Source organism: Lissotriton vulgaris, chromosome 12 (genome assembly GCF_964263255.1).
Source record: "Lissotriton vulgaris chromosome 12, aLisVul1.2, whole genome shotgun sequence".
NCBI lineage: Eukaryota > Metazoa > Chordata > Amphibia > Caudata > Salamandridae > Lissotriton > Lissotriton vulgaris.
Genome location: NC_141700.1, coordinates 645,658,267 through 645,946,624, shown reverse-complemented (window position 1 = coordinate 645,946,624; position 288,358 = coordinate 645,658,267). Strand labels below are relative to the sequence as shown.

General features: G+C 44.0%; 1 protein-coding gene across 1 annotated transcript; it reads right to left on the bottom strand.

Annotated features, from left to right (window-relative positions):
- Window positions 1-78,762: 78,762 nt before the first annotated feature.
- Window positions 78,763-230,199, bottom strand: LOC147677931 (thyrotropin-releasing hormone receptor-like). The gene is made up of 4 exons (XM_086946540.1): window positions 230,073-230,199; window positions 134,659-135,251; window positions 127,977-128,400; window positions 78,763-80,834 (listed from the first exon to the last, which is right to left on the bottom strand). The coding sequence occupies exons 2-4, from the start codon at window positions 135,033-135,035 to the stop codon at window positions 80,421-80,423; spliced, it is 1,215 nt and encodes a 404-aa protein (XP_086802666.1). The 5' UTR covers window positions 135,036-135,251; window positions 230,073-230,199; the 3' UTR covers window positions 78,763-80,420.
- Window positions 230,200-288,358: the final 58,159 nt, after the last annotated feature.

Genomic DNA, 288,358 nt, shown 5'->3' with positions numbered 1-288,358 from the left:
CCACCCCACCCTTTGCTTTAGGAACTACAGCGAGGATGGAGTTCTTGATAGGTCTCTTCTGTCAGCAACTCTGCAGACAAAGGCTCAGTTCATAATTAATGTGAAAAGGTGAATGAGTAAGTAAGGGATGGGTGGATGGATGGCTGTATGGAGTGAAATGATGCATGGATGAGTGAAAGGGTGGATGATGGGTGAGTGAATGTGTGGATGGATGAGTGAAGTGATGGATGGATTGATGAATTGATAAGTGAAAGGGTGAATGAATGGACGGATGAGTGAAAGGGTGGATGTAAGGCTGGATGAGTGAGTGAAAGGGTGGGTAGATGGACAAAAGGATGGATAGATGAGTGAAGGAGTGAAAGGGTGGATGGATAAGTGAAAGTATGGGTGAGTGATATGTTCAATGGATGGATTCATGAGTGGATGAGTAAATGGATAGGTGGGTAGATGGAAAGATGGACGGCTTAGTGAAAGGGGGATGAAGAAAGGGAGGATGGGTGGATGGCTGACTGAATGGGTGAATGGGTGGAAGGATGAGTGACTGGGTGGATGAAAGAGTAATTGAAAGGATGGCTGGATAGGTAAATAGCTGGATAGATGAGTGAATATATGGATGGGTGGAAGAGTCGATGGATGAGTGTGCGGATGGATAGGGTGAAAGGGATGATGGATGGATGAGTTAAAGGGTGGATGGAGGGATAGATGAGTGAAATGATGGATGGAAGGATACGTGATGGTTAGGTTTGTAAATGGTTGAATATGGACATGGATGGGCACACACATGGAAGGACAGAATGAATGGTGAAAGACTGAATAATGGATGAAAGTATGATTACACATTGTAAGCCCCATTATCTTAAGCAACATTTTCTATACATTGACTTTCAGATTTGTATGAGTCATTGTCTCTATATAATATGTGCGTGATGTAACGCACTCCGACACCCTGCCATACATACGTCAAATGAGTAGCACTATAAAAGAAATTAAATACACATGAGAGGTCTATGTCAAGATGAGGGGCACCATTGGAGTGTGGTAGCAAGGCCCAACTGGCCAGACCGGGCATCGGGCATCTCCCTGTGAGCTGGAAAGGTGGGGTGGGGGCAGTTTTGTTACCAGAAAAAGACCTGCACATTTGCTTAAAGCTGCACGCATACTGGAAAACGATGAAGTGCACAATTGTCTCAACCTAATACAAACTTATTCTCACTTGTTCTTAAGTGGTTATCTATTTACTTACTTATATACTATGGCGCAACCTCCTCTGATGTGTCTGTAAAACTTACCTTTTTTCCTGAATTTTGACCTACTGTCCTGAATTTTTGTCCTGAATGTTGACCCTTTTTCCTGAATTTTTACACTCACTGTCCTGAATTTGCACCCATGCCAGTTAGTCACCCTACACTCTCATGGAAGCCCAAAGGCAATAGTATGGGAAGGTCAATAGAGGGGTCTGAATTATGAATTAAGTTTATGAATTAAGTCTTGCAAGCGCTCAATCCCCGAGGGTGTTTTAGCGCTGGGCGAACCAAGCCGACAGGGCAGAACAGCAACCAGGAAGGTGAGTCATCAGGCATTAAAGCTAAGTCGGTGGGAACAGCCAGGTCTTCAGCTGCTTTCTGAACAGCTGCAGGCTTTGTTGGGAACAGAGAGCCGGAGGGAGGAATTCCATAGCCTTCCCCCTTAAATGTCAGAGTTCTACCGCCCCATTTTAATCACTTAATTCTTGGGATCTGTACCATGTGTCCTGTGCTGGATCTCAGTGTTCTACTGGGAGTGTCCCAAGTAAATAGCTCCTGAAAGTAAAGGGGGTTGGTACCATGAGTGCCTTATGCATAAGGCACAAGGTTTTGAAGGAGATTCTCCTCTACACAGGGAGCAAGTGTATTACAATAATCTAGCTACGACCCCACTATGGCTAACATTGCCGTCTTCTGAAGATCCGTTGGAATAAACAGGAGTATTTTTTTAAGAACCTGCAGCAAATAGTAGCCACCGGAGGTCACTGCATTTATCTGAGCACTGAAGCATAGCTTGGTATCAAAAATGACTCCAAGATTTTTAGCCTTCAGAACTGGCTTTGGTAGATCCCCCAACTCCTGGGGCCACCACAACGCATTCCAAAGGAGGTTTCACTCTTGAATAGCAATACCTCCGTCTTCCCAGAATTAAGCTTTAGGCAATTTTCCTCCATCCAGCCTACCACAGCGGTCATGCAGCTGCGGAAGTTGTAAGCGTCATTCTCAACCTGGGATGTTACCGATACCACAATCTGTGTGTCATCAGTGTAAGAGAGTACGGACAGGCCAAAGCTCACAATAAGCTGAACCAGTGGGGTAACCTAAACATTAAAAAACGTTGGACTGAGTGCTGATCCATGCGGGACCCCACATGGGAGAGAGTAGGGGCCTGATTTAACCCCACCCAACTCAACCCACTGTAGCCTGTTATCTAAAAAGGAGGTCAGCAGCGACAGTGCCGTACTCCTAAAGCCCAGCGCATGCAAGCGTCTACTCAGGAGCCCATGGTGGACTCTGTCAAAGGCAGCAGAGAGATCGAGTAGAATTAATGCCGCTCTGCCGCCCCTATTCACTCTCCTTCTAATTTCCTCCGATATCGCCACCAGTGCCGAGTTGGTGTAATGTTGGGCTCGGAACCCATGTTGTGCAGGGTGCAGCGTCTGACGCTGCGTGTGTGAGATGTCAGCCAGGGCAAAAAAATTCCCTCCAGGATATGCATCCCCATAGTCTTTAACCCTGCCATGTTAAGTATGGCTAGCGCCCCAGCCTCATGTGTGACCGATATGGCCAAGTGAAACAGCAGGGGAAGCTCAGATGCATATAAAGGATCCTTTTTTGCTCATGCTCCAAGTGCTCTACAGGCCTTCATGGTGCAGTGATTTATATTAATCTCCATTCAAAAAACATCCACACATCTTTGTGTCAAACTGGCTTTGACTGGAATGAGGTGTGTCTCATCGTACTCTACCGCCAGGGGATACCAATAGTGTGCAAACTGCATCTGTGCACAAAAATAATACAAGTGTAAGTCTGGTGCGCTAAAGCCCCGCTGTGAATACGGAAGTGTGTGCATGTCCCGGCTAATCCTAGGCTGCTTCTCTGCCCATGCCAAAGTAATCATGTGGGACCGAAGTGTTTTGAAAAAGTACTGAGGTAGGAAAATGGGTATATTAATAAGGAGTCAAGGGTATTTGGGTAGCACTATCTTTTTAATGAGAGCCACTCTATCCGCTAGGGACTGGGGCAGCCTGGGCCACCTGATCACCTGTTCCTTCAGTTTCAAAACTGCTTTACTATAATTATATCAAACAACCAGCTCTAGATCTTTGTGTATCCAGAACTCTAAATATTTCACAGGGTCAGTGCTACACTCATAGGGAAGTCCAGTGGGTGCAACTTTGTACTCGGAGTCAGAGGGAAAATAACCAATTTCGACAAGTTACTGCTTAAGCACCCCTACTACCGGGTTGGTGTAAAAAAGGAGTATCCACCATAAAAATGTCTGGGGAATCCCCATGCGATGCAGGACTGGGATCATGTATGTCCACTTAATGGAATCAATGGCTTTAGCATTGTCCAGAAGGATTGCTGCCCCCTTCATGGAGGGGTGAAGCTAGTGCAGTAACATGAAAAGAGTTTGCAGATTATGTGCTGTTGAGCGAGTGAGTATAAAATCTGACTGGTACGGCAGGACCAGATTAGTAAGCAGTAACTGGAGCCTGGTTGCTAGTATCTTAGCCAGGATCTTGGCATCAGCATTGATAAAAGATAGCGGTCTGTAAGACTTGCAGTGCTTGGGTGTCTTGTCAGATAATTCATTCTTTTCTTAAGGAGGGGGCAATACCCGCTTGGCATACGCTTTCTCATACACCGCATGAAGATGTGGTGCCAAAATATCTACAAACTCTTTATAAACTGGCCTGATTATACCGTCCTTGCCCGGTGCTTTGCAGTTAGGGAGCGAGTGTATGGCATCGCTGACCTGGTCCACTGTAATGGGCTGTACCAGATATACCCACTAGATAATGGAGAACCACGCTGGGCCGCATCATCTAGATATTCAGCTATCTTCGCCGACAAAGCTGAGCCTCAGGCATCATATAGACGTGTGTAGAAGTCTGTGAAAGCAGACAGGATGGCAGGCATGTCATATCAGACACTGGCTTAGTTAAGTCCAAATATTGTCCTCTTAAAACAGAAATTAGAGGTTTTTTCACGTATAGTCAACACACTTCTCACTATTTTGGCCATTAACACTAATCCAAGCACTAATCAACAAAGCTTTCCTAAGGCATTATCCTTCTTTAAAACCATGTATTCAATTATTTATTAATTAAAATATATTTATTCAAATTTTAAGTTATATTTCTTAAAGAATCATTAAAAAAGACACACAGTAAAATGTTTTTTTTTTCTTCACTGTTTGTAAGGGCAACAAAAATGGCAAATTCACCAACAATAAAATGGGGATCAACCTGATTCGTCATTCTGGAATTGGCGGTCCCCTAGAAATACACATGTAGTGGCATATATGTTTGATTATGTAGCTCTGCAGATTTGTAGGCCAAACATTATTGGCAATTTAATGTGGGAAATTGATTATCTGTTATTAAATAATCATCATGGAGCTGGGTGAAGTTAAAAGATCAAGTACACAACGTCAGAGGCCAGTAGTGATGTAGCACTTTAGCACTTTAGCACTTTACTACAGTGTTAGATTTAGAGGACTGAAAATGTGGTGTAAAGAGATTCAGCCAGAACTTTAGTATGGGGAAAAACACCCAGGGATACAGGGACTGTATATGTGAGAAGGCATGCTGATGATAAAGTCACAAAGGATTCTGTAGAGACCAAAAGTAGATAAGTCTAGACAGAGGTCAAGTTTGGTGCCTTATATAGGCACCATTCTTTATGTCTCTATCAAGCAAACAACTGGTAATGTGAGTTGCGCAACTAGCAGACGATAGAAGAGGAAAGTGGGAGTGTGCAGTATTGTAAGAGTCTCAGCATTCCATAGAGAGGAAATTCTGTGAAACTTGGTAGGCAGTTGCAGCACATACATAGTTGCTGAGCAAGATGTTGAAGGAAAATTCTTGTGGTGTTGGAGGATATGAATGAAATTTACACAGGCAGACCAGATCTGGCAGACCATCTGCGGGGCAACCGCGCATGGGCACATATCATCAGCAGGTGCCTAGCCTGAAACCTTACAGTGAGGTACAAGTGGAAGTCAGTCTGTTGTGGAGGGTGTGCTTAGTCCATCTATATATGTACTGGTGATCCCCCAGTGTTTCTTAATTTATTTTAATAATGTAGTTTAATATGTGCCAGGTATAATAAAATTTACAATGTCGCTGAGAAAGTACCTAGGCTGAAATAGAGACAGAGAGGAGCCTATTATAAGCCACCAATCTCACACTGCAGAAAGGCAAGGTTTGTAACTTTATCCTACAGTTCAAAAGAAAAGAGATAATTCATGTGTGAAATGGAAGAGTGTTCCAGGGCTTTGTGGCGGCAACAGAATCATTTTGCAGAAAATTTTACATAAAAAGTTGAGGACAACAATTTGAAAGGAACAAAAAATAAATGAATATTGTTTGGATTTACAAAAGTGGAAATCAGGGTGGACCGTGCACCGAACAATTTCTTATGAAGTAGACAAAGGGATTTAAATAGAATTATTTTCTTAACCATAACCAATGAAGAAATGCCAGGGCTAAACATATAGAAATTAATGTATTTAGTTTCAAAACAAGTCTTGCAGCCGAGTTCTGAGTTAGTTGCGGTTTCTTTACTGTTTTATCGGATCTATGACATAATATCTTCTAAACCACAAATATCAAGCTACTGAAATATCAAGTCCTAAATATCATTGTCAAAAATATCCTCTCTCCATACTTATAAAGGTAAGTACAATAACACTGAGAAAAAAATATCGCTTTACACTAATATCAACTGTAGTTACAAATAGTTAATATTAAATATTTTAACATGTACAATTAATATAATGGTAATGAAATATGTTTAAATAATATTAAAAATATAAATGTATACTTACTAAAACAAACACACACACATATATGTATGTGTGTATGTACACATATATGATGTAAAACTATTTTTAAGAATGCTCATTTTAATTTATATTATTATGTTCAGATGTACTATTATAACAAATGTGTATATATATATATATATATATATATATATATATATATATATATATATGAACATATGCACAAAATACAAAAAGTAACCAATAAACTGCAAAGAAATGAATTGCCAATTTAGTTATACATACATATGTAAGCAATATAAATTTTTTTTACCAAAAATACCTCTAAATGACAAACAGTTCTATGTATGCAAACATGCAATTAAATACACAGTACATAAATATATATATATTTACACAATATTAACAAAACTATTCAATTCTAGGAATAATACATTTACCATTCCCACTACAGTCTCTGCAACAGTACGAAGTGTGTTGGACCAAGGAGGGGTAACAGTTACTATTCCTACTCCAGTCTGTGCAACAGTAGGGAAAGCTGTTGGAACTCACCTATGTGGACTAGCCAATGATGGCAATGTCTGGTTCTTTGGACCTATCAGCAGCCTTTGACATCGTTGAGCATGCCATTGTCATAACTGGACTTACTAATGCAGACATCAAAGGCCCCCTTTGACAGTCAGGCTCCATTTTCTACTACCTACCGCATTACCCCACAGGGGTGGAGGAAAACATACGATGACACAGACTACTGGACACCCGCGGGCTGGGCTATTTAGCCTCCTCAAGAACTGTATTGCAGGTGGTGCCAGGGGTGTGGAGACTGGATCGATATCCAGGGGGGGCTGATTGTTGCATCGCTCAATTGTTACTCTTGTTAATGTTTGTAGGCTTGCTGGATTATAAATGCATAGCATATTGTATGGACATTGATAAATGCAACATGTACATTGCTGTAAAACCACTACATACAAAAACCTAATGCCAAGCGAACAGTGGGAAATACCCGAATGTACACTTCTTGGAGGCCTTGATACACAAACTCATATATTTGAGAGATCATCTGCGACGTACCCCAGGGATCCTCCCTCAGCCCGACACTGTTCAACATTTACGTGGCCCCGCTCGCACACGTCGCCCGACCTCAAAATAATCTCCTACGCCGACAAAACTCAACTGATCCTCTCCCTCACCAAGGACCCCATCACCACCAAAGCCAACCTCCATGAAGGAATGAAGGCCATTGCCGACTGGACGAAGATCATCTGTCTGAAGCTGAACTCAGACAAGGCGGAGGTCCTCATCCTCGGCTCTAACCCTTCAGCCAGGGACGATTCCTGGTGGTTGACGGCACTGGGGGCAGCCCCGACACCCACCGACCATGCACACAACCTGGGAATCATCCTCGACTCAACGCTCTCAATGGCCAAGCAAGTCAACACCATCTACTCCTCCTGCTTCAACACCCTCAGTCACTCAGGTCCTCGTCAGCAGCAGGCTCGACTACGGAAACACCCTCTACGCGGGAGCCCCGACCAAGCTTATCAAACGACTATAACGCATCCAAAACACCTGGGCACAACTGATCCTCGACGTACCACGACACAGCCACATCACCCCCCACTTGACAAACCTGCACTGGCTCCCCGTCAACAAGAAGATATCCTTCAAGCTCCTCATCCACGCACACAAAGCACTTCACAAGACCGGCCCAGCCTACCTCAACAGACGACTCTCCTTCTACATCCCCAACCGCCAGCTACACTCCACCGACCTTTCACTCGCCACCGTCCCGTGCATCTGAAGAACAATCATCGGCGGGAGATCCTTCTCCCACCTCGCCACCAAGACATGGAACACACTCCCACTGAGCCTACGAAAGACCCAAAACCTGCTTACCTTCAGGAGGATACTCAAGACCTGGCTGTTCGATCAGTAGTGTCCCCCTTCCCCAGCGCCTTGAGACCCTTGCGGGTATGTAGTGCACTTTACAAATGATTGATTGATTGATTGTTGCGGAAAATAACCTATGTTATGTGAAAACATGATGTTGAAAGTATGTACTGTGTATCATAAATGTGGCAAAAAATCCAATAAACAAATGTTTTTAAAAAAAATGCAGACATCAAAGGGACTGTGCTCAGCTGGTGTGTTTATTTCTGAGAAACTGCCATCAATCTATGACATTACCTCCTTTCAGGTCTAATCTGAAGTTTTTCAATTTTCGCATCCCTTAGGAGTCAACAGTGTCTTCCCTCTTAAATAAAACTTATACGCATTCTCTGTCCTATCTTCTCCATTGTACAGGAACCATATGCAATATGTACACAGATGGCACTCGAGTGACCTTTGATCTATGTTGCATTATTCAGAAGTCTTCTTCCTGGCATGGCCTCTGTAGCAAGTGGTGAGTCACTCATTTGATAGACGTCCTCTAAACATGCGTTGTCTGCTGAGGTGTGCATGAGAAGATGCTGTGCCAAATCAGGTTTGCTTGTGATACCCCATCACACCCAGATACTATTGAAAAGCCAGTTGTATTACCAGAAACAGCCTCAGTAGGAGTCTAGTAATATAATAGTGCAGCATACTTGGGAGCTTTATCACTGAAATCTAGGAGGGAGGCGTGGTCCTCTTGGGAATGACCTGGGCTGCAATGCATAGTAGGAAGTCATTGATAATGTCCTTGTTGAATCTGGACATACACACACAAACATACACACAGCCACATACTACCTATAAGGGCGGGGCATTTTCACTATTGCCTCAAGCTAGCCTGCACAATACGTGTTGCTAAAGGTGAGGGTGATGGTTGGGAATGTTACCAAAACCAATACACTTGTCAGTATCTCAGATAGAGAAAGCTCAGGCACTGTCCCTGGGACCCATTCCCTGTCCCACTTGGAAGACTCGTGTGGAGGCCACCATAGTTACCGATGCATCTGTTCCTACACGTCTCTGTTCTTTGGTGTCGAAGGACCTGCCTATTTGGGCCCAGGCTCCAGCGCCAGGAGACACTGACAGAGTAGCATAGATATTTGCAAAATTGTGAAACTTGAAACTCACTCTATTTTTCCAACTCACTTGTGGAATAAATTTGTCCTAAAAACAAAAACTTTCAAATTCGATCTTGTGGTGAAACAGACAAGCAGGCATATTCGACCATGTAATGCATTTTGTGTGGACCTCCCTGGCTAGCAAAATGTGGCTCAGGGATGTGGAGCCGGGTGGGCTAGGACACACCAAGGGCACAACAGACGAGGTCAAGGGACAGGAAGTGACCTCATGGGGGAGGAGAGAACGGAAGTGACTGGGTGGTTAATTGGGGAAAAAGCAATACAGAGCGAGCCTTGAAATAAAACAGTGCCAACGCCGAGTTCCATGTCCGCATCTCATTGCCTTGGAGCTCCTGCAAGATATGACTGCTGGTGCCGAACGTCCAACCCAGGATGGAAGAAACCCCCATCGCCAATTGGTCAGTGCCCCATAACTCATAGCCGCCAGAGGAGAAAGAGCGCGCAGCACCTGGACCCAACCATGCCTGGCAGCGCGTGCCCCAGCAGCCCGCGCGCCCCAAGACATAAAAGAAGAGAGAGAGAGTGAGAGAGAAAGAGCGCGCGAGAGAGCGCAGTGCCTCAGTACCGGCACGCGGCTGCCAGAATAAACACATCAGCAGCATGCACAGAGCCTGAAAAGCACTACTCGAAGCAAAGAAAAATAAAACAGGAGTACTGCGGAGAAACAAAGACTGTGAAAGCCAAGCAAAGCAGAATAGCGGGAAATGAAAAAAGACTGTGAATAAAGGACACACCTAAGCGGTGCACAATATACACAAAACAAAGACCTGCCCATCAAGTTCCACAAGCATAACCCTGTGGGCGGCCACCTTCAGCAAAGAGCTGCAATATCTGTAGCAGCAGGGGGTTATCTTGGGGACAACAAAGCCCATCTGCCTCACAAATACATTCCTGGGGGAGGGAGACAACTTAGCAGCAACGTACTCATCCAAAGAGAGACAGAGTGTTAGACCAGCCAGCCCTTTGGGTGATCCCTCCTAATATTTTTTATGCTCTTTTTGCCTTCTATTATTTTTTCTTTTGGTGTGTCCACTACATTTTTATTTTTATTGTGTTGGCTCTAGATCTCTGGGCGCACCATCATTACCAATCAATGGTGAGGCGCAGGAGCTCCTGCTAAAATGGAGGGTGGGGGCTTTTAACACAAATTGGATGTCAGCTAAAATTTCCTCAGAGTTCTGGCCCATTGAATAATATGAGAGGGTTCTAGAACCTTCCCGCTGGTTCTGGTGACCAGGGTTAAGGTAAGAGAGAAGACCCCTCGTGTTCCAGGGAACAGGGTACTATATGACCTTACAAGTCTAAGGGATATCCCTGGAATGACTTATGTACAGGAAATTCTTTTACAGTAATATCACTATGAGCACCTGATCCATACAATACCCTCCGGAAACAGGCCAAAAAACTAAAATGCAGTGTTAACACTCTTTTATTAAAATATAGTCAAGGTTGGAAGTAGTACCGCTAGCAGAAATATATAGAAACCCAGAGTCTAGAACTTCCTGTATGTGGCAAAAAACTAAAATGCAACGGAGGGTATTGGGAGAAATAATGATGAGACATGAAACGCATAAGGCACAATAAGAACCATGACAATGTAAAATAGATAGATGAATTGATATCTACACTCATAGACCGTATCTAGTGTTTGTAATGTAAAAGCTCCAGGCCCTAGAAGAGATCACTTTTTGGCTATATCAAGGAAATGTACATTGCAATGAGCCATATTCGAAAAAAACTTTTGAGTAAAAAATCTAACAATACTCATGAAATTGCAATGAGCCGTATTTGAAAATCTAGAGTAAAAGACCTATGAATGTCCATGAAAAACGTATGAAATGTCATGTATTGCTTGTTGTGCAGAGATATTATCTTGCACTGATAGTTATCTTTCTAATACACAGAAGGATACCAGTCACATGAAATTGATGACCCCATTTTAATCTGTCCTGAGGAAGGTGTGACCACATCCATGGCATTAACACTGAAACGCGTCGACGCACTGTACAATAGAGAATCCAAGTAAAGCCTAGAAGGCACCAGCTATATGTTAAATCAACAACCCTGGTGTGACTAAATCAATTGTGTAAAGGCTATTGGATTTTACTAATTAGTAGGAACATCGTTCGAACTATCTGAGTATAGGGGGTTCTTGTCTGTCTTTTGATGTATGAAATGAATTATTGTGTAATGTGCTTACCCTACTAGGGTTTTTTCCATGTATTGTATTTATTAGAATTTTATGTAATTTTATTTTAATGTATGAGATGTTCTTATATTGTATGTTTTCAGAACATTTGTTTTTTCTGAAATTTTAACCGAGTATACTTTTGATTATATTTTAATAAAAGAGTGTTAACGCTGCATGTTAGTTTTTTGGCCTGTTTTCGAAGTGTATTGTATGGATCAGGTGCTCATAGTGATATAACTGTAAACATTTTTTCTGTACATAAGTAATTCCAGGGATATCCCTTAGACTTGTCTGGTGACCAGGGCACAGGCTATATAAGGGTGGACATTGGGCAGCCATTTTGTGGGGGAACACTACTGGTTGGGCTGGAGTTGAGGCAATAGTGTCAGGAGGGGGTTGTGACTCAGGCTACTCTGACTACTCTAAGGGGTTGAAACTACATTGTGGGCGCTGCTCTCCCTTCCTATTGACCTAGCCCTGCCAGTGGGTAGTGAATCCGGAGCCACTCTTCAGGAGGACTCAACTGTGAACTTTGACATCAAAGGGACTTGGATTTAAACTCCAGGGAGTGTGACCAGAGGACCTTTTCTTGGGCTAGTGTAGATCCAGGGACCCCTGTTGCCCAGTTCCCTGAAGAGACATAGGGCTTAGACTGTTGCCCTAGACGTGTGGCCTGAGTGAGGGGAGATGACTTTGCTGGAGCCGTAAAAGACTCAGATTGGCCAGCACCTTAGGTTACCCCCCCTCTCCTACTGTCCCCACTTTGTGGCCTCTGTAAGCTCCGGGGTACTGAGTCTGTCAGGGGACACCATGCCGCTAATCGGAGCTCTGTGAGGAGCCGAACATTTCCGCGGCAAGCGTGAGGAAAAGGGAGACGCCCGGCGAGGTCACTAGGCAATGAGACTCCCGCCCAGCGTGACGCACTGTTCCGTGTGAGGAGAACGGAACTCCTCATCCTAAGCCTCCGCGTCTGCTAGCGAGCTGAACTTTCTTTGCCGGTTGCTGTCCCAGAGTGGGGAAGCGGCGCAGAGAGGCCGGTCTTCCAAGAAGACTCCAGGGACCCGCTCTACTCAACTCTGCTGCTGCTCCCGCCCGCCTCAGGTGAAGCGAACAAGATCTGAGGGGTGAGGCGGGGGTAGTGCGGCTCCATCGACTGCTCCCGAACAAAGTACCCGAGCACCAGACGAACAAACAGGTATCTGGGCCCGCATAGCGACGGGAGAGGAGGGGAGGCTTAAAGGAAGTGGTGACTGGGGGGCTGAGCCAAGGATAGCTTCTGGAGGCTGCGAGAAGCTTGTAAGCGTTTTGAACAGATCATTGTGGCTGTCCTCGTCAAGCAGGTCCCAGAGTTTAAAATGACTCTCCTGGGGAAGGATCACTTGTTTAAACCCTACGCTGGAGTTTAGGAGTTACAGCGATTGGGATTAAAGCGAAAGGGGCATCGAGTTTACTTTAAGGAAGTCTTTAATTGTTTCACAGCTAAACTCAGTTTGATGTGATAACCTGCTAACCTGTAATTCTAGTCCTTAATGTAAACAAAAGTAAGGGGAAGTCATATCTGAAAATGAGCTCTGTTGTGCTGATATAATTCGTGGAACCAGAAAAAAGTGCTCCTAATGTGCAGTGTGTGTTAGCGTAACTGCCATACGCCTCAGTGAATATATGTTAAATCAAAAGGTTTGAAGTTAGATAACAAAGTAAGAGAAGTTTCTGGCAACTTATATGGACAAACCCATAAAAGAAGAAGGTTAATGTATTGTTTTATTGCATATTGGAACCTTTCTAATCTAATTTTCTTTAAAGAGATAAAGCATAACTATTTTTCTACTAAACCAAGATGGTGTGGTGTTATTTTATTTTGGGTGGGTTTGCACTGGGTTGATGTAGTGTGTGAAATGCAAGTATAACACAATTGCCTTTTAGGGTTAGCCTACCAGCTCGAGCCATGCTACTCTAAGTGGGCCAGTGTTCCTGGTTCCAGCACAGAGGAATAATATAAAGAGAAAGCCAGTGTTGGAAGTGGGGGAAAAAAGTAGGGGAACTGTGGGCGGAGATCAGGGGGCTGGAATAACCTGAGGCTTGGGTCAGTGGGCGGAGTCAGAGGTGTGGCCAGAAAGAGCAAATCATTCTAATTTTTAGTGTTAGTTTGGCATTTCACTACCTATTTTCAACCTATTATGTTATTTAATTCTACCAATGGATACACATGTATTTAAGGTTTAATGAGTTATTGACATTAAAATGCATTCACAAAGTGGGATTCGTTTCCAATCACAGAATGTCCCAAATACGCTTAAAAGTGGAATCACAAGCCATTTGTCTCTGAGCTATGGAGTTCTGTCATCAGCACGTCTCCCTTTTTCCACAAGAGCAATTCAAGCATGAATGACAAACAATTATTCTACATGTTTATACAAAGCAATATGCATATATAGCTATATATCTATAGTACAAATAAATGCTTTTGTACAGAGGGATATGCTGTATATTTCTGTTTGCCTATGGTGGTTATGTGAGGAAGAGTCAATTCTTTTTTTTTTATATTTCTTTGTATTGAAAAAACAAAGCAAGGCATGTACAAAACATAGGAATATAAGGACTCTACGAGGGCTGAGCATCATATCATCAAACATTACAATAAACAATGTATTGACGGGGGAAGGGGGGAGGAGAAGAGAACACAGAAATCTTACGAAAATTATCAGTAACAATAAGGGGTCAGGGGGAAAGCGGGACATCAAGCGGGGTAGCCAAAGTCAGACGGTCCTTCCACCCTAACGAACTGGTAGCGTCGCGCCAGATCCGCACAGCCGTCTTGGTTGGCCCCGTCAAAGTCTTCAACACAGATTTAGTGTACAACGCTCTATAATAATTGCCCCCAGGAAGTAGCCACCCATCCATGGCAAAACCAGGGTTTAACTCAGGGCCGTACATACCGTGATTGATAGCTCCCAACTGCGAAGTCCAATATTATCTCTTAATATCAGGGAGAGCGATGCCCCCATCATACCAAGGGAGCATTAATTTAGCCAGCCCAATCTGCGGTCTTCCATACCACAACAGTTTCCTTTGTAGACCCTCCACCACACGAAAGTAACTAGCTGGGACGATATCAAGCGTGTTCTGAAGGGCATACAGAAAACGAGGGAGCGACATCATTTTGAAAAGGGCCTCCCGCCCAAGCGTCGACAACTGGAGTTTCCGCCAGCCCGCAACATCTCGCTTTAGCCGAGTCAAAGGAGGGAGAAGGTTCCTTTCGTACCGAACCACGGGGTCCATCGAAACATAAATTCCGAGATACTTGAACCCCTCTTGTCCTATTTGGATATGACAGTTACGCGGTAGGATCGGTATCTCGCCACTAAGAACGTACAGATAGGATTTCGCCCAGTTAATGACAAAGCCAGAGTTTCTACCGAAGGAGGTCAGAACATCACAGAGTACTATCAAAGATTTCCCGGGGGAGGTCAAATACAGCAAGATGTCGTCTGCATATAATGAAATACGATCTTCAAACTGCGGAGACCAATTAATACCCTTCCTCGAGGGCTCCCAACGGATCCAAGCCACGAGAGGCTCGAGGGCCAATGCGAATAAAAGAGGAGACAGCGGGCAACCTTGGCGAGTACCCCACCCAAGACAAAATGGCTCCGAGACGCGACCATTAACCACTATCTGGGCAAGAGGGTCTGCATAAAGAAGACGCACCCAGCTAATGAAATCCGAACCGAAACCAAATTTAGCTAGCACCGCCCACAGATACGGCCATTCAATAGTATCAAACGCCATTGTGGCATCTAATGACGCCAAAATGGGCGGTTCACGCAGCGTCGAGGCCCTCACAAGAGCCCCGTTCAGGCGTCTAAGGTTCATCGCCGCATTCCTGTGCGGGATAAAGCCAGATTTATCTGGGTGAACCAGATCGCTAATAACCTTTATTAGTCTATTAGCCAACAACTTAGCAAGAATCTTAGGTTCAGAATTTAACAATGAGATCGGCCGATACGAAGCACACCTATTCCTCGGTTTCCCTTCCTTATGAATTACTACAATCAATGCCAATCTCTGATCACGGGGGAGGAGACCACGATCCTGGGATTCCAGGAACATGTCTCTGAAATACGGAGCAATCCTATCCGGGCGAAGCTTGTAAAGCTCAATCGGGAGACCGTTGGGACCCATCGCCTTACCAGAGTTCAGGGAGCGCATTGCTAATGCTACCTCATCTGCAGTGATCCTACCGTCCATAAGGTCCCGGTCAGCCTCAGACAGGCACGGGAGCGCAATAACAAGCATGAGTCCTCCTCCGGTCTATCTGACACAAAAGAGTACACAGAGCGAAAGTGATCAGCGAAGCATGCCACTATCTCCTGCGGGTCGGTGACCAGAACCCCACTCTCTGTCTCAATTTCTGGTACAACACGACCAGCTCTGTCTTTCCTGTCCAAACATGCAATTAATTTGCCAGCCTTGTCCCCAATGTCATAGAGACGCCCCTGTTGTTCCAGACTAAGGGCCTTTGCACCATCCGTTACCAACATTCCTTATTCCAGCTGCTTCAATTGCAGGACATGCAATCTAGAGCGGGAAATCTCTTGCTCCAATTCCAATTCCAAATCAGCTATCTCCGTCTCTATCCTCACCACGTCCTCTTCCTTCTATTTTTTAACACCAGCAATTAAAGAGAGAGCTTGACCCCTAAGTACTGTCTTGAAAGCCTCCCACAGCGATATCGAGGAAGAAACAGAACCCTCATTTTCCCGGGAATAATGTTCCAACGCCTTTACAAGTGCACTGCAAGTCTTGGGATTACTAAAATACCACAGGTTAATAGGAGCTATCATTCCCTCAGAGCCCGGCGCCAGTTCAAACCGAAACCAAAGCGGAGAGTGATCGGAAATAACCCGAGCCATATGTCTGACCTCCGCAACATAAGATGCCTTTGCAGCCGTGGGTGCCCGAAAGAAAAGTATACTGTTGCTGAGTAGTGTGAAGCAACCTCCAGAAGTCCACCATTCCCATTGTATCAATGAAGTCAGGCTGCCAGCCATGAGCCCCCCCCCCCGAGATCTCTAGGTGGATGCCTATCCAACACACCAGATACCACTGCATTAAAATCACCACCCAGTATCAGAAACCCCCCAGGGAGATCGAGTAGAACCCGTCCCAGGTCAGCAAAGGTAGTAGACTGCAGGCCAGGAGGAACATAAACAGATACCAGGGAAAGCGTGCGACCCTCCCACCGTCCCGATACAGTCACATAGCGCCCTCTCTCATCGAGGACCGTTGACTCCACCTCGAACGGAAGAGAATTCTTAATGAGGATTCCAACCCCCCGGGACCCAGATGAGAGCCCAGCATGAGCCACCTAACGATATCCCTTTCTATTCATGGCATGACATGTATTACCAACTAAGTGGGTTTCTGTTCTGACCGTGTTTTTGGCTCTATTTCTGAGTGATGGTGACTTTAAGCTTGCTACCATCCTGGATCCTTATTCTTAGCTTGTTTTTGGTCCTTTTAGACCTCTTTTCAGACCTAGAAGCATAAACTAGAGGATAGCTGCTTTATATGATGATAGATCCCTTATTCTTGACTCTAATCCATCTATTGCCTATTGGCTTTGACATAATTATGTGTCCTTTCATCATCCTACCTATAGTAGAGGGTGGATCCTGTAGTCCTGACTTTATATTACATATTGGTATGGTTTCTGTATGTATTCTGATAGAGTTAAGTCCTTTTCGGGCCTACAAGGCCCAGAACCAGAGAGACTCCATTTTGCTTTCTGTCCCTGCAGACTGAGATGCCTGCAGGGTAAAGGTGATGTTTTAGTTATGAGGTGTTGTTCACTTGGAGAGAACCGGCCTGGGCCGGCCCTTATCGGTAGACTGTATTATTCTTTGTGTCTAAGACACCACAAAAGGACGGCCGGCTGGGTGTGTGTCCTTGACGCGGAGTGGTGCAGGGATCTGATGGGCGGCAGGCTGATGACTGGAACTTTCCATGAGGAGAGAGCATTCCATATTAGCGAAGTGCAGAAGAGAACGGTCAGTCGGTTCTTGGAATGAGAGAAGTGAGTTGGTGTTTGGAACAGAGAGCAGTCAGTTGGTTGCTGGAGTTGTCAGAAGCAGTTGTGAGCAGATGGTGTTTGGAGCTGGAGAGAGAAGGCAGATGGTCTTTGGAGCTGAAGAAAGCAGTCAGAAGCAGTTACTTATCAGAAGGAGTTGTGATCAGCTGGAGCAGGCAGTTAACAGCTGGAGTCCGGAGTGATGCCTTTTGGAAGAGACTGAAGTTATATCGTGGATTAGTCTGTGGGAGCAGCTGGAGTGAGTTGGACAGTGGAGCTGAGATAATCAGACAGAGTGAAGAAGTTAGTGAAGCAGACGGTTATCAGAGCGGCAGAAACTATATCATTAGACTGAAGTTTGAAGGTGAAGACAGTTCGTGGGGGAGAGGAATCCAGTGCAGAGTGATCAGCGCAGATGTGTGTCCAAGAGTGCAGGGGAGAATCTGAGATGAGCCAAGGCACAGACGAGAGAGGAACCCAGATGACAGCTAGAACAAGACTTCATACTAATCAGGTGATATCTGTCCTGTTATATTAGTGCCCATATACATTAATCTTGTCTTTTATTTCCTAGGTTAGATTCCCTACTGTATTGCTAATCCTTTTTCTTTCAGCGGTGTGATAATCCATTCCCTTTTTAGCTATCTACAGTCCCTGTCAGTTACATGTGGATGTGTTATAGTAATAAAGCTTTCCATTATAATAAAGAGACCTCGCAGATCTGTGTATGTGTCTATTCCCCTTTTACTTTTCAGGCTATGTGTGATATTGTAGTGTTATATTGTTGATGTTATTAGTGAATAAAGGAACCCCAGTTCTTAATGAACAGCTGTGCAGATGTTGTTCTTACGATAAAGCTAACCTTTCTTCTAGCCAGATGCTGTAATGGTAACTGATGGATCAAAAGGGAGAAGGAGCGCCTAAATTAGGGAATAACTTTTGCATATAGTGTGTAACTGTTATTATTTATAATAAAGTTAACCTTTCTTCTAGCCAGATACTGTAATGGTAACTGATGGATTAAAAGGGAGTAGAGGAGCACTTGTATTTGATAATAACCTTTGCATATTGTGATTTGGCCATTCTTGTGTACCACATAAAATATAACAATTGCATATGAGACATCCCCAGTAGATATTAGATATATATAGAAACTTCCCAACAGAGAGAGAGAGAGCTGAAGGTATTCATAGGAAAGTGATCGTCGTAGTGTAGCGGCGTTATACCCACAGGATTGTGGCTTGAGTGAGCACTGAGTGTGGTCAGTGTGTAATGAGATCGCCGCTAGGGAAAGTGGCGTTAATGAGAGCATTGATTGTAGTCAATGTGTATACCCACAGGATTGTGGCTTGAGTGAGCACTGAGTGTGGTCAGTGTGTAATGAGATCGCCGCTAGGGAAAGTGGCGTTAATGAGAGCATTGATTGTAGTCAATGTGTATACCCACAGGATTGTGGCTTGTGTGTGGCTTGTGAGAGCACTGATTGTGGTCAGTGTGTAATGGTAAGTTATCGGAACTGCCCCCTTCACTATGAGTAGGAGGGTAGCATAGTCTGGGTCTGAGTTGCCGCGAGACTATAAGGTATGAGTGTGGTGGGGAGCATGGACGTCCTTAGTAATCAGTGAGTGTTCCTAGTAACCCTATATATTTAGTGGTGTTTTTGATGATATGAGCTTGTATATTGCTAATTCCCCATCCTCAGGTAGGTACCCAGGTGCCTGGATAAATGGGTCCTGAGGAGGGAGGTGGTTACGTTTCGGCTGGGTTAGTGGTGTTCTAGTCTGATTTTATCTGGTCCGAAAATCCGGTCGTTACATCTGACGTAGTTGGGCAGCTTCGCACAAGTTGCGTGGGAGTGGCCCTTGGCATGTATTTGGACTTAGAACCCTTTCAATTTTGACATCTGTGAACAGTCTGTGAATTGCATGGTGAGGTGTGGTCCCTGACCTATGGGCTTGAACAGTTGGAGTGTAAGGAGATTGCTGTACATCATGGCATTTGACTTATGCAGTGTGGAAGAAATGCTTTTCATCTTGCTGTTTGAACTGACAGGCTTGAAGGGTAACAGTACGTGAGGGAGCCAATTACATCTTGGTGATAATGCAATTGTAAATATGTATGTGAAAAAGGCTTGTAAATTGCCTATTAAATGGCTTGCTGCATTTGCTTATGCTGTGAAATGTGAAATGTATTCAGTGTAATATGATTTGTTGAATTCCTTGTGAATAGCTCCTTGTAAATATGGCTTGTGAATAGCATTTTCAAAAGAAGGGAGAAGGGAGATCACTGGATCAACGGGCACTATTTACCACTCGAGGGAGTGGAAGGTCCAGTCACAGTGTGTGCCCGTAACAATGGTTACAACAAGGGGGTTCCTGGACTGTTCCTAAGCGTGACTAAGGGAAAGACTAACTGGCGTGACCAGAGATGTAAATGTGACACCCAAGGGCATCCATTTTGTTGGATGGATTTGCCTCACACACCCCGAAGGATGTCATGCTTCATCATCGGCGGTTGCTCCTCGTCGGGGAGGCGGTGCAATCCCCGACGGGCTCACCTCAAAGAGGGGCTCTTTGGCGGAGATCTTTTTCCAACTGCCTTATGGTGAGGTGTGGGTGTGTGGGCAGGGTGGTATGTGATAGTGAGAAAGGGATATTAAAATGTAGCTAAGGGTACCGGAATGAACTTTATTCTGGGGGTCCCTAGCTGCAGTTAAAAACAAGGGGCTAGCTCACTAGGAGTCAACGAGTAAGTTCAGGTGAACCTAGATGGGGCTAGTAGTGCAAAACGGTCGACATGTTTCTCGCAGTGGGCAATAGTTACCCGCGATTCATCAGGACCTATAAAAGGTGATTAACCACATGCTGGTGTCATGTGTGGGTTTGTGTGTGTATTACCTCTGTGAGAGTTGTCCTATGCCTAAACATGATGAGGAGAAAAAACAACAATGGTTAAAACAATATGCAAATGATGCAAAATCGGTCACGCCAATGGGGAAGAATTGTGAAAAACGTGGCATGCTGTAGGTGTACTTGTGGTTCAAGTAACAATCAACACATGCCTGAGTGGTTAAGTATGCCAATTGTCTGAAGTATGGCGTACGCAACAATCACTAAGTAGGTGAAGTGGGTGTTACTGTGAAGTGTGAGGAGGTTTCTTTTAAAAATTAAAAATTAAAAAGGGATTAACATGCAGCAGCTAAGCAAGCTCAATTGTGCAACTGGGTTCATACCCTGTGAAGGTATCAGTAAGTAGCAGGGGGACCCCCATTAAAACAAGAGGACTATAACATGAGCAAATTACACATGCACTCCGATTTCAGGGAGCCACAGTTCTACCAAACATTCCCATTATCCACTCACCTAATTATCAAGAACTAACTGCCACATGAGGGGTCGGCGGGATGAGGCATCAGGGATGAGTCATAAAGTCAAGACTGGGTTAGGGATTAAACAAAACAACACAACCAAGCGGGCGTTAGTGAAATAGCAGTATCTACTACTTCGAGTGGCTCCCAGCCTAGAGCCCTCTTGTCCCGCTGGAGCCCTTACCTCTGATCTCCTGCGCCCCGGCTGCTTGAGGATGACTATGTGCCCCCCGGGACCAACCAGAATACAGACTATAACATCACCTACTTAGTGATTGTTGCGTACGCCATACTTCAGACAATTGGCATACTTAACCACTCAGGCATGTGTTGATTGTTACTTGAACCACAAGTACACCTACAGCATGCCACGTTTTTCACAATTCTTCCCCATTGGCGTGACCGATTTTGCATCATTTGCATATTGTTTTAGCCATTGTTGTTTTTTCTCCTCATCATGTTTAGGCATAGGACAACTCTCACAGAGGTAATACACACACAAACCCACACATGACACCAGCATGTGGTTAATCACCTTTTATAGGTCCTGATGAATCGCGGGTAACTATTGCCCACTGCGAGAAACATGTCGACCGTTTTGCACTACTAGCCCCATCTAGGTTCACCTGAACTTACTCGTTGACTCCTAGTGAGCTAGCCCCTTGTTTTTAACTGCAGCTAGGGACCCCCAGAATAAAGTTCATTCCGGTACCCTTAGCTACATTTTAATATCCCTTTCTCACTATCACATACCACCCTGCCCACACACCCACACCTCACCATAAGGCAGTTGGAAAAAGATCTCCGCCAAAGAGCCCCTCTTTGAGGTGAGCCCGTCGGGGATTGCACCGCCTCCCCGACGAGGAGCAACCGCCGATGATGAAGCATGACATCCTTCGGGGTGTGTGAGGCAAATCCATCCAACAAAATGGATGCCCTTGGGTGTCACATTTACATCTCTGGTCACGCCAGTTAGTCTTTCCCTTAGTCACGCTTAGGAACAGTCCAGGAACCCCCTTGTTGTAACCATTGTGAATAGCATGTCATCATTATGACTTATTGAGTTCCTTGTGAATAGCGCCTTGTGAATATGGCTTGTACATAGCATGTTATCATTGAGTTCCTTGTGAATAGCGCCTTGTGAATATGGCTTGTGGCACCTTGTGAATATGGCTTGTACATAGCATGTTATCCTTTGCTTGGAGAAAATATTTTGAAGATGTGCGCACGTGTTATATGAAAACGTGGAGAGATAAGTTCTTGAATTTCCCATGTATCTGCAGACATCGGGGAACGATTGTGTTTGAGCTGCCAAAGGGTTAATATCTTGAATTGAGACAGCAGTGTTTATTTCAACATGCTGTTTAACATGCATTGTTATGTGAGCTGACACTAAGAGTCAGTGACTGTTTGGATTAATGATGGTTTAATTTGACTTTTTAATTAGTTGCAGGGTTCGCCTATGTACTTTGACAGCTAGCTGACGGAAGGGTAACATCTTGCAGAGAAAAAAAGCAGTGTTCATTTAATATACAGTTTGATTTGCGTCCACGAGTCTGTGTGGGTTTGCCTTTGAACACATGATTAAATGTGTCTGACTCGGAGGTCGGAGTGTTATAAATCAACCAGTTGGACTGCGAGGGGGTGTTTTAAAATGAGCACCGGCAGACCCATCGTAGAATGTGTTTGAAAAATAAGTGATATGCAACCGTGTGCTTTTAAAAAATGCTCTGTAGTGTATTTTGCACATGTAGAAAATATAAGTGATATTTCCCTAAAGCAAGCTGCCCCTTTTGTTTACAGTTCAAATGCAAATGATTCTGTATTTTGCGCTGATATGAAGCAGACCAGCGTGAGAGAAAACCCACTCAGTTAGGAAAAAAGGCTATCTACAAAAATAAATCTGACCCTTTTAATCATTAGAATAGAAAAGCTTGCGCGCCAAATTAGGAATTCTTGGTTATGCAGTGCACAATTACATGTATAACTTTTTTTTCCCCTTGTTTGAATTGATGGTGTTTTACATGTTATTTTAAGAAATGTGTCGTGATTTTCTATGTTGCTGCTTAATGTCTTTCCTTTTCAGCAAGTAACAGTACATTATGGTATATAGTTTGTCTTAAATTAATTTTTCATAAGCCTGCAGAAATATTTTGCTTCCTACTTGAGAATGCTAGCATGTGTCTAGGTTACAAAAAATGTCTTTATTAATTCGTGTTTTCAGGATGCTTTTCATTATGTCTGATTTGCTTAAATTAGTTAGAAATAATCGTGCAGTGTTTCAAAGTAAAGGCAGGGTTTCTCTGAAGCCTGAGAACGGGTATGTTTGTAGTTAGAAGGTATTTGTTTTTTGACCTTGGCTGATATGATAGCTCAGCCAGGCTCTCAGGAGCGTTTTAGAAGGAGGGGCCCTTTTTGGAGCGTCCGTCTGAGGCAGGCTTGCCCTTGCCTTTTTTTTTTTTTGGGCTAATATTCAGAAGCTGTCAGCTCACAGAGTTTTGAAAGGGTGGAAGCCCCCCGTGGGTGACATCACGATGAGGGGAAGGCAGTGTAGAGAAAAAACTTGGCAGGAGCTTCGCTCCTGCAATAAGATCAGCATTTGGCAGTGATTCAATTTTAGATCGCAGTGTAGCCCGGCTCCTGCTTGTTATGGTTGGAGCTGGTTCAAAACTCTGAGCGTGGACATCTTTAGTGACAGAGTAGCTAGGCCCAGCCCTTATGGCTGTGTATGACAAAATTAGACTTTGCCCAAACAAAATTAAAGAATATGCTATAGGTAGAATGTTTAAATCATTCCTTGGATTTAGAAGAGTTCTTTTCATGAATTAGGAGGTTTCTTACAGAAATGAAAAGAAATTAGGGTGCTTTTTGAATGGAAAATGTGTTTTTGCAAGATTGATGATGCTTGTTTTTCGTTTCAGATGGCTGATATGTGGGGGCCCTGTATGAGTGTTGTATTTTTCTTATTTTGGAGTGATGTGTGTTTATTATTTTCGGATGAGTGCCCCCCTCCCCAAAAACTCCTGAGCCTGGACCCAGACCGGAAGCTGACGTGCCTGGAGCTGATGACCAGATTGGAGGGCGTGCTTCCTTGGCAAAGGATACAGATGAAGATGGAGGGTCGTGGCCTATACGAATGAACTGTTTTCCTAAGGAGAAACCAACTCTGGATCCCTACAGAAGAGAACTTTTTATATTGACTGAACTTTTAAAATTGGCATTACAATCTACAGTTGGCTGCCTCAGCAGTCAGGTTAAAACTACATATCTGGATTTCCTAAACAAAAACAAATTTCTTAACAAAGCCAATAGTTCTATTTTTGAAATAATATATATATATTTTATTAATTGACTTTTGCCTGTGACAATCTAAAAGAACCCATTTTTATTTGGTTATAATTATATTTCCTACAAATGGAATCTGTAATGTAATTCCTTGGCCTGCATTCTTGAGTCTTGCATTTTCCCATGTTTCTATTTCAGATGGACATTATGCCACTTTTGCAATTACCACATACAGGCCCCAATTCTAAAATTTTCCAGTCCTGTTCATGGTTTTGATTTTCTAGTTTAAAAGATGCAGTGCCACATTAATGATTTGGCCTTTGGTTTAATGATTCCTTTTGATATATGCAAATGATATTGTTTGAAAGTCATAGGGTGCAGTATAAAATTAGTGAGCTGCTTTAATAATTTGATGCCCTGTGATACCTGATATTTTGATTTTAGTATGCTACGCTATTTCATTATTGATACATATTGACTATACACTTGTTTATCTTTCACCTATTTTATAATTTTCCTGTTTTCTGTAAAACAGTTTTGCCAATGAAAGGAAAGCAATGTTTTAAATGATGGTGCACCCATATGTTCCACAGATTGATACAGAGGGATTAGGTGCAAACTGTTTCCTGAGTTAGATGACTTATGACCTTTGCCTATTGCCTTTGGCATGGTCTCCTATCACTTAGTTTTCCAATTTTAAGTTTATGATTTAGCTATTTTAGCTATAGGGATTTCTGGACAGACTATTTATGTCTGTAGAAGAATATATACACCACACTTAGATAGCTTTCTTTGATTTTTCTTGCTTGATATGCATAATGCTACACTAGCTATTTTGTGGAGATGGGGTTGTCCTTGTTTTCCTATTATTATACTATCACTTTGATCCATCAACTCTTAATTAGAACAGTGGGATTAGTTCCAAGGGTGGTCACCTTAGACTTTAAGTTGTCCTGGGAGGTGTGTCTTTTAGTCAGGTTATGTCCTAGTTCTATTAGTAATAGTTGCCCAGACTTTGAGGACCCTTTGTCATGTTTATTTGTCAGATTTTACCAAATCCTTTCTTAAGTTGACCGAAGTAGGTAGGCCTCATTTAGGCCCTTTGTTGTTTTCATTTCACAAACATGTCCCTACATCAATAGATTTCATGAGTTATCACTAGAAGTTGAGGCACATTTAGTTCAAGGGTGCTTTGGTTAGTTTCTGTTGTTATCAGATCAATCTTAGTTACATTTCAACATTCTGGTCAAGGGTGCTTTGATTTGTTTTCAATTGGTTGTCAGATTTACATTCACTACATTAAGTTTTAGGTGGTATTTCTTTAGTTGTCATTCCTTTTAGGGAGTCTTTTTATTTTCGGTTTTGTTGATAGATTATGTTGATGTTTGTTTATTTGCTTGTTGTTGTTTACGGATGTTAGCAATTTAAAGTCAAGGGTGGAGTGTTCTGACCGTGTTTTTGGCTCTATTTCTGAGTGATGGTGACTTTAAGCTTGCTACCATCCTGGATCCCTATTCTTAGCTTGTTTTGGTCCTTTTAGGCCTCTTTTCAGACCTAGAAGCATAAACTAGAGGATAGCTGCTTTATATGATGATAGATCCCTTATTCTTGACTCTAATCCATCTATTGCCTATTGGCTTTGACATAATTATGTGTCCTTTCATCATCCTACCTATAGTAGAGGGTGGATCCTGTAGTCCTGACTTTATATTACATATTGGTATGGTTTGTGTATGTATTCTGATAGAGTTAAGTCCTTTTCGGGCCTACAAGGCCCAGAACCAGAGAGACTCCATTTTGCTTTCTGTCTCTGCAGACTGAGATGCTTGCAGGGTAAAGGTGATGTTTTAGTTATGAGGTGTTGTTCACTTGGAGAGAACCGGCCTGGGCCGGCCCTTATCGGTAGACTGTATTATTCTTTGTGTCGAAGACACCACAAAAGGCCGGCCGGCTGGGTGTGTGTCCTTGACGCGGAGTGGTGCAGGGATCTGATGGGCGGCAGGCTGATGACTGGAACTTTCCATGAGGAGAGAGCATTCCATATTAGCGAAGTGCAGAAGAGAACGGTCAGTCGGTTCTTGGAATGAGAGAAGTGAGTTGGTGTGTGGAACAGAGAGCAGTCAGTTGGTTGCTGGAGTTGTCAGAAGCAGTTGTGAGCAGATGGTGTTTGGAGCTGGAGAGAGAAGGCATATGGTGTTTGGAGCTGAAGAAAGCAGTCAGAAGCAGTTACTTATCAGAAGGAGTTGTGATCAGCTGGAGCAGGCAGTTAACAGCTGGAGTCCGGAGTGATGCCTTTTGGAAGAGACTGAAGTTATATCGTGGATTAGTCTGTGGGAGCAGCTGGAGTGAGTTGGACATTGGAGCTGAGATAATCAGACAGAGTGAAGAAGCTAGTGAAGCAGACGGTTATCACAGCGGCAGAAACTATATCATTAGACTGAAGTTTGAAGGTGAAGACAGTTTGTGGGGGAGAGGAATCCAGTGCAGAGTGATCAGCGCAGATGTGTGTCCAAGAGTGCAGGGGAGAATCTGAGATGAGCCAAGGCACAGATGAGAGAGGAACCCAGATGACAGCTAGAACAAGACTTCATACTAATCAGGTGATATCTGTCCTGTTATATTAGTTCCCTATACATTCATCTTGTCTTTTATTTCCTAGGTTAGATTCCCTTCTGTATTGCTAATCCTTTTTCTTTCAGCGGTGTGATAATCCATTCCCTTTTTAGCTATCTACAGTCCCTGTCAGTTACATGTGGATGTGTTATAGTAATAAAGCTTTCCATTATAATAAAGAGACCCCGCAGATCTGTGTATGTGTCTATTCCCCTTTTACTTTTCAGGCTATGTGTGATATTGTAGTGTTATATTGTTGATGTTATTAGTGAATAAAGGAACCCCAGTTATTAATGAACAGCTGTGCAGATGTTGTTCTTACGATAAAGCTAACATTTCTTCTAGCCAGATGCTGTAATGGTAACTGATGGATCAAAAGGGAGAAGGAGCGCCTAAATCAGGGAATAACTTTTGCATATAGTGTGTAACTGTTATTATTTATAATAAAGTTAACCTTTCTTCTAGCCAGATACTGTAATGGTAACTGATGGATTAAAAGGGAGTAGAGGAGCACTTGTATTTGATAATAACCTTTGCATATTGTGATTTGGCCATTCTTGTGTATCACATAAAATATAACAATTGCATATGAGACATCCCCAGTAGATATTAGATATATATAGAAACTTCCCAACAGAGAGAGAGAGAGCTGAAGGTATTCATAGGAAAGTGATCGTCGTAGTGTAACGGCGTTATACCCACGGGATTGTGGCTTGAGTGAGCACTGAGTGTGGTAAGTGTGTAATGAGATCGCCGCTAGGGAAAGTGGCGTTAATGAGAGCATTGATTGTAGTCAATGTATATACCCACTGGATTGTGGCTTGAGTGAGCACTGAGTGTGGTCAGTGTGTAATGAGATCGCTGCTAGGGAAAGTGGCGTTAATGAGAGCATTGATTGTAGTCAATGTGTATACCCACAGGATTGTGGCTCGTGTGTGGCTTGAGAGAGCACTGATTGTGGTCAGTGTGTAATGGTAAGTTATCGGAACTGCTCCCTTCACTATGAGTAGGAGGGTAGCATAGTCTGGGTCTGAGTTGCCGCGAGACTATAAGGTATGAGTGTGGTGTAGAGCATGGACGTCCTTAGTAATCAGTGAGTATTCCTAGTAACCCTATAGATTTAGTGGTGTTTTTGATGATATGAGCTTGTATATTGCTAATTCCCCATCCTCAGGTAGGTACCCAGGTGCTTGGATAAATGGGTCCTGAGAAGGGAGGTGGTTACGTTTCGGCTGGGTTAGTGGTGTTCTAGTCTGATTCCATCTGGTCCGAAAATCCGGTCGTTACAGTTTCTTGAAGTAAAACCACTTCCAGAGAGTGCAGTTTCAGGAGTTGCAACACCACCCCACGTTTAATCTTGTCCCCCAACCCATTAACATTCCAGCTCATCAACCTCAACGCCCTACCCCCATCATAAAACAGAAAGAAAACCCACCCCCCATCCGAGTCCAGCACATCAATACAAATGCCTTGCAATATAAGGCCTTGCTGAAAAACGAACCTGAAAACCAACACCCCCCACCCAAACAGCCCGTTAAAGTGCCCCCACCCTGCACCCCTGCTTCCGACTATAGTGCCACCCCAACTCGCAGTGTGCCTGTCGCCCCCACATCTAAACTAAACTACAAAAAGTTAGGCTGAGGAGGAGAGAGACCCACCGATAGCCCAGTAACCCCCGCCATACCATCTGCGTAAAAATGCACATAGAGCTAGAACCACCACAATATGAAATACCCTAGCGTCCCCAGGAACATGACAAATTATGCTCATTCCTGCTCCATAGTTCCTCCCTCAGTCCCACCAGATTGTCTCTCCGGATCTTGCTGGGCCGGCAGAGTGTCCAACCAATCGGCCACCACTTCGGGCTTGTCAAAGAAATAGGTCCGCTCGTCATGCTCGATCCTCAACTTGGCCGGGAAAAGCATGGCATTTTGAGACCCAGGTCACAAAGTCTCCTCTTCACCCCCAGAAAACGGAGTCTTTGTTTTTGGACCGCTTGAGTGTAGTCCAGATAAAAGCTGATATTTGAGTTATCGAATTTCCAGGGCCCACCCGCTTGAGGGGCCTGGAGCATAGCGTCTCTGTCTCGAAAGTTAAAGATTCGCGCTATAATAGGCCTCGGCGGGGCGCCCACTTTCGGTCTTCCACCAGAGACCCTGTGGGCTCGCTCCACAGTAAAGAACTTGCTCAGTCCCTTGGGCTTTAGCTGGTTGATAATAAGGTCTTCCACAAAAAGGTCAGCCGCTTGATCCTCCGCCTTTTCCGGCACTCCAACTATACAGACATTATTCCTTTGGGCCCTCCCTTCAAAGACCTCAAGGCGACGGACAACAATGTCATTCGAGGCCCACAGATTTCGGACCTCATGCTGCAACTCGACGACGTCATCCGTCATACTCGATGTCTTTATATCTAACGATTTGACCTTCTCATTTGTCTTTGTAAGGTCTGTGCGAATCAGATTCACATCAATAGCCACAGTGTCTAACTTGTGTGCCAAGGTCTCCATTTGCTTCCCGAGGGATCACCTAATGCCGTCAATGGCGGGAATAACGTCCTGCAACGTCAGTTCAGTTGCTGGAGCCGAGGAATCCTTCGCCTTCTCCAGCGACCTACCTAGTCCACTGGGCGACCCTTTAACTTGGGCATATCGATCCATGACATTGGATTGGGTATATCCACCCCTTCTGGTGGTTTTCAACTTCTGCTTGTCCCCCTCCGATTTGCTCGCCATTTCAGGACAATCTCAAGTCGGTGCCCAATTAAGGAGAAGGGGGAACAAGTCTCCGGTCTAGCAAGCAATAGATAGGATCTATCTTCCAGGATATTCGCCCAATGTCTCTTTTCCGCTCGATGTAGAAAAGTGAAAGCACAAAACGGCCCTACGCACTTGAATTAGCTCAAACGAAGGACGGCGTGCCCCCAGGCTAAAGTTTGACACCTCGTATATTGTTTGAAACGCTCAGGCACCAACAGGGATACGAGCCGCCGCCACAATGAGGCATCTCCCGACTCAAAACCAGTCCAAGTGCCAAACGGAAAGTGAAAGTGAGACTGGACCAGTCGCCACCGCGAACCTGTGCCGATGTTGTTCAATTGCACCTCGGGCACCATGCCAACTCAAGCGCCGGGCATCCAGGAGGCGTAGGCCGCAGACTTCTAAACACCACAACTCCGGCCCTCAGGGTCCGATCGAGGCACAGTTTTTAGCTTTCACTTCTTCCGTGGTTCATCTACTCGGACACTCAACCGCAAACAGGATCAGTGACAGGATATATGTGGGAGGGTACGAGGGTCTCGGGAGCCCTTAGCTCACGAGGCCATCTTGGATACGCGCAAAGCTCCTCCCCGGAAGGAAGAGTCAATTCTTGAGTAGTTTTCTGAAGCTAAGGTGGCTGTCCATGGATCTTATCTTCCATTTGACAAAACTCCATCCCTCTCTAGGAAGAACATTAATCACCAGAGTTATGAGTACATTTTTAATGTTGCAGAAAATTGCTGGAGGCCAGGAAGGAGGCAGCATGTGATTTTAGAAAAATAATATACTTGCAAACATGATGCACCCACCCGAGTCAGTACCTCCAGGAATGGTGCACTTCTCCACCCATGGAAAACAATGTTGTTCAAAGAAAGATGAGAAAACAAAAGTAGCGCTTCACATTCAAACTCAGTGAAGTGCCGCTAATGTGTTTGGGTGAATAAAATCAATCTGGCCATTTTGACTTCACTCTAATTTGTGTTATTGTAATTGCATTTATATAGCATGTACTACCCCTGACGGGGCATCAAAACCCTTTTTAGGTGAGTAGCAAGCTACTCTGGAACCTATAAAGGATTAGTGGTGAATTAGTATAATGAAATATGAAAGTAATTTGAGTAGTGGATATATTAGTCATTTTTTTGGATTAAGAAGGATAGTGTAGGGATAGAAAAAGGAGAAAGGTTTGCATTTGTATAGCGCTTGCTACCCCTGATGGGGTGTTGAAGCACTTTTTCGGCGAGTAGCATGCTACTCCAGAACCAATAAAGGATTAGCGGTAAAAAAAAATTGTGAAAAATGAAATTAATTTGAGTGGTGGATATGTTAGTCTATTATTTTAATTGAAAGAGATAGTGGAGGGATGGAAGAGGAAAGGATTTAGAAATCTTTTTTGTTTTGGAGCTTGGAATGAGTAAAAGGGAGGTGTAGTGGGAAGAGTCAGAGGGAAAGGTTTAGAAAGGCTTGTTTTGGGGGATCCGAACAGTAAAAGAGGTATGAGATGATGCAAGGAGGCGTAATGCTGCCGAATCCCCTTCACGACTGAGTGCCACACTCGTTGGGAGTAGGAAGCGCTATATAAATGCAGCATAAATGCAGCTACAATTACAATTCTGAAAAGGCCCTGACAGGCCCATTCCTCAGCACTGTCTCCTGTGTGGCAATCTAATTAATCCTCTAGATAGAGTGCATAATGTGAGAGCAGGCAGGGACGCGGCCATGCCTGATGGTCATGCATGCCTTGCCTGAGGTCAGTATCTATGCCGCTAGGAACAACAGCATGTATGTGTGGGTTCCAACTATATAAGGACTGCGCTATAAAATGAAGGCTCTGTTGCCCTGGCATAGGCTGACCAGGCATCCCGGATTTGCTGGGACAGTCTCGGTTTGTCAACAGCTGTCCCCGTAGATTTCAGCAAATTTAGCTCGTGTCCTGGTCTTTAGAGTGGGTCAACTGTAAACAGTGAGAATCACTTTTTTAGGGGTTCCAGAGCAGGGTTAGTTAGCATCTTTTATAAGTAATTTAATGAACAGGCATGATGCTGGTTTTAAAAATTACATTATATATGCCTGCTCAGTGCGTCTTCTGTGCTGCTGAGGGCTGTCATTCTATGCCACTTCGCTGTTGTAGAATTGTAGGCCTTCCTCTATTTTTGCAAAATCTCCCAGTTTTGGGGTCCTAAAATATGGTAACCCTACTCTGACAGCATATTACACCCCCTAAAAGACAATAGCCCCTCAGGACTAAAAGGCACAACAGCTGCTCTGCACAGTCCAGCATGCGTGTGCCTCAAAGATTTAGCATGCTTCCTAGCAGGGTATTCTAACCCGTTGAGGCCTGCAGCAAGACGGCGCAGTCTGAAGGTATGTTTATATGTGCAGCCTGTGTTCGTGCATATGTCATATCCTCTCAATGTACATACCTCCTCCCTCATCCCCAAAACAAGGTGTTACTTACAGATCGGTAGAGTTTTCCTTTGTTGTTCATAGCCAGAAATAGACTGCTCTTGACAATCAGTACACTGACCACGCTCCTTTCCACAGGAGAGATTTCTAGCCGACTATATTGTTTTTTTTTATTATTGTATCGGTTATTTTGTTATTTTCCACATTTTGAACCTTTAATTTCTCTCCTTCCCAAGGTTGCACTTAGGAATAGAAAAATGGCCCAAAAAGACATTTCCAGAGTGATTTTTTTTTGGGGGGGGGGTCCATTTCACAGAGAAACAAATAAAGGAAAGGAGAGGAAAGAGGAAGTCATAACTGTTGTTTGAAGTCAATAAGTGAGGAGGAGCAAGACAGAAAGAGTAAGAAAGTGTGTGGAGGGCAGCTGCTGGGGGCGATGGGCAGCTGCCAGCAGCAGAGCAGGATACGTGGACACTGTCCTTGTCTTCTCTGGGCAGGAAGGAAGAAACGGAGTCCTTTTCCTTCTCTGCCTGTCCCGCCTCCCCGAACTGCCACGAACGTCAAGCCTTATTTATAGATCTTGGCTATTTCTGGTGCCCTGGGACGCACGTTTAAACTAAGAAAGTAGGGGAACGGAATCTGTTATATAAGAGAAGTAGGGGCACTCCGTGCCCTGCCGTTCCTGCCCACTTCTTTCACTGGAGAGAGGAAATAAACAACCTCAAGGTAAGGGATCACCAGTGAAGCAGCAAGTCAGTGAATATGAAGGAACAATGTGTGGCAACACTAGAGTAAGGGGAAGCTACCTAGCAGATGCAAGACTGCAGCTAGCATATGCCATGTGCGTAAACGGATGTATGACGTTACAACGCGAAATATTACAACGCACTCCGTTACAACGCATTTTTTACAACGCAGGATCCATTACATCGCATGCCTTTACAATGCATGTCATTACATAGCAGATGCTATTACAACGCACGCCATTACAACATAAGTATAGGTAAGTATATCTTTTTTAAAAAAATGTAATTAAGTTAAAGTAATTAATTTAATTTAATTAATTTAATTTAATACATTTTACAATTGTAATTAATTTAATTTAATAAATGTAATACTATTAATTTAATTTAATTAATTTAAACATTGTAATTAATTTATTTTAATTAATATAATTAAATTAATTTAATTTAATTTATTTAAAGTCGTTTTTAAAAAAAACGGAACCCTAAAAATACCCCTGTACCCCAAAACCCAAACCCAGCCCTAAAACCTAAAAATACCCCTGTACCCGAAAACCCAAACCCAGCCCTGAAACTTAAAAATACCCCTGTACCCCAAAACCCAAACCCAACCCTGAAACCTAAAAATACCCCTGTACCCCAAAACCCAAACCCAGCCCTGAAACCTAAAAATACCCCTGTACCCCAAAACCCAAACCCAGCCCTGAAACCTAAAAATACCCCTGTACCCCAAAACCCAAACCCAGCCCTGAAACCTAAAAATACCCCTGTACCCCAAAACCCAAACCCAGCCCTGAAACCTAAAAATACCCCTGTACCCCAAAACCCAAACCCAACCCTGAAACCTAAAAATACCCCTGTACCCCAAAACCCAAACCCAGCCCTAAAACCTAAAAATACCCCTGTACCCCAAAACCCAAACCCAGCCCTGAAACCTAAAAATACCCAAAAACCCCAAAACATATACCTCAGTACCCCAAAACATATACTCCTATACTCATACTTATTTTTAAAATTACTTAAATTAATATATTTAGTTTATAATATAAAAAAACATAAATTAATATATTTATTTATAATTAATATTAACTAAATTAATTAAATAATATTAAAGAAAATAAAAAAAGATTATATACTTACCTATACTTACGTTGTAATGGCATGCGTTGTAATAGCATCTGCTATGTAATGTCATGCGTTGTAAAGGCATGCGATGTAATGGATCCAGCGTTGTAAAAGTTGCGTTGTAATAGAAGTGTGTTGTAAAAGTTGCGATGTTACGGTTGTTTACCGCGTAAACACAATGTCACAGGGCAGGAAGATAAAATATGTTGGCATTCCTGGTGGCGCCATAGCCATTTGACACAGCAGAGAAGCAACACATTGTCACCAAATGGGCAGAATTATATATAAAAAAAACTTCATTGAAGTATTAAAAAAAAAACAGAAAACATCAAGACAATGAAATACCTACAGAAGGTTGTGCCAGATGGAGTCAAGGAAGACTTCAAGAAACTCCAGAAATAAGAAATGGTTAAGTACCAGAAAGTATTAGACACCGTTGCTAAACAGTTCGACTTGATGACCAAAGTAAACTATGCAAAATACATGTTTAAATAGGCAACACAACACCCAGAGGAAACATTGGAAGACTTTGCAGAATGCCTGGAAAAGCTCCTAAAACGCTGCTGTTTCAGCTAGTTCAAAGTTGAAGAAGCCATGCGGCTACGAATCATAGATGGATGCCAATCCAAATCATTTAGAAGGTGAATTCTGAAGGAAACACACACGGTAAAGAAGATGCTGGGCACAGCAAAAGCAGAAGAAAGGGCTGAAAAACAAGCTGATGTCATGGAAAGTTGGAAAGCCCCCAAGGAATGCATACTAGCCATATGAAGAAACAACACTTCAAGTTTGTCTGTCAAGTGCAAGATGGGTGTGGGAAGTCAGATTGGCAAGCATCCAGAGGTAAAACAGAGGAAGCACCCAGACACTGATGCAGATCAAAAGAAAAAGAGAAACATTATTTTTAGTGGAAGGTGCACCAGAAATGAAGTACAGATAGCAAGTTTAGTCCATCATCCTTCTTTATTTATACTTGAATTAAAATCAGCCACCAGCCAACGCGTTTCGTTCCTTTTGCATAAGGAACTTACTCAGGCTTAGTATGTCAAGTAGAGTATTCACAAAGATCCTTAGTGGTCGTGGGAGTGTAGCCCGGGTATTCACCCCAGAGTAAGGGTAAGTCAAATGAAATCCCAGCTTGAAATCCAGGTTCTCAGATGTCCTCGGTTAAAGCATGATCACCGACAGGAAAGTCTATGCACAAGACAATAAATGTAATGCGACAGGGATTGAGATGCGGAATCCATTGGGAGCATTGTCTATAACACAAGAAAAAGAGAGTCCACATCTCGATTATTGCGAATAAATCCTGGAGGTGACTCTCCACATAGTCATGAAGTAGATTGATCATAACAGAATCTGATGGCAGTGACAATGAAGAATACCTTCTACTGATGTTCACAAGTAACCAGGAACTCAACGAGCTACAGTCGGCCCTCATAATGGAGACCTGCAAGCAGAGTTCATAGTGGACAAAGGCGCATCAGTGAACGTGGTAGGTTCACAGGAACTAGCACATTTGAAGCATAAACCACAACAAGCCGAGACCCGTTTGAAGATATTCACATGGGCGGAGGAGAAGCCGCTGTCATAAAAAGGCACATTCCTTATGACTTTCAAACATCAAAGAAGGGAAACAGCTTTTATAGTCTAACTAATAGAGAAACAATTACCAGCATCCGGTGTCCTCTGCCTCATCACAGTGACAAGCACGAGAGTACTAGCCATATACTATACCAATGAGAAAATATGAACCTTGGGCCACGAACTCCGCTGGCGGAGTTTGCAGATTTTTGCATTCTCCGCATTCCGCAGAGAACGTGAAGTTCCTGCAAAACTTCTGACTGCAGAGTTTAGCCACGACCCTCCCGCCTCCCACCCCCTCAATAAATATTTTCCAAATACAATTACAAATAAAGTAAATAAAAGCGCACTTCCCTTTATCACGGCATCTCCAGGCTCCCCTCCTCCTCCTCGCCATATCCCCTACATCAGACGGACATCATGGTAGGACTGCACATGCGTGCGCATGTGGAGTCCTACCATGACGTACGTCGGACGTAGGGGATTCTGCAGGTGAGGAGGAGGAGAGCAGCCCGGGACGCCGTGATAAAGATAAGTGCGCTGTTATTTTCTTTAACTGTTATTTGTATTTGAAAAATAATTATTACTGAGTGTGGGAGGTGCGTAGCGGAGCGGAGTTTTTGCCCAACTCCGTAGAGCTCTACGTAGAGCAACTCCGCCTGCTCCGCCCAGGGTTAGAAAATATATCAGTTGAAAATGGGGGCGGCTGAGGGCAAAAACCCAGTAGTGCATATGATCATCCAGAATCATTTGTCTTCCACTGTGGAGCTTCAATCAATATAATGTGTGCTTTAAAATTCTGAGAACTAAGACCAGTCCCAAGCTTGAAGGCAGTAGACATCCAAGTCTAAGCAAGGGCAGCCTCCAAAATACTGAGGAGACTAGGGTCACTCAAAGCGACCTTAAGACACAAGTCAACAACCACAGAACTGACTGTCCACATACTGCAGGGAAGAATACCGTGTTCATGCCTTGCCTTCTTATCTTCACCATAGCAGCCAACATTGTGTTTTAGGGATTACATTTAGTTTTCATTTTAGTTTCCCATTCTAATTTAGCATCTTTAAGATGGTGGTTTGAACATGTTTTTCACTAACTCTTTCTTTGTGGTCTATTGGTTATGTTGCCAAATGATGCTGCGTCCTTTGATGTATGATGCCTACTTTGAGCTGCCTTTCCAAATGCCAGATGCTCCTTCGACATCAGGTTTCTTGACATCTGGGCACAACTCTGATGCTGCTCTCCCAGCACCGTAGCCTTTGGCATCTTCTGCATGGGCTGGTAATGACTATCTTCATGCTTTGGATCTTGCTCTTCAGGCCTCCTTCGATGGGATGTCTGCAGAAGGGGGTTCCCTCCTGGGCCCGAACACACTCTGGACATGGATGTTGTGGACACTTCAAAGATGCCGTCTTCCACTTCAGATGCCTCTTGGTTTCATAAACTGACACTTTAAAAAACAAATCTTTGTTGCATACGTGCTTTTTAATTGTAATTTTTTTCTAAGCTGTGGGTCTGCTTATGCTATTAACAAGTTCATATGAAACGCAAGGCATTTTACACACTGTTACTGATGTTGCTCTTTTTCCATATATTTGTGTCTTTCGAACACATGGAGGGTGTTATAGGGTTTACATATAGTTTCCATTTAATTTACCCATTCTAAGTTAACATATTTTTACGATGGTGGTTTGAACAAGTTTTTCACTAAGACGAGAAAATGTCACGCATATATTTATTTTTGGTAGACATTGTTGTTCTGTAGTCTTCACTTAGAACCAGGAACACACTTTCTAGAATGCAATGTCATTGTTTTATTTTATGTTCGAAGGAGGCAAATCTTTTTGACCAGACTAAGTAAAACATGTTTTTCTATGGCTCTGGCAGAATGAGTTAAGGCTGGTCTTTTAATATTTAAACTGAATCCATTTTGAATGCAGTGAGAGGCACTTCATACAGGAGTTATCATGGAAGCTGCTGAGAACTGTGACAGAGATGCAGCTCAACAGGCCACGACATTCATCCACAGAAGGAAGATAGCAGTGCAGGCAGACGTGTTCAGGCTTGCACACCCAGACGGAGTGCATTCACTATTACAATGATGCCTGCTTCCTGAGACTTTACACCGATGTATGGGGTTAGATCATTCCAACAGGGTCTGGCAGAAAGGTAGTCCCACCATGATCTCTCTAGTATAGAGGTGTTAGTGATAGAAAGGAGGAGCATTTTGAACAAGTAACATGGTTGAATTGTTTGTGTTTTTCACCATTCTAATAATGCTTATAACAATGATGTGTCTCATCTGTCTAATAATTGCAGTTCATGTTATATTTAGAAGGATTGGATGTTTTCAATAAACATTTTGACTCTTCTCTTTGTGAAACTTTGGACATGCAAAAGTGACAAACGAAAGGGTAAAATCTGTTTCCATGAATTCCTTGGGAATAAAGTGGCCATGTTTGAGATTACCGACAGCATCTATAACTCTGGAGGTTTAGGAGTTTAGATGCTGCACTGTGAGCTAGCCAAGCCAACTTTTACTGATGAGATAAGAAGACTCAGTCTCTGTATTATGTAGTTTTGTTGATCTAATACACAATCCTACTAAATTAGTAAGAACCATATAACAATGGGACTCATATTGATCAACTAAACATACAAGCAAGTTCCCTAATGACACAAAGATTCCTCACACTAGGTAAAATGAAAGACACCTGGGCCAAAAGGCACATAAATTAAGCAATCCTCCCAGTTGCAAAAGGGTGCAGGCGAGTGGCATTCCACCTACAGGAAGCCTTCGAGAAAGAAATCAGAAACCTCCTCATACCATAAAGGATTTTTCTGCAGCGTTGCCGGTCGCCTTCCACTTTTTTCCTTTTATGCCAGTTGTAAATCTCTTGTATTTGTATTGAGATCTATGTCCACTTACCACGAAATAGAAAGATATTGCCCATGCTTACAGCAAAGCAGCAGAATTCTTTCCTTGTAGAAATCAATGAGACTTTGATTGAGTCCTACAGCAGGTAAAGCACAGCTTTTTCCACTGATGTCAATCTTGGGTAACAAGGAATAACAGCTGTGCCCCCAACTTGCTCATTGCTACACCAGGCACTTCCCTTTCTTCTCTTGTTTTCACGGACTATTAAGGTAGCAGCATAAACAGAATTTAAAAATGTCTCTAAAAGGCAGTTTTACCTTTTGTAGTACACTTCCACTAGCAACTCAGCAGGAGATAAGAGGCGTTCGAAGGGCATGGACTTGGACAAAGGGTCAACCCAGTGAACATTGGTCAAATTGCACGCAATGTCATTTAGCCTACCCCTGGCATTTTGGTAAATAGAAGCCTACCGCTACTTTTACCAATATAAAGAATTCACACTTTAATTTTCTAAATTTGAAATGTCATGTTTTTCTTCTGCACATATTTTTTTTTCTTAGTGTGCTGCCAGGCTCATTCTCTGTTTACAGGTTTAACAGTTCTGCAGGCCTGAAAGGCTCAGAGTTATTTATTCATCACACTTTTAACATCCAGAAGATGACATTTATTCTGTCTGGCTTATGAAGGATGCTCTTGCTGCTTTGATTTCTTGATTAAATGACCAGGGCAGGGCTGTTTATTGTGCTGAACGCTGAGCATTGAGTAATTGAGAGCTATTTTAGGTCTGGCTTGGCGGCGCAGCTGGACCAGATCTAATATGATCAAACTAAAAAAGAATTTCAGCAGGGACGTTGGCTTTGCCCACATCTTGGGAGCCAGGAGTGCATGATTTGACTGGCAGAAGTTGTGGGCTTCCACAGAAAACAGTGCTTCCCCACCACACAGCTGGGTTTATTTTATTTATTTAGCCAGCTGTCTGAGCCAGCACAGTATGGCTGTTAAGCTTGAATTTTCAGGGGCACATTCATAACATTGTACAGCTGTTAAAGTGTCTTAGATAACTAAATAACTGATGGTGTTTCTTTTTCTCTGGCAGCAGCACACATGAGAGGAAGGCAATCATGAGGAATGTACTGCAGTCCCATCACCCCTACCTTCCATCATTAACTTTAAACTTCCGAGTGCACTTTTGTGTTTGAGAGCAGGATGGAATGCCATGGCTCCAAGAATCTGCATGGACATTTACATCTGGCTTGACAGTCTATCTGTCACCTGACCTTATGTGATCAACATTAAAAAAATAGTTTTTAGAGTACTACTGAGAGTGGGCCTTAGACTCCATCCACATGTTGGTTCACAGAGTACAGCATTTGATTGGACCATATGTGGGTGCTTGTGCGAACAACACTGCTTGTATTGCACTTTTTGGATTATGGCAAAGCGGATATTCAATACAGCAGGAATACAATGGGTATGGTGGCAGCCAATAATACATGATCATGGCTAGTGTCATGATCTGTTCATCATTAAATGTTAAGACGAAGGGGTTAAGCCTGGTGTATTTATTGTGAAAATAATATGTTAAAGTCGATAGACATTTAAGTGTGGATTGCTAGTACTCAATATTAAACCTACAGATAGGTATTTTGTTACCTGGAATCTCACAGATTACTATAGCAGGCACTGGCTTTAGCATTAATTACACTGTGTGGCAAACAGTGAATGTAAAAGGGTTTCTCTGTGAGAATCCTTGCTAGGCCGTAATAGGAAAGATAATATTTTATTTAACCAACTGAAATTTCATATACTTCTCTAACTTTATGACTGTGTGCCTTATTGTGGAGAACCTTACACTACAATCTTTAGGCCTGTGTTTGTTACGGTGACAGGCTGTGAGTACAATGGGTGCACTTGAAAACGTTATGTTCAATGGCATAAGTCTAGTCTGCATATTATGAAACATTATGACAAAGGCAGTTGGTCCAGCTAAGGGGTCTTCAACCTTTTATGAAATAAGAGCTACTTATGTTCAACGGAAATCGACCTGAGCTACTAATATTATTAGAGATGTAATAGTAATGGCATCACACAAGATTACATTAGTGGCCTCATTATGCAATATTACCAGCTGTGATCACCTCAGTGCATCAAACATGGTTGCCAGCAATGATGTAAAAAATACTTTGTCAATGTGGAATGCCACTACACCTGGCTCATAATAGCTCAGGTGCACTGCTCCAAAAACCCAGTTATTAACTGTTTGACTTTTATCAGTCAAATATCAGCTTTAAATATATGTGGGAAATTCGTCCCTTTATCCCCAAACATTAACTTATGAGTTCTGAAAATGCACACATTTTTGTCCCAAAATACATGCTTTTCAACTTTGGTATACATACATTAATTTAACCAAGAAAAAGATTCTCATTTATTTCACTGGGCAGCCCACAGGAGAGCTTCTTACAGGTAGCTATAGAACTACCAGTAGCAGTGGTGGGGCGGTGAGGCAGGGCGGGGGCTGGGCGCGGGGAGGAGTCGAAAGATGACGGTATAGGAAAAATAAAGAAATAAATCCCATTCCATCATCTGTCAACTTCCCCCCAAGTCCCGCCCCACTGCACTTACCTGCACTGCTTGCGATTGGCCTTTAGCTCACGAGCTACTTGTTGGTGGAGCCTGATCTAGCTTATTAATTGTGAACATATATGTGTTAAAACGAGAAAGCCTATAACAGTTGATAGTTCCTACATTGTGTTTTATCTAGGTACATGTATTCTGTCACATGTAATGTCACAGGTTACCATAGTAGGCAAGATTGGCTGTCCACTCTTACAAAGCCTAGTTTTTAAAACGTTTCTGCTGAGTTATACTGTTCCATATCATTATCACTTGAATGTGTGAGAACTACTCCACATCACCACTTTACACACCTTACACACTCACTTGTAGAAAAAAGAAAAAATTATAAGAAGTGACTTCATGTCCAAGCGTATTGAAAATAGCGGAAAGGCCAAAAACATTATGGGGCAGATCTATCAAGATTCCATTTTGCGATTCCTAAATAGCGATTTTTAAGGAATCGCTATTTAGAATTCGCAAAATGGAATGTATGAAAAAAATCACTATTTTTTTGCGATTCCTGATTCATCCTTATTTGCGAATTTGCATTTTGCGAATTCGCAAATAAGGAATAATTTCCCATGCATTCCGATGGGCCAGGAGGCCCATAGGAATGATTGTGAAGTAATTCTCAAATTACGAATTCGCAATTTGCTAATCGCAATTTGAGAATTATTTCAAGGGTGCAGTGGTGTCTCAAAGACACCGTGCTGCACCCCTGAAATGTACATGTGTGTTTCATATGGCACACATACATGCCCTATGGGCATGTGTGTGCGTAACATGCCACCATCAAAAATGTTAAATTGTGCATTTTTTAAAAACTTCGCAAATTACCATCAACTACAACTTGGTGGTAATTTGCGAATTCTTAAACAAAAATCGCAATTCAAAAATGCTACATACATAGCATTTAAGGAATCGCAAAATTGCGATTCCTTAAATGCTATGGCAAAATAAGGAATCGCAAATTTTTGCTATTTCTTATCTTGCGAATTTTTGATGCATGCCAAATCATGCAATTTCGGCCTTTGCGAGTCGCAAAAGGCTTGATACATCTGCCCCTATATTTTATAATCAGCTCGACAATTACGCTTTATTTTGACATGTTTATGAATAAAAGTAAAACTAGAGTCTGGTTTCTTCAAACATCGCATTCTTCATATGTGACTCCATCTGCCAGATCTAGCTTTTTAGTTAAGAACACTTAGCATTCTGTGACTTATAGTTACTTTGTCAGCATTGTAAAATATGAGCTCGAAAATCCTAATATGCTAGGTGTTTTCGGTCAAAAGCAAAACAAAGACTACAACAAAGGTAGATTTATGACCATTGAGAAGTGGTCGAATTCAACCACAAAATATTTTGCAATCTATGCATTAGTTTTAAGTCACCTTAATATAATAAATGGCAATATCAGTTCTAAGTGACTAGTCCACTGTGGTTTTAGTGTGATACATGGGTTCAACTAATATCGGTGTGCAGTGGTATACAGTTGGATAAGGAGAAATTAGGTGGACAGCCAGTTTTTGTTATCCACCAGTTAACAAACATATGTCACTCCAAACATATCCACAAAGAGTGTCATTGCTACTAGCCTAAATTTATTTTTGTGAGGCTGGTGGGTATAAGCCGTTGAACCCCATTACGCATTGCAGCAGGAACCCGAGCTCCACTAAGATCATACCATACACCTGTAAGTGAGGAGTCTGAGATAACCACTTTTTTACCTGTAACTTTTAGGTTTTAAAGTAAGGCTGGAAGAGGGCGAACCTGTTCAGAGCTTCAGGTAAAATAGGTTTTTGAATTTGATACTGTACTGTTCAGATTGAGGTAATAATTCACAGTGAACAAAGTTGTAAGTTGTGGCAAACATACTTAGCAGAGAAGGGACAAAAGATGCTTTGTCCTTAATCTGAAGCTTGCACCTTCTGACTACCGATTCGGTATTTAAGAGTAGGTAAATTGGAAGTAGGCAGATGTAGGTAATTTTTATTTTTCAATTACCAATTCTGTAAGATTTGGTATTTACCGAATCGGTATTTCCCATTGATTCCTATGGGCCTTGAAGCCCATAGGATTCAATGGGAAATACCGAATCGGTATTTACCAATTCGGTAAATACCGAATCCTGGCAGGGGGAACGGGGTGTCACTTTGACACCCTGTAGCACCCCAATTGCAGGCTTGAGTGCCATGTGGCACACATACATGCCCTAAGGGCATGTCTGTGTGTCACATGGCATAGGTGTTCATGCACAGATGTGCATGTACACTGGAATTCGGTAATTTACCACCCAATAGGATTGGGTGGTAAATTAAGAATTCCTAAGGGCCAGTGGCACTGCAAACTGTGCCACCTACATATGGATTTACAGAATCTGTATATTTACCAATTCGGAAAAATACTGAAGCGGTATATTTACCGAATCGGTAAATATACCGATTCTGTAAATGCAGAGCCACCTACATGTCAAAAGCCAAATACCGGTCGGTAACGGCCGAAATCGGCCGTTACCGACCGGTATTGGGGGACCTACATCGGGCCCATAGTCCCTTTCTTGTCCTCTTCCCTGTCCAAGTTTTAGGCCCTTCTAACAGACACCAACACTAAACTTAGGTTTGAGCACTTTGAGACTAACCTTGAGCTCCTGGCATCCTTCTGGCAGTACTTCCTTTCTGAGGTCCTCTCTCCTAAGAAAGCTCGGCCATCTATTTTATCTTCCGAGGATGCCAAGTTCCATGCCCCTGAAGGACTTAACAGTGTGGTCCAAGGGTCGCCGAAGGATGTCCAATTGGTCTTTGGTCCAATAAGTGGCAAGTCAGTGCAAGCACTTGGACCACCTCAAAACGAATGATCCCTCTCAATGTAAAGGTTTGCATTCATTATCTGATGATACTAGTTGCAGACCCAATGCTACTCTGATGATGGCTGCTGATAATTTAATAGAGAATGTAAACTCCTTTTCTTAGGTAACCAGCAAGGAGGCCAAAGATATGCTCTCAGATTTGTTCTCTGACAAGGGCCTGCTATTCTCCTTGCCAAGTTCAGGGTCCAAAGGAAAAGGACCGCCTTTTCCCTTTTCTGCTTTCATGATTTTACACCATGATGGAGAACTGCAGTTTGACTGAGCCAAACAGCAGGACCATAAGTTTAAGAAGTTACTCCCTATTAGAACATTGGAATGTTGGGAGCTCCATTGCAGACAATGGAGCGCTCCCTGCTTCTACGGGCCGGTAAAGGCCCGCAGAGCAACATTCCAATGTTCTACAAAGGCTTCTCGAAGCTCGAGGGGATTTATATCCCTCGAGCTTCGAGAACCCTTTGTTTAATTTGTTAGAACATTCTGCCCTCTAGTGGCAGAATGTTCTAATAGCCTTATAGCCCTTCTTAGCAGGGCTATACCGGCAATTAAAGTCCCGCTGTCTCGTTAAAGTCCCTCGCCTTTGGCACGGGCCTTTAACGATTCAGTGGGCCTTTAATAGCCGGTACGGCGGGCTATAAGGCTATATTAAACATGTGTGCCATTCACAAATCACTGGTTTGCTCACCCTTTGGAAAACTTTGGGCCGTAGATCTATACTGCAGGCCTGTTGCCCAAGGCCTGGAAAAAGCTCTCTCTCCCCCCAGACCTTCTTGATTTCCCTATTGTAAACACTTGAGCTCAAAGAACAGTGTTTTCCTGGGTGAGGATTACATCACTATAACTACTAAGAGCGTTGAGTCCATACTCATGTGCATGGATAGCAAGACTACCAACTTGTTAACGTGTCCCCTTTGTCCCACGTACATTTCTAAGGTAGTATTCTCTTGAGGACCAATCCCACAATGAGAGTTTGAAGTTGTCTCTATGTTTGCAAATGTCAAAAGAGCTCAGGTGCTTGTGCTGCTCTTATGACAAAGACAAAAATCGTGTGTCTTTTGCTCTTATGACAAAGCCAGAATGATGAGGACTCTCTGTCAACAAAAGGGGCCTTTCCAACAGAACGCCCTTTTTCAGTCAAGACTGCAGCAGTAAAGAAGCTTGAAGTCTCATCTAAACCAAAGATTCATCATTCAGAGAGATGCCACCAGAGGCAGCAGATAAGTAAACCTCAATTTTGAGGGGATCCACCTTCTGAGAGACACATTTCTTGTCAAGGGCTGGATACAGACCGGCTCGGCCTCTTAGATCTGCTGGCACTGGCCTGTTAGTGATCCCTAAAATCAAAAAGGCCCGGATGTGGGGGAGATCCTTTTGTCTCCTTGCAGCAAAGAGCTGGAATAAGCTACCGCTAGAGCTCCGCATGGAACCATCGGAGGCCGGATTCAGAGGAAAGCTCAAAACGCATCTATTTGTGCAATAACTTGGCGCAGTGAGCACAGTGGGGGGCATATCTGTTCTACTCATCACAGCGCGGGGACACGCCGGTGTGCGTAACCAGGCGCTTTATAAGATTTCCAATTATTATTATTAAGGCTGTGACTCACTTTCATTGCCTAGGGTTCCTGGTGAATTTTGATGTTATCTTGCACCTCCTCTCAACTGATGGACTTTGTCAGCTTTGTCTTAGACACTAACCTGGGCCACCCATGCTAAGGTAAGAAGCTACATTGTCTGAAGAAGGAATTCCAGAAACTGCTTTCCATCAGGGGCCTGTTCCAAGTAAAAGGCTTCCACTAATCAGTCATCCAAACCGGCCTCCTGTACTACACTGCCCCTCAAACTTGGAATGTTCTTTAATTGAGGTAAAGTTACCGCTATTCTGCTTTGATGTTCCTCAAAGGAAACATGTTGGTGGTACAGCAACGTGGAATTATGGCATGGCAAGGCAATTTGTGGCTCTCATCCGGATGTGATTCTGGAATTCAGTGCAATACGTTTTAGCAGGGGTACCAGCCTTCAAAATTGTGCAACTTTAGGAGTTTTGTCCCCCATGGAGTCTACCCTTCAAATCAATAGTTCAGAAATTTAGACTGTGGTATTTTCCAAAACGAGCTTAGCCGTTCTCCTCCAGATGGACAACATCTCAGTCGTCCATTAGGTCAACAGATTGTAGAGGACCAGATCAGAGACCTAAATTGCTAAAATTATGACTTAATGGGCACCATGCTCCAGGAGTCTTTATTCCAGATTGGAGCCAGCTTTGAGTCTATGCCTTATATTCATATATATGGCCCAACTTATTTGTTGTCTATCTTGTCTGGTCTTCGTGATCCCCTTTTGGCATTCTCAGTCCTAGTGCTCTGTCTTGTTGTAGTAAGCAATGGGTACTCCTTGCTTGCTGCCTTCTCACACCACTATTTTTCATGATCACTAAAATAAGCCTCATAAGTTAGAGAGAAATATCACATTTCCCTCCTTGCTTGTCTTGTTTTAACAGTTGAATGCGGATTCCCTGGACTTTCATCATAGGCTTTGAAACTCAATAGTGTCATGTGCACCTGGTACAAAGAGAGCCTATTAATCAGCCTGGTCAGCCTGAGCAGTGTTAAAATATAGCTGAGCTAATGTCTAACCGTGTAGCTTCCAGAACCCCCCAGCTTTTGACTCAAATAATGTATTAACTGAAAATTCTCATCTTGCAGAAAGGTGGAGTTTTATATTCTAGTTCATTGAAATGTCATGCTGTGCTGAAATGTGGGGCTGGTTATGATGCCGGGTGGAATTGCTTCCGCCCTACACCATCTCGTAAATGGGAACTGACCGACCTCATGTCGGCGGTCCCAACCGCCTGATTTGGATGCTACAGAAAACTGTTCAGTAGCATTACTACATTTTCCTATGGGGGCATGTGCTACCGTTGTAAACCGGCCATAGTACATGCTCCCATAGGGAAATGGGAGATGGTGTAAATCCCTGCACCCCAGGGTGCCTGCCACGGGTGTGTTACTGCTACAACGCATCTTTTACAACGTAATGCTGTTACAACGCAGCTATTACATCGCAAATACCATTACAATGCATGCCATTACAACGCATGGCATTACATAGCAGATGCTATTACAACGCATACCATTACATCGTAAGTATTGGTAAGTATTTAATTTTTTTTTATTTTATTTAATATTTTATAATTGATTTAATTATTATTAATTATAAAAAAATATTTATTTCTTTTTTAAATATTATAAATTAAATATATTAATTTAAGTATTTTTTTAAATAAGTATGAGTATAGGAGTATAAGTTTTGGGGTACTGATGTATATGTTTTGGGGTGTTTGGGTATTTTTAGGTTTTAGGGCAGTGTTTGGGTTTTGGGGTACAGGGGTGTTTTTAGGTTTTAGGGCAGGGTTTGGGTTTTGGGGTACAGGGGTGTTTTTAGGTTTTAGGGCAGGGTTTGGGTTTTGGGGTACAGGGGTGTTTTTAGGTTTTAGGGCAGTGTTTGGGTTTTGGGGTACAGGGGTGTTTTTAGGTTTTAGGGCAGTGTTTGGGTTTTGGGGTACAGGGGTGTTTTTAGGTTTTAGGGCAGTGTTTGGGTTTTGGGGTACAGGGGTGTTTTTAGGTTTTAGGGCAGGGTTTGGGTTTTGGGGTACAGGGGTGTTTTTAGGTTTTAGGGCAGTGTTTGGGTTTTGGGGTACAGGGGTGTTTTTAGGTTTTAGGGTAGGGTTTGGGTTTTGGGGTACAGGGGTGTTTTTAGGTTTTAGGGCAGGGTTTGGGTTTTGGGGTACAGGGGTGTTTTTAGGCCACGGGGTGCAGGAATTAATGGGGGGGCACTGTAGGTGCCCCGTCGGCCCCCAACTGGAGGCCCTGCTGGAGGCCCCAAAATTCTTTTTGACAGAGTTTCCATGTCAGAAAGGCCGGCATGGCAACCCTGCCAGAAACTGTGCTTTGTAAACTAAGGGCGGAAAGACCGCCCTTTGGGATTACGGGCAGGCCTTCGACTGGCTGGCAGGCTCCTTGCGCCTGTCGGAATCTGGCCGGAATTACCAGCCGGTTTAATTTCCAATTCGCTGATTCATAAACAGCCAGTTGGAATTGAAACTGACGATGGCGGTCAGAAAACCTCTGACCGAAGGCTTTCTGACCGCCATCGTAATAGGCCCCGTGACCTGGCAAGAATATATCTGGGAAAAATTGCAGATTGGTAGCGCTTGCCACCAAATTTGTAATTCTGATATGTGAAGAAAATTAGTTACTAAATATAGTGGAATAGCTGGGACAACCATACCTGGGCCTTTCTATGTACAAATGCAAGTGAAACTCATACTTTGCAGAAAGTAGGGGTAATCCAGAGAAATGAAAACAAAACGTAGTAAATAATATTTTGATGTTAGTGATATTGCACAAAAATGTGAGACAAATGCAAACTGTGTAGGAATTAGTGGATCATCATTTAGTCAAGGAGATTTCGAGACAATTAGTGTTGGTCTGAGAGGAATAAAGTGAATATTCTATCTGCCACAGGACCACAGCTATACTCTGGCCCAATGGAATTATGAAGCACGGGAAGTCCAAATTATGTGGCAGGGTTGACTAAATTATGTGGCAAGACAAGGCAATTGATGTGACCTAATGCAGCACATTGTCTGATAGCATTACTTTACAATTTTGCTATTTTCTCACACGTTAACACTGTCTGGGCAAAGAGTTAACTTTACTAATCCCAGTTTATCAAACAAATATAGTAACATGCGACTGAGAAATGACCAGTTAACCTTTGTATGGGCCCTTCCACTGCGCAGCAACATGGATCCCCACGGTTTTAGTAATTTCAGATCTTTTTGAACTAGAATTGCTTTTGTTTAAATCTGTATATGATGCAACCGATAATGGATTATGTGGCAAATGCGGCAAATCCACACCAATGCTGAAAACGCTGCAGCTGCTGAATTGCATCAGTTCAGTGGCCCTGGCAATACCTCAATGATGATGCCGAACAGAGCTAAAGTCAGGCTGGGGTTGCTTTGTTACCTGCTGGAGGGGCATGCAGCTTTTCCCATGAAGACGAGCGTCAGTGCTGATTTGCATAAAGCGGACATCAACCTAGAGTGGCACAGCAGGTAAAACAGTGGTACACACAGCGTTGCCAGTGTTTCAGCATCCCTCTCATTTATTTGTTGTGTTTGATGTAAACTGAATGCAACGGTCTTTATGGTATTCTTCTGAGTCAGGCAGCTCCGCAGAAAAGAATTATAAAAATAAATATGTCTCTGCTGTATTTTCATTTTTTCGGTCATTTCACTGGGTACACTTGATGCTGGGTGACTCTGGGCGTCCAATGGAACACACGCTATTCATTTCTCAGTCAGAACATTTTAAGTGAGGCTTAGTCAAGTTTACAGGATTTCGCCAGACTGTAAATCGGTCTAAACCAGCAGCAGCTATTGAGGCAAAGGCAATGATTTACTGTTAGAGGGAAATCTGTACAAGGCATTCTCTGTCGACAGATCAAAACAGGTAAAGAGTGAGAAGCACACAATATGCTGCAGGAATATTTCAAAAGGAAAATAGATATAATTTACAAGAGGATCAAAGTTAATACAATCCAATAGCAAAGAGGCAGAAGCACAGACGATTTCATGGCTGTAAAATATGAAACAAGCAGGTGTTGTCCCCGACAGGAGAATAAAACATCACCATTATTACAAGATGCACCTATTAGTTATTACAGATCCAGGAAGTGCTGTCTACTCGCCCCAAGGGCAAAAAAAAGTAAATTTTCAAGGATAAAGTTCAACTTAAATGAGCCACTCTCTGAATGGCGTCACAAAAGAGAGTAGAGCAGGTCCCTGAACCGGCTCCCATTGCTGCCCGCAGTACCAGGGCTTCAGCTCGCCACCCACTGACCCTTTAGGCCCTTCTGCCTTGTCTGCCTCGTTTTCCACCACTTTTGCCTCACTTACTGCAGCTTTCTGCTCCTTTTTCTACTGCTTTCTCTTCGTTTTCTGTTGCCTTTTGCCTCTTTTCTACTGATTTCTGCCCAATGCCTGGTTGCTTTCTGCCTCTTTCTCCACCGCATGCTGCTCCATTTTCTGTTGCCTTTTGCCTCTTTTCAACTAATTTCTGCCTGTTTCTCTGTTGCTTTCTGCCACTTTCTCCACTGCTTTCTGCTCCATTTTCTGTTGCCCTTTGCCTCTTTTCTACTGATTTCCGCCTAATTCTCGGTTGCTTTCTGCCTCTTTCTCCACTGCTTGCTGCTCCATTTTCTGTTGCCTTTTGCCTCTTTTCTACTGATTTCTGCCCAGGTTTATTTGTTGCTTTTACCTCTTTTCCACTGATTATGCCTGTTTTCTGTTGCTTTTTTGCCTCTTTTGCTACTGATTTCTACACATTTTTCTGTTGCTTTCTGCCTCTTTTCCACTGAATCTGCCCGTTTTCTGTTGCTTTTTTGCCTGTATTTCTACTGGTTATGCTTGTTTTCTGTTCACCTTGTCTCGCTTTTCATGCTTATTTTCTGCTGCCTCCCTGTGGTCCTGCTTCCTCCAGGCCCCACCCACCACCCCTCCCTCCTCCCAGTAACTACTTACTGGAGGCCACAGTGCAGCCGGGTGCAGCGGCCACGTGCAGCAGACATGTGCAACAGGCATGCCAAAGGCATGCAGGTCTGTGCCCATCCGCGTGTGGACCACGACCAACACCAGAAACTCTTGTTCTCCCCCCCACCGCATATCACCGCCACCGAGCTCTGAACCTCAGACTACGCAACAACAATTCTGCCACACTACTCCACGATCAATGGCAGAACCTTTCACCTGCCTGCACTGTCTCTTCTCCTGCAACATAAGAGCATCCGTATGCATGACAACCACCACCATGCCAACCAGGACTGCTTCAAAGAAACTCAACTGCCTCCTCCTTAACACATGATCTCTCTGCAGGCACCCCATCGAAATCTGGGACATCATCACCGCCCCCCACCCGGATGCCATCTTTCTCACTGAAACCTGGCTCACCCCGCATGACATCACCTCACCAACTACCGACGGCTACGAGATAGCACATTGGGACTGCATGAACATTCCTGGAGGTGAGATCGCCATCATCCACAAAGAAAATATCCACTGCACCACTATGCAGATGACACCACCCAAATGATGAAACACCTCAATTTCAAACAGTCAGCAAATCTACCATCAAAGCACTCTCACTTACAGACTTGCAGCCCCAGCTTCTGCAACGAAATTCCTGACTTCATTGTCTCACTCACCATCAACTCCAAGGGCTACATCTTTCTTGGAGACTTCAATTTCCACCTTGATGACCTCAACGATACCAACACCGCCAACCTTCTTGAAAGCAGGAACAACATCGGCTTCACCCAACTAGTCACCACCCCACATACTACGCAGGACACACGCTGAACCTCATCTTCAGGGACAGAGTCAAGTTCAGTCATGTCACCAAACTCACTTGGACAGATCATGCTATCGTCTACTTCATCTTCACCAGACCACCGCACCACCCCTGAGACACCCAGCACACCCACCTCATCTGCAGCAAATTGTCAGACAGCTAGTGGACCAACGCCATCAACACTTCCATCAAGGACAGCAAACACAAAAGATCCACCATAGAGACCAGATGGTACACCATGGAGCTGAGAATCACGAAATACATCTGTAAGGAACTGCAAAGAAATGGCGTACCAGCAAGGAAACCACAGACAGAGCCACCTTCAATACAGCTCTAAATCACTACTATCAGCTCCTGAAGGATATGAAAAAGAATGCCCTGGCGGACCGCATCAAAGCCAGCTCCAACCACAGCAAAGAACTCTTCAACAGCAAACATCATCACCCCTTCCCAGGAACTTTGTGACACCCGGGCGGACTTCTTCCATGAAAAGATCTCCAACATCTACAAGAACTTTGACCACACCAAACCCCTGATGACCTCTTCAACCACCTCACTCCCACTGAAGCAAGACCCAACTGCATTTTAACTACCTGGAACCAGCTGCAATCATAAACTTTGCCCACTCAGGAGCCCCCATGGGACCCTGCCCTCACTATATTTTTAACCTCATGAGCAAGAAGATTAGCAGCATGTTCACCATCCTTGTCAATTCTCCTATCACCATGGCCACCTTCCCTGATGAATGGAAACATGTTTAACAAAACCCTTCTCAAGAAACCATCCACCGACCCCAGAAAACTAAAAAAACTACCATCCCATATCTCTGCTTCCCTTCCCCACTAAAGTACTTGAAAAAAACATCAACAGCCAACTCAATAAACACCTGTAGAACAACCATCTTCTGGACACATCCTAATCCGGATTAAGCCCCAGCCACAGCACCAAAACCGCCCTAATCGCTGCTACTGATGGCATCAGAACCCTACCTGACAGGGGAGAAATGCCAGCCCTGATCCCCCTCAACATCTTGGCAGCATTTGACACTGTATCCCACTGCAGGGCCAATGAGTATTGATTCCCAATTTGTATTATTCACGTTTCATTCACCAACTGGCGACAGCTTCCTTAGTGAATTTCAGCATCAATCAATCCAAATTTTACTCAAAACATCAGACAGCCGACGCGTTTCGTCCAATGAAGGACATCATCAGGGCTGTTGAAACATAAATTAAATAAGGAAAGTGCATTACACACTTGAAATCTCATCAAACCAAAATTACAATATTAACATGGTGGTATAAAGTCATTTGTACTTTATACCTTCCCTCCTGCCTATATACCAGTCTAAGGTATTACAAGATTTTGATAAACAACATTACAGCATTTACATAACAGCACAAATTGATCCTGTATACCTCAACCCCTGCCTATTTGGCAGTCTGAAGTATTATCTATCATCAACAAAAGAGCACCAGTGGAACACGAGTGAAAACCCTATATTACAGTGAACACAAGGTGAAATCTACCTAAATGTGAATGGTCATTAAATAATATGAGAGGGAATGGAAAATTATTTATTTTCTAAAAGAACCCTCACTCACCCTAGAGGTGACATGCTTCATCATGGGGTTCAGTCACAGGGGGGGCCGACTATCCCCACCTGTGTGCTACCACGCCTGCAAGTGCAGCGGAGCTGGTGTGTGTGAAGGAAGTGATCAGTGCAAAGGTGTGTATTTAAAAGATCACAACTGTGCCTCAACAAACTTTATTAGGGGCCAGTTGTTCACATTAAAAACTGTGAAGTCACTGGACTTTTTAATTTTTATCCAGGGACCTAAAAAAGTGACTGGTCAACATGTTTCTGCTGGTAGTGCTATAGTCAGCTCAGCTTTCTTCAGGACCAAATTATAAAAAGAAAGAAAAATCCTACGGGGGTCCAGGCACGCTAAGGCCTGCCCACACCGTTAGGAAATAGAAATGAGGGAAGATAAAGTATTTTTACTCTCCTCAGGATAACTCACGGTTTTACCCGTCCTTAGGACTCCTGCTATTCGTCAGGTGGAGTTTCTGTAGATAAACAGACATTTCAATTCTTATAACATATAACCCTCGTGAATTACATGGCCATTATCAAACATATTCATTTTGTCTTGTATATAAATTGTATATAAATTGTGCCCTTAGTTATTAACCAGAGAATTCAAGTGTGTGACATTTACCTTATCATTAATTATAGGTAAACAGGATTTAATATTTCCTACCTTAATTGGTTTAGAAATTATCTAATTCCAACATGGTTCAAAAAATTCTATTTTGCAAAAAGTTCACATTGTCAGCATAACATTATCAGAATATGGGTCTCAAGATCCATCAATAGTGGCCAGGTGGACAATAGAAGTATCAGTTTTAGCAGTTCTTAGGGATTGTATTGCACTTACATTGTTTTAAGGTGCAACACGCTTCATGGGCTCAAAGGGTTAGGCAAATCTTCACTCTCAGTTATACCTGTTTGGACCCAAAAATGAGCTATTCAATTGCCATGTACATTTTAACCAATGATCAGATTTTAGCGTTCTTAAATCAGAAATCAGGGAGTACTGCCCTTTCGAGTGGTCAACCCTGTTACATGCCGCATTACTCACTTTTAGCTGCGAGGCTCGCCGTATTTCCACCTATTCGGTATTGCCCTGAGGCCCGGATCGCGCTGTTTCGGTGTTCCCCGTCCGTTGTTATTGTTTCCGTGTTGAGGACTTATGACGTCACGCGTCACGGAACGTAAACTGGGCACGTGACCGGTAGGGATTAGTGTTCGCGTGTGTTTCATTCGAACTGGAAACGGTTTTTCTTACATTTTTAGTTGTTGTAAAACCACCCGATTATGTCCGGACACAAGTGGGTACATGTGGCTCATTTCGCTGGTTTGTCAACGTGAACATAGTTCCGGTTACTATCATATACCTGCTTCCGGCTTGTTCACATTCACAACTAGACCGTCAACCCCTGACCAATCACGAGGTGAGTTAGTATAGTGGTGTATATGTTGTATACTCTAAACCATGACGACTAGTCTATCCTAGTTTCCAAGACTCAAAGATAGTTTCCCCAAGAATCGTTTTCCAGGAATCTTTTCTGGGGAAATGTTCATAGTCCCACTGCATCAAAAACTCAGCAGCTATGAGATAAGAGTCGGCTAGACTGGGGCATGAAATTGGCTTCGAATTATTAAACACTGACAGTGAATATGACCCTCAGTATTAGAAAATTTTTTGGGAGTCTGTACAGGTCGAGGGTTTGCCTTCTGAAGTAAAGAACAATGTGGAGTAGTATCATCTCAAAACATTACCCCAGGGGATATCAACATTCAATCCCACTTGGTGGGATGACAATCGATGTATCCATCTTTGTTCCAGTTCAAACAACCTTTGCTCATTGGACCCTTGTGGATGTTCTATTATGGTCCAATGGAAACTGTCCTGGGAATGTTTGTGCTCTAAAAAGTGTGAAGTCATTTTGGTGTTGTTCTTACCACAGCGTATGCTGCTTCTATGTTCACACATACGGAGTTTCACCATTCTTTTCGTCATTCCCACATATTTTAGACCACATGGGCAAGTTATTAAATATACCACGTTGGTAGTGTTGCAATTTGTGTGGGTTCTTTGTTCCCAAACTTTATCGGGTTCCAGAGTCAATGTTTTGGAAGGGCTCGTGAGTGGGCAGACACTACAATTACCACATGGATAGTGGCCTATCACTGGTGGTAATCCCCACATATTCAAGACATTTTGGGTGGGTTCTTGTCTCTTTCTGGGGCGGGTGTGTACTAAAGCATCCTTTAGGCTTTTGGCCATTTTGTAGGAGAATAGGGGTTTCTCCCAATTGCATTGACCCCTTTCATGAGAACATCATTCTATCACACAGCTCCTAACAACCAGCTACAAAAGGGCTCGGAATCAAAATCGAGATGCCCTCTTGGAGGATAAACCTCAAGCTGAGAACAATGAGGTACCACTTACCTGTGTAACAACATTCAACACAGCCTCGAATATGGTGGCACGCAGTATTTCCAAACACTGGAGGATTCTGACATCTAATTCCTGCAATTGGGAGAAACCCCTATTCTCCTACAAAATGGCCAAAAGCCTAAAGGATGCTTTAGTACACACCCGCCCCAGAAAGAGACAAGAACCCACCCAAAATGTCTTGAATATGTGGGGATTACCACCAGTGATAGGCCACTATCCATGTGGTAATTGTAGTGTCTGCCCACTCACGAGCCCTTCCAAAACATTGACTCTGGAACCCGATAAAGTTTAGGAACAAAGAACCCACACAAATTGCAACACTACCAACGTGGTATATTTAATAACTTGCCCATGTGGTCTAAAATATGTGGGAATGACGAAAAGAATGGTGAAACTCCGTATGTGTGAACATAGAAGCAGCATACGCTGTGGTAAGAACAACACCAAAATGACTTCACACTTTTTTGCACAAACATTCCCAGGACAGTTTCCATTGGACCATAATAGAACATCCACAAGGGTCCAATGAGCAAAGGTTGTTTGAACTGGAACAAAGATGGATACATCGATTGTCATCCCACCAAGTGGGATTGAATGATGATATCCCCTGGGGTAATGTTTTGAGATGATACTACTCCACATTGTTCTTTACTTCAGAAGGCAAACCCTCGACCTATACAGACTCCAAAAAAATGTTCTAATACTGAGGGTCATATTCACTGTCAGTGTTTAATAATTCGAAGCCAATTTCATGCCCCAGTCTAGCCGACTCTTATCTCATAGCTGCTGAGTTTTTGATGCAGTGGGACTATGAACATTCCCCCAGAAAAGATTCCTGGAAAACGATTCTTGGAGAAACTATCTTTGAGTCTTGGAAACTAGGATAGACTAGTCGTCATGGTTTAAAGTATACAACATATACACCACTATACTAACTCACCCCGTGATTGGTCAGGGGTTGACGGTCTAGTTGTGAATGTGAACAAGCCGGAAGCGGGTATATGATAGTAACCGGAACTATGTTCACGTTGACAAACCAGCGAAATGAGCCACATGTACCCACTTGTGTCCGGACATAATCGGGTGGTTTTACAACAACTAAAAACGTAAGAAAACCGTTTCCAGTTCGAATTAAACACACGCGAACACTAATCCCTACCGGTCACGTGCCCAGTTTACGTTCCGTGACTCGTGACGTCATACGTCCTCAACACGGAAACAATAACAACGGACGGGGAACGCCGAAACACGGCGATCCGGGCCTCAGGGCAATACCGAATAGGTGGAAATATGGTGAGCCTCGCAGCTAAAAGTGAGTAATGCGGCATGTAACAGGGCTGACCACTCGAAAGGGCAGTACTCCTTGATTTCTGATTTAAGAACGCTAAAATCTGATCATTGGTTAAAATGTACATGGCAATTGAATAGCTCATTTTTGGGTCCAAACAGGTATGACTGTGAGTGAAGATTTGCCTAACCCTTTGAGCCCATGAAGCGTGTTGCACCTCAAAACAATGTAAGTGCAATATATTCCCTAAGAACTGCTAAAACTGATACTTCTATTGGCCACCTGGCCACTATTGATGGATCTTGAGACCCATATTCTGATAATGTTATGCTGACAATGTGAACTTTTTGCAAAATAGAATTTTTTGAACCATGTTGGAATTAGATAATTTCTAAACCAATTAAGGTAGGAAATATTAAATCCTGTTTACCTATAATTAATGATAAGGTAAATGTCACACACTTGAATTCTCTGGTTAATACCTAAGGGGACAATTTATATACAATTTATATACAAGACAAAATGAATATGTTTGATAATGGCCATGTAATTCATGAGGGTTATATGTTATAACAATTGAAATGTCTGTTTATCTACAGAAACTCCACCTGACGAATAGCAGGAGTCCTAAGGACGGGTAAAACCGTGAGTTATCCTGAGGAGAGTAAAAATTCTTTATCTTCCCTCATTTCTAATTCCTAACGGTGTGGGCAGGCCTTAGCGTGCCTGGACCCCCGTAGGATTTTTCTTTCTTTTTATAATTTGGTCCTGAAGAAAGCTGAGCTGACTATAGCACTACCAGCAGAAACATATTGACCAGTCACTTTTTTAGGTCCCTGGATAAAAATTAATAAGTCCAGTGACTTCACAGTTTTTAATGTGAACAACTGGCCCCTAATAAAGTTTGTTGAGGCACAGTTGTGATCTTTTAAATACACACCTTTGCACTGATCACTTCCTTCACACACACCAGCTCCGCTGCACTTGCAGGCGTGGTAGCACACAGGTGGGGATAGTCAGGCCCCCCCTGTGACTGAACCCCATGATGAAGCATGTCACCTCTAGGGTGAGTGAGGGTTCTTTTAGAAAATAAATAATTTTCCATTCCCTCTCATATTATTTAATGACCATTCACATTTAGGTAGATTTCACCTTATGTTCACTGTGATATAGGGTTTTCACTCGTGTTCCACTGGCGCTCTTTGGTTGATGATAGATATCTAAATAAGGGGTGGGAGAGTAGCTGTTATTCCCTTCCTCTCTTGTTGTATATACAGTCTGAAGTATTATTCAAAGAATGTCTTCAAATGTGCTGCATAAGTCTGTTACTCCAAACTCACAGAATAAAAAACAAATTATGACATGCCTCACTAATTAGGAAACGCCTACCTCTTAAAAGTTGATTTGACAGATAAATCTCTCTAGTCCCAGTAATAATAGGTTTTGACCATAATTTGATATCTGAAATAAAAATATTATTCCAATGCTATACATGGTATATGTCTTATCTACCATCATATGTTACAAAAGAGTCCATTATTGCTGAGCATTACTATCATGTCCATTAATTGCCAGGATGTGCTAAAAACCCTTGAACCAGGTTCTTAACCCCAGTTCAAATTAGTCTCACCTTTTTATTAATTAGGGGAGATGGTGAGAATTAGGAGAAATTGCAGTAAGGATATGAATTTGCTATCGGAATTGGATGCCTTGCAAAATAGGTTGGCTCAGAGGGGGTATAAGATATCGGATCTGAACAGAGCAAGGAACAGGATCATGGGAGTGAATAGGAAGCAAACATTGACCCAGAAAATAAAGAAGAAGGCAGCAATGGGTCATGTAGCATGTGTTACTAAGTACTGTGAGAACAGAACATATGTCTATAAGGCTCTTAAGAAGAATTGGAATCTTCTTAAAAGTGTTCCACAACTGGAAACGTTACTTGGGGATTGTCCTGAGGTAATTTTTAGGAGATGCCCCACAGTGAAAGAAATGGTTGGTAGGAATTATCTAGAACCTATTAAGAAAAAACAGGCATAATTAGTGAGGCATGTCATAATTTGTGTTTTATTCTGTGAGTTTGGAGTAACAGACTTATGCAGCACATTTGAAGACATTCTTTGAATAATACCTCAGACTGCCAAATAGGCAGGGGTTGAGGTATACAGGATCAATTTGTGCTGTTATGTAAATGCTGTAATGTTGTTTATCAAAATCTTGTAATACCTTAGACTGGTATATAGGCAGAAGGGAAGGTATAAAGTACAAATGACTATATACCATCATGTTAATATTGTAATTTTGGTTTGATGATATTTCAAGTGTGTAATGCACTTTCCTTATTTAATTTATGTTTCAACAGCCCTGATGATGTCCTTCATTGGACGAAACGGGTCGGCTTTCTGATGTTTTGAGTAAAATTTGGATTCATTGATGTTGAAATTCACTAAGGAAGCTGTCGCCAGTTGGTGAATGAAACGTGAATAATAAAAATTGGGAATCAATACTCATTGGCCCTGTGATATTTTCAAGAAGTTTGACCGCTCCCTCTAATCATTGGAATTATATTGGACATTTCTGGATCTTAGGACGGTGGATCCTCTTGGGGTTTTGAGCGGACGTTATAATCAAAATAGACATTTGTACTGTATTTATTGTGAATTTGGGTTGTTTTCTGTGCTACATTGTGTGGCACCCTCACCGTTGCTTCCTTTGAGTACTGTATCCCACCACACTCTGATCAAAACACTACATCACATCAGAATCCAAGGAGATGCCCTCAAGTGGATTGCCTCCTTCCTCACCGGAAGAATCCAGAGAGTCTAGCTACCATTGTTAATCTTGCAACCCAATGACATCATCTGCGGCGTTTCTCAAGGTTCGTCCCTCAGCCCCACTCTGTTCAACAGCTACAGGACCCCCCCAACATTGCCAGTACCCATGCATTAGACATCGTATCCTATGCAGACCACACCCAGCTAATCCTATTGCTTTCAGAAGACCCCACCACCACAAGAGCCAACCTCTGCAGGTGTATGACAAGCATCGCCGACTGGATAAACAATAACTGCCTGAAACTCAACACAGACCAATGAAGTGCTAATGTTCAGTAACAACACCGCCCGTCAGAGCTTGTTGGCGGTGTATATGCGGTGGGGGAGAACCAGAGTTCCTGGTGGCCCTTGGAACTGGGACCCTCACCCACACCTACAGACCATGCTCGCAATCTCTGCATCATCCTGGCCAGCAAACTCACCATGAAAACCCAGATCAATGCAGTTCTTCCACCTGCTTCCTCACTCTTCTCATGCTCCAGAAAATATTCAAATGGCTCCCCATCAACACCAGATGCACTGTCACTCAAGCGCTAGTCACCAGTCACCTGGACAATGGCAATGCTTTCTATACAGGAATAACCACTCACCTCCTGAAGAGACTGCAAAGCTTACAGAACCCCACAGTCAGATGCATCCTTGACCTCTCCAAATGGACCCACAACAGTCCCCACCTCAAAAACTCCACTGACTCCCCATACAGAAGAGGTGTCAATTCAAGATACTGAGAGAGCGCAAAACTGAGTTAGAAATTGTAGGGGTGCGCCATATTCATGAATGATCAGCACCCACATATATAAAGGACTATAATCATGTTTAAATGTGATGTAGAGCTATGAAATAATGTGCCAGAATTTACATAGAGTAACGTAAAGTGTTTCTGAAAGTACTAATGCCACGTTAATCTAGAAATATTGTTTGCAGTGAAGTATTAATCCAATGAAGAGATGGTCATAAAGTCATTAGTGTATTAAGCTGCTCTATAAGAAATTCATTATTGTATTCATATAACGAGATAGAAGTGCTTAAGTTAGAAAATGTGTTTAGAAAATTTATTTTGCTATAATGATGAAGGCCTAATGAACGAAAATGTATTGCTCATGTTAGGATGTGATACACAGAAACGTGCAGAGGCCCAGGTGTGGGGAGAAACTGTGTAGGCCGAATTGAGAATGTTTCGCTTGACATTAAATCATGGAAATGTCTTTTCTAGAAGGTTGCTTTTAGACAGTTAATTGCAAGTAGCATGGATCTGTGAGCCGATTTATGTGCATTCTTTTGCAGGTGCAAGGTTAAGTAGAGATTGTAGAAGAAGGGCCCATTGTGTATGAGTGTTAGGATGGTAGTCCCAGACATGGAGGAGTGACTGCGGAATTTAGGGAAGCAACTTCAAGAGAAGAGAGCTCTGGGACCCAAGGACGTTTTCAACGGACAAGGATGAAGATGTCGTAGTGGAAATTTCTGAAAGTTAACACCTTTGAGAGGGGCGTACCCTAGGGCGTGTCGTCCATATTGTGGGTTTTGTATTAGGGACAGCACCCCGAAGGAGAGGCAGAGCAGATGCGCACGAGGGCGAAGGAAGATGTTGGTCAGGCAGAGAGCTTTGCTATGCGAGAGGGGTTCTTAGGCTAAGTCCGAACAAAGTGAGTGTACTTCTTTGGAAGTCACCACGGTTGACACCTTTGATAGGGGGGGACTTTGTTAAGTAGGGATGTCACTTAGTATAGTGTAGGGACAGATTAATCTGAATTGATTCTTTCCTTTTCTGATGCCTACTAAAACCCAGATTATAGCAATTCTTGTTAGCCTGATGATTTTGGAATTGATACTTGTATTGCTTCTTAGTCGATTAAGACTTTTCCGTAAAATTATGTTTGTATTAGTGCCTGTTTACCTTCTGAATCTTTTGCTGAGATGTTTATATATTCAACTGTTTTTGGCTTTGTAATAAACCTTTAAGCTCGATCTTTAGTCAGTGGTTCTTTGGGGAAAGAAATGGGGACTGTTCAGGTTGACATTATACTGTTAAGATGGATTGCGTTCTACACTCTATGACAGGTAAAAAGGTCTAGTCGACCTGTGACGGGATTCTAGAAAATGCTATTCTGGTTCTAGAGAAGAAATCCCGCCTTTCCAGTTGGTAGCAGAGTAGGATGGTTTATCTTCTGGAGTGAGGGTAATCTAGGTTAGGTTAAGATTTCCCCAAGGCCCATAGAGACCGGGAGATGTACGTCCACAGAACCGCAGACGGAGGATGGCGTTCCACGGAAAATGACGGAGAGTGACGGTGCGGCAGAAAGCAGCAGGTCGTAAGAGAGTGAGTATGAAAAGGGTCATGAGTGTTAGATTGCGGTGTGCATTGTGTTGTTGAATTGTGTTGTCTAGCGGAGTTGAGTGCCTGTAGTGTGAAAGGAGATCAGGTTGTGAGCGCGCGCAACCGGTGAAAATCTTAGACTCAAGGAGAGTTTAAGTGGTTCGGGTGTATCGAACACCCACAGTAATTGTCGACCATTGTAAGGGGGTCATGAGGTACCATTGATCGCCCACAGGACCGAGATAGGGGGAACGAATGTGTGAATGCGTGGGTAACGGACGCTGGCCGGAAGTTGCCGTGTGTATGTAACCTATCAGAGGGGCGATTGTCTAGTCGTTAAGTGGACAGACATTTGCCAGTTCGGTGACAATTACAGTCAGACTGTGGACGTACAGTCAAGGAAGTGGTTGCTTGGTCAGAAGTGATCATTTCAAGTGTATGATTGGGACGCATGCATGACCGAGAGACGAGCGGAGAAGGGAGGGGAACTGCTGTGAAGCGGAGGTGAGTGACGTCAGAAAGAGCCGCGCTAGGATAGGACGGTTAGTGTGGAGCCGCACTGAGATTGGGCGGTTAGCGAGAAGCGAGTGACGTCAGAAGAGAGCCGTGATGGGATAGGGCGGTTAGAGTAAAGCCGCGCTGTGATTGGTGGATTGTTATTGGGAAGTAAACGAGCACTGTAAACAAGGAAACGTTGTGGGTTTCATCATGAAATGTTTAAAAGGATTGCGAAGCTGTTTTAAGGGAGAAAAGAAGCTAGAACCTCGGGGTGGGGAAGAGGCTCCACCTGAGGATACCCCAGCCCATTACATGGTTACGAATGTTGGGTTGCATACCATATTGTGGCTTGAGAACTGGTGTAAGATGACTGACGGAAGTGAGGAATTGACTTTTACTAGATATGGAACGTTTAGATTGGAGGTGCTGTACCAGTTAAAAGCGACTATGGCTTCTTTGCGGCTGTTGCCTAGACCGACACAGTTTGAAGCATTAAATGCATGGATCAGGGCAGCCTACGAAAAGAACAGAGATAGGCGACAGGAGAGAGTGAAGAGATCAGTTAGGGCGGTACAGGATGCGAGATGGGACGCACTGGCCAAGAGGTGGAGAGTGCAGACCATCGAAGGAGACAGGTTATACCCATTGCTGGAGAATGTAGGAGATGCCCAAAGAAAGAACACAGAGGATGACGACAGCAAGACAGACGACAGTCTGATAAAGAGACTGTTGTCAGAGAGGCCACCCCCATATAATCCAGAGGTAGAAGGGAGGCCCGCACCACCGATGGGAAGAGAGACATCTGTAGTAGACGGTGGAATCTTAAGGGAGAGCGACTTGGGCCCAGTAGGGGACAGGTCCGGCTCAGTAGAAGGAGAGGGGGTATCTCAACAGTCCCCAGAAGCGAGAGTAGTGGGAAGATTTACGGTGCAGAAAGTGCACTGTGAAGAGGGAGCCAGTGCCCAGAGGCCACCAGATGCTCTTACGGTACCTGTCACCATAGGCCCCATAGTATCAGTGTACAACCCAGAACAGACACAAAATGAGAGTCTGCCACAAATAGATAGAGAAAGGAATACCAGCGAAGGTATAAGTAATGCGGCGGACGAGTGGAACCAATGGTCCCGACCTATAGAAAGGAGCACCCCTTTGGCAGCATCGGCAGACTCATCCAGAGAACAAGGGGGTCTAAGAGGACTGATGGATTTGAGAGGGCCACGGCCAAGGTCTATTAGAGAATTGAGACCAGATTTGCGAACGTGGGAGACGATCATGGATACCCAGAGCGACAGGTCAAGGGATGGTTGTGGCAATGGAGGTCAGGACAATAGGGGGGTGTCTCACTGTACGTCTAATGAAAGCAGACATGAATGGGACTGTGGGGGGGGGAGGAAATAGGGGAGCGTTCCCCCTGCTCCTACAGATAGAAGACAAGACTGGGACCGTGAAAGATGGGAGCGAGGAAGTGTTCTCCATAACACACCCGAGGAGGACAGACGAGTGAGTCAGGAATATAAGGGGAGGGACTCTAGTGAAACCTCTAGTCAAGGCACATTGAGGGTAGCGATAAAGGCAAGGAGAATCGATGTGCTGAGTCTTAAATCAGAGGTGGAGGAAATAGTGGAAGGTACACTGCCTCTGGAGAGAATAGAACTCTATGAACCAGATGAACTGTTGTTCGTAGCGAAAGATGTTACTCGCAGGGCTAGGACAGCTCATGAGAAATTGTCCGAACTAGCGGACAAGTATTCTGTGGATTTGACGAAGACCAAAGCATTGCAGGGTGGCCATAGGTTGCAGTATTCAGATCGAGATCTAGATGAGAAGAGAGTGATCGGACTAAAAACCCACATCAGAGAATTAATTGTGGGAATACGAACATGGGTCCAATTGGAGAAGTGGGAGGAAAGGTGGTCAAGGAAAAGGAGTGTTAGACGAAGCACTATTGAGGCAGCACCGGGAACGGGGCTGATGCATACAGAAGCATACCCCTTGAAGGAGGTGGCTCATGGGGGATATGTGCATGTACCATGGAGTAGGGGAGATTCGGCTGCCTTTATGAACACATTTCCTAAATTGAGGGAGAATCCAGTAGAATGGTACAAGCAGGTAGAGAGGTTCGTTAAGATCTCGAAGGTACTGTGGGTTGATTTGAACACGTTGTTTGACATTGTGGTTCCAGGGGACCTGTGGATAGCATGTAAGGTCAGCATTGAATGGCCCACAGAGGAGCCAGAACGAGATGCAGCCACGAATGGTCCCTCACCTAGGGTGATGATAAAGTACGAGCAGGCGATTACGTGGTTAAAAACTTAGGTACCACCACAGGACATAGATTGGGTGAAAATAGACCGAACTAGACAAGAACCGAAGGAGACAGTCCATGAGTACTATGAGAGATTATTGCAGATATTCAAGCAGTGCAGTGGGTTGGATGTGATGGATCCAAAGGATATGGGACAGTTTGTGTCCAAGTTTGTTCTGGGACTGAGACCCGATATCTGTCTCATGATACAACAACATTTGATTTGTTGGCAGAACAAGCCTTTGGCCGAGATCCTGAGGTATGCCAGGTACTGCAGTGATGAGATAGACTCTAAGACTAAGAAGCTCAAGGATAAGCTGATGATAGTCCAGATGCAACCGGGAGGTCAGGGTCAGTCTGGAAATGGAACAATAGGGAGGAAATCGGGTGGTCAGAAAAGAGACAATGAGGATGGCCCAAGGCCAAGAGTAGACCTGGCGACTCTGAAAAGGACAACTAAGTGTCATCAGTGTCATGAGATCGGACATTGGAGACGCGAGTGTCCCATAACCCGGAAAATCAGGTACAGGAGGAGGAGGAGAGTCAGGTCCCTCAAGTACAGAGGGCAACAGTAGCTAAGTTCAAGGCGGCAAAAGGGGGGACTCCTGCTCCTAGAGCTCAGGTTCCCCAGGCACCGAAGATCGCGGCAGGGAACAAGGTTTACCAACAGATGCCTCTCATGGTAGACGGAGATGAATACTATCACTTTGACCCAACGACAGGACGGTGCCTGAGTGAAGAGGAGGATTGTACCTTAGGAGCAGTATTGGAGATAGACCAGAGGGGACCCTTTGTAGAAGCTGATGTAGCTGGACACCCCACCACCTTTCTGGTGGATACGGGTGCTACTCGTTCTACTGTACGGTCTGCAGTGGTTCCTAACTTGCCCCTTTCCGGACAAACTATCCAAGTTGTAGGGGTCGCAAATAGGAGGATGACAAACCCACTGACTGAGCCAGTCCCAGTAAAAATAGGGAATTTCAGGGACAGCCACCAATTTGTGGTATGCAATTCTAGTCCTGTGTGTCTGTTAAGAAGGGATCTGTTGTGTAAACTTAGTTGCACCATCTACTGTACACCTAAGGGAGTAGAGTTAGAGACAAATGATGATGATGCTGCCTTTAAGGTTGCAAACACACATGTGTGCATAGAACTGTATCCTGCACTAACGGTGGAAGAACTCCCCTGGGATTTGAGAGAGGCAGTCAGACAGGAAGTTTGGGACTTCAAAGGAGAAGAGATTGGATTGATCAAAGGAGTGGAGCCAGTTAGGATTCAAGTGAGACCTAATGCAGAATTTCCAAAAACACCCCAATACAAGTTGACACCAGAAACAATTGCGGGAATAAAACCTGTGATTCATTGAATCCATGATTAGACAGGGCATTCTGAAGGAAGTAATGGGCATTCCATGTAACTCTCCGATCATGGACTTGCAGAAGCCTAGCGGGAAGTTCAGGATTGTGCAGGATTTACCAAAAGTGAACGACATAGTTGTTCCATGCTGTCCAGTGGTACCGAATCCTTCAGTGATATTGTTTCAGATACCGGCACAGGCTGAATGGTTCACAGTGATAGATTTGTGTCAAGCTTTCTTCTCGATACCATTACATGAGGAGAGCCAATTTCTTTTCGCTTTTAAGCTGGAAGATCGCGTATTAACATGGTGTCGTATTCCTCAAGGGTATACAGAGAGCCCATCGATCTTTAATCAATTGTTGAAAAGGAATCTTGAGAGTCTAGTACAGCCCCAGAACTCAGTTCTCGTACAGTACATAGACAACCTCCTTGTTGCGTCAGAGACAGAAGATGCCTGTAGAATAGACACCATTGCTTTGTTGAACCATCTGGCGGAAAATGGTCACAAGGTATCTCCCAGCAAGCTACAGTACTGTCTGTCTGAAGTCCAGTATCTGGGACACAGAATAGAAAAGGGTAAACGGAAGGTATCTCCAGATAGGATACAGGCCATAATGAAAATGATGGTGCCCTCGACACAGAGAGAGGTTAGAATGTTTTGGGGGATGGTTGGGTACTGTTGCCAGTGGATTGCCAACTTTTCCCTGAAGGCGAAACCCTTGCAGAAACTGACGCTCAAGGACGTGAGTGATCCGGTACCATGGGACACAGACTGCATGATGGCTTTCCTTGAGTTGCAAGAGGACTTATGTCATGCTCCGGCTCTGGGAATGCCTGATTACAACAAACTATTTTCATTGTTCTGCTGTGAGCGAGAGGGTTGTGCGTTGGCAGTTTTAACCCAAGATCATGGAGGTGTCCATAGACCAGTTGCTTATTTCTCGGCTACCTTAGACCCAGTAGCCGCAGCGTTGCCCGGATGTCTCAAATCCGTTGCTGAAACAGGTGTCAGCATTGAAAGATGTGAAAGCATTGTGATGGGACATCCATTGGTAGTACATGTTCCACATTCAGTAGAACTGTTGATGACCAGGACCAAAACGCAGCACTTGACCAACAATAGGCTCACACGCTACGAGCAGGTCATCCTTCCCGCGGAGAATGTGACCCTTAAGAGGTGCTTGGTTTTGAACCCTGCTACGTTAATGCCATTGCCAAATGTCTTAGATGATGATTGTGAAGACCACGACTGCCTTGAGGGGACTGAACTGTGCACCAAACCTAGACCAGACATTGTCGATGTGCCATTGGTAGACCCTGATGAAATTTACTTTGTTGATGGCTCATGCTTAAAAGACAGTGCTGGACAGTTAAGAGCGGCTTTTGCTGTTTGCACGATTCATGGGATAGTCGAAGATGCCTGCCTGGAAGGAGTACACTCGGCTCAGGTGGCTGAGATAATTGCGCTGACGCGTGCCTGTTTGGCAGCCAACAAAATTCGAGTCACCCTATACACCGACAGCCAATATGGGTTTGGTGTGGTTGATGACTTCAGTCAGTTGTGGTCTCAAAGGGGTTACATGACATCGTCAGGTTCCCCTATCAGGAATGGAGAATTTGTCAGGTTACTGCTGGAGGCTCTGCAGGGTCCAGCAGAAATCGCTGTGGTGAAATGTACAGCACACAGCAAAGGTGCTGATTTTTGTCCTTGGGTAATCGCTATGCTGATGAAGTTGCACGCTATTGTACAGAACAGGGTTACTCATTTACTGACCAAGTTATCGAAGGGACACAGGGAGGGACCGAGCTAAACATGATACTTGAAGTGGCTGATACCTGGGATGAATTGAGGAAGATGCAGGAACAAGCGTCCGATTTCGAGAAAAGAGTGTGGGTGACCTCTGGTTGTGTCAGAGGGGAATTGGACTTGTGGATTTCAGCTGATGGGAGAGCTGTGTTGCCGAATGAGCTAGTGAGCCCGATGGCTCGACAGATACATGGTCCTGTGCATTTGGGAAGGGATGCAATGATGCAAGTGTTCAGACAGACTTGGTACAATCCCAAGTTTCGAACGGCTGCGGAAGCGGTATGTCAGAGGTGTGTTACGTGTCAACAAATGAATGTTGGGAAAAGGACACCAGTCACACTGAGTCACATTGGAAGGTCTGGTGGGCCTTTCAATAGGATGCAGCTGGATTTCATTGAAATGCCGAGGTGTAATCACCTCAGATATGTCTTGGTGATTGTATGTGTGTTTTCCAGATGGGTTGAGGCATACCCAACTCGTAGGTGCGATACACTCACAGTAGCAAAATTATTGTTGAGGGAGTTAGTGCCAAGATTCGGGGTCCCGACCTCTTTGGAATTGGACAGAGGGACGCATTTTAACAGTGAAGTTGTGAAAATGCTCTGCTCTGCACTGAACATTGACCAGAGACTGCATTGTAGCTATCGACCAGAGGCTTCTGGCATAGTAGAGCAAATAAATGGAACACTCAAGGCTCGAATGGCGAAAGTGTGCTCATCCACGTCCCTGAAATGGCCAGATGCTTTACCGTTGGTGCTAATGAGCTTACGTAGTACACCAGACAGGAGGACAGGATTCTCGCCACATGAGGTGTTGATGGGGAGGGCTATGAGATTGCCGTCCGTCCCTTCAGCAGCCTTGTTAAATATCACAGATGATCTGATTCTTGACTATATGAAATATGAATGAAATGCCATCCCCATCTTTATATTTCTTTATATGCCTTTATATGCCTTTATATGTTTTCACATGTGTTTGTAGTATACTTTTATGATTTTAACTAATCGAATAAAGTATTTTTGACTCTGACTCTGACTCTGATTCTTGACTACTGCAAGGGACTATCTGATGTCATCCATTCTGTGTCTCTTCAGGTGCAGACTGCTGAAATTCCGGCTTCTAGAGACCTTTGTCACGACCTGTGTCCAGGTGACTGGGTCCTGGTGCGGAAGCACGTGAGGAAGAGCTGCTTGGATGTGCGCTGGCGAGGCCCGTTTCAGGTTATCCTGGTGACGAACACTGCCGTGAAGTGTGGTGGATTGCCGAACTGGATACATGCTTCCCACACCGAAGAGTTCCAGCACCCCTGGAAGAAACAGCTCCTCTCGTTGATGGAAATCCAGCTGTGGAGGAAGATCCACTAGAGGGGACAAGTCAAGTTGTGGGGGTGTTTGAAGAAGCTGGTAATTCATCCGACCGAGCTGAAGGAGATCACGATGACAGTGACACGGAATCTGCCTCTGAATGGGGGAGTTGCTGTGAAGGTGATCTCAACCCAGAGCAAGCTGAAGGCAGTGATGAGCAGGGTGTGCCAACGAGAAGCAGAGGAGTGAACAGCACAGAGGCAAGTTGGCCTGAGAGGCGAAGACGACTGAATGTGAGGCTGACCTCTGAAAGAGATCTTGCACCTGTATCTGAAGAATCCGACCCGGAAGTGGGAAATCAAGAGTCATAGCAAAAAGGTCCGAGGAGATCAAGGAGGGTGAGAATACCTTGTCGAAGATACGCCACTCCAGAGTGGACCTACCCTTTGACAAATGCCAGGTGTACCGAGGTCCCAGAGGGTGAGGTCAGTGATTGTGACCAGTACGATCCCCAACGTTAAGTTGGAAGTGATCCTGTTGGTACATGGACTGGAAATTGAAGGCATACTGACACTCACAATTCCTAATCCCCCTTACCTAAGCAAGATACATGACTTAATCCTGAATAGACTGATCTTTCCTACATTTGTGTAGCGATCGCTACCATCATCAAGGCACAAGGTAAAAGATTCCGTATTTCCAGTCCTTGGTGGAAGCACTACAAGTCCCAGAAGGCCATCCGGCGCTGGGGGTTGGCTCAATGGGAGGACATTATATAAGCTCCACCTTCGGAAAACAACGGGGCTTGTCAATCGTGTTCTGTATTCACTCATAGTGGATGAGCCTTCCCTCGCTTCGAGTAAGAATTCTGGAGGACGACGCCGATCAAAAGCCAGCGTGGTCATTTAATATCCTGTTCTACACAACGCCGATCAACAGCCAGCGTGGTCAGATACTTGCTCTACACGACGCCGATCAACAGCCAGCGTGGTCAGGTACCCTGTCGGAGAGTCGCTGTTCCAAAGTCATATCCAGTCGTGCAAGTACCCAGAGGAGTGCGGGCTCGCCTCCTCTTCTTTTTGTATCTTTCCTGTTTAAAGCGGTATCTCTGCCGCCGCCATTTCTTGTTTACTTTCCGGGGAACAATTGTGCTCGTTGTCAGTGGCTACTGACTTTATCTGATATCTGTTACACTTGGTTCCACAAGGAGAATTGTGGGTCTAGTAACGTGGTGCTTCCACGTTTTGTAGATCGTAATTCAAAGGAGCATTTGAGATTACGACCTGATAGACAGCGGAGTGACGTTAACTCCTCAGTACTTCTGGTTAAACTATTACTTTGGTTCTTTGTTGAGAATTCCTTTAAGGATACATGGGGTGGATAAACTGGTGAGTAGGGAAGACTGGGGGGGAGTCCTGGGTTCCCGTAAGTTCTGCTGCAGAACTAATCTTTTGTTCTCTGTCTCCTCTGCCTGCAGTGTCCCTGTACCAGTTACCTCATGGTATAAAGACCAGACGATACTTGACGTGCCATTCCCCGATGTCAATCTACCTCCCGGCCCCTATTCGTACAGGCTCAAACAGTGGGTATATTCCATTGTAGGGGTTTGTGCGGAGCGGAGTTGGAAGGACTATCGTCTATCGTCTCTGCTGGCCATCAGAGTAAGGTTAGTGGCGCTTGCGTATTCTTGCACTGCTCTCAATCCTGACAATTTGGTCCTGAGATACCTGCTTATGAATCAGTAGTCCTTCGAATGGAACTCTTGGATTAAGTGCTATGTGCAGTTGGAGCAAATATCATCATTGATCAATAAAGACTTTGCAAATAGCTGTTAAATATATCTAGGGCCGAGAGGAAGAAGAAGAAATTTAGGGACTTCTCTGAGAGGACAGAGAAGGGTTAGGGTTGTCTGGCGTGGATACAATTGGAGAACTAAAGGAATCCTGTTTCCAGAAGTGGTTCAAGAACTTTCAAAAGCAAAGAAAAGAGGCTTTGTGTTGTTGCTGGAAACGGACCACACTGTTCTGAGATCATGGAGGCCGGGAACCCGACTCGTAGGGCAAAATGTATTATAGGCACACTTATAGGGGTAGTGATATTCTTTATATTTTTAGTAGTTTTAGTTTCTTATTTAACACCACAAGAGCAGGAAGTGGAGGCCGAGGGAACGCCTACACCTACCACTCCTAGCTAGAAAGAGGTCAACATAGGAGCTGAGAAAGCTTTGCTAGTAGAAGAAAGCTGTAGATTACATGCAGATTTGTCTGAAGGAAACTTTGGAAAGAATGCGTATGCAAAGTTGTTGTATGAGTACATTGATGCGATGGATGCGAAAGATTGTTATGTGTGTATGCAATTGCCGGCTTCAGTAGACGAGAGTATTAGATACCATCACCTGCCATTGACATATGGAATTTCATGTAGTTTGCTGCTTAGCACATTTTATGGGCGGAATCATTTTGAATATTTGTTTTCGAACTATGATGCTGTGCTTCCAGAGGTCCCTGCTTATAAACACTTGAACAAGTGGGATTATTATAAGTCAGAGGATAGACTTAGATACTTTTTCATTCCAACATGAGAATTGGACGCCTCATATGCTCACTGACACAATTTGACCTGCTCATTGGCAGAGGTAGAGAAGAAGTTCATAGAACAGGTAGAGGATAGGTATCAAAAACAAAAGCAGTTGCAGGCATCAGGGCAAGGTAAAGTAGATTGGACGGATGAGGAGAAGTTGCATAAGACAAGGGGAAGCTATGGCCCAATAGCATTGGACGAGGTACAGAAAGGGAATTTGTGCCTTCACAGACCCCAGACGTATTATGAAAATGTGTATGTGGGCCATACAACTTGTGAACACACTTTCACATTGGAATATTACACCAAGGATTTCCTGGATTGTGTGGTACAAGTGATCCCTACGGTGTACTTTGTCTGTGGGAAAAATGCGTACGTGAGGTTGCCGGATAAGTGGTATGGGACATGTTACCTGGCGATTATTTTTCCTAAGATATACCACACCGAGGACTTTGCTCTCTTGGAAGGTGGACCCTTGACGAGGGTAAAGCGAGGAGAGAGTGCTGGTGCAATAGTGGGTGATGTGTTTGGAGCTGCGATACCAATGTTGGGAGTGATCTTGAATGATGTGAAGATACGGCGGTTGGCAACTGTGGTGGATGAATTGTCAATGAGTACAGCTAAGTCATTGGTGTTGATTGAGGGTGAGATGCTGTCGATAAGGACAATGGTTTTGCAGAACCGTCTTGCTCTAGACGTTCTTCTGGCGAAAGAGGGCGGAGTCTGTAAACTTTTAAAGGTTCAGGAATGTTGCACGTATATTCCAGATAATTCCAAGGATCTGAAGAAATATATACGTAACATTACTGCAATTCATTACGAAATTGAGGATTTGACGCAGGAGAATGCGTGGGAAACAGTCGGCAAGGGATTTGGAAGTGTTGGAAACTGGTTTGCAAGCCTGGGAAGGAGTTTCCTTGGATACATACTGAAACCCCTTGTCATCATAGTAGCATGTGTGATCGGATTGTGGGGTTTGCTGAGACTGTATAAATGGTATAGGTCAAATAGGTTGGCAGTTGAGAGTACAAGAGGAGAGAATGGAGAACTTACAAGACAATCAATATCGAAGCTTAAGGGCATTGGAGATGCTCAAGCGAGGGAAACTTGCGACAAGTTCTGTGTAGCTCGGTCCCTACCCTAAGAGATGTTGGGTTGGTGGTGATGACACAGGTCATCAAAGGGGGGACTGAGAGAGCGCAAAACTGAGTTAGAAATTGTAGGGGTGCGCCATATTCATGAATAATCAGTACCCACATATATTAAGGACTATAATCATGTTTAAATGTGATGTAGAGCTATGAAATAATGTGCCACAATAAGAAGGTGTGCAAATATTTCAGAAGGTGCAAGATTGGTTAGTTTGTGCTCTATGTGTGCATATAAATATGTATGTATGCATGTAAGTGTGTATTATGTATGCGATAATCGCATAGTGCAAACTGAGCCAAAAGACAGCCATAGGCTGTTAATGCCAAAGGCAAGCATACAGCCAATGAGTGGTAGAAGTGATAATTGGGTTTTGGGAGCAGAAGTGAACTGTTACTGCATTGTGATGGTGTAATCTTTCAAGAGTTACGCCAATCTTTCCTCAAGGCAAAAGAACACACTCATAAAGTCTACAGAATTCTTCAGTCCTTCATAGTTGTGATAATCTGTTGAAGTCTACCCTCTATCCCTCCTGGGATCATCTCCTCAAAGTTCCATATATTTGATAGATGTCAGTTGAGCAATATTTCCATCGGAAGAACTTCAGACTTCAGGTTCTCCTTATTGCAAGGTATCCTATAGTTGATATTGACAGTCTATGTCAGTATCTTGTGTGTCCTGCTGGACCCAGAGAGGAAATGAGGGCAGAGGACTTGTGCTCACATCACACTCTGACCTTCAGCCTGTTGGCGTTCCAGAGGTAGATAATGCATTAACCTTTCAAAATGTGAGTAAGTTCTTATGGAGAGAGGGCCCCACGTATGACTCACTTCCTTAAGAGTATAAGCATGACCATGAAACTCTTCAAGATGCAACCTGCTTCAAGCCACTACACAGTTGAGGTTGGATGGTCTTACTGAAGTCAGGAATGGCCGGTATGTTGGAGGTTCGGGGGGTGGGCGGGTGAGTGGGAGGGTAGGGGTAGGAGAACTAGGGACCTCGAGGGGGGACAACCTTTTTTTAAAAAACTTTACCTGCAGCCATCCGGTTGCGCTCTGCTGCTCCTCTTCACCTCTTACGGAAGGCACAGGATCCCAGAATGCCCTGAGGCTGATCCTGAAGGTGCTTCCGCGGATGAGAGCAGCTTCAGGATTGGCCTGAGCGCCCTTGATTTGTGCTCCAGGACAGATTGTGAGTCTGTGCCTGCTCTGTCCAACCCAATTCAGTTGCTGCGTTATAGAGAGCTTTCACTGCACATGATGGTTTGGCAGGCCTGAAACAGCTGGCCAGACCATCATGCGCAGTGATGGGAGTGCACCACTACCTTCAGTGCCTGTCAGTACCAAGCCCGCCCCCAAGACTTGTCAGGAAAGGAAAATTAAAACGAGTGTTGTTTTAGTTTTCCTTTTCTGCTGTTTGTTGGGGGACAACGCTCCACCGCCATTGTGGAGGAGCGGCCACTGATTGAAGTGCCTGTGAGGGTACAACTTTGCAAGACCTGTTTTGTGTGCAACTAGAGAGCAATGAATGACTTTGTCCATAAGTCACAGCAGAGCCCACCTCCCCACAGGAAGGACTCCTTGGTACGTATGTGCATCATCTAAGAGCTTCCCTCAAATTCATCTATTTGAGATCACCGGCACGTCTCAGACAAATCCAGAGTGTCTAGGATTCATCAGCGCATGCAGATCCTGGGGTCCTATAACTTTTGCTAGGTGTTGCGACCCTTATGATCCTTTACCTATCTACACCTGTGGGGAACCTGACCAAAACTTTGCCTGAGGCTTGCATTGTCCCCATTGGAAACAATTGTCTGGACATCTGCTAGTTGTACATTGATTTTACATTGATCCTATAGTTTCTGTGGTGGGAATTGATAGATACTCCCATGGCAAAGGCTGTCAAATGAATCTCGCTTGTTACAAGTTAATGCAACATGTGCTGTAGTTGAATGCAGCCTCTCCTTTGGGGAACAGGATGTTCAACAAAGAATTTCTGTTTCGGTTTCAACATGTTATCTATATCGTTTGAAGTAGCCGCTCCTTCAATGAGCAAACTTTTGTAATACAATGTTACCTAGATTGCTTCACACATTTAAATGTTTCTCTGTTAGTGAATTCAACATTTTAATATATTTTGAAAGTATCCTCTTTTCTTTCAAAGAACAGCAGTGTATATCAATCAATGTTAAAACTGTCTCAAATATTTGTAAACTTTGTGAAACAGGTATACATTTGTAACAGTGTGTCTAAATTGGAGGTTTTCACCTAAATGCCCTATGTCCCCAGCATGCTCATGGAATTGATTTGATTTCATAAATGATGTATTTACTTTATAAATAAGTGGTGCCTGCTATGTTAGTACCCAGGTATCAACCCGTGGCTATGCCAGGGACAGTTTCACCAGCATATTCCCCACCAGACTCTGGAGAATTCAGATTTTGGCTGCCCAACCACACTCACATCAGCTCTTAAAAGAGACCTTGCTAAAATTCAGGAAAGGGCCAAAGCCACATCACTGCAGGTCTCAGAAACCCAGCTACCTTTTGTCTAATCTTTAAATGTATTTGCCTATGTTGGTGCAAAAGTGACCTACCTCATCCATGATTCCTTGCTCAGGCTAGCAGTGGTCGCAGGAAGAGCCTCATCTCTGACACTGAAGCTCTTTGCATTTTGGATCTCAAGGTGTAAAACAAGTGAATAGCTTGGTCAGGCGACAACTTTCTACATTTTTTGTTGCTAGAGAATGGCTTTCTCCAGTTCTCATGATCCCAGCTAGAAACGTGCTTGTGTGCTTTGTCCGAATTGGAGCATATGACCAGTACTTGAAACTTGTGTATGTTAGGCTGTGAACTTGAGTCTTGCCTTCTATTTCCAAGCTTGTCGCCACCACTCAGTTCAGCAGGAACCCACTGAAAGATGGAATCTGTGATGCATACACCAGACCTGCCAACTCACACAGTGTCACTGTGTGTCACATGATACAGGCTGCCTTCATACCTGGTGGGGTGGCAGGGAAGATAAGCTAGAAACCAATCAGGGGCGTAACACAGGCCGATGCGGGGGGAGGCTGAGCTGAAGGGGGGCCCTTCAGCACAGTGCTCAGGCCCAATAGCTCCAGTTTAAATCCGAAACAGGGGCCCCTCCTTGTGCGTGGAAGCCCCCCCCCCCCCTCATCTTTCGTTATGCCACTGAAACCAATGTACAGAGTGGATTTCCAGCTCGTCTTTCGAGGCTTTAAAAAGCTGATACCCATTCAATGGTATGAAAACACCCCAGGACATCAACATCAGCAAGTTATTTTTTTTACTGTTTTTTCGTGGGTAGGAGGGGGGGGGGAGTGCCTGTTATGTACTTCTTGGCACAAGGACTTGCCCCCTTCAAGATCCCTTCCCCTCCTCACAAAGTGAAATTGTATTTTTAGTTGGCAGGTCTGCATAGACTATACACTTTTATTTTGCTAATACACTCTTTCAGACTCTAAGTGGCTCATGGTGACATTTCTTTGACACCCCAAAGACACAACTAAATCCTTGCCCTTGCCCTTGAACAGTGCTCTGTTGCCCTTGCCCTTGAACAGTGCTCTGTTGCCCTTGCCCTTGAACAGTGCTCTGTTGCCCTTGGCCTTGAACAGTGCTCTGCTGCCTTTTTACTAGATTTGCTAGTACACAAACACCACACACAAAGATATGTACACCAGGATTCAACTACAGTACAGAATCCACAGTTAACTGTGCAAAATGGTTTCAAAAATGTATGCCAGAAAAAAGACACTGATGCTCTCAACCATACAATATTTATCAACACAACCACAAAGTGCAGTACAGAGGAGCACCCAAAGACCACTGGGTATTAGGCTGTAAGTAGTAAATTACAAGATATACAGAGTTAAAAATATTGAAGACAACTTCTGTTTGATAGAGTTCCATAGGCTATAAAAATGTAGGGTCCGGACTCTTGCTCATCCAAATGATGGTAATGGTTGGTAATCGATGGGGAGTGTCAGACATTTGCAGGACAAAATCATCCTTTCGAGCTGTTAGCACATCTTAGGCTTGTCAGCAGGGTCCATGCAAGCAATATATAATGTTTCCACCTTCTTTTTTTGATTAAAGGTGCATTCTGGGAGCTGTAGTCTTTCCTTGTTTCAACTATAGGAATCAAACTAACATGCCTAGTGATAACGATTTGTAAAAGAAAAGCACGTCTGGAAATGTGGTTTGCTGATGACATGAAAAGTTCTCGTGATTCCACTCTTTTGCTCTTTTTAAAACTCTTTGCCAGCAGATAAAGGGATGACACAAAGGCTCAGAAGCCTCAGGTCTGTGTTTGAAATCTGTGATTATCAGAGGGGGGGGGAAGAGGACGACTGTGTTCGCCTATTGATAGTCAACAACTGTAGCACACCCTGACTCAGAAAGGAGGTTCATTGCCATCACAGTAAGTATGAACAACACACCATGGAGCCACTGGCCAATGAAAAGCCCAGTTTGGAAGCCAGACTTGCCTCTATATGTATAAATTCAAGAAAATCTCCAACCCTTAACATTAATTTTCTTTAAAGTCTTTCATTGCACAATATGACGCTTTTTCCATCAGAATCTCTTGGCTCACAACATTGGTCTGTTTCCGTCAAACAAGAGTATTTTCCATAGCCCAACAGCAAGGCTATGTGACATCTCTAATTAGTTTATAAGAACATGGCCAATAGCTCGTGGACAGAAAGCAGAGTGGCTGGCAGAATGTCCCTCGCTATCCAATGGTCACAAGAGCTTGAGAGATGGCTGTGGGGTGCTTCTGCTTTGTCCTGCAGAGATACGTCAGCGTTTGAAGGCTTGGTGACACATCCTGTTTAAGTACCAGCATGAACTGTGCCCCGGATTCCTCGTGAAAACATGGACTGCAAAAACATATTTTGCAGAAAGCTATGTTCAAACTATATTTTCTCTTTGTTTTTTTAAGTTTGGTGTGGTCAACAATACACAATGCAAAGTATAAAATACGTAAACACCTTATTAAAAATATAATTCTAATTTATAAAAAATATAGGCCTCTGAGATCTGAAGGCAATTTCGACTTGTAATTCATTACCATGTTCAGCCAAATTTACTTCTGACATATGCCAGGAATGATTTGATGTACTCTTCTAACTCCAGGGGAAACAGCCATTATGATGCGGTCATAATCACGCATGGCCATTACTACAAAGACATTACCACGCATATGCCTTTAACACACATGCTTTTACCACAAGTATGCCTTTACAACGAATTTCGATGTAAAGCCGTGAATGATAAAGGCATATGCATGGTAATGGCTTAGTGGTTTAAGTGCTTTAAATTCGTTTTTAGGGGTTAGTGTTCGAGTTTAGGGGTTTCTGCATCGATTGGAGGCCTCTCTGACATTAAACCAGATTGTGGTCTTCATGCAGCCCTACGGCCAGGCAAGACCCCCAGCAGTGTGTCTGCTGCGGCTGTGGACCCCCTTGACTGAGCATCTCTAGGGGGTGTGCGGCAGTTAAATTGGCCAGCAAGAATGTAATGAGATGCTACTAAAATGGCGGCGGTCGGTGCCCGGGAAAACAGCTTTTAGAGCAAGACCATAACAATGATCTGATTTTGCACAGAGCATACAGGGAAAACAACAGGTGCCCATCACCCGGAAAACATTGTGGCAAACAAAAACCTACCTAGTTAGGAGAAGGTGACGTGGCAATCTTGAGGTCCCTGTGAGTAGTGCAACCTTGGAAACTAGGCTGCACTTGCATGGGCACTACACCCTGTGAAACTCACCTGAAACTGACGGTCCCTAAGATGTGGCCATGGCCCGTAATTAGTACCAGCGGTGGCAATAGTGAAACACACTGACAACCAGGCGGGCAACCAGAGCCAAATTTCAGGGGGGGGGGGCTGAAAAATATTTCGGGGGGGCCTAATTCTTCCAAACTTAGACAGAGTGGCTGTAAGAAGGGGTGAACACACAACAAAAGCCTCACTTACAACTAAAAGCCTCATTTACAACTAAATGGTCTTTTAAAGACCTGTTAAGTAATCTGGTGCGGCTGCAATTAGATGCTCGCCAGCCCGCGAAGCTGTCTTCGCCCGGGATGACAAACACGACGGGGGGGGGACTGAAGCCCCATGAGCCCAATGGGTGTTGCGCGCCTGCTGGCAACTGCCAGGTATGTCATTGCGTGGTCTAAGTGGTGGGTGCATTGACATGAGAGGGGAGTAAGGGGGCAAGAATGCAAGTTTGCTCCCTGAACATCCACCATGGTAGCCGTCCCCAAAGCGGAGCCGCTGAGCTGCCTGATTGTTTCCTGAGTGAGCTTTCAGGATTATAAACAGTATCACACATACCAGAATTTTGTTATAAAAGTTTGCATGGAAGTGGTATGCGTGTATAATGTATGTGTTGTAATGGCACTTTCAATGTGTCCTGATGAATGCATGTTGTAATGGTATGCATGGTAATGGGGTGCGCCGTAGAAGACCATGCGTGGTAGTGTACGCGTTGTAAAGGCATGCATGATGAATGCATGTGTTGTTCCATCATACAACCAACTCCAGTCTTGGTGCACAATCTTGATACTGGAATTAGGTGCAAGTCAACATTTTACTAGCCTGTGTCAATGCTTTCGGAAAATATGTTCTTGCAGTCTGTTCACTCATGCTACAGCAAATGAGCTTCGTAACTGTGATCGAGAGATATTGGTAAAGAGGCACAGAGTGTGGCTCTTCTTTAAAATATAGGTGGATTAGATGGGTCAACGAGAGCAGGATCCTTGCCAGATTTTCAGGCTAACCTCTGACTATGTCAACTGTCTCCATTGAATTTCACTATATGCATATCTGTCTTATGTCTATACCCTGAAATTCAGGCGCAGATTCGGCCTTCTTGGATCTATCCTGGACACTCCTTTTTTGGAAAGTACTGAATGGATAAGCAGCATTACCATACAGGGCTGTGGCCTACGTGGGTAGGAGTAACTAAAGTGTGCAGATCTCTCAGAGGGTCAGTAGGAAAAAGAGCATGTTCTGGTTACCAAAACAGATCCTTTAGAAAGAATTGGTGTCCTAACATAGTGCTCTGGTAATTAGCCATTCTCATAAAGTCCTCTTCAACATGACTGTGCTCACTCATTCACTGGCACATAAGGGCACAAGCAGAGACCAACAAGCGCACAAGCAGAGACCTACAATGCAGAACTCACGCCAACATTCAGTTATGGGGAACCTCTTAAGGCCTAGTTGGTGACCCAGCTGTCTAGTTTATTAGCAGGGGGCTTCACTGGTTAGGAGCATGGAGATCTGTTTTCAGTGTTTGATGAAAAGAGGACTTTAGGTCTATATTAGAAGTGCCGTGGGATTGAGCCAAGACTTATATACACTGGGAGAGATGCCTAGGACCCAAGGTGGGCTTGCTGTACAATACACGTGTGGCAGATCTGAGCCGTAAATCAAAATGTTTGTACATGTTTCACACCTCCACAACCAAGCTTCCGCCATTCTCAGTTGATTTCAACAAGTGACTAGGAGACATAGATATGTGCCCTAGATCACACAGAATGCCAAGAGGGAGCAGAAGCTTGAGTCCAGGAACCCCGGGTGCCATACAGAGTTGGTCTCCACAACACGTACTTCCTCAGATCGGGGCACAGGTAGAGCGTTGTGATTTTTTCGGGGATTGAGAGTGACCAATGTGCCTTCCATGCCTATTTCAGGGCACTTTTATGAACAATTCACTTTCCCAGATTCAAAATATGCACCAAGTGTTTAAAAAGGATTCAAGAACTTGTTCCCAGCATTTGCTCTGTAGTAACAAACTCTACAGAAATGTACATGTGGCTGATGGTGAGTCATGTCCAACATCCAGGTGTCCCTCCATTTCAGCCAGTACGTGAGAATGAATCCTGGGAGAGCTTACACCACGCTGGAGTACAGTTCCTCCTCATTGGAGGGTGCCTTTGGCTCCTGTGAGGTGGGGGCAGGGTTTTCAAGACAAGGTTTTTCCTTCTTCTCCGGTTCCTGCACTCCGAGGTGCCCTGCATCCCTGACCATGCTGCAGTTGGCCATGGTCAGGTATGTGTTCCGCCTCTGGCTCTCTCCCTGGCCACACTTGCAGAGTTTCCGGAAGGCTCCCCGGAACTTCTGAGACATGAGGTTGTAGATGACCGGATTGATGGCGCTGTTGGCATAGACACAGATCCGGCAGAACAAGATGAACCAAGGGTTGAGGTAGGGGTTGTCCATGAAGGAGTTGACCAGCACCAGGGTTCTGTAGGGCATCCACAGTAGAGCAAAAAGGATCACAACCACAGCCAACATCTTGGTGACCTGCAGAGGGTACAGAATACACACTGAGTCAAGTAAAATAAATCTTGATTATTCTACAATAGTTGACATATCGCTCAGCGCCATCTCCCTGACCACATTTGTAGCAAGCTTGCAGCTTTCCCACAACAATCATGTAGAAAAGTCAAAGAAACCAACAAAGACATCAACATGCTATACAAGAAGAGCAATGTTTAGCCTAACATGAAACATGTGGATAGTATACTTAACAGCTGCCTTGCAGAAGAATATCAAATAAAGACAATCGTCAGATGTGGATTCTCCGTTCTAAGAAGACTCCTACAGAAAATCAAATGCTACTTTTCCTTACTGTTTCAGACTTAAAGGTTATAACAGGATCCAGGATGAAAACATTAGAACCTCTCCCCAAACTAATGATATGTGGTGAAAAGGGAGAATTTCCTTTGGTGGAAAAGTGACATGTCAGAAACTGAAAATGTCCTATGAAGCAGCAACACAATTGGCCATAAATATAGAAAACAGCTTCTTTCAGATAGAAAAGTGCTATTGGACTATATAGGTCAAGGATATTAGCTGCCCAAACACTATTATTAAAAACAGTAACCCAGAACAGAAGAAATAAGGAAAAAATATGGGTAGGGAAAGAGGAGAGCTACCTTGGATGGGGGTAGCAAGGACTGGAAAGAAGAAACAGGACAGATTGAGAAACTACTGCCCCCTCCCCCACACACAAACGCACACAACATTGAATAAAGTGAATACCAAGGAAGTAGTGGGCGCCTGAATCAAACCTTTAATGATGGAAATAATCGGCCAGTGACTTCAGTTGAAAACTGAGCAGCGTAGTCACATACTGCATTTTGTAGTATGTTTACTAGTACTACCAAGTCATGACTCTGCTCATCATTTCTTGGTCGGTCCCAACTTGGCTGCGTTAGCGCATCAGGCACAACACAATTCAGTCAGGGAGCTGGGAGCAATACAGAGTCCATGCTGAGTCAGTTCTCTGGCTCCTGCAGAAACACTGATTACTGTTGCATAGACAGACTGCCCACATGTCCAGGGGTGTTGGCCCATGGCTTCTGAGGACCTGTTACTTAGTCTCAAGGCCATTTAATAAAGAGATGAAGGGGGCAGATTTACAAGCCCCTCGCGCCTCTTTTACGCCATCGTTATGTCCCTTTTGTGACGCAGTGGTGGCGCAAAAAATGCGCCATGGTGCGGGGTATTTACAACGTGACGCATCTGGGAGACGCGTCCCTTTGTAAAGCCCTGCGCCAGAAGCAGGCGTTCCTGCGCAGGGAGGGGGGGGGGGTTTCTGGTGCAGGAACCCTTCCTAAAAGTGGCTGAATGAAATCTACAAGATTTCACTCAGTCACTTATGAGCCCACGCTGCAAAAAAAACCTGCGCCTGCTTGAAGCAGGCGTAAGGATTGACGCAGCATTATACAGATAGGGACACCCAGAGCATTTACAGCACAGATGCGTGACGCATCTGTGCTGTTTTTGCGCATGGTGCGCCGCATTGTAATTGTGGCGCATCAGCGGCGCACAATAACTGGCGCATCCCTGCTAATATGCAGGGATGCGCCACTTCTTGTAAATCTGCTCCTAAGTACCTTTGAGGAGTATTTAAGGCCTTTCCAAGCAGGATGTTGTTTGGTCTACAAACATGTAAGGGCAGAAATGTACCAGGAAAAAAACAGTAGCATATTGAGGAGGAGGAATTCAGAGATAGTTCCTCTAGAATTTCTCTGCCCCGATGAACTCCAGAATATTATGAATACAACAGGGTTTTACAAACACAAATGAAGTGTCCTAGATCAGATCTTGACTCTGAGGAGGATATGGTGAACCCAAAGCCTGAGCCTCATACAGGGAGGGTGGTTCAGGGCTCTCAGCAAGCTGAAGTGGTTAAACCTATAAGAAATTCATTGGGATTTAGTCTCCTGTCTCTGTGGTGAATCCTGAGGATTACTTCTATTTCCTATAGTCCACCAACAATGGACTCCTTCTCTCTTTGCAAGGCCGCAGAAACATCCTGGATAAAGAGTAGAAGGAGACTGATACATTGGTTTTGCAGGTTTTTTTGGGTCAGCATTATCCTTTGGATAGATTTGATTTACAATTCCCTTCGCCTGTTAAAGTTAAATTACCATTGGCAAACATGTCTTCTTCTCTCACCACAGACAATTTTCTTACTTCCGATCTAGCTCATAAAATGTAGACCCGAGCAAAATTTGCACTGCACTGGCATAATTAGCGTAACTTTAGTAATTTCAAAGTACTCTTGTACTTAAAATTATGCTACTGTGCCACGCCACTGCTGAACAATCCCCAGTGTGTTCGCCCTGACCCCTTCAACCTGGTAAAATTGACTAACCCTTAACTTTCCAATAAGGCCGTAGTATATGGTGCAGAAATACCCCCATGAACATAGAAAATTAAATAACAAGTGGTCTGCAGCACTTATTATGCCATCCACTAGTGTAAGAAAGGAAAACATGACTTCAGGCCAACCATGTAGCAAGACTGCTGCAGCTTAAACCTAATGCCCGACCTGTCAAAATAACTCTTTTGAGAAGAGAAAAACCCCTTGCTTTTACATATTAATAAGTTTCCTCTACTTAGGTCTTGTAGCTCACTAGGTAAGGTGCCTAGTATACAAAAGTGAGACATGTAAACATGTAATGTTATCATATCCCTTCAATGAAAAACCTCCAAAAGCTATTTTCACTGTGGAAGGGTCTGGCTGTCCTATGACAACTGCAAAAGTGGGCAGGGTTGGCCCTGGGACCCTTTGCTTCATTGGTTATGGAGTGTTCAGGAGTCGCACCCAGCCACTGGTTACTGAATTATACAAAAATGGACCTCACCACCAGCTCCTCGGAACACTTTATGAATCTGTTGTAGAACAGAAGAAGATTTAACATGTTGTCTAAAACCTGTGAGTAGGCCTGAAGGGCTAGGTATGCCCCTTTGTACTGAGGACAAAAAAGTGGACTCCAAGGTATAGTATGATATAGGGACTACGGGGACACAACAAGCTGCAAGAGACCTTTTTTCTGTAGTGCAGAGCTGCCCAATAGCAGCTAGAACTGGACTGGCCCTGCTAGTGGACTTTTCTTGAGTGAGCCTTAGAATTGACAAAAGCAGCTGCTTCCAAAACTCTGAAAAGTTGGGACTTAGAAATTTTTGGGACTTCCAAGAACTCCAGAGCATCTGCGGGACCTCACAGCAAAGGTGTATGCTGTTAATGTGATTTTGTTGGATGCAGCTTCAGGATTGCCCTGCAGGAGGATTTCGATCTCCATAAAAATGTCCAAAGGTACAAATATTGACTGTGCAAAGGTGTCAAAAGCATCCACCAGATAAAAGGACTTCATCAGTCGCGAAATTTGAATTTCTCCCCCTTAGAGCTTGTGCCACCAAAATCAATGGCTTCAGTGTGACATTGTCCAGCGGCTATACGGCTTCAAGAGGATTTCAACTGATACAGCCTGCAACCTTGCCCTGCTGGAGGATTGTGACTTCCATTTTAGAGGCCAATTCAGAAGGTAAAATCTTTGATCAGGCCAAACATGCACGGTGTACCTGACATACGCTCCATCATGGTCAGCCTGAAAGTACACCTAGGTCCTATTCTACAAGTCTACTGATTGGTGCCTTACTTTTTCTTGCTTCAATCATTCCTTAAGTCTTTAAAATGTCATATTTTCGGTTCTCCTGATTGGGTTTTTCTCACTTTCAAGTCTGTTGGTTTATTAAGTTGTACTCTTTTTTATAAATTGGAGTAGTATTTTTATTGTGTTGCATTTTCCAATTTTTAACTGTTTTGTTACTTCTGAATGCTTTCTTTCAATTAAGTCTCCCTGCTCTCTGCCTCTACTACCAGGAATTCAGCTCAAGTTTTATAATATTGAAACCTTTGCCTGGATCTACCAGATTAGTGACTTTATTATGTGTGGTGGACTACCATACATCTGAAATAACAAGTCACTTTCTTACAGTAATTATTCTAAAATTTCACGCCCAAAAAAAATATCATGCAAATTATTTTCACCAGTTGAACTGCTAATGTTTCCAAAGCTCTACTAAAAGACCTCCATAAAGATAAATGAATGGAAAGTATTGTATGAAATTACTCAACCAATGGAACTAGTGGAGCGCTTCCTGTATAACACCACCTTTGATGGGATTTCTGTTCATGAATCTTCTTCAGTAGTGGTTACTGCAGGGAGGAGGCACATCTGTATGTGTCTCTGGAAGCTGGATACTGCCCAGAAGAGACTAATACATTGGCTGCATTTTCCATTCCTTTTATTGTATAGACCTCAGCTTGATGAACTTTCAATGAAATCAGTGGATGATTTCAAAATGATTGTAGCCGTTCAAGGTCAACCTTCCAAGGTCAGACCATCTATATTTTCCAGTGCTCCTCATCAGGAAGGTCAGTCTCATCAGCAACAAAATGGCTACTTTAAACAGACCTTTTGAGGATGGGCCCGTAAGCCAGGGGCAGCATTCAAGCAAAAAGCTTAGCCTCTGCCTCCTTTTTCCTAGAAGCCCCTAAAAGCCTGACCATGCTGGTAAGAGTGTGAGTTAAATTGGTGTAGTTTGTTTTGCAGGCCAATATCAATCAATTCGCAACTCACCCTTCACTCCCAGGTTAGCTCTGTGGTATCTTCTTCCTTTCTTTCCCTGCGAACCATTCGCAGAGTCTCTCGCTTCTTCACTTTCTCCGCTCTTAAGCTTATAATCTTGGCCATGGTGGTGTCCCGCCTGGACTACGGCAATGCTTTATATGCCGGTATACCCGCCTATAGTTTGCGGCGCCTACAACAGATTCAGAACCAGGCGGCCCGCCTGGTCTTTAAGCTCCCCAAATTCCACCATTCCACCCCCCTCCTGAAATCCTTACATTGGCTCCCTGTAGGTGCCAGGGTCCAATTCAAGCTTGCAACCATGACCTTTCTGGCCCGACTTGGCTTGGCTCCGGCCTTTATCTCGTCCGAGATTACTCCTTACATACCTACTCGGGAACTACGCTCGTCCTCTCAATCCCTCCTCACTGTCCCCCGTTTCCGGAGAAAGAAGTGGGGAGGATCTAAATTCGCCACCCTTGCCCCGACCCTTTGGAACTCCCTTCCCCTCGAACTTCGTACCATCACACAGTACCCTCAATTCCGTAGGCACCTTAAGACTTATCTGTTCAAAAAGTCTTTTGATTAATTTTCCCCCACCCCTCTCTGCCTATTAGCTTTGGATCCAGTTAGAGTTAGCGCCAAGAAACCGCTGGTATACGTGCGCTCTAGAAATAATTTTAAATCATAAAATCACAAATCCTAAAAGTGGTAGTTGGAGGTTGTTAAATGGACTTTTAGCACCTGGATACCCTCACCGGTCATTAGCTGCTCTCTACAAATCCTAGTGGATTGATTGATTGATTGACTTTCAGCTACCCCTCTACCTCCCAAGCTCCTATTTCTGGACGGCTCCACTTCCTGCTGCAGGAACAAAGACAAAAGCTCTAAAAGATGAAGTAGCAGCCTTAATGCAGAAAGAGACAGTAACCAGAGTTCCCCCTCAAGAGCAGGGAAAATGACTAGATGTAATTCTGTTTGTGATCTTCGAGCCGTCGGGAGGGCTTCACCCCATCGTGTACCTCAACATCCACAGGAAGATACAGGCAAGGAGTGCCAAACTCATCAGAAGTGCAGATTACTCCTGATCTGGAAATATTCACAGTTCAAGCCTTCTAAAGATCAATTCTTTATAGTAAGACAATTTCACACAGACCTGTGGAAAATATTTCTGCTGAGCTGAGGAGAAGAATGACACTGCAAGAGCACTTAAGAAAACTTCTGGAAACAGAGATTTGTTCTGAAGAAGACCTCCTGAGAGTACAAAGATTCAGGTCAGCAAACAATGCAGTAGTTCAATGGGCCAGATTACACTTAAAATGTCTAATTCAACTTATTTTGACTTATTGGGATCCAGCGAACCCGGATCTGGAAGCCATGATATCAGTTTTGTCAAATCACAGATAGAATTTCTTTGGTGACTGGTGGTTTCTTATCTGTTAATTAAAATATTGCAAGAGCCTCTTTTCCATATGGTAGTAACAACAGATGTCAGTTTTTTAGGTTTTGAGGTCACATAAAATATCAGCTTGAAAGAGGACAGGTGGTCTCAGAAGGAATCTACTCAGTTATACCACTGGAGGGAATTGATAGCCGGAGCACTGAAGACCTTTGCCCAACTTCTTCAGGGTGAAGCAGTTCTAGAAAGACCAGACAACCTGATAGCAAAGCCTTCTATAAAACGTCAAGAGGCACCAAATGCAGGGATTTTCACAGGCAGCTCACTCCATCGGTTATGGGTAGCACAGATCTTGTTTTCTCTCACAGTCTCTTATGTAGCAGGAATAGAAACCTCATTGGCAGATCACCTAAGTAGAGTTTTCCAATCATCAATAGAGTTCCAGCTTCACCCAAGAACAACTTATTTAGTTCACCAGTGACTTAATCTTTTGGCATATAAGCAGGATACTTAGCGTCCCCAATTTTGCTCCAGGAGAATCTATTGGTCGGCTTGGACAGTGGATGCTCTATCATTCTAGTGGACGACAAGTCTCCTATTTTTCCATGCTTCAATTGCCCTCCTATCACACCCCTTGAAACTCCTAGGATTTTCATTGTCTCTCCTGTGGCCTTATCTATCCCAACCTTCTTGAAATCATCCCAAACTGGTGGCCTAATGATTGAATGAAAAAGTAGCTCTTCGATATTTAGGTTGCTCAGAAGCGCGACATTTATTTTAACAGATATCACTTTTTGGGTTTCAGAGGTATCATGTAATTCCTTTTTGATAATAGATTTTTTAAGGGGTGGTTTTCTTAAAAGCCTGGCAGTATTTATTCTTATGGACCTATTTACACACTGCACTTTTTAGTATGCTTAGTAGTACTACAATAGAACTACCAATGTACTGCAAAATGCTATTTACAAGCGTGCATCTGGAGATTCCACATTCACATTTCTTTGGAGGCTCCACTCACATAAGTATATGTTTTATAAGTAAATGTGGAAGGGACAGAGGAGAGAAGATGGAAAATGACAACTACTTGCAACTAAATCGGGTTGGGTAATGGGACGAGTAAGGGTAGGTTTAGGGAGGAACATGCAAGCACCCAGAAACTGCACTTCTAAAGTTAAGTTACTACAGTCAAAAAGTAGCCAAAACATTGTAAATGTTTTCCATCAGAGAGCTGGAGTGAGTCCCGCACCACCCATGGCCAAACACTGGACCTGCAACGCCTGTCCATAAAAAATAATGGTGGTAGGGTCTTAAAACAAAACTCCAAAGAAAGTAATATGAAATTAGATTATTTAAACTAGTTAAAATTATAAATAAATGTATTAAGTGTTAAACAATTTAAAACCATTTTTTAATTTTAATGTAAGTAATTTTAAAAAAAATTATATTTAAAATATTAGTGTGACATTATTTTTCATAAGAATGATTAAAATACTTTTAATTAATTCTATATATCACTTTTAATAATTTTTCATACACAATTCTTTTTTACTTAAGATCAGAATTTCTTCATAATTTAAACTTCATAAAAATTATTTTGATTTAATCTCATATATACAACAAAACTGTATTTTAAATCTAAATAAAGTTGATGCTGTAACATATATTTTTTAAATGTCCTGGAATTCAAATAAATATATACAAATATTTAAAATTAACATTTAAAATTCAAATATTGTTTTCATTTTTTGAAATGCTCAATGAACTTTCACACTTTTCCCTATACTTTACCATAGGAAGATCTCTGCCACAGTGGAGAATACTCCCTCATACATGTGAAAAGTTACTAATAGTAACTTTAAACTATTGACACAATTTTTTAATCATCCTTAAATTAATTTAAACACATTCGATTTAATAAAAAATAGTTTTAAAGTCAAATGTTTCTATTGACTTATTATGTTGTAGAAATTGCAAAATGTTATGCATAGAACTAATTGAAATTAATCTATTTGTAAAAAAATATAGTTATTTTTTCTATTACAACATTTTGTTCAAACGTTATCATTAAATATGAATCATTTTATGAAGAATATATATATATATATATATATATATATATATATATATATATATATATATATATATATATATATACTGATTATGAAAATGTAACAATTGATAGAAAATGGCTGTTATTTCATACCTTATCAGAAAAAGTTAAATGTGGATTAACTGTCTAGTCTATTTTTTAATGGAAATAAACAATGAATGTTGCCTGTTCACATGGGCACAAAAAAGCAGTGAGACGGGCGCAATTAGAACACGCAACCCGATGGATTTTGAATTCAAATAGGAAATACAAAGACAGCTGTGGGTACTAAGGATATCAAATCAACCCATAACTACAAGAACCACAATGCCTGGTGCGACACGCCCTGAGGGGTGGGACTACCGACCTTGTTAAACGAGCAAAAGATGCAAGGCAGCTGTTCCTTTTCCTTGTAGCCAGCCATTGAGAAAGGGAGATTGCCTCCAGAAACGCGTTTGGCGAAATTGGCGAGAAGAAACTTTGCGGGGACAAGCGCGCTGTGTCTCATTGCTGCGCTGTGAATAAATAAGGTGAAATCTACACATCGTATGAGGCACTTCAATTGAAAGAGCAACTTGTTTTGGATATTTGGTGGCCTGCTCCTGGTCACGAAGCCGCCCCACTGCTAAGCCAGCAGGTCCAGGTGCTCCAATTACGAACACTCACCAGGAACGATGTTACCTGTTCACATGGGCACAAAAAAGCAGTGAGACGGGCGCAATTAGAACACGCAACTCGATGGATTTTGAATTCAAATAGGAAATACAAAGACAACTGTGGGTACTAAGGATATCAAATCAACCAATAACTACAAGAACCACAATGCCTGGTGCAAGACGCCCTGAGGGGCGGGACTATAGACCTTGAAAAACGAACAAAAGATGCAAGGCAGCTGTTCCTTTTCCTTGTAGCCAGCCATTGAGAAAGTGAGATTGCCTCCAGAAACGGGTTTGGCGAAATTGGCGGGAAGAAACTTTACGGGGACAAGCGCGCTGCGTCTCATTGCTGCGCTGTGAATAAATAAGGTGAAATCTACACATCGTGTGAGGCGCTTCAATTGAAAGAGCAACTTGTTTGGGATATATATATATATATATATATATATATATATATATATATATATATATATATATATATATATATATACGATTTAATGTATATATTTTTAAAAAGTCTAAATAAATTATTTTATTTTAACATAATTTTTTGCGGGTTCTATTTTCTGTCCTTGTATTTATTTTTTTCTCTTGGATGGTGTTTTAGTATTAGTGGTTGATTATGAGGGGTGCTGGATATACTATGTCTCCTTTTTGGCTGTAGTTAACTTTTAACCTGTAAATTTGGTTTGACTCCCTGTTTCAATGGGTTGGGATAGAGAAATCTACTCTTTTGAGCACCTATACACTTGTAAATGATAAGTAGCAAAGTTACTAAATAGTGTAATAGTAAACTGATGTGTCAATTTACTCAGGTGTAACTTCACTTTTGTGACTAGGCCTTATAGAGTGCAATGGTCTGTCACTGGGGCCTGCAAAATATGTGAAAATTCTTTGGTCCCCTCTTAATCCTTGGCTAGCTGCCTTCTTAAAAGTTTTTCACTCAAAGACTGATTACCAGTTCTCCCTTGAAAGCATAGCATTTGCTGTTGCTTTTAGAAAGTCTGCGATATTCTCACTTTGAGCCTTAAGAACGGACTCATTGCCCTTTCGGACGTAAAAGGTATGTTTTCTCTTGGCAATTACCTTAGCCATAAGCTTGAAAAAATCTGGTCATAGTCTCCCGGGTCGAGAGATCTTACATCATGGTCCTGAGTTTTGTCTCAAAGGTAAGTTTAAATTTCACTCAGAGCCAAACATTCTGTTGCACAGTTCCGTTCTGTCTCCTTTCTCTCTGAAAGAAGAATTTCATAAGCATGTTGCCAGAAGGTCTATAATAATTAATATGGAATGAACTGTCTCATTTTGTTCATTGCAATCACTTTTGGCCACATTTGACTCTGGGTAAAACTAGTATCAGTAGACGGGTTAAGTTAGCTATCTCCTCCACATATAAAGCATCAGGTCAGGAGGCTCCCTTTAACATTTTGGTAAGATCCACAATGAGTAAGGCAGCTGGATGTTTTTCCCAAAACAGTTCTAATAATTCAATTCAATTCAAAAAAGCCTTTATTCGATTTTCATCATAAAAGACATACTAGCATACAATTAATACAATTTCATTAATAAAAACACCCCAGTTATATTATCACCATAAAAACCATTCAATAAAATCTGATGCTAGTAATGTACATATTAATACAATTCATAGATATATAAACATAGATAAAAAAGTATTAAATCCAGAAAAGACTTTACAATATATGTTGATAAAAATAATGACACAATGGTGCTAAAGAGAAATACTATTCTCTACCCGGGGCCCAAGAGAACATTCTCGGGCAACCCTACACCGGATAATCCATGCCCAGCTAATGTATTTGGCTACCCCAGTCACTACTACATTGGAAGTGTCAGCTTTCAAGATTCTACTGGCTGTTAGAGCAGATCTTGTGCCCAACAGACAGCATGCTGGACGCAGCCACTTCCGCCTCGGAGCACAATACAACGGGTAAACAAAGAGGAAATGGTCTAATGTTTCATCCTGGTCAACACAAGAAAAACATTTGCTACTGCCCCCCCCCCGCCCCAGGATTTGGTTAATCCCCTTACGGGCAATGAACCAGCTCTAAATTGATGGAAGAGCTTACGATCAAAGCTCTTTGATATAATGCCCCAGTAGTCATCCAAGAGGCAATTATCTTTGGCATTTAAAAAGCTAGCAGAAAGATAACCAACAGCTACACTAGAGTGACGTCTGCATGTTATCCACTTCTAGTATTGTTCTTTCAATACCTTTTTGGGGGGGAATATCGCAGTTTCAGGATTAAACCACAACTCTCCCAACCCCATTCCAAGTAACAATGACTTGACTCCATCGAGCCACACGATCTTATGGGAGCCCCTTAGTTTTATAATCTCTAACAGACCCTTTGAGTACAATGATAATTCAGGTACAGTCCACACGCGTCGCCAAAACGCCAGCGGTCTGTACTGAATTATGTCCTCTACAGGCTGGCAACCCAGGTCATATAACATGGGTATACGGGGGGAAGATTGTGGTAAATCCAGTTCTATCATTTGTTGTTTCTGATTCTTGCAATAATGTTTGTCTGCATCACTAAAGAATTGATTAGCAGTGATGAATGAGGAAATCCCGACAGAATGGAAGCTTTGTACATCCACAATTAGTTAGTACTGGGACAAAGATACAGCTAATAGATAGATAGAGCTAATGTTCCTGTTCTTCACCCATAATTTTCATTACTCCTCGCTTGATTCTTTCGGTTCCCAGTATTACAATCTTCTTACAATGCATGGTAATTTCAATCCTTCCTATCGAGAAAAAATCATTTATTTGGGGGAACAGTCTGAGCCAGGATAACAGAAACAATCGAAGGACTAAAACTGTTTTCTATGTTTTTTTGGTTTGGAGCATGCGAGTTCCATCTCTCTGGATGAAACTCCTCCTCAGTTGAGTCTAAGACAAGGAAGAATTAGACCAGGAGAAATAAAGACTAGAGATAAGTAATCAAAACATTCCCGTCTTACCATTAAAGATGCAGCAATGATCCCTAAATTAAATCTCTAAGATGATCTACATGGATCTATGACAGAATTTCGACTACAAAAATATCGACCTACAAGAATATCGAGTCAACAATATCGAGGGCAAAAATATCGACATCCTATCTACAACATGGTAAGTACAAAAATATCGAAAAAATAATATCGTTGTAAAAAATATCGATGTTAAAAATATCGATTTGTTTTTTTAATATATATAAATGTAAAAGTAAGTATATAACACTAATAAATAAAATATACATATTTAAAAGTATCTAATAATGTTTAAAATTAATAAATAAAACATATATATTAATAATACATTAATCAAATATATACAGTAAAGATATAATATATATGTACTGAACAATAAGTATTAATAATTAATTTACTAATTTCTAAATTAATGAAATATATTCTAATTTACTAATACATGTACAAACATAAAACAATAACATACATAAAATGTAAGTAATATAAAAAATAAAATAAACATGTGATATTTTAACAATTAATTATATAAAGCGTTTGATAGCATAGGGATAAAATTACTATTCCCACTCCAGAGAGTGCAACAGTCGAGAAAACTGACCCTGAACCCAAAAACAACCCCTTTACCCACGAACTGAAAACTGACCCTGAACCCTAAAAATACCCCTTTACCCAAAAACTGAAAACTGACCCTGAACCCTAAAAATACCCCTTTACCCAAAAACTGAAAACTGACCCTGAACCCTAAAAATACCCCTTTACCCAAAAACTGAAAACTGACCCTGAACCCTAAAAATACCCCTTTACCCAAGAACTGAAAACTGACCCTGAACCCTAAAAATACCCCTTTCCCCATGAACTGAAAACTGACCCTGAACCCTAAAAATACCCCTTTACCCATGAACTGAAAACTGACCCTGAACCCTAAAAATACCCCTTTACCCATGAACTGAAAACTGACCCTGAACCCTAAAAATACCCCTTTACCCAAAAACTGAAAACTGACCCTGAACCCTAAAAATACCCCTTTACCCATGAACTGAAAACTGACCCTGAACACTAAAAATACCCCTTTACCCATGAACTGAAAACTGACCCAGAACCCTAAAAATACCCCTTTACCCAAAAACAGAAAACTGACCCTGAACCCTAAAAATACCCCTTTACCCATGAACTGAAAACTGACCCTGAACACTAAAAATACCCCTTTACCCATGAACTGAAAACTGACCCTGAACCCTAAAAATACCCCTTTACCCAAAAACTGAAAACTGACCCTGAACCCTAAAAATACCCCTTTACCCAAAAACTGAAAACTGCCCCTAAACACTCAAAATACCCCTTTACCCAAAAACCCAAAAATGACCCTGAACCCTAAAAATACTCCTTAACCCAAAGTTAAATAATATTATTTAATTAGCAATTAATAATTAATTAACAATAAAGTAAATATATTAGCACATAAGCTGTAATTAATATAATTTAATAATTAATATCATTTTTCCCCAATTAATTAATTAACAGTAACTAAAAATTATATATATAAATAAATTACTCTAATAATGTAATTAACTAACTAATATTATTTAATTACCAATTAATTACTAATTTAAAATATGTACCAAATTATATTAATTAATTAACTAATTAATATTAATTATTTGCCAATTAATTAGTTATAAATATTTAAAAACATATATTAATTAATTAATTATTATTAAATTACTCCCCACCCTATTCCCCTATAAACCCACATCCCGCTACAGAAAATATATATCAATTAATCAATTAATTATTTCCCAATTAATCAATATTAATTAGCAAATAATTATAATTAATTAATTAATCCTACTAATTATTAATCAACTTACCATAATTAAATTACTTCCCACCCTATTCCCCTATAAACCCACAACCCGCTCCGGTACTAAAACATCAAATTTCCTTATAAATTTCTATATTATTATAGAAAATGTATACACATATAATAGTAATTATTTTAAATACTTAAATTAAACATATAACACATACATAATAAAAAACTATAAAATAATACAAATATCGATATTAGTGTCATCGAAATTATTAACATCGATATATATGCTATCGATATTACTAACTTCGATATTACTTACATCGATATTAAGTATTTCGATATTACTTACCTTGGGTCGATATTCTGTCCTACGATATTCTTGCCTTCGATATTATGCTCCTTCGATATTTCAGACTCGATATTATGGTAGGTCGATATTTCCAACTCGATATTTTGACTGTCTACCGATCTACATGCCTCTCTCCCACAGCAGCTAATACACTAGAACATCCTAAATGTGGTAGATTGGTTATGACTTGCAGTTTAAAAAATGTGATCTTGTCATTTTTCTGCTGTAGTACATGCCAATGAGTATGGACTACAATTCAGTATCACCGGTCTTGTGGAATAGCCACTTACTGTCACATTCCTAAATATGTGGCTGAAAAATAAGCTTAGAGACAGTTTTGCTGTTTGTCACTTTTACAGATAAGTTACTTACATCGCAATAATTTGGATTTCTCATTTTGAAACAAGCAAATGTTGGTATGAAGAGTTTGTGTATACATTTTTTGGTTGATAAGCACGATGATTCTGAAGTCCAAGAGCTCAGTAAATGTGCAAGATATGCTTTGCTAAAGCAGAAGAAATGCAACCTCTCAACAGGGGTTTCAGTTCTCTTTCATGAGCAATATCAAATTCTACTAAAGTATAAAAAATAGCTTTAATGAGAATTTTCCACAAAAAATACAGTTGATTGAAAGATTTTGCTGTCCTAAACTGTTCTTAATAGGTAAACTTCATAGTTGTACATTTTTTGAAGCTGAACAAAGTGCAAAAGTTGAGGAATACACCCAGGTCAATTTGCAAAATAAAAATGAATTCAACCTCATAAACCTCATTTGTGATAACTTATGTTTAATATCACTGGAGAAGTGTGGCTCAACGGTTAGAGGCAGCAGACCCGGAGGCACAGGTCAGCCCGGGACCAGGGTTCAATTCCTGACGCAGCTGGGTGCAGGACAAATGTCAGCAGGCCCGATAAATCTCTCCCCTCGGTGCCACTCTAACCATGGGGTCCCACGCTGCAACTCTGGGCAACAGCTTGCTTAATCTCCACTCTGGCCCCATCACCGCTGGGGATGCCTGGCTGCACCTTGGGGATGCCCAGTAAAGGGACCATCCCACAGGGAAAGCCAGGACGGGTTCCCCAGTGGTACAGCGCTGGGACACCCCAGGGTAACCACGTGCTCTATAAATCCAACATTAATTCATTCATTCATTCACTTATATTGGTACCAATGTTTATTATCTATGATTAACTTCCTATGAACGCTGTATGTTTAATATATTTTAAGGAACTCACTGTATGCCGACAAATAAAAATTCTAAAGAATCCGGGGATTAGACGGCATCAAAAGCCTGGCATCTTTTCAGCCCCTTGAGCGTCTGAGTTTTTTCAAGATAAAACTGATGAGTCATGGTGTATCATAAGGTACAGTGAGCAACATAACATATGGTGCACCTGTCACGTAGCAAGGCTGTTAGCTTTGGCGTGATATGTCTGGCACCATCAGACATTCAGCACCTGCTCCACTAGCTTGAAACCCACACTTTCACCTTTTAGTAATGGAGAATGAAGCCAGGATAATGAATGAGAATGCTGTGCCGGTAGGTCGCCTTCTGCAGGCCTGGTTGCCAGAAGGGCAAAGCTTATCCGCTGTTCTAAAAAGAAGTCAATCTTTATGGAAGTTGTAGTGACAAGAATTGAGCTGATACAGCCAATAGGTCTGGCTTTGCATTAATGGTGAAAAGTATTTTTGATGAGCATTATGATGTATTTTGATTGCATAAAATCACTATTGCGTAATATATTTATTTGCAATAAAGCATTACGATTGTTAGTTATTGACCATGTGTAACACAGACAGAAAATGACCAATGGCGCCAACGATTTCACTTTGGACTTGGCTAGGTCGTTGGAGGTCATGATTGGTGCAAAGCAAAGGTGTCAGATTCCTTTGTTGCATGGTTACATTGTGATTTAGTGATGAGGATTTTTATTAAATTTGTAACAAATTGCCGGATTATTTGTTTTCAGGACACTCTGTGTGTAGAAGACTTTGTTATACAAGGATATGAAGGTTTTTTTGGAGGTGGGGGGGCAAAAAGTGCAAGAGAATGCCTGAGAAGAAATCAGCACCCTGAAGCGTGATCTAGGTGACATGCATTTGCCTCTGCACAGCTCCTTATGTGTATCTGACCTAAGCTACATTATCCTAGCTGAATGCCAATTACCCAGATATTCTACAACTTTTGCCTGGATAGCTAAATGCTAGGAGGTTCAGAGATTGATGAGGAAAGTTATTACTTATATAATTTCTTCATATATCCTATTCCTGCATGGATTAGTGTAGCGGGGAACAAATGAGTACACTGAAGAAATGGTCAAACTATGGGACGATGGAAGAATACCCTGTCCCATCCAACTCATATGGCTTTTGGTGCATGAAAACTGTTTGGATATACCTCTGTCTTCCATGTTTAATGGGTAAAATATTGGGTTTTGTGATTGCACAAAGACCATGAAAGTGATGGCTTTTTCAAAAAAAGTTGTGCTAAGTGTTTGAAAAAAAGAGAACCTTAGTACAGCCAATAAAAGTTCAGGGTTAAGAATCAGAATTTTGAGGATACAAATATTCTCCTACACAAATATCATGGTTAAATATCAACGATCACAATAAGTTGGAGGTAGGTATATTTAGAGAAAAGTAAATTTGATATTCTAAACTTCACATCTACATACCTTGGAGACATATACATAAATATCTGTGAGATATTTTTCCAGAACAATATTACAAACTAGGGGCCAGAGATACTAACACATTTTCTTATCTCAAACCCTGTGGTTCAGTAAATAGCAGTTTTTTGCAACAAGAAAATGTGTATTTTGAATGTACTGAATCCATTTAGCAATTCTGTAACATGCTACCGAATAGCTAAATGGGTTTCAAAAATCATAAGGAATCGCTATTTGGTAGGGGTGTGTTTAGGATGTCCCATCCAAATAGAGATTATTTATAGTATGTATTAATGATTTACAGCCAAATTCTATTTGCAAACAAGAAGGGGATCCCAGGGTACCCCTTCTGCTTTGTGTATGCTCCCCCAATTTTTTTTAAGGTGCATGCAGTGGTCCAGTTAACCCACAGCCTACTCTTACAAAATAGCTTTACAAACTTTTCTCTGTTTTTGTAAATGCATCCCGTTTTCCTTTATGGAAAATAGGATGCATTTAAAAAAATATATTTTATTTAAAAGCAATCACAGACATGTTGGTCTGCTGACCCCAGCAGGCCACCATCCCTGAGATGGTAGCAAATTACAGAGAGCCGCAAATTGTGATCTACTTTAGTATATAATATTTGTGAGGTAGGTCAAGTAGCGATTTACTACGAATGGGGGTTTTCCAAATTGACCTATTAGGACTTAGGTTGGGTCGCAAAAACAAAATTGATTCAGTCAAAGCTGGTGCACAATTTGTGATAGCTTTTACCAAATCCATTCTTAGTATGTTTGGCCTTAGAGTTTCTTGCTCTACAGACTGCTGAAGATTGAACAAAGAAGCCCTGCAGCCTTACTAACCCAAGCCTAGATCAGGGGATGCACGTTTTCTCCCTTTTCATGGAAATTATTGGAGCTGAAGTCAAAACGTGGTAGATCATCTACTAGAGGAGAATCCACTTCCTGCAGGTTAATTATGAATATATACAAGGATAGGAATATTTTTGCAAAATTTCTACTCCAACGCTTATAAAACTGGACGTCAGTATGGAATATTATATGTAAGGTGCAAGTGAGAAACTTGGCCCTGCTACTGGGGAAACGTAGAATAACATTGCACCAGAAGGCGCCCGCACCTCCCAAGTGGCTCGCTGGCTATGACCGCAGTTAAACTACATATACCTCAACAGGCGGGGAGGGGAACATCACCGACTGAATAAGACACTTTACTCATTGAACTCCAAGAGAGATCGGACAAGAGGCCCCCCTGAGGAGACAATGCCTGGAACTAACTAATTAGGACAAAGGATGGATTGTCACACATTCTACATGACACAAAACAAAACTAGGGAGATCTTCAAGGAAAACACCATTCACCCCAACTTAGATGCACAGATAAACGGAATGATATGGGCCTGTGGGTATGTGCCCTACCTCATACAACACTGAGATACATACGCGAGGGATACATGAATGTGTGTTGACTTGGACGAACAGAAAGAAATGACAGAAATTAGTGGGGGGGTCTGATAATGAAGGGAGGCATAATAATGTGTTGAAATAATCAAGTAGGATTGGAATTGCAAGGGATAGGTTGTATTGGTACTGTCATAATGAACAGCACCTAATGTGTATTTGTAAAGCGCACGTTCACTGCAACGGGTATCTTGCCACTGAATAAGAGATGCTTATTGTTACCCAACAGTACTCATTTTATCGACCTCAGAAGGACGATAGGCTGGGTGGACTCGCTGCGATTTGAACCTGTGACCATGAGGTCAAACACAGACCCCAACAGTGGACGTATTAGTCAACTAAGCCCCTAGAGCCAGTTTATGTTGCATTAAAGCTCAAGATTGACGCGTATTGATGTATCCGCTACATTATCGATAAAGATTATACTGTTATTGTGTATGCACAAAACTGTAAGCATGGACGGCGGATGCTATGTTAAAATCAAATAAAGAGCTATTTTAAAAAAAGGTGCAAGTGTGAATTACATAAAAGGCTCCTGTGTAGACCTAATAGAAGATATTCTGGAATGCATCCTAGTTGGGAAAGACCAGAATCTGTATGTTTGCTCTGTATAGACCTCTCTTCAGATTTTGATAGGATTCAAAGGGAAAGGCTGTGGCAGAAGATGCAAAGTAGAAGGCTAGGTGTTAGGGTATTCCAGCTCCTGACCCAGCTCCAACCCAACGTATGAATCCGAATCCAGGTTGAAGATAGAGCGACATATTCAGCAAAGGTCCCCACCCCAGATGGCCTGAAGCAGGTTTACTATAATGCTAATTTTTATTTAATGTATATTTATTTCCAGGTTACCCAAGCTCTATCCTTAACTGATGCTATGGCACATACGTGTTGGGTAATATACAACAGGTTTATTACATTCAACGAGCATAGCATTGCTTCCCCACACACCCAAGGGGTTGCAAAATCTAATTATGCAACAACTAAATGTGCCTGGAATACTGGTCGGAGTATTAATATATAGGAAAGGTCTGTGTTTTTTACAGTATAGAATGAATGGGCTTATAGGTAGGACTAGTGTATCAATGGGGTAATGCATGCAATTCTAAACATTTGTGCTAAACTGAATGTATAGGTTCGAATCTTGTCAGGTTAACTCAGCATTTCATCCTTTTTGGGATAGTTAAATGAATTTCACTGAGCTAATATTGAGCTAATATTGACAGATAGACAGACAATCCCAAATGTGTTTTAGCACTCTGGATGAAACTTTCAGAGCTGACCAGCCAATAGGAATGCTCCTTTTGTGGGCTACAACTACTGGTGCAGGACTGCAAAGGGAGCATTTGATGGCTGCAGGCCCGACCCCCCAGTGTGCTGGACCTGATCATGCCATTCACATCAGCCCACCCCTGTGTGTTTTTTCCTCTGATTTCACAAGGTACCTTGGATGCACTAAGATCCTGGAAGTGGAGAAACTGTTTAAGTGAAAATCCTAAAGTAGCTTGACAGGAACAGCTTTTACTTTTGATGCCCTTTATTTAAAGCAAAAAGGCCCCCCCTCCATCAGTGCTGAATGAACACTGGCTCACCATGCTCGCTATGTAAACAGCAGTAAAAGGCATAGCTGGTGCTGCGATGCAGAACAGTTAAGCTGCTTAAGACTTTCAGTGTTTCAGATTGAACTTGTAAGGCTGCTTCTCCCTAGCAGCCTATTTTAATTTTGGAGAGGGTCCAGGGATGCTTACCTGCAGAACAATAACTACATTTCATTCACGTTCCCACATATTGGGTCTCTAACTGTGGAAAAAGAACCGGGCAGGCACTGGCTATAACCAGGGCCATGAAAAGTAAAAGGAGGCCCCCTTATCTATCAAATTTGGGACAGGGGAAGTATGTAGATATGTATGTATGAAATGTGCCTCCTCAGCTAACCAGCTGGGTATAAATCATGAAAAGTAAAAGGAGGCCCCCTTATCTATCAAATTTGGGACAGGGGAAGTATGAGATATGTATGTATGAAATGTGCCTCCTCAGCTAACCAGCTGGGTATAAATCATGAAAAGTAAAAGGAGGCCCCCTTATCTATCAAATTTGGGACAGGGGAAGTATGCGTGGATGTGTGGGACATCTTTGTTTTACAATATAACCAGGGCCAGACTGGGAACCAAAAGTAGCCCTGGAAAAGTGCTCGGCCGGCCCCCTGGGGGGGGTTGGGGTGCGGCCGAGCTGTTTGCCAGGGCTGGTTTCGGCTGATTTTGTTGCAGAGGCCTATATTGCAGCTATGCTGCAAAAGCGGCCCTGTAACAAAAACGGCCCCCCGGGGGCCCAAAGCCAGCCCCAACCCTGGCGTCCCACCGGGGAAATGCCCGGTGCCCGCTACGGCCAGTCCGGCTCTGGCTATATCACTTAATTAGAACATTGGAATGTTGAGCACTACCTTGAAGACAATGGAGTGCTCTGGGATTATAATGGCTGGTAGAAGCCCGGAGGATCAACATTCCAATGTTTGTTCACAGCAGTGAAGAAAGGCCTCAGGGAGCCCGAGGGGAATTCAACCCTCTCAGTCTCCGTGAGGCCTTTGATTTACAAATTGGAACAATCTGCCCCATTGGGTAGAATGTTCTAACTGCCTTAGAGCCTTCTGTAGAGGGATCTACCAGTCATTAAGACATGCTCCCTTGTTGAGGGCCTTGGGCTCAGGCCTTTAACTTGGAGCTGGCCTTTAATGGCTATACTAGCACATTGAAATGTTGAGAGCTCGACTGCCGATAATGAAGTGAATCTGGGTAAATAATGGCTTGTATAGATAGTCTGCTCCAACATTCCCATTCTTTTATTGCTGTTTCGTTCTGTTTATTTTTATAACATTCCACTCCTGGTGGGTGGCATGCGCTATTAGCATTATAGACCTTCTACCTTGTGCTACACCGGCTGTTAAAGGAAATCTCCGTTGAAATAGATCTGACTGTGCAGCTCTTTGGGCAATGCCTGCAGTGAACAGTGAAAGGGTATGTGCAGGGACGTTGATTTCCTGCAATCTGGTAAGTGCAGCTCCCGGCCAAAGGCAAGTCCTTGCAGGCACAATTAACTGTGCAGGGCCAAAGATCATTTGCTGCATGGATTGCCCACCCAGGCAGTGTCAAATTTGGATGTAGTGATCGATTGAAAAGCAGAACTTAAATGAAAAAACACTTTTAAAGTGAAGTTATCGTTATTAACATAAAATAGCACAGTCAAAGTAGAATTATGTTTAAAAATCAAAACCAAACGACCACTGAAATTCACCAGTTATGATTAACTCTGCAAAACATAACTTGTACAATCACCAAGCAAACCATAACTCGCACACCGAATGAAATGCTTATGACCTCACAAAATCTAGACCAATAAGTAGCCAGTCATAAAAGCAAAACAGCATTAAATAACAATGCATATTTAATTGATTACTAATGATATATTCACAGTGATCGTATTGATAGTGTTGATGCTAATTGATAAGCAATCTTACCTCAAACATCATTTATGTAATATGTATTTGCATCTGTCATATCAAGGGGGAGATAATGAGCATTCTATATGGTGGGCCAGTTTTGGTTTAGTACTGACATTTCAGTGCAGTGAGCAGTAGATGGAATCTTGAGGAGTGAGTTCGGCCTGGTTGCAACCACCCTGCACTAATATAAAAAAAAAAGCAAGGCATATGTAGGTTTGTTTACGGAATATGGGGGCATATTACCAATGAGTAGCGATATTTATCGCTAACTAGGCTTTGCAACGATTTGTTTATCGCTAAGCATCGCCGGAAATTATCGCTGAGATAACTTTCTATTAGCAACGTTTATCTCAGCAGTGATAAAAATCCTCACGCTAACTGTCAAATGAGAGATTATCGCTGGAAACCCGACGATAATCTCTCGAAGTTTGGCGTTAGCTTGATGATAGGGGCTCACACACTTACAAACTTAGCCATGATATCCACCTTCCATAGGATATCATGGCTAAGTCAGGAAAATACCAGGCGCTGCTTTTTTTATCACTAACAGGGTTAGTGATATCCTTGATAATAGGAGCAATGTCGCTTAACAACATTTCTCCTATTATTTTTCTCTGGAACGCCCCCTTTGCATCTCATTAGAGATGCAAGGGGAAGCATAGAGAAAAAGGGTGCTAACATGCGAATTTGCGTGTTAGCACCCTGTTGCTGATAGGGAGATCATTTTATCTCCGCTTTCTTGGCTTTTAAAGCTAAAAAAGCAGGGATACATCCCTTGATAATATGCCCCAGTGTTCCCAACTGTTTTCGTCCTGATTTGCTATGGTGAAGACATTTTTCAAGTCGTGCATCGTGATAGTGGCCTGTCACGACCTGGGTGTGGAGAGATTATTCAAAGAGTTTCCATGTGCGACATTCTCAGACAATCCTAGATCTTTAGTCAGGTACTATGGAATTCGTAGGTTTTCCTTTCACACTATACGTAGGATCCTACAAGGCACATTTCAGATGGCTTGAACGTCAGGTGAGAGGTATTACATGGCCCAGCGCCATTTATTAAATATTTATTCATCCCCTAGCTTGTGGGCTTCATAGGTGAGAACAAACCTATGTATGATACTATCCTACTATACTCTGTGCCTCAAATCTATGCATTTCTGAGTTCAGGTGCTAAGAATTCAAGCTCAGTCGTTGCGCTCAATGGACACAAAGCTACCCGTTGTGCACCACAGACACAAGGCTCATCAATTTGCTTCATGGACACAAGGTGCTCCACAGACACAGGTCTAATCATCTTCTCCACAGACACAAGTGTAATCATTGTTCTCCATGGACACAAGGTGCTCCACTAACACAAGGGTAATCATTGTGATGGATGGACACAAGTCTAATCATTGTGCTCCATGGACACATGTTACTCCACTAACACAAGGGAAATCATTGTGCTCCATGGACACAAGTGTAATCATTGTTCTCCATGGACACAAGTTACTCCACTAACACAAGGGTAATCTTTGTGCTCCATGGACACAAGTGTAATCATTGTTCTCCATGGACACAAGGTTTTCCACTAATACACGGGTAATCATTGTTCTCCATGGACACAAGTTACTCCACTAACACAAGGGTAATCTTTGTGCTCCATGGACACACGTGTAATCATTATTCTCCATGGACACAAGTTACTCCACTAACACAAGGGTACTCTTTGTGCTCCATGGACACAAGTGTAATCATTGTTCTCCATTGACACAAGGTTTTCCACTAACACACGGGTAATCATTGTTCTCCATGGACACAAGTTACTCCACTAACACAAGGGTAATCTTTGTGCTCCATGGACAAAAGTCTAATCATTGTTCTCCATGGACACAAGGTTTTCCACTAACACACAGGTAATCATTGTTCTCCATGGACACAAGTTACTCCACTAACACAAGGGTAATCATTGTTCTCCATGGACACAAGTTACTCCACTAACACAAGGGTAATCTTTGTGCTCCATGGACAAAAGTCTAATCATTGTTCTCCATGGACACAAGTTACTCCACTAACACAAGGGTAATCTTTGTGCTCCATGGACACAAGTGTAATCATTGTTCTCCACGGATACAAGGTGCTCCACTAACACAAGTGTAATCATTGTGCTCCATGGACACAAGGTGCTCCATGAACACAAGTCTAATAATTGTGCTGGATAAATTGTGCTGGATAGACACAAGGTGCTCCACTACCGCAAGGGTAATGATTGTGCACAATGGACACAAGGTGCTCCATGAACACAAGTCTAATAATTGTGCTGGATAGACACAAGGTGCTCCACTACCGCAAGGGTAATGATTGTGCACAATGGACACAAGGTGCTCCACTAGTACAAGGGTAATAATTTTTCTCCATGGACACAAGTCAAATCATTGAACCACATGGATACAAAGTGCTCTACTAACACACGTGTAATCACTGTGCTCCATGGACACAAGTCTAATCCTTGTGCTACATGGACACAAGGTGCTTCACTAACACAAGGGTAATCATTGTGCTCAATGGACACAAGTGTAATCATTGCTCTCCATGGACACAAGATGCTCCACTAACACAAGGGTAATCATTGTGCTCCATGGACACAAGTCTAATCATGTGCTCCACAGACACAAGTCTAATCATTGTGCTCCATGGACACAGGGTGCTCCATTATCACAAGTGTAATCATTGTTCTCCATGGACACAAGGAGCTCCACTAACACAAGTGTAATCATTGTGCTCCATGGACACAAGCCACTCCACTAACACAAGAGTAATCATTGTGGTCCAGAGAAACAAGGTACTCCATTAACACAAGTCTAATCAGTGTCCTAGATGGACGCAAAGTGCTCCACTAACAAAAGTCTAATTATTGTGCTCCATGGACACAAAGTGCTCCATGGACAGAAAACTAATCATTGTGCTCCATGGACACATCTCTAATTTTGTGCTCCGTGGACACAGGGTGTTCCACTAACACAAGGTTAATCATGTGCTTGATAGACACATGGTACTCCACTAACACAGGAGTAATCATTGTGCTCCATTGACACAAGGTGCTCCATCAACACAAGTCTAATCATTGTGCTGGATGGACTCAAGGTGCTCCTCTCAGATAAGTGTAATAATTGTGCTCCATAGACACAGAATGCTCCATTATACAAGTCTAATCTGTGTACTCCGTGGACAGAAGGTGCTACGCAGACGCAAGGCTAATCTTGTGCTTCACAGACATAAGGCTATTCAATGTGCTCTGCAGATGCAAGGCAATACATTGTTCTTCACAGGTGCTTGGCTAATCAAAGTGCACCAACGATATAAGGAGCTCCACCAGCACAAGGCTAATACATTCGCTCTACACACTCAAGGCTAATCTTAGAGCATGAAGGACACAAGATACTCCACTAACAAAAGGCTAATTATCATGCTGGATGGACACAAGGTACTATCACAAGTCTAACAATTGTGCTCCATGGACACGATATAAGGAGCTCCACCAGCACAAGGCTAATACATTCGCTCTACACACTCAAGGCTAATCTTAGAGCATGAAGGACACAAGATACTCCACTAACAAAAGGCTAATTATCATGCTGGATGGACACAAGGTACTATCACAAGTCTAACAATTGTGCTCCATGGACACAGGGTTAATCAGTGTGCACCGTGGGCACAAGGCGCTCCATTAAAATAAGGCCAATAACTGTGCTCCATAGAGACACAGTTAATCATTGTGCTCCATGGACACAATGTGCTCCACAAACACAAGGCTAATGATTGTGCTCTGTGGACATGGGATTACCAATTGTGCACCATGGATGCAAGGTGCTCCACTGACATAAGGCATATTGTGTTCCATGGCCACCAGGTTAATCATTGAGCACCATGGGCACAAGGTGCCCGAGTTACACAAGGGTAATGATTGTGCTCCCCTGTCTATAGACGTAATGCTTACCATTCTGCTCCATTAACAGAACTTGCTTTATGAACACAAGGCTAATCATTGTGCACGACAGACATATGGTGCTCCAGAGACACAAAGCTAATTATACTCCATGAACATAAAGTGTTCTGCAGACACACAGCTAATCATTGTGTTCCAAGCATTCAAGGGGATCCACTAACACAAGGTTAACCAACACACTCAGGAACACAAGACTAATCAGTGTGCTCCAGGGATGCAAGGCTGATCAGTGGGCTCCACTTACAAAGGGCTAATCAGTGAGCTCCAGGTATACAAGGCTAATTAGTGGGCTCCACTTACAAAAGGCTAATTAGTGGTTTTCACTTACACAAGGCTAATTAGTGAGCTCCAGTTACACAAGGCTAATTAGTGAGCTCCAGTTACACAAGGATAATTAGTGAGCTCCACTTACAAAAGGCTACACAGTGGGCTCCAGGGTCACACAGCTAATTAGTGGGCTCCAGGGTCACAAGGCTAATCAGTGAGCTCCAGAGTCACAAGGCTAATCAGTGAGCTCCAGTTACACAAGACTAAACAGTGGGTCCAGGGTCACAAGGCTAATCATTGGGCTCCAGGGTCATATGGCTAATCAGTGGGTCCAGGGTCACTAGGCTATTCAGTGGGCTACAGGGTCACAAGGCTAATCAGTGAGCTCCAGGATCATAAGGCTAATCAGTGAGCACCAGGGTCACAAGTCTAATCAGGGGGCTCCAGGGACACAAGGCTAATCAGTGAGCTCCAGGGTCACAAGGCTAATCAGTGGGCCCCAGGGTCACAAGGATAATCAGTGGGCCCCAGGGTCACAAGGATAATCAGTGTGTTCCAGGGTCACAAGGCTAATCAGTGGGCCCCAGAGTCACAAGGATAATCAGTGTGTTCCAGGGTCACAAGGCTAATCAGTGGGCCCCAGGGTCACAAGGATAATCAGTGTGTTCCAGGGTCACAAGGCTAATCAGTGGGCCCCAGGGTCACAAGGATAATCAGTGTGTTCCAGGGTCACAAGGCTAATCAGTGGTCCCCAGGGTCACAAGGATAATCAGTGTGTTCCAGGGTCACAAGGCTAATCAGTGGGCCCCAGGGTCACAAGGATAATCAGTGTGTTCCAGGGTCACAAGGCTAATCAGTGGGCTCCAGGGTCACAAGTCTTAGCATTTCATTTCATTGACACAAGGCTAATACATGGGCTTCCCAGGCACAAGAGTAGTTAATGGTCTCCATGGACACAAGGCTAATCATTGCACTTCTGAGACATAAGTATATCAATCAGTCAGTCACTCCTGGGACATAAGTTTAATTATTGCTCTCGCAGGGCATGAGACAAATCATCGAGTTCCATGGACATATAGTGAATTTGTGTACACCATAGACTGCTATTCAATTGGCTTCCTGGGCAAAAAAGCACTTAGTGGAAACATGGGTTGTCATTGCACCTCAGACACACAAGGCTGACCTTCCCAGCCCAGTGGCACAAGACTAATTATCGCAGTGCAGGGACACAATACTATGGGGCTGATTACGATGTCGGTCTGAAAGCTTCCAACTGGTAGTCGGAAGCTTTCCAACTGCGATCGGAGTCTTTCCTACTGACGACACAGTCGGTTTGTGGTCGAACTGCCGAATTACGATGTCGTCGGTCAGAACGTAAACTGGCCAGTCATTCCAACGTGGTTCTGACTGGCTTTTGGAGGTTTCCAGCTCGTCGGAACTGCATGGTATTGCGCTATAGACAGCGCTTCTGCAGTCAGGATCACGATGTCGTTTTCCCACAGCCTTTTCGTGCCGGCGTTTCCGACACTGAAAGGCTGTTGGAAAGCGACTTTGAGGTCCCTTAGTAGGCCCCTTTGCCTTCGCGTCCTACAGTTGGTGGTCGCGGGGTACTTAGGGTACCCTCCTGTAAAACCCTGCACTTTGTGGCTGGCACCATGGGGTGCCTGCCACAGGGTGCAGGGTTTAACACACACACCCATTTCTCTATAGGAGCCTGTATTAGGGCCGGTTTATGGACATCATATAAGCTCTCATTGAGAAATGTATGTGTTCGGTCGCATCGTAATCAGGCGGTCGGAGCCACCGATTGGAGGTCATTGGGTCCCGAGACCGAAACGGTGTTAGTTGGAGGCAACTCCAACCAACATCGTAATAAGCCCCTAATTGTTGGGCTCCGCTTACACAAGGCTTATTATTCCATATGCTGCCACAATGAGCTTCAACACAAAGCTTATCACTGAATTCCATGGCCACAGGGCTCATGATTGGGCTCCAGGGATAAAAGGTTTATCATTGCATTTTCTGTACACATGGAGTTCCAAGGGTGCACAGTTTATTATTGCATTGCATTTTATGGACACACACACACACAAGGAGCTCCACAGACACAAGGCTTATCATTGCAACACATGGACACAAGGAGCTCCATGGACACACTGCTTATTATTGCATCTCATGGACACAGGGACACAAGGAGCTCCACTGTCCCACATCTTATCATTGCATCTCATGGACACAGGGCCACAAGGAGCTGCATTAATACAACGTTTATCATTGCATACACGGACACAGGGACACCAAGCAGCGTTTATGAATTTATGGACACTTGGACACAGGGATCTCTAAGGTCACAAGTCTTATCATTGCATTTCATTGACACAGGGACACAAGGAACTCCACAGACACACAACTTATCAGTATGCTTCAAGATGCTCTGTACAGCTGTAAGATTAATTACTGCGCTCCATCGACACGTATCTTTGTAAATGTAAATGTAGTGCTTATATAGCGCACGTATCACCCCCAAAGGGGTCTCAAGGCGCTGTACACATACCGCCGTGGAACCCTTCCTGGCCTTTCCCTGTGAAGTGCCCACTCCTGGGCACCCCCAGGTTGAAGCCAGGCATCCTAGCGCTGTTGGGGCCGTTGTGGAGATTAAGCAAGCTATTGCCCAGAGTTGCAGAGTAGGACCCATGCTTAGAATAGGCACCGAGGCGAGAATTATCAGGTCTGGGGAAATTGAGCCCAAGACCCGCTGAGGCAGTAATTGAACCCTGGTACGGGCCAGACCTCTGCATCAGGGTCTGCAGCTCTAACCACTGAGCCACACTTCTACTCTTGAGCCAACCAACTAGAGCCTCGTTGCACAGTCTCACTCTCTCTCTCTCCATTTTTTCCTCTTTTCACTTTGTCCTCTAAATTAAAGCTGATGGCCCATCATGGCAGCGCCATGCAGCACTCCTGCAATCAACGCGCACATGCATTTTCCAATGAGGCGCGTTCTTTCTCTTTCCCTCCACATTAACCAGCCAAAGTGGTTTGTTAAATTGCCTTCACAGTGCAGCTGCCGTCAGAGCTGAATTCTTGTTGGTTGTCAGCTTCACTAAATCCAAAGTCTGCTTTAATTTGCGCGGGTAGGGGCGAGGGGGGCCGCGCGCACGAAGCATTACGGAGACCAATGTAATCAAAGCTAACCACAGGGCTTTAAGTGGGCCGGGTCCTGCCACGGCTCAGCACTGCAGTTCTAAAAAGCAGGTGTTGAGACGGTTCCCTATCGGGCACTCCATTTTTGCCCTCACCATCAGGGTGGAAAAAAAATCTTAACTCTGCAGCAGTGCCACCCTTCACTGCCATTGATGTAACTTTCGCAAGATTCGTTATAGATCTTACACAGTCTCATCATGTCAGAACTGAAGTATTTTCATTATTATATACAATGAAGCGGTAGTTGTTGCTTATTTATCTTATGTAGCTAACAGCCATTGACAAAGCCAACAATCCTGACTTGTTGTAGGTGGAATGTTACAGATTTGTAGCTTAGGTGTTTTTAAGCCACACCCTTAATTACATTGGCCACTCCCCTGTGGGAGACCACCCCCGTTTTTTCATCCCACTTAAAGCCCAGGCTAAAGAGATAGATCATTGACGTCTTCTCTGTGACTGAAGAACACTTGTCCAGGCCCCACCCCCGGCTCTCTTCGTGAGAGGGAAGGCTTTCTGCAAACCTCTGTTGTAATGCCTGCGTGAAACCACAGGCTGTTTACTCCTGCTGCGAAGCCTGCAGATTGGTACTGAGACACGCAGGCATAGCAGTCTGCACGCAATCTGTCGAAGTATTCAATTTGGGCTCCTGGATTTCTCCACAGGGAAGCAGGGGCATCGCGGGTCGCTTGCCATTGAAGTCACATTAAACCGCTTCATACAACACTGCTTCTCTCACGATCATCAAAAATAGGCATTCAGAATGCTGCTTTCTTGATGACGTCAGCTTGTGTTTTCGTTCTTTTGTGACATCGTTAAAAGGTGACCCCTTTAAAGCTGGCTCGTGTTCAGGAAAGCAACAGCCTCCCTTGCAGCGACCAAGTATGTTGAGAAACAGCTTTTGTGCTCCTAAAGCATTAACTGGCCTAGAAGGCACCTTGTGAGGGATGTATGACAGTACAAGGCGATAATTTTGATTGTGGTATTTTACATTGCAGTTTTTACAACGCAAGTCGTTACAACGACTTGCATTGGAGGGCGCTGGATTGAGGATTAATATCATGTTCTATTCCAACTCCAGCCCACGTTACAGTAGGGAAGGTGTTTGGAATAGAAAATCACACTATTCCTTAACCTATAGCGCCATCCAGCGCAAGTCGTTGTAATGACTTGCGTTGTAATGGCTGCATGGTAAAGGTCGTGCAGTGTAAACACAGCGTTGTAAACGACGTTTTCCTCTTGTGAGTGTTTCTCTACAGAAGGCTACAAAAGTCTTCCCTCAGAAGAGTAAGTATAGTGTGACTAACAGTGCCTCATGGGAGTCTTCAGGGCCCTCTCAGACACCTGGTGCACATGCTGAGGCGCTGGAAGTGGGGATCCTGCAATGCTACCATTGTCTTTTCAGGTGCATCCTCGGCTGTCTTTGGGGAGCAACCGGGAACCCCCTAACTTGTATGCGAGTCTCTGGGGGCCATTGGACAATCCGTGCACACTTCCAAAGAATGACCTGCTTGAGTGAACTAACAGTGAACAACCTCCTTCGTGGGGTACAGTTTGCGTGTCTCCAAGGGCCTTTATTAACATGTGATAAGGACTGGGCGAAATTTTAATTATGCTGGAGTAATTGGAGTAATTTCAGTCATTTAGATATATATATATGTTTTACTCTTGTGATGGGAAATTACCACCATGACGCGGTTACACCACCTTGAGGAATTTAGAGTAATTAGGTGCAAAAATCCTACTGCAAGAGAACAGAAACAACAAATGTTGGGGCATATTTACAAGGGGATTGTGCCACTAAAATGTCACTTTTTTTGACATTCCATGGTGGTATCCCCTGCACCATATTTATAAAGTGGCGTTAAGCCACTTTTTGTGGCTTAACGCAGCTTTGTAAATATGCTACCCTTTACTCAAGTATCTGCGTGAAAGGGGCGTGCAATGGGTGTTGCTGTGGGCGTTCCTCCTATTGCTTTTAGACGATGCCCCAGATTTACAAGGAGGTGTAAATCTGAGGCGGCGCCAAAAACTAGCCCCATGCAGGCGTTAGAGTGGCGCAACAAGGAAAAATACATTTATTTCTCATTGTTTTTTGCTTTTTCTATGTGTTCTGCATTCGGCAGCACGCATAGAAAGAGCAAAATGCCATTAATGATTATGTGCATGAAGGGACACCTTCCAGCACATGAACAATCATTCCCTGCAATCCAGGCACCCTTGCATCATATGGCGCAAGGGTCTCTGTGTCGGCGCTAGGCAGCTATTTTTAACACCAGTGTTATGGAAAACAGACGGGTGCACCATATTGTTGTAAATATGGCACATCCCTGTGTTGTTGAAATGGCGGAGCTTGGCGATGCAACATTTGCTACATCTCCCTGCTCCATCATTTCCTTGTAAATATGACGCTAAGACAGAGCGAGCAGCTGTTGGCTATTGCGACCTTACCACTACATCATAAGGTAAGTCTAGGTAAAGGGCTGTGGAATTAAGAATATCTCGACTGCTGAAAAGTGGCATACAATGTGTACAAGGATATTAAAAATGAATAGGTATTCATAAAGCTGTGGTGAGGTACAATAAGCTTATAATGCTGCAAATAAACTTTAATTCATTTTCCTGTGACTCCTGTGAGTCATTGGCCCCTTTCCAATCATCAAAGCACTGACATGTGACCATTAAAATAGCACTTAGTGTATCCTTATGCTGTCATCAGCTCGCCTCCATCTCCCTCTGAGGAGGCTTCTGCCCCAGTGTTGAATCAACCTGTCACTCACTGTCTGGTGAAAGGAATAGCATTAAGTCATCTTTCTCCGCAAGCTAATGGAGCTTGTCCCTTTGGAATGGCTAGAAATAGCCCCATCACCGAACCCTAAAGTGGCTGAATGCAGGTCTGGTGCCGGACCAAAGCAGGGATTGATTGACGTGTTCTCCGGTTGTTCTCTGTGGACGGCCAGCTCCATCTCCACGCTTAGCAGTGTTGTGGGCGAACCACGTCAGAGACTGCAAATTAGCAAAGCAGAGCGGAAAGCCCACTCCACTGGGAGTCCAGATCTCATGAGATTCAAGAAAGACTTCAGTGCTGGACTAGTCGCTAAGGATGCAGTGAAACCTCCAGGAGGCAGGGGTATCCTCAGCTCATCTATTCCTGACCACAGCCTAAAGGGGCAGCAGGCATTTCTCCTAATGAAAGTTGTGGTGCTCACAGATCTTGTGGCCAAAGAAACAATAGCAGGTCCTTTGACCAAATTTCACATTGGCTGCTGGCCAATACTCCCCCAAAGCACGCTCAGTTGAGACACCATTGACTTCCCAACAAATATTTTTTGTGTTGGGGGGCGGATGTGTGTGCACTCTTTATGAAAGTGCTTTGGGACTATATTGAAAAAAAACAAATGGAGGATCCCCGCAAACTTATTTTTCCGACAAAAAGTGCCAAATGGTGCCTTCTACAAACCTGCTGGCCAGTAATAATGGTAAAAACTATGCAACATTGGGAATATTAAAGAAAACAAAATGAAAAAACTGTGCATAAATAAATATAGGATAAAGAACAAAATAAAGCAGGAATGTATTATCTATTAAAATAAAACAATAGTAAAATAATATTATCTAAAAAACAAAACCTATAAAAGTAATATGAATATAATGTAACAAAAGTAATATAACCTGACACATACATTTAGAATAAAACTATCATTTAATTCACAAAGTGAAATTGAATTTTGTAGCAATACCTTATTTTTTTCTTTATTAAAAACATTCAAAGGTTTTAAACAATCAGGAACACATTTCTTAAGCAAAACAAATTATTCTTCTGTACTAAAACAATTTTAAAAATGTGAAGTTGTTGTAACCAAAAAAAGCACAAATGTTTAAAACAAATAATTTAAATATTTAAATGTGAACAAACCATCCACCCAAACCCCTATAAAATCCAACAACGCAAAACATGACCCAAACAAAAGTTTCTAAACAGTAATTAAAAAACAAAAGTTAAAATTGAAAATGTAATTAACTTAAAAAACTATTAAAAACTTTATTTTAAACTCTCCCCACCTGAATCCCGTAGAAACCTAACATCCCAAAAATAAACATTAAACTTTCAAAAATAAATATTTGTTAAAATGCAATTACAAATTCAAAAACAATTAAACATGTTAATTAATAAATAACAAATGTAAAACATAAATTTAAGTCTCTACCCAGTAAAACTCGTATAAAAAAACAACTTTAAAAAAATTGCAATCACAAATACAATAAAATTAAACAAATAAAAATATCAAACTAAAAAACTTTTTAAAAATACAAAAAGATCATTTAAAATAATTAAGAATATTTGAAAACATTATAAAATTGATTCTTTTGTCCATACAAACACATACATTCAATATTAAAAACACAATGTTAAAGTAATAGATAATTAAAAACTCAACATTATTGGTATAAAGGAAACAATATATACTTACCATTGATATTCAAAACGTTGTTATTATGGTAGCCAATATAAAAATGACTTTGATATTAATTACCATCCATATACGGCCATCAATATTTAGGATCCACACCTCAAATAAGTACAATAAGATGTAGTACAGAGCCAGAGTGGTATTTGGATCAGCCCCTTTCAGCTATTAGCTTTCATGTGTTTTTCATGGTATGCCATTTCTTCTATCACGACCATGACATTTTGAGGATGGTTACATTGCTCTATTTGTGTTCCATTTAGGATTCTGTCAGTGGGCTATCAATTAGTCCTTTTGTCAGACTGCAGATGCCAGACATAGCTTGAGACCAGCCAAGTGTGGGTTTTGATGTATTTACTTTCCTGATCTCATGACATTTCAATTGCTGTTTCATGTCTTTTTTTCTTTAGGAAGTGATTTCTGCTTGGATGCCTTGGTCTCTCATTAAGGGAGGGTGCTATTCACTATTCACTTCTGCACATTTATGTGTTTCACTTTGCTGTTTTATGGAGTTACGCTGTGCTGTTCACAAAGTAAGGGCATGCATGCATATAGCTTTTCTAAAAGCTGCAAATAATATATTGTTCCTTTATCAAAAGTATTGACTACACAATATGCTGCTGTGTGTTCTTTCTAAGTTCAAAATCATAACACAAACTTCATTTTCTGACTGCTTTCCAGAATACTCTTATTTGCAGGTACAGCTTAACTCTGCTAACTCTATTCAACAGAGGGGTCCTACTCTCACCTTCTATAGTGTGTAGCCTAAGATTTGGTTTCACTATGGGATTTTCTTTCTAGGACAGCTGGAAGCAACACACACACAATGTTCCCCAACTATTACCAAACACTTCCCCTACAAAACGCCAGACCTGTTTGCACTGTTCATACTTGTCTCACTCACAACCAATACAAGATGTAGCAAAAGAGACTCTAGAAGCATATGCTCAGTATTGACGTTTGATTGGCTGGTTGTATCAGTCAGCCTGATTAGCTATGGATTTAAGTAAAAGAGAGGAATGTGAGGACCAAGTGGGCAGTGTGTGAGTTGGCATCTATAAGTCAGCCAGTATTGTCTGGGTGACAAGGACACCAATGTATCATTTTAAGTTAGGTCATTGTGGTATAAGTATCACACTGGCTTTAGCACCCATGGGCCCTGTACTGCTGTAGAGAATATAATATTAATGTTGGTGAGGAAATACCAGTATTCAGTGGAAAGGCTCTGAATATGTCTAACTTGAAGCTTTGTTGGAAAATGAACGTCACTCACGTATGGTGTCAAACCATAAGGTGAGGGTCATGGTTAACATTTTCCAGAATGAATCTGGATGTCTACTCTAGAAAACTTCCTGTAGAAAATTCATTATTCACCTGCTAAATTTTTATGCAGAAGAACAAACCTTAGAATGTATTATAAAGCTAGACTATTATAATAAGGTTAGACCATTATAATATGAGTAGTATGACAATGTGTGTAAAATTGATTCTGGAGATTTTTAGGTTGTATTGTCTGTTTTTTTTTAATGAATTTCTGTGAAGTCCGTGTTCACCTATTTATTGACTGCCACTCAATTCATGATTTCAGTCTGCATGGGTTTTGGACAATTATTTCTTGAATGTTATGGCAGGAATACTATATATATATATATATATAAGAAAAATTCTAGTGCTTAAAACGTTGACATAACATTAATTTGACAATTTATTTTGTTCTGCAACTTCATTTCATACCTGTGTCCTGTTACTGTTTTTTGTACTGTTTTCTGTTCGAATACGTTTTTTAAAAATATCATCTTAACCCAAGAAGGCATTATGTAGCGGGAATGCCATATAAAAAATATACTAAAAGAATTCAGGATGGCACCAAAAATATAACAGACAACTATTTGTGCAGAGCCTGGACTAGAGGAAGCCAGTAAAATGTCTGTGCTTTCTTCTAATGATTTGAATATAAAGAGCCCGGTACAATGGTCTCTACACTTGCGTCCGCGCGTCTTCATGCGTTTGTGCTTTCGCCTCCAAGTAGGCCACTGAGCACTTCTTATTACATAACCACCGAGTCAGAATGCATATATTGGAAATAAATCTTGTGTGCACCGGTCCTTGCCAAGGCTGGGCCGGTTCCAAGTTTTGACCCACTGAGACAATGCATGGTCTCCCACCACCCGCTGGCACACGCTGGCTTGGATGCAGCCTCTGCCCTCGCCTGACTAATCTTCCCTGCTCCACATTTCCAGTCAGTGTGCAGCTGTTGCATTCATCATGTACCTTTCATCTTGGGACTGTTCGCGCGCCTGGCCGGTAAATTTTAGCGCGCCGGCTTATTTCAACGGGCCCCATGATGATGGAGGCAGTCAGGTGCGGCAAATGCGCCAACCCAGCCACCCAGACATAACAGACTTCTATTTCCAGCCACAGATGGTGCTTCTTCCACCTGCCTTCGAGCTTGTTTCAAGGACATTGGTGTCATGCTATTATCACAAAATAGAGAGGTGGGGGGTGGGCTCTCGTACGTCCCTTCAAAGTATGTAGCACACCACAAGAGGGTACGGTGCTCACCAAGGTAGAAGAAAGCAACAATCACAAGGAAAACAGTTTCCTAAATTTCAGGAAACTGCTCAACACTTGCGCCAAATGGACATAGCAGGGCTTCTGTCAGGCCGAGTGGGAAAGCCATCCTTTGTGGAAGAGGATGTCTCACACACATAATAGTGTCATGCTTCATCATCGGAATCCTCTGGTGTCATGCCACATATTGAGATTGGCTGATAGAATAATGCTGCACTAATGCGGTGCATGTCCTGTCTGCAGCATTACACGTGCATTGCAGCCTACGGTGTAATACAGCAGACGGCATAGCCCTCACAGTTTCAGGGAGTATTCCATCCTCCAAAGTCTAACTAAAGCCCTAAGTATCTAAAAGGTTTGCAGTTGTAGTAAAAATCTACAATGTTCTTGCTTTTCTCCCAAATGTTCAAGCTGGGTTTCAGTGTGTCTGGCTATATATTGTAGCCATTACTCTCCCTTTGGTCCTGTGTTATGGTGTTTGTGATGCCCCACTAATATTTTTAGGACTGGGGGTCTAGAACCATTAATATGTGGCTAGAGGAGGGAGGCAATATGAATCAGTATGAATGCTGCATGTTTTGGAAATGACATTGCATTTTTTAAGGAGCACTGTTGGTGTGATGTAGATGTCCTGAATGCTAGAAGTCACCAGAAGCAGTCCTGTCCCAGAGAAGACAACCTATAGGTAAAGTAATGCAGGCCTGCCAGCCACAGCCACACAGTGGCGGCTCGCATAGGGCATGCTGCGGGGCAGTAGGGCGGGGCAGGGCTGGGGCAGGAGAGGGTGGGGGGTAGTAAACTCAGACACACTAAGGAACAGAGGAACGTAATAATTACTTTCTCCCATTCTGTCGTATGTCCAAGTTTACTATCGTCCCACCCTGCCCCTCCCCCGCCCCACCCCCTCGCAGCACGGCCTATGCGAGCCGCCACTACAGCCACACACAGACACACATCAACCTGCAGCCATCCGTCTAGTCCAAGTACATTAAGAAATAATCAGGCATTGGTTCCACTCCACTTTGGTCTTGATGTGTTAGAGGCAAGAAAACCCACAGTGTGCAATCAAACTGAGGAGGCTGCTGCCCGAGTCTAGAAGCGGTACCATTTTTTAGTAAACCCACAAAGTTGAGCACATTTGCACAGTTTCACACTTCACTTCATAATGTTTAGGTACCCAAATGTGCCTGCTGCAGCATGCTTACAATTCAACAGATCTCAGCAGCCGGATGTTCAGTTTAACATCAATGAGATATCAGTTGCAATGACTTATTTTCGGGACTTAGCTCTCCTTCCCAGTTCTCAGATACCAGGGGCCCTGCAAAGCCTCCCTGAGGACTTTCCCCAATCTACAAAGTCCACAGGGGTATTTTAGAAGTCACCCTCAGGGACTAGGGTAAAATAAACTGTCGCCCTTCCTGCCCATGCACCAAAAGTTCCTGCTGCAGTGCAAAGTTGCAGACCCCTTTTTAGGACTGTTTTAGCTAATACCTTTGAATTTTAGCAAAATGATCTATATAATGTACTTACTTAAAAAGGCTTTCAGCCAGCCGTCTTCATCCATTGGTCTGTTGTTGTGTATTTCACATTTTTCTTCCGCCCACTACAGAATACAGCATGGGGCAATGGGTCAGCCCACCCCGCCACTATTTTCACAGTGAGCGATGACATTCAGCCCTTTCACAAGAGCAAATCCACAAACTAAGCAGATTCATTTAGTCCTAAGGACTAGTGTGGCAATGCATGCATTTTGAGACCCACGAATATTTTTGCTTTTTTTCCATTCTTTTTTTTGTGGAAGGCACTGCAGCTCCCACAACAATGTTTTATCAAAAGAAATGGCAGAACAAAACCAGCATAGACAAAGCCAAAAGGCTGGCATCCAATAGCAGACTGATTGCCTGGAAGTTACACAACTCACAGATCAATTTGACTAACTTCAGTATGTGTCTGGAGTGGACAAGAGGCTAAAGGCAGAAGAAAATATTTGAAAAGAGAAGCTCATTGTAAACCTGGGAGACTTTTTTCCCCAGTGGCTTCTTCTGTGCCTCTAACATCCTTTCCCTCTTGGGATTCTACTTAATAACATAGTCACAGGTTGTATACGCTAATTTTAATCTCGGACTTTCCCTGCACTCCAAGAAATCATTTACTGCCATACAATGGACACTGGCAGAACTCAAGCTGTGCCCCTCAAAGGCCTGTGCAGTAGGACTCGGCCAGATCCGATTGTTATCTTCTGTTTATTGGCCTCTTTTCTTTCGAATCCCATGAATAACATTACGTCAGAAAGTGCAAAGCCCTGAAAACTATAACAAAAAACACAGGTTCCTAACCTAGGGCCTGCTGTATAAAGCAATTTTACAAACGCAAAGGTAACATTTAAGCCTTTGTGATGGCAAAATGGCTGTTTTAAATGTAGCAAACCAACAGAACAATTTAGTAACATGTTACAGAATCGCAATTTGGGTTTTAAAGAATAAATGCAGAATCGGTATTTGGAAGGGGGTGTAAAGGGTGGCCCTTCCATGTATAGATTCTTTAGCTTATGTATTAATGTTTTGCTACCAAAATCCACTCAGGAGCCTCCTACTAGCGACTGAGGGCGGGGCTTGGAGAAAGGCAAGCAGCAGAACTGCAGAATACAGACAGGGTTAAAGCTTAGGGCACATTCTTTTCAGTCACTCTATTCTTGACTGCTGCTGCTCAGTGGTATCTCTAAAGGGGCCCAGATTGGGCCTGTGACCAAGCTCCAAGCGTTTAGGCCCTCACCTGGTTGCCCACACAGCCATTGCATTTCCTGGAAGGAGACACACAAACAAACCAGGCATTGCTCCTTGTCACATACAACTTGACCAACTATATTTCACTGGTAAGCAGCGACTATTTGACAATTGTGAGCCAATCTATGAGGCCATATTTGCTTAAAATCTGACTTTGTACATACCTGTGTATACATACAGTTGGACCAAATCGGATTGACCGGGAAAGCGCCCTTACCGGAAATAAAATGTAGTGTTTCTGGTGGGGGTCATTGGGTATGATGGCAGGAGGTGTGAGGGCGATGGAAAGAGGGCAGGGGGTTGATGGGGTGCTTCACAATTAAATTGAAGTACATTAAGGGGTAATTACAAAGTTTTTAATGGGACCTGATTGAAACCAAGTGGGATGGACGAGCTGATGTTTGCATGACAAAGTGAGGCAGCTCCTTGCTTCACCCCTCAAAATATTGGTGCCGCGGGCCTGGGGCCAGCTCCCCCAAATCCAGGGCTGTATACACAGTTGCATACAAAGTCAGGCTTAAACATGTGAAGCAAATGTTACATATAGCACAAGTGTATCTATATATTGTGATCAAGGCTGCATGTTTGGCAGCCGAAATGCGTCATGTTGGACCTTTTGATGTGTGAATAACTTTTATCCATTTCACACCAGCTTTTGGAGTCTGTGCCCTTGTGTTACGTCGGAGTGTCTGCCATGGCATTGGGATTTCTTCATCATATATATATAAACGCAATTCAAACACAGACCCTGGAATGCGAGTCGTTTGTGTGGTTCCTGGGAGGTAGAAACTCTGGTCGGGAGCCCTTTCAGCTATATATATATATATATATATATATATATATATATATATATATATATATATATATATATATATATATATATATATATATATATATATATATATATATATATATATATATATATATATATATATATATTCTACTCACTTCGCTCGACGCTGCCGCATCCCAGTTCTGCTGCTTCGACTGGACTCTCGGAACGAACAAGTCAGACCTGACTTTTGTGCAAAAACAGTGTTTTATTCCATCAGTTTCATAAAATAACACCCAAGCAGTTCCGCTTGACGCGTTTTTCCTCTAGCCAGAGGCTTGATCACATGATACGTTACTAAAAATAAATGAGGGTACATATTGTTTTCGTGGACTACACAGAGGTGGCACAGAATATTGATGGTCCGCCCCCATTAAGTCTTTAATGTACCACAATTTGTTCACATTGGTGAATGGTGTCAGTTTTTGTTAAATAAAAGGCTCAGTGCCCAAGTACATTTTCAACAAGTTCCACTTATAGCTGTACAAAAAATGCTGTGCAAATATCTGCAATGGTATGTTAACACCCTATATACAATAACATTTTCAGCATATAAGATTAAAACTAAAATTTTGAGGGGGAATATATACGGAAAATTATATACATATTTTGTTATAAAATTCATAATAGCCACTCTTAAGGCATGTGAAGTTGTATAATTTATGAGAACACTGTGCATAATAAAGGGCCGAGCTATGTTTAATTTAGTCTTAATTATTCGCCATGAACCTTTGCATTATAAACCAATGTAGAAAAAAGAATAGGTATGCAAAGGTTCCTGGGAATGTATCAAATGGCGACAAAGTTAGTAGCAAGAAAAAAGCCATTTGCTCCTCTCCCCTCCTTTGCAAGAAAGGCTCTGTCACTCTTCCAAAAGAGAAAATGTTTTTATTTATGTTTGCAAAAACAACAAGATGATGGATGGATTGCTTGAATTAATCTCAGCCACTAGCAATAGCTCAGGGCCCTAAGAGTGCCGGGTGTGCCCAGATATGGGTCCCAGGCTCACTGTGACACTGGAGTCAAGATATACCTGGCTGAAGAGTCCATAGCAAGGGCAAAACTGGTCCTGGGTTGCATGTGTTCCGATTCAGGCAGGAACTGGCCTGGCAGTCCGGGCTGGACTGTTCCCATGAGGAACAGGGTCAAGATTGATTTTCATATGGGTGGGTCCCAATCGAGGTGGCATGGGGGCGAACAATGATGGATTGGGATGCGGTCCCAAGCAACTGCCAGTGGCTGAGATTAATTCAAGCATTCATTTCATCACCTTGTTGTTTTTGCATTTGTCACCCTTAAGTGCGCAGGGTATGCCCTGTCGTGGGCTACCTGCACCACTGGAACAAAGATATCCCCGGATTAAGAGCCAATCACAAGGGCAAAACCGGTCCGGGGTTGCCTGTGTTCCAGCTGGTCTGGCAGTTCAGGCTGCACTGTGCCGATGAGGAACACTGTCAAGGCTGATTTGTATATCGCTTGGTACAAACTGAAGTGGTTTGATGGATGAAAACTGATGGATTGGGAAGCGGTCCCAAGCGATTGCCAGTGACTGAATTAGTTCAAGCATTCCATCCATCACCTTGTTATTTTTTGCATTTATTTACATTTGGCCAGAAAAGCTCAATGCATTTTAGCTACTAAATAGCCATTTTCACTATAACAAACACTATCTTCATATTACACCACCAGTGCTGAAGAATGCCCCTGACCCAGTTAGAAATAATGAAAAAACAGATTGCCAACTACACACTTTCTTAAGTCCTCTATTATGCCCCTGACCCAGTTAGGGCACATTACAAGTAAGAAACTCTTTGGCACATCGGCATGAAAGATCATAATCGCTCCTCTTGTTTTTAATTGGCTGACTCAAGACACATGGGGGCCTATTAGGATGGCGGACGGACCTGCGTCCGTCCGCCACCCCAGAGGAGAAGGGACCGTCCGCAAGGGCAGCAGCGGTCCCTCCGTGCTGATTAGGATGTGACCGCCACCCTGGCGGTCACATCCTGTATATTTAATATTGCGGCGGGTGCTGCTTGAAGCAGCACACGCCGCAATGTTAAAAAAAACATGTTTTCCTTTGCGTGCACGAAGCTGCAGGCACCGCGTGGTGCCTGCCGCTTCGTGCACGCAAAGGCAGGTGGGTACCATAGGTATCCCCCATGTGCACCCCCCACCCCCCTTCACCCCAGGGGGCCAGCAACTGGCCCCCAAAGAAAAGTCTGTATGCCTTTCCACGGCGGAAATGCCGCCGTGGAAAGGCATAGGACCGCCGACATCCTAATATGGCTGGAGGTGTCTGTTAGACACCGCCAGCCATGTTAGAGCTTTTCCGCCGTGGTCGGAAGGCGACCGCGGCGGAAAAGCGGCAGACGGAAAAAAGATCCCCCAGCCATCCTAATCAGTCGGGGGGTCTTTTTTCAGTCCGCAGCGGTTAATCCGCATCCTCCGGGCCGGCGGTGGCTTCCGGCGGCCCAGAGGATGCGGATTAACCGCAATCCTAATGAGCCCCTTAGTGTATCTAATATATATATATATATATATATATATATATATATAGAGAGAGAGAGAGAGAGAGAGAGAGAGAGAGAGAGAGAGAGAGAGAGAGAGAGAAAGAGAGAGAGATAGAGATATAGATATAGATATAGATATAGATATGTATAGATATATACATATATACATATATACACATACACACACACATATCTATAGATATACACACATATATATACATTTAGTGGAAGCGATAAGACTGTCCAGGGTAATAGAGGAGAGACCAAATGAAAAAAATATATATCATGGGGTGTAGAATGGGGATCTGAGCATTGGAAAAGGGAAGGAACCAAAGGGAGCACTCACATGCAATGGGCAAGGAGGGATCAAAACACAGGGAAAGAGAAAGGAAACATCTGCAAACCAATTAGGTGCTTGATATAAAATACAAAATAATCTCCTTAGGTTTGAAGTAGAAGGATGCAACTCATCAGAACATAACAATATGGTTCAGAAATGCTCCTGGGCACGACAAACCCAAGAACAGAGGGGGAAGCTTGAACCAGGAGTGGAGCAGTGAGATAGCCAACAAAGCTGTCCAATCATGGGGAAAGGGTTAACCCAAAGCCCACTTTAAGTATATGCAATGTACTAGAATCTTTAGGTCTGGCCACTGGATAGCTAAGGCTGTTTGTAGCCACCTAAAAATTATACAAAAAGTAGTGAATGCATAGAACATCTTCTTAACAGAGGTGGTGGTGAAAATAAATAATCCTAAATCAATTTTAAAATCGGAGACAAAAAACAGAGTAGGAAAGTGCAAAGCAAGAGACCTTGTTCGAATCTAGGCCATGTGAGAATTAGTGATGAGTAGAATGGAATATTCTTTAAAATGAACAGCACGGCCTCTATGAAATATTTATCACTTGTTCACGTTCTGCCTCCCTTTTAATTCATCATTCCAATGTATCCGAGAAACAGACTCCTTTTTTTAATTTTGACTCATCTCTTTTACCACAGTCGCTGCAATTAAATGCCACCTCAGTTCAATTGCTGCTGGTCGCTCATGGGTGAGACAAGAAAAACCACTCTTTAATTAGTCTCCCAAGTCTACTTGAAGACGAGGGGCTGCCAGTGACTCTGTGCACCAGATTCGTTATTGTATTGTAATTGCATTTATATGGCGCTTACTACCCCTGACGAGGTGCTGAAGCACTTTTTCGACGAGTAGCACGCTGCTCTGGAACCCATAAACGATTAGTGGTGAATTAGTATAGTGAAATATGAAAGTGATTTGAGTGGTGGATATGTTTGTCAGTTATTTGGATTCAGAAGGATAGAGGAGAGATATACGAGAGAAAAAGGTTTGGCTTCATATAGCGCCTGCTAACCCTGATGGGGTGTTAAAACGCTTTTCGGCAAGTAGCACGCTACTCCGGAAACCATAAAGAAATAGTGCTGAATAAGTATAGTGAAATATCAAAGTAATTTGAGTGGTGGATATGTTAATTATTTGGATTGAGAAGGATAGCGGAGGGATACAAGAGGGAAAAAGGTTTGCATTTATATTGCGTTTGCTACCCCTGATGGGGTGTTGAAGTGCTTTTTGGAGAGTAGCACGCTACTCTGGAATCCATACAGGATTAGTGTTGATTTGTATAGAGAAATATGAAATTAATTTGAGAGGTGGAAATGTTAGTCTGTTATTTGGATTGAAAGGGATAGTGGAAGGATAGAAGAGGGAAAGATTTGGACAATTTTTGTTCTTTGTTTTGGAGGTCATAGCAGTAGGAGGAGGCTTGGGATTAGTAAAAGGGATGTGGAGGAGGAATAGTCAGAGGCAAGGGTTTAGAAATGCTTGGTTTTAGGGCTCAGAAAGAGGTATGAGATACTGCAAGGAGGAGTAGAGTAGGAGAGAGCCTAGAAAGGGTTATTTCAGGAATCATAGTAGTGATATGGGGTTTGGGATGAATGAGAGAACTGAGGTAGAGGATATATTGATAGAGGTATAGGGTGAAAAATAGGGTAGTGCATTGAAAAGAGTAGTAGAAATTATATTACATAGATGTGCCTATACAGTTGTGCACCAACATTTGCATTGCCTGAAAAAAGTGTCCTTTTGTATCGCTCTACAGTGCAAAAACCATTTGCACTGGTTAGTTGGTGCAATTGTTGCTAAAAGACTGCAAAGACGCCAATGCAATCTATGTAGTCATCAGTATAACTCAGGGCAGATAGAAACACAAGGAGTCATATACATTGACACACATAGAGACAAGAGCTGTCAGAGCAAATGGGCCTAGGCGCTACATGCCCTATAATGAGTGGCCTAGGTTAGAGGGTCGACCTCGAAGCTGGGGAACCTGGTTCCAGTCTCGGCAGGGACGCTCAAATATCTTGTTATTCTGGGCAAATCACTATCAGCCAGATTCATCAAGCGAAATGCGATCTCAAAAGGGCCAGATTCTGAGAATCTGGCCCTTTGCGAGTGCAATTTTTGCATTTGGAATTCATCATCCCAAATGCAAAAATCGCTAATAAAGAATTCGCAAATTTGCGAGGATTAGCATTTAAGGAATCTCTATTAGAGATTCCTTAAATGCTATTCATGAAACATTTAAAAATTGCGAATTCGCAATTTAGGACCGCTATTTACCACAAAGTCAAACCTCGTGGTAAATAGCGAAAACTTAGAAAAATGCATTTAAATGCATTTTTCTAAGTTGCATGTTGCACACACATGTCCTTTGGACATGTGTGTGCACAACATCAGTGTAAATTCACATTTATGGGGTGCTACAGGGTGTCCTTTGGACACCCCTGCACCCTTGAAATCGCATCCTTATTTGCGTTTAGCAAATTGCTAATCGCAAATAAGGAATAACTCCCCATTCATTCCTATGGGCCTTGAATGGGGAGTTATTCCTTATTGGCGATTAGCAATTTGCAAATCGCAAATAAGGAAGCTGTAGGAATTGCAATTTATTTTGCGATTCCTACATGAATCCCGTTTTGCAAGTCCATAATAGCGATTCCTTAATAATCGCTATTAAGGACTCGCAAAACGGGACAATGATGAATCTGGCTGTTAATTTACCCGTGCCTCCAAAATGAATATGTCCGTCTGTAACACAACTGGTGCTCGTGTATAGCGCTCTGCTACCTTAGGGTCGAGTTTGCGCAATATAAAAGTTTAAAAAAATATTAATAAGTAGGCGTGGCTTAGAACGCCATGCCGCATTCATAGAAGTTGATGCTCCCAGCCACTAATGAAAGGATGCGATGCTCTCAGCCACGAAGGAAATGCACTAATTCATAAACGTTTTTGGCCTGCTGTCCCTCCATAGGGCCCTGTCAAAAGTCTCCCAAATGTCTCTACCTTCGAGAGCTAATGCTGTTTATAGCCAGACTGAACAATAATGAGGGCGCCTTGCTTACATCGACCCTGTCCATCCAACATGGGTGAGTGGAGACTTGTAGACACAGGCTGACAGTACGTGCATTCAGTGGATATTTGTAAACACTGAACTGCCTCAGTATATATTCATTCATGCAGTCATTCATGCATCACCTACAACCAACCTGCTCAATTAAAATGGTCCAAAATAGGTGGGGGAGAATAGCACACTTTGCACATGCAAAAAAGAGAGATACAAAAATGTAACCTCTCACATGGCACAAAAACACATTGAGATGGCAAAGGGTCTGGTGGTGCTTGTGTGAGCAGGTGTTCGTAGGTGTGTTGCTCTGACTGTATGTGTGACCTATGTCATTGTGTGCTTCAATGTTGTGCTTTCTGTAGCACGAAAGCCAAGCGTCTGAGCTTTATCAATCCAGTTTAAAATAAATTAAATTTTTACTTCCTTCTGTTTCTTTCCTTGAGCTTTTGAGGCCACACTGGAATTTGACCAGTCATGCAAAGATGTGTTTGTGCTTCATGCCTCATATTTTATGCAAACCAATTTAGGATGCAGGCAGGCTGTACAGCGGGGAGGAAAGCGACAGCGCTCTCAAGCTTCCAAGATCCATGAGTGAGCCTACAATGTTGGTACTTGTCCATATTTTAAAACCAGGCAATTGGAAGTAATAGAATGCAAAGAAAAACCTGGACTGGATCATTTTATCGCACATGAATCTGGGATTCTTAGGAAACCTGCAATAACTGTCAGAGAAGGAACTTGTTTTCTTTACAGTAAATCAAAGGCATAGAGGAAATCAGTTACCAATGCTCACCGGGGAGCAGTGCCAGATTAACCCCTGTGGAGGCTCCTAGGTAGTCGACATTTCGGAGCCCCCCCTCGCAAATTATCTCCCATTGCACTGGATTTTCTTTACAAACTGCCAGCTGCCAGAAGATGATCTTTTAAGAGACAAAATGTTATGTGAATTTGATGTCTCTGGTTTACGTACTTTAAGTTGTTAAAGGTACATTACATTAATGCAATATTTGCTCTATAGAGTCTTTAATGTAAAGTTTTTGTTTCTTTGAGTTGATTTATTTTTTCTATCTTTTGGAATCAATATTTAGGAAAGCTTGATATTAATTTATTTTCAAGATCAAATTAATATTATTTTGATCCATTGTCACGGGCCCCTAAAAGTAGTGGGACCCATAGATCGGTGTCTACTTTGCCTATTTGGTAATCCGGAACTGCCTGGGAGCAAAAAAGATCTGCAAAGACACTGAGGAAAGAATCCTGCTAAACAATGATTTAGTCATATTTGCTAAATGTGCCCTTACACCACTCTGAATTTTGTTGTGTCCTACTGCCCGGACTCTCTTGAGCGGTTAGAAAGCGACACAGGCTGCACTATACAAAACACTTAAGTAATAACAGCAACAACAATAATAACAATTATTATAACAACAGAAATAGTAACAACAATATAATAATAATATAAACAAAATATTATAATAATAGTAATAGTAATAGTCTCATTGTAAATGATGCTAACATTGTGTAGGTAGGACAAATAAAATATCTCTTACCTGCTTCCTAGATGAGAGGGCCCCTTTGCTTTTAGTGCGGCTGTTGGCTTTATTAGCGTCTACCTCAGAGCAGTTTTTCGGTTTCGCACTCTTTTCCTTCCAGCGTTCCGTGTTGTTTTCAGCACTGTGGGACATTGAGCTCAGGAACAGAATCCGACCAATGAGACCATAGAGGATTGTGGCCACAAACAAAGGGGTGACGTAGAAGACAGCAAAGTCCACCAGGTAGATGGGGAGATAGAGGTTGCGGGAAACCTTGTAGCCACACTCGACATGCTGGTTTTTGTTGACATTGATGTCCACCAGGAAGAACCAGAGCGTGCAGTAGATGGAGGTGAAGACCCAGACGATGGCAATGATCCGCTTGGCCCGGGATACCGTGCAGACTGTCTGGGCTCTCATCGGGTGGCAGATAGCAATGTATCTGCAAATACAAAGGAACAGATGTGACATGGAAACCAGCTGATAGTGGTGCACCCACCCATCATACTCTTTCTGGCTCATTGCAGATGGTACAGGCCTGGCTCTCAAATCTACTATGTTAAGGAGGATTTCTAGTTGGCCCGGACTGGCCGTTGCGGGCACCGGGCAATCCCCCGGTGTGCCGCAAGGGTGGGGGCCGGTTTTGGGCCCCTGGGGGCCGGATTTGTTACAGTGCTGTTTATGCAGCATAGCGCCAAAATCGGCCCTGCAACAAAATCGGCCGAAAACCGGCCCCGGCAAAGAGCTCAGACCTCCCCCCGGGGGCCGGCCGAGCACTTTGCCTGGGCCGGTTTTGGTTCCCAGTCCGGCCCTGATTTCTAGTCACTTTAACGGGAAAGCATGGGTGTGGCCAATCCTGCATTTGAATAAAAACAGATTTTTGTGAAGGGTTTATTGTGAACGTAGACATTGGCCTTGCTAACGTATAAGTAAACTCAATAACACTTAGTTACCACATGGTCTTATAGTCACTAGGCACAACTATTGCCTATCAGCTACTTAAACACCGTTTCAAATACAGTCACTAACTCTGGTGGATCAAGGTCACCTGGCCACTAGGGATTCCCCTCCTGTTTAAGCACAACCTTCAGGTTGCCCTGCCCAGTCAACAGGTTAAGGGTGCTGTATGTTAGGCCTGAAACAGTGTCTCTCTCTCCAACCATCCAAGATCATGCTCTACTCCCTGGTATTTGTCCAAAACAAGCATGCAACCACACTCACAATGCAGCCCACCTCTCCCCATACAGTATCATACCTACATTCTTTCTTACTTCATCACTCAACATCTCACCACCCTGCTCATAAATCTATCTACCCGTGCCTTTGTCTATCAGGCCTTCCAACTTACCCTAACACAATAACCTTTCACCCAGTCTATAACTGTTTCTAATAATCTAAAAAACCCTACTTCACCATAGGTAACCGCTGCTTACCTCTGTTCTTCCCCTCCTCCCTTTCCTCAACCCTACCATACTCTAGCTTCCACTAAATACATCTGCCATCTATTCTTATCAAGTCCACACCAACCTCTGCACTCTAATACTACTCTTAAATTCTCACCCTTGTCCCATTTCCTCTCTCACTCCGCTCACTTATGTAATCACCGCAAACTCGCTAAACATACCCCATCCCTTCCTACTTTATACTTATCTCCCCAAACAACTATTCACCCTATCATAGCCTTCCTAAATTGTCAACATTCCTCACTTCATCAACAGTTCTCTCTTCCCTTTCAATCATCAAGGATTTCTGAAAAAACACTACAAGCAAAAACACACTCCCTACAAGACAGCCATTTCAAAGCCTTTCGGTCAATGCATCCAACTCCGAATCAACAAAATCAACCTATTGCTACTCCTTCAGCAACAGTTCTCACCAATACAGTTTCCGGCAAAAATTTCACTAAGCAACACACTCACATTTCTCTCACCCAAGTCCCTTCTCATCCTTCCCCTAATCATCAACATACCAGTATTAAGTCACAATTGCATTCTTTATCAAACACACCCAATGACAGCACACCACATCTTTTTATAAAGCCACATGGTCATGCTCTCATTTATCCTCAATCACTGAATTTAGAAATAAAACGATATACTATCACACTCCTCCTCTACCTAAGATCCACACCGCATCCACCTTCAATAAATGTAAAATAAACACTAACGCTAATGCTGCTGCAGGATATACATCTCCTTACCTACAACAGAACAGGTCCCAATGTTACCTCAATACATCGCCAAACAGCAATTGGCCACTAACACTTTCTTTACAGAGACACTAAGACTCCTACTCATGCCCACAAAATGATCCCACTAAATCCGTAGTAAGCCTCTTTCAGCAGGATAGTGACAGCCCAGATAACTAACTATTAAGCAACAACCAGCTGATGCATACACATCTCATCCACCCAATCAGATTCCTTTCCCTCGAATTCACAGGAAGAAAGACACCCACCAACCAGTCACAACATATTGATCATGACTTGAAAGGAAATCAGAAACTAGCCTGACTCCAACTCACTCTGCCTATAAACACACCTTACATCAACTAAATTGTATACTGATCAATGCAGATTCGATGAGCTTCCTGACCTACTGACTGACTAAAATCCAGACCTATTATTTGCAACAGAAGCTTGGCTAGTGAAGGACCCGTCCCTAGGACTTCAGGAAGCAATCTCAACTGGACATCAATGCTTTACTCTGAAAGGACAGGGTAAGAAAGATGGAAAATGGAAACTAGTTTCAGGGAAACCATAACAGCCACACACATTGTGATATTATAATATAGGACTGCAAAGCTCTTCTTATAAAATTAAATCATAGTCAAATATTCACCTACAACTTTTCCTGTTATAAAGTCCTTCATCCACTAATGGAGCTGTCACTGATGCTTTCTTAGATTCAATATCAGACCTGCCCATCACCCACTCCAATCTATACATCCTTGGTGACTTAAAAATCTGGTTTAGCAAATCTCAAATTGCTTCAACCAAACGTAATCCTATTGGGTTTGACCACCCACAATCTAATCCAGATTGTCACACAATAGCAGGCCATACATTACACTAAATATTCTGCAACTCAGATATTATATCAAACCTGGAAAACACTCCACTCAGCTGGACCGACCATTAGCGATTCACATTCTAACTAAATATCCCTTCTACACTCTCAACTACCTCATCTCATTAAGCAGCACACTACAAACTCTGAAATAAGCTAGATATGGAAAAGTTTGATAATCATCTAACTACAAACATGCAACTATATTTGGACAACTTTGAATATATATGTACAATCTCAACTCAAATCTGGCTGAAATCAAAGAACCTTCTTAACAAAATATGTTTACACAGGCATAATTTGCTGAATCATGCCGTTTGTGACCTCAAAAGATCTTTTTGGCATGTACAAACACCAAACTGTGATTTTACAGAATCATAGATTGGACTTGCGAATCGGTATTTGGAAGGGCCTCTTTCCAGGAACACCCCAAATACCGATTTTCGGTAGTGTGTAATAATATTTTGTGACTGAATTACAGTTACAAAACATGAATATTTTACCATTTCTTCAAAGGAGGTGGTAATCATTCGCAAATGGGAAAGGGCACCCAAAGGAGTGAGAATATTCAAAAATTAATTTGAAACATTTCACTTTTTTTTTTTAACTGCTTCTTGATTCCTTTAAGGAAAACAAACTGCATTTTTTTAAAAAGATTGCTTAATTTAAACGCAACCACAGGCATGGTGATCCGCTGCCCCAGGAGGCACCCATCCCTCTTATAGCTATCCCTAATGGGTAGCAAACTGCGAACTACCTCATTAATATTCATAAGTTAGATTGATTTGTGATCTATTAGGAAATGCTCATTTCAATCTGAAAATTGAAATATATAATATATATATATTGGTTCTTGTTGCTTGAATAATTACACAAATGAAGAAATTGGATACCAGGGCTTGTATTTTAGATCTTAGGGTGATGGAATGATTGGAGAGTGACTATGATGCAAGTGGGACTTGGATTAAATCGACCATTTTTTCTACTAAATGCTTTAAAAGCAACCTCTGATCTGAGAGAATCGTCCAATGGGAGTCCAATGTGATAACATCACTTAAACTTGGACAAGCTGGTTGATGCTGCTGTTGGTTGCATAATTGTGGTAATTCAGCAAAATACACTTCAGCTGAACACCTCAAAGGTGAATATATATTTATGGCAAAAGCAATAATGTATTTTACCAAACTGTAGACAAAAAGTAAAATTAATTCAAGACCATTGAGGGGTCCAGGTAACTGTTCTGACATTGAATGTAGTATGGTGCACCACTTATGAAAGACCAAGCCAGTCAAGGTACCAAATGCCTACTTACGTGTTCCAACTCGAGAGTTCTGATCGCTTGACTATATAAGGCTGATAAGATAATTTCACCTTCCTTTATTCTTCTTCATAGATTAAGTACTTTTTAACATGTGCAGTGGCGGACCTCTCGCTATTGAGCTCTGAGTACTGAGTTCAAACCTGATGATGGTGGGCTTTGGAACCTCTATGTCTTAGGATGGTTAATGCCAATCTGGTCCTTTGGCAGATTCTTGTCTCTGGACATAGTTTGGTATTTGTTCCAATTGACACAAAGTGTTCTAAAACCAGCCCACTGTCACCTGCTTGGTTTACAGGCCACCACAGGCACAATTGACCATAATATTGTACTGGGCAATAAAACTATGGAAGCTGTTTTACCAATTATCATGTGATGTAAATGTAATGTAATGTAATTGGGTTTTTATAAAGCGCGGCCTTCACTCCAGGGAGCATCTTGGCGCTACGAGAGAGACTAGGCAGGGATGGAATGAGGCACTGAGTCAACTGACGGACAGATCCAGTGTATTAATTCAGACTAGGCTTTTGCACAAGACGTCAGGTAGACTGTATATCCATGTTTTAAGGGTCTTCCTGAACACTGCTTCAGATGTAATTTGGTGAAGGGGCGAAGGTAGTCTATTCCAGGCCTTTGAGCCCAGAACCGCCAATGCCTTTCCTCCCCTAGTTTTTAATCTAAAATTGAGGATGGTAAGGAGGTTAGCTTTTGCAGATCTCAGAATTCGTGAGGGATTGTACTGTTTAAACATGCTCTGGATGTAGCTGGGTCCTCTTCCGTAATATGCTCTGAAAGTGATTACGAGGATTTTGAAAAGCACCCTCTTGTGTATTGGCAACCAGTGGAGGGCGTCCATTACCGCTGTGGCTGATGTCCTCCTATGCCATCTCAGCACCAGTCTAGCAGCTGCGTGTTGCACCATTTGTAGCTTATGGCCAACCGACCTGTTTGTCCCTGCATAGAGACTGTTGCAGTAGTCCAAACATGATGTAATAAGCGCTACTGCAACCATTTTCCGTGCTGGGACCGGTATCAGGTCGAAGAATTTTCTTAGACCTTTTATGATTCTGAAACAGGTTCCTGCCACAACTAATGCTTGTTGTTTAAAAGCTAGGGTAGCATTGAATCTAATCCCTAGATTTCTAACTGCCGTGACTGTGTTTGGGGGGACGGCAGCATCTTCCGGCCACCATATAGTGGGGCTAAACAAATTATCTTGCCCATATGGCAGAATCTCGGTTTTCCCTGAATTGCATTTAAGATGGTTTTTGTTCATCTATTGAAACGTGGCTTTGAGGCAGTGGCTGTGATCAACAGATTGTTAATGAAAAAATAATCATGCACCCATCAAATCAAGTTGTTAATGCTCCAATAATTCTGCACCCATCAGACTGCTATTGTGCCTGTAGTTATGCGCTCATAAAGTGTTATTGTGACAATGATCGCACACCATCACAATGTTATTGTACCAGTCATCATGCACTCATAAATATGTTATTATTCCAATAACCATGCAGGCATCAGAACGTAATAAAGGTATCAAAGGAGGGGCGTGATTCAGAGTTTGGCGGATGAGTTATTCCATCACAAACGTGATGGATATCCTGTATGCCATATTACAAGTGCCATAGGATATAAGGTATTTGCAATAAGGTGTCACGGGCTGTGATGGAGTAACATATCCACCAGCGCGAAATCAGGCCCCACATTAGCTACCTTAATAGACACATGATCTCGAATCTATTTATCCTGTTTGTGCAAAGAGACAGCAGTGTTGTTTTGTCTACATTTATGTGCATTTCAGTGAAAACTGAGCCATAATTATAATGCATCATTAAAAAGGCTGCAATCAGGAGCTGTGTGTGTTTTCTCCATTAGCCAACAAATAGCAGGACATTTCAATGGATTGCATAATTAAGCATTGCAAAATGAATTCCTGGTCCAAAGTACCACAATTAAGCAGTCATAGAGATGGTGGCAAAAGGTACTTGTAGAGAACACTCAAAAATTGATCTGTCGTAATCTGCTTTTAAGGTAGTCTTGATTCGAGCAGCATTCCCAATGCATTGCCTTGTCACCAGTCATTTGCCTGGTACTCTTTCTCGTTCGATAGTAACTTACATATGAGCAAGCGAGGGCTGCTAACCAGCCATGTCTTATACTAGGTATATGCTAGTATTAGCAAACCACAAACCTATCTGGAGGACAACGGAGCAATTGGTGAAAAGTGGAGTTTCTTCTTTGTTGGCTAGTGGGAAACTTGGGGCCCTAAAGCAGAAGGTGTAGATGGAAGTATTTGGAAGAAAACACATACCTTTCCACTGTGAAAGCTGTTATTGAACAGGAGGAGACGTTGATGCCCAAATACTGAAAGTAGGTGATGAGCAGGCAGCCGGCGTGTCCGTAAATCCAGGTCCCGGCTAGACTGTCGGAGACGTTGGGCAACCCGGCAGCTACCAGCACCATGAGGTCTGCCACGGCCAAGCTGACCAGGTAGCAGTTGGTGGGAGTTCGCATGTCCCGAGTGATGAACACCACCAGCACCACCATCATATTGCCAATTATGCCAACCCCACAGATGACCAGAACCAGAAACACCGAGATGGTCTTGTATTCGATCATGCCCAGCACCAAGTCATTGTTGGCCAGGGAGATGTTGGTGGGGCTGTCAAACTTACTGCTGTTCTCCATGGCGATGACTGTCCTCTGAGACCAGAAGATACAACCTAAGCAGATACAATGTTTTGCGGCCTAGAGAACCCTTTTCCAAAGCGTGCCTAGAGGGATTACCAGAAGGAACATCTTTGAAGGCAGATTTCTAATACTTTCAACATCAACAGTTTTCTTTAAATTTCTGAAGGGTGGAAATGCTGGTGAGGAAGGCAGTCTTGAGCCCAGTGCCATGATCTGGAAGAGAAAAAAAAACAACACGGTACAATAAATAAAAAACTAGCAAACTACTTTAGAGCAGACAATTTCGGCATCTCAAAAAACACAACTGATGTGATTGAAGCATTTGAAAACATAAGGAGGAGTCCAAAATCACACAGTGGGTTTGTGGCGACTGCACACTGAGTCGTGTCACCGCACACATGGACCAGGACTCCTTCACCTCTTCAAACAATCTCGACTTTTGCATCTAACACAATCTAAAGGGGAGTACCTGAGCATCCCCTGTTCCTTCCATGCGCTATTAAGCTTTTACCACACGTTCCCAAAGAGATACAAGCTCAGTATACGTAATAATTGCCATTTCTACTCTCTGAGGGGCGTTTGTTTACTTTTTCCCAGATAAGGGCGCATTAATCTCTTCAGATTCCCAACACGGATCCCTTGCAGACTGTTAGTGTTAAAAGCCAATTGGGGTGATTGGATTTGCCAATTAGCGCCCAGCATCTGTCTCCTCTGACACCGTCCGCGATAATGACATCAACGCCCCGTTGTTTGCTCTTATATATGCCTCCTCCATTAACCGGAAATCAATCCGCTGGGGTCAGCGCACCAGCGGATGAAGTATGAGGGCTCTTGAAATCCAGGAATGGCGGGGCTCGTGAGCGGCCCAGTGCTTAGGTATTTATAAAGGCATTTCAAGAAACTACGTGTTTATTTCCTCTTTTTATCTTGAGTTTTTTCACACGTTCAACAACCCATTAGGACAACTACAAGGAAATAATCAAGAGTCGTAAAGATAATAAAATTACAGAAGCAAGCAGCTTACGGCAATGTGGTGCGGATGTGGCGCGTGTCATGTGCAATTAATTACCCTTGTTGAAGATCGAAAAGGATCGTTACGCCCGAGAGGCAGAGCCTGGAATGGCCGAATACCTCGCGCCTCCCTCCACAAGGGCGATCAATCGCATGCCGGTCTGTCGGAACTGCAAATATGGCGTAATGTGTATTATTTACAAGCAAAGGGATTTAGCCAGAACCCAAATACAAGTTGAAGTAGTAGTTCTAGTATAGTAGGCCCAGGTTCGCCGAGCATGAAGTTCAGTGGTGAGGGAAACATGCATACATATGTGCGTGTGTGTGTGTGTGTGTGTGTGTGTGTATACTTTTCCTTTGTTTGCTATAATTATGTGTGCCGCCCAATTTGTTGTGTATTGATTATAAGCATGTAAGATACAAGAGTCAGTGACATTGACAAAGACCTTGAGGGCCGAAACGCGTCTGTGGGTTTATTTGTGTTTCTCAGAATAAACTGCATCTAATAAGACTACTGAGTGTTCAGCGAATTCTTTTGGAGGTGTGTCAAAAATATATATATATAAATATATATGTGTGTGTGTGTATATATATGTATGCACAGATAAATATATATGTATATATATATGTGTGTGTGTGTGTGTGTGTGTGTGTGTGCGTGTGTGTGTGTGTGTGTAGGTAAGGAGATACACTTTTTCATCTTGAGGTATTTGTCTCAGATGGCAAGTTAGAGACCCAACTATACAGAAAGATTACAGCGGTAAGTCACTGCTACATTCATTCAGGTTTCACCCTAGACATCTCCTTGGCGAATTACCACGTTCCAAAAGAAATTGCAGTCTACCCCAAAACATCACATCTTGCCAAGTAGATACGGTGAACAGTTGTAGGCAAAGAGGGTACAACATGAAAATGATCACAACTGAACTGGACAACTTCAACAATTTATGAATATGTACGTATGAATATATATTATATTATATTATATTATATTATATTATATTATATTAGTAAATATTATTAAATATATATATATATATATAAAAATATATAGATACACACACACACAATATACAGTATGACTCATGTGAGTCCTAGTCTCTGCCTCATCTGATGTCTCCACCTACACCTGCCAGCCAACTCCTGGTACATTACCGTTCCCTGTGGCCACCTTTAGCTGGAAACACTGTTTACTAATGAGGTGCAGGACAGTGCACTGCAATACTGTGCATTACAATGCCACTACACAAAGCAATGCCATGCAACAGATCAGTGCAATGAAAAACGAATCAAATGCAACACTGCTAAGCAAAGCAATGCTATGCAATGCAGCAATACTACACAATGCTATATAAAATATTCAGTGAAATAAAACAATGCAAAATACTATACACTACGAAAATTGTCAACTTTAAACAAGGATATCTAAATATTATTAAAGATAAGGCGGCTGATATTAAATGGCATATGCAGAGTCGTTCGCAGTTCAATACTATGCGATGCTATGCAAATATATTATTCAATGCAATCTGATAGAGTAGACCAGCCCTGGTGCAATGCTTGATCTGGTATGATATTAGTAATGTTTGTCATTTCCATGATATCACTACTACTGTATGAGGCTGCAGTGCACAGGATTTGTATAACCTCTCTGGATCCACTCTGCTATTCAGGCACTCACCTATTTATCAAGCCATACACTAACCTATGCATCCATAAACTCATTCATTCATAAAGCCACCGATCGACACACTTAATCATGTATGTCCATACTCACTCACTCAATCATCCATCCTTTAACACATCACCCACACCATTGACCCATTCTCCCACTCATTCACCACTCCAAGAACTTTTACTTATACAAATAGCTAGATCTATTAGCTTTGCCAGTGCTTGTTCTATTTTGCAGAAGCACTTTAACACTTATAATAAATGGGTACTAAACAAATACCTCTCAATGACCATCCCAAGACTGGTCTCCTTCAATGCATTTCCGTACTATGGTGCCGGCCGCCACCCCCGAGGTGGAGGGACCGACCGCAAGGGCAGCGGCGGTCCCTCCGTTGCAATTAAAATGTGACAGCCACCCTGGCGGTCACATCCTGTATATTTTACATAGCGGCGGGTGCTGCTTTAAGCAGCACCCACCGCAATGTAAAATATGCATGTTTACCTTTGGCATGCACAACTTGACAGACACCGCGTGGTGCCTGCCACCTTGTGCATGCCAAAGCAGGGGGGTACCATAGGTACCCCCCATGTGCACCCCCCACCCCCCAACACCCTGGGGGCTTGCAACGGGCCTCCAAAACCAAAAGACCACATGCTTTTCCACGGTGGAAAAGCCGCTGTGGAAAAGCATGTTTCCGCCTACATTGTGATATGGCACCATATCTGCGTACAACCACAGCGGATCAGCGGCAGACGGACTTGCCATCCGCCGCTGATCCCACCGCCATCGTAATGTGGCGGATGGTTTTTTCACAAACCAAGGCGGTGAATCCGCATCCTCCAGGCCGGCGGTGGCTTCGGCCGGCCCGGCGGATGCAGATTCCCCGCCATCCTAATCGGCCCCTATGCACGGGATTTTCGACTTGCAGATATTTAAAATACAACTCAGGGTGAAATTAAGCAAAAGCAGCGTCTGGATTTTAGCAATCAAACATGTAAGCAGTTTAGAGTAAGTCAGCATCAAAGCTGCCTGTGTGCTTGTGTTTCGTTTTATGTTAACATGCAGATAGATTCCTTCTCTCCTGTCCTTATTTCACTCCAGAAGTGCTATAAATAAACTGGACACATTGGAGATCTCTTTATCAGTTAATTGCTATAAACTGTCAGAGTTTGAAGCATCACATGAAAGCAATCTAAAAGAACACGAGTTTAATTAATTGCTTCGGAGCTGCATTTAGCAGAGTGTATGGTTTTATGAGTAAACAATGTGATGTCAGAAGCGAACCATAATACATTATTACACCACAACAGTGATGTCATTTCCTTATTGTAGTTGAATAAATATGGCACAGCTAATCCGTACTTAAGAGCAGGCTTTTATAAGGGTATTGTTATGGCTGCCATGCATGTTATGAGTACAACAGCCTCACTGACTTTCAGATGGACACCAGTAAATTATTCCTAGGCTCACCCACCTTTCGGCTCCAAATGTTCTAATGGGTTTACATTTCAAATATTCCTATCTCAAGTTTGACTTTTTATATGGTGAGTAAAAATTACACACTGCTTTTCAAGCCCTCATAATCTAGGGTATGGATGGTGGCAACACCCTGCTTCAAGGCCTCTCAGATACTACACTTGTACCCCCTCAATGGCATTCTACATGCCACACCCCACCTCAATAGGGGCCTGAAGAAATATACCCATATCGCTCCCGCCCTGGTGGACTTCCACTGGCTCCCCTTGTAAGAACACAATATCTTCAAAACTAGCTGCACCATCTACAAAGCTCTCACTACCAGACCTATGCAAGTTATGACATGTCATAAAGGAATGTGCACTCGCAATCATGAATTTGAGAACGCAATGTAGACTGTATAATTGTGTGTTAGAGTCTACCTAGCAAATAAGAAGGATCAAATCGGTGACTTTCTCTAAGTACCATTACATTTGTGTTTTAACATATTATTTAGTGAAACCACGTGCCCCAGAATGCCTCCTAGATCGCAGGGATGCAATCTTGATAAACTTGAAACTAATGATGGACTCACCACTGTGAGAAAGACCGCAAAGGTCAAAACGCGTTAGTGCAGTGACTTGAGAGTGCCAATAAATATTAGAAAGACAAGTTCCTGGAGTGCATCGCTTATATAGAGGGTTAAGTCCACCTTCCCTGCCCCACCAGCTTATGAGTACACTCCTCAACAACTAGTGACCGCTTTGCCCAGTTATGTAGCAATTTTTCTCGCTTGGGCTTGCTAACCTAACTTTGGCAAGCTGTGTGAGAGAAACCGTGTGGAGTGGGCAAAACTCAGCAAATTCCGCCGGCGGGGTGGAATTTTTCACCCACCCCTACTGGGGACCCAATCCTCCAGGGCCTTTCTGTTTTTTTAATTAAAGCCAAGCCATGTTAGCCACTGGGAACTCCATTCCTTTTGAGTTTTTTTAAGGAGAAAGGAGTCGTTCGGCCCACCTCACTGAGCCTTAAAAGGCACTGAAGACCCAATTCCCCAGGGCTGTGTTTTTAAGGGGAGTGAGGCTATATTAACCCCCTCTTCGAGCCTCATTAGGGCCTGGGAACCCCATCCCTTAAAGCCCTATATATTTTCAAGTGTCGTGTCCCCCCTCTTCAAGCCATATTAGGCCCTGGGTACTCCAGGGCTGCATGCCCGCTTCCCAAGCCATTATAGGTCCGGATAGTATACCCCAGGGAACAAAATGTACAAAAAAAGGGGAGGGGTTGTGCATCCCCCTCCCCAAGTCTCTTTAGGCCCTAGTGACCCCATCTCTCTCTGATTTATTTTTTATTAAAGGGAAGGGTGTGCGTGTCCCCCCTCCTTGAGCCTTCTTAGGCCAGGTGGACTCCATCCCCCAGAGCAACTTTTCTTTATTAAATGGGAGGGGGTGGCATGCCCCCCCCCCTCCCAAGCCTTGTTTGGGCCTGGGGACCCATTCCAAAAGGCACTTTATTTAATTAAAGAAATAAAGAGAAGGGGGGCCTCATGCCTCCCCTCCCGAGCCTTGTTACGCCTGGGGACCCCAACCCCCAGTGTTTTTTTTTTATTAAAGGGGAGGGGGGCCATGCCGTTCCCCTCCCCAGGCATAGGAACCCCATAACCCAGAGCCACTCCTTAATAAAGGGGAGGTGGGTGCGTAGCCTCTTACTCCAAGCCGTTATCAGTCCTGGGAACCCCACTCCCCAGAGCCCACACTATTGAAGGCAAATGCCCTGGTGCCCACCCAGACCACCCACCATACACTTGTTCGGGCTGCTGGGGGACCGCAAGGGCCCCTGTGATCCTAGCTAGCTCCTCACATGAAGCTCAAGCCATCATTGCGCCCAGTTGCTTATACTCTACTGATCCCTCTGGGTGGGAGAAATATTTGTATCTGTTTCCTTCCAGCTTCAGTGAAGGCAGGGAAACAGATATAAAATCTGCTCCCAGTCCGCAGGAGCATTTTTAACGCTCCCGCGTGCTGGGAGCAGAATTTGAGTTTGCTCTCGCCTGGTGGGGGAATAAAAAATGCTCCTGCCAAGCAGGAGCAAACACAGATTTCCCTGCCTGCGCCGTTGCAGGAAGGGAAACTGCTATGGACCACAGGTGAGCTCCCCGGGTCACAGCTAGTATGCTGTCCCAGGGCACGGGGTCTCCGGGACCATACAATGCTCAGGGAGTGGAGCCTCACAGTCCTCCTCCCCTTAAATTAGCTGCTCTGGGTGATGGGGTCATTAGGGAATTTTAGAGGGTTGGAGGGCCATAAAACCTCCTCCCCTTTCTCAAGCGCTTTGGCCCCGGGAGTGGGTTCCCTGGGGGGCTTTACCTGAACAATGTAGTCCCAGCCTCTATTTTGTTTTCTTTTTGTTTTACAATCTCATGGGATCGCAGCAAATTTTGCAATTTTTTTTTGTTTTTGGCCCCAGGGGATCCCTCTTGATCCCTCTCATGGGGCCTAGGTGGTCAGGGTATCCCTACTCTGCCCCCATATATAGTTTTTCTTAACAAGTTCAGGATAGGGGACGAAGTCCCTGAGTCCTGTAATGCCTACCAGCAACATGTTCTCATATTGCTGGCAGCAAATCAAAGCGCTCGCTCCTGCTGGAGTCTGAATACAGCTTAAGCAAGATGGCCCAAGGGAAAAAAACTCACTGTGACATTCAGAATGCTCTCATTTTAAATTGGTGCTCCTGCAAGACTCTCTCTAGCCACTTGCGGACCCAATTGTCCAGATATACAATTCTTTTTTAAACCTTAAATTCTCAAAAACGACTGAATGAATTTACATCAGAACACAAAAAGCATAATCTATGGACCAAGACCTTCCTGCTAAATTTGGTGTATTATATATATGTATATTTTCCACCAACCATTTAAGAACGCCTTTCAGGTCTCCCTTCACTCTTCACCTGCCTAATACTCAACTTGTGGAGCACTTGGGTAAGTTTCCAAGTTGACCCTTGGAGCAGCGCTCAGGGAAACAGCAAATAGGGAAACTAGCAAGTGAAAGAATCGGAAAATGACTGGATGGAGCAACTGGTATTGGCATCAGTAAATTTCCATCCCCAGGGTTATATAAAATAGAGGCAAGAGCTTACATACACTGACATGCAGTTGTTATGTTATGTTATGTTATGTTATGCATTTTTATTAGGCGCACAGATGCTCCAGCAAAGGAGCGTCCTGGCGCCCGACAAGGCAGCAGCACAACACAACGGAAACAATAAAGCAGAAAATTTAAAACTAGGGAAATAAGAAGGTTTTCACCGCCCGGCGAAAGGAGAGCAGATCCCTGAGGGCGCGGATCGCCGGGGGCAGGGAATTCCAAAGCACCGCCGCGCGGATTTGAAAGGAACGTCCGCCGGCCCCGCTCCGCTTAAAACGAGGAACAACAGCCAGTTCTAGATCAGCAGATCTTAAAGCTCGGGCTGGGATGTAATGTATAGCAGTGTGCATTTGTCAATCTTTCTTTCCATCATAGGTTCTCTAAGCTCATAATTGTACCATGCTACTTTGGTTTATTAACGCTTGGTAATTCAGGTATTTACTTTGTTTCAGTGATGGCATCCACCTTTTACACCCTCTATGTGAATGAATGAATGAATGAATGAAGAAAGGAATCATCTATAGCGCCTATCTATGAAAACGGGGAACTACAATAAGTCCAACGGTGCTAGAAAGCAAGTTCCTACCAGGTCTGTAATCTATAATGCATTCATTAAGGTACAAAACGCCCTATGATGGAGGGCTTGTTGCGTTTGGGTCAGAGCCTTATAAATTATAGGTTGTCGTACTGGCAGCCAATGAAGTCTTTCCCAAAATAATGATACTGAGGTAAATTTCAGAATGGTATATAGTAAACGGACTGCCATGTTCAGCATAAGCTGTAACTGCTAGGTCAGGTATTCTGGGAGACCTAGGTACAGGAGATTGAGATATTCCAATCTAGTTAAAATTAGTGATCTGACCACTGTAACTTGGGCTTCATGAGGAAGCAGGTGAAAGGACTTCTTCAGCATGTGAAGAATCCAGAAACAGGCTTTCGCCAGGGCTGACACCCTTTTCCCAAAATGGAGCTCGGCGTCAAACAACACACCCAGATTTCAAACGTCCGCCATTGAGGGTGGGAGTTACACTTTTGGGACAGGCACCAACCCAGCCTGGAAGGGGATCCTGCCCAAACAGTAAGATTTCCATCTTGTCTGGGTTGCACTGCAATCTAGTGCCAACATACAGCGGGCAAAAGCATCTCTTGGCTTTGTAGGATCCCCGTCATATGTGAGCATGAGTTGGGTATCATATACATATGCGATGATTTTAATGTTAAAAGATTCAACGAAATATGCTAGAGGAGACATGTAAATATTGAAGAGTGAGGAGCTCAGGGGAAAACCTTGTGGCACTCCCCACTTCAACTTTTTTGCTCCTGGGGCATTGGGTTTCATCCAAACTACCTGCTTCCATCCCTCAAGGAAGGAGCCCAGCCAGCCTAGCGCAGATCCTGTTATTCCCTGATGTTCTAACCTGTGCAGCTGGAAGTTGTGATCAACAGCATCAAGCTGCTGACAGGTCCTACAGCACCAGAGCCACATTAAGGCCATATTTCCATGCTAGCGTTAATGGACTCAGACACCTCTAATAATGTGGTCTTGGTACTGTGGCAGGCTCTGAACCTTGATTGAGAGAGGGTGCCGTAGGTTGTTCTTATTCAGAAAGGTAGTGAGCTGCTGGTTTACAACTTCCCCAACACCTTTGAGGGTACTGGAAGCAGCAAGACTGGTCTAAAAGTATCTAAGCATTCAGGTTTGGCATTAGCCTTTTTAAGTAGAGTGATCACATTGGCTCTTTTCCAGCCTTTTGGTAAAACACCTAGCTTGAAGGAAATGGAAAATAGCTCCTGATATATCTGAGCAATAAAGTTCGAAATGCACTTCAAGATGTGGGGGGTATAGGATCCGTAAGGGACCCAAACTATCAGTTTACAAAAGAGGCTGTCACATCCTCCACAGTTCAAGCCAAAAACGTTGACAGTTTTGTATGTGATATTGGGCCATCCAAGTCTTCTAATTCCAACCTTCCTAAAGCATTTTCATCCTGACAAATTTGATTGAACTCTGAGGATTTTCTTCTCAAAGAAAACATCAAGTCAGGAGCATAGTACCAGCGGGGGACGTGAATTTAGGATCCGTAAAGTTGGCGACAATTTCAAAAATCTCCTTCCCGGCGTTCTCTGCCTCCTTAATGCAATGCATATCAAGGGTGCTGTGTGTCTTCTTGAGGTTTTCATGATAACTTTTCAGGGCCATTTTATAGTGGGCTTTATCAGATTCCAAATAACAGCGCCACCAGACTCTTTCCAATTTCTTACATGCAGCTCTTTCTTAAGCTAAGTGCTGCAAGAACCAACGTGCTGAGTGGGTCTTAATAGCTTTTCTTGAAGCTGTAATAGGGGCTACAGGATCAGCCGCCCTCCTAAGTCATGAACAAATGACAATGTCCCCTCCTATTGCGTAGTCAGACATACCCAGTTTGGAATCCGCCAGGGTAATCTTTAGTTTGTGTACGGGCACCCTACTCCAGCATCTATTCTCGTTCTGCGGCAGGGAAGGCTCTTTTAGATAGTCGGACTGCCACATAAAAGGCAGTAGGCAGTGATACAACCAAGGCACAGGCTTGGGGTATTCCACTGCACTCGAGAATAAGCCATCAATAGCATGGCCAGCTTCATGGGTGGGCCCAGTGGTAACTCTTACTAGATTAAAGGAGGCTAGACTTTCCACTAAGCGCATCATTAAGGGATCCTCTACCATATCTAAGTGAATATTTAAATCCCCAAGCATGGTGAAATTGGTGTAGGAGATACAATTTCGGGCTAATACTTGATCAAGGGATGCAATAAATTCTCCTGCATATACCGGGGGCGGTAAATCAATACCCCAGAAAAGCAGTGTTGTCCATTAATGGATAAGCTAAAGCCCAAATCTTCTGCTCTTATTGTCCCACGAGGTTTAAAGGCCTCACAATTATAAGTCCCTTTGTACACTATTGCACCCCCATCCTGTCTAAGTGCTTACCTTAGGTGCGCCAGCAAGGTGCACGTCGCACGCGTCTGCTACACATCTGTGCTGAGGCGATGATTTTATTGGAGAAAGACTGCTCCTGTCGGAGCACCAGAGCGCACCCGACACACACAAGTTGGCGTTGCTTTGTGTCCCTATCAGCCCTTCTCCCAAAAACACTGTCTATCACTCAGGTCTAAGGCACAGTAAAAAATCCCTTAGAAGATCGATTTATTGACATTTAGCAGCAAAAACTCCTTAAAAAATATTGCAGCATATTTCAAATATATCTTTTTAAAGTTCTAGCAGCAGAATTAGGGCGCTATTTCAGATTCAGTGCAAATTGGTACAGATCAGTACAATAAAAATCACAATCAAACGTAACACAATTCTTAAAAAATAACTCCCCCAACCAGAATTATCGAGATGGAAAATGCTGACTGTTGGACATGCCCCTTCTTCTGCTGACTCTCTGTGCATGGCCTTAGGACTCTGGGCGCTTTCCCACTGGACTGCAGTGGGAAAGCACACATGATCTTCATACACATGCCAGAAAGGGCCACTTACGTAATTGGTTTAGGTGCTGTACCTATGAAACCCTGTAAAAAGGTACACCACCTATCCTAGGCAGGTACGGTACTGGCTAATAGTGGGATACAACACTGAGTGTGCCACCCTGCCGAATGGTTTGCAAAATATGTATCAGGCCTGCTTTTGTAGGCCTCTGGGGGTGCAGTGGTGCTTGTGCTTAGGTTGGCATTTCTAACTTGTTTGCCAACCCTAAGCGGCCTTCCACCTCCACTGGAGCTGTTGGTAAGTGAAAGATAGGGCAGGTACACATGGATGTTCCATGCCCCGATATTGAAGAACCCCCATGTTGGTTTCCCCTATGGAGGAGGTCAGTTCTGCCCATGTGACATCACCGGGGTGTTGCTGATTCTCTTGTAGAGGCCTTAGGGCCCATGGCACTTTCCCACTTTAAATGCAGTGTGTGCGCCCTTTCTACACATGTGAAGCGGTCCTGACATGTTGTTCCTAAACATAGGTCAGGTCTGCCATTGCAGGCCTGGGTGTGCGGGCACTTGCACTTACGGTGCTTTAAATAAGTGTCCCACCTGCCCTTGCAGGCTGGTGTGCGCACACTGGCACCTATGCTGTTTTTAATATGTGTCCAGCCTGCCATTGAAGGCCAGTGTGTGCAGGGTTGCACCTATGGTGTTTTCAAACTTGCATCAAGCCTGCCATTGCAGGTCTGTGTGTGTGCAATTTCATTTATGCTCAGGTTGGCCTTTCTAAACCTCTGGCCACTCCTGAGGGGGCCTTTCACTTACCCTAGGTTAAGTCATGAGGGGGGAGCAAGTGGTTGGTTAAAGGCAGGGCAGGTACTCAGGTGTGTAGTCTGCCCACGTAGTAAAGAATATCCATGTGTGTTTTCACAACCTATGAGGTTTGCTCTTCCCTTAGGTTAACATGGGGGAATGGGTCAAATTGCTTCAGGCTGCAATAGTAGATTGCAGTGGAGCATCCTCGTCATATTTCCTATCATTGGCCCTCAAGAAAGTAATCCATTTCCTCATACCCTTGCTAACAATGAGCTCCCAAGAAGAGATGATAAGATAGCCCGGAAGAGGAGCTGCGCTGCAAAGTGTGTGGGACTTAAGGCAGGAAGCGCTACTTGTGCGAAACACTTCAAGTCACAATGGACTTATTCAGACTACCTGAAAATAATATGCCATGGTAGCACCATGCAGAAGTGCAGTTCTCCAGACATTTAGGTTCTACTGAGAAGTTGCAATCTATGTGCACCGTGAAGTATTACTAAGCAGTTCTTCTCCTTGTACATGCTATGTAAATACCCATACCATAGCCCTGTTAAAGCAGTGCCTGGGTGTATCTTTACACACTGTGATATTTAAATCCATTCAGCACTGCACCCTTAAATTGCATGTCTGATTGCCATTACCAGGATCTCTCTCCGATCTTGAAACAGTGTTTGCGTTCCTGGTAGGAGGCTTAATTGGTGAGGAAAAAAGTGTCTTTCCCCATCCGATCACTTTTCTTTCATTTGTTTCATGTGTTGCAGTATCCGTAGCCAGATTCTGTGTTATTATCTAGTTAGTGCAGCTATTATTTTCAAAAGACACTCAGCAAGGGACTCTTTAGTCCTGGTCGCTTGAAATTGTTTTCCAGATGTTTTCATTTTTTGTGTTTTTGTATCATTAGAGAAGTAATTGAGCTTTTTATGGACAACATTTTTAAACATGGCAGATGTGTTGCAGTGATGATGTAATATTTCAGGAACCACGAGCACTATATACTTCATTTTGATGTCAAAGCATAGGTTTTGGGGTCAAATAGTCTTATAGAGATAGAAAATCACTCTTCAGAGCAACCCTTCCACCATTTTCCAAAATGATGGTTCTATAATGATGTGTTTAAGCCATCATATTGGTAATTTAATATTGTTTTTGTTTCAAGTTTTCCGTTGATTCAAATTCGTAAATATGAGCGAATCAGGTAGTAGCTGAGTATCTTTACCTCCTGACAGAGTGTTGCTAACTACAAAATCTGAGGACTCCTTCAGCAAACAAAAGCTAACATCAACTGCAGCTGGACAGAAGAGGGTTTGACATGCTGCAGAAATACGGCAAGACGAAGTTCACAAAAGAATGAAACTGATGGGTGAAGAGGATCAAATATTTTATCATTGTAAAAGTACTATAAGTTGCATAAAATGGAAAACAGCCTGGAAAATATTAATCAAAACAATAGCAGGAACCAGTGAATCTCAACAAGAAACTGAGTCTTCTGAGAAAGCAACGACAACCATACCCAATGCCCAGCCACTTAGAAGATTGATGGCTACCCCTTGTCCACCTCCAACAACTGATCAGAAAGCGGAGGATCTCCAAGGTGTTATCTGTGGTTTAGCCAGAACGGGGGCCAAAGGGATTGATGAAAGAACAAAGTACAGATTATATGAGTTTCAAAGGGCAAACATGTTTTTATCTGTAGCTAGTTTCTTCCAAGAAGAGGTTTTCAGCCGAGTAGCTGATCTAAAAAGTGAGGTGAAGAAATTTGCAGCAGATTTGTATGCCCACCCAAACAGCATGCATTTATACATTAAAAATATGAATGTACAATGAGGTCCCAGCGACAACATAACTGCCAGCCTTCAGTTAATTTTGCAGTTTTTTAAAAAGCAAATTAATTTTTAAACCCACTTGATTGCTGGCTTTGGGTTCACACTCAGTGAGATCAGAGAAATAATGATCAACACTGATGAAACTGTATTGATCCATAATAATTAAATTAACATTTTTCTGGTGTGAATGTACAATAACAGAATTCGTTTTTGTCAGTCTAACAAAAAAGAGTGAGCCACTTATGGTGTTCTCAGCAGATTTGACTCCTGAAGTTCTTGCTGCCAAAATAAGATCATAGGATGCAGTAAAATAAGAAGTAACCATTTTAAGAAACATTCTGAAAGATTTAGATTTTGGACTTAATGACAAATTTTGTGATGCCTATGAAGGTCCGCAAATACTGGGAGTCAACAAAAATGCCTGATGATGTCTTTACATTTTTTACTTCAGTGTTTAATACCAGCAAAGCAAAACTGTTACAAACTAAAGTTCGTGTTTTTGGAACAGAGGCCAACAACATTGATGATGGCTTTGGAGATATAAGCAAAGAAGTGGAAGACAATCCCATGAACCGACTGGTTTATGCTGTGTAAATGTACAGTCTTTTCCAAATCATGTTTTATTAATTACATCACTGCAAAAGAAAACGTTGATTACTGCCCACGCAATCTATGACAAGAGCAAAAGTAGAGAGCTAATCACTTCAATGAATAGGATTGGTGTATCAACAAGCTATAATGACATAGTATAGAGCAGGAACTTGTTAACAGCTCATGCTGTAAAATCATGCGAATCCGACAGCACGCCACTTCCAAGTCACTTTACCAGGAAAAGATTTACAATTGCTTCTCTTGATAATTTAGATTTTGAAGGCAGCTCTTCTTTGTCTGGAACATCCAGCAAAAATGATACTTTCATGGTTCTTTTTCAAGACTGTACAAATGAAGTCACTGCTGGAAAACAAGCTGTTTCAGCTGTAACCATAAATAAACGAAGCTGTAAACGTATAACTCAACTGCCTTGCCATTGTGTGCAGATTCACTAAACACGCGTGTAACAAGAGGGAGAGAGAGGACTAGTTAGCTAGTCCGAGTCCCCGAGGGTTTATATGTGATTAAACAAAGAGGACTATCTTAAGTTGACCAAAGTGTTACAGTACTCAAATTAGTTCTGTCACGGGCACCTTGTTGGTGTATTCATGAAGCCCTCACCCACCAACCTAGTTGGTGGCATGCTTCATCATCGGGCCCACCCAGTGACACCTAGTATGTCCCGGGTGTGCTACGACGCCTGATTACAGCGGAGCTGGTATATTGCTGAGATTGCAGTGAGGTTGGGTGAGTTGTGATTTAACCCCTTCCATGCTGGGCCGTTTCCGCCGCTGTGCGGTAAACAAAAGAACAGGGCGGGGCCGTGACGAACCCCAGCCGTCATCAGCACACGAGCGCCGCAGAGAGTGACGTCTGGGGTTCGTCACCAGCATGGAAGGGGTTAAAACGGCTTGGTGGTGGTCCCAGTACCCGAGGGTAAATTAAATTTTAATAACTGGGCCGTCACCAGCGGTTAAAAGTAAGGCTACAGGACGCGTGAGGGTGGCGAGTTACTGCCCCCTGCGACCTTCAGATGGTCGACATGTTTCAGCCAGTGCCTTAGAATATTCTGGCTTTCCACAGGACCATTTTTTAAAAAGGTGTGGTGAAATAAAACAGACTATGTTTTGTCGTACAGACTATGTGATACACTCACTAAGGCGTTTTTCTATATGTGAGAGGGGGATTCCCTTCTCATGCATACCTGTACAAACAAACATTAAGAACAAGGACAAAACATTTACAGAGAGAGTCAGTAGTCAATTTAGACATATGGTCAACAATGCTTAGGTGTATGGGGGAGGAGCTACGCGGGCATCCAAGATGGTCGCGTGAGCAGAGAGCTCCCAAGACCCGCGCCGCCCTTCTTTATCTATCCTGCAGATATCCTGGTCACTTCGACGGGCTTTTGGAGTGCTACTCTCACTGATGCTGTCGATCCTTTTTTGGTCGAAATCGGACCTCGGGGACCATTTCTCTATTGTCTCCAACTTTCTGGCCTAACCCCAGACGCAACCGGGGTCTCAACTGCCTATTATGGCCGAGACGTAATGCAACAACAACGGCTGCCTGACATCTGGCCCACCGGTGGTGTGCCACTTTCACTTTCGGTTTCCGGCCCTCTCGTCTCTGACTCCTTGGGACCTCCTACTTTGTCACGGCCTGCCACTCTCACGGCGGACGCTTTCCTTCTTCTGGGCTGGCAAGGAGACCAGTGGCATCCTCTTGTAAAACTACTCTTTCGAGTTTTGGGACTTGTCACCGTCCCGCTGCACTTGGGTGTCTCCGGCCGACGCTGAATGCGACATGGCAACGAAACCTGAGGCTGAGAAACGCAGGAAGACTGTTACTCGGGGGTGGGTCGATCCAGTCCAATATGATCGAGCGCTACACCCAGCCGAGAGGCTCCCCAGGTGTCACCAGTGTTGGCTCGGAAGACCCGAGGACCGACATGTCGTCTTCCTCTGAGGTGTCTCTTCAAGACCTTTTGGCCGCCATTTCTGGACTCAAGGCCGATATGAGTCAGCAATACGAAGCCATAGTGTCCAAGATAGACACGGTGGCGGTGGATGTTACTCTTATTCGAGCCGACCTGGCCAAGACGAACGAGAGGGTGAAGGCATTGGACTTAAAGGCATCGAGTTTGGTGACGGACATGGCGGAGGCGCAATCCGAGATAGGGAATCTGCGTTCCTCACACGACCTCTTGCTTAAACGCATGGAAGACTACGACAATAGGGCCAGGCGGAACAACATACGCTTGGTCGGAGTGCCGGAAACCAATGATGCTGCCTCGATCGATCAACTGGTCGAGGAACTTATTGTCGCTAAACTCGCTCCTGCAGGACTCAGCAAGTTCTTTGCCGTTGAGCACGCCTATCGCTTCCTAGGAGGTCAGGTGAAGCCAGGAGGCCTGCCGAGGCCTATCATCGCTAGACTGTTTCACTATCGGGACAGAGACGCTATCCTACAGGCCGCTCGTAAACACGGCCCGTTGAAGTACGATAATAACTCTGTCTCTATCTATCCTGATTTCACTCCCCAAGTGCAACGACAACGATCTGGGTTCCTCGGAGAGAAGCGTCGTCTCAGAGATCTGGGACTGAAATACGCCATGCTGTTTCCAGCTCGTTTGCGGATTGAGTTCAGAGAACGAGCTTATTTTTTCGATCAGCCGGACCGTGCTAGTGACTGGTTGGACTCGTTGCCGAAAGAGGACACTGAGAGCGGAGGCCCTGGTGGTGCGGAAGGTGGTGCAATGGCCCAGGTTTAACGTGGGCCCCCTGGGGTCCGACTTGAGACTATGAACACTGTAGAGTAACTTTATTGTGTGCTTTATGATTATGCCCGTGGTGGTGCGGGTGCGGGTGATTTCTCCCTTCCTCCTCGGGGGGTTCTTTGTGTAGATCAGATGGGGCGACAGGCACACTGCAGTTTGGGGTGGCTTTTTAGTCAGCAGGGGTGCAGGGTGGGGGGCGTTGTAACAGGTTCTTGGTTGGGGGGTGGTTTTCGGGGACTTGGTTGTGTTTCATGTTTTTTGTTATTTTCCCTTTTTCATGGTATGTCACTGATTGCAAATATTCTGGATTTGTGGTTGTGGGGGGGGGTTGGATCGGGTCGCTTTCTCTGGGATGGGGGGGTGAGATGCAGGTTCTTTCTTGGAACGTCAACGGTTTGGGTGATAGAATTAAACGTGGCATTGTGTTACAGTTTCTGAGGCGCCATGCCCCTGATGTTGTCTTCCTTCAAGAGACGCACTTGATCGGTAATGCCTGTAAAGCTCTTGACCGTCGGGGCTATCGACTTGTCGCCCACGCTGGTTTCACCTCCGGGTCCCGGGGAGTGGGTATAATGGTGAAATCCTCCCTTGCTCTTGAGATTGATGATGTTACCCTGGATAATCGGGGGCGGTATGCTGCTGTCTCCGGGAGATGGGAGGGTAAGCCAATTGTATTAGTGGCTGTGTATATTCCCCCGGGACTGCAGGCTACCACTTACGCCAATCTTGGCAAGACTCTTCTTGGTCTCCCTGATGGTCTGCTGGTCATGGGCGGAGATTTTAACTCTGTTATGTCCGGTGAATGTGATCGGCTGCCCCCTAGAGTTTTGCCTCAATCCCAGATGTGGCTCAGTGAGATGGCCGAGACTTTTGGTCTGGTGGATGTTTGGCGTTCGCTACACCCTACCCTGATGCAGTATACCTTCCACTCTGGTGCACATGGTAGCCTCTCTCGTATAGATTACTTCTTTATGCTGGCTTCTACTCTATCCTTGGTCCGGGAGGTTCGTCATCTCCCCCGGGGCATCTCGGACCATTCCCCCTTGATGATTAAGATTTCTGTGGGTGGTCTGCTTGGTAACAGAGTTCCCCCTGTTCCCCCCTGGCATTTCCGGAATCCCCGGCTCCGCTCAGATATGGTGAAGGCTATTGACTGTTACTTTGATGAAAATGTGGGTTCGGTCACCTCCCCTACGGTTCTCTGGGAGGCCTTTAAAACTGTTATTCGGGGATCTGCACTTTCTCTCATTGCGGCTGAGCGGAGGACTAAGAGGGAGGCCGTTCTGGCCCTTGAGACTGAAATCACGGCGCTTGAAAGTGGGCTGGGTGGGGACGACACGCCTGCGCTGTTACACACTCTGGAACTGAAACAGGCAGATTACAAGGCTTGTGTTACCGATACTGCTAAGTTGATGCGAGCGAATCAATTGGGCCGGCTGTATGATGTGGGTGATAAGGCCAGCAAACTCCTGGCATGGCTGGATAAATCTGAGAGAGCGAGTCGTGTTGTGCCTGTCATTGTTCGCGAATCTGGTGAGAGTGTGTCTGATCCCGGCGAGATTGTTGACTGCTTTGTTGACCACTTCCGGAAGGTTTATACCCCGGTGAGTGATCGTGATGAGGCTGATTCCAGGCTGTTGTTGCGTGATATAGCTCTTCCTGCTGTCTCGGAAGAAGAGGTCCTTGCTCTGGAGGCTCCCTTTACGGTGGATGAGATCGCCCTTGCCATCCGATCTTTATGTTCAGGTAAGGCGATGGGCCCAAATGGTTTGCCCATTGAACTTTACAAACTTTGCCCGGACAAGATGGCCGCCCATCTGCGCAACATGTTTCTTGATGCATCCGAGGCTGGGATCCTTTCACTCGAACAGCGCCTAGCTACTATAGTGGTCATTTATAAGGATGGCAAGCCCCGTGATCGCTGCACCTCCTACCGCCCCATTTCTCTGCTAAACGCGGAACCTAAAATCCTCGCCAAGGTTCTGGCCAATCGGCTGTTAAAGGTGATCTGTGACTTGATCCATCCGGATCAATCCGGTTTCATACCGCACAGAAACACGGCCCTTAACCTGCGTAGGCTTCATGGTGTTCTCGCGAGAGCTACAACTCTCACGGAGCCTGCGGTGGTGGTCTCTCTAGACGCTACTATGGCTTTCGACACCATCGAATGGCCCTATCTATGGGCGGCCCTCTCCAAGTTTGGCTTTGGTCCTAACTTTATTGCCTGGATCAGGCTCCTCTATGAACAACCACTGGCTCAGGTTGTGGTGAATGGTAGATGCTCTGGCCCCTTCTCGTTAGGCCGCGGCACCCGTCAGGGCTGTCCGCTTTCCCCGCTCTTATTCGCACTGGCGCTTGAACCCCTTGCGGCGTGGCTTCGGTGGGAACCCTCGATTAAAGGGATCCGGTGGGCGCCAGATCTAGAGGATCGCGTCTCATTGTATGCTGACTATATCCTTCTTTATTTCACTTCCCCTCAAAAGTCCTTGAACGTCCTCTTCGACCTTCTTACATCCTTCGGTAAGAACTCTGGATTGGTCATCAACTGGACCAAGTCCTGTGTTTATGTCATAGCTGGGGTTCTACCGCCTTTGCCTCGCAGGTTCCCAATTTTGGTGACTGCGGACGGCTTCAAATATTTGGGGATCTATGTCTCTATGGTCTCCTCAGTCCGCTATGAGCGAAACTTATACGCTCCGCTCTGCCGACTCAAACAAGATGTGAGACGGTGGCGTGAACTGCCTTGATCCCCATTGGGCCGAGCGGCGCTCTTTAAAATGATGTCGCTCCCCCGATTTCTCTACGCCTTGCAGAATTTCTTTGACCCAGTTCCCGCTCGCTACTTTCGCGAGGTTGAGAGTCTACAGCGACAACTGATCTGGGATGGTCGTGCCCGTATTGCGCTGTCCAAGCTCACCCTTTCCTGGTACGATGGTGGCATTGCTCTGCCAGATATTAGACGTTATTATTGGGCCTCGCACCTGAGTGCTATTAATCACGCAACGTACTCATCGGAACCCTCTCCCGCCTTTGCCTTGGATACATTTTTATTGCCTGGTGGCAATTTTAATAGGGCTTTGTATTCGAAGTCACCAATCCGTCTCCTTACGGGTCCTACGAAGTGTGCAGTGCGGGCCTGGAGGGATGCAACTGTGGCGACTGGCTGGGGTGGCAAGCTGACGCGTATGACGCCGCTGTATGATTCGGATCGATTGGGCAACCTTTGGAAGACGAAAGGGTTTGATAAGTGGGACATGATTGGAATAAGTAAGGTGGAGGATCTCTGGGCACGGGGCGCTGTGAAGTCCTTTGCAGTCCTGAAACTGGAATACCGGCTTGATGACAAGGAGCACTTCCGATATATGCAGGTTCGACACTCCTTGTCCTCCGTCTTTCCCCCCGGTACCGATATTCCGCAATCCTCCCCTCTGGAGGACCGTGTCCTGGACGGCCCTGTCCCCGATAGCACGATTTCCTTAATATATAAGAAGCTCATAAACAACAAGGCTGACCAGCTGGAGAAACTTCGTGCTTCTTGGACAGCTGACGGGCTTGAACTAGACGATGAGGACTGGCAATCCGCTGTGTCCTCCCCGAAGGAGGTGGCTATTCCGGCTCGACTTCGTTTTGTCCAGCTGAAGATCCTCCACCGTGTGTATGTGACTGGTATGCATCTGGTGCAAATGGGATTAGTAACGGATGGACTATGTAGGCGTGGGTGCGGTATGGATGGTACTTTTCTCCATGTTTTGTGGGAATATCCGATGGTCTCGGCCTTCTGGTCTAGAGTCCACGATGTGATGGGACGTGTTACCGGAGTCCCTCTCCTTCCTGAAGCACGACGTTGCCTGCTCAATGTGTGGGAGCCTTCGGACTGTACTGATGCTCAGACTCTTTGGGTCACTCTGGGCAATATGGTTGCGAAGAGGGATATAGCTCAGCTCTGGGGCTCCGCCAGACCACCGCTACTCAGTGCATGGAAGGAGAACATGGACTGGTGCATGTTTCGTGAAAAAACGGTATATGAGGCACGGGGCGTCCCAAGAAATGGTCCAGAGTCTGGGCTCAGTGGAATTCGTACCGCGGAGATATTTGCTCCCCTCCACTTGATTACGAGGCTCCTCTCCCTTCCTCCCCATGATTGATGTTCCGTTTCCTGTTTTCCGCATTATCTGTGTTTTTTCTTCCTTCATGCTCGCCCCCCCTTGCCAGATGTGCTCCTTTATACACTTATTCCTTTTTCCCTTTTCCCCCCCTCCTATGACCCTTGCCAGTATGATACCATGTGTTTGTGTGTTGTTGTTTTTCTTCGACAAAATCATAAAATTAAACCTTTTTTATCCTTTTGATATGGTTTTATGTTCCACACGGTAATGTACGCTCAGAGACTGCTTTAACGGCATACTGTCCCCTTTTCCCCCTTTTTTATCCTTTCGTTACATGTCATAGCGGCCGGCCCCGAGGGGTTGTAGGCAGACGCTGTGTAATGTGCATTTCACAAATAAAGGTTTAAAAAAAAAAAAAAAACAATGCTTAGGTGGCCGGATATATAGTGCAAGGTGAGAGAACTATAGTCGGCTAGGTGTGATGGTACTGGTGGTGCGAACAGAGTGAAAATACGCGACTAATTAGGAGCGTGGTGTGGCTAAAACACGAAAATCACACTGAAAGGAGTTGACTTAGTGTGGCAGGGCGCAAGAAAATTGTTCTTACGGTTTGGGTTATTAGCCAAGGCTTCCTGGAGGGAAGCGGTAAGGGGATGACCCTATGGGAGAAAAAGAGATAGGCTGTAGGGGTTAGGGACCTGTGAGGAAAGAAGCGCTTACAATTGCTGCTCTTGATAATTTAGATTTTGAAGGCAGCTCTTCTTTTTCTGGAACATCCAGCAAAAATGATACTTTCATGGTTCTTTGTCAAGACTGTACAAATGAAGTCACTGCTGGAAAACAAGCTGTTTCAGCTGTAACCATAAATAAACGAAGCTGTAAACGTATAACCTAACTTCCTTGCCATTGTGTGCAGATTTACTACACAGCATCAACACGTCCCAGTCTAACAGAAAGTTTCAAAGTGGCTGAGGACATGGATCTTCTCCTACCTAATGCTGCGGTTCACAAAGCTGATTTAACTGAATTTGTCATGTCGCTTATTCGGGGCAGACTCCTTTGCGAACTGGAATTCATGCTCTGATCTCCCAGAATACCACACCAGTGAAGACCGTTAGGGTTTTACCAGTGATACCATCTCCAGTCACAAACTGCACAACAGTACACACAGCTCTAAAAAAATTCAAAAATGTATGTGCTCAGCTTGAAGACCAGACTATCCTGCCAATTTTTCTGCAATGAATCTGTTTTCTCTACTGTAGCTGACATTTTTATGTGCAATCCAGTAGAATTTGTTGATCTTTATCCAATGATGGCCATTGTTCACTCAACAAAAGCTGCATTGCGGTGTGGAGGAAGCTACCTCACTGGATGTGGCACAGAGGGTGCACTATTGAGGCTGAAATCTATGGAAGCCAAATTGCTCAGTCAGAACTTATTGTGCTCATTCGTTACAAGGTATGCTCATCATATCTGAGGCTATAGAAACATTGTGTTGGAATGCTTTCTGGAACAAGAATGACAAATTAGGTTTTGCATATCTTATCTCAGAAGTGAACAAGTGCATTTCATTCAAAAGACATAATGCAAAGTCAGGCAATGTTCAATACACTAAGTTCAAAAGCAGAAAGCCTGAAAACCAAGTTTGTAGAGTTTGTCAAAGAAAGTGAAGAAAAATCTGAACTTTGCAAGTACTGGGGAAATGTTTTATGCGTGACGGCTCTAGTGAAAACCTTGGAGCGAGCTGATCGGAGAGGTGATTGGGATTTGCATGTGAAGACTGTGGAGTCACTGATTACTGTGTTTCATGTATTTGATTGCATAAACTACCTAAGATATGGGTCCTAGGATTTGGAAAGAGTGAATAAGCTAGAGGTGGAAATACATACTTCGATAGAAAATTCATCCAAAGACGTTTTGTGGTGAAAGACGGAGAGGTAAGGTTTAATGCTGTGGCTCCAGATATGAAACTGGAACAGACGATCCAGAGATCACAGAAAAGCTCCAAGGGAATTGTTGGTCAGACACATAAAAGTGAATATGTTGCTCAATGACAGCTATTTTACCATGAAGCCTTTTCTATTTACAATGTTTTCAGATAGATGACAAATTCGAAATGAATGTATCATTGTGAAACTGTTCGGTACCATATACTTGTGGAAAAGAGAGGGGGGATGCTTAAATACGTGTTAACAGTCTTCTTCATTTAATGCAGCAGCAAGGAAACTCCTTAGAAATGACTCAGCCTTTGCAACTATACAACTTTGTGACCAAACAATATGTGCATAACAAAATAAAGACATGTGTACTAGATGTCCTGGAACACAGGTTGAAACTATACACAGAACTGAAGCAGGAAAGATTTGTATTGAAAGAGAAAAATATGTTTGACATAATCACTAAAGCTAAACTTCCATGCATTAATTGCCATTGTAAGAGCTTCGTCCAACCAGCCACTACAAAACAGGTTACAAAAAAACATCTTTCACAAGCATATAGAGAGATGGATGTAGCAAAAGGAAGGGATAAATTTATCAAGGACATTCTGTCACATGATCTTCTTCCACCAAACACATTATTTGATGGAAATGCTGCAACCAAATCAGTGATGCACAAACTCCAAAAAACAACTTTCACCTGAAGAATTATAAATTCAAAAAGGTGTCCTCATTAACACCTTAGCTGCTTTGGAACGTCCAGCTCCAGTGCGGAACGTTCCATTGCGCAGGTGCAGCTGGAACGTCCAACGGCCGACGGCAGCACTCCCGAGGTAGTGGTGCCGTCGGCCGTTGGTATAGGCGCAGCACTTAAGAGGTTAAAAAATGCTGTTGTTGTGGTCTACATGCCACAATTGTGATTGGTCAAGATTTCATCCATGCAAAACTTCAGAGAGATCATTCTGACTGTTCTACAGATATTAAAGTCAGTGTGTGCCTTACGAGAACTGCACATTGTCTTTCACAGTTTTTATGAAGTATCTGTCATAGAATGATGAGAGAATCATTTGAATGCCCACAAGTGGAACAATTGACCTTGCCACTTATATAAATACTCTTGTCAGACCTATATCATTTTACTAGTAGCAGGCAAAGGGCTCAACAATAGGGTTATTCCACAATGATCAGTCTTTCCATACAAAGTTATGCAAAACATAATACATTTTATTCATATATTTTTTTCATTTTGTGCATATTGATGGTTTTATAATTTTTGAGAATTTTTCTTTTTATAAACAATTCGACACCTATAAATGTGCAACTTGATAAATTCAGGGCATCTACATCAAACAAGATGAACTTGGAGATGTCAACTTGACAAAACATTGCTGAGGTTTCTGTGAACACTGAATTTCCAATTATTGCAAGTGGAATGATGGTTGATGAGGAGTTGGTGCCTGCAGAGATATATTCATAAAGTCCAGGCCATGTTGTTCAAGAACTTAACAGCAAATTGGAGGAAGCTAACCTCTGTGTTTTGTCACATGTTGAGTGGGATGTTTGTTTGAAATGGTTCCAATAGAGTCATTGTATGGTCAAATGACACAGATGTTACTATTGTGCCACTTAGATTTGTTGCAATGTTCATAAGTCTAGGATCTCAGAGTTATGAATATGTTATAGAACAGGCGAGAAAAGACGCTTAATCCTGCTTCATAATCTGTAGAAGAAACTTGGCCAGAGATGCCCAGTGTTCTTAACAAGGCAGATATTCTTAAGGGTGATGACACTATGAGCAAAATTGGGACAAAGATTGGAGCTTTATCTGCTGAACCTGTGAAGTTTCTAAAAGGATTTGCTGAGACATTATAAGAATATTACTTCAAAGACATGGAATAATACCTTGTGCATATGTGGAAAACGAGTTCTGACTGTCACACATTTGACAATCTCCGGTACAATGAGTTCAAGAGATCAGTCCTCCTAAGCTACCTTCCACCAATGTCACATTCTGTGCATGGACACAATAAAAGAGTGTTCTGCCTGATCAGAAGATGTGTTAATGTTTTGGATCATGCATATATAGAGAAATACCCATATGGATTTTGTTGGGAAGATATTGATTGGGTGTTGAGACATACGAAATTTCTAAAGCCTCTACCCACAGAACTTGCACATGCAGGTATGTCCAAACCTCTGCTACAAACAGATGTCCCTGTTGATATGCTCTTCTCAAATGCTCACAATTCTGCAAATGTATCAAGAGAGATTGTTGAAACAAATAAATAAAGTGAACTATGAAAATGTGCCTAAAACAGGAGTGATAAACATTATTTTTTTCTTATTCAGATCATAAACATTGCTTGATGTATACATAAAAGGATTAGAAAACATTATTATATGTTTCATTACTATATATGCCTCTTGGTCCTCTATTATAGCTGTCATTTTGAAAAATGGCAAAAGGGTTGCTCTGAGGAGTTATTTTCCGTCTATATAAGACTACCTTACCCCCAGGACCTATGTTTGGACACCAAAATGAAGTATATAGGTCTTTTGGGTCCTGAAATATTACATCATTACTGCAACACATCCGCCATTTTAAAAAATTTCGTCCAGAAAAATTCAGACCTGATCAGCAATGTCTACCCAAGCTAAATTGCTTCTCTAATGATCCAAAAGTACTAATAAAATCTCTGGCCAACAATTTTTTAAGGAGGTTTATGAGAGGACCGAGATTATCAGTGGAGTGGCTAAAGTTCTGGCCTGGTTCCGATATATACGTAAGGAACGGGTGCTTGAGAGTATACTGGGCTGAGAAGAGTTGAATGTTTGCTCCAAACACCCAGGTGGTCATCTCACCTACTGAACATACACTGAAGTATGGGCCTTTAATTAACAGCTAGAGTGTTTCATACGCATTACAGTACACGGTGTGCTGCGCTAACAGTATATGTATAGCATCTGTATGCAATTAATGTGTCCTCTAGACAGGGCCGGACTTTAGCATGGGTGAGCTGGGCCGAGGCCCAGGGCGCCAATTTTCTGTGAGGCCCGTGGGGCTGTGTGCATTAAAGTTATGCCTAGAGGTGCGCCCTTCTCATCTTGCTCCAGTCTTGTCCTAGTCCCTGCCTGTTTATTACTGTCTGGTTTGCCAGTTTAAAGTGGTTTTAGCCCTTGAAAATCATATCGTGGGCTATGTTTTAAACAACCTTTTAGCCCCCTTCCTTGCCCTGCTATCACCCCCTGACCCCTGCTAACACACATCAACAAAACCATCATCTGAGTGAGGCAGTTAAACTATCAGTGATTTACGTGAGCTGGGAGAGGTACAGGATGTTTGCTCTTAGGGGCCAACCCTTGCTCATCCAGGTACTGATCACTGAACACAAAAGGGACCCCCTGCTGCCTCAGTTAATTCACTACCATCAGCAAGGGCGCCACAATTCTCTCCTCCCATGCCCAGGGCGCTATTTTAGCAAAGGGCACAGCTCTGCCTCCAGGCACCTCCTTGTGCTGTGCAAAACAAATATGAGCCTGCATTACCGCTGCGCTGCTTTCCATATTGCCAGTATTTCTATATATCTGTACATTAACTGCACCACTTCCTTTACATTTCTGTTGCTGCCTTTTAAATGCAGTGCTCTGGTAGAAGCAAATGTTCTTGCTTATGTTTGTACATTTTTGAGAACATGTGTTTCCCTGTTTGCACATCATTCCTTAAGATGCCAGCATAAATGTGTTCATGTCCCACCCCCCCTACCCCCACAAAAAAAATTGTCTGTAAGCACCAGATGGTTTTTAACGTCCATTTTTTCCCTGTCTACAAAATGCCGCTGATGACACTGTGAAGAGTACTCTTTCCACTCAAATGACCATTTGCTTCCGGAGCGGTGCGGGCAAGTACGAGTGTACATTTCTTCCCTGAAAACCTCTGAGTGCTGATGCTGTTGCCGCTGCGCAAGATGGATAAAGAAAACACTGGCCAAGTCAATAGATCGCAGATAGGCAAGACCTATTGTACTTGCCAATGCTTGTTACATTATAATCCCCCACTCTCAGACCTGACCTATGTAATCTCTCCCACTTATTTCCAAACAATATCCAACCATTGCCCATGCGGTTATGATGTGTAGGCTTTCTTCGAGCTATTACGTAGGTAGCATCTAGACCTCCTCCTTCCAGCTGGTGCACATGTACTGCCAGTACCATGTCCTTCCAGCTGTTATCAATATTTGACCTCTTCTCGTTTTTCCACCAGCTGCTTATGTGTCTCTTCTTTCCAACAGAAACCAATGTATTTACTACACTCTTATCTTTCCAAATGTTACCAATTTATCATCTGCACTCATTCTTTTCAGATGGTCCTCGTCTTTTTTTCCATATTTTCTCCCTATCCATTTCCAGGAACACCTGCACAGTTCATACAGGCATTGCCAAATATGGTAGCGGAACAAACTATGGCGAAGGTGAAGTATATCGTTTTAGGATATCTCAATTTACACTTTGAAGATACCAAGTGTACCAATACAACCAACCATACATGACCTGGAGGCCATTCAGCTCACTCAGAGAGTGTTCCTGCCCTCACACTAAAAGGGGCACCTTCTTGATCCCATTTTCTCAAACATATCTGAGTTAAGACCAGCAACTCCTCTCCCTCTATGCTGGTCAGATTACTACATGGTCCCTTTCTACCTCAGTAAGGTAGGAACCAAAACCCACTCAAAATCGGCAACCTAGGCCCGGTGGAAGAGGGGCAAAATTAGATGTAATTCACAACAAGCATTTGCAATGCAATAGGTCTCGCATTAGGAAAGTTTGAGCTATTGGTATGGTAAATGACAAATTGTGTGTTTATGTGTTGGTTTTGAAAATAGCGAAATTAGTGGCTTTGTCATATACAATGCCAATAGTTTTAACTTTCGCAAATGTGACAACTATAGCATTTGTAACGCAATATGTGTTATATTTACATGACTTAGATGTATTGATATTACAAATAACAATGGCTTGTAATTTTTGTAATAATTATTACTTAAAAAAAGTTCTTGTAATTTGTAATGACAATAGCTTAAACTTTTGTAAATAACTTTTGTGAAGATTATGTTCATTGTATTTTATTATGAAGAAGATCCAAGAACAGAAGTGAAATATTAACATCTTTTTGTGACATTTGTAATAAAGCTTGAAACATTGAGCGAACATATTTGAACCAGTTGTTGTTGAATGATTGCACAGATGCTGTGGTGGCGCTGAGTGAGGTTGTGGTGGCGATGAGTGATGCTGTAGTGTTCAGTGATGCTGTGGTAGAGCATAGTGATGTTGTGGTGCCCATGAGTGATGTTGTGGTGCCCCTGAGTGATGCTGTGGTGGTGCTGAGTGATGCTGTGGTGATGCAATAGATAGATAGAGTGAGTGCGATAGATAGATAGAGGGAGGCCGATAGATAGAGTGAGGGCGATACATAGATAGATAGAGTGAGTATGATACATAGATAGATAGAGGGCGATACATAGATACATAGTTTGATATATAGATAGATAGATAGATAGATAGATAGATAGATAGATAGATAGATAGATAGATAGATAGATAGATAGATAGATAGATAGATAGATAGATAGATAGATAGATAGATAGATAGATAGATAGATAGATAGATAGATAGATAGATAGAGTGAGGCCGATAGATAGATAGATAGATAGATAGATAGATAGATAGATAGATAGATAGATAGATAGATAGATAGATAGATAGATAGATAGATAGATAGATAGATAGATAGATAGATAGATAGATAGATAGAGTGAGGGCGTTACATAGATAGAGTGAGGGCGATAGATAGATAGATAGAGTGAGGGCGATACATAGATAGAGTGAGGCCGATAGATAGATAGATAGATAGATAGATAGATAGATAGATAGATAGATAGATAGATAGATAGATAGATAGATAGATAGATAGATAGATAGATAGATAGATAGATAGATAGATAGATAGATAGATAGATAGATAGATAGAGTGAGGCCGATAGATAGATAGATAGAGTGAGGCCGATAGATAGATAGAGTGAGGCCGATAGATAGATAGATAGAGTGAGGTCGATAGATAGATAGATAGAGTGAGGCCGATAGATAGATAGAGTGAGGCCGATAGATAGATAGATAGATAGAGTGAGGCCGATAGATAGATAGAGTGAGGCCGATAGATAGATAGAGTGAGGTCGATAGATAGATAGATAGATAGATAGAGTGAGGGCGTTATATAGATAGAGTGAGGCCGATAGATAGATAGATAGAGTGAGGTCGATAGATAGATAGATAGAGTGAGGTCGATAGATAGATAGATAGAGTGAGGCCGATAGATAGATAGAGTGAGGCCGATAGATAGATAGATAGAGTGAGGCCGATAGATAGATAGAGTGAGGCCGATAGATAGATAGAGTGAGGTCGATAGATAGATAGATAGATAGATAGATAGATAGATAGATAGATAGATAGATAGATAGATAGATAGATAGATAGATAGATAGATAGATAGATAGATAGATAGATAGATAGATAGATAGATGCCGATAGATAGAGGCCGATAGATAGATAGATAGATAGAGTGAGGCCGATAGATAGATAGAGTGAGGCCGATAGATAGATAGATAGAGTGAGGTCGATAGATAGATAGATAGAGTGAGGCCGATAGATAGATAGAGTGAGGCCGATAGATAGATAGATAGATAGATAGATAGATAGAGTGAGGCCGATAGATAGATAGATAGATAGATAGATAGATAGATAGATAGATAGATAGATAGAGTGAGGCCGATAGATAGATAGATAGATAGAGTGAGGCCGATAAATAGATAGAGTGAGGCCGATAGAGTGAGGTCGATAGATAGAGTGAGGGCGATAGATAGATAGATAGATAGATAGATAGATAGATAGATAGATAGATAGACAGACAGACAGACAGACAGACAGACAGACAGACAGATAGATAGATAGATAGATAGATAGATAGATAGATAGATAGATAGATAGATAGATAGATAGATAGATAGATAGATAGATAGATAGATAGATAGATAGATAGATAGATAGATAGATAGATAGATAGATAGATAGATAGATAGATAGATAGATAGATAGATAGAGTGAGGCCGATAGATAGATAGAGTGAGGCCGATAGATAGATAGATAGATAGATAGATAGATAGATAGATAGATAGATAGATAGATAGATAGATAGATAGATAGATAGATAGATAGATAGATAGATAGATAGATAGATAGATAGATAGATAGATAGATAGATAGATAGATAGATAGATAGATAGATAGATAGAGTGAGGGCGTTACATAGATAGAGTGAGGGCGATAGATAGATAGATAGATAGAGTGAGGGCGATACATAGATAGAGTGAGGCCGATAGATAGATAGATAGATAGATAGATAGATAGATAGATAGATAGATAGATAGATAGATAGATAGATAGATAGATAGATAGATAGATAGATAGATAGATAGATAGATAGATAGATAGAGTGAGGCCGATAGATAGATAGATAGAGTGAGGCCGATAGATAGATAGAGTGAGGCCGATAGATAGATAGATAGAGTGAGGTCGATAGATAGATAGATAGAGTGAGGCCGATAGATAGATAGAGTGAGGCTGATAGATAGATAGATAGATAGAGTGAGGCCGATAGATAGATAGAGTGAGGCCGATAGATAGATAGAGTGAGGTCGATAGATAGATAGATAGATAGATAGAGTGAGGGCGTTATATAGATAGAGTGAGGCCGATAGATAGATAGATAGAGTGAGGTCGATAGATAGATAGATAGAGTGAGGTCGATAGATAGATAGATAGAGTGAGGCCGATAGATAGATAGAGTGAGGCCGATAGATAGATAGATAGAGTGAGGCCGATAGATAGATAGAGTGAGGCCGATAGATAGATAGAGTGAGGTCGATAGATAGATAGATAGATAGATAGATAGATAGATAGATAGATAGATAGATAGATAGATAGATAGATAGATAGATAGATAGATAGATAGATAGATAGATAGAGGCCGATAGATAGAGTGAGGTAGATAGATAGATAGATAGATAGATAGATAGATAGATAGATAGATAGATAGATAGATAGATAGATAGATAGATAGATAGATAGATAGATAGATAGATAGATAGATAGATAGATAGATAGATAGATAGATAGAGTGAGGCTGATAAATAGATAGAGTGAGGCCGATAGATAGATAGATAGATAGATAGATAGATAGATAGATAGATAGATAGATAGAGTGAGGGCGTTACATAGATAGAGTGAGGGCGAAAGATAGATAGATAGAGTGAGGGCGATACATAGATAGAGTGAGGTAGATAGATAGATAGATAGATAGATAGATAGATAGATAGATAGATAGATAGATAGATAGATAGATAGATAGATAGATAGATAGATAGATAGATAGATAGATAGATAGATAGATAGATAGATAGATAGATAGATAGATAGATAGATAGATAGATAGATAGAGGCCGATAGATAGATAGATAGATAGAGTGAGGCCGATAGATAGATAGAGTGAGGCCGATAGATAGATAGATAGAGTGAGGTCGATAGATAGATAGATAGAGTGAGGCCGATAGATAGATAGAGTGAGGCCGATAGATAGATAGATAGAGTGAGGCCGATAGATAGATAGAGTGAGGCCGATAGATAGATAGAGTGAGGTCGATAGATAGATAGATAGAGTGAGGGTGTTATATAGATAGAGTGAGGGCGATAGATAGATAGAGTGAGGGCGATACATAGATAGAGTGAGGCCGATAGATAGATAGATAGATAGATAGATAGATAGATAGATAGATAGATAGATAGATAGATAGATAGATAGATAGATAGATAGATAGATAGATAGATAGATAGATAGATAGATAGATAGATAGATAGATAGATAGATAGATAGATAGATAGATGCCGATAGATAGAGGCCGATAGATAGATAGATAGATAGAGTGAGGCCGATAGATAGATAGAGTGAGGCCGATAGATAGATAGATAGAGTGAGGTCGATAGATAGATAGATAGAGTGAGGCCGATAGATAGATAGAGTGAGGCCGATAGATAGATAGATAGATAGATAGATAGAGTGAGGCCGATAGATAGATAGATAGATAGATAGATAGATAGATAGATAGATAGATAGATAGAGTGAGGCCGATAGATAGATAGATAGATAGAGTGAGGCCGATAAATAGATAGAGTGAGGCCGATAGAGTGAGGTCGATAGATAGAGTGAGGGCGATAGATAGATAGATAGATAGATAGATAGATAGATAGATAGATAGACAGACAGACAGACAGACAGACAGACAGACAGATAGATAGATAGATAGATAGATAGATAGATAGATAGATAGATAGATAGATAGATAGATAGATAGATAGATAGATAGATAGATAGATAGATAGATAGATAGATAGATAGATAGATAGATAGATAGATAGATAGATAGAGTGGAGTGGTGTGGCTCACTGGTTAGAGGCGGCAGACCCGAGAGCAGAGGACGGCCCGGGACCAGGGTTCAATTCCCGACGCGGCAGGGTCGTGGACCAGGGTCAGCGGACTCGATAATTCTCACCTTGGTGCCTACTCTAACCAGGGATCACACTGGGTAACTCTGGGCATTAGCTTGCCTCATCTCCACAACGGCCCCCCACATACGCCGGGGATGCCTGGTTTCACCTTGGAGATACCCAGTAGGGACCATCTCACAGGGAAAGCCAGGACGGGTTCCCCAGCGGTCTACTGTGCAGAGATACTCCTTTGGGAGTCCATTCTAGCGCGTTAGAAACCCACAATTAATAGATAGATAGACAGATAGATAGATAGAGTGAGGGTGATAGATAGAATGAGGGCGATAGATAGAGTGAGGGCGATAGATAGAGTGAGGGCGATAGATAGAGTGAGGGCGATAGATAGAGAGAGGGACGGAGTTGGAGGGTGGAGTTGGAGGGTGGAGTTGGGGTTGGAGGGTGGAGTTGGAGGATGGAATTGGAGGGTGGAGGTGGAGTTGGAGGGTGGAGTTGGGGTTGGAGGGTGTGGTTGGAAGGTGGAGTTGAAGGGTGGAGTTGGAGTTGGAGGGTGGAGTTGGGGTTGGAGGGTGGAGTTGGAGGGTGGAGTTGGAGTTGGAGGGTGGAGTTGGAGGTTGGTGTTGGAGGGTAGAGTTGGAGGGTGGGGTTGGAGGGTGGAGTTGGGGTTGGAGGGTGGAGTTGGAGGGTAGAGTTGGCAGGTGGAGGATGGAGTTGGAGTTGGAGGGTGGAGTTGGGGTTGGAGAATGGAGTTGGAGTTGGAGGGTTGAGTTGGAGGGTTGAGTTGGAGGGTGGAGTTGGAGGTTGGAGTTGGAGGGTGGAGTTGGAGTGAGGCCGATAGATAGATAGATAGATAGATAGATAGATAGACAGATAGATAGATAGACAGATAGATAGACAGATAGATAGATAGATAGATAGACAGATAGATAGATAGACAGATAGATAGATAGACAGATAGATAGATAGATAGATAGATAGATAGATAGATAGATAGATAGATAGATAGATAGATAGATAGATAGATAGATAGATAGATAGATAGATAGATAGATAGATAGATAGATAGATAGATAGATAGATAGATAGATAGATAGATAGATAGATAGATAGATAGATAGATAGATAGATAGATAGATAGATAGATAGAGTGGAGTGGTGTGGCTCACTGGTTAGAGGCGGCAGACCCGAGAGCAGAGGACGGCCCGGGACCAGGGTTCAATTCCCGACGCGGCAGGGTCGTGGACCAGGGTCAGCGGACTCGATAATTCTCACCTTGGTGCCTACTCTAACCAGGGATCACACTGGGTAACTCTGGGCATTAGCTTGCCTCATCTCCACAACGGCCCCCCACATACGCCGGGGATGCCTGGTTTCACCTTGGAGATACCCAGTAGGGACCATCTCACAGGGAAAGCCAGGACGGGTTCCCCAGCGGTCTACTGTGCAGAGATACTCCTTTGGGAGTCCATTCTAGCGCGTTAGAAACCCACAATTAATAGATAGATAGACAGATAGATAGAGTGAGGGTGATAGATAGAATGAGGGCGATAGATAGAGTGAGGGCGATAGATAGAGTGAGGGCGATAGATAGAGTGAGGGCGATAGATAGAGCGAGGGACGGAGTTGGAGGGTGGAGTTGGAGGGTGGAGTTGGGGTTGGAGGGTGGAGTTGGAGGATGGAATTGGAGGGTGGAGGTGGAGTTGGAGGGTGGAGTTGGGATTGGAGGGTGTGGTTGGAAGGTGGAGTTGAAGGGTGGAGTTGGAGTTGGAGGGTGGAGTTGGGGTTGGAGGGTGGAGTTGGAGGGTGGAGTTGGAGTTGGAGGGTGGAGTTGGAGGTTGGTGTTGGAGGGTGGGGTTGGAGGGTGGAGTTGGGGTTGGAGGGTGGAGTTGGAGGGTAGAGTTGGCAGGTGGAGGATGGAGTTGGAGTTGGAGGGTGGAGTTGGGGTTGGAGAATGGAGTTGGAGTTGGAGAGTGGAGGTGGAGTTGGAGGGTTGAGTTGGAGGGTGGAGTTGGAGGTTGGAGTTGGAGGGTGGAGTTGGAGTGAGGCCGATAGATAGAGTGAGGCCGATAGATAGAGTGAGGTCGATAGATAGAGTGAGGGCGATAGATAGACAGACAGATAGATAGACAGACAGATAGATAGATAGATAGATAGATAGATAGATAGATAGATAGATAGATAGATAGATAGATAGATAGACAGATAGATAGATAGATAGATAGATAGATAGATAGATAGATAGATAGATAGATAGATAGATAGATAGATAGATAGATAGATAGATAGATAGATAGATAGATAGATAGATAGATAGATAGATAGATAGATAGATAGATAGATAGATAGATAGATAGATAGATAGATAGATAGATAGATAGATAGATAGATAGAGTGAGGGTGATAGATAGAGTGAGGGCGATAGATAGAGTAAGGGGCGATAGATAGAGTGAGGGTGGAGTTGGAGTTGGAGGTTGTAGTTGGAGGTTGGGGTTGGAGGGTGGAGTTGGAGGGTGGAGTTGGAGGGTAGAGTTGGCAGGTGGAGGATGGAGTTGGAGTTGGAGGGTGGAGTTGGGGTTGGAGAATGGAGTTGGAGTTGGAGGGTGGAGGTGGAGTTGGAGTTGGAGGGTTGAGTTGGAGGGTGGAGTTGGAGGTTGGAGTTGGAGGGTAGAGTTGGAGTGAGGCCGATAGATAGAGTGAGGCCGATAGATAGAGTGAGGTCGATAGATAGAGTGAGGGCGATAGATAGACAGACAGATAGATAGACAGACAGATAGATAGATAGATAGATAGATAGATAGATAGATAGATAGATAGATAGATAGATAGATAGATAGATAGATAGATAGATAGATAGATAGATAGATAGATAGATAGATAGATAGATAGATAGATAGATAGATAGATAGATAGATAGATGGATAGATGGATAGATGGATAGATGGATGGATGGATAGATGGATGGATAGATAGATGGATAGATGGATGGATAGATAGATAGATAGATAGATAGATAGATAGATAGATAGATAGATAGATAGATAGATAGATAGATAGATAGATAGATAGATAGATAGATAGATAGATAGATAGATAGATAGATAGATAGATAGATAGATAGATAGATAGATAGATAGATAGATAGATAGATAGATAGATAGATAGATAGATAGATAGATAGATAGATAGAGTGAGGGTGATAGATAGAGTGAGGGCGATAGATAGAGTAAGGGGCGATAGATAGAGTGAGGGTGGAGTTGGAGTTGGAGGTTGTAGTTGGAGGTTGGGGTTGGAGGGTGGAGTTGGAGGGTGGAGTTGGAGGGTGGAGTTGCGGTTGGAGGGTGGATTCATATATAGTAATACAACTCCAACCTCCAACTCCACCCTCCAACTTAACCCTCCAACTCCAACTCCACCCTCCAACTCCACCCTCCAACTGCAACTCCACCCTCCAACTCATATGCTACCAACGAAACAGGGTTCAACGTGTGAGGGAGTTATTGCGCACAACTCTATTCCTGTTAAATTATCAGAAAAGGTAGCGTGATGAGATGGTGCTACAAGAGGCGGGATGACCCTAAAAATCCCTCTAGAGTTGTTGTGTAAAACAACAACTGTGTCATTTACCAACAGTACCTTGTGCACACATATATAGTAATACATGAAATATGTACAATATTTTAGATTTCACAAATTTTGGTCTCGCGTATAAAATCCCATCAATGGGGCTGTATCAAGTTGGCCTGTCCGGCTGCCTGTTTAGGTCCGTGGCGTGCTCTGCAATGGTGAAGATTTCTCATCCGGCCGACTTGATACAGCCCCATTGATGGGATTTTACACGCGAGACCAAAATTTGGGCCACTAGATTTGACTTGAAATAATTCTTTGGTCTGTCCTGTTTTACTAACACCGCGGTATTATCGATGAGCACACCGCAACAGAGCGGATGGTCATTGTGATTGACACCTGCGTGCAACAATCTATCGACACCCTGACCGGGTTGGAAATATCACCGGTTAAGGGCATTGATCCTCTTGTGACATACAAGTAGAAGCCCTGAAGAGTCTGAGTTTATGTATACTCAGACGAAACACGTGTTGGCTGGCGCTGTCTAGTTTCGAGTATTAAAGCTGCAAGATCAACAACGCTTCAAATATTCTTTCATGCATTTGTGAAATCTAAAATATTGTACATATTTCATGTATTACTATATATGTGTGCACAAGATACTGTTGGTAAATGACACAGTTGTTGTTTTACACAACAACTCTAGAGGGATTTTTAGGGTCATCCCTCCTCGTAGCACCATCTCATCACGCCACCTTTTCTGATAATTTAACAGGAATAGAGCTGTGCGCAATAACTCCCTCACACATTGAACCCTGTTTCGTTGGTAGCATATGAGTTGGAGGGTGGAGTTGGAGTTAGAGGGTGGAGTTGGAGGGTGGAGTTGGAGTTGGAGGGTGGAGTTGGAGGGTGGAGTTGGAGGGTGGAGTTGGAGGGTGGAGTTGGAGGGTGGGGTTGGAGGGTGGGGATGGAGGGTGAAGTTGGGGTTAGAGGGTGGAGTTGGAGGGTGGAGTTGGCAGGGGGAGGGTGGAGTTGGAGTTGGAGGGTGGAGTAGAGGTTGGAGGGTGAAGTTGGAGGGTGGAGTTGGAGTTGGAGGGTGGAGTCGGAGTTTGAGGGTTGAGTTGGAGGGTGGAGTTGGAGGTTGGAGTTGGAGGGTGGAGTTGGAGGGTGGAGGGTGGAGTTGGAGGGTGGAGTTGGAGGGTGGAGTTGGGGTTGGAGGGTGGAGTTGGGTTTGGAGGGTGGAGTTGGAGGGTGGAGTTGGATTTGGAGGTTGGAGTTGGAGTTGGAGGGTGGAGTTGGAGGGTGGAGTTGGAGTTGGAGGGTGGAGTTGGAGGGTGGAGTTGAGTGATGTGGTGTTGACCCTGAGTGATGTAGAGGGGCCCCCTGATTGATGCCCCTAATATGGTGGTGTCCCTGAGTGATGTGGTGTTGTCCCTGAGTGATGTGGTGGTGTCCTCGAGTGATGTGGTGGTGTCCTCGAGTGATGTGGTGGTGTCCTCGAGTGATGTGGTGGTGTCCTCGAGTGATGTGGTGGTGTTCAGCAGTGTGCGGCGTGCAGCAGTGTGTGGCATGTAGTAGTGTGTGGCATGCAGCAGTGTGTGGCATGCAGCAGTGTGTGGCAAGCAGCAGTGTGTGGCATGCAGCAGTGTGTGGCGTGCAGCAGTGTGTGGCGTGTAGCTGTGTGTGGCGTGCAGGCGTGTGTGGCTTGCAGGAGTGTGTGGCATGCATGAGTGTGAGTTGTGTGGTAGTCTGCAACATGCAGCAGTATCGTTGTTTATACCCAAATGTCAATAAATACATTTAAGGGGTGGAGGGGATGTGCACCCAGTAGTAGATGCTGACGAATGAGACAAAAATAAATAACTATAAGGAGAAATAAGCAAATTAAAGGAAACCTGTAAGAAAATGTAAAATCAAAGGACTCAACCAGCAGCACTGGCGGTGAAGGGAACACCGTTTCACACAGTTGTTTACATGTGTTTAGGCAAAACACTGACTAAGCAAGAGAGCACATGGCTTAAGTGGGCTTCCTTGCGCTCCATGTTGGATGTAGCGGAGGGCGGAAGAAAATGTTAATGATACTGGAATCGACCTCTGGTTTTTGAAGGTTCACGCAAGGCCCATAAAGGAAGTGCATTTAGCTATGCATGTATGCTTTGTGATGGTTTTATCACAAAAGCCTAGCACACAGCTAAATGTTGTCAACATGACTTCCCTAAAAGATCGGTATTTTCCTTCGAAAACAATGAAACCAACGTAGATTGGCATGTAATGCTATACTTCTGTAGCTGATATACACCATAATGCCACTACTCTGTGCAAAATATTAAATAAATGTAACTTTAGAGGCCCCTTAACACTTCTACTTGTGACGAAAAATCTGGCGTCTGTAGTTCGGGAAGTAAAGGCGCTGGAAGGGCGTGTAGGATGAGAAACGGGAAAACACTTCACCAGCACACATGCGCAGACCACACAAAGAGCCTGCAATCAGAGAAAAGAATTTCGCGAGCTTCATTGTGAGACTGTACGCGCGACTCCGATGACAGCGAGAGCGTGTGCGCACAAATTAAGGTAGTGACATATGCGCATGTACGAGTTGCATTTGGGAGTTCACGCGATTGCGTAGTTATCCAGTTTTGCTTTTGAGCTTGCGCGCTGTTCTCAGTTGGTGCACGAGCTGCTGTATCCGCTCTTTGGTTGGCTCAGAGCGGTGGCGAGCACGCGGGAGAGAGGGAGAAAGGAGCGCGAGAGCCCAAGGCAATGGCGGCGGCAGAAGATTGAGGGAGGCGTTTTTATATAGCGCGGACTTAACCCGAAGGTGTCAGGGTGCTTCACAATAGGAACAGTAGTGATACATGAAGCAAAAATTACAAGTGAGCATGTTACAAAAGCAAACGTTACGTTACATGAGGCAATAGTGACAATTGTGCAAGTATCAAGAGCAAACAAAATACAAGAGGTAGCAAACGATATGTTACTAGAGTAAGCAAACTTCTTGGCATTGCTGTGTGGGGGGTGGGTGTGTGGGCGGGGGTGTGATGAGCGAGACTGAATGCAGCGTGCACAAAGTGAAGAGCCAACGAAATCTCTTGAAAAATATGCCCGTGGGGAGAATGCGCAATCGGAGAGAGGCTGTGAGCTGCGTGTTGGCTTGCTGGAGAGGGAGGGGGTGTGATGAGCGAGAGGCGCGCGCTGGAGAGGGAGGGGGTGGGAGGACTGGGCAGCTGAATGCAGCGTGCACAAAGTGAAGAGCCAATTAAAGCTCTTGAAAAATATTCCCGTGGGGAGAATGTGCAATGGGAGAGAGGCTGTGGGCTGCGTGTTGGCGTGCTGAATAGAGGGAGGGGGTTGAGGAGTGAGAGGCGCGCGCTGGAGAGGGAGGGGGTGAGAGGACTGGGCAGCTGAATGCAGCGTGAACAAAGTGAAGAGCCAATGAAAGCTCTTGAAAAATATGCCAGCGTGGACAATGCGCAATGGGAGAGAGGCTTTGGGCTGTATGTTGGCGTGCTGGAGAGGGAGGGGGTGTGATGAGCGTGAGGCACGCGCTGGAGAGGGAGGGGGTGGGAGGACTGGACAGCTGAATGCAGCGTGCACAATGTAAAGAGCCAATGAAAGCTCATGAAAAAAATGCCCGTGGGGAGAATGCGCGTGATTGTGTTCACATGAACTGGACTAAATCCGCAATGGTTTAAGAGCTTTTTTTGCATACTATACTCTTGTCTATTTATCACTGCGGGATAGAATAGTCGAGACCTAAAAACGGAGTATGCTGTTCCTCAAGGGTTAACATGATGGAAAAAGAAAGAGAGAGATATGTGAGAATGCATAACAAAAGGCCAGTTACACCCATCACCTCCAACCAATAATGTGGGTCCTGAGGAACATTCCCTCTTTCGGAACTAGGGCCCTCACACACCCAGCCAGCTAGGTGTCATGATGACACATGTTAACCCTTGAGGAACAGCATGCTCCATTTTTGTGAATTGGAACTTGGGCACTGTATGCTGGACCTTTCCAAAAAACCCTATAATCCCTCCCTTTGTTTATGATATCAAAATTAGATGTAGAAAAATGGGAATCCTCCCTCTCCAGCTCCATGTCCACCATAACAGGAAAAACAGATGAAATGCACTCCACGTTTGAAGAATGAAAAGAGATCTTCAGAACAACTAATCCCTAAGAGACTACAGAAAACCAGGCGGTCTCAAGCACACTCCCCCTGGTTCACAGATGACCGTCTAGCTCTAAAAAGGAATGCAAAAGGAAAGAAAGAAGGTGGAGAAAAGAATTATATAATACAGCTAGCAGACAAGTTTATAAGGAAAATGCAAAAAATATCATTATGCTTTAAGGAAGGCTAGAGTTGTCTTTATTGGCACAAAGATCAATGACGCTGCAAACTCAGCAAATTACCTTTTTACAATCATCAACACGTTCATGAGACCGACTACTTCACAAACAGGCCTGATAGCTTCTGAAGCTAGGTGTAACATGCTAGTGATGTATTTCCATGAAAAGGACAATAACATCTGTGCCTCTCTGTCCAGTTTGGCTTAGTATATCAAGACCACATCAACTCCCCAGGTAAAGAAGGCAAAGGAGATTCTTTTATCCATCAAGCGATTAAAATGCAAGACTTCGAAAGCCTACTTACCTCAATGAAATCAGGCTCTCTGCTGGATCCTGCACCCCCTAGTTCTCATCAAAGGTGGAAAAACCATCTGTTCAGTCTTGGAAAAGATACTTAATTGCTGAAATCTCTTCAGAAGAAGCCTACCCTAGATCCCTCACTACCTGAAAGCTATAGACCGATTTCATTGCTTCCAAGGGTTGTATGATATTACAATGCGATCAAAATGATTGCGGTACATCACAACGCATCTTTTACAATGCAAGTCTTTACCACGACTTGCGCTGTAGGGGTACGGACTCAGGAATAGTTTAATTTACTATTCCAACTCCAGCCTACGTACAATAGGGAAGGTGTTGGAATAGTAAATCTACTAGTCCTTAGTCTAGAGCACCCTCTAGCGCAAGTCGTGGTAACAACTTGCGTTGTAAAAGACGCTTCGTAATGGCACCGCAGTGTTTTGACCGCGTTGTGAAGGATGTTCCCCGCTTCCACGTATAGCAAACTTTTAGAGAAATTCATTAAAAAAATTCACAACTCATTCCTAGAGGATCAGGGAACTCTATTTTCTACTAAAACAGACTTCAGGGTGAGAAACTGCATGGAAGCAGCCTTGTTAGCTGTGATTGATGAGCTGAAAGAAATCCTAGATGCAAATGGTACAGCAACTGTTATATTCTTGGATCTTAGTGTGACATTTCACACGGTACCCCACCCATTACTTATCAAAAGATTGGAAGAGGCAGGAATCAAGGGCACAGCGTCCAAATGTCTTGCCTCATTCTTAAGGAACAGAAGTTTTCAAGTTTGTGAGGAAGCATTTTGTTCAGATAATGTCGCCCTGGAACAGAGTCCCATAGGGCTCCTGACTAAGCCCTACTTTATATAATGTCTATGTCCGGCCATTGGCAGACATCATAACAGGGTATGGATTCTCAATGGTATTTTCCTCTGATAATACTCAAAATATAATCCCCTCAACATCAGACACAGCAGCACTCTCCACCCGACTCAATGCTTGTTTAAGAGAAGTCACTGACTGGATGTCTAGCAGTAACCTTAAACTTATTATAGAAAACACTGAGGTCATGGTAGTTGGTAGCAACTTCCCTTTATGGACGGAACTATAGTGGCCCGACTGCCTGGGTGGCTTACTCCACTGCAAAACGGAAATAATAAGTCTCGGCTTCTGAATTGACAGCACTTGATAAGGGAAGTCCAAGTAAGAAAACTGGTAGCCCAATATTTTGACTTACTCCGAATACTAAGGAAGGTTCTGATTTGGCTCCCCCGCCGACACTCAAAGAACTGCAGTCCAAGGACTTGTGCTGCCCCGTCCTGACTACAGCAACTCAGCTTATCTGGGAAGCCCTTTGTATGTGGTCAAGCATCTACAAGTAGTTCAGAACACCATAGTATAAGATCCTGAAACATCACTTAGCGTCCCCCTCTCTAGCATCCCTCCATTGATTGCCAGTACTTAAGAGAATTACATTTAAATCTCTCTGTCTGGCCCATTGGGCTAAGCATAACAAATGTTCCCCTCTTATACAGGGTTTGCTAATCTGGTACAACCCCAAAAGATCACTACGGTCCGCGAACCAGAGGCATTTTATAGTGCTCAACATCAAGAAAGACAGAAGCAGAGGATGACGTTATTTTGCCTATCTAGCATCCAAACTATGGAACACCCATTGTCGTTGAGAATGATTAAAGAGGAAACCAAATTTAGGAAATCTCACAAGACTCATCCTTTCTAGGAAATTGCTTCACCTCAACTACTGTGATAGACATGACTTTAAGCGCTGGGAGACCCGTTGGGTAGCCATGCGCTATATGAATACCTAGCATAGCAAAGCATGTTTCATGTATCCCTTCTTTCCAGGTTTTAAGCAAATATCTATACCCTTTTTTTCCAGCTCTTACCCATCTATATCCCTTCCTTCCTTCTCTTACGCATATATCTATCCAATTTCTTTCCTTCTCTTACGCATATATCTAAACCTCTTCTTTCCAGCTTTTAAGCATATATATCTATACCCTTTCTTTCCAGCTCTTATCCATCTATATCCCTTCTTTCCTTCTCTTACGCAAATATCTAAACCCATTTCTTTCCTTCTCTTATGCACATATCTATACCCTTTCTTTCCAGCTCTTACCCATCTATATCCCTTTTTTCCTTCTTGTATGCCTATATCTATACCATTTCTTTCCTTCTCTTATCCATATATCTATACCCCTTCTTTCCAGCTCTTATGTATTTATCTATACCCCTTCTTTCCAGCCTGTATGCATATATCTATAACCTTTCTTTCCAGCTCTTACCCATCTATGGGCCAGATGTAGGTAGCCCAATACCGGTCGGAAACGACCGAAATTACCAAATTTCGGCCATTACCGACCGGTATTGGGCATTCGGGATGTAGGGGACCAAAAAGTAGCAGAACCGGTAAATATACCGAATCAGTAAAGTTTCTGAATCGGTAACTTTACCGAATCAGCTGTAAATTTACAGATTCGGTAACGTAACCGATTCGGAAACTTTACCGATTCGGTATATTTACGGAATCGGTAAAGTTTCTGATTCGGAAAAGTTACTGAATCGGTAAAATTCGGTATTTTAGAATTGGTCAAATGGATTTGCCTACATCTGGCCGGATGTAGGTTGTTACGATGCTTGGTATTACCACGCGTACCGTTACAACGCGTATTTTACAACGCAAGTCGTTACCACAACTTGCGCTGTAGGGGTACGGACTCAGGAATAGTTTAATTTACTATTCCAACACCAGCCTACGTACAGTAGGGAAGGTGTTGGAATAGTAAATCTACTATTCCTTGTCCTGTAGCGCCCTCCAGCGCAAGTCGTGGTTACGACTTGCCTTCTAAAATCCGCGTTGTAACGGTACTGCAGGGTAACATCCGCATTGTAAAGGATGTTCCCCCATCTGGCCCTATATCCCTTCATTCCTTCTCTTATGCATATATCTATACCATTTCTTTCCTTCTCTTACGCATATATCTATACCCCTTCTTTCCAGCTTTTACACATATATCGATACCCTTTCTTTCCAGCTCTTACCCATCTATATCCCTTCTTTCATTCTCTTACGTATATATACTATTTCTTTCCTTCCCTTATGCCTATATCTATACCCCTTCTTTCCAGCTCTTATGCATACATATACCCCTTCTTTCCAGCTATAACACATATATTTATACCCCTTCTTTCCAGCAAATACCCATATATCTATACCCCTTCTTACCAGCTCTTACCCATATATCTATCCCCCTTCTTCGCAGCGATTACCCATATATCCATATCCCTTCTTACCAGCTCTTATCCATATATTTAAACCCCATCGCTCTTACCCATATATCTATACAACTTTCTCCAGCTCTTAACCATATATCTATACCACTTCTTTCAAGCTCTTTCCCATATATCAATACACCTTCTTTCCAATCTAACACATATTTCTAAACACCTTCTTTCCAGCGATTACCTGTATGCTTGTTTCTAGCTCTTACCAATGTGTCAACTATGCACCATCTTTCCAGATATTACTGCTATAACATGAGTGAGGCGCCTCTGCAGTTTCTACTCATATACATGCCTTTTCCAGATTTTACCCCATATCATCCACACCCCTTCGTTCCAACTTCTACCTACATATCATTTTTCCAGCTGTGACCTATATATCACCTATACCACTTATTCCAGCTGTCACCTGTATAAAGTGATTTAAATGGGCAGGCGCTGTCGTGTACTGAGTACTTGCACTTCTTTAATTTGAGAGGGAGAGTGCCTGCACTTTTCAGCACTGCTGCTATACATCTAATGGGAGAGTACTGGCACTTGTAAGGAGCAAACAGGTACTCGAAATAGCATCTACCCATAGATAACACTTTCCTCTTATTCGGGTTAGCTCGTGCAGCTGTTACATCAACAGAGATAGTCTTTTACATTTCGGTTGACATTTCTTTTACTTCAGAAACAAATATTCGACTGTGCAGTAAGGGTAAACGTTGGCTCTAATGTCAGGGCATTTAGAGCGCGAGGACGGCCTCGTTCTCATTAGAGAGCGGGACATCGTGTGTCCCTCCGCTGGTGACCTTTCCTGGAGAGGTCACATGGCTGTGCGAGTGTCAGCAGACAATGCCTGCCCCCCGCTGACAGCAGTGTGTACATCACAGCGAGCTGAATGCAGTTAGCATCGAGTTCTGCAAAGTTCACTGAATGTTACTGCCAGCTCTATTAATTAGGGAAAAGCGCAGACCGCAGGGGGAGTGATACAGCCCCCGGGAGCGCAGGTGGGGCGGAGGAGCCGGCATGGAGTGGGGGCCAGCACACGGGGTGGGGGAGCGCGAGAGGCCTGCTCAGAGGGCATCGCCGCAAAGAAATCCTCGAATCTAGGCTGGGTAAACTGTAGAATTAGAACCTATGTGAGCACGCGAGAGTCACCCACCCTTTCTTACACTACTGTGACTCCTACAGATGCATACACTCTCATGAGAGACAGGCAGTCTGGGTAGAGGTATTCCTTCAGAGTCATCCATTCTCAGGAGAGACATGCTTTCTAGGGAGAGGTATTCCTGCAGAGACATCCACGCTCATGAGAGACATGCAGCCTAGTTAGAGGTACTCCTTCAGAGTCGTCCACTCTCGTGAGAGACAGGCAGTCTAAGTAGAGGTATACTCCTGCAGAGTCATCCACTCTCATGAGAGACATTCTAGGTAGAGGTACTCCTACAGAGGCATCCCCTCGTATGACAGACAGGCAGTCTGGGTAGAGGTACTCCTGCAGAGGAATCCGGTCTCATGAGAGACAGGCAGTCTAGGTAGAGGCAGCCACGGCCCGTGGAGGGAGTTTCGGTGGGGCGGAGAGGCGGGGAGGGGCAGGGGGGGGGGGGGGGGGGAGGGGGAGGTGCTCAAAACTGGAGTATGGATAATTGAAGGTAAGTACATAATTTAATAAATAAAACGAATTTCGTAGCGCACCCTGCATCAATGCGATGCAAGGTGCGCTACGAAATTCGTTTTATTTATTAAATTGTTTACTTACCTTCAATTTTCCATACTCCAGTTTTTAGCACCCCCCACCCTGCCCCTCCCCCGCCCCGCCTCTCCGCCCCACCGAAACTCCCTCCACGGGCCGTGGCTGGGTAGAGGTACCCCTGCAGAGGCATCAACGCTCATGAGAGACAGGCAGTCTAGATAGAGGTATACTCCTGCAGAGGTATCCACCCTGTTGACAAACAGGCATTCTAGATAGAAGTAATCCTGCAGAGGTATGCACTCTTAGGAGAGACAGGCATTCTAGGTAGAGGAACTCTTGCAGAGGCATACACTCTTAGGAGAGACAGGCATTCTAGGTAGAGGTACTCCTGCAGAGGCATACACTCTTATGAGAGACAGTCAGTAATAGAGCGTGTTGTTAAAGGCGCGCAGCCTTGCCAGTGGTGTGCAGTCTGACAAGCAGTAGAGCGTCTTGTTAAAGGCATGCAGCCTTGCCAGAGGTACACTGTCTCTCCTGAGGTACGCAGTCTCACAAGCTGTAGAGCGTCTTGTTAAAGGCATGCAGCCTTGCCAGAGGTAAACTGTCTCGCCAGAGGTGCGCAGTCTCACAATCAGTAGAGCGTCTTGTTAAAGGTATGCAGCCTTGCCAGAGGTACACTGTCTCTCCTGAGGTACGCAGTCTCACAAGCTGTAGAGCGTCTTGTTAAAGGCATGCACCCTTGTCAGAGGTAAACTGTCTCGCCAGAGGTACGCAGTCTCACAAGCTGTAGAGCGTCTTGTTAAAGGCATGCAGCCTTGCCAGAGGTAAACTGTCTCGCCAGAGGTACGCAGTCTCACAATCAGTAGAGCGTCTTGTTAAAGGCATGCAGCCTTGCCAGAGGTACACTGTCTCTCCTGAGGTACGCAGTCTCACAAGTATCAGATTCAGAAAAGGGGGTGGTGATGGACAGAGTATCTGATTTAAACAGACAGATCAGGGCTTGATCCATCACCGATCAGGGCTTGATCCATCACCGTTTTTTAGCTCACTGCACCATCCCAGCTCAGAACCTGGCTACATGCAAATTAGTCTGTCCCTGGCCCAGTGCATCATGGGAACAGGGCAGACCAAACTACCAAGCCAATTCTTATACTGGGAAGGAAAAAAGCTTCCGGGGACCGGTTTCTGGCATTACAGCCGTCTTCGGTCCGGCTTGCTTGAATCCTGATGGTGCAATGAGCAAGATACTCACATCTGAGTATACCCTTCTACGCTTATGGTGGACAAAACGATTCAGAAAAGGGGGTGGTGATGGACAGAGTATCTGAATTAAACAGAACACTCATACCCAGTCAACAGATCAGGGCTTGATCCATCACCGTTTTTTAGCTCACTGCGCCATCCCAGCTCAGAACCTGGCTACATGCAAATTAGTCTGTCCCTGGCCTAGTGCATCATGGGAACAGGGCAGACCAAACTACCAAGACAATTCTTATACTGGGAAGGAAAAAAGCTTCCAGGGACCGGTTTCTGGCATTACAGCCGTCTTCGGCCCGGCTTGCTTGAATCCTGATGGTGCAATGAGCAAGGGACTCACATCTGAGTATACCTTTCCACGCTTATGGTGGACAAAACGATTCAGAAAAGGGGGTGGTGATGGACAGAGTATCTGAATTAAACAGAAAACTCATACCCAGTCAACAGATCAGGGCTTGATCCATCACCGTTTTTTAGCTCACTGCACCATCCCAGCTCAGAACCTGGCTACATGCAAATTAATCTGTCCCTGGCCCAGTGCATCATGGGAACAGGGCAGACCAAACTACCAAGCCAATTCTTATACTGGGAAGGAAAAAAGCTTCCGGGGACCGGTTTGTGGCATTACAGCCGTCTTCGGCCCGGCTTGCTTGAATCCTGATGGTGCAATGAGCAAGGGACTCACATCTGAGTATACCCTTCCACGCTTATGGTGGACAAAACGATTCAGAAAAGGGGGTGGTGATGGACAGCGTATCTGAATTAAACAGAACACTCATACCCAGTCAACAGATCAGGGCTTGATCCATCACCGTTTTTTAGCTCACTGCACCATCCCAGCTCAGAACCTGGCTACATGCAAATTAGTCTGTCCCTGGCCCAGTGCATCATGGGAACAGGGCAGACCAAACTACCAAGCCAATTCTTATACTGGGAAGGAAAAAAGCTTCCGGGGACCGGTTTCTGGCATTACAGCCGTCTTCGGCCCGGCTTGCTTGAATCCTGATGGTGCAATGAGCAAGGGACTCACATCTGAGTATACCCTTCCACGCTTATGGTGGACAAAATGATTCAGAAAAGGGGGTGGTGATGGACAGAGTATCTGAATTAAACAGAACACTCATACCCAGTCAACAGATCAGGGCTTGATCCATCACCGTTTTTTAGCTCACTGCACCATCCCAGCTCAGAACCTGACTACATGCAAATTAGTCTGTCCCTGGCCCAGTGCATCATGGGAACAGGGCAGACCAAACTACCAAGCCAATTCTTATACTGGGAAGGAAAAAAGCTTCCGGGGACCGGTTTCTGGCATTACAGCCGTCTTCGGCCCGGCTTGCTTGAATCCTGATGGTGCAATGAGCAAGGGACTCACATCTGAGTATACCCTTCCACGCTTATGGTGGACAAAACGATTCAGAAAAGGGGGTGGTGATGGACAGAGTATCTGAATTAAACAGAACACTCATACCCAGTCAACAGATCAGGGCTTGATCCATCACCGTTTTTTAGCTCACTGCACCATCCCAGCTCAGAACCTGGCTACATGCAAATTAGTCTGTCCCTGGCCCAGTGCATCATGGGAACAGGGCAGACCAAACTACCAAGCCAATTCTTATACTGGGAAGGAAAAAAGCTTCCGGGGACCGGTTTCTGGCATTACAGCCGTCTTCGGCCCGGCTTGCTTGAATCCTGATGGTGCAATGAGCAAGGGACTCACATCTGAGTATACCCTTCCACGCTTATGGTGGACAAAACGATTCAGAAAAGGGGGTGGTGATGGACAGAGTATCTGAATTAAACAGAACACTCATACCCAGTCAACAGATCAGGGCTTGATCCATCACCGTTTTTTAGCTCACTGCATCATCCCAACTCAGAACCTGGATACATGCAAATTAGTCTGTCCCTGGCCCAGTGCATCATGGGAACAGGGCAGACCAAACTACCAAGCCAATTCTTATACTGGGAAGGAAAAAAGCTTCCGGGGACCGGTTTCTGGCATTACAGCCGTCTTCGGCCCGGCTTGCTTGAATCCTGATGGTGCAATGAGCAAGGGACTCACATCTGAGTATACCCTTCCACGCTTATGGTGGACAAAACGATTCAGAAAAGGGGGTGGTGATGGACAGAGTATCTGAATTAAACAGAACACTCATACCCAGTCAACAGATCAGGGCTTGATCCATCACCGTTTTTTAGCTCACTGCACCATCCCAGCTCAGAACCTGGCTACATGCAAATTAGTCTGTCCCTGGCCCAGTGCATCATGGGAACAGGGCAGACCAAACTACCAAGCCAATTCTTATACTGGGAAGGAAAAAAGCTTCCGGGGACCGGTTTCTGGCATTACAGCCGTCTTCGGCCCGGCTTGCTTGAATCCTGATGGTGCAATGAGCAAGGGACTCACATCTGAGTATACCCTTCCACGCTTATGGTGGACAAAACGATTCAGAAAAGGGGGTGGTGATGGATAGAGTATCTGAATTAAACAGAACACTCATACCCAGTCAACAGATCAGGGCTTGATCCATCACCGTTTTTTAGCTCACTGCACCATCCCAGCTCAGAACCTGGCTACATGCAAATTAGTCTGTCCCTGGCCCAGTGCATCATGGGAACAGGGCAGACCAAACTACCAAGCCAATTCTTATACTGGGAAGGAAAAAAGCTTCCGGGGACCGGTTTCTGGCATTACAGCCGTCTTCGGCCCGGCTTGCTTGAATCCTGATGGTGCAATGAGCAAGGGACTCACATCTGAGTATACCCTTCCATGCTTATGGTGGACAAAACGATTCAGAAAAGGGGGTGGTGATGGACAGAGTATCTGAATTAAACAGAACACTCATACCCAGTCAACAGATCAGGGCTTGATCCATCACCGTTTTTTAGCTCACTGCACCATCCCAGCTCAGAACCTGGCTACATGCATATTAGTCTGTCCCTGGCCCAGTACATCATGGGAACAGGGCAGACCAAACTACCAAGCCAATTCTTATACTGGGAAGGAAAAAAGCTTCCGGGGACCGGTTTCTGGCATTACAGCCGTCTTCGGCCCGGCTTGCTTGAATCCTGATGGTGCAATGAGCAAGGGACTCACATCTGAGTATACCCTTCCACGCTTATGGTGGACAAAACGATTCAGAAAAGGGGGTGGTGATGGACAGAGTATCTGAATTAAACAGAACACTCATACCCAGTCAACAGATCAGGGCTTGATCCATCACCATTTTTTAGCTCACTGCACCATCCCAGCTCAGACCTGGCTACATGCAAATTAGTCTGTCCCTGGCCCAGTGCATCATGGGAACAGGGCAGACCAAACTACCAAGCCAATTCTTATACTGGGAAGGAAAAAAGCTTCCGGGGACCGGTTTCTGGCATTACAGCCGTCTTTGGCCCGGCTTGCTTGAATCCTGATGGTGCAATGAGCAAGGGACTCACATCTGAGTATACCCTTCCACGCTTATGGTGGACAAAACGATTCAGAAAAGGGGGTGGTGATGGACAGAGTATCTGAATTAAACAGAACACTCATACCCAGTCAACAGATCAGGGCTTGATCCATCACCGTTTTTTAGCTCACTGCACCATCCCAGCTCAGAACCTGGCTACATGCAAATTAGTCTGTCCCTGGCCCAGTGCATCATGCGAACAGGGCAGACCAAACTACCAAGCCAATTCTTATACTGGGAAGGAAAAAAGCTTCCGGGGACCGGTTTCTGGCATTACAGCCGTCTTCGGCCCGGCTTGCTTGAATCCTGATGGTGCAATGAGCAAGGGACTCACATCTGAGTATACCCTTCCACGCTTATGGTGGACAAAACGATTCAGAAAAGGGGGTGGTGATGGACAGAGTGTCTGAATTAAACAGAACACTCATACCCAGTCAACAGATCAGGGCTTGATCCATCACCGTTTTTTAGCTCACTGCACCATCCCAGCTCAGAACCTGGCTACATGCAAATTAGTAGTTTAGTCTGCCCTGTTCCCATGATGCACTGGGCCAGGGACAGACTGATTTGCATATAGCCAGGTTCTGAGCTGGGATGGTGCAGTGAGATAAATAACGGTGATGGATCAAGCCCTGATCTTTGGACTGGGTAAGAGTGGTCTGCTTAATTCAGACACTCTGTTCATCACCACCCCCTTTTCTGAATCGTTTTTGGCCACTATAGGTGTGGCAGGGTATACTCAGACATGAGTCCCTTTCTCACTGCACCATCAGGATTCAAGCAAGCCGGGCCGAAGACGGCTGAAATGCCAGAAACCGGTCCCCGGTAGCTTGTCTCCTTTCTGGTGAAGAATTGGCTTGGTAGTTTAGTCTGCCCTGTTCCCATGATGCACTGGGCCAGGGACAGACTGATTTGCATATAGCCAGGTTCTGAGCTGGGATGGTGCAGTGAGATAAATAACGGTGATGGATCAAGCCCTGATCTTTGGACTGGGTAAGAGTGGTCTGCTTAATTCAGACACTCTGTTCATCACCACCCCCTTTTCTGAATCGTTTTTGGCCACTATAGGTGTGGCAGGGTATACTCAGACATGAGTCCCTTTCTCACTGCACCATCAGGATTCAAGCAAGCCGGGCCGAAGACGGCTGAAATGCCAGAAACCGGTCCCCGGTAGCTTGTCTCCTTTCTGGTGAAGAATTGGCTTGGTAGTTTAGTCTGTCCTGTTCCCATGATGCACTGGGCCAGGGACAGACTGATTTGCATATAGCCAGGTTCTGAGCTGGGATGGTGCAGTGAGATAAATAACGGTGATGGATCAAGCCCTGATCTTTGGACTGGGTAAGAGTGGTCTGCTTAATTCAGACACTCTGTTCATCACCACCCCCTTTTCTGAATCACAAGTATCAGAGCATCTTGTTAAAGGCACGCACCCTTGTCAGAGGTACACTGTCTCGCCTGAGTTACGCAGTCTCACAAGCAGTAGAGCGCCTTGTAGGAGAGCGTCTTGTTAAAAGCACGCAGGTTTGAAAGAGTTACACCTCACTGTCTCGCCAGAGGTACGCAGTCTCACAAGCAGCAATGTCAAAGGCACGCAGCCTTGAAAGAGGTACACTGTCTCGCCTGAGTTACGCAGTCTCACAAGCAGTACAGCGCCTTGTAGTAGAGCGTCTTGTTAAAATGCACGCAGCCTTGAAAGAGGTACACTTTCTCGCCAGAGGTTACAGTCTCACAAGTATCAGAGCATCTTGTTAAAGGCAGGCTGCCTTGCCAGAGACGTGCAGACTTATAAGAGACACAAAGAGACTAGTTAGAGTCACATCATCTTGCCAGAGGAACATATTCTGGTCAGGGGCAGGCAGTGCTGCTAGAAGAATACAGTCGTCATGCACCAGTACTTTTAACAAACACACTGGGTTTGGTTTATTCCAGGGCACCCATTGTATGTTAAACATAAATGAAGTAAATGTAGGGCTCCCTGTTTTATTGTATTTATAACGAGGCCTGTAAACTAGCTCGCCATAACCTGAGTGTGGAATTAAGGTCCAGGAACCCCACTAGAGTGAGAGACGCAAGGGACTCCTATAGATACATCCAGAGGGTGGCAAAAAGAGAGTGGTACCAAGATAGGTGGCAGGACTTAAAACATGCTTGCGAAGCTAAAGATTCCAAGTAATTTTGGAATATTGTCAAATGGGACAGGGGAGGACTTGCAGAACCTCCCCAAAATAATATTGCTAGTCCCAGTGGCTAGAATTTTTTAAGCCCCAGTATGCCTGCAGCCCGATAGAGGAGGATTACCCCTTACCCCCTTCTATCTTATACCAAAGTCAGCTTTTTACCATTAAAGATCTTAGTCTAGCACTAGATTGTGTATCAAGTGGCAGAGCCCCAGGCATGGATGGTATCCCTGCCGATGTTTTTTTAAGCGATAGACCGACCTGGTGCCAGTATTTTGCATTGTTAGCTAATTCAGTGGCTAAGGGTGCTCCCATTCCATCTTCATGGAAGGGAGCAGAAAAAATCCCTGTTTTTAAAAAGGGTGAAAAATCCCACCCCAGCAACTACAGGCCCATCAGCCTAATAGACTCAGCACAAAAACTAATGGTCTGATTAGTTCAAAATAAAGTACAGTCGTGGGTAGAGGAATACACCATACTATCCCCATTTCAAGCTGGCTTTCGCTCTTGCACTAGTTCTATAGACCAAGTTTTCCGCTTCATTGCAATCTATTGGAGGAATGTGGTCTTGACTAAAGGGACACTTTACGATGTATTTGTCGACTTGAAATCGGCTTTCGATTTGGTCCCCCAGTGTAAACTCTGGAGAGTCCTCGCTGAATTGGGGATGGCACCTGAGTTATTGACTCTCCTCGTCCGCCTACATGAGAGCAATTTTGCTAGGATCAGATGGGGGACACAGGGCGAGGTCACCAATTCATTCCCTGTCAAACGTGGTGTTGGGCAGGGTTGTGTTTTGGCCCCCACCCTGTTTTTCTTATACATCAATGGAATAGTGGAGCATCTTTGTAGATGCCCTACTGGTGCCCCTGTTATAGCTGGGGTTCGTGTACCTGTCCTCATGTTTGCAGACGATACCTTGATCGTCTCCAGGACCCTGTGTGGTCTGCAGAAGGCTTCCAACGCTTTTGGAGAATTTTGCCATCTGCGTGGGCTTGAGATCAACACCACAAAAACTAAGTTGATGTCCCTGAAACAGCATAAACCCTTCAAAGGTAGAATCCTCCTGAACGACACTCCTTTAGAGCAGGTGGATGCTTTCACCTACCTAGGTATTATGCTCCAGAGTAACATGGGATGAAAAAGCCACACTGATATGGCCATCTTAAAATACCATCAGCTTGTAGGTATACTATCCTCTAAACATAAATCCTCCTTCACAAAGCCAATTACTCCAGCTTTGGAAATATATAACATCAAAGTGATAAGCTCTGCCCTCTATGGAGCAGAGTTATGGGGATTTAATAATTTGAGTCACCTTGCAAAAGCTGAAAATAAATTCCTGCGTAGTTTAATTGGTGTTCCCCAAAGTACCCTCATGGCTCCGCTTTTATTAGACCTAGGTAGGAAAAATGTGGTAGACATGGCTAGGTTACGCCCACTTCTGTATTGGAGGCGAACCTGGACCACCCCTGAACGTACACACTACGCCCAGGGTTTGAAGGATGTGATCCTGGTAGATCGCTTTCAAAAAATACAGTGGCTAAAAGAGCTTAGGTCTCTCTTGATAAAGCTGTTTTTCAGATTATTATGGGATGAACCGGGCACTGCAATCTTCCCTACAAAAAAACAATTGAAAGAAAAATACTGGGAAATGGTCCTGATATCATCCTACCGGTCCGGTATGAATACTAACTTGACAGGCCGATTTTTAGATCATAAATTTTGGCCGTCCTGTGAAGCATACTGGGATATAATTGAGAGTCCCCTAGATTGGAAATTGTATTTTCAATTTAGGGTGGGTACTTAACCAATTAAAGCTTTTACTTATAAATGGCACCCTCAATAGATGAAAAATGTCATAACTGTTTGGACATGGTAGAGACTATAGCCCATTTATTTTTTGTATGTCCTCTATATGCTGCCCCAGGACGCAAATGGTTGAGACCTATTTGCTCTTCCCTGGGTACTTTGAGGCATATAGAAGCTTTAAGGATACTTGGATCGGATTGCCCTCCCCATATAGCTATTGCTGTAGCCAAATTTCTAAGGTGGGCCTGGATCAGTCGTACACACACTTTATTGCCATTTGCTGCTAGCTAGGTACAAGGCTCATTGTCATTATAATGCTTTCTTTATTTTATAAATTAATTTTAAATGTATTATAAATTAATTTTAACTAGCCTAATGGAATTTAATACCATTTTACCTTGTGTCTTGTTCATGTACTATTTATTGTGTATTTTGATAGTTGTGTGTATTGTATGTGCTTTTATGACTTACTGTCGAATAAAGCTTTTTGAAATTGAAATAGTATTTATGTTTTTTAATATTTCCATCTGGAGTTATCCATCTTCATTTATTGGTATTTGTCCATGTTTTGGTGTTTTGATAATAAATGTTTTTGTAAAATGGTACAGTTACACATTTATTTATCTCTTAGAAGTTCACTCATGCGTGAATGCCTTTTGCATTTTAGCATATCATGCAGCCATATGCAGCAAAACTCTACACCCACAGGTGCATATTAGCGTTATACTACAAATGTATGTTAAGATATGCCTGCATTGAAGCAAATCTCTTACTGTTTTATAACTCCCCATGCGGCCTATCTCCTCAGCTTTTGCCTGGAAGTCATAAAAGACAGCATGGAGAGTCTCACAAAAAAAGCTCACCTTTTTGGTGATTTTCTGCATTTAAAAAGTAATACAGACAGGAAACACACGGTTCTGTGTCTGTATTAATCTAGAAAAATCAGTAAAAACTGAAAAGTGGGAGCCTTGGAAATTATTAATCTCAGTACATTGTTTCACCTGTCAGAGCCCACCTCTTCACAATTATTGACACTATCATCATGGAAAGGTAAAGTTAACCCAGAGAGTTGTGTAATGTCACAGACGTGAACAGTGCATATACCTAGGGTCTGTAAAGCAGTGAAGTATATTACCCGCGGAACCGACTCAAGGAACATGTATGTGGATTTATCCAAGGGCTCTACACGTATAAACCCATTGAACATGTATGTGTTTGAATTCTGAGATTCGGCACTTATATAGTTCGCATGACTCCTATGTATTTAAACCTAAGGCTCTAAACTGGTGAAACATGTATGTGTACAAACCATGTATAAACAACGTGGGGTGCGTGAGGAGCACTCGCTTTTTTAGACAAATTAAACCTTCTTATGGTTTGGTGCTATGATTGTAAGGGTCGTCACTCCCAAATTCAACTGTGGTTAAGACTAGCCTAAGGGTTAGTCCAATCATGCACTGTTCACTCGGTGTTTTCCTACACCTGTTCTGCTTATAACTTCAAATTAATTCATAATACAATCAGTATTTATACTCTTTAATTTTCTTGATTTTCACCAAAATTCATTATATATACTGTGAGTCATTAAATCATCATGATCATCTCAAATCTGTAAATTACATATACATTTACATTTGTACATAGCATTTTTTCTTTTACTTCATATCAAAATTAATCAGCATTGACATTTTAACAAGCCCAATGCATTTCGGTACCCTCATGGTACCTTCCTCAGGGGCACTACTAAAAGAAAAGAAGAATATGTGTGTTAGTGCGTGAACCCATGGTAGCCGGTTGTGTATATATGTCCTAGTGTTTAGATGTTCATACCTTATTAGGGATGGTCTCTGCGAAGTCTCCCTACAGATTGAAAAAAATATCTATTTATTAAAGGTGTTCTCACTATTTTATAGTGAGTATGAACCCTGTCAACGTATATCTCTTACCTAGAGGGGCTTTGAGCTGGATCTGAATGCTGAAATACAGACCATATGTGTTGCGTGTTAAAACCGTACCTATATGTCATTCGACAATCACATAAAACACATTCTATGCAGTAGAATTGCACAGCCTACCTGTATTTAACGTTTGCTTGTGCGGGGAACCTGTGAGTGGTTTCAAAGAAAACAGTACAGTTTTCCGTTAATTCTATCATTTGCCAATGATTTATGGCTACTTAAGTTTACATCGTTTGTGGTCCTACCTGAAGAGCTGTTGATCTGCGTGTATCTGTGAAGAGACAGACACGAACATAATCCGGTCATTATTATCCCTAGTTTTAACGTCAGCTTAATAAAGAATCTATCGCTGGTATAGCGCTAATCGGCTTACCATATATGAATAATCTCTCCGCTTTTCTCACGGACGCCAAAAGATCCCGGGACAGTGTCTCTATTGCCGTTTCCTATGTTTATGCACGCCTATGTTTACGGACACTGAAAACGAACTGAAGTTTGCCAATGTCAGGCGCCATCATTCAATGGGGCTGAACACGCTCGGTTGTGAGAGTCTAATGGTGAATAAACATTGTAATGTGTTTATATTCACTTTGATATTTTAATTATTAATCGCCGGTTGCCTGAGTTTGCTAAAGTGGTCACCATCTATAAATATAAGTTTGTTCCTTCCATATAACAAACTCGAATACCCCATGTTTCTCATCGTTAAAAGCACGCGCTTGATCGAGCTCCATCTTGGAATGGTGTAGTAATAATTGAATGTTACAACCTAAATCAAGTTCTAACAATGTACTACGGGTTGTGTCTGTGTAGCATAATCACATTAAATGTGTTCCTGAATGTAGTCTCTACTTCTTGCTCCGTATAATGAAATAGAGTCTAGTACTGCAGTGTTACGAAGATGCTTATTAATGGACTGTAATTTGTACATTAGAAACAAGAATTCAAGCTGAAATTCAAATCAAACAGTAATAAACATACATTCAGAATCTAACATCAATGATAATAATTCGATAGGTCTGGTATGATATTGAGTCTACTCCTAATCATGATAGGTTTGCCATTGTGTTCTATTAAGTGAACATCATGAGTCTATATGTGTACTCTATTCTTAATGTTGACTGTCTTGTTACAAGAAACATGATAGGTCATATCTATCATTGAGCCCCTTTGGGGACATTGTCTGTAAAGTTTTAATCCAAAATAACTCTTGTTGGAGTAGTTTTTGTCTATTATCCACTCCCTGTTGCATTGCTAGTCTTTCAAATACAAAAAAACGTAGTTGGGAAATAGAATGATTAGATTATTTCCAATGTTGTGCTAACGGAGACGCTAGTGTTAAATTTCTGATCTTGCTCTTATGTTCTGTTACTTTGATTTTGATCTTCCGCTCAGTTTTTCCCACGTACACCTTGCCGCACGGACTTTTGATTCCATAGATTACGTTTTGTGAGTTGCAGTCCCTCGTATGCCTCAATTTTATCTTTTTACCTGTTGTTGGATGATTGAAGGTGTCTCCTGTGATAACATTGTTGCAATGTATGCAATTCTGGCAGCGTGTTGTTCCTTTGTGTACTATTGTTTAATTTTCTGGTTTTGGATGTTTTAAGATTTCTTTCAGATTTCTCCCTCTAGTATACGCATGTAGTGGTGCCTCCTCGAAGAGACCCTTAAAGTCTGGTTCTGTGGCTAGTAATTCCCATCTTTTGTTGATAATTTCTTTGATCGTTTTTGACTGGGTGGTGTATTTAGATACAAAAACCATTCTGTCCTTTGTGGTTTTTACTTGAGTTTGTAACAGATCCTTTCTCTCCACTTTAATTACTTTTTCTTTGCTTTGATGTAACATGTCCATTGGATACCCTCTGTTTTTGTATTTGAGCAAATGCTCATCCATCTTGATCAGGCCTGTTTGTGTATCTGAACAAATGCGTTTAATCCTTAAAAGTTGTGAAAATGGTAGATTCCTGATTAAACTCCTTGGATGGAAGCTGTCGTATGCCAATGCATTGTTTCGGTCCGTAGGTTTGGAATATAATTCAGTACGGAAACCTGTAGCAGTCTTGATGATCCTTACATCTAGAAAATCTATGCTCTGAGAGTCAATTTTATGTGTAACCTGTATTCTGGGGTTGACTTTATTCAATTCATTGATCATTCTTTCAAGTTCTTGAATCGGAGCTTGCCAAATTAGAAAAACATCGTCGATAAATCGACAGTACAACCTGATGTTTGGCCAATGTGGTGTATTCATCAAATTTTCTGATTCGAACTGGGGCATGAAAATATTGGCATATGCTGGTGCCCCTGAAAATCCCATGGATGTTCCCGTTAATTGAGCGAAATACTGATCATTCCATTCAAAATAACTGTTTTGTAAACAGAATTTTAACAGTTTAAGTATCAGGATTTTTTCTGTCTGTAATTCACCCATCTGTAACAATGCCCATTCAATGGAATCTAATCCAGCTGTGTGTGGAATCGAAGTGTAAAGAGCCACCACATCAATGGTGCATAGGATCCAAGATTCGCAGTAGTCCTCAGATAAATTTGCTAGTTTGTTCAAAAAATCGGTGGTATCCTTGATATATGAGCTCCAATTTTGAACGAATTGCTGAAGAAAATGGTCCACATATCTTCCAATGGGATCAAATATTGACCCACATCCCGATACAATAGGTCTAAACGGTGGGTCCTGCGGGTTCTTATGGATTTTTGGAATCATATATAATTTGGGACATCTGGGGTGTGTTGAATAAAGATATGCCCGAGTCTTTCTATCTATCCAGCCTTGATCCTCTGCATCTTGTAACAGTCGGTTGAGCAATAATTGAATTTGGTGGGTGGGTTCGATTTCCAATTGTAAATAGGTGTTACTGTCATTGACATGTGTGTCAACTTTGTTCTTGTAGTAAGCCGTGTCCATTACAACTATTGCTCCCCCTTTGTCCGCTGGGTGTATAGTAAGCTGTTTGTTGTTTGGCAAATTTTGTAGAGTATGTTGTTCCAATTTAGTTAAATTTTGGTGTTTTATTTTTTTGAAATCCAATACCTCAATGTCCTTTTTCACCATGATTTCAAATGTATCTAACATTTTGTGTGAAACCGGCGGTTGATAGGTGCTTTTGGGTTTGAATTTTCCACACTGATCTGTCTCAGTTGGTTTGTCAGATTCCATCACGTTTGTGAAAAAATGTCTTAGTCTTAAAGTTCTCATGAACCGATACAAGGCTGCCTCAGTTTCAATTTCATTTGCTCTAGTCTTGGGGACAAAAGATAAACCTTTGTTCAAAACTTTAGTTTGAATTTTGTTTAAATTTGTGGTTGAAATGTTGATAACTAAATCACTGTCCTCCCGCTTCTCAATGCCTTGCCTGCCGCTTCCTCGCCTGGTCGGGCGGTTTCGCTGGGTCCTCCTGATTGTGACGTGGGTTGTAACCCTTTGTTTTGGACCTGTGACAAAAAAGCCACACTACTACTTGTTGGTTGTGTTCCAGTTGATTCACTAGGTATCCTTGTCATTTCTGAAGGTGCATTGACTGGACCCCTGTTGATTGTTATTTCTTTATCTGTAACCAGACTTTCCTCCGATGAATGGGTGGTCGTTGCTGTTTTTTTAGGATCAAATCTACGGCGAGTGTAAATATCAGCCCACGTGTACACTTCATTGAGTTTATAATCTATTGTGTCATGTTTGTATTTGCACAACTTTCCTTCTTGCAACTCCTTGCTGTATTTATCCAGTTTTTGTTTTATACCTTCCAAGTTCATTTGCCAGGTGTTGGTTTCCAATCTGGTTTCCAGATCCATTTTTAAGATGTTGATTTCTTCCTCTAGCTCCTTAATGGTCTTCGATAGTTCCTCTACTATCAGGAGTATCAGGTCCAGTGAGCATTTATTGAGTATACTGTACCACTTTTCCATGAATTTGGCATTGAGGTAAAGCGAAATAACATAGGTTTGATTGCTAGTCTCAGTCCTCTGGGTATTCGCTGCGCTTTGTGATATTGCACAAGTGTTGATGCGTGCATTTTCTGATTTAGTTGACGGCGAGCTAGGTATTCCAATTGTTTGAGCTGTTGACTGATAGAGCTACCATGGGCATCTTGGGTACGAACTTTTTGTATAAGTGAATATATTTTATCCGCCTGATCCGCTGTGTATGCCAATGTTGTTGCTCTGTTATCCGTAATTCCTGTGATCTGATCGAACTGCATTTTTCAATGGGTGCTTCCTCACTGTTTTGACAGATTTGGAAAAACAACGTGGGGTGCGTGAGGAGCACTCGCTTTTTTAGACAAATTAAACCTTCTTATGGGTTGGTGCTATGATTGTAAGGGTCGTCACTCCCAAATTCAACTGTGGTTAAGACTAGCCTAAGGGTTAGTCCAATCATGCACTGTTCACTCGGTGTTTTCCTACACCTGTTCTGCTTATAACTTCAAATTAATTCATAATACAATCAGTATTTATACTCTTTAATTTTCTTGATTTTCACCAAAATTCATTATATATACTGTGAGTCATTAAATCATCATGATCATCTCAAATCTGTAAATTACATATACATTTACATTTGTACATAGCATTTTTTCTTTTACTTCATATCAAAATTAATCAGCATTGACATTTTAACAAGCCCGATGCATTTCGGTACCCTCATTGTACCTTCCTCAGGGGCACTACTAAAAGAAAAGAAGAATATGTGTGTTAGTGCGTGAACCCATGGTAGTCGGTTGTGTATATATTTCCTAGTGTTTAGATGTTCATACCTTATTAGGGATGGTCTCTGCGAAGTCTCCCTACAGATTGAAAAAAATATCTATTTATTAAAGGTGTTTTCACTATTTTATAGTGAGTATGAACATACAGATAGCAAATCCCTCTTCAGCCTGCATGGGTGTGTGTCCCCTCATCAACCCTACATCACACAGCTAGCCAATCCCTCATCAACCTGCACAAGTGTGTGTTCCTTCACTAACCTTACGCCACACAGCTAACAAATCCCATACACCATACATCTAGTGAATCTCTAGTCAACCTGCAGAGGTGTGTGTATCTCCTCATCAACGCTACACCACACAGCTAGCGCATCCCTCGTCAACCTGCACAGGTGTGTGTTTACTCACCAACCCTCATCAACCTACTCAGGTGTGTGTTCCCTCACCAACTCTACACCAACCCTACACCACACAGCTCGTGTCCCCGCAATTCCTGCACAGTCATACTCCTTTCAGCTGTCTCTGTCACCTCACCTCTATGGTGCAAATATTGATATACACATACAAGAAAGATTGATGTAAGTGACGCGACATAAGACCGGTAGCTGTTTGCATTTGAGTGAAGGGGTACTTATAGACCGTGGTGCTTTTTGGTTTTGTCTTTCATATAGAGTTCTACGTCGGGTGTTTCAACTTCACCAAAAAAGAAGGTAAGAGGTTAAAGCCTGTAGGTGGAGCAGCTGTTTTGATATGTTTAACCCCTCAGGTGCTCCCGTCGGCCGTTGGCCGTCGCGAGCACTACCTGGCTGGTGCTGCTAAAGGCCAATGGCCGACACGGCCCCGCCCGTTTCTTCGTACATTCTGCACTGGCGTAGAACGTTCGAAGCAGCTATGAGGTTAAGAGGCTGACAACAAACTGTATTTGTTGTTTGTTTTGCAGATTCTGGTCCTGAAGAGAACTCTCATATCAAGGAGAGTTCGAAACGCTAGACCATGTTTTCAGCCATAAGAATGTTGCTTTTAAGCGTCAATTAAGCAAAAATTACATAAACTTTTGTTATGGAATGTTCGATGGCTTTGTTCTAAGAGAATATCTAAAAATCCAAAACTTTATATTCATTTTGTAAATAGCAAGTGACAATTCAGAATGGAATGTATGAATGTGGTAGCTGTGTGAAATTGTTCATGAGTGTTTGGAAGTTGAATGAAAGAGATTGTGAGTTCCAATGAGAAATGTGTTTATGTGTATGTTTTAACATGGCATTTGTGTTGTAATTGTTTACATGTAAATGTATTGTAAACATTTCTAAAATATTTTTTGTTGCAAAATAAGAAAAAAATTCAAAAGTGAATAATTCGGACATAACTAGTAGTCCTTGACCCATGATGTTGAAGTCTCCTACATGGTGACATTGAGTGTTTTCAAATAGAATAAACAGTATTGGCGTTTTGTTAGTTTAAATATAGGTCAGTGGCCTGGTCTTACTGTTGGGGGCCCAAACCCAGTTTTGTTACTAGGTGTGTCCCATCTCGACAGGTGAGCGCTTCGTTGGTATCGGGGATTTCTCAGCGCATCTCCGCACCCCACCGGCGCAGCTGAGAGCTCTTTCAGAGCATCTCTGCTTTCCCTAACACCTGTGGGGGGTACACACCACTACCTATAGTGCCATTACGTCCATTACCGCTAACTTGTTATTTATACCTCGTCCCCAATACCTCGCTTGTCTATAGATAAAGTGAAAGACAGGCTCACTTCGACGACATCACCTCGACATAACTATCCTAACCCCACTTTAAACCATAACCATGGCTGAGTCAACTATTAAATTAAATGTAAAACATAAATACGTGTCATAACTAATGGTGCTAATGCTTTCAAATGGCAGTCATTTTCAGCACTTCTCAGCATTAGTGCGGTACTTTTAATGGGGGAATGCTGGCACTTATCGCGAAGAAACAGGTACTCAGAGACTCTGAGACGGTGAGTGCCTGCACTTTTATATTTCCATTTTAAGCACTGAATGCAATGACAAACAAGAGAAACGCATTGACAAGGGAAGGGTCTGACAATGTATTGTAGGTGAAGGAGCCCCCCCCCCACAGTACGAGTAATGGCTCTTTCTTTATAACAAGGGGATCCCTCCAATAATTCAGAGTTCTCTCTTCAGGGCTAAGCATTCCCTCCACACATCTTAGCGCTCTCCCTTCAAAGCTAGGTTTTCCTTGACACGACCCAGCACTCGCTCTTCATAACTGGGGGCTCCCTCCTCACAACCCAGCACTCGCTACTCATAACTGGGGGCTCCCTCCTCACAACCCAGCACTCGCTACTCATAACTGGGGGCTCCCTCCTCACAACCCAGCACTCGCTCTTCATAACTGGGGGCTCCCTCCTCACAACCCAGCACTCGCTACTCATAACTGGGGGCTCCCTCCTCACAACCCAGCACTCGCCCCTCATAACTGGGGGCTCCCTCCTCACAACCCAGCACTCGCTACTCATAACTGGGGGCTCCCTCCTCACAACCCAGCACTCGCCCCTCATAACTGGGGGCTCCCTCCTCACAACCCAGCACTCGCCCCTCATAACTGGGGGCTCCCTCCTCACAACCCAGCACTCGCTACTCATAACTGGGGGCTCCCTCCTCACAACCCAGCACTCGCCCCTCATAACTGGGGGCTCCCTCCTCACAACCCAGCACTCGCCCCTCATAACTGGGGACTCTTTCCCTGTGCAGCCACGGCCGGCAGTGGGAGTACCTGCAGGGCGGTGACGTGGGGAGGGGCAGGGTGGGGGATAGTAATGTATGGATTACGGAGTTTTACAGGTAAGTAAACATTTAAATAAAAAAAAGAATTTTGTTGCGCGCACTGCATCACATTTGGAGATGCAGTGCACTCAACAAAATTCGTTTTATTTATTTAAATGTTTACTTATCTGGGAAGCTCCATAATTAATACATTACTACCCCCACCCTGCCCCTCCCCCTCTCCAAGTCACCGCCCTGCAGGTACTCCCACTGCCAGCCGCGGCTGTCCCTGTGTGTCTCCCTCGCCACAACTGAAGGTTCGATCTTCCTAATTCTGTACTTCCACAGCAAAGGAATTTACTTCTTCAACACTAGAGGGCGCTCCTTCAGATGTTCTTGGGTACTCGCACTGCACCGCATCAGTTCTATACAGCTTAATACCCCATCGGTAGCCCTGTAGAGCAATGTGTAACGTCTGTTAGCCCCCTGCTCAGTACAGCACATCCATGCTTGTTACACATGTACAACATGGCTTGATGCTCTCTTTGCAGGCCTCCCCAGTACACAGGGCACAAGTCCTAAAAAAAGGAAGTAAGGGGACTCTCCAAGTTAGGTGGTGTTACAGGAAGTGACACCACAACAGGAAGTGACATCACATGTGCAGCAGATCTGTCATTTGCACTTATTGCAAGATTTAACAATTGAAGCTGCTCAGTGCTTAAACCTGTGACTTAAGGTCCCTGCATAGAGGAATTAACAGCCCAAATGTGGATGAAGTTTGGTGTAAAACTACATTAGTAAAGACATTAAGTGCTGTAAGTGAGGCATACTAAAACATGCACCATGAACAAAAGCAGAGTGTGCGCATTGTAAAAAAACAAAAACTACATGCTAGAAACTACAATAGTGGTTATCAAAACTATAACATTTATTACGCTACCTAGAACACCACATTTAAATATGCTGACAATTTTAATACACTGTGACCATGATTTAAAACATGCAAGGTGCCACCTTCTTCATCCTAGCCTACTTCCAAAACTCTCTAGGAGGGTGGCTCAGCAAGCCAACAAGTCATTCAAGATACACGGTAATCTGTAGTTAACATCATGGTCAAAACCAACTAATCCTCCTGGTTCCGGTGAACTGAGTACCGATCACTTGGGTAATAATAATGATACGTGCTATTTGCAGCACTTAGTAAGAGAGCGTCGACATGCAGTGCTAAATTAAAAGGAACTTATCATCATTAAAAACCTGGTTCCTTCGGCGCAGAGGTCCTGTATGTATATAGAGGCTCAGTTTACATTTCAAAAATAACAAACTGGTACCACAGACTGCACAATGGGCCATGTCTTAAACTTTAGACTCATGTCCACAAGGTAAATGCATGAAATAAAGCAAAGCAAATCAAGTTAGCAGCCGAATTTTAAACAATTTGTAGTTTCGGCAACACATATGTGGCCAAATTCAGGTAGATAGGAGTTAACATAGATCAAAGGGACTCCAATTATGGAAGTAACTATATCACAGCCCCCGGGAGTTAGGCACCAGAGTATACTGTAAAGAATCTAAAGCGTGTAGCACACGGAGGCTACAGCTTTCAAATGTTATACAAGGAACGTGATAGAAATGATTTTGAAAACCTGATTTTACACCTATGAAATTATGGACCGTAAAGACACCTGCTAGTGACTAACTGCACATTCCTAGTTGCTGTCATTGGAAGGAACAGGCCGTTAACGACGCTTAACAGAAATAGCACAGGGATTTGTGTTCTTCGATACTAATTAGATCTGAGTCTGCAGGAGACATTACCTCTGCGAGATGACTTTGAAGGGCTGGACAGCAGCCAGTGTTTGACTACAGCCAGTACAATTTTAGGTTGTGAGCGTGAAGTTGCGCACACTGTTCCACAGGAGCATTAACCCACCGACTTTCCCTTAAGTTTAGAACTGATGTCCAAAATTATTAGCTGATCGGCAAATCCCTTACCTTGTGATGGACTTCACAAAACCGTCCGTCCTTCGCCAAGCCGAAAATTATTTTCCGTATCCAGCAGCAAATCTCCTTAACTCCTTTGCTTCACTCTTGGGCAGGTCAGGCAGGTAAAAAAGCAGGCGAGGCCATGAAAGCAGTTCCCCCTGCTCAAATACTGAGCTTTCTGATGGCGTCACTTGCCTGCACAGCCGTCCTTAACTTTCGTTGGGAGATCGTCAACAGCCGCCATCTAAGAAAGTTAGCGACGGCCGTGCAGGCAAGTGATGACATCATAGAAAGCTCAGCTTTTGCGCAGGGGGGACCGCATCCTACCGGTAAAATAAGTGGGGGGACGGCGTGGACTATTGCCCTGCCAGTACAGCTGAACACCACTCAGCACCCCTACACGTTAGAGCTGAATGCCTCTGAGCAATCCTGCACAGTATAACTGAACGCTACTGAGCACTCCTGCATAGTATAACTGAACGCGTCTCAGACCTCCTCCACAGTATAACTGAATGCTACTGAGCACCCCTGCACAGTATAACTGAACGCCACTCTAAACTCCTCGACAATATAGCTGAACGTCACTCAGAACTCCTCTACAGTATAACTGAACGCCACTCCAAACTCCTCCACAGTATAACTGAACGCCACTTAGAACTCCTCCACAGTATAACTGAATGCTACTGAGCACTCCTGCACAGTATAACTGAACGCCACTCCAAACTCCTCGACTATATAGCTGAACGTCACTCAGAACTCCTCTACAGTATAACTGAACGCCACTCCAAACTCCTCCACAGTATAACTGAACGCCACTTAGAACTCCTCCACAGTATAACTGAATGCTACTGAGCACTCCTGCACAGTATAACTGAACGCCACTCCAAACTCCTCGACTATATAGCTGAACGTCACTCAGAACTCCTCCACTGTAGAACTGAATGCTACTGAGCACTCCTGCACAGTATAACTGAACGCCACTCCAAACTCCTTGACAATATAGCTGAACGTCACTCAGAACTCCTCTACAGTATAACTGAACGCCACTCCAAACTCCTCCACAGTATAACTGAACGCCACTAGGAACTCATCCACAGTATAACAGAACCCCACTCGGAACTCCTCCACAGTATAACTGAACGCCACTAGGAACTCCTCCACCGTATAACTGAACGCCACTTAGAACTCCTTCACAGTATAACTAAATGCCACTGAGCACTCCTGCACAGTATAACTGAACGCCACTCAGAACTCTTCTACAGTATAATTAAACGCCACTCGGAACTCTTCCACAGTATAACTGAACGCCATTCGGAACTCATCCACAATATAACTGAACGCCACTCCAAACTCCTCCACAGTATAACTGAACGCCACTGGGAACTCTTCTACAGTATAACTGAACACCAAGTGGAGAAGTGTGGCTCAATGGTTAGAGCGGCAGACCTTGATGCAGAGTGCTGGCCAGGGACCAGGGTTCGATTCCCGCCTCGGCGGGATCGGGCTTAAATTCCTCTGACCGGATATTCTCGCCTCAGTGCCGAATCTAAGCATGGGTCCCACGCTGCAACTCTGGGCAATAGCTTGCTTAGTCTCCACAACGGCCCCCGATACACAAGGGATGCCTGGTTTCACCATGGGATGCCCAGGAGTGGACACCTCACAAGGAAAAGCCAGGAGGGGTTCCCTTGTGGTAGGAGTACAAGCGCCGGGATGCTTACGGGTTACTGTTCGCGCTATACAAATACAACACACACACACTCAGAACTCATCCACAGTATAACTGAACGCCACACTAAACTCCTCCACAGTATAACTGAATGCCACTTGGAACCCATCCACAGTATAACTGAATGCCACTCTTAATTCCTCCACAGTATAACTGAACACCACTCGGAACTCCTCTTCAGTATAGCTGAACACCACTTAGAACTCCTCCATAGTATAACTGAACGCCACTCCAAACTCCTCCACAGTATAACGGAACGCCACTCGGAACTCCTCTGTAGTATAACCTACGCCACTCAGAACTCATCCACAGAATAACTGAACGCCACCCCAAACTCCTCCACATTATAACTGAACACCACCAAGCACTCCTCTACAGTATAACTGAAGGACACTTTGTCGTCCTCAACAGAATAACTGAACGCCACTCGGAACTCCTCCACAGTATAACTGAACGCCACTCACTAACCCTATAGACTCCAGTGAGGGCAACAGTAAGGAAAGTATTGGATAGCGGAGGGGTAAAAATTACTATTCCCACTTCAGTGCAACAGTAGTGAACGCGTTGGATAGCGGCAGGATACAATTTACTATTCCCACTCCAATAATTCTAAAAGTAGGGAAAATGTTGAATAGTGGCGGGGTAAAAATTACTATTCCGACTCCAGTGAGTGCAACAGTAGGGAAAGTGTTGGATAGCGGAATTGTAAAAATTACTATTCTCACTCCAGGGAGTGCAACAGTAGGGAAAGTGCTAGATAGCGGAGGGCTAGAAATTACCATTCCCACTCCAATAGTTATTAAAAGGAGGGAAAGTGTTGGATAACGGAGGGGTAAGAATTACTATTCCCACTCCAGTGAGTGCAACAGTAGGGAAAGTGTTGGATTTCAGAGGAGTAACAATTATTATTCTCGCTCCATTCAGTTCAAAATTAAAAACAAGCTAAATTTTAACAATAAAAATATTTAAAAAACAAAAGAAATTAAAAATATTTAAATACGTTAAAAAGTCAAATACGAATATATTTAATATTTAAAAATGTAGATATATATATATATATAAAACTCTGCTGCATCGATTACTGAATCCGGTGTCCGTTTTTCTCCTGGAGAGTGCTGACTTGTGCGGTGCGCTGTGGGATCGTCAGTATATATATATATATATATATATATATATATATATATATATATATATATATATATTAATGTTTAATACATATAGCAAATACCTACAAATATTATATTAATAAAGTAAAAAACAATTTCCAAGCAAATAAATATTTTTAATTCAAAATTTACTTTTTTTAATTTTCCACTCTATAACACCACACAGTTCACAAAACAGATCTAAATTAAAAAAAATACTTCCTCAAATAACATAATTAATTACCAATTAAAGGAAGGTTATTAAAAAAACTCATTACAATTTTTACCTTCCCACACTTTAACGCTATAATCCCCACAACCCACAGTTAGAATTAGACTATAACAAATGTTATTACACCATTAAAACGTATTTTCAATTAAAAACGAATAGTATTTAATATCTAATTATAAAGTAACATTAATTTACTCCGAACACTTTACCCCATAACAATAAAACCACACAAAAAATAAACATACCCTCATTAAGTATAGATTAATTAATAAATAATAATGATCAACTAATTTTTAATTAATTAAACAAAAATTACTTCCCACCGTTTAACCCTATAAACCCCACAACCCACACCTAAAATTAATTACACAAATTCTATATTTAATTTTCAATTAATTAATTATTAACAACCAATTATTAATTATTTGAACATAAACTACTTCCCACCCTTCACACCCTTCACACCATAAACCCCACAACCCACACCTAAAAAAATCACACAATTACCATAATTAATTATCAATTAATTAGTTAATATAAATTACCTAATTATTCATTAATGAAACATAAATTACTTCCCACCCTTTACCCCTATAAACCCCACAACCTGCACCTAAAATTAATAACACAATTTCCATAGTTAATTTTCAGTCAATTAATTAATATAAATCAACAACTAATTATTAGTTAATCAAAATAAAATACTTCCCACCCTTTACCCCTATGAACCCTACAACCTGCACCCAAACAATATTACACAATTACCATAATTAACTATCAATTAAATAATTAATATTAACAAACAATCAATAATTAATTACAAATAAATTACTTCCCTCAATTAACGCTGTAAAATCTAAAATACATAAACAAAAAAACGATTCATTAATTTATTATAATTAACTTACTTCCCACCCTATTCCCTTATAAACCAACAACCCGCTACAGAACTAAAAAATGTAAAATGTAATTGAAATATTATTCATAACTACAAAAAATGTAATACATATATTAAAAAAACATAAACAATACTTATACAAAAGCATACATCTCATACATTTCAAATATAAACTAAAATACATACCACACATTTTTAAAAATCGATATTTTAAACATCTATATTTTTGCAAACAATAATAATGGCTTCTTTATTTTTTAAACAATATTTCTTACCCTAAATTCGACATTCTTGACCATGATGTTCTGACTCAGCACCCTCCACAGTACAGCTGAACACCTCTCAGCACTCCTCTGTAGTACAACTGAATGCATCTTGGCACTCGTCCAAAGTACACTTAAACACTACTTAGCATTCCTTAGTCTATAGTATAACTGAATGTCACTCAGCACTCCTTCACAGTACAGCTTAATGCCACTCGACACTCCTTCACAGTACAGCTGAATGCCACTCAGCACTCCTTCACAGTACACCTGAATGCCACTCAGCACTCCTTCACAGTACAGCTGAAAGCCACTCGGCACTCCTTCACAGTACAGCTGAATGCCTCTTGGCACTCCTTCACAGTACAGTTGAATGCCACTGAGCACTCCTCTTCAGTATAATGTCCCTCAGCACTCCTTCACATTACAGCTGAATGCCATTCGGCACTCCTTTACAGTACAGCTGAACACCACTCGGCACTCCTTCACAGTACAGCTAAATGCTACTGAGCACTCCTCATAAGTATAACTAAATGTCACTCAGCACTGCTTCACAGTACAGCTAAATGCCATTCAGCACTCCTTTACAGTACAGCTGAATGCCACTCGGCACTCCTTCACAGTACAGCTGAATGCCACTCGGCACTCCTTCACAGTACAGCTGAATGCCACTCTGCACTCCTTCACAGTACAGCTGAATGCCACTGAGTACTCCTCCACAGTATAACTGAACACCACCCTAACTCCTCTACAGTACAACTGAACATCACTCAGCACTCCTCCACAATACAGCTTAATGCCACTCGGCACTCCTCCACAGAATAACTGAAAGCCACTTGGCACTCTTCCACAGTATAGCTGAATGTCTCTCAGCACTCCATCACTGTGTAACTGAATGGCGCTCTGTACTCCTTCACAGTATGACTGAATGCAACTCAACATTTCTCCACAGGATAACTGAATGCCACTGGGCACTCCTCCACAACATGACTGAATGGCAATCGGCACTCCTCCACAGGATGACTGAACGTCCCTTAGCACTCCTCCACAGGATGACTGAACGCCCCTTAACACTCCTCTACAGGATAACTGAACACCCCTTAGCACTCCTGCACAGGATGACTTAACGCCCCTCAGCACTCCTCCACAGGACCACTCAACACTCCTCCACAGGATGACTGAACGGCACTCAGCACTCCTCCACAGGATGACTGAACGGCACTCAGCACTCCTCCACAGGATGACTAACGCTCCTCAGCACTCCACCACAGGGTGACTGAACTCCACTCACCACTACCCCACTGGGTGACTAAACGCCACTCAGCACTCCTCCACAGGATGACTGAACACCACTCAGCACTCCTCCACAGGATGACTGAACGCCACTCAGCACTCCTCCACAGGAAGACTGGACCCCCATAGCACTCCTCCACAGGATGACTGAATGGCCCTCAGCACTCCTCCACAGGATGACTGAACACCCCTCAGCACTCCTCCACAGGATGACTGAACGCCCCTTAGCACTTCTCCAAAGGATGACTGAACGCCATTCAGCACTCCTCCACAGGATGACTGAACGCCCCTCAGCACTCCTCCACAGGGTGACTGAACGCCACTCAGCACTCCTCCACAGAATAACAGAACGCCCCTCAGCACTCCTCCACAGGATGACTGTACGCCACTCAGCACTCCTCCACAGGATGACTGAACGCCACTCAGCACTCCTCCACAGGATGACTGGACCCCCATAGCACTCCACCACAGGATGACTGAATGGCCCTCAGCACTCCTCCACAGGATGACTGAACACCCCTCAGCACTCCTCCACAGGATGACTGAACGCCCCTTAGCACTTCTCCAAAGGATGACTGAACGCCATGCAGCACTCCTCCACAGGATGACTGAACGCCCCTTAACACTCCTCTACAGGATAACTGAACACCCCTTAGCACTCCTGCACAGGATGACTGAACGCCCCTCAGCACTCCTCCACAGGACCACTCAACACTCCTCCACAGGATGACTGAACGGCACTCAGCACGCCTCCACAGGATGACTGAACGGCACTCAGCACTCCTCCACAGGATGACTAACGCTCCTCAGCACTCCACCACAGGGTGACTGAACGCCACTCAGCACTACCCCACAGGGTGACTAAACGCCACTCAGCACTCCTCCACAGGCTGACTGAACACCACTCAGCACTCCTCCACAGGATGACTGAACCCCACTCAGCACTCCTCCACAGGATGACTGGACCCCCATAGCACTCCTCCACAGGATGACTGAATGGCCCTCAGCACTCCTCCACAGGATGACTGAACACCCCTCAGCGCTCCTCCACAGGATGACTGAACGCCCCTTAGCACTTCTCCAAAGGATGACTGAACGCCATTCAGCACTCCTCCACAGGATGACTGAATGCCCCTCAGCACTCCTCCACAGGGTGACTGAACGCCACTCAGCACTCCTCCACAGAATAACTGAACGCCCCTCAGCACTCCTCCACAGGATGACTGAACGCCACTCAGCACTCCTCCACAGGATGACTGAACGCCACTCAGCACTCCCCCACAGGATGACTGGACCCCCATAGCACTCCACCACAGGATGACTGAATGGCCCTCAGCACTCCTCCACAGGATGACTGAACACCCCTCAGCACTCCTCCACAGGATGACTGAACGCCCCTTAGCACTTCTCCAAAGGATGACTGAACGCCATTCAGCACTCCTCCACAGGATGACTGAACGCCCCTCAGCACTCCTCCACAGGGTGACTGAATGCCACTCAGCACTCCTCCACAGAATAACTGAACGCCCCTCAGCACTCCTCCACAGGATGACTGAACTCCACTCAGCACTCCTCCACATGATGACTGAACGCCCCTCAGCACTCCTCCACAGGATGACTGAACACCACTCAGCACTCCTCCACAGGATGACTGAACGCCCCTCAGGACTTCTCCACAGGATGACTGAATGCCACTCAGCACTCCTCCACAGGATGACTAAGCGCCACTCATCACTCCTCCACAGGATGACTGGACCCCCTTAGCACTCCTCCACAGTGTTAGAAATGGGATCTCTGGCTGGCCAAGGCTTGCGCCAAAGTCAGTCAGAGACCACCACTCTAAGTCAGGGCAAGGGAGTTACACGCCAAGATAACCCCTGCTCATCCCCTTGGTAATGTGACACGAGCAGTAAGGCTAAACTCGGAGGCTATGTAAGTTAAGCGTTTGCGCGCGCACCCAGCAACAACACCCAAGGCTCACCACAAAGGAAACTCCACACAAGGTTATATATAAAAATAGCCTTTGTATTACAGCAAAACACATTAGATAAAAACACACACTTTACAATGCGCCAACAGGCACGGGCAGAATTTACAGGGGATATATACAGGACAGGGCCACATGGACCACTGTCAGGAATATGCACTTTTAGAACTAGAATAATAATCACTTTAGCACAAAATAGAAAATGGAGCACACAACCAGTAATCACTGGTAACAGGTTAGTACCACCTATGCAACCCTCCCTGATCTGGCCCCCAGTGAGCGATCGACCCGACTCCCGGAGAAACGCTGTTCTACCAAATAAATAGGAGACGTTGTTCCCGCCACTAATTTTTTCCCCCGGGAGTTCATGAGAGGAACGGACATCCTTTCCTTTTCCCCAAGGTGACTTCAGCACCACGAACCTAGAGATGGCGTCACTCTTCTAAAATGTAGTTGGAGCCCTACCGAATAAGCAGGAGACACTGCCCTCAGCACTAATTCTTTTCTCCGGGAGCATCTGAGAGAAACAGGCATTCTTCCCCCTCCTGCTACTTCCTTCCCTAAACTAGGAATGGCTCTTACCCTACAAAATATACCTACAGTCTAACTCTAAAAGAGTTCTTTCCGGCCCCTTGGATTTGGAAATTTAACACTACCCGATACTCCGCAGTCTCATCTTGTGCTGATTACAAAAAAACTCCCAGTGTACTAGACTCCTTAGCGAGCAGGATATCCTCGCTCGCCGATACTTCTATCTGTTTATCGGAGATAACCCTCCATCATCTGTGGCCCACTCCTCGCCCCAACTTCCCTCCGCCCTGATGAAGGTGTAGCCCGACTGCGGCTGTACACCGAAACACGCGTCGGTGCTTGTTCCATTCCTGGAACCTACAAAAAACCTTTTTGGGACCTTATACCATCTGTCCCTTGTCCATCTTGTACATCTGTGGCAACTGCGTGAAGTGAAGTATAAATGATTATGAATGTTTGTGTGTGTGTTGGTTTTATTAACTGTGAGAATATGGGCCCTGTCTAGAACTTATACCAATCTATTCTGATTTCTTATTGTATATTTATAACTATAAAATGTCTAATGAAAATGAAAGAAAAAAATGAATTGTAATAATGTATAATAAAGTGTTTTTTGATAAACCTCCTCTTAGTATGTGTCTGTGAGATATCCTCTTGGGTTCAGAGTGATATGTACGTGTTTGGACCTACCCTAGGCCATCCTTATTATCCTCCAGGCAGGTTCTTCTCTGCTTTGACACGCCAAGATAACCCCTGTTCATCCCCTTGGTAATGTGACACGAGCAGTAAGGCTAAACTCGGAGGCTATGTAAGTTAAGCGTTTGCGCGCGCACCCAGCAACAACACCCAAGGCTCACCACAAAGGAAACTCCACACAAGGTTATATATAAAAATAGCCTTTGTATTACAGCAAAACACATTAGATAAAAACATACACTTTACAATGTGACAACAGGCATGGGCAGAATTTACAGGGGATATATACAGGACAGGGCCACATGGACCACTGTCAGGAATATGCACTTTTAGAACTAGAATAATAATCACTTTAGCACAAAATAGAAAATGGAGCACACAACCAGTAATCACTGGTAACAGGTAAGTACCACCTATGCAACCCTAACCACCTTAGGAGAATGTCACACAGGGAACCAGGACCTCACTAGTACACCTATACTAGAAGAACAACCACCTAAGTATCACAATACATGTAGGGGTATAAGCATGAACACATTACACATGATGCATCACAACACATTCAGAGGTGTATTGAAAAGCACATGACGCATAAAATCACATTCAGAGGTGCAGCAAAGAACAATTGTGCAGAAATCACATTAGGCCACAACCAGTGACTGTCCCAAATGTCAGGGGCCTAAGCGTAGCAGCTTCCCACTAAGTGCTGGGCAGCTGTGGAGACAAGATGTGGCCAACACGGTGGAGCCTCGCAGGTTCTGGCCAAAGCACTCGTGTCCCCCAAGAGCCTTGTGGCTCTAAACAAACAGAATGGCCCCCTGAGCCTCTCTGGGCTTGAGCAAATGTGGCAACAATGGGGGGGAGCGGCCCGCTGTCTGCCGGGGCCGCTCTACCACCCAACAATGCCCCCGGAATGTAGGTAGAGCCTCTCGGGCTCTATATAAACAAAATGCCCTTAATAACGGTGGAGTCCTGCTCGGGGGACTCAGAACAATGGCCCCAAATCAGGAGGACCACTTAGCAGGAGGGGGCGGGCACCGGCAATGTGCCCCGATGCCCTCTCTAACAATACTGGCCCCCGGAGCCCCTCGTGGACTCGAACAATAAGTTACCCCGATTTGGTGGAGTCCCTCTCGGGGGACTCGAACTACAATACTGCCCCCGGTAGCCACTTAGGCTCGAAAACAATTATGCCCACAGGGAGGGAGCACACTGGGGAGGGGGACACCGGCAATGTGCCCCGACACCCCCTTCTGCCCCAAACAGTACCGGGCCCCACTCACTGGCTCTGTAGGACTCCTCGGTCAGTCCTGCACTCGGGGCCTTTCCGCCTCAAGCAGCGCTGGGCTCTTCTTCAGCACCGGAGCCCCGCCTGCGCTTCCAGCCGCTCTCCTCTCCCCGCAATCTGCTCACTCGGCCCAGGTGGGGAGGACGCCGGCTTCCTACAACGTGCCGGAGCTGCCGGGGGCGGGACTTCTGGCCAGGCCGCGCTGCAATTGGCCGGCCGGCCAACCACTTCCGGGTCGTCGCAGGCAGCGTGGCGGCCCGGCGGGGTCTGCACACACTTCTGGGCTGCAGCAGTGAATTGGAGGGGTAACACACAAGGGGTAGGCTCCCTCGGTAATTTAAATATGAAGCGAGGTGGGCACTTGCTTGGGGGCCCAAAAGAAATAGCGGGAAGGTCCCTGGCGGGGTGGGCACCTGCCAGGGGACTTTAAAATATTGGCAAATGAACGGGGCAAATGCCGGGTGGGCACCGGCTGAGAACAAAAAGCGATCCCAAGCGCTAGGCAGAATGAAGTGCTCTCAGCACGGGCAAAATAAAGCGCTTCCAGGCGCTAGTGTCCCAAAAGTCCAGGGACCAGCACAAAGTCCTTCAGGAGGTGGGGGGGCAAGGCTGGGCCCAGAGCCAGCTCACAGGGTCCTCCTAGGCAGGGAGGCAATCCCCAGTGACAGTCCTCCTGGTGCCCAGCAGCAGCCCTCCTCAGCAACAGGATCCAAGAAGAGAACAACTTGTAAGGGGACACAGCCCCTTTTTATACAGTGAAAACCTTTGTCCTGGGTGCAGGGTGGGGGAGAAACCAGTCGCAGCTGGTTTTGGAGCACTCTTGATGTGCTCAGCCACCCTTCCTATTCACTAGGGAGGCTAGGGTCATCAGTCGCACCACAGGGGGCGGAGCCAGCATTATGTGGGGAAAGCCCAGCCCTATTCAGGTCCCAGGTGTACCCCTCCCTCACATCAGCATGCTAATCTCTCCACTCACCACTGGGGCAGACCCATCCAGACTCCTGGAGCCAGGCTCACCAGCCAGCTCCAGCCAATCACACGCCAGCACACTCACTGCACACGCACACCCATGTCTAAAAGTGGCACTTCCACACTAGACACAATCACGCCGCATACATCATTGCGCAGCATTTAATCACACAAGTCCGCACATACCAAACTCGCACCTGCACACCTTATGCATCAGGAACTACCAGGGACACAGACATTCCCCATGCATTCCTATGGGTGGGCAGGCCAATGTCACCACACACACTCAGAGTGTGCACGCACTTTCCACTGGGACACAGTGAAAGTGCGCCGAAGCCAAAAATCACTATCACCAGGTCACATACCAAAAGCAAAAAGTTCAGGGGTGAACCTGCCAGAAGGGCCAAGTCCAACACTCAGGATGACTGAATGGCCCTCAGGACTCCTCCACAGGATGACTGAACGCCACTCAGCACTACTCCACAGGATAGCTGAACACCATTCCTCACTACTCCACAGGTTAGCTCAATGCCACTTGGCGCACATTCGGAGCTTGGCTTGATGTTCCTTCAGCACTCCCGCACAGCCTACTACTATGCCAGCACCACTACACTGCACAATTCAAAAATCTCACAACTACCTTGTGCAGCAACACCTAATGTTCTCTCAGCACCCTTGCACATCACTGAGTAATGCTACTTCAACACCCATGCACTGCACAAAATAATGCTCACTGGGACACCCCTGCAAATCATAGCTTAATGTCCTTCAGCAGTCCTGCACTGCACAGCTGAAGGGTCCCTTGTCAGCCCTGCACAGCTGGGCCCGCCTTTAGTATTTCAGCTAGGGGGCACATCACTACGTAGCTGCACAGATCTGTGTCGTCCTGCACAGGTCCTCCTGCGATCACTGCACCTTCTCCCTAGTCAGCACAGCCTGGGCCCTGGGTGTGTTGACGACACCCCCTGCACGACCTGAAAAAATCCCGTTCTTGCACAGTACTGACTTGGTGCTCTCCTCCTGTGCACCTCACCTTTACTCACAGCACTCGCTGCTGCACGGAGGTGTCTGTGATGGCTGGGCACTGTCCAGGCAAAGCACAGTCCATGTGAAAGGACCAAATACTGGCCCGCAACTGCCTGGGTGCAGAGTACACTCTCTTTACAGCACTGCCTGGGCGCACAGTACACTCTCCTCACAGTACTGCCTGGGCACACAGTACACTCTCCTCACAGTACTACCTGGGCGCACAGTACACTCTCCTCACAGTACTGCCTGGGCGCACAGTACACTCTCCTCATAATACTGGCGGGGCGCACAGTACACTCTCCTCACAGTACTGCATGGTTGCACAGTATCATAGTACTGCCTGGGTGCACAGTACACTCTTCTCACAGTACTGCCTGGGCCCACATTACATTCTCTCCACAGTACTACCAGGGCGCACAGTACACTCTCTTCACAGCACTGCCTGGGCGCACAGTACACTCTCCTCACAGTACTGCCTGGGTGCACAGTACACTCTCCTCACAGTACTGCCTGGGTGAACAGTACACTCTCCTCACAGTACTGCCTGGGCCCACATTACACTCTCTCCACAGTACTGCCTGGGCACACAGAACACTCTCCTCACATACTGCCTGGGCCCACATTACACTATCTCCATGGTACAGCCAGGGTGCACAGTACACTCTCCTCACAGTACTGCCTGGGCTCACATTACACTCTCTCCACAGTACTGCCTGGGTGCACGGTACACTCTCCTCACAGTACTGGGTGCACAGTACACTCTCCTCACAGTACTGCCTGGGATCACAGTACTGCCTGGGTGCACAGTACACTATCCTCACAGTACTGCCTGGGTGCACAATGCACTCTCCTCACAGTACTGTCCGGGTGAACAGTACACTCTCCTCACAGTACTGCCTGGGTGCATAGTACACCCTCTTCACAGTACTCTCCTCACAGTACTGTCTGGGTGCACAGTACACTATCCTCAAAGTACTGCCTGGGTGCAGAGTACACCCTATTCACAGTACTGCCTGGGTGCACAGTACACTCTCTTCACAGTACTGCCTGGGTGCACAATACAGTCTCCTGACAGTACTGCCTGGGTGCACAGTACACTCTCCTCACAGTACTGCCTGGGTGACAGTACACTCTCCTCACAGTACTGCCTGGGTGCACAGTACGCTCTCCTTACAGTACTGCCTGGGTGGAGAGTACACCCTCCTCACAGTACTGCCTGGGTACACAGTAAACTCTCTTCACAGTACTAGCTGGGGGCACAGTGCACTCTCCTCACATTACTGCCTGGGTGCACATTACACTCTCCTCACAGTACTGCATGGGTGCACAGTACACCCTCCTCACAGTACTGCCTGGGTGCACAGTACACTCTCTTCACAGTGCTGCCTGTGTGCACTGTACACTCTCCTCACAGTACTGCCTGGGTGAACAGTGCAACCTCCTCATAATATTGCCTTGGTGCACAGTACACTCTCCTCACAGTACTGCCTGGGTGCAGAGTACACTCTCTTCACGGGACTGCCTGGATTCACAGTACACTCTCTTCACTGTACTCCTGGGCGCATAGTACACTCTCTTCACAGGACGGCCTGGGTGCACAGTACACTCTCTTCAGAGCACTGCCTGGGCGCACAGTACACTCTCTACACAGTCCTGCCTGGGTTCACAGTACACACTCTTCATGGTACTGCCTGGGGGCACAGTACACTCTCTTCACAGGACTGCCGGTGGGTACAGTACACTCTCTTCACGGCACTGCCTGGGGGCACAGTGCACTCTCTTCAAATTACTGCCTGGGTGCACACTCTCCTCACAGTACTGCCTGGGTCACAGTACACTCTTTTCACAGTACCGCCTGGCTGCACAGTACACTCTCCTCGCAGTACTGCCTGGGTGCACAGTTCACCCTCTTCATAGTACTTCCTGGATGCACAGTACACTCTCCTCACAGTACTGCCTGGGTGCACAGTACACTCTCTTCACATTAATGCCAGGGCGCACAGTACACTATTCAAATTACTGCCTGGGTGCACAGTACATTCTCCCCACAGTACTGCCAGGGTGCACAGTACACCCTCTTCACAGTTCTGCCTGGGTGCATAGTACACTCTCCTCACAGTACTGCGTGGGTGCAGAGTACACTCTCTTCTCAGTACTGCCTGGGTGCACAGTACACTCTCTTCACAGGACTGCCTGGATTCACAGTACCCTATCTTCACAGTACTGTCGGAGCACATAGTACACTCTCTTCACTGTACTGCCTGGGCACACAATACAATCTCTTCATTCACAGTACCGCCTGGGTTCACAGTACACTCTCTTCACAGTACTGTCTGGGCGCACAGTACACTCTCTTTGCGGTACTTCCTGGGCACACTGTACACGCTTTTTGTGGTACTGCCTGGTCACACAGTACACCCTCTTCACAGTACTACCTGGGCACATAGTACACTCTTCACAGTACTGCCTGGGCGCACAGTACACTTTCTTCTCAGTACTGCCCAGGCACACAGTACACTCTCTTCACAGTACTGCCTAGGTGCACAGTACACTCTCTTCACAGTACTGCCTGGGTTCATAGTACACTCTCTTCACAGTACTACCTGGGTGCACAGTACAATCGCTTCACAGTACTGCCTGGGCACACAGTACACTCTCTTCACAGTACTGCCTGGGTGCACAGTACTGATTGGATGCATAGTACACTATCCTCACAGTACTCCCTGGGTGCGCAGTACACTCTCCTCAGAGTACTGCCTAGGTGCACAGTACACTCTCCTCACATTACTGCCTGGGTGCAGAGTACACTCTCCTGACAGTACTGCCTGGGTGCACGGTACACTCTCTTCACAGTACTGCCTGGGTGCACAGTATGCTCTCCTGACAGTACTGCCTGGGTGCAGAGTACACTCTTCTGATGGTACTGCCTGGGTGCATGGTACACTCTCCTCACAGTACTGCCTGGGTGCACGGTACACTCTCCTCACAGTACTGCCTGGGTGCACAGTACACTCTCCTCACAGTACTGCCTGGGTGCACAGTACACTCTCTTCACGGCACTGCCTGGGTGCACACTACACTCTCCTCACAGCACTACCTAGGTACTCAGTACACTCTCCTCACAGTACTACCTAGGTGCACAGTACACTCTCCTCATAGTACTGCCTTGGTGCACACTACACTCTCCTCACAGTACTTCCTGGGTGCACACTACACTCTCCTCACAGTACTGCCTGGGTGCTCAGTACGCCCTCCTCACAGTACTGCCTGGGTGCAGAGTACACCCTCCTCACAGTACTGCCTGGTTGCACAGTACACTCTCTTCACAGTACTAGCTAAGTGCACAGTACACTCTCTTCACCGTACTAGCTGGGTGCACAGTAAGTACACTCTCCTCACAGTACTGCCTGGGTGCACAGTACACCCTCTTCACAGTACTGCCTGTGTGTACAGTACCCCCTCCTCACAGTACTGCCTGGGTGCACAGTACACTCTCTTCACAGTGCTGTCTGAGTGCACAGTACACTCTCCTCACAGCACTGCCTGGGTGCACAGTACACTCTCTTCACAGTACTGCCAGGGTGCACAGTACACTTTCTTCAAATTACTGCCTGGGTGCACAGTACACTCTCCTCATAGTACTGCCAGGGTGCAAAGTACCCCATCTGCACAGAACTGCCTGGGTGCACAGTACAACCTCCTCACAGTACTGCCTTGGTGCACAGTATACTCTCCTCGCAGTACTGGCTGGGTGCAGAGTACACTCTCTTCACAGGACTGCCTGGATTCACAGTACACTCTCTTCACGGTACTGCCTGGGCGCACAGTACACTCTCTTCTCAGGATTGCCAGGGTGCACAGTACACTCTCTTCACAGCACTGCCTGGGCGCACAGTACACTCTCTTCTCAGAACTGCCTGGGCACACAGTACACTGTCTTCACAGTACTGCCTAGGTGCACAGTACACTCTCTTCACTGTAATGCCAGGGGGCACAGTACACTCTATTCACAGGACTGCCTGCACGTACAGTACACTCTCTTTGCGGCACTGCCTGGGCGCACAGTGCACTTTCTGCACAGTACTGCCTGGGCGCACAGTACACTCTCTTCACAGTACTGCCAGGGTGCACAGTACACTCTCTTCAAAATACTGCCTGGGTGCACAGTACACTCTCCTCACAGTACTGCCTGGGTGCACAGTACACTCTTTTCACAATACTGCCTGGGTGCACAGTACTCTCTCCTCACAGTACTGCCCGGGTGCACAGTACACCCTCTTCACAGTACTTCTTGGGTGCACAGTACACTCTCCTCACAGTACTGCCTGGGTGCACAGTACACTCTCTTCACTGTTCTGCCTGGGCACACAGTACATTCTGTTCACTGTACTGCCTGGGCGCACAGTACACTCTTTTCACGGTACTGCCTGGCCACACAGTACACTCTCTTCATGGTACTGCCTGGGCGCACAGTACACTCTCTTCACAGCACTGCCTGGCACACAGTACACTCTCTTCACAGTACTGTTTGGGTGCACCGTACACTCTTTTCATGGTACTGACTGGGCACACAGTACACTCTCTTCATGGTACTGCCTGGGCACAAAGTACACTCTCTTCACGGCACTGCCTGGGCACACAGTACACTCTCTTCATGGTACTGCCTGGGCGCATAGTACACTCTTTTCACATCACTGCCTGGGCGCACAGTACACTCTTTTAACGGTACTGCCTGGGCACACAGTACAGTCTCTTCATAGTACTGCCTGGGCGCACAGTACACTCTCTTCACAGCACAGCCTGGGCGTACAGTACAATTTCTTCACAGCACTGCCTGGGCACACAGTACACTCTTTTCACAGTACTGCCTGGGCACACAGTACACTTCCTGCACGGTACTGCTTGGGCACACAGTACACTCTTTTCACAGTACTGCCTGGGCACCCAGTACACTCTCTTCACAGTACTGCCTGGGCGCACAGTGCACTCTCTTCGCGGTACTACCTGGGCACACAGTACACACTTTTTGTGGTACTGCCTGGTCACACAGTACACTCTCTTCACAGTACTGCCTGGGCACATAGTACACTCTTCACAGTACGGCCTGGCCACACAGTACACTCTCTTCTCAGAACTGCCTGGGCACACAGTACACTGTCTTCACAGTACTGCCTAGGTGCACAGTACACTCTCTTCACAGTACTGCCTGGGTTCATAGTACACTATCTTCACAGTTCTACCTGGGTGCACAGTACACTCGCTTCACAGTACTGCCTGGGTTCACAGTACACTCTCTTCACAGTACTGCCTGGATGCACAGTACACTCGCTTCATGGTACTGCTTGGGTCACAGTACACTGTCTTCACAGTACTGCCTGGGCACATAGTACACTCTCTTCACGGCACTGCCTGGGGTCACAGTACCCTATCTTCACAGTACTGCCTGGGGTCACAGTACACTCTCTTCACGGTACTGCCTGGGCACACAGTACACTCTCTTCACAGTACAGCCTGGGCGCACAGTAAACTCTCTTTGCGGTACTGCCTGGGCGCACAGTACACTCTCTTAACAGTACTGCCTGTACACACAGTACACTCACTTCGCCGTACTGCCTGGGCACACAGTACACTCTCTTCACAGTACTGCCTGGGCACATGTTACACTCTCTTCACAGTACTGTCTTGGCACACAGTACCCTCTCTTTACAGTACTGCCTGTGCACATAGTACACTCTCTTCACAGTACTTCCTTGACACAGTACACTCTCTTCACTGTACTGCCTGGGCACACAGTACATTCTGTTCACTGTACTGCCTGGGCGCACAGTACACTCTTTTCACGGTACTGCCTGGCCACACAGTACACTCTCTTCATGGTACTGCCTGGGCGCACAGTACACTCTCTTCACAGCACTGCCTGGCACACAGTACACTCTCTTCACAGTACTGTTTGGGTGCACCGTACACTCTTTTCATGGTACTGACTGGGCACACAGTACACTCTCTTCATGGTACTGCCTGGGCACAAAGTACACTCTCTTCACGGCACTGCCTGGGCACACAGTACACTCTCTTCATGGTACTGCCTGGGCGCATAGTACACTCTTTTCACATCACTGCCTGGGCGCACAGTACACTCTTTTAACGGTACTGCCTGGGCACACAGTACAGTCTCTTCATAGTACTGCCTGGGCGCACAGTACAGTCTCTTCACAGCACAGCCTGGGCGTACAGTACAATTTCTTCACGGCACTGCCTGGGCACACAGTACACTCTTTTCACAGTACTGCCTGGGCACACAGTACACTTCCTGCACGGTACTGCTTGGGCACACAGTACACTCTTTTCACAGTACTGCCTGGGCACCCAGTACACTCTATTCACAGTACTGCCTGGGCACACAGTACACTTTCTTCAAGGGACTGCCTGGGGTACACAGTACACTCTCTTCACAGTACTGCCTGGGTTCACAGTACACTCTCTTCACAGTACTGCCTGGGCGCACAGTACACTCTCTTCACTACACAGCCTGTGTTTCACTGCATTGTCTCACTGCACCTCACTGACTAGGCGCACAGCACACCCTCTCTTTACAGGACTGACTGGGTTTGCCTTCATTGTCGAACTCTCTCTTCACAGCACTGCCTGTGATTCACTGTATTGTCTCTCTGCACAGAGCTGCCTCTGTGCACAGAACACTCTCTTCACAGCACTGCCTGGGTGCACAGTACACCCTCTTGCCACAGCACTGCCTGGGTTTCTCTGCATTGTCTGGCTGCACAGCACTGCCTCGGCGCACAGTGCTTTCGCTTTTCACAGCAGTGCCTGGGTTTACAGTATTGTTTCTCTGTACAGCATTCCCTCCACAGAACGGACTGTGTCGACCGGGCTCTCTTCGGGCACAGGAGTGTAGGTGTTCACTGTATTATGTGAATGAAGAGTGCTGTCGCTGCACCGCATTACGTCCTCATGCGAGCGCATCTCCAGGCAACAACTCCCCTCTGCACAGCACCGCCTGAGTGCCTCCAAGGCTCTCCTTCCACAGCACTGCCCGGGCAGCGAGCCCAGCTCCCACAGAGGACTGCCCGTGTCAGGGCCGACTTTAGGGAAGTGCGACTGGGGCGGCCACACTGGGCGCTGACCTGTAGAGGGGGGGCCGACCTCAGGAAGGGGCGCCGTGCTTAATAATAGCTTATGATTGGAGTGATAAGGCAGGGGCACTTTTGTCTGGGGATAGTGAGAGAATCCTAGGAGGCGGTCATGGAGTGGGCGCCAAAAATTATATTTGCACCGGGCGTCACCAGCGCTAAAGCCGGCACTGGCCCGGATGAAAGTTGCAGCGCCTGGACTGCGGTTCCTTCTCTCGCACAGCACTGCACGTGTTTCTCTGCACTACTTGCCGGCGCAGCACCACCCACGTTTGCGGTGCTCTTTCAAGGCACTGCCTTGGCTCATAAGGTGCTCCCCATGCCAACAATTCTCTCTTCCTGCACAGCACGCTCGGGGTTCACAATATCCGCACCGTGTGCTGCATGGATTCACACACATCTGTCCCTGCACTGGGCTTTTCAGTACTCTTTCTTTACTCGTATTCACAGTACTCTCCGCCTGTGCAGCTCTACTCGTGACAGTACTTTCCGCCTGTGCCGCACTACTCGTGTTCACAGTACTCTCAGCCTGTGCAGTACTACAGCACTACTTGTGACAGTACTTCCCGCCTGTGCAGCACTACTCATGACAGTACTCTGCATCTGTGCAGCACTACTCGTGACAGTACTCTCTGCCTGTGAAGCACTACTCGTGACAGTACTCTATGCCTGTGAAGCACTACTCGTGACAGTACTCTCTGCCTGTGCAGCACTACTCGTATTCACAGTACTCTGTGCAGCACTACTCGTGACAGTACTTTCCGCCTGTGCCGCACTACTCGTGTTCACAGTACTCTCAGCCTGTGCAGTACTACAGCACTACTTGTGACAGTACTTCCCGCCTGTGCAGCACTACTCATGACAGTACTCTGCATCTGTGCAGCACTACTCGTGACAGTACTCTCTGCCTGTGAAGCACTACTCGTGACAGTACTCTATGCCTGTGGAGCACTACTCGAGACAGTACTCTCTGCCTGTGCAGCACTACTCGTATTCACAGTACTCTGTGCAGCACTACTCGTGACAGTACTTTCCGCCTGTGCCGCACTACTCGTGTTCACAGTACTCTCAGCCTGTGCAGTACTGCAGCACTACTTGTGACAGTACTTCCCGCCTGTGCAGCACTACTCATGACAGTACTCTGCATCTGTGCAGCACTACTCGTGACAGTACTCTCTGCCTGTGAAGCACTACTCGTGACAGTACTCTCTGCCTGTGAAGCACTACTCGTGACAGTACTCTCTGCCTGTGCAGCACTACTCGTATTCACAGTACTCTGTGCAGCACTACTCGTGACAGTACTTTCCGCCTGTGCCGCACTACTCGTGTTCACAGTACTCTCAGCCTGTGCAGTACTGCAGCACTACTTGTGACAGTACTTCCCGCCTGTGCAGCACTACTCATGACAGTACTCTGCATCTGTGCAGCACTACTCGTGACAGTACTCCCTGCCTGTGAAGCACTACTCGTGACAGTACTCTCTGCCTGTGCAGCACTACTCGTATTCACAGTACTCTCTGCATGTGAAGCACTGCTCATGACAGTACTCTCTGCCTATGAAGCACTACTCGTATTCACAGTACTCTGTGCAGCACTACTCATGACAGTACTTTCCTCCTGTGCCACACTACTCGTGTTCACAGTACTCTCAGCCTGTGCAGTACTGCAGCACTACTTGTGACAGTACTTCCCGCCTGGGCAGCACTACTCATGACAGTACTCTGCATCTGTGCAGCACTACTCGTGACAGTACTCCCTGCCTGTGAAGCACTACTCGTGACAGTACTCTCTGCCTGTGCAGCACTACTCGTATTCACAGTACTCTGTGCAGCACTACTCATGACAGTACTTTCCTCCTGTGAAGCCCTACTCGTATACACAGTACTCTCTGCCTGTGCAGCACTGCTCGTGACAGTACTCTCTGCCTGTGAAGCACTACTCGTGACAGTACTCTCTGCCTGTGAAGCACTACTCGTGACAGTACTCTCTGCCTGTGCAGCACTACTCGTATTCACAGTACTCTGTGCAGCACTACTCGTGACAGTACTTTCCGCCTGTGCCGCACTACTCGTGTTCACAGTACTCTCAGCCTGTGCAGTACTGCAGCACTACTTGTGACAGTACTTCCCGCCTGTGCAGCACTACTCATGACAGGACTCTGCGTCTTTGCAGCACTACTCGTGACAGTACCCCCTGCCTGTGAAGCACTACTCGTGACAGTACTCTCTGCCTGTGCAGCACTACTCGTATTCACAGTACTCTCTGCATGTGAAGCACTGCTCATGACAGTACTCTCTGCCTATGAAGCACTACTCGTATTCACAGTACTCTGTGCAGCACTACTCATGACAGTACTTTCCTCCTGTGCCGCACTACTCGTGTTCACAGTACTCTCAGCCTGTGCAGTACTGCAGCACTACTTGTGACAGTACTTCCCGTCTGTGCAGCACTACTCATGACAGTACTCTGCATCTGTGCAGCACTACTCGTGACAGTACTCCCTGCCTGTGAAGCATTACTCGTGACAGTACTCTCTGCCTGTGAAGCACTACTCGTGACAGTACTCTCTGCCTGTGCAGCACTACTCGTATTCACAGTACTCTGTGCAGCACTACTCATGACAGTACTTTCCTCCTGTGAAGCCCTACTCGTATACACAGTACTCTCTGCCTGTGCAGCACTGCTCCTGACAGTACTCTCTGCCTGTGCAGCACTACTCATGACAGTACTCTGAACCTGTGCTGCACTACTCGTATTCACAGCTCTCTCTGCCTGTGCAGCACTGCAGCACTGCTCGTGACAGTACTCCCCCCTGTGCAGTACTACTTGTGGCTGTACTCGCCGCCTTTGCAGCACTACTCATATTCACAGTACTTCCTGCCTTTGTAGCACTACTCATATTTACAGTACTCTCTGCCTGTGCAGCCCTGCTAGAGTTCATAGTACTCTCCGCCTGAGCAACACTACTCGTGTTCACAGTACTCTCTGTCTGTGCAGCGCTACTCATGAAAGTACTCTTCATCTGTGCAGCACTACATATTCACAGTACTCCCTGTCTGTGCAGAAGTACTCATGACAGTATTCTCTGCCTGTGCAGCACTACTCGTATTCAAAGTACTATCTACCTGTGCAGCACTGCAGAACTACTTGTGACAGTACTCCCTGTCTGTGCAGCACTACTTGTTTCAGAACTCGCCGGCTTTGCAGCACTACTCGTATTCACAGTACTCTCCCCCTGAGCAGCACTACTCGTGTTCACAGTACTCCCCGCCTGTGCAGCACTACTTGTGAAAGTACTCTCCGCCTTTGCAGCACTACTCGTGTTCACAGTACGCTCTGCCTGTGCAGCATCACTTGTACACACAGTACTCTCTCCCTGTGCAGCATCACTTGTATACACAGTACTCTCTGCCTGTGCAGCACTACCCATGACAGTACTCTGAACCTGTGCTGCACTACTCGTATTCACATCTCTCTCTGCCTGTGCAGCACGCAGCACTACTCGTGACAGTACTCCCCGCCTGTGTAGTACTACTTGCGACAGTAATCTCCACCTGTGCAGCATTACTTGTGACAGTACTCTCCACCTTTCTTTTCAGCGCTACTCGTGTTCACAGTACGCTCTGTCTGTGCAGCACTACTCATGACAGTACACTCCCCACCTATGTAGCACTACTCATGGCAGTACGCTCCGCCTGCGCAGCACTACTCGTGCTGGCAATACTGTTCCGCTGCACACCGATGCTCGGCTTCCCAGTAATCCTCTCCCTGCATGCAGTGCCTGGGGTCACAGTTTCCCGTACGGCGCTTGTGTGTTCACAATAGTCACTGCTTAGATTCACGGCAGCCTCTCCTCGTACAGCACTGCCTCCTTCCACGGTACTCCCTCCCTGCATGCACTGCCTGGATACACGGGTCTCCGCGTGGCACTATTGTGTTCACAGTTCTCTTCCTGCACTGCACTCTTTCTGTTTGCAGCACTCTCCCTGCACCACATTCACTGGGATCACAGTAAACTCTCCGCGTGGCATCGCCTCCTGTGTACCCAGTACTAACTCACTGCACGCGCTGCGTGGGTCTGTGCTGTGCACTGTTTCTGTTTACAGCACTCTCCCTGCTCTGCCTGAGTTCATAGCACGCTCTCTGTATTCAGGGCACGCCCCCTGAACACGCTGCCAGCGTTAAGACTTCACTGCATGGCACTGTATTCTTCACAGTGCTAACACTGTGTTCACGGGACTGCCCGAGCACGCAGGTTGCTAGTTGTCTGCATGGAACCGTGTTGTTCACAGTACTCTCTCCATGCACTGTCTCTATTCACGACATTCTCCCTGCACAGCAATGCTTGTTCTCACAGCACTCTCCCTGCACCACACGGGCTGTGATTGCAGCACTCTCCCTGCACCACGCTGTGATTGCAGCACTCTCCCTGCACGCACTGCACGGGTTGACATGTGTCTGTGTGGCGCTATGGCCTCCTTGCACTGCGCTTTCTCTCTTCACAGCACTCCACTGCACCTCACTGCTGGGTGCACAGTACGCTCATCCTGTATATTTCCTGGCTCAAAAGCAACCCTCTCACCGTGTACAGCACTCTTTGGGTTCGTGGTACTCACCGCCGGGACAGCACTCCCCGGGTTCACAACTCTCTCTCTCTCTGCAAATCACTGCATATGTTCACTCTCTTTCTGCGTGCACTGCCTGGTTTGAGAGTGTTCTGCGAGGCACTGTATTGTTCAAAGTACTTTATCTCAGCAGTGCACTGTCTTTGTTCGGAGCACTCTCCACACACTGCCCTGCTTCGGAGTAACCCTCCCTATACTGCATCGTCTGTGTTCACTGCATTCTCACTGCCTAGCTAGAGAGTTCTCTCCATCACATCTTGTTGTTCACAGCCCTATAAAACTGCACTGCACTGCCTGTGTCCATAGCCCTTTCACTGCAAAAACTGCCTAGGTAGAGAGTTGTTTACATGGCACTGTATTGTTTGCAGCACTCCCCTGCCCCGCACTGCACTAACTGTGTTCGGCGGACTGTCCCTGCATGTACTAGCTTGGCTGAGAGTTCACTGCATGACACTAGTTCTTCACAGTACGCCCGCCCTACACTGCAATTTTCTGTTCACAGCACTCTTCCTGCACTGCACACTCTGTGTTCACAGTGCCCTCTCACTGCTCTGTCCTATCTGTGCTCATTGAGCTCAAACTGCACGCACTGCACAGGTTCAGAGGACCCTCTGCCTCTACTGCACTGCCATGTATTCACAGCACCCTCCCTGCATGCACTGGCGAGGTTCAGAGCACCCTCTCCCTCTACTGCCCTGTCCTGTATTCACAGCACCCTGCCTGCACGCACTGCCCAGGTTCAGAGCACCCTCTGCCTCTACAGCACTGTCCTGTATGCACAGCACCCTCCCTGCACGCACTGCCCAGGTTCAGAGTACCCACTGCCTCTACTGCACTGTCCTGTATGCACAGCACCCTCCCTGCAGGCACTGCCCAGGTTCAGAGCACCCTCTGCCTCTACTGCACTGTCCTGTATTCACAGCACCCTCCCTGCACGCACTGCCCAGGTTCAAAGTACCCTCTGCCTCTACTCCACTGTCCTGTATTCACAGCACCCTGCCTGCACGCACTGCCAAGGTTCAGAGCACCCTCTGCCTCTACTGCACTACCCTGTATGCACAGCACCCTCCCTGCACGCACTGCCCATGTTCAGAGTACCCTCTGCCCCTACTGCACTGTCCTGTATTCACAGCACCCTCCCTGCACGCACTGGCGAGGTTCAGAGCACCCTCTGTCTCTACTGCACTGCCCTGTATTCACAGCACCCTCCCTGCACGCACTGCCCAGGTTCAAAGTACCCTCTGCCTCTACTGCACTGTCCTGTATTCCCAGCACCCTCTGCACGCACTGCCGAGGTTCAAAGTACCCTCTGCCTCTACTGCACTGTCCTGTATTCACAGCACCCTCCCTGCACGCACTGGCGAGGTTCAGAGCACCCTCTGCCTCTACTGCACTGCCCTGTATTCACAGCACCCTCCCTGCACGCACTGGCGAGGTTCAGAGCACCCTCTCCCTCTATTGCCCTGTCCTGTATGCACAACACCCTTCCTGCACGCACTGCCCAGGTTCAGAGCACCCTCTGCCTCTACTGCACTGCCCTGTATTCACAGCACCCTCCCTGCACGCACTGGCGAGGTTCAGAGCACCCTCTCCCTCCACTGCCCTGTCCTGTATTCACAGCACCCTCCCTGCACGCACTGGCGAGGTTCAGAGTACCCTCTGCTTCTACTGCACTGTCCTGTATGCACAGCACCCTCCCTGCACGCACTGCCGAGGTTCAGAGCACCCTCTCCCTCTACTGCCCTGTCCTGTATTCACAGCAACCTCTGCACGCACTGCCCGGGTTCAGAGCACCCTCTGCCTCTACTGCACTGTCCTGTATTCACAGCACCCTCTGCACGCACTGCCCAGGTTCAGAGCACCCTCTGCCCCTACTGCACTGTCCTGTATTCACAGCACCCTCCCTGCACGCACTGACCAGGTCCAGAGTACCCTCTGCCTCTACTGCACTGTCCTGTATGCACAGCACCCTCCCTGCACGCACTGGCGAGGTTCAGAGCACCCTCTCCCTCTACTGCCCTGTCCTGTATTCACAGCACCCTCCCTGCACGCACTGGCGAGGTTCAGAGTACCCTCTGCCTCTACTGCACTGTCCTGTATGCACAGCACCCTCCCTGCACGCACTGCCGAGGTTCAGAGCACCCTCTCCCTCTACTGCCCTGTCCTGTATTCACAGCACCCTCTGCACGCACTGCCCAGGTTCAGAGCACCCTCTGCCTCTACTGCACTGTCCTGTATTCACAGCACCCTCTGCACGTACTGCCCAGGTTCAGAGCACCCTCTGCCTCTACTGCACTGTCCTGTATTCACAGCACCCTCCGTGCACGCACTGCCGAGGTTCAGAGTGCCCTCTGCCTCTACTGCACTGTCCTGTATTCACAGCACCCTCCCTGCACGCACTGCTGAGGTTCAGAGCACCCTCTGCCTCTACTGCACTGCCCTGTATTCACAGCACCCTCTGCACGCACTGCCCAGGTTCAGAGCACCCTCTGCCTCTACTGCACTGTCCTGTATTCACAGCACCCTCTGCACGCACTGCCCAGGTTCAGAGCACCCTCTGCCTCTACTGCACTGTCCTGTATTCACATCACCCTCCCTGCACGCACTGGCGAGGTTCAGAGTACCCTCTGCCTCTACTGCACTGCCCTGTATTCACACCACCCTCTGCACGCACTGCCCAGGTTCAGAGCACCCTCTGCCTCTACTGCACTGCCCTGTATTCACAGCACCCTCTGCACGCACTGCCCAGGTTCAGAGCACCCTCTGCCTCTACTGCACTGTCCTGTAAGCACAGCACCCGCTGCACGCACTGCCCAGGTTCAGAGCACCCTCTGCCTCTACTGCCCTGGCCTGTATGCACAGCACCCTCCCTGCACGCACTGGCGAGGTTCAGAGTACCCTCTGCCTCTACTGCACTGCCCTGTATTCACAGCACCCTCTGCACGCACTGCCCAGGTTCAGAGCACCCTCTGCCTCTACTGCACTGCCCTGTATTCACAGCACCCTCTGCACGCACTGCCCAGGTTCAGAGCATCCTCTGCCTCTACTGCACTGTCCTGTATGCACAGCACCCTCCCTGCACGCACTGCCGAGGTTCTCACTGCCCTCTCCCTGAACTGCACTGCCTGTGGGTTTAAGGATGCGCTGAACTGTACTCTCACTCCCACTGCACCCAAAACATGATTCTGCCTGCACTCATCGTGTGTGTTGATTGACAGTTTTCTTCGAGGCGCTGTACTGCTCACAGTGCTCCCTCTACGCACTGTACTATCAGTACTTACAGCACTTTCTCAGCACGCGTTGCCTGGGCTGGGAGTTCTCTTCAGGGCACTGTGTTGCTCACAGCACTCTCACTCAGCACTGCACGGTCTCTCTTCGCAGTATTCTCCTTGCATGCACTGCCTGGGTTCACTGTACCCTCCCCCTCTACTGCACTGTCTGTGTTCACTGCACTCTGCACGCACAGTCTGAGTTGAGAGTTATGTGCATGACACTGGGTTGTTCACAGTACTCTCCCCCTGCACTGCATTGCTTCTGTTCGCAGTACAGTCCCTGCACAGCACTCTTTCTGCAGGCACGGCCTGGGTTAAGAGTTCCCTGCACAGCACTGTGCTGTTCACGGCACTCTGTCCCTGCACTGCCTGTGTTCACACAGTTCTCTGCCTGGCACTGCCGAGGTCAGGACTGTGTGAGACAACTACCCCTTTTCGTAACCCTCGGCCACGAACGTCAACAACCAAATAACCCCCCCCCCTCCCCCCCCCCCCCCCCTCGCAATTCACTGGGAGAAGTTCTGAGCGGCAGGAACCTTCGGGGAGCCACTTTGCCCCGCCTTCCGGGGGGCACTGCGCTGTGGGTCCAGGGAAACGTCCGTGCCCCCAAGGCGTCTGCGCCTTCAGCTGCTTACGTTACATACATCTCTTCTGCTTCTCCGGAAGAATTGAATAGACGAGTGAACAGGTGGATTGAAGGGCAGGTGAGAGAATGAAAGAATCTAAGATGGATGGATGGATGGGTGAAAGGGAGAGAGGGTGTATGAGGGAAAGGGAGGATGGATGGATTGATAGATGGAAGGATGGATGGAAGGAGGAGATGGTGCATGAGTGAAAGGGAGGATGGATGGAGGATGGATTGATAGATGCATTAATGAATGAGTGAGTGAAAGGATGGATGGATGTAAGATTGTAAGAGTGAAAGGATTAGAGGGTGTACGAGTGAAAGGGATAGATGATGTATGAGTGAAAGGGAGGATGGATGGAGGATGGATTGATAGATGCATGGATGAATGAGTGAGTGAAAGGATGGATGGATGTAAGAATGGAAGAGTGAAAGGAATAGAGGGTGTACGAGTGAAAGGGAGAGAGGGAGTATGAGTGAAAGGGAGGATGGATGGAATGAATGGTGGATGGATACATGTGTGGATAAATGAGTGAAAGGATGCAAGGAGGAGTGAAAGAGGGAAAGGGAGAGAACGTGCAAGAGTGAAAAGGAGAATGAATGAATTGATGGAATGGTGGGTGGATAGATGCATGCATGAATGAGTGAAAGGATGGATGGATGTAAGAATGGAAGAGTGAAAGGGAAAGATGCTTGTATGAGTGAAATGGAAAGATGGTGTATGTGTGAAAGGAAGGATGGATGGGTGGGTGGATGGATGGATGGATAGAACACTTCAACTGAAAACGCCTGGAGGAGCATTAGCTCGGTTCGTAGTGTGTCAGCCTCTTGAATGAAGTAACCAAAGATCATCCATGCGAAAGTACAAAAGACGAGAAGTAAGGTTCTCCAGCCACCACATCCAGGCGCCTATATGGGGGATGGGGGGGGGGGGGGTCCACTACTGCACCTCTAAAGAGTTCTCGATTAAATTATTTTCGCACATCGAGCCGCCAACCCCAAAAGATGTGCCAACAAATAAAGATACCACCCCAGCATCTAAACAGAGTCCGAAAACCTCTGTCTAGAGAGCGCCCAGAAGACCCACTGCGATGCCACCGCTATATAAATGCTTATATCGCTACAAAACCAAACACTACATCCAATTCTTCAGATACCACACCTGCTAAATAAATGACACAGTAAGGGACTGCCCGAGCTGTTGTTCTGCATTCCATAAAACCCATCACTTTCGGATGACGCTGGGGTCTAGCGCGCAAATTACCGTCTGTGGAATGAGGATTATCCGAGATCCAATCCCGGCTTCCCCTGCTGAACTGCACAGAGTGATCTTTGGCAAAATACTTCACTTCCGTGTATCCCCACTTCCAATTTCTGCCAATGTTGGGAGTGGTTAAGAATACCGGCTTGGTTACAAACTTTACAATTTACAATGCCCTCCAGCTCACAACATGTGGAACAATGCCTGCCAGCGATTCATTCGGAGTATTTCCATGATTGGTTAACAATAAAACTGCCGCCAAGGGTTCGTCTGCACATCGACAAGGAGACGAAAGCGCGTGTCCAATGTATCCAGGTGCACCTACCTTAGGGGTGTGCGGCCGGGCATCCGTTGAAGGGACAGACTCCCATGTGGGCGGGGAGGGGTGCTTGGAGTCTCCCCAGGATCCACTCCGCTCTCTTCTCCCTCCGAGATGCGTTCTTGCGAGCCTCTCGCGCGGATGCTGCAGTTATAAGGGGGCTTCTCCGCTGCGGGTCTCATCCCGGCGCAGGCTGTGGGAGGGACCGCTGCGCCCCGCGCATCGACGTACACTAGGAGATGGTGAATCACCCTGCGAGAGGGGGGGGGGGGGGGGGCAACGGGGAGACACCCCTCGGGTGACACAGGGTGTGAGCTGCCACAGGAGTGTCCGGCATGAAAAGCGGGTACACACGCCTCGGGTGACACAGGTGACCCGCATCAGAGGTATCCGGCATACATAGGAGACAGACACCCCTCGGGAGACACAGGTGACCCGCCACAGAGGTATCCGGAATGCAAAGCGGACACATGCCCCTCGGGTGAACCAGGTGACCCGCCGCAGAGGTATCCGGCATTCATAGGAGACACACACCCCTCCGGTGACACAGGTGACCCGCCACAGAGGTATCCGGTATACATAGGGACACACACCCCTCCGGTGACACAGAGTGTGACCGGCCACAGGGATATTCGGCATACATAGCGGGCACACACCCCTCGGGTGGCACAGGTGACCCGCCGCAGAGGTATCCGGCATACATAGGAGACACACACCCTTCGGGTGACACAGGTGACCCGCCAGTGAGGTATCCGGAATACAAAGCGGACACACACCCCTCGGGTGACACAGGTGACCTGCCACAGAGCTATCCGGCATACATAGCGGACACACACCCCTCCGGTGACACAGAGTGTGACCGACCACAGAGGTATCCGGTATACATAGCGGACACACACCCCTCGGGTGACACAGGTGACCCGCCACAGAGCTATCCGGCATACATAGCGGACACACACCCCTCCGGTGACAGAGAGTGTGACCGGCCACAGGGGTATCCGGCATACATAGCGGGCACACACCCCTTGGGTGACACAGGTGACCCTCCACAGAGTTATTCGGAATAGTTAGCAAATACACACCCCCTGGGTGACACATCTGTCATGCATAGTGCATTAAACACCCCTCGGGGTTACACTGGGTGTGGCGTGCCACAGGGGTATCCCGTATACATAGCGGAGTCTCATCCCTCGGGTGACACCTTGCCACTGGATTCAAGATAGCCTGGCTGATGAGGGTCATGAACCCGAAACCGGTCCCAGGATGCTTGTTTCTGGTCCAGGGAAGACATGGCTTGGCAGTTCGGGCTGGACTGTTCCCATGAGGCACAGGGTCAGACTGATTTGCATATGGCCATGTCTGAACTGGGGTGGTGGAGTGAGCTAAAGAATGGTGATGGATTAAACCCAGATCAGTTGACTGGGGGTAAGTGCTTGCATTGTTCAACACTCCGTCCATCATCCCCGTTGGTATCACAGAGTGTTATCCGACACACTCACCTCACTGATATAGTTGGGTGTTCAAGAGACCAGGCATGCATAGTGGGTACACACGCCTCAGGTGTAACCTGACATAGAGGCACAGTGACAGTCCTGGTATCCAACCTCTACCTAATAGGCACACCCTCCAAAGGATAGGGGCACACAACCTCAAGGTTGGACTGAAGCAGTGCTTAATTTGAGCCGCTGGCATCCGGTGCTGGACACCACACTAAATTGTCAACACCGGCGCTTGTGACAGTCTGCCACATGGTGGAGCTGCCTGGCTAATTTAGAGATACCCACAACACTAGTTAATTATTAATTCCATATGCATAAAAAATGACTATTACCTGTCACCCAAGCCATTCTTATAGCTCAATCTGAGGGGCTGGAATAGTCTGAATTGCCACCCTTGTAGGAGTGTGATGGCTAGCAGTTGTGTTGTTACTATCATTGGCAGCGCTGGCAGGGGCAATGTGTGATGCACGTTGCAGTGGCATCCTGACGAGAGCCCTGGCACTTTAAAAAAAAAGTAAAAATAAATTAAGCACTGATCTGAGTGTAACCTGCCACAGGGGTAGTCCGGTATACAAATACAGAGCAGTCACACACACTCATTCAGGGGTATACACTGTGTAACCTATCACTAGGATACATATGTAGAGCTTATGTCCGGTTTATAAAGCAGGTGCATTCTTTCCAGAGGCAACACTCACTTCACGGATGTACAGGGTGTAAGCATCCCCAGGGGCACAATTGAACCCACCCTATGCACACACAGGGGGTATTCCCCACATGGTCTCGTAGTCTTTAACCACATCAGTACACGTTTTGGTACACCGAACACTAGGCTCACCAGCTCCCCCATGGATAACTGAGAATACACCTAGGTTAGAGATGCAGAAAGGGTACAGCCATCCTAGGAAGAAGCAGGGAGAACACTTACCTATGGACTTCACACGGAGTAGTATACTCAAGTGAGGAATACACGGGAATTTCACGAAGTATTGAATCCCCATGCAGTGCACTCACGCTGGGATGCACAGGTTCTACGCCTAACACTATGACACTAGAAACACTGAGGGTAAACTCACCCTTGGACTACACTGGGTGTACACTTACCCATGAGGTTCCCTGGTTACCCCACCTCAAGATCACACAGTGCGTGTATCTGCCCCGAGGAAACCCCATGGTAAAATACCTCTGGTAAACAGGTAGGCTACAGCCTCCCCGGGAGGATCTACCCGAGGATACACAGGAACACAGCTACCCCTGGAATACAGACGTGGTTCACCAACCCCAGGAATACACAGGATGCGATCCACATTACATGCTCTCTATGAATGCACAGGCTACCCAGCTACCACAGAGATGCACGCGCAAGCGGCTATGCTGGCTGTACATAGCGAGTACATCCACCTTGGAACATACAACGTGTACACCAACCCCATGGTGACACCAGGTGTGCTACAAAGGGTGCACACCTACACCCGGGGACCAGGGTCGGACTGGCCTATAGAGCAATCAGACATTGCACGATTAGCTGGTCTGGCAGGTGAGTGTATTTCCGTTTTTGGCTGTTTGTGGGTCTGTTGTATGGTCCGCTCGGTCAGTTTTTATTGTTGATTTCCCTGATATGAAAAATGCATTGGCTGCAGCAAGCTCACACCCATGCAGTCTTCCATACCTTGCAAAACACCTACACCGTGTGTATATGCAAGCTCAAACCTGTCCAGTTAAAACATGGGCCACTTTTTTAGCTATCTGATTAACTAATAAGGGCCATGTTTATTTTGGTGCCCGGGACACTTTTCTGTTCCAGTTCGAACCTGCCAAGAACACGCGGGGATACAACAAACCCACGACCTCGTAGAGGGTACTAAAACCCCAGAAAGAAACAGGTACACTTACCTGTGGACTCCATGGGAGAAAACACAACTGAGTCATGCACACGGTGCACACATACACTTTGTATTATTGAGAGGGCTCCAGAAGATGGCTGCTCTTCTGGGACCCCCCCCCCCACTGCCCCCCCCCCCCCCCAGTCTCGGAAGAGTAGAAGGGCAGTTCCTGGGGGCTAGGGTGTGGGCTGGTCTTGGCCCTCGCTCTCTGAAGGGTCGTTTTGATAGGGCAGTTTGCGCAGGTGGTGGCAGGGCGCTCAGCGGTCCTTTCTTTATTGGGGCTGGTGCTGAAAGGACAGCTCCGTTCGGGCAGGGTGTAACTGGCTCAATATCTCCTTTACGGCGCCCAGTGGTGCTGAGAGGAGAGCTCCCTGGAGAGTGTGTTGACTAACCAAAGTTACCCTTCACCCCGGGGTGGTTGTTTTTGAAAACACCGTTCCATGAACAGGAGACTTGGCGCCCTCTGTACCTTCATGCAAGGTGAGGCTGATGGGGAGCCCCAAGAAAATATGGGTCACTCTCCACGGCCTACCTCCTGAGCTTCCGATGATGAGGGGACAGTTAAGAGGCAGAGGGAGGGGTAAGTATCACCATGCCCCTAGTGTCATACTGGGAATTGCTGAAGGGACAGCCAATCAGAAGGATGGACCTAGTTGCCACGAGGGCCCGCTCTCTCACCCGGTGCTGCTGATTGGATAGCTCGATGAGGAGGAACATAGCAGGCAGGAGGCCTCTCCCGTCCCACGCCGTGGTGCTGAAGGGACAGCTCCGTAAGGAGGCTGGCTGCTCTGACGCCTCCCGTGTCCTTCCGGGTGGTGCTGAAGGGATAGAACCGGGACGAGAGAGTGGCTGCGCGGGAATGCCTCCCCTTGCCCGTTGGTTCTGAATGGACAGCTCCCTGCGACACACTCTCCAGAGGTTGAACAGAGAGCTATAGCCGGGGCCACTGGAATTAGGCGGCAGGGATGGGCAAATTATGAGACATGAGTAAGTAAATTATTCGGCAAGAAAAGGTAAATTATGCAGCGTGATGCGGCACATTTTGTGATAGTATTATTTCATTATTTTTTCATTTTTACACTTTCTGGACTTTGGTTGTACTTTATTAGGGGCAGTTTAAGACTCAAATATAGCAATAAGCAAAAGAAAGGTGACTTGTCAGCCTTTGCCAAAGGCCTTCCACTGCCCACAACGCTGTCCCTGTGTTTTTACTAACTTTCGAACCGTTTGAGCTAGAAGCAATTTGTTTTGTTAAAATCTGAAGATTATACAGATGGTGGATTATGTGGCGTCAAATATGTCAATATACAAAAAATGCCATACCCACACAATCGCATGCTTCCAGTGGCCCTGGCTATAGCACAGGGGCTTTCAGCCACTGTTGTGGTTTATGTGAGAGAAAACAAAGCAGTAGAGACACTCCAGGTACATCTCAGAGATTGGCATTATAGATGGAGCCTCTGGTAGCTTTAACCAAGCCAAAATGTTAGAGGTTTGGAATGTTTACCTTAGTAAACCATTGGAAAGTGTCAACATTTGCTGGTATTCAGGAAACGCCACAGGAATCCTGTCTGAAAAAAATGGACTTGATTCGACAGCAAGAGTGGCAAGTGATTTTTGCAACTTAGCCGCTGATGTATGGTGCAGTACAGAAGAGGGTATCACGCCTACCAAGGTGCGGCACCCTCATGATGCTAACAATAAGAGACTGCACATAGGGCAAGACACGTATCCATCAGTGCTAAGTAGGCCTGGCGTGAAATTCCGCTCCTCTCATGGAGTTTTTCCCACTCCAGGTAGAGCGTGCTTTTCTTTCACACACAGTCTGCCGCTGTGCTTTTCTGTCTGCTGCTGTGGAGAGAGTTTCTGTTGGAAAGGTAGACCAAACAAAGCAGACTTTCTGAAAATAACAACACAGTTGCTCCAAACTGTGGCATTAGCAAAGGTTCAGCCTGACCCAGCCACTTTGTTGACACATTTTCATATCTGAATTGCAAAGCGGCCTAATAATTTGCATATTGTTTACCACGCTGGTTGGGTTGAAATGTGTTCACATGCTCCTCCTCTCACGCTCTGAAAAGTTTATTTCCAGGCATCTGAAGTTGGGGCCCATGCAAGGTTTCATTAGATACATGTAGAACTATGTTTCAAAGAGCGAACATGTCATATTGGGGAGGGGGGGTGTTACCTTCACCCAGAATTCCCTTAACCCTTCAGTCGTTACCAAGCAGGTAAGCATATATAACAGGGATTTATCTTTACCATGTATCCTTTACTCCACAGTACTTTACCACCCAGGTAGGTATGTATGCAGTTTTTAAAAGTAATTACATTTTTTTTAAGAATGGGGAAGATTTACATGTGTATAAAGGTAGGCAAGCATGATTTTTCGTTTAAGGGTGAACCAACGTAAAGTAGCTAAGGGTTATTTTAAGGTTAAGGGGTGGGTAGAGGTAAAAGGAGAGAAGTGTGATTTTAGGCTTAAGTGGTGGGCAGAAGGAGAAAAAAGAATGGGGGGGGTCCATATATTCCATATATCAAAACAATACACTTTCAGGCATAGAGTGCTGCATAAATTATGTAAGAAAGAAGCAGAGAACTCTGGGTAGTACTTTGCTTGGAGTTGTAAAAGGCTTTTATCATTTTACAGCTCAGTGCAGATGGCACTGTTCTATTCGTATGCATAAAGACTTTGCTGTAGAAATGACAAAATACTTTGTCCTTTTCTATCTGGGTGTGGATGGCACTGTGCTAATCCTATGCTTAAAAACTTTGACAGAAAAGCAGACATTTGAGGTTCGTGTTGCCCGTGTTGTGGGTGCTCTGTTTAGGAGCTGCTCTCCACCCAAACCTAGGAGTTACCCAGAGTTCTCTACTTATTTTTTGTATATATATATATACACTTATATATATATAAGTGGAGAAGTGTGGCTCACTGGTTAGAGCAGGCAGGCCCTGAAGCAGAGGTCAGACCCGGGACCAGGGTTCAATTCCCGACGCGGCAGGGTCTTGAGCTCAAATGTCCACGGACTCGATAATTTTCGCTTTGGTGCCTGACCTAATCATGGGTTCACACTCTGCAACTCTGGGCATTAAGCTTGCTTAATCTCCACTACGGCCCCCCGTGGCGGGATGCCTGGCTTTCACCTTGGGGATGCCCTGTAGGGGCTATCTCACAGGGAAAAAGCCAGGACGGGTTCCCAAGGCAAGCGCTTAGAGACCCCTGGGTGATAAGCGCTATATAAATCCAATATACAATATATATATATATATATATATATATATATATATATATATATATATATATATATATATATATATATATATATATATATACATGCACAGAAAAGAGTTACCCCTCGATGGAAAAGCACACTCAAGTAGGTAATCGCATCAATGGCAAAAGCAGCTTTCACAGACACAGCCCCTCAATTCTCGACTGCCAAAGCGATTCGGGCGCACGCCCTTCTTCATTGGCAGCCTTAGTTTGAATAACGGCAAACAAAACATCACCAGTACATCCCCTTCTTTTATTTCCATGATTACTCAGGTGAGCAGTCTCATTGCATTATGGGGCTGGTGGCGCCAGAAACCCCAAGTGGGTCGCTGCCGTTACAAACATTGATAAAGTTATTACCAGGGAAAACACTGTGACTTGTAGAGCTGCTCTCGCAATCACCGGTTCACCTCCTGCTCCGTATCCACTGTCCATATAAACAGCTACAGACCCGCTCAGGTCATGCAGTGGTGCTAATCAGTGGCCGGGCCGACCACATAGTTGCCAGAAAAGAGTTACCCCTCGATGGAAAAGCACACTCAGGTAGGTAATCGCATCAACGGCAAAAGCAGCTTTCACGGACACAGCCCTCAATTCTCCACTGCCAACGCGTTTTGGGCACACGCCCTTCTTCATGGGTAGTCTTAGTTTGAATAACGGCAAACAAAACATCACCAGTACATCCCCTTCTTTTATTTCCATGATTACTCAGATGAGCAGTCTTATTGCATTATGGGACCACCAGTCCCATAATGCATTGAGAGGTAATTCTTTTTTGTGCAACTATGTGAGCTTCTTTTCCAAGTTTGATTTATTGACAGCAAATGAAGATTACACGTTTCGACCTGTTACGGTCTTGATCACATCACCACAGTTTTCCAGCACCAGGAATAAATAGCACGTCACACAGGACATGTCTTTAATAGAAATAGTAAAAAGATTTGCATGTTCTTAAGTCAGGTCAATATTTTGAATACAAAACAATTTGATGCATCATGCAAAGTATAGTTATTTGTATATTATAATTTCATATACAAGAAAAATAGGATTGCTCCAAAGTAATATTCGTTTCCTATGGCATTACTATGGTAATGGGCAGATGTGTATTTTTTTTATTATTAATCAGTGTTCCGGTTTGCATCTTTCTTGAGCATAATAGAAGACAAACAGTCATGTATTTAACACTTGTATCTAAATCCGCAACCAATTCAATACAACATGACAATTCAAGGTATAGTACCCTATGTTTCAATACATGGTTAAACAACACTGTGTGTACATAGATCATGGTATAGTACTTATATGGTATACCATGAGCAATGAGGTATGGGTCAGTACTCTAATCTCAATAATTGGTGTGGTATGGTAATTCAGGTGTGCTCCATATGGTGTTAACTAATAATCTATATCCTAATCTATTTGACCATTATAAAAAGAGGGGGTAGATAATCACAACATTTTACAAATCAATCTAGTTCAGGTACACTAACTGGGGCCCTATCCCACCAACTGCATACCTCATTCTCGAGTCATACTCGATCATACTCTTTTCCACTATGATGAAGAAAAAGGTTTCCACCAAATGTAGAACCTCCTCTGTGCAGGTTTAACTCCCTATGTACCATTTCACCAGTGCTCAGAGTCATGCAGGTGCTTCCATTATACTGCAAAACAAAGTAACAAGTTGTCTATCACACAGATTCGCAATATGAAGAACCGGGTTTTTAGAACCCAGCCGCGCCAGGGACACGCCCAAAGTCTTCGGGTTCTCCTGTCTTGGCAAACAGAGACACGGAATACTTCTAGGTGGCGTCAGAGATCAACTTTATTAGCTGCAGCTAGTAACAGTAATCCCAGCAATACAACACGGTGTACAACTCAAGAAACTGTTCAATTTTGTAGAGCAAGACATCAGTATTTATACACAATATTCACATTATAAATGGACACCCACTGCAGCAAATTCTGACCAATAGAAGCACATTTCTATACATTATCACATTCCAAAAGGCTCACTTTACATTGTACCAACCCCACAAGTTAATTATTAGGATGTCCCAAATTCAATTTCTACAAGCCGGACAAACCCATAATTGAAAGCACAATGCATGTAACGAAGGAACATAAAAAGGAAACAATGATAGATAACGAGCAAGATAAGGCATGTGTAGAAAAGCTAAAAGTTAACGATGTCCTGAACTTTGACTTGCAATCTCAGATAGCAATCAACTAAGGAAATTGGCCTCGCAAAGGGTCGTTTCAGATAAAGAGGTCAGTTCCTTACAATGCAGCTTAGAGTCAAGAAAAGGCTTAGTTATTAAGTGCATGAACAACTAAGCCCATGCAACTTCGTTCGTCTAGTTACCTCCATGGGCCTACGTGATGGCAACACCAAAATGGAGGCACGAACAAAATGGAACCCATATTCGAGACAAAGTCTCTGAATACGTAATGAACTCGCTAGTTAACATGATGAATTCACTCCATATTAGCCATACTTGCTAAATATGGTACAACATCACCAAGATCGTGACGGAACCATAACATCACAGGATAAGGCAGAATTTTACAGAACCTCAGACCCTCCTTATGTCATTACGTAGGCAATAACCTAAACTCACGTCAATCTGAATCCAAGTCTATGTCTATTCTCATCAGATCATCAAGGTGTTGCTGTAAAATCATCCTATTCTCCTTAACTTCTCTCGAAAGGGTCTCACACAGATCGTAGCACAGAGACTCCAAATGGCGGGACCACATTGGATGCATAAGCAACACGAGAAAAGGATAGCTAACGCCATACCAAGGAACATCAGAACCTTCCATCCCCATTTGGACAACAATTCCCAAATCCATCCGGTCAATGACCAGTCCCCTTCGTCTACATGTATAGACTCAGCAGACTTACGTAACCTAAAGATGGCTTGGTACACTGTCGGGGCATTATCTGGTATGAACACGCAGCAACTAGATCCGATCAATTTACATACCCCACCTCTATTTGCAAGTATGATGTCTAAAACCATACAATTTTGTAACGTCCTAAGATGATCCGCCTGAAGCTCCGCTGTAATATTGCTTAGGGCACCAGCAGTCTCATTAATAGTGGCCTCGACCACTCTCGTAAGCTAAAGAATATTCCTGCTATTGGCCATAGGACCCCAAAGGGGCACGAAACCCTTAAAGAAGTCTCCATCTTCTTGTGCGACAGTATCTTCCGCATTGATAACACCTCTACCATATCTTGTCTTGTGGTAATCGAAAACAGCAGTGTATGTAGGGGGAAGCAAAAATGCCACATAACATGTGCCTAAAAAATCAGATGGCAACCACGTGTATGCTCTGTCGTGACAAACAAAATACGTGCCCTTTGCTGGCACGAACGGTGGAGAATTCTGGGACGTATAGACATAAGCGTGGACACACACACTCTTACCAAGCTGAGCTCCTGGATTCTGACCACTACCTTGCAGACATAGTTGACCTCGGTGGGGTACGATCCAAATAGGAGGAGACCTTTTTCGTCTCTCCTTCTCTGTCAAACTAATGCTATACTCTGTCTTGTTACAACCAACATATGCTCATACTTCATCCTTGAGGATAGCATTGTATGCATTGATATCTCTGATCATATCTACTATTTCCCGTATCAAGGCATTATTACTCGCATTATCTTTGACGGAACGTACAGGTGATGCTTCATTCGCATAAATAAACATCGACTGGAGCGCCCAAACTGACCCATTAGGCGAAAAAGGCAAAACCAAATAAGGCATTCCTTTATCTGTCGTATGCGGCATAAGACCACATACCCAGCAGTTCGTAGTATTTACAACTAGTTGATGCTGATGCAATAACTGTATAAAAGAGTTGTTAACAAATTCTGATCTTCGTGTCTGTTCATGTTCAGGCAAAGTATGAAACTCATGTGGAGAAACAGTAGAAAAAGTAAAAGTAGGTTGGGAGGTAGATGTAAGCGGCAACTGTGTGACATAGAAAATCCAACCCACACAAGCTAACGTAATATTCAACAGCATTAGAAAACACATTATCAAAAAACATTTGCTACGAACCAATGTACACATTTTCATTTTGAAACCACTTTTCTCAACACCTTTCTCAGACCCAAAAGACTCCATCCTCTAACGTGCTGCTCACGGCTATTACCTTCTTCACTTAAGTGTGCGTAAAGATCGTACTAACGACCATGAACCACAGACCTTTCGTCAATTTGCGGCTCACCCCTTAAGAACTTCCTACCGTGACTCTGCAGCTGAGTCCGGATGGTGACTCGAAAAAGAAAAAAAGTAAAAAAGTCTTTTGATCTGAAAAGGTGTAACTCATATCAAAAAAATTTGCTTTATTAGTCCTTTTTATCTTTTCTCGGTCTCAAATTATAACGTTCTTTGCCAGGCACAGTCTGGTCTTGAAACAGGGTTTCTGGATCTGTCGTATCTAATCTTAATTCAGGAGGCACAGCAGCTTGTAAGATGTCGTCATCTGCACGTTCTGATTGAGTCCATTCCAAATGTGCATCACTAAAAGGCAAGAATCTGGGGGTCCTTTCGCATTCAGAATCACCAATACCTCCCCTCACCCACTTATCATACGGTAAGGGTAGCGGGACTAGCTTACAGTGGGTGGCATGCACCCAATTCTTTTTACCAGCTACTCTAACAGCAGTCCGAGTGCAGACGCTGCCGGCAAACTGTCATAGACCTGTTGGTGGAGAACACGTAATTTAGCAGTCAAGTCATGTAAATAATCCACCAACATAGGGTACTCAATGTCACTATACTTTTTGGGCCGGGGGACACCCCAAACATTGGCCGGACGACCAAACACAATTTCATAGGGACTAAGGGCCAGATGTAGGTAGCCCTTTACCGGTCGGAAACGGCCAAAAATACCGATTTTCGGCCGTTTCCGACTGGTAAAGGGCTACGGAGATGTAGGGGCTAAAAAAACGTACATTTTCGGTAATTTTACCGAATTGGTTAAATTACAGAATCGGTAAATTTCTGTACATTTTACGATTCGGTAAATTTACCATTCGGTAAACATACCAAAAATGTATTTTGGGATGTAGGTAGCACTTCTAACAGTGCTACAGGGCCTTTAGAATTCGGTATTTACCATGCAATACAATTGCATGGTAAATTACGAATTCCTGTGTACATGCACATCTGTAAGGGCATGTATGTGTGCCACATGGCGCAAAAGCCAGTTACAGGGGTGCAACAGGGTGTCAAAGTGACACCCTGTCCCCCTTAGCAATTCGGTATTTTTATAGATTCGGTAAATACCGAATCGGTATTTGCTATTGAATCCTATGGGCTTCAGGGCCCATAGGATTCAATAGCAAATACCGATTCGGTATTTACCGAATCGGTAAATACCGAATCTTACCGATTCGGTAAAAAATACCAAATTTTTACCTACATCTCATTTACAGATTCATAAATACCGAATCGGTAAAATTCGGTATTTATGAAACGGTAAATGAGATTTACCTACATCTGGCCCTAAGTCCCATACGAGAATGTACTGTCGTCCTTGTTGACAAAAGAGCCAATGGCAAGGCATCTGGCCATGTAAGACCAGTGCTCGCTTGTATCTCAGCCAGTTTTGAGCTTTAACGTGCCATTGTAACACTCGACAAGACCAGCTGACTGGGGTGATTCGCAGCGTGGAACTTCTGATGGATACCCAATCCCGCACACACTTTCTTTATGATCTGGCCCACAAACTCACTCCCATTGTCACTCCATAAAATTCTCGGCAATCCATACCTAGGGAAGTACTCTTTGAGCAAAACCTTGGCTGTAGACAAGGCAGTATTATCCTTTAGGGGGTAGGCCTCTATCCATCTGCAAAAGGCGCAAACAACCACAAGGACATACTTCAAATTGTTGCATCTCTCCATGTGAATGTAATCTAACTGTATCACCTCAAACGGATATGTTGGAGGAGCAAAATGACCAGCTGGAGTTGGAGGTCCCTTTCCAGGATTGTACATCAGACAAATCATACAATGCTTCACCACATTCTCAGCACATTTAGGAATTCCAGCATTCTGCCATACTGGAGCCAACAACTTGCATATTCCTTTTGAACTTATGTGAGCCATTCCATGAGCCATAGTAACCACTGGGAGCACATACGCATCAGGTAACAACCATCGCTGGTGCTCCGACAACTCAACCCAACAACCTGTCGAATCCAACATACCCGTACTTTCTCTCCACATACTCACTTCCTTCTCAGTAGCTTCAGCCTGAATCAACTTCACACTTTCTATTGTGTCTTCACACATTCCGCTTTCCACAACCCATCTTGCGGGGCCTGCAACATACATTCGACTCGTCATATTCCACGCTGTCTCTTTCGCAACTTCATCTGCAAACGCATTTCCTTGACCCACATCGTCCACAACCTTTTTATGCGCACTACACTTCACAATTGCAATCTGCTTTGGCAACGTAAGTGACTCAAGAAGTTCATTCACTTATTGCCCATGCTGAATTTTCGTACCATGCGATGTCAAAAATCCTCTCTCTCTCCACACGCGTCCAAAACTATGGGCAACACCAAACGCATACTGGCTATCAGTGTAAACATTCACTCGTTTTCCTTCTGACAACACACACGCTCTCGTCAATGCTATTAGCTCTGCTGCTTGAGCTGAATTCTGTGCAATACGTGCTGTTTCAACAACTGTATGTAAAGTTGTGACAGCATATGCTGCAGTCGTTTCTCCATTCGGAAGCTTAAAACATGAACAATCTACCCATAGGGTACCATCAACATCCGAAAGAGGAATATCCTTTAAATCGACTCTAGCCTTTGTTTCTTCCTCTGTCCGAAGAAAACAATCATGCTGTTCCTGAACATCTGTCTCTACAGAAATCGGCAACAACGTAGCTGGATTCAACACATTGCATCTTTTGATGTGTACATGGCTAGCCAAAAGCGTCAACTCGTAACCTAACAAACGAGCACTAGTAAGGTGCTGTGTCTTGGTCCTATTCAATAAGGTATCCACTGCATGTGGGACCATCACAATCAATGTATTATCCAATACCAAATGAGCAGACTGTCGGATAGAAACAGCAGCGGCGGCTGTAGCTCTCAGACAACTCGGCAACGCTCTAGCTACCGGATCTAACGTAGATGAAAAATACGCACATGGACGCTGCTTGTCCCCGAATTGCTGTGTCAGAACTGACAACGCACAACCTTCTCTCTCGTGAACATACAATGTAAAAGGTTTACTGTAATCCGGAGTACCCAACACCGGAGCAGAACACAATGCGTCACGTAATTCAGAAAAACTTTTCTGACATTCATCAGACCAAGGGAGAGGATGCGGAGTATCTTTAAGAGTCAATGCCAACAAAGGTTTTGCTAGCAAAGAAAAATTGGGGATCCATTGCCTACAATATTAAGTGATACCTAAAAATGCACGCACTTCTCTCTGCGTGGATGGCACACTCATTTGCGCAATCGCTTGAATTCGTTCTGGGGTCAATCACCGTCCCTCCTTCGACAAGAGATGACCTAAGTAGGTCACTTCTTGGCGGCAATACTGTAGCTTAGAAGGAGACACTTTATGGTGAAGGTCAGACAAATGTTGTAACAAAGAAAGAGTAGCTTCTTTACAAATCTTTTCATCATCAGCAGCAATCAGTAAATCATCAACATACTGGATAAGAGTTGCACCAGAAGGCAACACAAAATTATCAAGCTAAGTTTTCAACGCCTGACTATAGATTGAGGGACTTTCACAATAACCTTGAGGAGCTCTCTTAAACCGGAAGCTTCGGCCTCCTAAAGAGAAGCCAAAAATATCTCTGCTTTCCTCAGCAATCGGAATACTGAGGAAAGCATTCTTCAAATCAATAACCGAAAACCAGGCAGCTGAAGCAGGAATCAGAGTCAACAAAGCAGTGATATCCGGGACAACAGGAAACTGTGGTACGACAATCTTGTTCACTTCTCGAAGGTCGATCACAAACCGATACACAGGTGGCTGAGAAGCATCCGTACGCTTAAGGACAGGCAAAACATGACTGTTACACACGCTACCTCTCGTTTCTTCAACCACACCCTTCTCAACCAAATCATAGATGATCGATAAAAGGGCTCTCTCGCCATCACTCGAGATCTTATATTGCGAAATACGAGGTAGCCTAGCATTCGACTTGAGAGTAACAACATAGGGTGAATCTGCAAGAGACCAACATCATTGGGACCTGTAGCCCAGAGTGTATAAGGAAGAGAACTCAATTCCAGTGGAAGACAATCTTTAGACAAATACATTGGAGAAATCACTTTCTTACCCACCGTAAGATGTACTCCTTCAGGAGAGCAATGCAATGTCGCATACAATCTTTTCAGCAAGTCCAAACCCAACAGATTCTCACCACAACCAGTCGTTAAAATAAGAGGAGCTTCCAATTCACAAGGACTGATAGAAAGAGGCAAAGGACTAGAAACCGGATTACGAACTGGGGCGCCAGAAAATCCTACTGAAACATTGGTCAAGCCAGACAAAGGTGCGCCAGGAAGTTTAGAGTGCATAAGAGAACTCTTTGTCGCACCAGTATCCAAAAGAAAAGGTTCTGCGACACCTAATGTAACCACTTTAACATAGGGTCCACTCTGGTCTACTGGAACTGACACTACTCCCTCTCTTTGCCCATGGCTGTCCTAGCAATCATAATAACCAGCACTCTCGCTCTCAACACAGTAATCATCAGCATAGTACTGAACAGACTGGCCACTCAGAACATTCTGTCTGTCAAAATAATTCGCAGAATTCTGTAGGGAAGAGGAACACTCATTTTTGGGGATCACACCACGTCCCCTACCCCTAGGAGCTTGCTGAAAACTACCACGACCTCTCTGACTAGGTACACCATTCGCACGCTGTAACAAAGCCGGGCAACTATTCTTGTAATGACCTTCCTCTCTGCAATAAGCACACTGATTAGGGCCAGGAAAGAATCGCGGAGCATAGGGCTCAGGCTTCTGTAACAATCTCTGAAATTGTGGAGGTTGCTGAAACTGATGCTGATTCTGACGAGGTGGATAAGCTTGCTGAAAAAGAACTTTTGTCTTTAATTCTTTAGTCTTCTTCTCTACTTTATCCTTCTCATCTTTATCCCTATTCTCGTAATATTGTGCAGTAGCCAATATCTGGGCCGATGAAGAAACAGCCCATGAACTCTCAGAATCCTTCAACTAATAAGAAAGTTCGGGAAGCAAATTAAAAACAAATTTGTCCACGAACAACCTTTGACCACCTTCAGTGCTCATATCCTGACCACTATGATCGATAAACTTCTCTTCAAACCTAGTGAAGAAATCAGACACACTTTCATCTTTCTTTTGTTTACATGCTGCTAACTTATCCCAATTCACTCGTAAAGCGGGCATCATCGTTTTCATCAAATTATTAATTCTACCTGGTAATTCTGAAACTAAAGGTTCAGGTTTAGCACCTCCCTCCTGTCTACCATCTGCAGCAACAATATTCGCCCAGGTATCACCTAATTCAGCAGCATGATTCTCATGGCGAATCTTCGCCCACAAAGGTTGAGGGACTACATTACCCATCAACATATCGATGTCAGCTAGATTCATAATACATGCTTCAACTGTCTGGGACAACTCCTTGTAATAACCAGCAGGATTCTTACAAGGGTCAGGTAAGGTCTGCTTAAGAGCCAAGACCTCTGCTCTCTTCCAAGGGACATGTACCCATATTAGCTGAAAATGAGCCGGAGCGGCAACAATACCCTGATTTACATTAGCCTGAACTGCTTCTTTCCCTACAGGAGGAACTTCTCTCATAGGGTACTGTTTCACTTTCCTCCTAACAGAGGAATCAGGTTCATACAATGTCTGAGGCGAAAGCCTAGATCTGAAAGCAAGTATCGTCTCTACGGCATCTGTAACATCAGATTCCACTATCATCCCTTTAGCAAACTCTGACTGAACATCAAGCACATCCTGCGGAATCGGACCCAACTCGTTATCTTCCCATTCCTGACGCAGAAAAATACACATTACATCAAAAACATACCTTTGCTTAGGCGGTTCCCACTGAAAGAAAACATCCATAACCACTGGCAAATCATACCTCGGAGCATTTAAAATCCACCTACGAGCCAACAAATCCAACACTGTCCATTCCTCGGAACTAGGAAGCTGACTACGACTCTGCTTACGTTCCGAAACAGGGGTCATATTCAGTGACCCAAAGAGTGGAGACAAGAGATTAACAACAGTCTCAGTCATTCGTTTTCGAGCAGAAGGAGAAGAAGTAGCCATAAGAACAGGAGAATAAGTATTCTGAGGCAAAGAAGGTGTAGGGACACGAACAATAGAAGTCAAAGATGCAGAAACAGAAGGCAAAGGAGTTTGAGGCAAAGCTGGTAGCAAAGCTGGCGACCCTAGAATGGGTTGCGCCGTAGGAGGGAGAACCATCTGTGCAGCAACCGGTGGCTGAACAACAGCAGGAGGCTGAACAGCAAGAGGTGCAACGACCGGGGGTAATGGAGGTGCAGTAGCACCCTGTACATAAGGAGGTGGTAATCTCAGTAAATGAGAGATCAAAGGATCTTTTTCAGGGTCTTCATTCACTTTTGAAAGGGAAGGCGGCAAGGCCGGATAACATTTATCGATAGCCATGCAACGCTGTCTATCTAAGACTTCACTCACACGCTCTTCTCCATCTTCCTTAAACTGCCTAGCAGCTTGTAGTACTGACATATTTTTATCTTTCCTATCTCTCTTTGCTTGCTTAATTTCTCGCTGTTTGGCTTCCTTTCGCCAAAGGCGGAAAGAGTCCAACATCGCCGGCCGGGCTTTCTTCTTAAATAGGGCAACTTCCAGATTATCTCAAATATTTAATTCAAAGCTACCATGTTGGGGCCATCGTAAAACACCATCTTTCCTAGTATAGTGGATCCACATGTCATTATACGTAATGGGACCCACTCCATGTTTTGAATAGAGCTCGTAAGTCGGAGTTCCAACCGGAGGTATCGGACACGAATCCTCCAATCGGAAATCCTTGTTGCAACCACAACCAAACCATTTCCCAAATTTGCTAAGACCAGGCATCTTATAGCTCACTAATCTAGCTTCAAACTTCCAGGGGTTATCAACTATCGATACACTCGCAAATATACGAGCCCCTCTGCTTCAGCTATTGCAATATCTGAATCAAAACCAAGGACCAAAACAAAGATCGTGGGAGCGACCCACTTATACTTAACCAAGGTATCTGTCACGCCACCAGAAGACCGTCTATCGTCTCGCTCTACAAAGGATCAATCAAGGGTCCAAGACAGGGCAACAGTCGGTGCAGCAGTCCTTCATAGCCGTCGGAAAGCGGGAAGCCTCGCAGCAAAAACCTTTGGACCAAGACGACATACAGGGGTCGATGAAGTGGTTGGCCTTCCTCCAGAATTTTCTCACGTGGCTCCTCACGATCCTCGGGCTTGGACCGGTACCGCTGAAGTCGCCCCACCGCTGGGCGCCAACTGAAGAACCGGGTTTTTAGAACCCAGCGGCGCCAGGGACACGCCCAAAGTCTTCGGGTTCTCCTGTCTTGGCAAACAGAGACACGGAATACTTCTAGGTGGCGTCAGAGATCAAATTTATTAGCTGCAGCTAGTAACAGTAATCTCAGCAATACAACACGGTGTACAACTCAAGAAACTGTTCAATTTTGTAGAGCAAGACATCAGTATTTATACACAATATTCACATTACAAATGGACACCCACTGCAGCAAATTCTGACCAATAGAAGCACATTTCTATACATTATCCAATTCCAAAAGGCTCACTTTACATTGTACCAACCCCACAAGTTAATTATTAGGATGTCCCAAATTAAATTTCCACAAGCCGGACAAACCCATAATTAAAACCACAATGCATGTAACGAAGGAACATAAAAAGGAAACAATGATAGATAACGAGCAAGATAAGGCATGTGTAGAAAAGCTAAAAGTTAACGATGTCCTGAACTTTGACTTGCAATCTCAGATAGCAATCAACTAAGGAAATTGGCCTCGCAAAGGGTCAGTTTCAGATAAAGAGGTCAGTTCCTTACAATGCACCTTAGAGTCAAGAAAAGGCTTAGTTAATAAGTGCATGAACGACTAAGCCCATGCAACTTCGTTCATCTAGTTACCTCCATGGGCCTACGTGATGGCAACACCAAAATGGAGGCACGAACAAAATGGAACCCATATTCGAGACAAAGTTTCTGAATACGTAATGAACTCGCTAGTTAACATGACAAATTCACTCCATATTAGCCATACTTGCTAAATACGGTACAACATCACCAAGATCGTGATGGAACCATAACATCACAGGACAAGGCAGAATTTTACAGAACCTCAAATAGGTCGCTTGATATTACTTCATAAATAACACAACAACCGGAGTCTGCGGTTAAAGTACATGCAAGTTCATGACATCAATCAACTTATTGTTAAAAACCAGTTTGGGACTGTGTAAATTACGGGAAAAGCCAATCCTAATTTACAGATGTGTATACAGTTCTTCATCATTATTAATTCCCATTGGTATGAGACAGTTCACCTGCAGAACATATCGGGATTCTAATATTCTAAGGGTGGAGGTCCTATTGCCACCTCTTGGATATCTAGGTATGGTGTTGAGGCCAGAATACTTCACTTTTGTCCAAACCCCATTATGAATTTCTTTAAAATGCTTAGCTGTCCTATAGCTTAAGTCACTATTAGTAATCGCTCTCCAATGTTCCTGTATCCTCTTGTGGACTTGGCAGGTGGTGGAACCTATGTACCACTTGCCACAGAGACACGTGATCACATATAAAACATAGTCCATCTTACATGATATTAATGTAGGGAAACGCCAGATCTTTTTTATCCTTTCAAGTGTCACTTCCTGTACATTCTTGACTTATTTACATGCCTTGCAATGCCGCATTTTTGAAGCCTTTGCTTTGGTTTCGCCAATTAGAACATTTTTGCATTAAGTGACTGTGTACAAGTACATCTTTCAAGGATAGGTTACGTTTGAACGTAATACCAGATATATCTCCTATATTGTCTTTTAGTACATTATCTTGTTTGAGGTTTATCCACCTACTTCTCAGAATCTTCCTCAATTGTGCCGCTTGGCTACTGAATTTATTAATAAACCAGATATGCTCATTCGTGTTTTTGTTGTCCTGGCCTGGTCTCTGATATAGGATTTCTTCCCTGATTACACCATCAGCTTTTATGCTTGCTGTGTCAAGAGCTTTTCAAGGATATTTCCTGGCTATAAATCTCTGGGTCAGTTCCTTTTTGGTTTTCAAGTAGCTCAATTCTGAGGTACAATTTCTCTAAGCTATATATCTTTCGTGATGGCAAAATTTTCACATTCTCAAGGAAATATGACTCGGCCAAAAGGCAAGCTTTTGGCAAAAAGAAAAGTCATATTGATGCCTCTGCTACTACTAGAGCCATACCGAGTACCAGTACAAATGGCAGTTCAGATAGTCATAATATACAATCCAGGAATGTGCATCAAAACGCAGAGAGCGACGAACAGTGGAAACAATCAGCCTGGATTCGGATGCTAGTTCCATTAGAAGTGAGTCCAGTGACAATCTAACCTCTTCATCATCAGTGAATTCGGATTTAAACTTAGTGGGACTAACAAAACTCAGCTTGCAACAGGAAATGGATTTTATTGTGGAGGAAAGATTACAGACTTTGAGGCCAAGGCAGCAATCATTGCTAATAAACAAAGAAGGAACAAGCGGAGAAAAGAGAGGCGCAAGCGGCAACAACAGCGCCCAGGCACAAAACAGAAAGAAGAAACCATGGGTAAAACGCCGCTAAACGACAACACCATAATAAACCTTTCTAATGTTATATTGACCAAGGCGGAAAAACAATTATTATCTCTGGGCCTGAATTTTTGTCCAGTTCAAAGTTTTAATTACTCCATGACTAGGGTTGATGTGTTCTTCTTTATAAGGAAACTGAAGTTAAAGAAGCATTTTGCGCTCAAAGCCATCAAAGAGTCACCTAATACAAATGGCACATCTGATGATTCAAACAGTGATAACATCAATACATTGGCAGCCTCAGATGTGCACATTTTTCTTGATGTGAATGATCTAAACACTTCCACTGATGACCCTGAGGCAGACCCCGATGCTTCCACACAAACACGTTTAAGCAAGATATCCGTCTTGCAAAAAGGAGCTGGTCTTAGCCCATTCAGGAGTAAATCCAAATATGTACCCTTGATGCCCAAAGACGCCATTGACGTCTTCCATGACTGTGTGGTGAATGACATCAAAAAATTATACAAACAGACTAATACCAAAGCAAAAAAGAAGGTTACATACATGAGAAAAGAATATGGAAAATTGATTAAAAAACTTGGAGAAAATCATGAAATAGTGGTGAAAAAATCCGATAAGAGGGGTAACCTAGTGATTTGGCCGAAGGAGGATTACATATTAGAAGCCAAACGACAACTTTCTGATCCCCTTTGTTATAACATTTCCACCCAGAAGGAATACCTAAATGCCAAAGGTGAGCTACAACGGATGCTGTCCCAATGGAAAAGAGAAGGACTCATTTCTTCCGAGGAATATAAATTTATGCACACAGAGTTCCCTATTATGCCATCACTGTACTTGATTCCCAAAGTGCATAAAGGGGTAGTACCAGTGCCCGGAAGGCCTATTGTATCTGCTATTAAAAGCATGGAAGAAAATGTTGGCCAGTATACAGACTTCTTTCTCCAAGACATTGTCAAAAACCTTTCTAGCTATGTCCGGGACACCAGTTACTTTTTGCTCAAAATCGCCGATATCAAATGGGAAGACAGTATGTGGTTGATTTCATTAGACGTTGAATCGTTATATACGAGTATTGATCATGTTCAAGGTCTTAATGCTATCCAGTACTATTTGGCTAAAAAACCTATGGCTTTTTATGAACACAACAAAGTCATTCTGGGTCTTATTCAATGGTGTTTATACAACAACTTTTTCACCTTTGGCAAAGATATTTACAGACAACTAAGAGGAGTGGCGATGGGGGCCTGTTTCTCCCCCAGCTACGCGTGTTTACACGTTGGCTGGTGGGAGGAGCAGGTCCTCACCGCATTGCACTCCACTGTGATGACCAATCATGTTGTCTGTTATCTGAGGTATATAGACGACATATTCATGGTGTGGAAAGGGTCTAAAGATGAGGCACTACTATTTATTGATGACATGAACAACAACTCCATGAATTTAAAGTTCACTGCCAATATTGACCAGCATAGGATGCAGTTCCTGGATGTGGAGATTTATGTGGCCAACTCCAAACTTAACACCACACTCCATAGGAAGTCTACCGCTGGTAACATGACTTTGCATGCGACCAGCATGCACCCCAAACATACCATCATGGGAATACCGTATGGAGAGATTCTTAGGCTCAAAAGAATCTGTAGTTCCCCTTCTGATTATAAACAATGCCTAGAAGAGCTGTTAGTGAGATTAAGAGATAGGGGATACTCTGATACTATTCTAAAGAAAGCAGTTGAAAAATCTAAACTTAGATCCAGAGAGAGCCTATTTCCAACATCCCAGTTAGAATCAGAACAAGAGAATATTCCTGGCATCCTAGAAGATGGTCCACGCATGATTACTGCTTTCAGTAGTGAGGACAGAAAATTAAAAGCAATTCTAAAAAAGAATTGGCCCATTGTGCTTAGTGATCATATCTTGAACACTAAGTTGCCGGCCAACCCTATCATTACTTTCAGACGGGCCAAAAGTATGGGTTCTGCTTTGGACAAAGCGGCCCCTGAATTGAAGTCTAAAACTCCTTGGTTGAAACCTTCTAGGGGTTTTTTCAAATGTTCCAGCTGCCGCGCGTGCAGGTTCGGCATTAACACTCTACACTACTCAACTCCTTTTGATGTAGAACCTAAAGTGATCACTGGCAATTTCAACTGTAAGACGGACTTTGCCGTGTATGTCCTGGCGTGTACCTGTGGATTAAGATACGTTGGAAGCACCAAGCTGCAGGTACACGTCAGGATTTTACAGCACGTACGCGCCATATTACACAGTGACCCAGCGTACCCTGTAGCCCGTCACTTTAAAAGAACACATAACAATGATTTATCCTGTTTAAAATACTTTGTGATTGGTGCTATACCCCCCCTCAAGAGAGGAGGGGACAGGGAGTCACTATTAAGACAGCTGGAAACTAAGATGATCTTGGAACTCGATACTCGTTGGCCGAATAGACTGAACAATATTGATGAAATGCATCATTTTTTATAATATATTGTTCTGATTCAATAATTCCATAAAAATCAATATATCTATTAGACCCGGTACAGTATGTTCCCTCCCTCCTAGTTAGGTTCCCTATTTCGAGGTTGAGGTCGGGTCCCATTTCTGTTTCTCACTCATGTATCCATCTTAAGCGGTTTTGTGATGACTATAGAATATATGTTGGTTGTAATGCAAACGCTTTGATATGTGTATATTTATCTTACTTATTCTATTTGATGTCATTCTAATTTTGTACTTCTCCTTGTTATGGATATTTGTATATAGACATTTATATTTTTATATGTGTATCTATATGCATCTCTCTTTATCCATAAGGTTTTCTACTTTTGTACTTTGACGGAGGTCAAATTTATATACATGAATTGTCATATTAATTATAGCTTTTACTCATTATATTGTGTGTATATATATATGCAGCTATATATCAATTTGTATATATGTGTGTATATATATCACAAATCTAGGTGTATTTAGTAGGGTTTTATCATATTCTTTTGATACTATTTATACTATTTATTACTAAGTGACGAATCATGTCCATGAATTTTGAGATATTTAAATGTTTCCAGGGATCTGTGAAACCTTTATATGCCATGATATTTCCCGTCCCTTGATTAATGAATGGTATTGCACTGAACTTCCTTGCTCCCTTTCCTGCCTTTTCTCCTTCTTTGCACTTTATTTCACTCTCACATAGCACTTTATCACCTGCCTCTGTTATATGATTAGACAAGCAATATGCGCTTTAGTTTGTATGTAAGAATGTCTATACGCCATACAAGAATTCTGTATTTATACAATTAGATTGTGTTTCATTGTTGAGCGTTAATATATGGTAGGTTTATTTAACTCCCATATTTTACATGCAAAAATCCGGGATTTATCCGGTTATTCATTTTTCTGCACTTTTGTTTGTTTTTTCTAAGACTAATAATAGCGGCAGTATGTTTTCACTGTTTATTTGTCACATGACACATTACGTCACTGTGAGGGGGTGTTCCCTTCGAACCTTGCATTTAAAAAGCATTATGTCTCTAGTACGTGTTGCAGCGTGATCAAGGGCATAACTTGCCAGAAACGCGTAGCTGCTTTCTGTGTACCGAATAAATCATTTTGATGCTGAATTTTTGTGGTCCGTCTTCCTTCTGTTTGCTGGCGTGCTAAGCTGGAAACGCCGTGAGATCCGGAGGAGTCACGTGGTATGTATATATATATATATATATATATAGCTCAGCTAGAGAAACAGACATTTGAGATGGGTAGATTAAAATTGCTACTGGTGTTGTAGATGCACTCCAACAAGAGGTTTTGACTCATTCTGAGTGCTCCCTTGTGTTGAGACAAAGCTATACTTATCTGGCGAGCTCTAATGAGAGCAAAACACTTGCGTCCGGAGTTGCTTTTATTGCTTCCAGGTTGGCTTGGGTAGTTTTTTAGTAATCCAAAGCTGTAGTACTGTGCCTGGAGTGGTAAAAGACTTTTGTCATTTTCAAGTTTGCCGTGGATGGTACTGGCTAATCCTATAATTAAGACTCTTTTGGATTTTGGATCTCATGGTAATGAGGCAAAGCAGTTCAAATTTGACTCACAGAGTTGATGTTGACTAGAAAATCAAAACTCAGCAACACAAAAATCTAACAAGTGAATGACCATCCAGTGCTTCTTTAAAAGGGAAAAGTACTCCAATGAACACGCAAATGAATACTACACACAAAATTACAATTATTAATAAGATTCTGAAAGGGGTTGTAAATGCATACCTTCTAAAGGGACCTCGCAGAATCACAATTTAAAAATCAAGCACTCAGTTAGCAGGGGGCAAGTAACCACATAAACTGCTCCGGTCCTCTTACCTGTGTGATAGCAGGTAACATGTGCACACCAATAGACTCTAGCCCTAATTCAAGCAATGCCACAATGTGGGCCAATTGCAACACAAAGCTTTTCATCATCAGCGAAGTTTAGCCTACAGACTTTGTCGAGTCATTCACAGTGTAAAATTGGAGGCCTACTGCCTTTGTAATCCCTTTTAGAAATCGATAAAGTAATCCTATTGGCTTTAACATGAACATGACCATATGATCCTAGAGACGTCCATCAAACGTTTGAGGCAGACCCAAAATATACACTGACATACAAATAAGTCTTCCTCTAGAGATATGATGCAGCTACTGTGTCCAGACCAAATAAGGGACCTCTGTACTAAACCTCTTCCTATTGCATTTGTCAAAAATGTCATAATGGAAAATGACCTTTCCTATTGCATTTTCACAAAGTTCAAAATGTACAGCCTCTTCCTATGATGATTGTCTTTTGTGTTTGATACATGGTTCACAAAATAAAACACCTTCCTATTGCATTCTTCAGAGAATCCACTTTGTAAAGCCCCTTCTTATGGTTTTTGACAAGGAATAAAAACGCCTTCCTTATTTATTTGTGTAGTCTTGTTCAGAAGGTTCCAGGGGAGTCAAAAGTTACCTGCTTCAACAGCGTCTGTGGGAGTCTTTCGCCTCTGGTGTCCTGAGGCTTGGATACCCCAGATGCTCATGCTGGGGATAAAGTAAAGTGCCCCTGTTAACATTATGTAGAACAGTCCTAGCCTGATTCAGGGAGGTGCTGTGATCCATAAATTAAAAAAAACAATAATGCACATAATCGACATTTAATAGTATAATGTCAAGCCAGTGCTTTTTTTTATGGAAAACTTCTTCAAGACCCTCTGATGCTGTTTCCGGCCGAGTGTTATCCCTTTTTTTAATGTTTGGAACTCTCTGCACTTAACTCTCGAGAATGTTTTTCCACAAAAGGATCCAGGCCAAATTTGCAACCTTTTTTTCCACATTTTGGGAAAACTAAGGGTACCCAGGGTTTATGGACTCCCCCGGAGGAAACTATGAAAAAAGCCAAAAAGCAAAACTTAGAGGCTGTGAAAGAAAAAAGGGAAAAGGTGTTGTGGAAGAAGGCATTTTATTGTGTATAAATGGACTCAACAAATGGTTTGCTGTGCTAACATCACCCTCTTTCCAGCCATAGTTGAGAAGACTTTTTTACCACTGTTTTTGATTTTTTTTTAAGTGGTAGTCCATTTTTCCTATCTTTGTGGTTTCAGCTTATTTGCAGTTTGTGGTGGAAACAAATATGAAACCCATAGGTGAATCCCAAAAACTGCAAATTTCTGAAATGTAGACAATGTAGACAAAACTCAACATTTTGAGATATGGCTTGTGGCTTACCAAAATAAATTAATCAAATTAAAAAAATAATGTAAAAAAATGAGAGAAAATAGGAATAGCTGCCAACATTTTTTTCATCTGTAGTTTTTTGCCTTGATGGCTGATTTACAAAAGTAATATACTGTTATGTCCATCAGACCCTTGTGATCACAGTGGACTGTAGTATTTTTTGGTTGTCCAAAAACACACAATACCAGTTGTATGGTAGAATTTCGCCAACAAAAATATTGTGATACAAAATATCAACCGAAAGTTATGGAGAACATAATTATCGGCTTTTTATGAAATATAAAGAATATCAAAAACAGAAATACAGATGATCAAAACATTGTCACAAAAACTGGACGTATATAGAATTTCAAATATTGGATTCACATTAAAATAAATTAACTTAGAAAATTAAAAAACAAAACACAACATAAAAAATGTAAAATTACGTTTTATAAGTTACAAATATGAAATACAACTATATACTTTCAAATAAATTTAAAATATGATAAACATAAAGTATAAATAGGCACAATAGTGAAATACACATGAATGTACAAATACAAACAATTGAGAATGATTGAAAACTAAATAGGAAAAAAGGAAAAAAATATATACGATAACACTATTACATTTTGAAAATGACTTGATACTTTTACATCACTTGAAAAATATATAATTTAAAGAAAATCAAAATGACGTCACAAAAATAAATCCTTAAAAAAAATTAAAACAATACACTGGTGAGGCTCAAATTCCCTCCAAACTAAGCAACAGAAGGGAAAGTATTGGACTTTAAAAGGGTCAGATTTACAATTCCCACTCCAACTGAAGGAGCAGTAGGGAAATTGTTACTCTTTGGAACGATCAGATGTACTATTCCCACTCCAGCCTGAGCAATAGTAGGGAAAGTCTCTATGAATGGAGAGATCAGATTTACTATTTCCCACTCTGAATTAGGCATTTACAGGGAAAATAGTGGACTTTAAAGAGGTCAGGTTTACATTTCCCCTTCCAACGTGAGCAACAGTAGAGGAAATCATTGACTTTGGAGGAGTCAGATAAAGTATTCCCATTCCAATATAAACAACATTAGGGAAAGTGTTGAATCTTGGGAGGGTTCAGATTTACTATTATAAAGTATAGGACTTTGTAGCATTTCACCCAAGCAATAGTAGGGAAAGTGTTGGACTATGGAGGAGTCAGATTCACTATTCAGACTCCAACCTGAGCAACAGTAGTGAAAGTCTTTGACTTTTGGAGGTGTCATATTTATGGATGTATGTCGTTACTACGCAAGCTTTTACAACGCATGCCTTTACCACGCAGGTTTTACAACGCAAGTCGTTACAACGACTTGCGTTGGGGGGTGTTGGATAGTGAATAGTTTAATTTACTATTCCAACTCCAGTGCCCGTGGATAGTAGGGAAAGTTTTGGATAGTAAATTAAACTATTCCCTATACTACAGCGCCCCCCAGCGCAAGTCGTTGTAACAGGGGATGAAGGCATCTGATCGCCAGCATCCCCTATGGTGAGCTATTACGGCTCAAAAGAATATGCAGCACTGACACTGAGTTTAATAGTTGTGCAGCTGAATCCATAGAGAGGATGAAAGCTCGGGGTTATTCTGACAAACTACTAAAGGAAGCATTAGCTAAAACTGCTCTCAGACCAAGAAGTAGTTTGCTGCCTCGGCTGAGTGCAGCAGAAATTGATTCTAACAGCTCTCATGAATTTTTGGTGACCTCTGAAATGAATTGTAATGACCAATGTCCTAGACTGATTACAACTTATAGTGAGAATGAACGGAAAATCAGATCCATTGTCAATAGGCACTGGGCAATAGTTTTAACGGACCCTGTTCTGAAAATGAATTTGCCACTGAGTCCAACAATTACGTTCAGTAGAGCAAGGAACATGGGATCCTTATTGGATCCAGTTAGTCCAGAAATCAGAACCAAATCTAATTGGCTTAAACCTAAATCTGGTTTCTACAAATGTTCCTCATGCCGGGCTTGTAGATTCGGGGTCAACAAAACAGAGTATCACACACCATTTAGCCCTACACCACATAAAATATTGGGAAACTACAACTGCAAGACTGAGTTCGCAGTCTATGTTCTCACGTGTACCTGTGGTCTCAATTATATTGGTAGTACCAAGCTACAGGTACACGTGAGAATTCTGCAGCACCTACGCGCCATCCTGCATAGTGATCCCAACTACCCGGTGGCGCGCCATTTCAAACAGGTGCATGACAACAATTTGAACTGTCTGCAATACTATGTGGTATCCTCCATACCGAAACAGCATAGAGGGGGTAATAGAGAATTGTTGCTCAGGAGATTAGAAACCAGGTTCATCCTCAATTTTGACAGCAAGTGTCCTAATGGACTTAACAACACGGAGGATATGTACACTTGTCTGTAAAAATTGTCATGTCTGTGTTGAGGTCTAGATAAAATGCACGTATTGAAATAGTGTAACATGATAATATGATCTGAACAGGATAGTTTCGCCTTATTGTTCGCATTTTTAATAAATTTTTCAAGGAATTTTAAGGTTCCCTGTATACTGATGTATATAGGAACAATAAATAAAATCACACTTTTATTTATTTTGCAGCAATGCAAGGGATATGTACAGTGGATTGCATATGGCAGATGTGGGTGAAGTTGATACAAGGGACAAAATAGCTTTTTCCGAGTTTGATATTTCATCTACTATCTAAATACACAATCTATTGATTTGCCTTGTTATTTTATTTTATCTCGATGTTGAGATTTGTTTTGCACTACTTCACATATATAAAATTGCTGCTATGCACATCATACCCACCAGTGCCATGATGGTCGTAAAGCTCATTGCATTTATGCAGATATAATGTTGGCTTGTTTATAAGATTATTCTTTATAAATGGATTTATCCAGTAATATTTTAAATGTAAAAAGGACTTACTATGAATTGATGTTTAGATATATAATATATATCAGACATATTTTAAATTCGATGTAGCAGAACTTTGTTAAATAATCACAACAATATGTGAAAATAGTTCGTTAAAAACTACATATGTATGCTATAGTCTTTTTTCAGTGTTGATGCCAAAGGGCTGACCATGTGACCTAAATGGGATGAGGCATATTGTTTAAAAATGGCTACTAACTAACCAGTCTTTATGTGATCAAGGGCTTCCGAGCCCGAAACGCGTCATCTGTCGATTGCTTTCATGGATATGGTGAAGTGGCAGGAGTCTTCATTCGATATATATATATATATATATATATATATATATATATATATATATATATATATATATATATATATATATATATATATATATATATATATATATATATATATATATATATATATATATATATATATATATATATATATATATAGCCAGAAGCATGTTTGGCACTTTGGTTGTGCGGTTTTAAACGCGCTGTGCATATTACCTGCAATAAACGAAGGCTATATTTCCAACTGAGCAGGCGTCTCTACGCAAGGCAACTTGGATTTTGGTGATGTTTACAGTGGCGCACCTCGCTGCAGAGACGCCCCGCCGCGCTGGAAACGGTACTTTTGGTGCTTGGTGATCGAGTGCACCAGGAGGAGCTGGGAATGCCGGTGTTGCCAGGATGGATATTGCTGTGCACTGCTGCAGTTTTTCCTCACAACACCCACTACGGGACTGTATATTTTCTAATGTACTGAGACTTGGCAGCAACCACTTTGGTTGAGTTACGGACTACTTACCCCAGAATGCCACTGTGCTTGAGAACTTCCCACTTGGGCGGTGTTAAAGCTATGAGTCCACACAGCTGCTGGGACTTTGCGCATGCAGCCAGTGATCAAGGGCATGGAGCCTGAAACATGTTTGGCGCTTTGGTTGTGCGGTTTTAAACGTGCTGTGCATATTACCTGCAATAAACGATGGCTATATTTCCAACTGAGCAGGCGTCTCTATGCAAGGCAACTTGGATTTTGGTGAGGTTTACTGCGGCACGCCTCGCTGCAGAGATGCCCCGCCACGCAGGAAGCGTGGCGGGGCTTGATGATCGAGTGCACCAGGAGGAGCTGGGAATGCCGGTATTGCCAGGATGGATATTGATGTGCACTGCTGCAGTTTTTCCTCACAATACCCAATACGGGCCTGTATATTTTCTAATGTACTGAGACTTGACAGCAACCACTTTGGTTAAGTTACGGACTACTTACCCCAGAATGCCACTGTGCTTGAGAACGTCCCACTTGGGCTGGGTTAAAGCTATGACTCCACACAGCTGCTGGGACTTTGTGCATGCAGCCAGTGAACAAAGGCATGGAGCCCGAAACATGTTTGGCCTTTTGGTTGTGCGGTTTTAAATGCGCTGTGCATATTACCTGCAATAAATGATGATTATATTTCCAACTGAGCAGGCGTCTCTATGCAAGGCAACTTGGATTTTGCTGATATACATATATATATATGCACAACCCACTAATATGCTGCAGAAAATGTTACTGTTCTGCTTGGAGAACAACTTGTTTTCATTTGATGGGAAACTATTTCAGCAGATTCAGGGAGTCGCAATGGGGGCCAGCTTCTCCCCCAGCTATGCCTGTTTATTTATGGGCTGGTGGGAGGAGCTGGTCCTCATGCGGCAGCATGCATTGGCATATGAGACCAACATTATTATATGGTTACGTTATATTGACAACGTATTTATTGTCTGGGATGGAGAATTGGAAGGTGCTAATGAGTTCATTAATGCATTGAATGTAAATTCAATCAACTTACAGTTTACCAGTCAAATCAGTAAGGATGAGGTCACATTCCTAGATGTGAAACTCAATGTGTTGGGCAACAAATTGACAACAACCCTGTTTAGGAAATCGACTGCGGGAAATACCCTCCTCCCTGCAACTAGTGCACATCCCCAGCATTTGATTAAAAGTATTCCATATGGGGAGATTAGACGCATATGCATATGCAGTGAGGAGGATGATTACAAACCATAACAGGAAGAAAGCCAAAAAAGGTTTCTTAGCAGGGGATATAAAGCACACGACATTGAGATAGCAGTAGCCAAATCTAGGAATGTGGCCAGAAAGGACCTTATGCAGTACAGTGTTAAAAATACCATCAAATCAGGTATGGAGGAACCTACAAGGTTAATTTTGTCCTATTCCTGGCAGGAAAAACAGATTAGGTCCATTGTTAAAAGAAATTGGCCAATCGTGAGGGAGGATCCTGTGATTGGTAGACTTCTGCCCAATTTTCCGGCTTTTATATTTAGAAAAGCTAACAGTATGGGCAGCATGCTTACCAGTAGCAACCTTGATACCGGAGTAAAAAGTAAATGGCTAACGGCAAGAAGGATTCTTTAAATGCGCAACGTGTAAAGCTTGCCAATATGGCATGAATACAACCAGCTACACCACGGCATTTAATAACAAGCCTCGCAGCATAGAACAACATCCCACGTGTAAAACAGAGTATGCTGTGTATGTTTTAACATGTAGCTGTAAGTTGCAATACATTGGTAGTACAAAGCTACAGGTGCATAAAAAAGTCCTTCAGCACATGCGAGCTTTTACGAACAACGATGAGAGTTACCCTGTAGCAAGACATTTTAAACAGGTCCACAATAATGATTTGAAACATTTTAAAGATTTTGTCATTGATGCAGTGAGTGTACAGAAAAAAGGAGGGGATAGGGAGCTTCAACTCAGAAGAATGGAGACATCGTACATTCTGGAATTAGACTCCAAACACCAGAGGGGGCTCAACACTAGTGAAGATTTAAATACGTATCTATGACAGATGAATTTTGATAAAAACTGGCAATCTGTAAGTGTTCAAATTCCTGCAAATATACGTCGCGTTTTTCTTCTGTTTTCCTACCATCTTTTTGTATTAATATAGCTTTTACACTGAAGATATTTAAATATTTATATTTATATATATGTTTTATAGAGGCAAATATTAGGACTATTTATATATTTATACATGATATTTATGACTGGATTTTAGATATAACATTTTGAAAAGTATTTATATATATTTATATATCTATTCTTTATGGTCTGAGGTCCCAATATATTGATATGATTAAATGTATTACATTTCCATATTTATGGTCTTTTGCAAGTTTGCACTCTATAAAAATATTATATCTTCTAGATTCTAGTTTGGTTTATAAGAAAAAGAGAAAAAACATATGGTTTTGTTTGCAGATATATCAGATTAAGAAACACTCAAATTAGGTATTTGTAAGAGAAATATATCTGCAAAATATGATTCATTAACGTGATGCACTGATTTTTATTGAGTTTTCTTAGGGTTCAGGGATTATTTTCACCACATGTTTATTATGTTTATTATTATTTTTTAGTATGCACATAAATATCAAGGGTTAGCACGATTTATCATGAACAAAGTATTGGGACATGGACTGAGAAATTGTTTGGATGATGATTATGTATTTCAGCATTGAAGCTAAAATCTTTTGTGAATAACATTAGGCTATACAAAGCAAAAAGGAATTGAATACTGATGTGCATTTAAGCAGTTATTCTCCTTTGACTATATCCAAATGCAAACTTTAATGTGTATAATGAACTTTTCACTTTTAAAGACATGCCGGCTATGAAACACAGTATTTTTACTATGTCCATGCTTTGATTGTTAATGCACTTGCACTTTAAATAGAGACGTAAAATGTATGAGGGTGTCATGTGATCAAGGGCGGGAGCGCCGGAAACGTGAAGTGGCAAAGATGGCTGAATAAAGGAAATGAACTGCGCAATACTTTTGGGTACAAGCTCGTTTTTTTCTAAAAGGGAAGTGTAAGTTCGAGCAAGAAGCTATATATACATATATATATAGACACGTCAGCTCCTCTCGGCTCTCACAGCGTCTCGCAGCAGGCAAGCAAACGCACACGCCGGCAAATGAGGGAGATGGACCACCAGGTACAGCAAGATGTTGTTTATTGCGTTTCACAGAGAACAGCTACGCGTTTCGGGCAGAGTCGCCCTTGTTCACACTTATAAATATATAAATATTCATGTGAAAACTGTAAAAAACAATTACATTATTTACAAACTCATTAACCTAATTAACCAATTAACAATTAGAACATTTTATTACCATTTGCTTGGTAAACTATTTATAACTCATTACAAAATAAATATTTAAACACTTCGCACCTTATTCCTCAGGAAAGACAAGGACTCAGCAATAAATTAAAAAACATAAACACAATCTTTAAATATATTACTAATCAAAAATAAAATAATCTATAATGAAAAAGATTTACAAACACAGCATTAAAATAATAACAACTTATAACACAAACCAATAAAACACTATGGAAATAATTATAAAAAAATATTATATGCAACTATATATTTAACAAATATTGAAAGTACCTAAAAATGATATTCTTACATGCAATATTATGCCCACAATGATGTTGACAGTACAAAAGGGGGTGGTAATGGACAGAGCATCTGAACCAATCAAACACTCACACCCAGTCAAAAGATCTGGGTTTAATCCATGACGTTCTTTAGCCCACTCTGCCACCCCAGTTCAGACATGGCTATATGCAAATCAGTCTGACCCTGTGCCTCATGGGAACAGTCCAGCCCGAACTGCCAAGCCATGCCTACCCTGGACCGGAAACAAGCTTCCGAGGACCGGTTTCTGGCATTCCAGCCATCTTCAGCCCGGCTTGCTTGAATCCAGTGGCAAAGTGAGCCACCCCCTTTTGTACTGCTTTTGGCCGCCATAAGTCTGGCAGGGTATGCTCAGACGTGAGTCCCTTGCTCACTTTGCCACTGGATTCAAGCATTGTGATTTTGACATCACAATATTTTTTTACATTAAATTTGTGTCAATTGACATTTTTGAAATTACATTAAAGTCACATGCGTGATACCCAAAGTCAACAAACTGAGCTGCAGCTGCATAACAATCTTTCATTGAGTACTGATTATGCTTAAAATTCAAATGGTAAAATCTATTTAATCACAAAGGATATAGAGGAAATCTATACATGTACATATGCCCAAGATACTGAGTTTATGAATAGGTTATCAATAGTGAGGAATTGTGCAACTCTGAATTTGGGGTTAATCATGCTATCATATGAGTCAGGGGGCATTTTGCAAAATGTGTTCTTTCTTGCATGATGGCTTCCCTTTGGAACCCAAAACAATGAGAAATTCAAATGATAATAACAAATGTTCTACTATTCTGTGTTTTCCCAAGATAAAGGTACCAGACTTGTGTTGCAGAGTCTTGGTCCTGCCACAGGAAAAGCCCCAAAATGCAACATAGAGACATCAAACTTTTGCTATCTGAAATCAACACATTTTTGTAATTTATATTTGGGCCAGGACTCAGCAACCATTCAGGGACACATTTTCTGTAAACAGGACACTCAGGGAAGTTCAGGGTTGTGACTTGGATGAATTCCGTTATATTTTCCAAACCAGAATGATGCAAATATCAAACTTTAGCTACTATCCACAGAAACCTATTAAACCCAGAAATGTCTGAAAACTAGACACCTAGGAGAGTCCGGGGTAGTGTGACTTGTGTACATTTTCCGCCCCAGAATTCCCTGCAAACATCAAACATTTGATAAATTCACTTGTGTCTAGTGAGTGGATCCCTGCTTGAAATTCTCAGTCCAGGTGCAATTCCCAAGCAGAGATTTACTAGGGAGAGGCAGAGATGGAAGGGGAGATTGTCTACTTTTCAGCAGTGCATCCCCCTTCTTGATCTGTGCACGCGGGCAGAGTTATGCCCCCTGAACACTGATCAAATTGGAAACAGACTATGCATAATGGCGTAGTCTGTTTTCACTTTGTTTATTGTGATGTCAGCACACAGTGCATGCTAGGCATCATAACTAACCATAAAAATTAAACTCCGGAAACGAGGGAAGCTTTTTCCTCACACCCCAACTTGGGGGCCGATTACGATCTCGTTAGGAAACTCTTCTGACCAAATCGGGTTTGAAATCATTTACGAATGAATCAGGTCTGCGAGTCCAACCGACTGATTATGATGCTTTCCAACATTGTTTGGTCGGATTCCTATTGACTTCAATGGGAGCCTGTTTTCTGAATGAGCACACATGCTCCCATTGACAAAAGGGGTTGTTGGGAAAACCCCTGCATCCTGTGGCAGGCACCCTGCCACACTGTGCATGCATGGGAAGGGGGGACCCATAGGCCCAATTCGGAGGACCCAGTGGGAAGGGGGCCTGCTATGGGCCTCCAAATTCAGATTTCGACAGGCAATCTATCTCGGAACAACCGATTCTGAAAGGCTGTCTAAAACTGACATTGAAATCGCTCAGCTGTTAATGCGATCCATAGACCACTATGATTCGACTCAGTTCCTCCCAATGCCGTTCAAAACCGAGTCGGACAGTCCGAATGCTTTCCAGCCATCGTAATTGCGCGTTGGGAAAAGTGTCTGAGTCGGTCAAAAAGGCGGGTTCCGAATCGGATTCAGATGAATCAAATGCCATTCTGAGCCTTTTTTGAATGACATCATAATCAACCCCTTGGAGTTTTACAAAGAACATTGTTTTGATGCTTGCACCAGAGGCATTTTCTTGATCAATGCCGTGGATGACCTGTTGACATCTTCAGCACTAAAGAGCTAATGTGGTAGACATCAATGGATTATCCACTACATTTAAAAGGTTAATGCTCTCACAACATGATACTAGCATCAAATTGACAAATATATAGGAATGAAACATGCTGACCAAGTCATATCCAACCGCTTTAAAAAGTGCACCACACAAGCTATGTCAGAGGCATTAAAGATGCGTTACACAAGTTAACTGAAATGCTGAGGCAAGTTAGTGCATAGCAACAATTGAATTTCTAAGGATGACCTTACTACCCATAATTAAAAGGTTTCACAGGCAGATGTAAGTGTCACGTCCTTCGGAAACAACAAGGCTGCTAGTCTGCTCAATTTGTCAAACTTAACCTTCAAGGTTGAAATGGAAGGCCATAAACTAACTTCTGTAACAGTGTTCAGTAGAGGAAATAGCACAGAATTGCAACATGCGACTATCTGAGAAACCAAAATCACATATGGAACATCTACTCTCATCCCACAGCAACTTTGACCACTAAACATCAACTAAGTTCCATTCAAAAGTAATCTAATCACTGGATGAATCGAAGAAGCTTGTACTCCCTTTAAGTAGCACACCAGATTGGCCATTGAAGCATTACATGCCCCATGCAGTGTCACCTCTTTACAAATGAGTGAGTGACCGAGCGAAGATTCACATTAGTTTCCACTAAGGAACACCTCCTGTTCCCCACTAACACACTTGTAATCGAAGGTCAAGGACCACAGTTCGTGAACAAAACCCTCCCCTAAAGACTCATATCTACCTATTGGAAAATGTTTCATGCAAGATGTAAAATGAAACGTTGAAATTGGTAATGAGATCACCCCATGTATTAACCATGCTGCTGACTGTATCTCTGCTACTGTGAGAGGCAAATGTTCTAATTTTTTGAAGTTCATCAGTGTACATGTAGCGCCTTTCTTAGCCATGACTCATTGGGGAGAGGATGTAGCCTTATGGCTAGAGCGGTTGACGTTGAAGCTGGGGAACTGGGTTCGAGTCTCTGCAACGAAGCTCAACATCCTGTGATTCTGGGCAAATCACTTTATCTCCCCGTGCCTCACAAAAATTAATGTGTCTTCATGTAACGAAACTGGTGCTAAGTAAAGCGCTCTGATACCTGATATCTTCGGGCCTAATTTGCGCTATATAAACTCTAAAAATATATATATGTATATATTGCCCACGTGTTAAATTAAAAGGCAAAAACAAATCTGTGGTGTTCAAATGGTGCCATGGCACGCAGTGAGATTTCAGTGCTTGTAATGTCCAGCTCAACTGCATAATCGCCCTAAGCTGACTCTGCCCATGGTATAAAGAAGATAGTTAATTCAGAAGTATGCATTACTATATACAAAACGGGAATAGTGTTGATACAAGCAACCAACAAAGAACTCGAGAAATTTGAGATAACCTTCCAAACATTAAAGGAAACCATAGTAGGACCTAATCTCCAACATAATATAGTAAGAACAAATCATCAACAAAACATGACCCCACCAGACATCACACCCTACAACAACTACCCTGTCACTAGAGATGTCAATCTGAATGACAATCATATCTCCAACGACGGAGCTTTATCTGTTACAGCGATGGCAACACCGGACAATCAAATTTCTAACACCGGAGCTTTATCTATTACGGAGATGGAAACACCGGAGAATGAGACTGAAATGATAACGGTGTATAATATCATTGCAAATGAAGAGACAAACCAGACCGTAAGAGAAGAACCACTGCCGCCATCTCGCATGGCCACTCCAACGGAAGAGGGTAGCTCAGATCTGAGTGAGCGCCCCTATGATGAGAACAATGAAAGGAACCTAGTAGAGGCTATACACCCTCCCCAACACCCTTCGAATACGAGACTAGAAGTCCACGGATCCACACCTACAAAAACACCCCCTACTCCGAACAATATAAGAAACAATGATGACACCCTCAACAGAATCAGGAACCACAACCAAAGTAAGGATACAACGACAAGGTATGGGACAACGAGAACAGACTACGCTCAGAGGAGAGCAAATGGCAGAACGCAGACTGCCAGATCTATCTCCCTTAAGAAATCACCCAGAACACAGAAAGAAACCAAGGAGCTAAAGAAACTAATAAGCAACATGGCACAAGACTCGCGGAAAGTTTCACAGACAATTGGGAAAATCTGGGAGATGACGGTAAACACGAATTCCAAAATCACCCACATCCAGAATCTAATACTCCGACCCAACCGACCAAACCGGACCAACCCCATTCCAGAAGAAGTAGCTCATGCCCTACTTCGATCTTATGAACAACAGGCTCCGAGAAAGGAAGAGACTATCGAAACTGTACCTATCGAAACTGTACCTATTGACCCGAATAGATTGCCCCGAAAGAATGATAGGAAAGCATTCCACCATAACCTACAACATATTCAGGTAAATACAACCGAAGTAGAAAATGGAAATAGCGTCAAATCACAGAAAACATTGAACTGCCTACTGCTTAACTGTCGCTCGGCAAATAAACACGCATCAGACATAGCCGCCTTAATCCTCAACAAAGAAATCGACCTGGCCATCTTCACGGAAACATGGCTCAACGAATCATCCTCTCCTACCATGGATCTTCTAGTACCACCACAATACAACATTGTCAGGTTGGACAGACCCAGGAAAGTGGGAGGAGGGATAGCGTGCATCCATCGCTCGGAGATAAAGGTCAACCAATTCCAATCCGACCATATAGATTCATGTGAATACCTTGGTCTTAACATAAGATCACCAAATAATCAAAACTACAACCTACATGCGTTTTACCACCCACCAGGAGATAACGCAAAGTTCACAGAGCATCTTATGGAGATCATAACTGCTAACTCTAACCCAGATGCCAACAACATATTCCTAGGTGACTTTAACCTCCACTGGGACGACGGCAATGATAATATGGTCAATTCGATCAAAGACTTCCTCAAGGAGCTAAACCTCTCGCAAATATGCACCCAGCCCACTCACTCACAAGGAGCGACTTTAGACTGGATAATTTCTAGAAACAAAGAAATCTCAATTACCGCCATAGACCCGTGTGATTGGTCTGATCATCACGCCATAACATTTGTGATACCGACAATGAAAAAGGGCAGGAACACGCAACCTCGCAAGGTCAAAAAACTGATACGAGATACAAAAGAAGCTAATATTGAACGATTGGTTGAAAGATGTGTGAAAGACCTGAAGCCAGGCATCAACGAGCAGAATGTAAATGAGCTGACTGATCATTACATAACCTCAATCGGTAATATAGTCAATGACACCCTACCGCAAAAACTGAAAAGTGTCTCGGAAAAGCCAAAAAATCCTTGGTTTAATGAGGCTTTGAACGAGGACAGGCGAAAACTGAGAATGGCAGAAAGGAAATGGAGACAACATCCCTCCTCCCCCGAACTGAAGGCCCTCAGAAAAACAAGAAAACAATATAATTTAAAGATAACTAATGCCAAAAAAGAATTTATAAGGGCTGAACTGGACAATGCCATAAACAGACCTCGAAAACTCTTCGAGATCTTAAAACAACAGTCAAACAAATTAACCAAAACGGCCCAAGAGAACCCAAAGAATCCCATAAGTTGTGAAAAATTCTCCTCATTTTTCATGGATAAAACTAAACTGCTAGAAGCTGAGCTCACAAATGCAGCGGTTAACCTCACGACCTAGCCCGTTACCAAAAATAAGGCGAACGCGACAACGGAAGATCCCCCAACAAAAAATAAGGCAAGCTGGGATACATTCGAACTATACAACCAGGAAAAGATCGCCAAAACTCTAGCGGAACTTAGACCCAACAACCACTACCAAGACCCGCTACCGGCAAAATGTGTAAGAGAAATCAGCCACACTCTAGTTCCAATCTGGACCGAGATAATAAATGCCTCACTATCACAAGGGACCCTACCTGACTGCCTAAAAATGGGGCAGGTAGTTCCCATCATCAAAAAACCGACAGCGGATGCAACTGACCCAAATAATTATCGACCAGTGACCAACATCCCTTTACTGGCCAAACTTATTGAGAAATGCGTGCAAGGCCAACTGAGTCAACACATCGCTAAGTTCTCACTATTAGATGACTGCCAATCAGGTTTCAGAACAGGACACAGTACTGAAACTGCGATATTACATATTGTTGATGACGCCCTACAAGCCCTTGACCAAAATCATGCATGCCTACTGATTCTACTAGACTTGTCATCAGCATTTGACACGGTAAACCATGAGATACTGATGACCAGATTACACGACAGGATGGGTCTATCTGGAAATGTTTGGAAGTGGTTTAACTCCTTCCTGCAGAACAGGACTCAGCTATTCCTGGTCGACCAAGCAATCTCCTCCCCTTGCCCTAACACAATAGGGGTCCCTCAAGGTTCAACGCTATCCCCAGATCTCTTCAACTTATATGTAGAACCTCTCACAGAGATCCTTCGGAATACACAGATCTCCTACCACATGTACGCAGACGACACACAAATATACATGAAGATTGCCTGCAGTGATGACATTGACCTTATGAATGAAACTCTAAAGAAAGCGTTGCATTGGCTAACAGCCAACCATTTGAAACTTAACGCCAACAAAACAGAATTCTTGTTAATCTCACCGACAAGAAGTCAACCAGAGGTAAAGGAATGGGCTAAAATGATAACTGCGCTTAACTGCACTCCGACACTTGTTAATTCAGCCAAATCTCTAGGAATTACACTAGACGAGAACCTAGACATGAAAGAACACATCAATGCAATGGCTAAGAGCGCCCGTTTCCATTTGAACTATCTAAGGAAACTGAAACCCTTTATCTCAGAAGCAGATCTAAAACTTGCGATCCAATCGCTAGTTATCTCAAGGATCGAATATGGCTGCACTACGTTAGCTGGCCTACCAAAAACATCCACTGCCCCGCTAAAAGCCTGTCTCAATGCAGCGGCAAGACTTATCACGGGAACGAGGAAATTTGATCACATATCTCCCCACCTGAAGGCACTAAACTGGTTACCCTATGATGCTAGAATTAAAATGAAGATGGCCTGTATTACACACAAAGCGGTCCACTACAACACGCCAAGATATCTAGCCAAGAAAATCAAGCTATCGGGAGGTAACAGATCAACGAGAAGCGCTAAAGAGTTGCTCCTACGGCCGGCCTTCTTCCGGAAAAAAAAGACCTATGACCGAGCTTTTTCGGGAGCCGCCCCCAGAGTCTGGAATTCACTCCCACCCTATATCAGGAAGATTCAAAATATTGCAGCATTTAAAAGGGAACTGAAAAGCCATATGATGAGTAAATACCCTACATAGAGATGACCACAGACCAGTGGCGCAAACTTTTTTTTTATGCCAAAGATGACGGGAGTCATCATAAACAATTGGAAGACCAATAAGACAAATGTCTAAACACTCTAGTTATGACTATGACTATAACTCAAGCTTCGGCTGTACACCCTATCGCTACCTCATATTTAGGTGTTATCTGCACTATGTATCACACCAAAGTTACTACCCCTATCTTGTCATGTGAATATTTATGATCGTTACAACTAGCTATACCCATTTTACCCTTTGGTAATTACTCTGACACTGCTCTGATAATAATCTACAATCCTACCTCATCGAACTTGACTGTACGACTATGGCACAACCTAAACCATATGCACCACTTATCGCTAAGTGATCAGGCGTTAAGAATATATTTACTCAATCACCCTAGATAGCATATTGCCTCCTTCATTCCATATTTGTTTTTGTTGTTATAATTGCTACTATAATGTCAAGTTATTAACTTCATATGTCAGTTTGTAACCATCCTAGATAGTATATCGCCTTCTACCTTCATATATGTTTGCTGTTATAATTGCTTATATAATGTCAATCTGTAATCTCATATGTAAAGCGCTCTGATACCCACGGGTCTTGTCCGCGCTATATAAAACACTATAAATAAATAAATAAATAAATAAATAAATAAAAATCTCATTTTGTGTAATGTCAGTTACAGATGAAACAATGTTTATCAAACTATAAATATGAGTTGACAACTTATTCATGCAACTATCAACAACAGCAAGTGCTTTTTCTAAATTAGCTTAATCAATTCGCCTTAAACAAGAAGCAACTTCCATTTGTCATAGTTTCCAAACTTCATTATAGGCAGCATAAATTAATCTTTTAGAACGCGGAGACGTAGGACCTAACACAAATCTTGCAAATCCATGTCTTCCAAAAGGAGAGAAAGATGTTCTTTTACTGCAGGCAAAGTGGAATGTTGCAACCATTAATGGCATAATTTTCCTACTGATTAGGTATTAATCCACCCTTAGTGTTGGAACTGGATGTAACGAGGGTCTGGTCTGCCAATTATCAAAAAAGGCAAATCAGGGAATTTTAGGCAAATTCCGTTTTTTAAGTTTGGCTAGACCCAATCACTTAGTCTGCTGTACTGTCCTATTTAAGTAAACTTGAATTAGGCAGGCTCTAAATAAGGTACCTGTGCCCTGCAATAGCCAAACTTTTGTTTCACAAACTGGTTTTAAATCAATTGTCTCTTTCCAATAGTTATAGCCTTTTAGGGCCAGTTGAAAAATAAATGAATCCGAATAAATCCATTTTGTTTGGGTAGGCATAGTTTTCTTTGCCTGTGAAGGGGTAGGTTTAAAATAAAAGGAAAGAGAATCTGAAGGATTATGACCAGAAAAATGTGCAAATGTGTCCATGTATGTTTTGGAGCTACCCACTGGAGGAGTCAGGCAATGTTCTCCTTGCGTAAAATTACAAACTGTACGTAGAACACCAGCTCTATGTAAGTAATGATGTGAATAGTGATGACAACTAAAACATTTCTCCATATTTAGCAGAGCTGAGATACAAATCTTCACTTTCAAATACATCACAATGTTCAAGCTCAGAGAGCATTGAGGTTACTGTTTTTAAACCGCAATCATCAGAAACATGTTCAGGAGTAATCACATTGCCCATTGCAAATTTAAAGATGTAAGGAATCTGCCTTGTCTCAGTAGAATAAAAAATATCATAGGTTACCTTATCCCGAACAATTCCATTAAGAACTGGAAAAGCAAAAATGTTCACAAGGGACAGGTCCCTTCTCACTTTCTGGAAAAGAAAAATGAGGCTTCAGCACCTCAACTATCAGTTCTGCGCTAGAGCATTCTGGAAACTTAGTGTACATTTACTAGCAATAAGAAAACACTCACAAATCTAACCCAAAGAATGGGGAAAGTAATGAGATGGCAATCCAAATGTAATGCCATGGAGGGGTCAGATAAGTGCATTTCAGCCAAAGAAAGAAATCACCATGTAGTGAAGTGTCAGAAGAGTCAGAATAAAAATCTTAAATATCAACAAAATAAGCAGAAGTAGTCTTTTTAAAAACAGAAGCCATATTTGGTAGAAGAGAACTGGTAGAAACCTCCAAAGGTGGTCGTTCATCTTAAACAACTGTGTTGTTAGAAGTACCAGAAGCAAGCTGTATACTCCCATCCAATGCATGGTTTCTATTTGTAACAAAATACAAAAATGTCCTAATAGGATTTGTTTGCAGTTTGAATTACAAATCATTGATTTGCCGCTCCAGCGGTCATTAATATCATAGAGGCAAGGAGAAAACAGAATTAAACTGTTCTTTATTTTTCTCTAAAATAAAATTATTTCATTAAGTATATTGAATGGCAACAAAAATACTACTCAATTTGTGAAATCAATTTAACAGTAGTATTAGACAACTTTTGCTGATGACATGGAGAAAACCAATACCATGATCTAACAATTATTTTCCATGTTAACACAATAAACGTTTAAATAATGATACATCCATGAGCAAAAAGATGTCAAGCGTCGACGTTTCGGTCCCCGGTGGTTAACAAAATCCATAGGACCATCTTCAGGACCATACGTTGCACATAAATCTAAAACATGAATATATACAAATAAATACAATATTCTCCTTGTACATAAGGTATCGTCTACTTAGCCCAAGGAAACAAGGGTCTCATGTGTACCCTGCGTGTATAGCACAGAGCAGCCACCACCACATAACACCAAAAACTATGTGAATGGCACCAAAACAATACCTTCAGTGTATACATTCAATCTACCACCACCAATGTACAAAAACACCCACAAGACCACATTACTGTGTCTGCTATCTACCAATCAGAATTTATATACCGAATAGATCCTTACCAAGAGACCTCCAGCCGGAGGTACTACGGTTTGTAAACCCTCTTTAACAATTCTCTTGCGATAGTCTAAAAACGGCAAGAATGGCAACAGCCCGTTAACCCTCTCTACACCCACATGACTAGGCAGCATTTACAACAGTCAACTATATTTCACAGCAATTAAAGCCCTTAACCACAGCACTTACTGATGTACTGGAATTGCAGATGTAATGAAAATATCTGTCTCACAAAACGCCTCAGTCGTCTAATTCCAGAATGCGCAAATGCAGGAGCTTGCCACGTTATCTGTAAGTTAAGGCATGCACCTCCGTTAATGTTATGGGCAAAAAACATATCTATTAACCAAGTCGTTCGTTCCCGGTCCAAGCACTTACTTAATCACGTTTGGAACGCCTCTCAATCGGCTACCCCTTCCAAGCAGTCACAGACCTTCGCCTCCGCATATATACGTGAGCCGCGTGATGGCGTCACCCGTATCCCGGTTGCGCCATATTGGTAAAGGCAGTAAAATACATCTCACTTAAGGGCACCCAAAATGGAGCTACCCACGGTGCATAACCTTATAGATGACAATCACTCAGACAAATGCTTGATTTAGTGACAGAAGCACGCTAATGTCTATTTCCAAACCACAGTGTAAACATTAGCACCACCTCTTCGAGCCACTCAATATCCAGATTCACCACTCCAATATGAGTAAAAGATGATATAAAGGAGGATATAAACCCGTGGTTGTAGCAGAAAGTTATCCTGTTTAATGTAGCAGAGCCATCAAAGTCTACATCACGTCAGCGTAATCGAGGCGGCCATCTTAGAGCGTAGCCCCGCTCACATATGTCTATACCGGCGCCTCATAACGCAGCAGTACTCTAAAATGTTTATTAACAGACCATCAGAGTACAAGAACCATCTAGACCAGCCACATCATATGGTTGCTACGGTATGCCACTCAATTAAAGAATTCAAACCCTTTTCTACAGTGTTGCACATCCAGATCCACATATTTTCTCTTAGGGTAAGTAGACGATCCACATTATGGTAACGTTTGTTATTCCTGATCACATCAATAACAAATCATTGCATTTCATTAGGCAGATGTGATTGTTGATGGTAGTGTTCCCCAAAGGAGCAGTTGTAACATTGCATCTTATACGAGACTGATGCCGTAATATGCGTTTTTTTACTTCTTGTTTTGTTTTTTGACAGTAACTTACAATTCACACTTGAAAGTAATAGATTCACCATCAACTTTTTGGATTTACTAATCCATGATGACAACAATACCTTAGCAATGAGTCTATACAGGAAACCAACGTCCAGAAACACCCTTTTAAAGTAAAATAGTCACCACCCGCGTAGTTTACGCGATAATCTTCCCTTTGGGCAGTTCTTGCGCCTTCGGCGCAATTCTACCAAGAAGGAGGATTATTTCCGGGTAGCTAGAATCCTACAATCAAAATTGGTAATGCGTTCTTACCCCTGTAGATTAGTGAAACAGGCCATGAAGCGCGCCTGGTACTACAATCGAGATGCGCTGCTAATGAAAAAGGAAGGCATTAACGTCACTGGAACTAGTACTAAGCCTTTGACATGTGTAACCACGTTTGGGTCTGAATCACACCAGATCAGGAAGATCATCAGTAACAACTGGCATTTGATTAGGAAGGTAGAACCTCATCTCACGCAACCTAGATTTGCTTTTAAAAGAGGGAGGAATTTGAGAGACTTCCTGGTAAAAGCATACAAGGAGCCAGCAGCAAATACGATACAAACACAGTGGGGGTTGCCACCGGTTACGGGTCATTACCCCTGCGGTAATTGTGCGGCATGTGCTACTACAAAAACAATGAAAAATTGTAAGGTGAATGACAGAGATATTAAATTGTTTCATCATTCGAATTGTAACACCAAAAATGTCATTTATTGTATACAGTGTCCATGCATGCTATCGTATATAGGCAAAACAAAACAAGAATTAAAAAAACGCATATTACAGCATCAGTCTCGTATAAGATGCAATGTTACAACTGCTCCTTTGGTGGAACACTACCATCAACAATCACATCTGCCTAATGAAATGCAATGGTTTGGTATTGATGTGATCAGGAATAACAAACGTTACCATAATGTGGATCGTCTACTTACCCTAAGAGAAAATAAGTGGATCTGGATGTGCAACACTGTAGAAAAGGGTTTGAATTCTTTAATTGAGTGGCATACAGTAGCAACCATATGATGTGGCTGGTCTAGATGGTTCTTGTACTCTGATGGTCTGTTAATAAACATTTTAGAGTACTGCTGCGTTATGAGGCGCCGGTATAGACATATGTGAGCGGGGCTACGCTCTAAGATGGCAGCCTCGATTACGCTGACGTGATGTAGACTTTGATGGCTCTGCTACATTAAACAGGATAACTTTCTGCTACAACCACGGGTTTATATCATCCTTTATATCATCTTTTACTCATATTGGAGTGGTGAATCTGGATATTGAGTGGCTCGAAGAGGTGGTGCTAATGTTTACACTGTGATTTGGAAATAGACATTAGTGTGCTTCTGTCTCTAAATTAAGCATTTGTCTGAGTGATTGTCATCTATAAGGTTATGCACCGTGGGTAGCTCCATTTTGGGTGCCCTTAAGTGAGATGCACTTTACTACCTTTACCAATATGGTGCAACCAGGATACTGGTGACACCATCACGCGGCTCACGTATATATGCGGAAGCGAAGGTCTGTGACTGCTTGGAAGGGGTAGCCGATTGAGAGGCGTTCCAAACGTGATTAAGTAAGTGCTTGGACCGGGAACGAACGACTTGGTTAATAGATATGTTTTTTGCCGTTCATAACATTAACGGAGGTGCATGCCTTAACTTACAGATAACGTGGCAAGCTCCTGCATTTGCGCATTCTGGAATTAGACGACTGAGGCGTTTTGTTAGACAGATATTTTCATTACATCTGCAATTCCAGTACATCAGTAAGTGCTGTGGTTAAGGGCTTTAATTGCTGTGAAATATAGTTGACTGTTGTAAATGCTGCCTAGTCATGTGGGTGTAGAGAGGGTTAACGGGCTGTTGTCATTCTTGCCGTTTTTAGACTATCGCAAGAGAATTGTTAAAGAGGGTTTACAAACCGTAGTACCTCCGGCAGGAGGTCTCTTGGTAAGGATCTATTCGGTATATAACTTCTGATTGGTAGATAGCAGACACAGTAATGTGGTCTTGTGGGTGTTTTTGTACATTGGTGGTGGTAGATTGAATGTATACACTGAAGGTATTGTTTTGGTGCCATACACATAGTTTTTGTTGTTATGTGGTGGTGGCTGCTCTGTGCTATACACGCAGGGTACACATGAGAACCTTGTTTTAAGCATGAGCGAATTTTGCGGATCTCGCGTTCGCGAATTTGCGGATTTTTGAACTCGCAATCCGCAAAATCCGCGAATTCTTGCGAATTTGCGGATTTTTTTTTTTTTTTGTGTTCGCAAGGATTTCTGCCAGTTCGCGAGGGTTTCGTACCAGTTCGCAATTGCGAACTTACATTTCGTCGCGCAACGGTCGCGAATTATGTTGTTTCTACGTCTGGTTCATCATCACAGGTTCCCAGCACCCTCTGTTTCACCACTGCAACCCTCTGTTACATCAATGCCACCCTCTGGTTCATCATTACTGTAGATTATGGGGGGGAAAAGCAAGCACACCATCCCTGCTTCAACTCAGATGAATTAATTTGGGGTTAGTTTATTAATGTGTCACTGTTTTAAAATTCCAGTCTGGCACCTGCTTCCTTATCTGTAATTTTGCTTTCTGTTGCAGTGCATTTTTTTTCCCCAGGACCTTCTTTGTGGCCTACTTGTAGCTATTGTATGAGCCTGCTGTGAGGGTCAGAGCAGGGTCATACAATTGTTGCAACTAGCAACTGAATTCTGGAGGGGCCCCAGTCAGGAAGCACTACCGGGAATTGTTACTAATGATGAGTTTGAACTCTTGCCCCTGCCGAGTGCTTTCACTTTTGAAAAACTCGTTTTTCTGCAATTTCGCGGGGTTCGCGGGGTGCGAACACGCGCAAGATCGGATTCGGAAGCCGCAAATTCGTGCGAATATGCAATTTGTTTTTTTTGCAGCGTGTTAGTTGGCAAGGTTTTGTGCGTTTTTGCGAGCCGCTCGTAGCGCAAGACGCGAAGTTACCCTCGCGGTCGTGCAAGGGCGCAGCCATCTTGTTTGCCTGACGTATTTCCGTTTCCGGGCGCGAAGTGTAATCTCGCAAAGTCCGCGGTTTGCCAGTACAGTCTCGCGCGTGTTCGCAAGGAAAATCTCGCGCGAACTTACCCGCGCGGTCGTGAACGGGCGCGGCCATCTTGTTTCTCATTCATTGCTATGGTTCTGGGCATGGTCTTTGTATCCTCTGTCAATCTCTGCCATCCTTTGCTTGTTTGAAGTTTTTTTTTATCTATTTTACTTATTATCTATCCCTCTATTTTTCTAGCCCTATATTTTTGTGTTTACTGCTACTTTTGGTTAATTTTAAACTACTTTTGTAAACTCTTTTCTTTTCTTCTCTTCCCTATTCTATTTTCTTTATTCCTTTCCGCCCAGACCATGGTGAAGGGAGCCGGGAAGCATCCCGAGAAGGGGAAGGGTCCCGCACCCCGTGTCCGGCTCCCGTGCGGGCGTTTGAGGGGGGAGCTAGTGATGCCACGGGAGATCTTTACCCCGGAGGAGGTGGGCCAGCTCATTTTTTATGTTCAGCGCCGCCTCCCCAGGACCATCATGGGAGGCGGCAAGATCAGTGCCGGGTACGGGGCCCGGGAGCGCCGGAAGCGGTGGGAGAAGGTGTGCCAGGCCATTTACCACCACTCTCGGGTCTGGCGCACCTACAACCAGGCCACCCACCGCTGGACGGATGTCCTGACCCGTGAGCGAGATCTGCTCGACCTCCTTGGCCTTGAGATCCCCGGGCTTGGTGAGTAGTAGTAGCTATGTCTTTACTACTATGTTTTCTCCTGCTGTGTTATTATATTGCAAATTTTTGTTTTTTTTACAAGAGCAATAATGCTGCTCATTACATTGTAGGTACATTTTATTTCAAAATCTTCTGTGCATTTCAGGTACACTGCTCTCCTTCTCAGTAGTGTTGCTACTATGCTTATTTGTTTTAGATTTTGTGTTCATTTCATTGGCCTGTGAAATTATGTATGAGTGTAGTTGAAAGAACTGCGCAATGCTACACACTAAGGTTCAGATTTTTAATTACCGGCGCATCCCTGCAAAGTTGCAGGGATGCGCCAGTAATTGTGCGTCACGCCACCATCACCCATGGTGCGCCGTATTACAATGCGGCGCGCCATGGGCCCAAAACGTCACCAAAGCGTTACGCATCTGTGCCGTAAAGGTGGCGCATTGCTGGAGTTGCGTCGCAACGATGGTGCAGCTCCATCAATTCTCTGGGGTGCCCTATCTCCCCAATGCTGCGTCAAGCCGTACGTCTGCTTCAAGCAGGCGCAGGGTTTGAGTCACGCATCATTGTCCTCAAAGTGACTGATTGAAATCTTGTAGATTTCCCTCAGCCACTTTTAGGATGCGTTCCTGCGCAGGAACGCCCTCCCTTGCGCCGGAACACCCCTATTGGCGCAGGGCTTTACAACGTGATGCATCTCCCAGATGCGTCACGTTGTTAATATACGCCGCACCATTGCGCCTCTTATGTGCTGTCGCTGCGTCACAAAAGTCACGCAACAATGGAGCAAAAGAGCCGCAAGGGCCTTATAAATCAGCCCCTACAGACTCAAGTCCAGTCCTTCCTTTGTACACATGGCGATAAGAAGAAATAGTGGTGGTGGATTAATAGTTTGAGTATTTTAATGACTGGTGAATGTAGTAGGAAACTTTAGTGTTGTCGCTGATCTTCAATCACAATGGACTTTGGCTGTCACTTTGCGTGCTGCGGACTGCTGCCTGCCAATCCTAGGCAAACCTTTTTAGTACTTTGTTTAGTGAGTTACATAGGGTAGTTTCCAATTCGACGGTCCGCAAATCAAGCAATACTAAAGTAATGACGTAGTCGACCACATGAGATTGGTCAATAATATATCCCGTGGAGTCGTTCCCTATTTGCTATTTCGCAAAAATATTTTGTTACTTTGTTAGTTCTTTTTTAAATGTTTGATTTGGTTGAGAAATAAATATCATCCATGTTTTCTGTTTTTCTTTCTTTCATGTTGTACATCAGCTTCCCCCAGGGGCAAGAGGAGGACACAGGAGGAGGAGGAGGAGGGTGCTGTTGTCGATGCAGGCCAGGACCGGGCAGTCGAGGGCTCCTTTGCTGGCCCCAGTAAGTTTTAATTTTAATATAGAGTACTTATTTTTTCCTAGCGTTCCTCATTCGATTTTTTCTAAATCGTCTTTGATCTTCTTGTAGACAGGATCTAAATTCTTATCCCTATGACTCCGTGTGGTATTACTAGATTATTCTTATTAGTCTGTCTGTGTAGCTAACTAAGATTGCACATTTGGCATTTCCATTGGACTCCCATTCTAGTCAGCAATAGCTCTATGCACTGAGTGTAGTCCTCTGGGATTGTCCATATTGTCTTTTCAAGTATTCTAAATGTTTATGCTTTGACCATTGCCAACAATAAAAAGGTGAATGACCACCACCAAGAAATAATAAGATACTACTTTACTTTTGGTTTGGATAGGACAATCCATTCTACTACTGTTGCAGGGACAAATCTGCACAAACAGAACTATGGACACTAAATAATGCATCGCTTAGCTTATCAATTATAATAGGTGCTGTAACTGTTAGACTTTCCACATACCTCAGTGATAACAGACTTTGTAGTTGAACCCCGGCCCCAATCTCCTTACTGACTAGATAGTGTGGCAGAGTCATTTAGCTCCCAAAGTCACCGATGGCAGAGGCACGGACTCATGCTTGCAAAAATTCGAAAACCTTTAGCTCATCCACTCTAGTCTGGATGACCAAAAACCACAGACTCTATTTAAGTTTAAAAGCTTTATTAAAAGTAAACACATTTATTAAATTCAAGTTTGTCATAAAAGTGAACGTGTAACTGAAAATGGAAAAGTGCTTAGTGCTGACGATTAATTGGACACATTTCTTGTGGTCGAGCCGAGCTCTCACCTGGTTTGAACTTGATCCTGCTCGTGTTCTTAGAAGTCAAGGTTCTGTCTGTTAGGAGAAAAAGTGGTGCGTGTTAAAAAGTAAAAAGCAAACATTCATCAGTTGTGCCAAAAAGTGCAGCAAGACAACAGCCTTCCCTGGAAAAAGGGACCTTTTTACTCTAGAGTAGACAGTCAAAAATTATTAAATTGTACACTTTTTTCACATTTCTTTCTTCCTCCTAGACCAAATATTATATAGTAGTGAGTGGTGTATTCTAACATTATTAAATGTACTTTGTAGGTGGAACATCTGGAGACGGGGCCAGCGCGGAGGTGGTGGCATTGGACGAGGAGGACAACTCTGGGGAGGAGGCGGTGCAAGTGCCGGAAAAGGACATGCCTGTGAGGGTTCACACGGTGGTGGCGGGCAGAGGTAAGCTATACATTCCTTAGTCATTGAGATTGAAGACTGCAGAGTGTGCTTTCTGCACGGGTGTATTATAAAAAAAGCAGGTAGTAGCCTCCTCTAAATGTACTTCGACTTAGCTGTGAAGTTTTTGGCGAGAAGAATCCCAATCAGATCTGAGGTGAACTTGATGGATGGGATGAACGAAAAGCGAAAGAAGGGTGTAAGTAAGTGTGGAAGCACGAGAAATGTAATGATGACTGGCAAAGAAGAATGATATGTGTTTGCTTGGTCCCCGAGGTGGCTGGGAAGGTAAGAAAATGGTATGGTGCATGGCTGGGTGAATGATGAAGCAAGGATGGGTGGAAGGAGAACAGCCTGGGTGGGTGAGACAGAAACTGTATGTGTGCAATATACTTTGAATGGATGGATGCCTGGATCATTCATGGTACTATCTGACTCTTAGATAGCATATGTGAATCTAGAGAGAGTAGACGGTCACTGGATGAACTAAGTGTTACTTTGAAGAGCATGTAACACCGCACCCGCACGTCCGTTCCAGTGTAGGAAAGGCAAGGAAAAGAAGTTGTAACGTTGTCCAAAGACTACCATGAATAGTAGCAGTAGTTTGTATTGCAACTGCAAGCACAGCATATATCCAGTTATTACGGTGGGCACTCCCTACCTCCCTTAATAACTTTAGTTTAGTAGTAGTACGTCATTCATGTGTGGGGGTATCACTGTTCACTCAATAATAAGCAAAGCACCTAAAGTCATCCCATATGTCATCAAATACATCCCATGTGAAGTGATAGATAATCAGATAATTTAGCTTCTTCATTTTCCTTTTCTAATACTCATTTGCACTGTAGGGTGAAAGCTAAATTAATTAAGCAGTAGCCCTTTTAACAGAGTATTCTCAGTGCCACCCGTAATAGAAAAGTAAGAGCTTCACCACCTGCATGTACTGGACCGGTACAGTAACGCAAGTCTGTCTCACTCACCATGGTGTGCGTCTGTTTTTCTCGGGTGCAAGTTCACTGCGCTGGCATTATGCCGGCTTGCATAAGATAACGTACCAATTTTCCTAAACAAGAGAGAAGAAGAAGAATAAGAGTGGTGTACTGTCATAGTCGACTGTAATAGAAGTCCATAGTGCTCGTAGAATTTGTTCCTTAAACTCCCACTAATGTTAGAGCAAGGATGAAGAAGTCGGAGGTTACATAGATACTGTCCTCAATAGTTATGCACTGTGCTTTCAATTTGCTACTTGTACTGTGACAACTTTCTGCTCAATCATTTTGTGTTAATCTTAAGGAGCATTGGTTACAGACTATGTCTTTCTTTTTTCATGTAGTTGCTCCTTCCAAATCCAAGACACCATCAAGGAGGAAGGAGCAGGCTCGAATGGCCCGGCAACGGAGGCTGGATGCCACTGTTGCTGAATATCGGCGGCTGGTGGCCCTGGAGGAGGAGGAGACGCAGTCTGGAACAACAACAACGTCCACTGGGACAGCTGCCTCCTCCTCCGTGCGGGCTGCCAGCCAGCGCAGTGCTCCAGCGGTACGGAGCCGGGCTACCAAAGCCAAACGCCACCGCCCAGCAGCAAAGAAAGCAGCTGCCCCTCACAGGAATTGCAAGGCACACCGGCGCCGCTTATCCCTCAGACTGTCCTACCTGGAGCAGGAGGTCCATAATTATAAGAACGTGGTGGAGGGCCTCCGCTTCGAACTTGCCACCCTCCGCAAGGAGCATGATGCCCTGGCTGCTAATTCCAACAGCACCCTGCCATAGTGTCCCTTGCCCCTTTTTTAGAGACTTTTGGGGGGTGGGAATTGGGAGTTGTGATTTTTGGGGACTTTTGAAGGACAATCGTTGGGGTTAGGGAGGGTCTTGCGGGAGATTCTTTTGTTAGGGCTATAAAAATATACTTTTTGAAACTTTATCTGACCATACCTGTTTTTTACTGCTTTTGAGTCTGGTGGGTGGGGGTTTAACATAACAGTAAGTTTGTTTTCCTGAATAGTCCTAGGACTTTAGTAGTACTACCGTCAATCAAATCTCTCGTCTCTCCTAATACTCCATTATACTACCTCCAACCAAACGCCTATCTTACCTGTAATTTCTGTTTGCAAGTAGGGCTAGGCCCAGGGCTGGCTCCACGGGAAACAGCAAATAAGGTTGGCAATCCTGGGCGGATAAAATTTCCTCATAGCGGTGGTACTAGTGGTGTGACACAGTGGCAGTTGCTTGCCTATGAAAAAAAGAAAATGAAATCTGGTTTGTGCTCCTGAGCAATACAAAGGTACAATACAGAATATAGCAGGTGACAGAAGTACACTAGAACAGTGCCACGTTGTAGCCTAACAAATGTTAAAGTATAACTAATTCGGTTGAAGTTCTTTGACATTAGCCATGGGTCTTTGTCAAGCAGAGTAAGAATATATCATCGGATTTCTTCACCAGCCTGTTGCTATCACCTTATCCTCCCCAGCAAGTGTGTGGATTTATTGCTGTAATTTAGTCACACATCAATCAAAACCACACAGCCCGGGGGAAGAGGGTTAGGGTTTGAAAAATGGATGGGTACGGGGGTTTTTGGGAAAGGTTTTGGGAGACAAGAAAAAGTAGCACAGCATGGACGAACAATTGTGAACATAAACAAATCTTTGGGTACAAACCTATCCATCAATCTTTGAAAGTGCATACACTACTGTAACTGCATGCATGTCAGTTAAAAGTAATTAGTACTTTCGACAACTGTGGAAGAAAGAATGCGACAGTACAGGGCGTGGGTGGAAATATTGATAACTATATTCAACATAAGGTCTCTGTAGCCAGATACCTGAGAGCCTTGCTGGTCACTATAAATCCATTCACAACAACACTCAATGGGGTTGGTCTGGAAGGTGTCAGGTTTACTCCCCGTGATCCAGTCGATGCAAATATGGTTCCACTTCCAAATGTCACCAACACCCAGAAGTGTAAACACAGGGTGTTCGAGGCATTAGGCGGGGGAGAAAAATAACAAACTAAAATAAAAAATGTGGGATGGGTAAAGGTAGGGTCAGCAGGGAAAGGATACCTGTAACAGAAGACAAGACAGGCATCAGTGAAGTGCTGTCCTAACATACAAGGGTACTCTCATATAGTCTCACTAAATAGTCTGCAAGTCTCCCGCCTACTCATGGGAAATGTAGTTTCATAGTACGGTAGGCGCTTAGGGGCTGCGTAACCTGACAGAAGGTATAGTAGATAGAAAAGGAGAAATTGCTTTTTTTCTAGGTGTCCCCTCACTCACCAGGGTTGCCCCTTGGTGACATGCTTCATCATTGGGGCCATCCCAGTCCTCTACGGCCTGGGGCGTGCTGCGACTTGCGAATTACGTAGGAGCACTTACAAATGACTATGTGTGGTGCAGATGTGATAGTGGAGTGGACTAAGTGATGTGTTAAGGGATCAATGTAGAAGCAGAGAGAGAGCCAAGAAATGCAGTCACAGTCAGAGAAAAAGGCAAGGGATACTGTATCTATGTGGTTGTAGTGGTCCTGTTGGAAGTGGTAAGTAAGTTGCCCGCAGAAAAAAAATCCTCCTATTAGCGGCACTCCTCCATTGCAGCCGACGCTTCGTCCATCGATGTTGGTCACCAGAAGACACCCTGTCCACTGCCTGCCTGATGCTGAATTGTGGCTCGCTACTGTGAAGCCTGACTCCATCCTTTTTTCCCCATTGCAGAGACTGAAACCCGGCCTGTAATTATTCAACGAAAAACAGGAAGTGATATAATATTACAACACCACTGATAAATAAATATAAGGCATGTAGGCTGTGGAGTGCAAAAAGTCACAATTTGTTTTTCCTAGTAGACAGTACAATGTTTTTGAAAGTGCGTACTCTGAGTCACCTTTTGAAGGATGTATGGGCAAATTAATGTATCGGATCTTGCCCCTCAAGCTAGGTGTACTGTAAACTGTGTTTTAGAACAAAATTAGATCTTCCTAGCAGTGCTTCCACCCAGACCCTTACTAAAGCCAGTCGCAAAAATGTAGAAGACCCCCAATCAAATCTCAAAAAACGAGGCCTAGCAGAAAACTGGTGACAAAACTTACTTTGAAAGTAAAAGTAGGCCGAAGTACCCTAATTACCCATTACCCACCGTGGATTGCATTGTAACCACTTGCAAGCAACCAAGCAAAAGTAGCCATAGCCAGCATCGCTCCAAGACTCGAAATCCCCCCCACTCAAACACATGCAATAGAAATACTGCTAACCCTAACGAACCCTAAGTTAAGAATAGTGGCAAAGGCTTTCTTTAACTATGCCAAATCCCCCCTTTCCCACCATGGATTTTCTTCAAATGACTTGCAACCAAAATTACACATTCTCACGAGTGCTCTAAGACCCCAGAACTCAGTTTGAAAAATCTAGAACACCCCGAAACACATGCAATCCTGCTGCTAGGGCTAACCCTAACGAACCCTAAGTTACAAAAAGTGCCAAAACTAAAGGCTTTTCCGCGCGGATTTTGTCCCAACCACTTCTACCCGGTATTAGACCTTCCCAGGAATGCCCCAAGACCCGGCAACCCACCCGCCAAGAAGCGTAACACCCCCAAACAGGCCAAAAGCAAAATCTCATACTTGCAATATTTCTGGGCCTTCGGTCCAAACGCGCTGCGTAGCTAGGCCATAAGTCGGGGTTGGCACGACGGATTTCCTGAAAAGCAAATGCAATCAAGATTAGAGTGTCCCAGCAGTGCTCCCAGACCACGAAACTCACCCGCAAACAGACGGAACCCCCCCTAAGAGCACCTCAAAGGCAAGCAAGTCATCAAAAACACAAAAAAAATTCCGCCTGGGATTTGGTCCAAAACACTTTTATCCGGTATTAGAGCTTCCCAGCAATGGCCCCAGAGCCGTCAACCCAGGAGAAAACGAGTAGAAGACCCCCAAACAGCCAAAGAGCAAAAGTACAAAAATGGGGACTTAGTCACTTTTTCACAAATTTCCCAAATCACTCCGCGCGCGCTCTGCAGCTAGGCCCTAAGTCCCCTCAGCCACCATGGATTTGCTTCAAACCTCTTGCAAAGTAAAGTATATATAGCCAGCAGTGCTCCCACACCACGAAACTCACCCGCAAACACCAGGAAGCCCCCCAAACAGGCCCCCGAAAACGCTACATAGAGCAAAATGTCAGAAATAGCCCAAAAAAAAATCGGCCTGGATTTAGTCCCAACCACTTCTACCCGGTATTAGACCTTCCCAGGAATGCCCCAAGACCCGGCAACCCACCCGCCAAGAAGTATAACACCCCCAAACAGGCCAAAAGCAAACTCTCATACTTGCAATATTTCTGGGCCTTCGGTCCAAACGCGCTGCGTAGCTGGGCCATAAGTCGGGGTTGGCACGACGGATTTCCTGAAAAGCAAATGCAATCAAGATTAGAGTGTCCCAGCAGTGCTCCCAGACCACGAAACTCACCCGCAAACACCAGGAAGCCCCCCAAACAGGCCCCCGAAAACGCTACATAGAGCAAAATGTCAGAAATAGCCCAAAAAAAAATCGGCCTGGATTTAGTCCCAACCACTTCTACCCGGTATTAGACCTTCCCAGGAATGCCCCAAGACCCGGCAACCCACCCGCCAAGAAGTATAACACCCCCAAACAGGCCAAAAGCAAACTCTCATACTTGCAATATTTCTGGGCCTTCGGTCCAAACGCGCTGCGTAGCTGGGCCATAAGTCGGGGTTGGCACGACGGATTTCCTGAAAAGCAAATGCAATCAAGATTAGAGTGTCCCAGCAGTGCTCCCAGACCACGAAACTCACCCGCAAACACCAGGAAGCCCCCCAAACAGGCCCCCGAAAACGCTACATAGAGCAAAATGTCAGAAATAGCCCAAAAAAAAATCGGCCTGGATTTAGTCCCAACCACTTCTACCCGGTATTAGACCTTCCCAGGAATGCCCCAAGACCCGGCAACCCACCCGCCAAGAAGTATAACACCCCCAAACAGGCCAAAAGCAAACTCTCATACTTGCAATATTTCTGGGCCTTCGGTCCAAACGCGCTGCGTAGCTGTGCCATAAGTCGGGGTTGGCACGACGGATTTCCTGAAAAGCAAATGCAATCAAGATTAGAGTGTCCCAGCAGTGCTCCCAGACCACGAAACTCACCCGCAAACACCAGGAAGCCCCCCAAACAGGCCCCCGAAAACGCTACATAGAGCAAAATGTCAGAAATAGCCCAAAAAAAAATCGGCCTGGATTTAGTCCCAACCACTTCTACCCGGTATTAGACCTTCCCAGGAATGCCCCAAGACCCGGCAACCCACCCGCCAAGAAGTATAACACCCCCAAACAGGCCAAAAGCAAACTCTCATACTTGCAATATTTCTGGGCCTTCGGTCCAAACGCGCTGCGTAGCTGTGCCATAAGTCGGGGTTGGCACGACGGATTTCCTGAAAAGCAAATGCAATCAAGATTAGAGTGTCCCAGCAGTGCTCCCAGACCACGAAACTCACCCGCAAACACCAGGAAGCCCCCCAAACAGGCCCCCGAAAACGCTACATAGAGCAAAATGTCAGAAATAGCCCAAAAA

Excerpts from the sequence above, each read along its gene's own strand:
- LOC147677931 (XM_086946540.1), bottom strand. The coding sequence starts at position 135,035 with ATGGAGAACAGCAGTAAGTTTGACAGCCCCACCAACATCTCCCTGGCC. Across the intron at positions 128,401-134,658 it reads ACAGCTTTCACAGTGGAAAG|ATACATTGCTATCTGCCACC; the intron begins GTATGTGTTTTC and ends TTGTATTTGCAG. Across the intron at positions 80,835-127,976 it reads CCCTCTCATCTAGGAAGCAG|GTCACCAAGATGTTGGCTGT; the intron begins GTAAGAGATATT and ends TACCCTCTGCAG.